General features: G+C 48.7%; 34 protein-coding genes, 1 non-coding gene and 2 pseudogenes across 43 annotated transcripts; 18 read left to right on the top strand and 19 right to left on the bottom strand.

Moving 5' to 3' along the window:
* Positions 1-1,785: 1,785 nt before the first annotated feature.
* LOC112889317 (RNA pseudouridine synthase 2, chloroplastic) lies at positions 1,786-4,505 on the bottom strand. The gene is made up of 6 exons (XM_025955885.1): positions 4,150-4,505; positions 3,392-3,799; positions 3,047-3,246; positions 2,517-2,595; positions 2,230-2,405; positions 1,786-2,160 (listed from the first exon to the last, which is right to left on the bottom strand). The coding sequence occupies exons 1-6, from the start codon at positions 4,477-4,479 to the stop codon at positions 2,055-2,057; spliced, it is 1,299 nt and encodes a 432-aa protein (XP_025811670.1). The 5' UTR covers positions 4,480-4,505; the 3' UTR covers positions 1,786-2,054.
* A 1,743-nt stretch (positions 4,506-6,248) lies between these two features.
* On the top strand, positions 6,249-9,649 carry LOC112889318 (NEP1-interacting protein-like 1). The gene is made up of 5 exons (XM_025955886.1): positions 6,249-7,121; positions 7,796-7,974; positions 8,640-8,723; positions 8,826-8,996; positions 9,142-9,649. The coding sequence occupies exons 1-5, from the start codon at positions 6,917-6,919 to the stop codon at positions 9,262-9,264; spliced, it is 762 nt and encodes a 253-aa protein (XP_025811671.1). The 5' UTR covers positions 6,249-6,916; the 3' UTR covers positions 9,265-9,649.
* A 1,077-nt stretch (positions 9,650-10,726) lies between these two features.
* LOC112889225 (probable protein phosphatase 2C 60) lies at positions 10,727-15,430 on the bottom strand. The gene is made up of 5 exons (XM_025955742.1): positions 14,975-15,430; positions 13,762-14,188; positions 13,262-13,629; positions 12,197-12,433; positions 10,727-11,432 (listed from the first exon to the last, which is right to left on the bottom strand). Exons 2-5 carry the CDS (start codon positions 14,078-14,080, stop codon positions 11,172-11,174), a joined length of 1,185 nt encoding a protein of 394 aa, XP_025811527.1. The 5' UTR covers positions 14,081-14,188; positions 14,975-15,430; the 3' UTR covers positions 10,727-11,171.
* A 5,301-nt stretch (positions 15,431-20,731) lies between these two features.
* On the top strand, positions 20,732-23,407 carry LOC112891012 (aspartyl protease family protein 1-like). The gene is made up of 7 exons (XM_025957906.1): positions 20,732-21,310; positions 21,419-22,027; positions 22,114-22,249; positions 22,354-22,439; positions 22,524-22,693; positions 22,780-22,851; positions 22,968-23,407. Exons 1-7 carry the CDS (start codon positions 20,991-20,993, stop codon positions 23,180-23,182), a joined length of 1,608 nt encoding a protein of 535 aa, XP_025813691.1. The 5' UTR covers positions 20,732-20,990; the 3' UTR covers positions 23,183-23,407.
* A 206-nt stretch (positions 23,408-23,613) lies between these two features.
* LOC112891013 lies at positions 23,614-26,190 on the bottom strand (annotated as a pseudogene).
* Positions 26,191-28,681: 2,491 nt separating this feature from the next.
* On the top strand, positions 28,682-29,702 carry LOC112889052 (expansin-A29-like). Its single transcript, XM_025955531.1, has 2 exons — positions 28,682-28,844; positions 28,950-29,702. The coding sequence occupies exons 1-2, from the start codon at positions 28,682-28,684 to the stop codon at positions 29,582-29,584; spliced, it is 798 nt and encodes a 265-aa protein (XP_025811316.1). The 3' UTR covers positions 29,585-29,702.
* Positions 29,703-30,768: 1,066 nt separating this feature from the next.
* Positions 30,769-30,841, top strand: TRNAA-AGC. Its single transcript has one exon. It is a non-coding gene; the product is annotated as a tRNA-Ala (tRNA).
* A 370-nt stretch (positions 30,842-31,211) lies between these two features.
* Positions 31,212-33,225, bottom strand: LOC112890026 (putative UPF0496 protein 2). Its single transcript, XM_025956852.1, has 2 exons — positions 33,066-33,225; positions 31,212-32,538 (listed from the first exon to the last, which is right to left on the bottom strand). The coding sequence occupies exons 1-2, from the start codon at positions 33,121-33,123 to the stop codon at positions 31,352-31,354; spliced, it is 1,245 nt and encodes a 414-aa protein (XP_025812637.1). The 5' UTR covers positions 33,124-33,225; the 3' UTR covers positions 31,212-31,351.
* A 3,363-nt stretch (positions 33,226-36,588) lies between these two features.
* Positions 36,589-37,375, top strand: LOC112891047 (basic blue protein-like). The gene is made up of 2 exons (XM_025957944.1): positions 36,589-36,878; positions 36,986-37,375. The coding sequence occupies exons 1-2, from the start codon at positions 36,683-36,685 to the stop codon at positions 37,330-37,332; spliced, it is 543 nt and encodes a 180-aa protein (XP_025813729.1). The 5' UTR covers positions 36,589-36,682; the 3' UTR covers positions 37,333-37,375.
* Positions 37,376-45,545: 8,170 nt separating this feature from the next.
* On the bottom strand, positions 45,546-47,863 carry LOC112889996 (bZIP transcription factor 46-like). Its single transcript, XM_025956818.1, has 3 exons — positions 47,324-47,863; positions 45,891-45,968; positions 45,546-45,807 (listed from the first exon to the last, which is right to left on the bottom strand). The coding sequence occupies exons 1-3, from the start codon at positions 47,651-47,653 to the stop codon at positions 45,733-45,735; spliced, it is 483 nt and encodes a 160-aa protein (XP_025812603.1). The 5' UTR covers positions 47,654-47,863; the 3' UTR covers positions 45,546-45,732.
* Positions 47,864-50,812: 2,949 nt separating this feature from the next.
* Positions 50,813-61,993, top strand: LOC112889649 (annotated as a pseudogene).
* Positions 61,994-63,848: 1,855 nt separating this feature from the next.
* On the top strand, positions 63,849-64,868 carry LOC112889047. Its single transcript, XM_025955524.1, has one exon. The coding sequence runs from the start codon at positions 63,849-63,851 to the stop codon at positions 64,866-64,868; it is 1,020 nt and encodes a 339-aa protein (XP_025811309.1).
* Positions 64,869-69,281: 4,413 nt separating this feature from the next.
* LOC112889987 lies at positions 69,282-72,929 on the bottom strand. Of its 2 annotated transcripts, XM_025956805.1 has the most exons (7): positions 72,611-72,929; positions 72,350-72,526; positions 71,778-71,849; positions 71,509-71,696; positions 70,341-70,756; positions 70,087-70,271; positions 69,282-69,925 (listed from the first exon to the last, which is right to left on the bottom strand). In XM_025956805.1, exons 1-7 carry the CDS (start codon positions 72,756-72,758, stop codon positions 69,558-69,560), a joined length of 1,554 nt encoding a protein of 517 aa, XP_025812590.1. In that variant the 5' UTR covers positions 72,759-72,929; the 3' UTR covers positions 69,282-69,557. The 2 variants fall into 2 exon arrangements, with proteins under 2 accessions (XP_025812590.1, XP_025812589.1); XM_025956804.1 differs by having other exon boundaries at positions 72,350-72,929.
* A 168-nt stretch (positions 72,930-73,097) lies between these two features.
* LOC112889991 lies at positions 73,098-75,245 on the bottom strand. Of its 2 annotated transcripts, none has more exons than XM_025956808.1 (4): positions 75,003-75,245; positions 74,825-74,919; positions 74,276-74,530; positions 73,098-73,435 (listed from the first exon to the last, which is right to left on the bottom strand). In XM_025956808.1, exons 1-4 carry the CDS (start codon positions 75,121-75,123, stop codon positions 73,280-73,282), a joined length of 627 nt encoding a protein of 208 aa, XP_025812593.1. In that variant the 5' UTR covers positions 75,124-75,245; the 3' UTR covers positions 73,098-73,279. The 2 variants fall into 2 exon arrangements, with proteins under 2 accessions (XP_025812593.1, XP_025812594.1); XM_025956809.1 differs by lacking the exon at positions 73,098-73,435 and adding an exon at positions 73,781-73,831.
* A 217-nt stretch (positions 75,246-75,462) lies between these two features.
* On the bottom strand, positions 75,463-78,579 carry LOC112889988 (DDB1- and CUL4-associated factor 8). Its single transcript, XM_025956806.1, has 5 exons — positions 78,398-78,579; positions 77,928-78,179; positions 77,669-77,812; positions 76,884-77,594; positions 75,463-76,057 (listed from the first exon to the last, which is right to left on the bottom strand). The coding sequence occupies exons 1-5, from the start codon at positions 78,491-78,493 to the stop codon at positions 75,791-75,793; spliced, it is 1,470 nt and encodes a 489-aa protein (XP_025812591.1). The 5' UTR covers positions 78,494-78,579; the 3' UTR covers positions 75,463-75,790.
* A 181-nt stretch (positions 78,580-78,760) lies between these two features.
* Positions 78,761-84,692, top strand: LOC112889989 (serine/arginine-rich splicing factor SR45a-like). Its single transcript, XM_025956807.1, has 7 exons — positions 78,761-78,901; positions 79,033-79,052; positions 82,097-82,237; positions 83,007-83,109; positions 83,184-83,333; positions 83,849-83,894; positions 84,089-84,692. The coding sequence occupies exons 1-7, from the start codon at positions 78,899-78,901 to the stop codon at positions 84,457-84,459; spliced, it is 834 nt and encodes a 277-aa protein (XP_025812592.1). The 5' UTR covers positions 78,761-78,898; the 3' UTR covers positions 84,460-84,692.
* Positions 84,693-101,347: 16,655 nt separating this feature from the next.
* LOC112889546 (transcription factor bHLH93-like) lies at positions 101,348-103,088 on the top strand. Its single transcript, XM_025956250.1, has 3 exons — positions 101,348-102,000; positions 102,112-102,459; positions 102,608-103,088. Exons 1-3 carry the CDS (start codon positions 101,446-101,448, stop codon positions 102,686-102,688), a joined length of 984 nt encoding a protein of 327 aa, XP_025812035.1. The 5' UTR covers positions 101,348-101,445; the 3' UTR covers positions 102,689-103,088.
* Positions 103,089-106,969: 3,881 nt separating this feature from the next.
* Positions 106,970-124,121, bottom strand: LOC112890669 (serine/threonine-protein kinase ATR). Of its 2 annotated transcripts, XM_025957517.1 has the most exons (16): positions 123,887-124,121; positions 123,630-123,783; positions 122,680-122,792; positions 122,262-122,596; positions 122,066-122,190; positions 120,245-120,389; positions 119,638-120,174; positions 119,470-119,545; positions 116,752-117,100; positions 115,275-116,534; positions 111,858-115,185; positions 111,221-111,784; positions 110,339-110,962; positions 110,050-110,244; positions 109,782-109,958; positions 106,970-107,257 (listed from the first exon to the last, which is right to left on the bottom strand). In XM_025957517.1, the coding sequence occupies exons 1-15, from the start codon at positions 124,044-124,046 to the stop codon at positions 109,791-109,793; spliced, it is 8,133 nt and encodes a 2,710-aa protein (XP_025813302.1). In that variant the 5' UTR covers positions 124,047-124,121; the 3' UTR covers positions 106,970-107,257; positions 109,782-109,790. The 2 variants fall into 2 exon arrangements, with proteins under 2 accessions (XP_025813302.1, XP_025813303.1); XM_025957518.1 differs by lacking the exons at positions 106,970-107,257; positions 122,680-122,792; positions 123,630-123,783; positions 123,887-124,121 and having other exon boundaries at positions 109,558-109,958; positions 122,066-122,156; positions 122,262-122,337.
* LOC112890671 (aspartic proteinase nepenthesin-2-like) lies at positions 107,361-109,502 on the bottom strand. The gene has a single exon (XM_025957519.1). It carries the CDS (start codon positions 109,071-109,073, stop codon positions 107,592-107,594), a length of 1,482 nt encoding a protein of 493 aa, XP_025813304.1. The 5' UTR covers positions 109,074-109,502; the 3' UTR covers positions 107,361-107,591.
* An 872-nt stretch (positions 124,122-124,993) lies between the features above and the next one.
* LOC112890803 (serine/threonine-protein kinase STY46-like) lies at positions 124,994-131,318 on the top strand. 2 transcript variants are annotated; one of them, XR_003228345.1, is made up of 17 exons: positions 124,994-125,420; positions 125,520-125,634; positions 125,740-125,834; positions 125,961-126,062; positions 126,792-126,846; positions 126,957-127,067; positions 127,314-127,370; positions 127,949-128,121; positions 128,216-128,323; positions 128,696-128,769; positions 128,864-129,039; positions 129,555-129,650; positions 129,799-129,879; positions 129,981-130,034; positions 130,504-130,638; positions 130,728-130,856; positions 130,974-131,318. XR_003228345.1 is itself a non-coding variant. In XM_025957665.1 (16 exons), the coding sequence occupies exons 1-16, from the start codon at positions 125,032-125,034 to the stop codon at positions 130,803-130,805; spliced, it is 1,899 nt and encodes a 632-aa protein (XP_025813450.1). In that variant the 5' UTR covers positions 124,995-125,031; the 3' UTR covers positions 130,806-131,264. The 2 variants fall into 2 exon arrangements, 1 of the variants encoding a protein (XP_025813450.1); XM_025957665.1 differs by having other exon boundaries at positions 124,995-125,420; positions 130,728-131,264.
* A 129-nt stretch (positions 131,319-131,447) lies between these two features.
* On the bottom strand, positions 131,448-133,431 carry LOC112890804 (thiosulfate sulfurtransferase 16, chloroplastic-like). Its single transcript, XM_025957666.1, has 7 exons — positions 133,263-133,431; positions 133,101-133,178; positions 132,818-132,946; positions 132,599-132,672; positions 131,902-131,972; positions 131,741-131,794; positions 131,448-131,635 (listed from the first exon to the last, which is right to left on the bottom strand). The coding sequence occupies exons 1-7, from the start codon at positions 133,316-133,318 to the stop codon at positions 131,561-131,563; spliced, it is 537 nt and encodes a 178-aa protein (XP_025813451.1). The 5' UTR covers positions 133,319-133,431; the 3' UTR covers positions 131,448-131,560.
* Positions 133,432-136,004: 2,573 nt separating this feature from the next.
* LOC112888850 (thiosulfate sulfurtransferase 16, chloroplastic-like) lies at positions 136,005-139,322 on the bottom strand. Of its 2 annotated transcripts, none has more exons than XM_025955211.1 (7): positions 138,906-139,322; positions 138,723-138,824; positions 138,489-138,629; positions 137,178-137,251; positions 136,650-136,720; positions 136,491-136,544; positions 136,005-136,389 (listed from the first exon to the last, which is right to left on the bottom strand). In XM_025955211.1, the coding sequence occupies exons 1-7, from the start codon at positions 138,959-138,961 to the stop codon at positions 136,315-136,317; spliced, it is 573 nt and encodes a 190-aa protein (XP_025810996.1). In that variant the 5' UTR covers positions 138,962-139,322; the 3' UTR covers positions 136,005-136,314. The 2 variants fall into 2 exon arrangements, with proteins under 2 accessions (XP_025810996.1, XP_025810997.1); XM_025955212.1 differs by having other exon boundaries at positions 138,489-138,605; positions 138,906-139,320.
* A 458-nt stretch (positions 139,323-139,780) lies between these two features.
* Positions 139,781-151,754, bottom strand: LOC112888847 (GDSL esterase/lipase At5g55050-like). 3 transcript variants are annotated; one of them, XM_025955206.1, is made up of 4 exons: positions 151,122-151,754; positions 150,918-151,051; positions 140,518-140,751; positions 139,781-140,419 (listed from the first exon to the last, which is right to left on the bottom strand). In XM_025955206.1, exons 1-4 carry the CDS (start codon positions 151,408-151,410, stop codon positions 139,940-139,942), a joined length of 1,137 nt encoding a protein of 378 aa, XP_025810991.1. In that variant the 5' UTR covers positions 151,411-151,754; the 3' UTR covers positions 139,781-139,939. The 3 variants fall into 3 exon arrangements, with proteins under 3 accessions (XP_025810991.1, XP_025810992.1, XP_025810993.1); XM_025955207.1 differs by having other exon boundaries at positions 140,518-140,721; XM_025955208.1 differs by having other exon boundaries at positions 140,518-140,718.
* A 450-nt stretch (positions 151,755-152,204) lies between these two features.
* LOC112888849 (GDSL esterase/lipase At1g71691-like) lies at positions 152,205-154,765 on the bottom strand. Its single transcript, XM_025955210.1, has 4 exons — positions 154,391-154,765; positions 154,127-154,257; positions 153,211-153,462; positions 152,205-152,903 (listed from the first exon to the last, which is right to left on the bottom strand). Exons 1-4 carry the CDS (start codon positions 154,650-154,652, stop codon positions 152,427-152,429), a joined length of 1,122 nt encoding a protein of 373 aa, XP_025810995.1. The 5' UTR covers positions 154,653-154,765; the 3' UTR covers positions 152,205-152,426.
* A 3,233-nt stretch (positions 154,766-157,998) lies between these two features.
* Positions 157,999-159,976, bottom strand: LOC112888848 (GDSL esterase/lipase At5g55050-like). Its single transcript, XM_025955209.1, has 4 exons — positions 159,562-159,976; positions 159,263-159,393; positions 158,929-159,180; positions 157,999-158,644 (listed from the first exon to the last, which is right to left on the bottom strand). Exons 1-4 carry the CDS (start codon positions 159,833-159,835, stop codon positions 158,171-158,173), a joined length of 1,131 nt encoding a protein of 376 aa, XP_025810994.1. The 5' UTR covers positions 159,836-159,976; the 3' UTR covers positions 157,999-158,170.
* A 1,416-nt stretch (positions 159,977-161,392) lies between these two features.
* Positions 161,393-162,989, bottom strand: LOC112890825 (GDSL esterase/lipase At5g55050-like). Its single transcript, XM_025957686.1, has 4 exons — positions 162,671-162,989; positions 162,461-162,594; positions 162,124-162,381; positions 161,393-162,038 (listed from the first exon to the last, which is right to left on the bottom strand). The coding sequence occupies exons 1-4, from the start codon at positions 162,921-162,923 to the stop codon at positions 161,565-161,567; spliced, it is 1,119 nt and encodes a 372-aa protein (XP_025813471.1). The 5' UTR covers positions 162,924-162,989; the 3' UTR covers positions 161,393-161,564.
* A 10,081-nt stretch (positions 162,990-173,070) lies between these two features.
* On the bottom strand, positions 173,071-174,536 carry LOC112889046 (uncharacterized abhydrolase domain-containing protein DDB_G0269086-like). The gene is made up of 3 exons (XM_025955523.1): positions 174,195-174,536; positions 173,643-174,074; positions 173,071-173,076 (listed from the first exon to the last, which is right to left on the bottom strand). Exons 1-3 carry the CDS (start codon positions 174,534-174,536, stop codon positions 173,071-173,073), a joined length of 780 nt encoding a protein of 259 aa, XP_025811308.1.
* Positions 174,537-178,483: 3,947 nt separating this feature from the next.
* Positions 178,484-185,692, bottom strand: LOC112889042 (GDSL esterase/lipase At5g55050-like). Its single transcript, XM_025955519.1, has 6 exons — positions 185,682-185,692; positions 180,751-180,917; positions 180,612-180,666; positions 179,474-179,552; positions 179,092-179,349; positions 178,484-178,966 (listed from the first exon to the last, which is right to left on the bottom strand). Exons 2-6 carry the CDS (start codon positions 180,905-180,907, stop codon positions 178,484-178,486), a joined length of 1,032 nt encoding a protein of 343 aa, XP_025811304.1. The 5' UTR covers positions 180,908-180,917; positions 185,682-185,692.
* On the top strand, positions 184,505-186,249 carry LOC112889852 (expansin-like A4). The gene is made up of 3 exons (XM_025956631.1): positions 184,505-184,926; positions 185,043-185,218; positions 185,335-186,249. The coding sequence occupies exons 1-3, from the start codon at positions 184,636-184,638 to the stop codon at positions 185,735-185,737; spliced, it is 870 nt and encodes a 289-aa protein (XP_025812416.1). The 5' UTR covers positions 184,505-184,635; the 3' UTR covers positions 185,738-186,249.
* Positions 186,250-186,767: 518 nt separating this feature from the next.
* Positions 186,768-190,025, top strand: LOC112891087 (NADH dehydrogenase [ubiquinone] 1 beta subcomplex subunit 2). Of its 2 annotated transcripts, none has more exons than XM_025957995.1 (4): positions 186,768-186,976; positions 188,208-188,253; positions 188,342-188,404; positions 189,617-189,635. In XM_025957995.1, the coding sequence occupies exons 1-4, from the start codon at positions 186,870-186,872 to the stop codon at positions 189,620-189,622; spliced, it is 222 nt and encodes a 73-aa protein (XP_025813780.1). In that variant the 5' UTR covers positions 186,768-186,869; the 3' UTR covers positions 189,623-189,635. The 2 variants fall into 2 exon arrangements, with proteins under 2 accessions (XP_025813780.1, XP_025813779.1); XM_025957994.1 differs by lacking the exon at positions 189,617-189,635 and adding an exon at positions 189,712-190,025 and having other exon boundaries at positions 186,770-186,976.
* Positions 190,026-205,680: 15,655 nt separating this feature from the next.
* On the top strand, positions 205,681-206,786 carry LOC112890243. Its single transcript, XM_025957145.1, has one exon. The coding sequence runs from the start codon at positions 205,699-205,701 to the stop codon at positions 206,560-206,562; it is 864 nt and encodes a 287-aa protein (XP_025812930.1). The 5' UTR covers positions 205,681-205,698; the 3' UTR covers positions 206,563-206,786.
* Positions 206,787-214,447: 7,661 nt separating this feature from the next.
* On the top strand, positions 214,448-215,480 carry LOC112890832. Its single transcript, XM_025957697.1, has one exon. It carries the CDS (start codon positions 214,523-214,525, stop codon positions 215,366-215,368), a length of 846 nt encoding a protein of 281 aa, XP_025813482.1. The 5' UTR covers positions 214,448-214,522; the 3' UTR covers positions 215,369-215,480.
* A 3,727-nt stretch (positions 215,481-219,207) lies between these two features.
* LOC112891031 lies at positions 219,208-220,183 on the top strand. Its single transcript, XM_025957922.1, has one exon. The coding sequence runs from the start codon at positions 219,278-219,280 to the stop codon at positions 220,085-220,087; it is 810 nt and encodes a 269-aa protein (XP_025813707.1). The 5' UTR covers positions 219,208-219,277; the 3' UTR covers positions 220,088-220,183.
* Positions 220,184-222,766: 2,583 nt separating this feature from the next.
* LOC112889041 lies at positions 222,767-223,845 on the top strand. The gene has a single exon (XM_025955518.1). It carries the CDS (start codon positions 222,767-222,769, stop codon positions 223,628-223,630), a length of 864 nt encoding a protein of 287 aa, XP_025811303.1. The 3' UTR covers positions 223,631-223,845.
* A 2,217-nt stretch (positions 223,846-226,062) lies between these two features.
* LOC112888791 lies at positions 226,063-227,812 on the top strand. Its single transcript, XM_025955119.1, has one exon. The coding sequence runs from the start codon at positions 226,092-226,094 to the stop codon at positions 227,631-227,633; it is 1,542 nt and encodes a 513-aa protein (XP_025810904.1). The 5' UTR covers positions 226,063-226,091; the 3' UTR covers positions 227,634-227,812.
* Positions 227,813-230,240: 2,428 nt separating this feature from the next.
* LOC112888790 (ATP-dependent zinc metalloprotease FTSH 1, chloroplastic) lies at positions 230,241-234,054 on the bottom strand. The gene is made up of 5 exons (XM_025955118.1): positions 232,777-234,054; positions 231,662-231,908; positions 231,374-231,557; positions 231,111-231,282; positions 230,241-230,644 (listed from the first exon to the last, which is right to left on the bottom strand). Exons 1-5 carry the CDS (start codon positions 234,007-234,009, stop codon positions 230,423-230,425), a joined length of 2,058 nt encoding a protein of 685 aa, XP_025810903.1. The 5' UTR covers positions 234,010-234,054; the 3' UTR covers positions 230,241-230,422.
* A 3,321-nt stretch (positions 234,055-237,375) lies between these two features.
* Positions 237,376-238,554, top strand: LOC112889417 (chitinase 1-like). Its single transcript, XM_025956034.1, has one exon. The coding sequence runs from the start codon at positions 237,400-237,402 to the stop codon at positions 238,369-238,371; it is 972 nt and encodes a 323-aa protein (XP_025811819.1). The 5' UTR covers positions 237,376-237,399; the 3' UTR covers positions 238,372-238,554.
* Positions 238,555-241,638: the final 3,084 nt, after the last annotated feature.

Below are 241,638 nucleotides of genomic sequence, written 5' to 3'. Positions count from 1 at the left end.
TCGAGCTGCTGCCTCTTCTTGGAGCTACTGAACTGCTAAAATTTCTAAGAAAGTGCTGGAGATCCCCCACCGGCCTCCGACTCCCTGACAATCCCGACGACCTTCTCGCCGGACGGGTAGCGTCTTCGAGCACCGTCGACGGCCGCGGCACCTATATCAGATGCAATTGCGGTGGCCACCTCCATGCAGCTGCTTCCCATTCAATTGCCTTGGCACCAGCTTCGAGCTTGAAGAGAGCGGGTTGACGACGGACCCGTACATCGGAGCCGGTGAATCTCCTTTGCACCGGACCAGACAAACCAAAAGCTGGTGCTGGGGTTTGAGGAGGGAAGCTGGATGGTTGGATGGGCCTTGCGCTTGCGCCGGACGGAAGGTGCGGCGGCCGTCGACGCCGATGGCTTGTCCGGAGGAGGGGAGGAGCAGCGGTCTCATGGAGCTAGGCTCATTTGCAAAATTACTAAGGACGTATTTGCAAGGGGTATTTTGAAATTTATTTTTCATAAAATCCCCTGAATCGGATCGCGACCATTGATCGCGATCCAAATCAGGGGGTATTTTGAAAAACTAGTTTTAACGTAACCCCCTGGTTTGGGCTCTCTGCAAAATAGACACGGCGACTAACGAGAACGCGGGGGCGCCGCCACCGGCAACCGTCGCCAACCCCGTCGCCGCACATCTCGCATCACCGCCCATCAATAGCGCGTTCAGTTGGCCGCGACGGCATCCCCACGAGCGCCTCTGCCTCAGGCCAAGTCAGCGCACGGAGCCGTCGTCGCCATGGCCACCACGGACAAGATTGGAGGGGAAGACGACGACATGAATGATGAATCGGTTCGTGAGTCGTGAGTCGTGACCGAGCAGAAGTCTCCAGCCATTGCCCTTGCGTTCTTCATCAATCGTTGGCAACAATGCTCAAACGCTGCTCTTCGCCATTGCCTGTCCAGTTTTCGTCTGCAGGCCGACGGCGATGGAGGAGATGCAGGATCATGCAAATGCCGTCCCTGACGAGTCTGTTGACGGCAAAACTCTTGCCATCAACCCAACGAATAAATCTAAGCAGGAGAAGTGATCATCCTGAATTGAACAGCTTGCAGTAGTCTCTCTGCAGCTGGACTGCTGAAGATAGGACACGTCGTGGTGCCTGCTGTTGCACTGCTGAAGACAGAAAGATCAGACTATTGTTGGGCACTCTGTCCTGCTGGGTTACAGCTTTGCCAACGATGTTGCTCGTGTTCATTATTTTCGTATATCTAAGAGGCTAAGACACTGTAAATTATCGTTCCATTTCTTCACTTGCTGGATGCGTGGCAACTTATGCACAACAAATTGTGAACGAATTGGAGATGTTTTCGTTATCCATGCGGATACATGCCCATACTTTGTGGCTGCTGCAAACCATCCCTGTTATATTCTGGAAGATTCACCATCGTAGTCTTCCTGCACATTTCAGAACTGCAGTATGATTGCATCATAGAGCGTTTTGAAAACACACCACTGAAACACCTATTTTGGACAAACAGAGCTGTAGCCACATCAGTGAGGCAAGTATGCTAACAAGCATAGGGTTGGAAGGAGAAAAAAATTTCAATCCACTCAGCAAATCTGGAACTATTTTCTTTGTACAGTTTACATAATGGAAATCAATCATGGTGAGCAACGGATAGCTACAGATTACACAGGATCACACAGCTAAATGCTTTTAAGTTATATGCTAATCCTTGGCTACCACCATCAGCCACAGCAAAAAAAAACAAGGAAACTTAAATAAACATTACATATAGAGAGCTAAAACCCTATTTCTAGGTCTTCAAAAAAAAGAAACGTTCAAGATTTCCATGCTTTTGTTCAACATCCCCAGTGTTTCTTTCATCGCCCCACTGGAGGAGTTCAAAAGCTTGTGGGCTTCTGCAGTTTAACCACTGAATCTATCAGCGACAGCCTGTCAGCCTCGCCGCGGACACAGATCTGATAAAGCAGACCTTAAACAAGACATATTACAGGCTAAACATTGCTCCCCAGCTCGCTTTGGCACAGAATCGCACAACACCACCATTTTAGTCACCAGATGTTACACGTCGCAATTCACCAAGTACCTCAGTAAAATCATCTGGTGGGGGGCATGAGAATTCAAGGATCTTTCCTGAATGTGGATGCTTGAATCTGGGGAAACAACAACAATCATATTCCAAACTTTGGAAAAACACAAGATACATATTGTAGAACACCTACCCAAGCAATGCAGCATGAAGGCATGGCCTGTCTACTTTAGATATCAGATCCGAAAGTGCACTATGATATTTTGAAGGGGTTCTTGGTCTCAAAAGTGACAGTGCCATGCTTTTGGTACCGCCATACGTTTCATCACCAAGAAGTGGGATCCCTAGATACTTCGCATGCGCACGGATCTGATAATCGATGGGTGCAAGATCAGCAATGAAAATAAGTGAAACAAACATGTTTAAGAGAGTATTCTCAAGTTGTTCCATGCAATCCAAATGATATACACATATAATTACCTGGTGAGTGCGTCCTGTCTCCAGTCTCCACTCTACTAGTGCGGATCCACCACCAGCAAAGACCTCTCTTACTTTGTACCTGTAGGATTTTTTTGACATTCCCAAGTGAATCAAATTGCATATGAAGCCATGAAGCTTAAATCAGGTTTTAAATTGTGGAAAATACTTTGCATTTGTGGTTTTTTTGCTGAACTTATTAATTTTTTAGATGAAAGCTTTAAATTTTTATTAACTTTCACACAGCCATGAAAACCTACCAGTGCAAACATAAATTCATTTGTTCTGATTGGATTCAACTAGCCAGACTAATTTGGCCTGGGCACTTCCAGGTCATAATTAAGAAGTTGAAACAGACTGGATGCAGTGAATTTTGTGCATAACCTAACAGGGAAAAAGGCAAATGACTTTATGCTACAAAAGTATCATTATACCAGAGGGAGGTTTATTTCTATTCAAGTGAAATAACATTGGGGAGGCAACATCATATATGGAACCAAAAGAAAAGGGCATAAGTAACACGCATGAATCACCTACTAGCAGCATTACGTGCATATCTGTGGCCTGAGCCAGCAATAGCAACCATACGAATCCTATTGTTAGGATCACGTGCAATAGATGCTTCAATCCTGCCAGAATTTGGATGAGGTACGCCACAAGTAAGACTGATGTACACTCTACGAATCGTGTGCAGCTTGAACTGTTCGGCTAATTGAGCATGAGAATGCTCATCCTGTCCAAAAAAGGGGAGAGTTCAGTATAAGTCTCAAAGTAATAATTTAACATAGTAAAATTACGGGCATGTGCAAGTTCCATCAAATCTTTTCAAGTACCAGTTTTTTTTTCCCATTTTGGTCTCAGGATTGATGATTCAATACCTTAGCAACAACAAGAAGTCCACTTGTCCCCTTATCAAGCCTGTGCACAATACCTGGGCGCACAAGAGCATCCCGCACTTCGGAACTAACATCTTCCGTAGCAAATTGATCAACATCAAATACATCAATGTCGTCATCTGAAGAATCTGGGCATTCATCACCAGATGAATTGCGTGCCAAACATGTAAACGTGGAAATCCTGCAGTGGTGAAGTATAGCATTGACCAAGGTGCCATTTGCATTTCCTGGCGCAGGGTGAACAACCATATGAGCTGGTTTGTTCACAACAAGAACATGGTCATCTTCGTAAGCAATGTCTAGCGGGATGTCCTCTGCCTCTGCCCTCAGTGGCTGTAACTCTGACACTGTGCAACTGACCAGATCCCCACCCTTCACCATATGTGAAACCTACTATGCGCAAAGAGAAGCATAGCAAACTAAGACAGAGCTAAAACACTACAGCTAGACAAATAAAGACCCATGACAAAGTAACATGTAATTGCAATCATTAACTGCTGCGTTGCTTATGTGCTCGTACAACTACTGGACTTGTGAGTTATTCAGTATGCAATCTCTCCAGTAAGAATTATTAAGAAGTTCTGCTTTTCCTCGGAAACGAAATAGAGAGAAGTTAAGCTACAAAGCTACTATTTTTAAGCAGCACTAATTCACTGTCGTACTAACACAACGATCAAACTTTGCAGGAATTATTAAGCACGGTAAGAGAGAGAGAGAGAGAGAGAGGAGAACCATGTCACCTTGGAGACCGGGCGGCCATTGACGGCGACGAGTCCCGCGCGGATGCTGGCCTGCACGCGCGCGCGGCTCACACCCCCGCCGCCCAACCGCGCCGATATCCAGGCGTCGATCCGCGAGCGCCCCTCCCCGGCGGGCACGGCCTCCTCCAGGCGGGTCCCGCCGCGGCCTCCACTCCGGCACTCCGGCTCCGCCGCCTCGGCTCTCGCGTTGGACGCGACGCATCTCGCGTAGAAGGGTCGGATTCTGCAGGTACGGACGGCGTGGCGGCGTAGGAGGGCCGAGAAGGTGGCGGCGATCGCCGGCGGGGGCGGCGCCGTCGCAGCGGCCATTGGGCTGGCGAGGAGGAGGTAAACTGGTGAGAAGAGGGGAGGGGATAACGTTTGGGCAGCTGGGCCTATAACTGGGCTGACACTGTTCGCAAATGGGCCAAAGTTGCAAGGAATGCCCGTACCTTCAGGCCCCTGCTTTGAAACACGTTTTGTTTTTACACTAAAACTGGTTGTTGTAAAACCCTTGTGAATTTGATGAGCTCTTAGTTCATTGTTCTTTACCAACTACGGTATGGCGTGACGATTTGCCAGTTCCTACGGCGGTTGAACTGGCAGCTCTGGAACTTGCTGAATTTCGTGTTGGATTTGAGTTATCTCGGACGAATTTTATCATCTCAAATCTCAATCATGGCGACACGCATTCAATTCGGTTGCGATGCCCCTCCCCGCAGGGGCAGCAGCCAACCTTGAAAGGGCCGAATCAATGCGGTGGGCCCCGGAGTCGCGACCACGGCCCATCACCATTAACTTTGCTGCCGCGGTTGTACTTGGGAAATTTTGGATTTGGCGCAGTGGGCTGGCCTTTTCTCTTCCTCTGCTCGGCTTCTCACCTTCTCCCCGTCGAGAAAGCAGTAGGTCAAATGAATAACCAACTATTTTCTTTTTCTAGAAAAAAAGTCTTTTGCAGCAGCGTGCAGGCAGCATGTGATTTCCTTTCCTACGTCGGCGGCGACTGCTTTGTTCCGGCCCACGGGTGGATGGGCTGTTCCAGTCATGCTTCTCATTGATCCAACAAAAGAGAAGCATTGATTCGTGAAGTCAAGCATCAAAGGACGGACAGGCTTTCTTTTTCAATATAATGCCGCCAAAAATCATCATCAGATACGGATCGAGACTAACACACCATACCAAATATTAATATATATTTTTTTTTGTAGTATAATAATATTACTATTATTTATTCGCCGCTGATGAACACAGTACCTGGATGGATTTAGAATCGCGTCACGTCATTTTCGAAGCTGGCTGGCTGGCGATATTGAGCACTGGCGAAGAGGAAGGCAGGAAGCAAGTTTTGTAGTTTTGATGACAGCAATCGTGCTAACGGCGATGACGACGCTCTGTTCTGTTCAACGCTGGGAATTGAATTTTGTGCTACCTTTCAGTTACGGGTTGCGATCCATCTCTGACCTGGACTCCTCGCCCTCTTCCCCTTTTTCAGGCATCTCGCTGCGTTCGTGGCTCATCAGCTAGCTCATCTGTTTTGACTTAGGGACTATTATTACTGTTTTCTGCATTTTTTTTTTCTGTCTCCCCCCCACGCCCGACCACCTGTTTCTCTGTATCCATGGAAGGCGGAAGAACTGAGCTCAAATTTGGGCCTGTTCGTTTCCTCCTATCTAAATTTTAGACCCATCACATCAAAGAGAATCTTGCTATTTAGAAGTACTAAATAAAATCTGTTTATAAAACTTTTTGCACAGCTAGATGCTAATTCGCGAGACAAATTTAATGAGCCTAATTAATCCATAATTTGCCACAGTGATGCTACAGTAATTGTTCGCTAATCATAGACTAATATACCTCATTAGATTCGTCTCGCGAATTAGCACTAGGGTTCTGCAATTAGTTTTGTAATTAGACTTTATTTAATACTTCTAAATGATAAGATTCTCTTTGATGTGACCCCTCTAAAATTTAGGTACCCGGAAACGAACACCCCCAAGTTGAGATGGAGGTCAGAGAACTCGAGCTGGTTGGCGCCAGCATAAGTACCGTAGCCTGGTAGGAGGAGGATACGGTACGGACCCGGTATCCTCCGACTCTTGAGCGATGCTGAAGCTTACCTGAGCAGCCTCTGCCATGCCTGCCTGGGCAAGAGGTAAACTCCGGTGAAGGACGGGGTGGGCCCCCGCGCTTGCACTGCACGCACGCCCCAAAAATATCTACTCCTGCTACGGCCGGCGAAGAAAGGCGGCAGGTGAGCTGAGGTGAGGTGCGGCCTAGCTCCTAGCAGTAGCAGGTGTATTCACCGACATGAAGACCACCGTACCATCATGACCTTCTTGCAGCAGTGGCGATCGATCGGAGATGATGAGTCGGTCGATCGGGATGAGATCAGATCAGATCGGAGGAGAGGAGCGCAACGCCACCAAGCAGGCAGGCAGACCGCTCTCGCGTCTCGTCGCGCCATAAATGCAGCGGCGACGGGGTAGTTGGCGCCATAAAGGCCACCACCCCCTCTACTCTACCTGCTCCGGCTCTCCATCCCATCCCCTTTGCATCGCTCCCACCACCCTCACCTCGCCTCCTGCTACTGCTGCGTCGCCGCCAATTAATTCCCCTCTCGGCTCGGCTCGGCTCGTCGTCACCGGCCTCGCCTCGCCTCGCCTACCCAACCGCACCCGCCGGCGCGTCGCCTGCTGCTGCAATCGGAAGGATTCACTGACTGGCTGGAGGAGCAAGAGGCTTGAGCTGGTCGGTCTCCGGGCAAGCCATGGATCCGTCGGGCGCGTTCCTGCAGCCGCAGCCGCAGCAAGGGAGCTCCTTCTCCTTCCCGCGGAGCTCCAGCAACGTCTCCCTGTCGTCGCTGGCCAGGAGCGGCAGCGGCGGGAGCGCCGGGCGCGGGAGGGGCGCCACCAGGGGCAGGAGGATGATGCGCAGGGTCTGCCGCGGCGTCATCACCTTCATCTTCGCCATCGGTACGGTGCTACGACGCCCTCGCGCACGCGCCTCTCCTGCTTGCTCACCCTCTTCTTCTCATCACTTCTTCATTCCAGCAACTTTGCAAGATTTCACGCCGCCCTTCTTCTCTGATCTCGTCAAGTTGGGTGTCCGATTTGGGCGTGTGTCATCTTGTCTACAGTTCTGGATTTTATTTAATTTCTGGGGTTTCTGTCCCATCCTCTAGCCTAATTCGGTGCAAAAAAAAATCGGCTTTTTATTCATCAGTCTCTGAAGTTTCAGTTGATTGTGCCTATCTTTTCCCCAAATTCCCTTCTTCATGATTTAACACGGTTTCAACTTTCAACTGCTAGTACTAGATCATTGGATTGTTTACAATCTCCCAACTCCACAACCACATCCTTTTCGCTCACACCACCACAAACAGCCTCTGATCCCTGAGACAAGAACTATTACACAATAAGCATTGTCTGAAACATATTGAGAGCCATGTTCTTCCCCAGCACTGAAACTAGCAGATTTTTGGCCGGAAACATACGAATTCATGGCTCTGATGTAAGCTTAATTTGGCGCAGTAATTCCATAGACAAAACATCTTCCTTTATACTTAGCAACTTGATTTCCGCATGTTGATGCTGCAAATTAATTCGGAAGCACTGAAGAAGTAAGCTCATTCGATGCATGCATGCAGCTGGTCTGTTCCTGGGAGCGGTGACCGGCGGCCTGATCGGGCTGGCCACGGAGAGCGGCCTGTTCCGCGGCACCGGCATCGGCGCCATCACCGGCGCACTCGTCTCCATCGAGGTCGTCGACTCCTCCATCCGGCTGTGGCAGGCCCGCCGCTCTGGGATCTGGAGCATCCTCTATGTGGTAAGCACCCGAGCTCCAAGCACTAAACACTGAGTAGTATGGATTGGTGATTAGCTAGCTGACGACAGTCTGATTTGAAGACACTTTTTTTTTGAGAAAAAAAAAGATTTGAAGATACTAGCAGGCATAAGCACAAGAAGCATGTAGTGCTAGCCATGCACAAGAAGCATGCAGTAGCTGGGAGTAGGACAGCAACTCGTAACTGCATACCTGATTGCTTGCGTGCGCTTGCTTGTTTCTGTGTGCATGTCGGCATGTGTTGCTGATTAGTTGTTAGTTTATATGCATGGATTGTGTTGACGGTGTTGCCCTCTTCCAGTGGCCAATGACGTCTTCAAGCCTGCTACTCAAGATCTATTTTTTGGGGGTTTCTGAACAATTCCTGCCTGCACAAATTCTTGTTGAATTACTCTAGTGTTGCCGCTCAAGAGACAGACTTAGCTTTTCCTACCTTACCAGCTAGTAGGAATGCAAAGCAGTCTCTGCATTCTTTGTAGCCTACATGGCTACACATGATCTGCTCATCTTGATCATGGCAAGAGCCTTATGTGATCTGTAGCTCATGAAAAATGAACGTGATCCTGAGGCAGCATCTCTGAACTGACCATCTCCTGTGCTGTTGAATTGGTGTCATTTCTGAACTCTGACGAACCTTTGCGATGCAGCTGAACGTGATCTACAGCCTCCTGACCGGCAGGCTCGTCCGCGAGAAGGTCGACCCGGCGGTGCAGCGGGTGGTCCGGAGCCAGGTCTGTTCATACATTTCATGCATGCATCATGTGCTTTGCTGAATCAATGCAGTTATGCATTGCTTCAGTTCCAGGCATGCCTGACAGTGCTTGCCATTGCAGATGAACGCGGTGGACTCGTCACCGTTCAGGGAGTCGCCGGACCTGTTTGAGGTGGAGGCCACCAACGGCATGCCGCGGGCGTCCATCGACAAGCTCCCCGAGTCCTGGATCACCGAGGAGTACAAGCGCGACGCCGTCGGCGACCTCTCCGGCTGCTCGGTCTGCCTCCAGGTCTGTAGAACTCTGTGAAGATCTCTGCTCTAGGACATTACCTTATTATCACATTCAGACATCAAAAATAAACTGCTGCATGGAGCGATGCAAATGTGCTGAAAAATTCTTCCGTCCATCTTGGATGTTGTTGTTGTTCGTGCAGGATTTCCAGGTTGGGGAGAAGGTGCGGAGCCTGCCGGACTGCTGGCACGTGTTCCACGTGCCGTGCATCGACGGCTGGCTGATCAAGCACGGGTCCTGCCCTCTCTGCAGGAGGAAGCTCTAGACGCCCCGCCGCCACGACATGGATGCATGCATGCTTGCTTGCTGCGAGTCGATGTGCCCTGTGTCACACTGCTGTGCTGCCTAGGATGAGGAGAGGATCTGGAGGAGGAGAAAGAGACTGACATCTGTAGAACCCTTAATTTATAGAGAGCTTTTGCTTTTTTTGCTTCTGCTGCTGCTGCTGCTTGTACGTGTTCTACCTTTTTTTTTTGCATCTTTTTTGATCTATAATGCCTTCCTCTCTCGTGCGTTCTCTCCTGATCATGTAATATACCGCGTCTGCTGCTGCTGCTGCTGCTGAAAACGGAAAACCCTTGGACCGGCCGGCTTGTGCTTCGATCTGCTGTAATATATTACTTCAGTTTGTATATCATCGCTGTTGGACATACAGACATCTTTGCCGTGCTTGGGTTCTTGTGATCTTGTCTCGTCGCTTCAGTTTCGTCAGGGTTTGGCAAATTCAACGACGAACAGCTTGGATGGATTTCACTCAGAATTGTGCAGCTCCAACCGAAATCCTTTTGAGTTCATTCAAAAGCTCGTGACTGGAAGCAGGATTTGATCCCCGTTTCGCTTGGGCTGGTTGGCGCGCCGACACAGGGCCGGCAGCAGGGGGCTGGATTGGTTAGGTTAGGTTAGGTTAGGTTCGGTCAGGTCAGATAATTCATTCATGGCGTTCTTCTCCTCCATGAGGAGGATATCATACAGTATAGATTATCATTATGTCCGAATCTGGCTGGGCACAACGCTACGCTACGCATGCGCGCTTGCATATGCGTTGCAGCTGCGCCAAGCCAATAAATTCGGATCTGAATGATCCGACGAGCCCGAAACAAGATGAGCTGCTGCCCCGGTGTGGCCGGACACCTGCTGCCTCATCAGCGCCGCGCCATGCGGACATGGAGGCATGGAGGTGAGACGAGCATGCATGGGGCGCCCGCGGTGGGTGAGAATTAGGTGAGTGGGGGATTGCGCCCATTTCCTGTTTCGCCCTGCTCCTCATCAGTCATCAGTCATCACACATCTGCCGGGCGAAAACGAGGGAGAAACCAGCGGCACATGCTGCTGTTAGAGCTTCTCCATCCTATCTTCGAATTACTACAGTATCGTTTTTGGTATATATACTAGTTTTGACCATCACTCCATCAGTATCTCTTTAAATATCTGAAATTTTACTTTTGAAAATGGTACAGGCCCGCCTTCAAAAGTAGTTTTCAAATACTCTACATGTTTGCTAAATTTTAATGGTTTAATGCTATATGGTCAAAATAGTGTCTCGGCCATGTCGCCGTCTGAAACAACAGTTGAAGAGTATAAGATCAATGCAATCTCAACACAATCAATGAGATCCAGTTTCTGTTTTAGAAGCATAAGCACTTCATTGCAAGGAGCAGCAAAGCTTCAAACGTACCAGTCTAAACAGCATTGCTAGGAATATCCACACATCAAGATGACAAACAGCATTTCGCTTCACCAGTGGTCAACAGACAACAGTTTAGATTCAGCGAGTCAATACAGTATCCATACAAAGCATACATACACTTGACACCACCAGTTAAACAAGTTACACCTCTCCTTTTGGCTGCTTATTATTATTTCATATATATAGTATATGCACTAGGTTAATTCCACGACTGGAATGAACACACACTTGCCTTTCCAGGTGGAAGATTTCGCGCTTTCTACGGAGCATCATCAGAACAACTGGGAACCTATTGAACTGAGTCAACCTTGACACATACACTACTGTGATGGGATTAAGGGACACCGGGATAGGAGCTTATGTACGTCTCCTATTTCTTTACACCATTGAGGGGATGGGTGGTCTTGGCCGATACATGCATAACATATTCAACACATGGAAAAATAACCTTCATCAGAAAGGTGTGTCATCACCGCCCCTTCTAGTCACGTTGGTGTGAGCGTGTTACTGCGCATGCTGGCGTTACTGCGCATGCTGGCGCCGCCACCTCGCAGGGAAAGAGCGGGACCTCGGTTCGTGCTCGCCCTGCTTACGAGGCTGGAGTCAAGGAACACTACTATGACTGTTATGTCGTCGTGGAAGTGGCGGCGAACACCCCGATCAATCTTCTTGAGGTCCGAGTACCTCATCTCTCTTTTCTTGGCTGCTGCTTGCAGTGCCGCTCTTATCAACTTCCTAGCGCAGCCCTGAAAGATCAAATATAGACATGAATCATCAGAGGATGCAATTATCACTCCACTTAGCGGTCAGCTACCATCATATATTTAAGCCATCTTCTGTTTGGCTAAGAGCACTATGTACATGTACTGAGCTTTTCTTACAATAATATTCATAAAGAAAAATCAGAATTTGTTGCACTATCATTTGCAGAGCCTTTCTAAGAAGATTTAAGCACATATACATTTTCCATCAGCTAAACAAGGTGAAAATTTAAAAAATGATTCTATGCTTCCAGGATAGGAATGAGAACTTCAACCGCTATTTTGATTTTCTACCGTGCATGCAACAGTAGCGGATCATTATTTTGTGAATACTATGATCCCTATGTTTTGTTTATATGCAATTCCAAACAAATGAAAAGGTACACATGCAAAGTGCCCAGGAACCATATTTTTTATTATTGTAAATCAATGATATTTGCAGGTTACTCCCTCATTCCTTTTCAAGGATGCAATACTGCAATAGTGTAAGCCAATTCTGCACTTGGCAAATTCACCATGTGATGAGCACGCAGTCCGTGTCACAACAGTGGAAGGTAGTAACAGGTTAATATCTTGAGTTCGTTGAAACATAAATACGGTAATTTAAGACATGTTTATATTTTTTTATTCATGATCAGAAGAACTAGATCTGAAATAGCAGACCCATAAGGTTGCACATGCTAGCAGTAGAATGTCAAGTACTGTGTGTTTGTGATGTTAGCTCATACACACGGAAAAGAGTAACTTACATTGCGTGGGCTACTGCAAACAATATCAACAGCCTCTTGGTTGGTTAAGTGCTCCCAAAGACCATCAGATGCAAATATGAGAAACTGATCATGTGGTTGTAGTGGTTGCACACAGATTGATGGTTCTGAACTTAGTATAGGCTTGTGAAAAGGTTCGCGGAGGCGAAATTTTGCGTATAGAGGCTCCCTGTTGAACTCTTGCTTTTTCAGATAAGCATCACCGATTGATCTGCAGACCTGCAACATACAATAGAGAGCCAACAATTGACGAATATGACAATGTAGGAAGTATTTTCAAATCTGTTAGTTATTACTCATACAAAAGCTTATCATATATCTAAGCATCTTAGCATAGTAAGACCGCATGGGTATTTGAGGATTAGACTCAAGCCCTTCAGAGAGCAGATTGGCAGGCCATTAAACTCCAACACAAACAAGTAAGGAGAGCGGAGGTTAAGGGGGACTAACATCAAAATATTTTTTTCAGTTATAAAAATTTAAGCTAATCGATGAATAAACCAGAATGAAAATGTTATTTGCTACAATACTTTGGTAGTAGTACTAACTAATGAGGAAAGACTTAATGATCTTTGTGATAATACATGCTTCAGGCATTAACAATGCATAAAAAAAACCCCAGCACAAATCCAATTCTTAAGCTCCCCGCTAATGAGGAATGGTAATGGTGCTGCAATCTTTCATAACAAAAGCAGTATCTTGCATAAATGGGTATAAAATTATTTCTGCTGCGTTGTTAGTGCCACCTATAACTACTTGCTTTTGTCATTCAAAGACGTACAGGAATGGTCTCATTTAGTAAACAGCATCAACTGATAAGGAGAATGGCTATATGGCACTGAAGCCATATGATCAATTAATAGGTAAAAACCTCCGTTGAGCTGAGCTCGAACGCAGGTTGGCGTGGGCATAGCTAGCGCACTTACCAAACAAGCTATTGCTCGTCCACAAGACCACAAAAACTACCAGTGCATCTATTGCCAGTATGAAATGAGCAACCGTAATGAAACCTGAAAGCCACAAATGTTTCAGTTACAGAGAACATACCTGAATTAGTCCTTTTACACGCCAAACATTGTGCTTGAGAACAACAATATGCCTATCATCCGGGTGCATTGACTGCAGTTCCTTTCTCACTGACTCAATACTTACGTTATGCTCCGCTGACAGTTGGACAGCCAAAACTTCTCCAGTGGCCTTAACATGTCTTCCTAAAACAACACGGGAATCCCCAACGTTGGCAACATAAAGCATGCCACCACAAATTACACCGACAAGGCAGCATGAGCCCACAGCCGCTATCTGAGGCTTTACAGGCCACTGTTTGGTAACAACAGAGAAGAATCCATCTTCTGTAGCTTCATATGCTTTCTTCAGGACATCAGCAGACATTGAATTCTGCTCAGATGCAAACCCTGCAACACAATCCATGAAAGAATGGATTAATCACTGGATTGCTCCCTTTAAGCGGAAACTGAAAACATTGTGCGGATATAACATTAAGAAAGGAAAATAATGAGCATGGTATTACAAGGTTAGCAAGTTACTTTTCAGATTCTGGAAGAGATGATCGTTGATGTAGCAAGCCGTCTCTGGACCACCATGTCCATCGTAAACGCCAACAAAAGTGCCATACGGTCCAGAATCTAGAAAGCTCAATGGACCCGACTCAATCTGACATTGGTCCTCAAGTAAGTTATTGGCTTGGACAACAGCCATGGAGAATTCCCCATTGACATGCTGCCCGGTATCCTTGTACCATAGAAGTCCATCCTGCCTACCGGCAGCATCTGAGCCTGTTCGGGCATGCCGGTTTGATGACGGTCGCCAGCACGCCCGCAACAAGTTCATCAATGTCACTAGCATCCCTCATCAGTCATCCCTTCCACATACGCCTTCGAGTTCGCTTCATCTGTGGTCCAAGAAAAGTGCTGTTGGATTTCTCAGCACGCCAGTGTTGTTCTTCCCTTTGTCCTGGAACAAAAACAGCTAGAAATGAGCCAAACATAGCTATGGCTAAGACAATTCTCAGAAGCTCATTGACTTGAAACCTCTGCATAGGTTCAAGGATAACAGCACCTTTTGATCACTATTTCTTTTCTTTCATATCAGTTAGCAATACCATTACAGATATCATATCAGTGTGGGCATAGCTGCTCACCAAAAACTCTCGGGGTTCAGAAATCTCCTTCTTAGTATTACTACACTAGAAGTGGAAATAAACATCACGTGCCCTCTGAACGACTGTTCAAAGCTAGTACTAGGCTTTATAAACACTGACATCTAGCGACAAATGCAGAATTTTTTTAGTACTACTGCTAACGGATGAACCAGGCATGTAGTAAATGACAATCAAAACCAATACCCAGAAAGTTCATTATACAAAGCCTCATCTCCTTGGATAATTGCAAAGCTTTCTCGGGCCTCATTTATACCAATACGCAGATCAACGGTATCATCAACAGGGAGCTACGGAGAAACCATAATTCACACATTAATTTCCCCGAAAATCCTCTATCCCTCCATCTAATTGCGCAGGCGCTTCCCACTCAGGACAGGCAACCCATCCATCAATTCTCGAAAGCACGCAATTTCCTAGCCCGAACAAACAAACACAAACAATGGAACCACAACACAACACTCAAACGCCGAGAAACAACTGGCTAAACTCGCTGATTCGGACGAAGCGAGGCCCCAATCCAGGACTCTAAGAGGTGGGGGCTCGCGGGGAAGAAAAGAGTGGCCGGAAAAAAATCGCACCTCTGCGTGGGCGGGGCGCCCAATTGGCGGGCTCGGTCTGGGATTCAGCGAGTAGGGGCGAGGGGTCTCGATCGAATCGCTCGATTCGGGCGTCGCGACGCTGCTCCTCCTCCCCCTCTCTCTCTCCCTCCTGTCTCACCCTCTCTCGGTCTGGACCAGGGGGAGAGGAAATAGCAGTCGCGAGAGACAAAAGGGGAAAAGAAGCTGGAGCAGCCGCCCAAACGGGTCGGGTGGCTCCCTCCCGCCCGACCCGACCCACGAGAAGACGAGGGGGGGAGAGACCGCGCTGCGCGACCGACCGGAGCCGGGGACGACGGGCGGCGAAGGCTGACGGACGGAGCAACCGCGGCGGCCGCGGAACACCGGCGTCGGGTGGGGCTTCGTGGCGGCGGGCGACGGATGCAGCGAGTGGCGGCGGAGCGGTGGGAGTGGCGCGAAGGCGAGGTGTGTGGTGTGGCCCGTTGCAACAGACAGGGTAGATGACGTGTGATGAGTAGACAGAAAAGAAAAGGTAGAGGGATTTGAGGCTGGCGCCCCTGTTGAGATTCTAATTGCGGATCAGTCCCTAGAGAAAACCTACCTGCTGAAAACATCTGACCAAATTCAGCGACTGTTCATTCATCTCAAGACAAAACAAAATTCGTTAGACTCAATGTCGAATTCGTCACTTCGCGAAACAGCCAGAAGATTCCTCTCTCGGTGTTATCTCTTCGATCCCAAGAGGAATAAGAAGTTTGTTATCTGACCACCTGATTTGTAAATGTGTTCACATGTGGATGCAGTTGGTCTGGCCACACTTGGCTGATGACTCTGCCCGGCAGCTTCACCTACCTGTCCAGAGGTCATCCTCGGCTTCTACGGCTCAGTCGAAAAGCCACAAGCTTTTCAGGATCCAGCTCCTGGATTCTGACCAACTACGTACAGTAATTCACTGTCAAACTGAATACCCATTGTTCAGTTTCTCGACTGGCCCGAATTCTGAATCTTTGCGTCTGAACCCTGAAAATTCAGCAGCTGGAAAGACAGGACGCCGACCGGTATCAGCACAGTATTGTGGAATTCGTCTCTTTTTTAAGCCGCTGTTAAGCACAGATAACAACATGATCAGATTGTGGTGCAGGAGCTGATGAGAGCCTGCACCAGCAAACACCCAGTAACGACGCATGACACCAACCCGGTGCCTTTGTATCCACTGTAGCAATGCTGCACATAGTCCTTCACGGCATGGCTTTGATTCGGGCGTTCACACTGACCATGACCGGATCATGTCAAATGCAGATGAACATTGACCGATTAATTAGTGGGAAGAGGTGTTAGTTAGTTCGATTAATAGTAGCCTAATACATGTCCGATGGATAGAGCGAGGTGGTGATGAATCGGCCCATTCTGTCCCATGACAAAAAAATAAAAATTAAAAAAATAAAGCCGAGTTCAGACTTCGGAGGTAGTCCAACCATTCCGCAAACCAAACACGCCATAGGAAGAAGAGGCCTTGTGCTATGCTTCACTACAACTTAGAATTCCATGCCAGACCTTCATGGCGTGTTGCCAATTGCCACCCAACGATATACGACTTGTTGTTGTCTCACCTGCCTTCACCTCCCTAGAGGTCAATAGTGTTAGGTAGCTGATCTGCCTGGATGTCTATCGTTTTCAGACTCAGCTTCAGCTCCTTGGTGGTTTCATCAGGGCCTCTTGTTTATTTGTCTATAAAAGGTCGTGCTTTGCTGCCTTGTTCATGTGTTTTTCAACCCCTTAAAAAGTATGCAAGATTTTTATGGCCAATCTATGTAAGCGCTGTACCTAAACAAGTGTCAGATAAAATTTAAGGGGAGTAGCTATGTGACAATCTCTTCCTGTTGGGAGACAATGCAAAGGTATGCTTATTTTTTACGACTCAGTCCAAGTTCTCATTCTGGTGAGATTTCAAGGAGAATGGTCATCAGGATGACCGGCATCGAAGGGCAAGTAGAAGAAAATCAGCACACATCGCTGTACCAACTGTTTTCTGCTTGCGAATGGAACTTGAAATGTGTACTACTTGTGGTAGTAAAATGTCTATGCCTCTCAAATGTCAATGTTAAAATGGAAGTTTGGGAGCTACTCTCTCTCCACCTTTAAATATAATATGACGTTTAGCACAAGCTAATTAGGTTAGACTGTTGTCAAGCATCATACTAGTATTAACGATATACAATTTGAAAAGGAGGGAGTAAAAAGGAAGTATCAATCTTCATGATCCTCTAGGACTTGATCTGCGCGATATGTATAACAAATTCAGATATACGCTCCGCAGCACTACATGGAAAAACAGATCCGCCGTGGCCATTGGTCGATGTTGGATGGAAAGTCTTGTGCATAATTGATAGTTAGATTAGATGCAAGAAAAAAAAGGATTAAGGGGAGTGACCATGTGCAGGCCTTTCTCTTTAGGATACCGTACCAAAGATTCAGTTTTTGGGCGGTTTCAGTGAAGTCTTGGTTCCGACGAGAAGTTTCCAGGAGAATATTTGTCGTCCGGCCAGAGCAAGTACAGGAATTCTCTTCTTTGTGCATGATTCTCAGTGAAAATGATTCAGAGTAGTAACCTTCTTTGCCAAAGTCCTGGGCCTTGTTTAGATCGCTTCCAAATTCCAAATTTTTACACTCTCTCTCCATCACATCAATTTTGGGACACATGCATGGAGCAGTAAATGTATGTAAAAAAAATAACTAATTGCACAGTTTAATTGTACATCACGAGACGAATCTTTTAAGCCTAGTTAGTCCATAATTAGATAAAATTTGTCAAATACAAACGAAAGTGCTACAGTATCAAAAAGTTCCAAAAGTTATAAAAACTTGCGATCTAAACGGAGCCCTGATATCAAGCGTACGGAGGTTTGAAACGGAGAAGATTGAGTGATAATAGAAGTCTCGTCAAGCCAGCACCGTTGCTGTCAGTCTGAATCTCCATCACAATCTCAGTGGGCAGTGCATTACTGGAGAAGTGACAGCCAATAATTCATATTAGAAGAGATGAGTTATCCGGAACGGCTTAGAACATAATATAGTCTGGACTAATAATACGCACTCCGATATTCAAAATTTAGTCAATTTTTGGTATTTGGTGAGCAATTTGTTATACCAATGTTTGATTTTGCTCTTAACTATGGTTTCATAATCATTGGGTTCTTAAGATTCTCCTGCGTATAGTATTTGGTTTAGGAAGGGAAATGAAGTGATGGGTGTAGAAGAGAGAAGAAGAGTGGATAATGACTAAAGGCAGTCAGCAAGAGACATCTGTGGTAGACAGGGTGCCCTATAGGCAGCTTCCGTGCATACGGAGGAGGTAGCATAAAGACTGGGTTAGAATGGATGGATAGATTGGCGATGGGATCACGCGTGTCCCCTTCAAAATCTTTGAGCGGCCCACTTAGCTTGAAGAACTGAAGGAACTAGGTGCATGCATCTGCTGCTAACGCAACCTACCATAGCACACCCTTGTTTGTTGTTTCTTACACCTCTCTACTTACTGATTTACTTATCCTTTTTTTTCTTTTCAGGCTGAACTGAACTTAAGCTAACACATAGCACAGTACTAGAAATGATGTGTTTAAGGCAGAGCAGATTTGATCTACTCTCTCCGTTCCAAAATATATGTTGTTTTAGCAAACCTAGATAAATATTGTATCTATATACATAGCAAAAATTATATATTCAGATTTATTACGGTATGGAACGGAGGCTCAGGTCAGGCAGTGGCCAGCACGAGTCGATCAGCCGACAAGGAGCAGCAAGTCGTAGCCGGAAGAAGCATTGTTACTCTTGATGTGCCGCCACCTCCGTCTGAATGGTCCGTCGGTGATACGGGAGAAATAAACCACACACGCGGCCGTGTAGCGCCTGCGAGCCTGCAAGACTGACGGTGCCAATGGGCCTCGCCGCCTTGGGCCGTATTCATTCTCCCGTCCCACCAAATGATGGGCCACCGCCGTATTTGGTGGTAACACGTATCGATCGGGCCTTCTGAGCATCTAACAGGAAAGCAAAAAGGACTAGGCCTGCCCGCGTAGTAAGGTGCTGTTCGGATCCAAGGGCAAATGGTAAAATTTTTACTCCTGTCACATCAGATGTTTGGACGCTAATTAGAAGTATTAAATATAATTTAATTAAAAAACTAATTATATAGATGAGGACTAAATGACGAGACGAATCTATTAAGCCTAATTAATCCATAATTAGCAAAATTACGGTAGCATTTGCCCTTTTGCACTTTGGGGTGTTTGGATCCAAAAGTGCAAAAAAAGTGCAAAAGAGCAAAAGTTTTGCACTTTCTCTTTCTCTTTCCATTGGATCCGAACAGGCCCTAAACTCAGCTTTTGATTTGGTACGCCCAAAAGTAAGTAGAGGATTAGTATTATTCATTCATTTTACGAGTATCGTATACTAATATAAAAAAACCAAACAAGCAAACAAAAGAGTCCAGCAGACAGCAGCAGTGCAGTACTACCATATTTTTCTTTCCCTTGAGGGGATCTCATATAAGAAAGAAAGGAACCAAAAGATCCTTTCTCAAAAATAAAGCAAATCTCCATGATTCAAAATCCCAGTGTGCTCGATTCACTTTTATTTACAGATAACTGGTAGTACTTTGATTATTATTATTTTTTTGCCTAGTCCAGCCAAACACAGAGATCTTCTGCTTAGGGGCAAAGATTCTCACCTTTGTCTGCACCCAAGAAGTATTTTTACTGTTAAGTCCAAATATGTGCCATTACATGTCAACATCATGGCTCCTATGGCCATGGTCGTGAGGTGGCAAACTTTCTTCTTCTTCTTCTTCTTCTTTAAAGAAAAAAAAAAGAGATTACGTGTATCCACAGTGCAGAGACCGCCTCCATCTAAAAAGATAGATACTGCCTTAGATTGTAATAAGGCCCATCAGGCCGGCCGGCACGACGAACAGAACAATTTTTTTATTAAGCTATTTAGTCATGTATGGAGAGAGCAAGCAATGTAACGGTGTGTTCGTTTCCTGGAGTCTAAATTTTAGAGAGATCACATCAAAGAGAATCTTATCATTTAGAAATATTAAATAAAGTCTAATTACAAAACTAATTGCAGAACCCTAGGGCTAATTCGCGAGATGAATCTAATGAGGTATATTAGTCCATGATTAGCGGATGATTACTGTAGCATCACTGTGGCAAATTATGGATTAATTAGGCTCATTAAATTTATCTCGCGAATTAGCACCCATCTGTGCAAAAAAAATTTATAATTAGACTTTATTTAATACTTCTAAACGATAAATTTTTTTTATATGATGGGTCTAAAATTTACAGACTAAAAAACGAACCCACCAAACGACAAATGCTTCTTCGTTGAACAACCTATAGAATGCGTTGGATTCCAGCAGGATTAGAGCTGCTCTGGATCGGACGTCGTCAGATCACATGTGCTAGCTGATGCTGTCCGTACGGACGCACTTCCAACGACCACGGATAATCAACGCTCCCAACTGACAGACAGATGACTATTCTAGATGAGTGAAAAAGTCCAACTCCCAACTTAGCATAAAAATCCTTCCCATTCTAAAATATCATGCCAATTCATTTTCTTTGCCGTGTGCTGACCGGTTGAAGGGATTTTCATAAATTGTAGAAAGAATAAGGACCTAAAGGTAAAATGTTTACCTGTGACAGTGACTCGCGCGACGGAGTCGTACGCGGACACGACCAGACCTTCCCGTCACCCCACTTCGTCGTCGTCGTCGTCGTCCACAAGCCGGCGGCCAACTCGCCAAGCTCACCGTTTCTTTCCATCCCCATCTCCGCTAGCTCCTCACCGTTGACCAAAGCAGCACACGGGAGGGGAGACTTTGACTTCTCCTCTCCCTCCGGTCCTCCTCCGCCTCCTCCCGGCCTCTACGGCTAATTCATCTAAAGACAGATGCCGGGTAAGCTTCAACCCACCAAACCTCAGCTCGCTACCTCATCTTGCCGCCTCTGCACGTCTCCGCGTCCTCCACCTCATGGCTCGCTCCAACCGCTACCGCCAGGACCTGTTCGTCATCGCCGTCGCCGTCGCGGCGGCGTGTCTTGCCGTCGTCGGGGAGGCGTCCTGCGTCGGCTTCGACCTCCACCACCGCACCTCCCCGGTGGTCCGGCGGTGGGCGGAGGCGCGGGGCCACCACGCCCTCGCCGCGGAGTGGCCGGCCAAAGGCTCGCCGGAGTACTACTCCGAGCTCTCCCGCCATGACCGCGCCCTCCTCGCCCGCCGCGGCCTCGCCGGCGCCGCCGACGAACTCCTGACCTTCGCGGCTGGCAACGCGACCTTCCAAGACCTCGGATTGTGAGTCCCGTCTGAATAAAAATGCTACGTGTCATCATGACAAATTGGAAATCAATCCACCAAGAACACGAAGTACTGAACCGATGATCGAATTCCATTTATTTGCAGCTTGTACTACGCGGAGGTTGCGCTGGGCACGCCGAACGCGACGTTCCTGGTGGCGCTGGACACCGGCAGCGACCTCTTCTGGGTGCCCTGCGACTGCAAGCAGTGCGCGCCGCTCTCCAACAACGCCACGGCGGACGGCGGGCCGCAGCTCCGCGAGTACAGCCCGCGGCTGTCGTCGACGAGCACGCCGGTGACGTGCGACAGCCCGCTCTGCGACCGGCCCAACGCCTGCAGCGCCGCCACCAACGGCAGCTGCCCGTACGGCGTCCGCTACGTGTCCGCCAACACCTCCTCCTCCGGGGTGCTCGTCCAGGACGTGCTCCACCTCACCAGGGAGGGCCCGGGCCCCGCGGCGCCCCTGCAGGCCCTCGTCGTGTTCGGGTGCGGGCAGGTGCAGACGGGCGCGTTCCTGGACGGCGCCGGCTTCGACGGCCTGCTGGGCCTGGGCATGGACAGGGTGTCCGTGCCCAGCGTGCTCGCCAGCAGCGGCCTCGTCGCGTCCAACAGCTTCTCCATGTGCTTCGGCGACGACGGCGTCGGCCGGATCAACTTCGGCGACGCCGGCAGCCGCGGCCAGGCCGAGACGCCCTTCATCCCCAGGAGCACACAGTCAGTTGCTTGCTGCTGCTCTGTCACGTTAGTTCAGCTTACTACTAACTACTTCATAACCACTTGCTGATTGATCCTGTCGGCAGCCCGACGTACAACGTGAGCTTCACGACGATCAACGTCGGCAGCGAGTCGGCGCCGGTGGAGTTCGCCGCCATCATGGACTCCGGCACGTCCTTCACGTACCTCAACGACCCGGAGTACACGGCGCTCGCCACCAATGTAAAAAAGTTCTCCAGGAGGATTTTGTGTTCATCCAATGTTGTTCAATTCGTTCGCGTCGATTGGCATCTGAAAGCATGGAATCTATCTCTGTTGGATTGCAGTTCAACTCTCAGATTCGCGAGAGGAGGACCAACTTCAGCAGCGCATCTGCAGGCCGTTTCCCTTTCGAGTACTGCTACAGACTCAGGTAAGCATGACCACCATCGCCTTCACACTCTGACGGCCTCTGCTCTGCGACCGTACGTCTCTCTCATCTGCGATCGCTGCGCAGCCCTGAGCAGACGGAGGTGGAGCTCCCGGTGGTGAGCCTGACGGCGGCGGGGGGAGCCCAGTTCCCGGTCACCGACCCGATCATCGTGTTCTCCGACAGGGCCAGCAGCCGCGCCGTCGGCTACTGCCTGGCCATCCTCAAGAACAACTTCGCCATCAACATCGTCGGCCGTAAGCTCCCTTCCTCGCTGTTCCTCCATTTCCGGTAGAGAAGAACAGTGAACTGACGGTGACCGACCTGATCGACGTGGATGCAGAGAACTTCATGACCGGGCTCAAAGTGGTGTTCGACCGCGAGAGATCCGTCCTGGGCTGGCAGAAATTCGACTGTAAGATCGGTCACGCTCCTCTCGTCGTCGCATTACCAGACTGGATGAAATCCACCGCCCTGTCTGAAATCCTGAATGTCTGAATCCGATCGCCCTGACACGGCAACCGCCTGCAGGTTACAAGAACGCCAGAGTGGCAGACGGGCCGGGGGGGAGCCCCAGCCCCGCGCCGGCGCCGACGACGACGCTCACGCCGCGGCAGAACGACGCCGGCAACAGGTACCCCGGCGCGGCGCCCGTGCCGCGGCCGCCGTCGGCCGGCTCGCGCCACGCCGCCGGCGCGCTCTCCCTGCTGCCCCCCCTGCTGCTGGGCGCTGCCGCCCTTGTCTGACGCCTGCCAGCGGCTTCTTCTTCTTCTGGACTGTGGTTGTGTACATATACACATAGATACTGCTCGACTCCGATTCAGAGTTCAGATTCAGGAATTAGGATAAGTTTTGCGTGTATATGGGAGACGAAATTTCTTGGTGGCGGCTGATGAGGGGCATTTCGTGATCATATATCGTATACGAATAAACGTATAATTGATTCCTTCTTAAGATGTTCCGTTGCAACAGTATGCAGAGTTCATGACTTCTTGTCCATTGCAGGCATTATTCTCTAAATCCATGAATAATAATGTGATCTAAATTCGCTCTAACATGTCAGAATGGACATTTGGTTTCCTGCGACTCTGCTTTATTGTCATGCAACAGTGTACTATGATTTTTTTTTCTGAAGAAATTGTCATGCGAACAACACTGTCCGTCATGCCTTGTTTCTTCAGCACTTGGGCATGTCCGGAGGAGGCCGCATCATCTTGGCTTCAGGGGCCTTGCCGTCTTTCACGATGAACACGGTGTCCATTCCCCACACGACGTGGCGATCGAGGTGGCAGTGCATGAACCACACCCCTGAATGAGCAAGCAGAAGCAGCACAAAAATCACCAACTCCGTTTCACAATGCAAGCCCATGGCACAAAATTCAGAGAAATGGTTGGTTACTCACCAGGTTTTTTGCGCGGAAGCGGATCGCCGCCCAACCGCCCTTGGGCACGGCCACCGTGTTCTGCCGCGGCGGGTCGACCAGGTTGTAGCCGGCGGGGTCCCTGCCCTCGTCGAAGTTGCCGAGCCCTCGCCCCACCACGTAGAAGCTGAACCCGTGCAGGTGCATGGGGTGGCTCTCCGTGCCCAGCACCGTCGTGTCCTGGAACACCACCTCCACGGCGGCGCCGTGCTCCATTACCTTCACCCTGGTGCCCCGTTCCATGAACGGGCCGACGAGCCCCGCCGCCGGGATCCCCGGGTCGGTGAAGTTGAAGAGGGACGGGGAGCCGTCGGGGAAGTCCGCGTCGTACACGCCGCGGGCGGAGCCGCCGCGGTAGTAGGCGCCGAGGATGTCGACGGCGGCGGGGTTCTGGAAGCTCACGTTGTTGAGGCTCGCCCTCGCGGTCGCCGCGGGGGCCGCTGCACGCCGCGTTCGGCGCGACACAGGGGATCAGGTTCACGGCCATCGTCACGAGCATGCGCTCGTCAGCGCGCGCCGGCACGTCCACCGGGTGGGCCTCGCTGGCTAGGGACCGCAGCCGCGCCGTGTACACCTCGGCCGCGGCCGCGTCGTCGACGGCCGGCAGCGTAGCGGGGAACGCCGGCGGACCGCGCCGCGCGGCGGGCGGAGCGTCCGCGTACTCCACGACGGCCGTGGCGGTGCTGTTGTTGAAGTCGACGTTGGTGTTGGAGGCGAACGTCCGCGCGGCCATGTAGTACCGCCCGCCGTCACCGGGGGCGCGGTCGGCGCGGAGGAGCGCGTCGACGGTCTGGCCCGACGCGACCATGAGGTGGTCGGCGGCGAACGGCTTGGCGTAGCGGGCGTCGGTGGCGACCACGGTGAGGCGGTGACCGGCGACGGCGAAGAACATGTCGTTGGTGAGCCCGGCGTTGATCACCCGGAGCAGGTACGTCTTGCCGCGCTCCACGCGCACCCTGACGGTGCCGGGCTTGGAGCACGGGAACAGGTCGCCGGGCTCGCCGTTGATGTTGGTGGCGTCCGAAGGCTTGACGTCGCGGCCGGTCCGCACCGCGTCCTCCAGGAGCTGGTTCGCGTCGTCGTTCCGCCACCACTCGCCTGCAGTGCATGCAGATTGGAGATTGTTGAGATCAATCAGAACAACGCGTTGCATTGCGTTGCGGATTGCACGATAGATCAATCGTATCCTAGCTAGGACCGCACCGAGGATGATCGGTGTCATCTCCTCCATTGCAGATTGCACGAAGGGGAAGGCGGTGCCGTGCTTGGGGAGGATGACGATGGCGCCGTGGACGGTGGCGCGGTCGAAGCCGGTGTGGGCGTGCCACCAGAGCGTGCCCTCTTCCTGGGAGAGGATGACGCGGTAGGCGAAGGCGGCGCCGGGCTGGATGGGGCACTGCGTGACGTACTCCGGCCCGTCGGACCACGGGTTCCGCGGCTGGTCCACGCCGTGCCTGCACGATGAGCATCATCAGGTTCGTGCACGAGCGTAGACGCCATGAAGGATTATCGACTGCTAGCTTGCTCATGTCTGGAAGTACCAGTGGATGGTGATGTTCTTGTCGCCATGGTTGCGGACGTTGACGACGACGACGTCGCGCCTGAGCGCGCGGATGGTCGGCCCGGGGAACTGCCCGTTCACGGTCAGGATGCTCCTCTGCCGGCACAGCCTGGTGACGTTCACCTTCCTTATCTGCCAAGCAAAATACAGTAACAACCACGCGTCTTTCTTAACAGAAAATCCAGCAGATTAAATACCATACATTCTGAATATACAGCAGTACGCGTCGTTCTTAGCGGAAAAATCTAGCAGATCAAATACCATTTATTGCCAAATTAATGATTTGCATTTCCGTGTAGCACAGGGCGTTCATGATGAAATGCACAGCAATATGAATACGAATCTAGTATGAATGCAAATATTTGGACAAAGATCTAGTTAAAATTCATAATGGTTTGGCTAATCTAAACAGCAACAGCTGAAAGCCTGAAACCATCGATGAGCTAGCCGAGGAGGACCGATCGAACAGAACCTGACGGCCGAAAACGCCAGCAGAAATGCAGGATACTTACGAGGAACTGGTAGTGATGAACCCTGGAGCCCTGCGCGGCCGGGCCGAGTGCAGCAACTCCAAGGGCCAAGAACACGCCCAGCTGAAGGAACCGGAGCAGCACGGCAGGTGTTCCGGCTGCAGAACCCATCGCCAGGGGTCGCCGGATTTGGTGTTCGATCGACGGGAACGAAATGGGGTAATCGATCTCTGATTTTTTTTTGTTCATATATGTACTACTATGAAACTATAAATGCTGCCAAGAAAATTTGGGAAGTATTTAATGGGAGATCTTTTTACTATACTCGGGAGGATCTTAGTCAAAATACTGAGTTCTTTTTTTTTTTCAAAATGTAGTTGTAGACACGTGCTCCTCACCCTTGTGAACGCATCAAAGCACACTACACGCGTAGGAGTATCTACGTGAGGCTGGGTTGTCGGATCTTGAGATTGATACACTCACCACATATGTCCATTGTCAGCAGATACGATTGCTTGGTTCTTAATTTAACTATTCCAAAATTATTCACTCCCATGTCATAAATAGAGCAACTAATCACTCCCTCCAGTCATGAATAAGTAACATTTTAGAGTTATTTTAAGTCAACTTCCAAATGGTTGCATGTTACTTTTCTATAAATTTAGTCAAATTTAGAACAATTTAATCTAGGACGAACCAGAATGCCTTGTATTCCAGTACGGAGGGAGAAGAAAGATAATATGTGCGGTGGACTTGAACCAACTATGTAGTAACCAAAGTCAGCGCAGGGCTTGAAGTACAATAGGTACGGTACGGTTGAAGAAAACAACGGCTGACTGGACTACAAATCACTGAAGGAACAGCATGAGCTCGTTAGCTTAGGTGACGGTCTATCTGCTGGCCCAAGTCACCTCCTTCTGATTGGCCTGCTAAGCCTAGGCGCCGCAATTTCTCCGCCACAAGCCTAGTCACTCCATCACTGTCCACACTTCGGTTGATTCCCTCGCAGGATTGTTCTAGCTTGTGCAGAGCCAGGAATACATTTCCATTTTCTAAAAATAAAAATCTAACGGCTACTGTTTCATGTAATTTTTTTAATTATTTTATTCTTCTGAGATTCAGTGAAGTTCCACTGAAGGATTTGGTCCTGATCGATGTGGAACAATTTGTCAGTCTGATATTTGGTTAAGAGTACCTGTATAGTACATCCAAATCATTCACTGAAAAGCTAGGATCCAGGAGCCCCAAATGTGAAAATGGGATAACTTGGCGGCTGCATTTCCACGCATGTGCCTCAGCGCCCTCATTTCTCATCGGTACAGAAATATATATAAAAAAACAGACCTTGAGTTTGTTTGGACCCGAGGCATATGCAAAACTTGATAAGGTAATCTTATCTCAACATGCCAAAAGCTGCATCTCACTCAACCTGTTTCGTTTGGGTACCAGATTAATCCAGCACGTAGCGGGGCCGTGCAATCATTGTGCGCGGATCGTCGTCGTCCAAGCTACATTGCTTAGGCAACGGGCGTGCATATGCAGTGGAGATCAGTTGCTGTCTCGACACTGAATTTGTTGTGTGATCTCAGGTCAAATGTTACTAGTGCAGTGAAGTCAATCGCAAAAGCCTGAACCTCACTCGACCCAAAGTCTTACTTCGTCAAGCAAAGCAAGGAAGAAGATGGGCCTTTTTTTTGATATTTCAGACATTTTCAGCAATCACAAAATCAGGACAATCTCCTGTCAGTAAAGAGATGTAACTGAAGTGACTGAACAGTGAACAAGCAGCCTTCACTGCAACTGAAAGTCTGAATCAACCACACCACACCAATTCAATCTCTTCTTCTGCATGCGGATCAGAACTCGGAAGGGAAGGCATTTCATGTCACCAGAAAAAGAAACGAGAAATTGTTAGAGTAATGAATGCAATCCGCCAACCGACCGATCTTGTTTGGAGCTTGTCGAATTGCGGTGGCTGCAGGGGCGCAGAGCTCCGGATGGGGATCCATGTGCGCCGCTCCCGCTCCATGGTCAGGTTCAGCTTCACGTCTATCCCTTGCTCGTCTCGTCTCGGATTGGCCATGTGCCTCGCCTCCCTTCCCTTCTGTGTCCTGCTGCACAGGCCACTCCATGCCGCTACCGCCGCAGGACCGCACAGCACGTATCCGCGCCCGAGTCTCTGGTGGCTTCGTGGCAGATGCAGAGCGGTGGCTGTGAACCCTGAACTGAACACGATCACGCCAGAGCAGAGCAGAGAGCAGCGAAGGGCAGGGTCGGCGCAGGCATGGCTTTTCCGGAGGGGCTACCTGCGAAAACACCTCACGGATCCCCTGTTCTCCGGCGAGCAGAACATGGGATGGGCGGGCCAACCCTTGACGCACATGTCCCAGCTCCGTCCATTGCCTTACCGCTCTACTCTACTCTTGAGTCTTGGCATGGCATGGCATCAGAGACGAAGGCGAGACGACGCAGGGGCACGCACATGCCGTAGCTTCCTCCGTACACGCTGTCGTTAGCTTTGCCGCCGCGCAAGTCACGGTGCGGCACCTCGCACAGTTGCAGGCCTGCAGCCACATCACATGCACGTGCCGCCCATCCCGCGTGCGCGCCTCGTGCCCCAGCAATATAAGCACGGCCGCCCGCGGCACAGCCCGCATGCTCGTGCTCAGCAGCTGCAGTTGCACGGATCACCGCTAGAGCTTAGCTTAGCTTCATTGCCGGCCGACGCCGCCGTGCACCGCCGGCGTGCAGACAGAGCAGAGCAGAGCACGGTCGCGACAGGATTCGAGAACGATGGCCCGCGTCTACAACAAGCGCCTCGCGGCCTCGGCCGTTGCGCTGGTGGTGGTCGCCTGCGCGCTGGCCGCCGCCTCGACGGCCGGAGCGCTCGCGCCGTCCGGCTGGAGCAAGGGCACCGCCACGTTCTACGGTGGCAGCGACGCCTCCGGCACCATGGGTACGTACGACGTTCGGTTCGGTCGCCTTCAATTTACAAAAGCTCGTGTCCATCCAAAGGTTCCATCTTTTTCTTCTCCATCGTGACATGGACGCGGCGCTGCAGGCGGCGCGTGCGGGTACGGGAACCTGTACACGCAGGGCTACGGGACGCGGAACGCGGCGCTGAGCACGGCGCTGTTCAACGACGGCGCGTCGTGCGGGCGTTGCTTCAAGCTCACCTGCGACGCGCGCGCGGACCCGCAGTGGTGCCGCCGGGGCACCTCCGTCACCATCACGGCGACCAACTTCTGCCCGCCCAACTACGCGCTGCCCTCTGACGACGGCGGGTGGTGCAACCCGCCGCGGCAGCACTTCGACATGGCGCAGCCGGCGTGGGAGAGGATCGGCATCTACCGCGGCGGGATCGTGCCCGTGCTCTTCCAGCGCGTGCCCTGCAGGCGCCACGGCGGGGTGCGGTTCACGGTGGCCGGCCGGGACTACTTCGAGCTGGTGCTGCCAACCAACGTGGCGGCCGCCGGCGCGGTGCGGGCCATGGAGGTGCGGGGCACGCGCACGGCCGGGTGGCTGACCATGTCGCGGAACTGGGGCGCCAACTGGCAATCGCTGGCTTACCTCAACGGGCAGGGGCTCTCGTTCCGGGTCACCACCGACGACGGGCAGACCATCGAGTTCGCCGACGTCGTGCCGCCGTCGTGGACGTTCGGGCTGACGTACGCGAGCAGGCTGCAGTTCAAGTAGATTACAAGCTGATGAATGTGATGGGCCGGCCGAGCTATTATAGGTCGGCAGTGGCGTGCTTTCTGGTGGTCTGTTAGCTGCCCGCCCACGCACGCGTAATGTCTCGGCCCAGCCAGAATCTCTCTGCTTGTAATATCAGCGTCGCCGGCCTTTTTGGTTCTTCAACAAGCCGCTTTCGCCTTCTTGGCTTCTTGTGTGTAATCTTGCGTATCCATGGTAACGAACTTGGGAGTATTTATATGTACGTGTGCCCTTTGAGGTGATAGAATTCGGGGATGCCTAAAGCTGCGATTGGAACTCATTCAATCGCAGCTGTGCCCCCGCTTCGCCCTCCGGCCACAATCCTGACGGCGTCGTTGTCTCCGATCCACATCCGCCACCTACTTCCACCCGGCGACGTCGAGCTCCCTCACTCTAGACCCGGCCCACCGATTATCCCCCGACCGTCGGCGACCCCGCCGCTGCGCCACGCCGCCCTCGCAACCTGTCTCCGCCACCGGATTTCTCTACCCCACTCCCTCTTCTAAAGTCGCCGGTGGCCACTGAACCCCGGCAACTCGACACCCCGAAGTTCCGAACTCCGGCCACTGCTGCCCTCAACGAGAAAGATGAACGGAAGCGGCGGCGGCCTTCTGCGACGCGACGCCATCCACCCGTGCGCGATGAATAGATTTGTCATAGAATTCCCGATCAAATACTTGGACATTCGAGTGTTAATATACAGGCTACCGAAAACAGACATAGAACCACCGGTTGACTCTAAAAGGTCGTAAGATAGTCTCGAATACAATCTACTAGGCTATTACACTCTAAATGTGGTAACATTTCGGAATGCTCGACTGGCGAGGAATAGTATAGGGTTCACAGGTAAGATAGCCATGTGATCAAGTGTGACAAAAGATGCCATTAAGGAATGACAGTGTTGGATCATGGCAGGAATATTGATTTGTAAGCATTTTGTTTTATCAAATGGCTGGTTTTATTTTATCCTCGGTAGCAGGTCATTCTTTCTATTTCCTTCCAGTGTACCTTTCTCGTGTGATTAGTGTGAGGTCACCTGTGTTGTAAAAACTCTTGATCCTTCTTAATGAAAGGCCTACCTAGGTAAGTTCTTAAAAGGTGTTTAGGTGGCTTAATGAATATACAGAAAATAGATCAATGATAATAATCCCCACATCACGAAAGGGGATGTAGCTCAGATGGTAGAGCGCTCGCTTAGCATGCGAGAGGTACGGGGATCGATACCCCGCATCTCCATTTGTCTTTTTTTTCGCTTCTTCCTGAATCCCTGTGTTTTTCCAACTGTCGCTGCAGAAGGTCGCAGCAATTCAGTTGCTCATTGGCGTTCCTTTTTGTTTTGTGCAAACTGCAGTGTAACACCTAACTTCAGTTAGATATGCGACAGGTTGCAAATGTTTGGAGATCAGGAGCTAGCAGCTTCGCACTTGAAATTTCAAAAACCATGCAGGATGCAACTGCAATTCAGATTTCTAACCTTATACTTTGCTATGCCGTCAGAACAAGTTCAGAAAGCAAACGCAAGGAAAACTATTTGTATATGATCGAGGTAGTTGTTTCTACTCTATATACACAACTTCCACGAAAAAAACTCGTGCACTACTGCACATACAAAAGAATCAATCACTCTGAATTGTTATTCACATCTCTACTCTACAATCATATGAACAGTGATCACATAGTTAACAGATCAATCGACAGACTAATGGTCTGTTTCTTTTTCTCTTTCTCTCAACAGTCAACGTCAGGTTAGTTTTGGGACGGCGTCGCCTCCAGCGACGGCAAGCCTCCCGTCATCTCGTGCGCCACCATCCTCCTGCTGCGGTTGATGGTGATGAGGCAGAGGCAGACGTGCTCCTCCAGCTCCTCCAGCTGCGCCCTCAGGTCCTCCTCGCACTCCGCCTCCTCCCTCGCCACCTCCTGCAGCAGCGGCCGCTCGCCGCGCCCGCGCACCGCGATGCGCGCCACGTCCCGCCCGTGCTCCAGCTCGTCGTGCGCGCGCCGCACCATGCGGCTCACCGTGTCCAGGTCCCGCCCCACGATGTACGCGCCGCGCGCCGCCGCGTCCACCGCCGCCCCCGCGCGCTCGTAGTGCCGCTCGCTCACCCGCTCCGCCGCCCACCGCACGGCCGTGGCCGGGCTCGCGCCCACGGCCGCCGCCGCCGCGCCGACGCCCACAACGGCGTGCGCCGCAAACACCGCGGCGGCCACCACGGCGCCCGCGCACGCCGCCACGAGCGCCGCCGCCGCCGTGCCCCGCGCCACGCGCACCGCCCGGGCGAGCCTCCGGAGCCGGCGCTGCGCCGCGGCCAGGCGCTTGGCGAGCGGGCCGCACCGCTCGTGCACCTCGTGGAACCCGGTCAGGCACCCCGGTGAGAGAGGGTTGTCGAGGCGGACGTGCTCCGCGATCGCGTCCCTCGCGGCAGAGATGTCGCCGCCGCCGTCCAGCCGCGCGAGCAGCTGGCGTAGCGTGAGGTGGTGGCGCCGCGCCGCGCCGATGGCGGTGAGCAGCGCGGAGAATGCCTCGCAGGCCTCCTGCGTCACGTCGAAGTACTCGATCAGCAGGGTCTCCACGCGGCGGCGCCGTCGCCGCAGCTGGCGACCGCCCCGTCCCCGCCCCCGAACGAGCACCTCGGGGCTCGGCTCCAACACGAAGTCATCAAGAACTGTGTACGAGCAGGACTGCTCCAAGGCGGCCGCCGTGTCGGTGTCGTCGTCGTCATGGCGCGAGTAGTCCTTGGCGCTGGACTTGGACGATGATTGCTTGAAGGAGAAGGTCTGACTGAGGTGGCGGTGCGCGTGCGACCAGAGGTCGAGGAAAGACTTGGACTTGAAGGCGCTGTCGTACTCCTCGTCGACGTCGAGGGGGCTGCGCGGCGGCAGCCTCGCCGGAGTGCTGGAAGGGGTGGAGCTGCTCCTCTCCATGGCGTCATCAGCTGCGTTGCATCGATCGAGTCCGAGTAGGAGGTGAGATGATATAAGAGCAACAAGCACGTCACAAGCAACGCAATGAGGCAAAGCAAGGCAACGTGTGGTATATATGGACAGCAAGAGAAGGCGTCAAGAAATGGTTTTGAGACCTCGCTTTTTCTTAGCAAAGGATGCCGTTGCTTCACATACAAGCGGGAGTAGCAAGCTACTGTAGATAGCTAGCTATTATGACATTGACATCAAGTTTGCAGATGGGGCTCAACAAGGAAAACATGCTTATTCAACTCTTTGGCAAATTACAGAATATTAGCTATCACAAGACTAAATATTATTAGCTATCACAAAACATGCTAGAAATTAAACCATTCTACAGTTCATAGCCAATGTGTGCATTTTGCTATATAGTTTGGTAAAGGAAAAACAACATTGCTAAGAGAACAATCAACTTCGTAAAAAAGAACAAATAAAGTTTGCAAGATATTAACACACAAGAAATTAATTGCAAGACATATATGGTCATATAGAAACTTACTAGTTTCGATCCTAAAAATGGATCTAGGTGACGATGAAGGTGACGGCGATGACCTCATTTTGAGGCACTCACTCAAAAGAACAAAACTTCTGTCAGTCTAACCTCTCAATAGTTCAACATAGCTCACAAGTATGATTGGGAGAGCACCAAGAGTAATCTTGGTGACTTTGAAAACGGAACTTGAAATTTTCATATGGCTTTGTGATCTCCCTCTTATATAGATAGGGATGAGTCCATGAATGTAGTGAGAGAGAGAAAGAGGAGCTCTTGCAAGGCAAGAAACAAAACTCACAAGCGACCAATAGAGAGGTGGCTTCTTTCTGGAACAGACTCAAGGAAAACGATAGAGCAACACGGCACAAGAGACACGGAAGCACATAACATTCCCACCAGGCCACCCACATATGTGGCTAATACTCCACCGCGCCTTGGTACATATCTTTTGAGCAATTGACAAATGTAAAAAATAGTAAATTAATGTGTGAATACATAAAAAAGACACAAAATATGTGGATGGATAAATGAAGATTGTTGGCTAGTATTTTCCTTTTTGCCCCCTTACTTCTCGTTCACGATAAGAAACAAATGTATATGCGGGCATACAAACTAGCGGCATCGGTTGAGTAGACGCAAGACGACGGTCTAAAATGTTCTAACTCGTGGTCTCAAAGGGAAACTAAGTTACGTGGCACCGGTCATGTTTATCTGTTCTGCGATCATAACTTATCGGTAAGCATTATGCATGTACACGCAACGGCTAGCAAATGAACAGCTTGCGGCTGTATACGAGGCTATGAAGCCATATATACAAACATTCCAAGTTTGGAACGAAAACATGTGAAGTAGGCGAGTACAAGCCCTGGCATTACTGATAACAATGGATCTGGAGCTATACTTCACTACTAGATATTTTGTTAGCTCAATGGCTAGGATGAAATGTTGTTAAACCTTGTTGATATATTAGAGAGGTTTGAACAGGGACAGTCTCGGCCGAAATCCATATTAATCGCTATATATACAAACTAATGTTTTTATCATATGGTTTATATTGTTTGTGAAAGTAAGAGTATACAATAACATCTAGAGCAGTCATTATTGTAGCTGGCTGCGCATTAAGGTCCTTGTAGAGTGGTCGGGGAAGTTGCGTTGGGTGGACCTAAGAGTAAGGCATGGGGTGGGACGCGCGAGATCTGATGGGCCAGCGCGCGCTGTCAGGTGGAGCCAGGATGGGATCTCCATCTCCTCTCACGGAGGAAGGCCCTGCCCTGGCCTCCTCCTGGTTTCCTTCCGGCATTGGCGGGCGTCGAGAGGATGTTGGCCGGACGAGGCGTGGCTCCGTCCACGCGTAGTGGCGGAGGATCATATGATATGATATCGCCGGATCCCGTGTCTGGCTCCTTGCTGCCGCGCAAACTGGTGGCTCAGGTGCCTGCATCGTCGTCGTCCAGCCCAGTCCAGCACCATTGTTGGAAAGCAAGCTTGGCAAGCACCGCACGCCCACGCAACCGTGGCTGCCTGCCGGCCTGCCTACTGGAGTGCTTAATTACCCTAATTAATGTAACTGCATGCCTAGCTTCTTGCATGGCATCGCATAGACTGCCAACTAACAACTTGTTTAGCTCGTTAACCCCTGACTGATACTGCTGTTAGTTGCTCACCGCACCGGCCGGCGTGCGCGTCTACGTCTTAAACCAGTTACTAATTACCACCCGATTTAATTTTTCTCGCTCCAAGTCACATGCCTATGCCCTCAAGGCAAGAAAAATACTACCAGGATATATTGGCCATCTATATATGCGCTGGTTAATGGCAGGTTACATCATGTACCTGCAAGCGAGATCGGGGAGTTGATGGTGCTAGCAGTTCTCTTTTTCAGAAACAGGCATAAAACAAGATTTTTTTTTTTCAGTCTGCCTCCGCGTATAGATAGATGTGTGGCTATAATATATATCGAGGATTTTTTTTAACTTTTAGAAACATGGAGTTAAACTTTTGTCATTTTTCGAAGATGCAGTTAAAATTTTCTAACTTTAATTTGCCATTGACTTAAGTCTGAATTCTCTATTATTTCTAAAACAAGCAATTAATGATTTCTTGGTCCATCAATCGGAATTCTAATCGAAACCGGATAAATCAGTCGGAATACTAATCGGAACCCAGACAGATCGATTGGAATCCCAATTGAAATCCGGACAATCAATATCTCACGTGGTCATGGCACGGTCTGTATACGGAGTGAAAGAGAACAAAGTTGGTAGTCTCACATAAGTTCGGGTAAAATTTATATTACCCGTAGCAACACACGAGCACTGTGCTAGTAATCATATATATATATATATATAGCATATATATATATATATATATATAGCATGACTGTAATATCATTGATTTTGTAACTGCTTTTCTTTAACCGTGTTCGCATCACATTCGTTTAAACGTCATGGTCAAAGTGTACTGTGGAGATTGACAATACAGATACAACACCAACAGGATAAGTCTATATGTATATACAAATATATACATCTAGTTCATTATTGCTGACTATATAGTCCTTCCTCCCTTTTAAGATATATCATTTTGACTTTTTTAGATATATTACTATCTTCGTCTCAAATTACAATTCGTTTGGGCTTTTATATATATATATATATATATATATATATATATATATTGCTACAAGTCTAGATGTATACTGTGTCCAGATACAAAGCAAAACCTATGTATCTAAAAATACAAAAAGAAATTATAATTTAGAACGGAGGGAGTAGATATCTAGACAAACTTTTCCGTTAATTAGTTCGTATATATTGCTTGCACTCCACTTGGTGCTTTGTTCATAGTTATACTCGATCGATGATCATACCGTATAGGGTGTAGCTGCAATGCAAGGTAGACGGCCGCGAGAGTATACTAGCTAGCTCCATCATCGAACCCCCACCAAGTAGCTTAGCTAAAAACGGAGCTGTAGCTAGCTAGCCGCCATGCATGCAACTGAATCGATCAGTACGTGCACGAGAGATGGTGTATAATAATATCGATCGACGAATATACTTATATATGATGCATGTGGATATTCAATTCATAAAATTAAAAACCCTGCAATGCATGCTCCGCACTGTAGGCATGTGAATATCCACGTCACTGCTGATGAAAGATGTACAAGTTCCTACTCCTTGCGTACAGGCGCAAGAAAGATGAAAGAAAAAAACAAATCAGAGACCACCAGAGAGAACGGCAGGCGATTGGGCTTCAGCCGGCCGGCCCACAATGCAAGGCCCAGGCCCAGGCCGGCCGGCATGCAGTTGATCCACCAAGTGTCTTGCAGCCAGCGAGCACGCTGACCTCGCTCGGACTCTCTCCTCCGTCGCCGTCTCAGCTGTCGCGCGCGGTTCGGCCGGCCAACCAATGCAAGCTCGTCGTGCGCCACCATCGCCCCTCGCTGAACCAGTCAGCTTCTCCAGCGCATCGAAGCGTCCGCCGCCAGCGTCAGTGTCGTCGGGCAGCAACCCAACAAAAAGGCAGGCATTGCGACGATGAGCATCCGATCGATCCCCAACCATCACGAGGCCGGCCAGCTAGCTAACCCCTCGCAATAATCGCCCTGCGTGCACGCAAGCATGCCCGGATCGATGGGCCGCGGCACGGTGGCGCTGGTGGCGCGCGCCCTCGCCGCCGCGCTGCTCCTGTGGCCGTGGCCGCAGCGCGCCGGCGCGGCCGAGTACGTGGTCGGCGACGTCGCCTTCGGCTGGGACTCCGGCGTCAACTACGCCGCCTGGGCGCGGGAGCACGCCTTCGCCGTCGGCGATGTCCTAGGTCAGCAACCACCTGCTGACGAACACTTGCTTGTCGCACGATGGATTGCAACCTTGACTCTCTCTTTCTTTTCTTTTTCTTTTTTTGCAATTTCGATTTTGCTGTAGTTTTCCAGTACGTGAGCTCCCAGCACAACGTGTACGAGGTGAGCGAGGGCACGTACTGGTCCTGCGACACCGGCGGCAACGGCGTGCGCGTCAAGTACACCAGCGGCTACGACAGGGTGGTGCTCGCCGAGGCCAGGACCTACTGGTTCATCTGCGATTTCCCCGACCACTGCCTCGGAGGCATGAAGGTCGCCGTCAACGTCTCGGCCGCCGCCAGCCCGTCGCCAGACGTGCCCCGGCCGTCGGCGGATGGTAGTAACAGTAATGCAGCGTCGCTGGCCGGAGAAGGGCGCCGGGGTTGGGTGGCCTGGGGTCTGGCTCTCGGTGCTGCCGTGTTGATGAATTGACCTGACTCTCTTTGATTTTGCTGCATGGCAATGGCCACTGCAACGGCCACTGCGTTGTCTGATACACGTGGCACGGAGGGCTGTTGCGCTACAATCAGTTGATACAATACAGCACTTGAATCGATTTGAGTACGTACGTACTAGAGAACCGATGGAGACTAGCTCCCGATCGAGAGGCTCCCGGCCCGCTGCCGCCTCACTCCGATTCATCTCCGAGTCCAGCTCCAATCTCTCAAGGCGCTAGGCACCTTGTTCTTTCCTCTACCTCCCTATTTTAATTTTATCTGGATCTGATTTCCCAGTAAGCAATCGAACGATCAATTGGTGTTGATTGTTCGGTGTGCAGCTCCAATCCCCCCCCCCCTGCTAGTCTCTCTCCCTCATCTATCACAAGAAGAATCTATCCTTGCTCACGAGGAGCGAGCGATGTCATCATCTGGCTACGATGACTATGACGGGAGCATGGTGGCGGACGCGTCCCTGCATCCGCCCATCCACGGCTGTATGCCGCCGTCGCTGAAGCTGCTCAGGCACCCGGCCCCCTCCCGCATCCTCCACCACTGCAATGTCGGCCTCCTGCGCTGCCGCGGCCCCAAAGGCGATGGCTTCTACGTCATCGCCTCGCTCCTCTACGCGTCCTTTGTGCCCGGGCGCTACGACCTCTACACATACGACTCTAGGACGGAGGAGTGGGCCACCAAGATGGCCTTGCTGCGCCAGGAGCAGGAGCTTGGCCTGTTGGCCACCCCACCACTCCTCCCATACACCCAACAAGGTGATCACAGTCGGGGGAAAGGCCGGCACCATGGGCTGGGTTGATCTCGGGCGGGGCATCCTCTTCTGCGACGTCCTCAGCCAGGACCACACCGTGCTGCTCTGCTACGTCTCGTTGCTGGCGCCGCTCAACCCCGACAGGAAGCCTCAAGGCGGCCTCAGGAACTCCCGGGACATTGCTGTCATCAATGGTTGCATCAAGTACGTTGAGTTCGACCGGGCTTTGTAGCCAACGGCGACTTCATCGCCGATGATTGAACGGCTGCCACATGGAGCAGGAAGGCCAAGTCTCTGGAGAAGGGTTCATGGCAACCTGACTGCACGGTCCGCGCTTCCCAGATCTCTGCCAGAAAGAAACCGGTGCAATTCGAGTTGCTGCCGAAGCTGGTCGACGATCAAGGCACTCCTCAGCCGACCTTGGAGAGGCTCCACACTCCGCATCCCACGCTCAGCTTGCATCAAGATAATGTTGTCTACTTCATGACTAAGATCCACTACAGAAAGGAATCAAAGCATGGGTGCTTGCTATCGACGCGAAGAAGAAGACACTGCAAGGAGTTGCCGAGTTTGATGCACGAAGAATTCTCGGCATGAGTTTCACATATATCTGCAGCAGCATATCTCAACATCTGCACATGGCTCAGCCAGGTGATTATCCTTTAATTTACCAGCAAATCTCTGATTGTGTGTGTGATTACTTGAAAAGAATTGTCCATGTAGATGTTGCCTGTCACCCGTGTGTATCTAGTTGCTGTCTTATTTAATCGCGCAGATGTTTGCAATCGTGCCTTTGCTTTTTTTTAATAATGTTAGTTCCAACTGAGTGATGGGGCTTGCATTGTCAACTGCTTAAGGACAATATAAAAGATTTGGGTAATGCTTGGGTTGGATGCAATTCACTGACAAAAGTTTTGAGATTTAGTTCTAATTCAGATAATCCTAAAACTTTCCAATGATAATACCTCTCTACCAAAAAGGCCTCTAAAGCTGTTCTCAAGATAAGGGGCATGCAGGGATCCCTGACTAATTGGAGATTCCGGTTGGAAGATGTGATTATACTAGTAATTTGAGATTTAATCCAACTTAGCTGATTAACATATTGTATAGGCAGGACTAAACCCTGTACAGTGCTGGTATAATATAAAATTTAATAAAATACCCAGGAAGGTAACCATGGATATGAATGGTGGAAATGAAAATAACAATGATGTGCTTTGACAGATGAAACGAACCGGATTCCCAAATCGAGAATCCGACTCCCTGTATTATTATGATAGTCCCTGGATCAAGCGCTATCATGTACAAAACTCATTCCAATCGTAATATTATAGTCATACTTCCCATAAGGTCAAACACGGGTTTAATTATTACATAAATCCATAGAATTTGCGGTACAGAATTCATTACAAGCCTCTCGGCTAGAGCAAACAAGCAGAAAATGGAAAGCGGTAGCTAGGATTCTGGCCATCCTTCATCTTGTGAAACCTCCTCCACAAGCAACTCAAGCGTAGCATAGGCTTTAATCGTACCAACCATCATCGTTGGGGTCGAACTCCGGATCGGATCCTATGCATCGTACCAGGCTATCCCCAAGGTATGGGATAGGTTTACGTCACCATCCGAATGCAAGCTTTAAAAGTGGACCACACTATGTGTATAACAAAAGTTCAAGGGATTAAGCTGGGGTTTCCTATGCATGCGCAACACACACACACACATATATATATATATATATATGTATATATATATATAACTTCTTCCAACTTTGAACTCGGGCTCTTCTGGCATTCCGGACTCCCGGTCCAACACACACCTTTCAAAACCATCAAGTTGATGCGAGGACTCCTTCTCCTCACATCTCAACTGCCCCTGGTAGGAAATCATCTCTAGAGGGAGGTAGAAATCATGAGTATCACTGACTAATAAGAGCAACAGAAGAGTAGGGTTGTCCATGACCGAGGATGCGGCTATACATATAGTTTTCATCTTGCAGGGGTTGTACACCTGGACCCACTCGAATTGACACCAGCCGGGGATCAGCCGACTGAGCGACGAGACACCGGTCTACTGAAACAGGACCAGGAGCCACGACACCATCCGGCTTTCCTAGGTCTTAGGCGCATCCTCCTGCAAGAGGTCACCCCGGGACTATGAAGTCTCCCTTGCATCTCGGGGAACGTGAGGTCAGCACCTCATCCCCATGCACCGATACTCGATCCTCCTACCGGCTTGGTATCGCACTTGCTAGCCCCGGACCAGGCTCACCCTCATAATGGGTAACTGGCGTGCACGCTTATTATAGTCCCACTAATTATAGTTACTCTCACCCGATTCTCAATTGCTGAAGCAGGCATCTTCATCATATGCTTCTCCACTGCAATGGTCCGCAACTGCACCCTTTACGGGTGCCCCCAACACCTCAACCAAGTAACAATAAGTTGTACCCGCCACAGATACTCCGTAGGGTGTGCCAAGATACACATCCCAAGTCCTCGATCCATGATCGAGTTAAGTTCGCCCGCTCCCGGCTAAAAGCCCTATTCACTAACTTCTGGAAAGTGTATCTCCACTCACACCAAGACTATCCATCCATTCCCACACATATACAAGGCATTTCATATAATATTACAGTATAATAGGATTGCAAGGAGTACATGTAAATAAATAGGCTATGCATGTTTATCTCTTAGTAACACATCATGAAGCGGTAGCACGTCTAGCAAATAATGCCTAATAGTTAATCAGATCGTAGATGAGCGTGAACTTGGTGGTTCTTGGAAGTCCTCCTGGGCTTCCGGGTGGTCCGGGCCGTCGATCAGCTCCTCGTAGCTAGGTCCTATTTGTAAAAGTGCATAAAAGATGCTAAATAAGACCCAAATCAACACAAAACCTACTCTAATGGGTAGTTCATGATTTTAGAAGAATTGTGGAACTGGTTTCATAATTTTCGGAGGTCCGGTTGATTTATTATGAATTTTCTAAGAAAAAATCTATTTCTGAAATTAATAAAAGAATTTTGAAAAATAAAAACAGTCAACAATGACACATGGCAGCACCGGAGCGTGCCACGTGGCATGCTGACGTCAGCCTGACATCAGCACGGGGGTCAGTACCAGCTGACGTCGGCAATGGGCCCTGCTGACATCAGCGTTGACCGGTCAACATTGACCGTTCAACAGTCAACAGGGTCAGCAGGTCACGGGATCTACTGATTAGTCTCACCTCGAGGCCGACAGGCGAGGTCCAAGTTAGGCTGGGAAAAAGGAAAATAGAACAGGGGCTCGGCTACATTTTTGGGCTGAAAGTGATGGGCCGGCTCAATCTGGCCCATCAACTCGGGTCGGCTCGTGGGCCAGCTCGAGGTTTAGCAGGCTGGCTTGGGCTTCGGCTTCATCACGGGCTGACGTGTATTCGGGCCCGGTAGCACCATGGGCCGTGTTGGGCTGGGCGGCTTCCCCTCCTCCTTCTCCTCCTCTCGCTGACTGGGCGGCCCCACGCGTCGGCCTCAGTAGGATCCGGTGCGGCAAGAATGTGTGCGTGTGTTCGTGTGTGTATAGCGAGTATGTGTGTGCAGACGCATGCGAGGCGCTCGGCAATATGCCGTAGAGGCGCTCGCGGGCGCCAGGCCGCGATGTCGTGGTGGCGTGCGCGGTCACCGTGGCCACGGCGACGGCGGCGGAGGCAGCAGCATGGCAAGGGAAACAGCCGGTGGCAAGGCTCGGCGTGGCAAAAGGGAAACTACCGGTGGCAAGGCTCGGCATGGGTCGGTGTTGGACGCGGTGTCCTGGTCTCCCAGGGTTGCAGCTCGTCGCCGGCGAGGCAGCACGGCGGTGGGTCAAGGCCAGGCTCGAGCTTGGCTGATGGTTTGGGTGTGAACACATGCGCGTGAGTCCTGGCATCCCGGGACCGCGGTGTGGCCGTGCCGTGCACGGGGCACCGGCGTCTCGGGACTGTGGCACGGTGCGGCGGCGAGGAGGCGACGAAGGTGGCAGGAGGCACGGGCGGCATGACGGGCTCCTGCAAAAATGGGGGCACAAGGCCGGGACAGGGGCCAGGGTTCTAGAGGTGAGCTAGGGAAGGCTCATTGATGGTGCCGGCAGCACAAGGGAGATAGGGAGCAGTGGCGAAGCTCACCGATCGAGGCTGGGGCAGACGGTTCTCGAGGTAGTGGAGAGGCGAGGCCGTGGCGAGGCAGAGCAGAGCCGGGCAGCGCGGGGTCGTCGATGTAGTCGATCGGGGCACTGGCTCGGTGAAGACGCTCTTGCGACGGCGGCGGCGTCCTTCTCCCCCGTGCTCTCCTTCTCCTTCCTTTTCCCTCCTTCCTTCTCCTCTCTCTTGATTGCGGCGGCAGTGGAAGAGGAAGACACCGAGGCGGCTAGGGTTTTTGGCGGCGGTCTCGGTGGTTTCTTAAGGAGGCTGCGCTAGGGTTCGCGGCACGGGCCCGGATGTTGAGGGCGGCGATGGGACGGCTGCAGCGCAGAGACGCGTGGCACCATCGCACGGCGTGGTGCGAGCTAGGGTTTGCGGTGTGGGCTCGGTGGCCGACAAGGAAGGCGCGGCGGTTTCGCTCCCATGTCGTGGAGCGAGGACAGGCGAGGCGCGGGTGCGGGGTGACGCAGGCGAAGGGGGCGCGACAGTGATGCAGGCGAAGGGCGCGGCGGTTTCCCTGCCTTGTCGTGGGGCGAAAGCGGAAGCGTCGCGGGGGCGCGGCTGGAGGTGGAAGGGAAAGCTGACAAGGGGGCCCCGCTTGTCAGCTGCCCGGGTGAGGGGTAAAGGGACAAGGCGGAGGCGGCTGGCGGGCTAGGCCATGCTCGCGGGGAAAGGGGGTAAGGTGTTGGGCCGGGCTGTGCTCGTGTGGGCCGGTTTCGGGCTATTGGCCCAAGTTGGTTTAGGGTAGTTAGTATTTGAATTTGAATTTGAATGATCTATTCAAATTTAAATTCCACTCAATTGAATCAAACAAATTAGAAACAACTCAAATAAGATCCAACAGAAATTTTAAATAAGGTAGATTGCAAATAAATCCAAATGACTCTAAAATTACACACTAACAATATCATCCTTAGTTTAATTTCGGTTAAATTTTCTAGGAATTCGGGGTAGGAGAGAATATCCTTGCATTTGATCCTAACTAAGAGCACATACACGAAAAGTTTTTAAAATTCACGATTTTTGCAACCTTAACATTCTACGTAAAATCTGGGATGTTACAACAGAAATAGATCATCCCTGGGTGTTATCGCCTTCTAGAACCGGAGTTGGTCGATAGTTTCTCTTCATAGCATTAGCGGTGATTTTGGTTGGTAGGGCATGGGATGCGCATATGCTATTTGATTGTTTCTGAATCTAATTCTTCCTTCTTACTAAATGCCAGCTGTTTCGTTATGTGCAGCTACACATGGTCACCTGAAACGACCAGGTATGCTGATGTGGCAACCCTCTCTCAGGAAGCGGGCTGGAACCATGGATACCATGGATATCCTAGCCTGGGATAGTGAACAGAAGCACCAGGAATCTGAGGCGGAAGGAACTAGTTTGACAGCTCTAGATCAGGACAATATGGACTTAGATAAGTAGGAGATGGACAGATTTGTATATGGTTTGTAAGAGTCTTGTTTATTAAGTTTATGGATCGGTTGCCAAGGCGGTTGTTAAGTGAGAATATTTAAACTAAGTTATAGTAAATTAGTAATGCTGTTTGACCTCTTTTAGTGTAGTTTAATGCATTGTTTCATCGGTTGTATGCCGATTATTCAAGATATTCCACATGTGTTGTTTATCAGAAAATGTTATTTTTTTCTTCTTTCACGGTGGACATGTACCATCTTTAGTTTCTATCAAACTTGACCTATTTGATTTGCTACTCTCTCCCCCGCGTCGCTCCTCCTAGGGGGCGGCTCGGCGAAACCTGCTGCTCCCCAAGCACCACCGCCCCCCATCTCTGCTCCCCCATCTTGCTGCTGCCCGAACTGCCGCCGGAAGCCCGAGCGGCCGCAAGAAAGGCGCCGGCGGGGCTCCACCTCCCCCTTCTTTCTCTCCTTTCCTCCCCCTCGCCCTCTCTTGGTGGCTGGTCCGTCTATGGCGGCAGTGGCTTTTCCCGACGACCCGCGACCAGATCTGCCTTGCGCTTGGCCGGATTCACGCTGGCCACTGCCGGATCTGCTCTCCCAGAGCCTCTCCGCGGCAGGGCACAGCTTGGGCGTGGCGGCGGCGCCGTCTGCAGCCTGGGAGCGGCGACAGCGGGCCGGCTCGCGGCGGGGTGCTGCTGCCGTGGCCCCCGCGGCCTATACAGCGGCGTCCGCGACCTGGGCGGCTGGAGGGGCGCGTCGGCGGTGGTGCCCACCCGACATGGCGGGGCGTGGCTTGGCGGCACTGCGGTGTGCGGGGCCCGGCTGCGGTGGTCCCGTGGTCTGCGCGCAGCCCTTGGTGGTGGCGTGCTCGGCGCGGATGCCCATGTTGTGCACGGCAGCGCTAGGTGACGACGGGGACGCCCATTTTGATCACCCGCACCACTCTTGCCATGGTCAGGTCTGCTGCCGTATCCTGAGGATTGGCCGAGGTGGTGGCGAAAGCTTGGACGGCGACGTTCGCGAACGCCACTACCTCCTTGGAGGCGTCCTTTTGCACCTCTCCGCTTCTCCATGCCGGATGTTGCGAGTGAAAACCTAACCTATCTTGAGTTGGTGTCGGCGGTGCTTTCAGCAACGTAACCTTCTTAAAGGCGATGTCAGGCTAATCCGGATGGCAGTGATGGCCATCGACAGGGTGTGCTACCTCTTCTCTTTCTTTCTTCCCCCTTTGAAAAAAAACAAGAAAATGTTGCTTGTGTTGGTGCGGCTCGCGTCAAAGACCCAATCCGACCGGACAGGGTGTGCAGAGGCTCTGATCGACGACCCAATCTGACCGGGTAGAGTGAGCTGAGGCCTGGGTCGATGTCTCGGTCCGACCTAGGCAGCGGGGTTGAGTCTTGGTGGTGGCGCGGCGGGTGGTTTGGAGTGGAATCGAGTTGAGTTACCCAACTGTGTTGATGTCCCAATCCAACTGGTTGTTTTGAGTCGAGTTGAGAGGAGTTGTGTGGTCGTACCTGCGGTGGTGGTGTCGTTATTGGTTGTTGTGGTGCGCAGTCTGGATGTTGTTTCCTCTTTTTAATATAATCGGCAGCTCTCCTGTCTGGTTTGTTTAAAAGAAAACTTATACATGTTTACTTCGGACTTTAAATGATATTTTGAGAGGTCTGTGAGAGTTAGCACTGAAATGCTCACAAGATAGCTAAATGGCCGGACGGTCAGTACAAATCACTCTGATTCACAGCTTGAGTTTCACCTATCTGTGCGGCAGGACATCTGCGTATGGCTGGCTCTAGGTACGAAGGACAACCTGAAACGATCAGGGATGCCGGGAAATACGATTTGTTCAGTCGAACACAGCTCCTTTGCAGCTCAAGAAATTAAAAGACGTTCATCTTTGCAGAGATCTAGTGTCAAGGGTACATATCATTGCATATCCGTCTATCTCCCCTTCCCTACGGGACACAAACACACACTAACACATGTACACACAAGTCCAATCATCCCTTCTCTTAATTTTGTACTGGCAAATAAAATGTGTTCATGCTTCTTTGTGCCTTCAGAATTGCGTCGATGAGGTTCTTCGCAGCGAGCTCTTGGTAGGGAGGACTAGTGCAGCCACTTCCAGTTTAAGCTGCAAAAGAAGGCGAATAAGAGTGTTCATAACACACTGATGCTCAGAAGTAAACAAGGCATCGGGCATGCATGATTCAGTACCTCTTTGCACTGCTTCTTGAGCTTCAAGTTCTCATCCACCAACCGGCGAACCTCTTTCTCCAGGTTCTCAACGTATGCCTGCACACGAACATCAACTTGTGGAATCAGAATGTGCAGGGCTTTCATTTCCAGGTGTACTGACTGTGCGCTGTTTTCCTCTGAAAAAGCGTGATTTTTCAGTTAAAAGGTGTACTCCGGTCATGGTCAAATGTATAGGTGGATTGAGATGCTGTTTTTCATTGACCTCCGTTCTGACCAAATTATATGCATTTTTAATAATTATTTTATTTAGCCGACATAAGCATTACCATGAGAGACTGGATTCAAGCTATAGAGTCTTGTACATCTCGTAAGCCTACGTGGAAGACATAAACTATTCTAAAAGTGGTTATTTCTTTTGAAGCAAATTGTAGTAGTGGTTAGTTTGATGTAATCTCGAAGCTTTTAGCTATATTCAAGATTCATTGTAAAATAACTATCACTAGTAAGACACATAATTTCTTCTTGCAACTTGGACAATTTTATTATTTTTGGGGTCTCTAGTACAACCAATCAGACACTTCTAAGTTCTACCTAAAACACATCCAGAAACATTATGCAAAAGGTCAAAAAACTAGTAATCACAAGCTTCCAATTTGATGGACATGGGATGCAGATGCCGTGATTATCATCAGGAATCTTCTAGAGTATTCTGCAGAACTGTAGACGTGCCGTTCTGCGAATCCTTGGTGGCTGGTACAACTCTTCTTTTTTTCTAGAGTATTCATCAGGAATCTTCTATATATTTTTCAACTCTTCTTTTTTTTTGGAGTATTTCGTCCTTAGACTTGGAGCAGGTACAACTAAAGTCAGTGTTAGCTTCTTTTGGAGGGAATTTTGTACTGAGATTATAGAGTGCTAACCTTCCAACTTGGCGGCACTCAAAGAAGAGATATACATGTTTAGGTCATACTACAGAACTAAGAAACCATTGGCAGGAACTCAATGCTTGATGCAAGAGCCACCACATTCAATTACTTAATCTTGTACACACTTTTCACTAGTGACCGCCACTCTAAAGTTTCACTGTCGCATGCTACTTGTATATGTATTCAGATCGTATAAACTTGTATATCTTCTTCTGATGAGGACGAAGCAAGCAGCTGTAATGCGGTATCTCATTACTTTATTTATTTCCTGATAGGGACCAAATAGTTTTAAGCTTGAAAAAGTGTTTCACCAAAACACAGAGGATTGCAATAGCAATGACAGATTTTCAAGCATGAATTATATGGCTTAACTTCGTTTAGTAATCAATATGGATTGAGTTTCATTTCATCGGTATGCGCTTTATTCAGAAAACTGAGTAGATTTGAACTTTCAGATAGTACATGATATAGTGTGTTATAGTTAAGTGAATTCATACGAATATAGATGCATGGTTGTATACTGACCCTCTTCCTGGCCCTGGACCGGAGCGCGGACTCCCGGTTCCTCATCATCCTGATGGACCTCCGGTCGTCGCCGCTGCCGCCGCTGATCTGCTGCACCTCCATGTCGACCTCGTCGCCGGCGAACCCGGCGAGGGAGACGGGCGTGGAGGGCAGCGCGTGGCCGGCGATGACGACGGCGCCGTCGTCGTCGTCCTGCAGCGTCGAGATGGAGAAGAGGGAGCTGCAGCCGCTCATGAAGCTCAGCTGCGGGCTGTCCGGCTCCCTCCACGCCGCCGCCGCCGCCGCGGCGGCGTGCACGGCCATCTGGTAGTGGTGGTAGTTGGCCGCCATGATCGGTCGACGGGATCGAACGATTGAACTGGAACTGGATAAGGAGAAAAGACAACACCAGCAAGCACCAACACCACCGAGCTGCGTATGCTCTCAGCTTTTGGCTGCTGCTCTTGCTTGGATATATACTCGAGTGCAGCTCAGCTAGCTTTAGCAGCACTACTACATACTGATCGAGCTAATAAGTTTGCAGCCGGTGAGATATTTCATTCATGGCCCTGTAGGACTTAGGTATATATAGACACACGCGCGCGCGCGGATGCAGGCTAGCTAGCTGCAGCAAGTGGTGATGGATAGATGGTGATGCAGGCTGTGTCGTATGCCACCATGCTTAGCTAATCATCTTTTGGAGGCAGTTGACTAAACCCACAACTTCGATCGGCAGAAGGCAGATACATATTTACAGTGCCTGCCTGGTTTTTAATTGCATTATTTGAGCCCCTATGACTAAGATGGTTCTGAATGCTGGGATATATCAGACTACTACCACAGCTAGAGCTAGCAGGATTGGCTGATTGGCAAATGAATTCGATGGCTTGGCAGATTGGCCGGCCATAGAATTCAACGAGAAACCAACAGCCCTGCAGATCCTGAAACATACAGTAGAGGGCACCCAATTGCTGTGGATTCTCCAATCTTACACATATGTTCTCTCATCATCAAGGCCATTAGCTTGGATATATTGTGCATGCTTCCAAGCTCACCATGACACCATGTAAATCTTCTCCTGTTGTTTACTTCACGAACCTATGCCTGCTCCTATCCTTGCATATTGGAGAAAGCGAGCAGGGATTGTCCGCGTCAGGTCGATCGATTTTACGAGTGATCGAACTGTAATCTAGGTAGAGCGTCATTTTCCAGTAGCCTTATCTGGTGGCATCAGCAACACACAAGACTGGCAACACATTGACCCAACCAAACAGATCACATTGGCCATCTTAATCTATGCAATCCATGGAGAGATATTTCGCAGAAAGTAAATTTCTTTATCACACCCAGCGTCGCTCGATTCAGTATTCAGAGCATGGCGTAACCGCAATGCAATGCAAATAATTGGAATATATATATATATATATATATATATTATAGGAAAAATCTATTCTACAGGCACTATACATACATACATACATACATACATACATACATACATACATACATACATACATACATACATACACACACACACACAGAGGAGATGATGAGTCAAAAGCGTAGCTGGCACTTGAGGATTTGCATAGGACCGGGGACGGTGTAGTGGTTGCCTTGATAGAACCCGCGTATTCTTATATCTCATTTCTTTAGCCCTGTGTGATGTCTGAAACTTTGGCCTGATCCTTGTGCTCTGCTTGTACTAGATATTTTCACCTATCCCAGAACCTAAATTCATCTTTGTCCTGACCCGTCCATCTTCCATCTAGTATCTGTTTCAGAAACCAACACTAATGCTTGTTCTAATCCCCAATCATCTGCCAATCCAAGTCAGGCCAAACCGAGGGGAGCATTCTAGATGCGAATTTCTTAACGTCGTTTTCAGGAAAGTTAGATGCATCTCGGGCTTTTGACCCTGCCATGCATTTCTTTTGAATTATAGGCTAAAGAAGGCCTGCGTGCATTCTAAATTTCTATTGAATAGTGGGCAGGATATGTTTGTATTTGCCGACCTTTGGATGCCTGCTTGTAAAGAAGAAGCATTAGCCATACATCACTACTCTCAGCCCCTATGGAAAGTGACAAACATGTACATCATCAACTGTACAGCTGCGCAACATATTCATGAGAAAAATATTGCAACTGTAGAAAGTGATCCAGCGCTAGCTGCTTGTGTTTTTATTCTGAAAACATCAAGAGGGATGGAGGAGGATCGAATGAACTGAACCTGCAGTTGGCTCCTGGGGCAGATCTTTCAGTGAAGCAACTTGATAATCTTCAGAGTTCAGGCTTCACAAGATTCATACCAACAATTCCAAAGATATTCTTTTTCCAAGAACACGATATGCGCATGTTTACTAAATTTGAATCACCAAGCCTTCAATATAATAACGCGTAGGCTAACTAATCCTTCTCTAAATAAGTTGAGTAGCTCGCAAGCGTTTGCTACCCCCAGATGTTTGTTATATTGCCCGTGATTCGTCATTTCTTTCTCTTTCTGATTGGACAGTGTTCATCTTGTCATGCGCTGACATAGGATCAAGGGAGCCAATGCCAATTACCCGATTTTTCTAACCATGACAGCTACCGACTAGTTTAATGTGTTGTCACTTGCTCAATCAAGAAACCAACTCCCTGCCCCCCACTGTGCAAGTTGCCTCTTTCGGCAAGCACGGTGACAAGTCGGTTCCATGCACTTGGACAGGGTTGGGCTGAGCTTGCTCGATGTCATTCCTCACCAGCAGCCTAGCCTTGTCCGGAGCTCAGAGCTTGTTTTGACTTGCGCTTGGCTAGAAATCTCTATCAAAGCTGTGTTGCGTTAACTGTCATTTGAATAGGAGTTAATAATCTTAGTGCAAGTCAATGCCAAAAATGAAATAATGGCATCTTCTCTCTTTACCCAGACCAACAGTTTCATTTCTAGATTTCCTTGTCGATTCTAGATGTGTAAGCCCACTGGCCAGCCTGTTGGCAAATTGTGGTTGCAGTTTGCGCGTTGTGGTTGCAGAGCAGGTGACAGAAAAAGCATGGCAATTTGTTGTGGTTGCTGGATCATCCTGGGTGAGCGAATGGAAACTGCAGCTTGCCGTGCTGATGTTCTTTTAGGAAGAAGATGGTGATGGGTTGGGCGATTGGTAATTTCAGTAGTGGAGTGCATGTCTACCTGAGTTGGTGATTTTACTCTAATGCAATCCTTGATCCAATCAATTCATCATCCTGGAACTGTAAGTTTCAGTTCAGTTGGTTAAGCTTTCTAATGCTAATCAGTAATGAGAAACAGGACTAATCAATCCTTGACCCAATCAATTCCAACCCATCATTCTCACTCATATGAAACACAATCATTCTCGCATGCACACTGGCTGTGGCTGGGGGCTTAAATATTCAATTCACACCCTGCAGGCAGGTTTCTCACAAGGCGGAGGCCCTTATTAGAAATTAATTCCACATCTAGGGTCCATTTCGCAAAAACGCGCCACCTCCTACCGGTCGCCCCCCCCGTCGCCTCCTCCTCCCCTTCCCTCCCAGTCCCCCCAGCTCGCCGACCTCGCCCCCGACGCCTCGCCCGCTCCCCGATCCGAACCCTAGCCCTAGCATCCTCTCGCCGGCGATGCATCCCTCCGGCGCGGGGGATTACGCCCCCTACTACCCCCCTTACCCCTCCCCCGCGGCGCCGCCTCCCGCCACCTACCCGTCGGTGCCCGCCCCGGCTTCCGCGCCCCCGTACTCGCCGTACCCCACCGACTTCGCCCCCGCGCCGTCGTACCCCGCGTACCCGCCGGCCCAGCCCGTCGACATCCCCCACTACGCGCCTCCGGCCGACGCGCCGCCGCCCCCGCCCCCGTACTACACCTACGAGCCGCCGCCGCTCCCTCCGTCCCCGCACAACCCGGTGCCGTCGCCGTACCCGTCGCTGGATCGGGCGGGGAGCTACGGCTACGGATCCGGCTCCGGGTACGGCCAGGAGCTGTACCCGCCCAGGCCGGCGGGCGGGGGCGGGTGGTCCGACGACGGGGTCTACGCGTACGACGGCGGCGACGCACCGGAGCCGTACGGCGCCAGGGGTACCGCGCCGAGGTCGGGGTCGGGATCCGCGCTGTTTGATGACTACGGGAGGTCGATTGGCTCAGCGACGGATAGGGGTGGGCGCGGGGGTAGTGCGGCGAACCCCAAGGTGGTAAGGGCCGTGCCCAAGGCTGAGACGACGGAGGACGTCAGGGGTGGGGTGCAGAAGTTCCGGGTGAAGCTGCTGCCCGAGGGGGCTGGGAGCCCAATGGACGTGCTCTGCCAGGTAGTCTGCTTGTTCTGATGCTGTAATGGGATGAATTTTGTGAACATTGTCATGGATGAGCTTCCGAGTTTTTGAACAAATCTGAATGCAGAACCTTAGCTCATTTTAGAGGCTGCTAACCCTACAATTGATCCTTTTAGGGTGCGAATAGATTGCATTTGATAGTAGTGCGTGAATAAGCATAAGATGTTCAGAGCTGGCTTCAATTTACTTGGAAATTTACATTACACAGAAGGGGTGACTAGTAGATGAGCTTGGTCATGTAACCAGTAGTGGTGCATTTAGGGGGAAAATTGAATATTCACCAAATTGGCACCAGGGACATGTTTCTGGACCTGATATTTGCAACATTTTGCTGAGGCTCAGTATGAAATGAATGGCCTATTGCGGGATTCTGGCCCAAGTCAACCTGTTTGGTTTACTTATAATCAACTGCAAGATATACTGGGAAAGTTCCTGGCATCGTCTTCTTGCAAAGTTTATATGTAGCTACTGCAGTATAAAAAGCACCTGCTGTTTTTTCCTGGAATTTCAACAACAATGACATTGTGGCAGGATACTAATGTTGATGTTTTAATCTGCAGTATATAATTATATATTGCAAATGAACTGGTAGATTCCTCCATATTCGAGAAAAAGAAATATCAATCGGTTTCCGAGTGCATTTCTAGTGTAGTTAGTATTGCCGAGTCAAATGAAAATTATAAATTATATTGAGCTCGTAGGTTTGCAGGCTATCAACTATCAAGACGAAAAATGAAGAAAACCGAAAAGCTCTGTTATTGACATCTATGGAAGCTGACCTAAAATGCACATGTTAACAGTTGGTTGTGAATTTGCATGGAACTGAAAATGAACAGGCCAGTACAAGAATGTTCTTGCCAAAATAGTCACATTTAAATTTACTAAACAATACTGGTTTAATAAACCTGTAAACTTCTGCATTTAGCTCTTGTAGGAATGGATGTTTATAATTGACATGTTGTAACTTGGTATGATCCAGCAGGCATTAACCAATACTTCTCTGCTTGTGCCTTATGCAGGTTGGTTTGGATGGAATCCGGATGCTTGATCCCAACACTAGTAGGACTTTAAGAATATATCCCCTTGAAACTGTAACTAGATGGGATGTAAGTAAATTGTGTTCTTGTGGCACCTTTGTAAGAAAGTAGTTATCATTATTTTAGTATTTATTTTGTTGGTCTTATGATTTCTGTGTCAGGTATTAGATTCTTCTATCTTTGCCTTTTGGTCCAAGAGTTCAGTGGATGTTGAAGCAAAAAGAATAAGGCTGAAATCAAACAGCTATACATCCAACACCATCTTAGACACTGTAACAGCTGCGACTGTGCAGGTGTGGCATTTACCTTATCAACATAATTTTGTTCATCTGACAGCTCTTTATAATTTGTTTTGTTGCACTATACATGGCTTGCCCAAAATGATTGATGGTCGTTGCTTTCTTTGGACTGCAGTTCAAGGAGATGGGTGGAAGCAGCATTTCAAGAAGTAGAGCAATTGCTGATGCAGCCAAGCCTGCTGAGCAGCAAAATGAGAGGAGGAGAATTTTCCCTGATTTGAGGAATTTAGTGAAGCCTATGAATGAGGAGAAAGATCACTGGGTAATTAATCTATCTCTATCTGTGTTTTGCTGTCATTTCAAACTTGTAATTCGTGCATAATCTAAGATCACTGGGTAATTGATCTCTCTTTATCTGTGTTTTGCAATCATTTCAAACTTGTAATTCCTGCATAATCTGCAAAGCTAGATTCAAAGTTAGCTCTGTTGCCAAATTGCTATTAGTTTGATTTATGGCTTATCCTATAGCTCTGCATTTTGTATTGTTGGTTTTATGTTATTTCTGTTTGATAATATCATAGTAGAGCCTGTCTCGCATACTATTATCTGCATTCTACTTATGGGTTCGTACCTGTTATGTCACATGTAAATGTGTTTGCTCATTTCTTTCTATAGTTCCTTTTTCTTAATTCTTGTTTTATTCATTGACTCACCTTTGCTAATCAAATTAAATGTTCCCTCCAAACTTTCTTTTAGGTCCCAGATGAAGCTGTCACCAAGTGCACGGCATGTGCAGCAGATTTCAGTGCTTTCAACCGCAGGGTAAAGAACGGTTAAATATTGATCTGGTTATTCTCTTAATACAAAGATACGCAGCTCTCCTGCGTGTTCGAGAAAAAAATGAAAAAAAATATTGATTCGCTGATGATGTCACTTGAATATCTTTTAACGTGGCAAGCCTATTATATTTTCAGCATCACTGTCGAAACTGTGGTGATATTTTCTGTGACAAGTGCACCCAGGGAAGGACTCCTCTAACTACAGATGCTGATGCTCAACCAGTCCGAGTTTGTGACAGATGCATGGTAGCTGTTTTTTCAATCCTTTTCCGGATTTCCATTGCATTACCTGCTCTTATTTATGTTATGCTAGTTATTTAACTCCTTGGTTTCGTGTTTTCTTCTGCTTAAGGACTCGGGGCATAAACATTAGAAAAGAAATCTTGCCACTTTAACAACATAACCTGTTCCATTTAATAATTTATAAGCTAGGCCCAAGATATTGTAGAACTACTAGATATTTGATTTGAGGCTTTATTATTCATTTAAGGCACTGAGGCTTTATCGTTCCTACCTTTCTTTTCTCAACAAGAAGCTACTGTGTTCTTTGTACTGTTCTGTGGGGGAAAATGAGGGGGTTAGTTTACACAGATAGTGTCTTTTCTTGTCTAAGAAAATGGATGATTCATACCAATTTGTGGATTCCTTTTCAGCCAATAAAAACTGTAGTTTTGTCAACAGTGTCTGTAATGTTTAACAGGCCTGTTTGGAGTGGCCCGTGAATGTACATTTCCATAATGAGTGAGCTATATTAATTTCATATCATGCCTTCCTGTCATAGGCTGAAGTAACACAAAGACTTGCCAATGCAAGGGAAGCGGCAAATCGACCAATTGTTCACAGCCATGAGGATCTTGCCAAAAAACTTCAGGTGTGTTTGTTAGCTCCTCTGTTTCTTTTGAGGTCCATTATCTTGTACGGTTATACTCAACCAACAGAGCTTTCTAGTTCACTTTCAAGAGATAATAGTCTACTTTGTTGCGACTGCGCACCATTTTATTTTTATTAAGCGCATGAGATCAGATTTACCCCGGAGTGCTAATAGCCTAATATATAAAAATTAAAATGTCAAAATGCTCCACACCAGCTTTACTGAAAATACTTTTAGCCTATTGTACCAATGTAAGTGACAAATGGAGGCAGACATCACCCACTTGTTTGTCAATGGTGAATCCCAGTTGATACATATCTACTTTTCAAATTTGAACATGCTGACTGAGGATAATCTGTTGTTTTCAACAGGAAGCCATGGATATAAATAAAAGGTCATCTTCAGGTGAGTGGATTCATCTCTGTAGCCCATACCAGATAAAGATATGCCCTCAACTGTGCCGTTACAATGTATAAATGTTTTATCCCTTGACAGGGACAAGGTCTTCAGATGCTTCTGGCAAGCGAATGCGGGAAGTTGCATGCCCTATCTGCACGGTCCATCTTCAGGTTGATCGTTGCTACAATTCTTTTAAAATCCATCGTCTAGTGTCTGCCTGAGAATCGACATCTGAACATGGCACAACAAATTTACCTTGCTCCAGGTCCAAGTTCCAACTTCTGGTTCAGAGACGATCGAGTGCGGCGTATGCCAGCATCCTTTCCTCGTCAGCGCCCGTTGAGGTGAGCCGTCACGCGGGGGTGTCTTCTCGGATTCACAAACGGGAAGTCTCGTTCAATCCAGCTTGCTGCTTAACTCAGGCGATCCACCATATCTGCATGGAGTCCTTTGCAGCGTTCTGTATATGAATGAATCGAAATCATTTGCAAATTTGGTATAGTTATGTTGTGAAGTAAGCAAAGGATGAATAAGAGTGTGTACCGGCGGCGTCAACTTTGCTGCAGTTACTTGATAAATCTGTGTAGCGTTAACTGGTATGCCAGGCGATCGAATGTAATTTGGTACCAGGTTACGCGTAGTTTGCCTTCCACAATACATACACTTGTCTTCTCAGCGTTCTTGTGTGATACCCTAGGTGTCAAAATTGTAACACACTAGGAAAGAATGTGCAATGTATGTATTGAATTGTGTGAAATTGAATGAATGTGTGGAAATAAGGACCTAAGTGTGATCTTTTAAAAATATGTCCTTTTATGCAAAATATTTGAATTATAAATGTAACTTTCAATTTTGACTAGGGGTCAAAGTGTAAAAGTGTTCGTCATCATTACATTACATAAAACTTGCAATTCAGTCTAAAAATATATATCAAAAAATATATGAAATTCACCTTAATAAGGACAAAAACTTTATAAAATTTGAATTAAGCCCAAGGTTTTAGAATAAAATTCTATCCTTTGAGTTTTTGAATTTGAACCTTAAATAGAAGTGGTAGCGTTTGAAAAGTTCTATAACTTTTATTTTGATCATTTTCTCATTTGAGCTTTAGAATAGTGGAAAATTTTATATTACAGTGAGGTCCCTGGAGTTTTTGAAGTTCACAACTCAGCCCCTGGCGCCCTCTCCCCCCTTTCTTCTTCCTCTGCTCCCCCTCTGCCGCGCAGCAGCGCCGCCACTGGCCGCTGTACCGCGCCGTCCGAGGCCCCCGTCTGCCTCTCCTGGCCTCCACGCGTCGCCCTCGAGCTCGCCCACCGTCTCACTTCTTCCCGCTGGCCTCCCCCGAGCGCGCCACGCCACTGCCCGAACCGTTAGCAGCTGCTGGCCGTCGCAGGCCGCCGCCGCTCACCGTCGCTGCAGCTCTGCCGGCGCCATCTTCTACTCTAGTAGCTCCCACGCGTCGCCTCCAAGCCAGCCGCCGCCCTAGCTCTTCTCCTCTGGCCTTCTCCCGCGCGCTCCACGTCGCCCTGCCTCTGCCTGAGCTCTGCCCGGTCGCCACCTTGCCCCCGTCGTGGCTAACGCCCGTGCGTGCCTCCCCCACCCTTCTTTACTGGTCTAAGACATTCAGTAGCTTCCTCTCTCTCCATTTTGCTCTCTCGTGCACTCGCATTTCACACCGAGCTTCGAATCCACAGTCGCCGCTCGAGTTCTTCTCCGGCGAGCTCCCTATCCACCATGGGCAGACCATCACAGTCCCTCCTGATCCACGACAACCCCTCCCGTAGCTTCACCTCAACCCTGTGAAGCTAACCGCCCTTCATTCGACTACTTTTGAGCTTCAGTTTGGCCTCCCCGACGCTCGCCGGTGTACTTCTTCTCCGCCGTCGTCACAGTCACCATCGGTCACCTCCTTCCCCTAGCTGTTAGCCTCAATTGAATGCAGCAATGCATCACCCATGGCTCACCGATGCTCGTGTGCAGGACCTTCGCCGACGTTGATCACCGGAGCATCGCCGTCACCGTTGACCTCTCCACCGCCGCCTCGGTCTGTCGTGGGAATCTACCTTCCCGATTACCTCAATCCTCGCCAAGGTGCTCAATCGAACCGCCTTGCTCCTCTCGAGCTTCTCCCCAACCTCTGTACCGCCGTCGGTGAACCCCCTCGTCGGAACACCGTCGCCATAGTCGAGCTCCATCGCCGCCGCTTCGGGTCGCCGTCGTTCCACCCCCTCTGGTCAACCCCAACCATCACATCACCCCCAGCTAGACCCGCGCTCACCCCCTGATCCTCCCTGGCCGGTTCCCCCTCGCCGCCGGCGACCACCGTCGCCGAAATTTGGCCGGCAAGTCTCGGCTCTCTTCCCCGACGAGCCAGGGACTTGATTGCATCGGTTTAAATCTTTCTAAGGGTCTAACTGCAAGATTTCATTCCCTCCCTTCCAATTCAAATCAGTGATCTTTAGAAATTTGTAGAAATTCGTAGGAAATTCAGAAAAATGTTAAACCAATTTTGTTTGAATCCTTGAAGTAAACTCTACAACTTTTGTTACTAGAGTTTAGTTTGAAACTAAATGCTTTTACAGTTATTTTAAGGTTTAGCAAAAGAGTATCTTATATATAACTTTTGCATGCTAGATTTATTGCATATGATTTTTGGTATGCAACCTGTTTAGGGTGTAAGTAAACTTCTGTGCAAATTTCACTTTCAATACTACACTTTAACTTGAACTCATTTAAATTTTGTGCAAATTAAGTTTGAAAAGAAATCAATTTATTCAAGTATGATGCTTATGCTTTCTTACTTAGATTTTTTTACCATGTGTAGTTCTGATATTAAGTGACTTATAATAAATTTTCAAGCATTTAAGAGCACTGTTCTACCTAAGGTTTGAATTTAGACTTGAAATTTAAACATAATTCAAATACCTTAATTTCTGTCTTCAAGAATTTATGAAAAATTTACAGTAAGCTTATTTAATAGAGGTAAACACACTTATCAAAATTTAAGACCAGAACCTTTATAGATTTCAAATTAAAAATAAAACTTGTTATCATAAATTTAATTTACAAGAAGTAGATTAAAATTCTTAGAATTCAAATCCTTGTTTTGTGATGCTTTGACTTTGAATTATGGATTGCAACTTTATCGTGAAGTAGAGTTCTTAAATCAATAACCATTGCTTCAAATCACTGCATATCATGTAGATTCGACTACACTCGCCGACGGAACCTACGAATTGATTCCGAAACCCGAGCGGAGCATTTCTGAAGATCAAATGAACGTCGCCGAGGAATTAACTAAAGCCCTGAACCGAAGTTCGGAAGTTATTAACATCCCTGACCCCAGCCCCACCCAAGAAGGCAAGCCCCGGACATAAACCGCTATTTTTGCTACACTGCAATTTATATATCTACGAATATCTACTTGTGCATTTAAGTTTTCTGGACTTGTATTGAAACCTTAGTTGCATATTCCTAGGAACCTATGTATTGAATACTAGAACCTGAGTCCGACTAGCTGCTAAGCTAATAGGACCGCTAGAAGTCGAGTGATTTCCGGTCATTCGCGAGCTTTATAGGAGTTGCAATGTTTACATTCCTGCAACCATATAAGGATGACAGACAGGGTTGTGATTATGATTCATGACCTTGGCAAGAACCCCATCTGTGTTGATGAAAATTTGATAAGGTCGCAGTGTGTGGTAGCGGTGGTTAAGCGTTTGAAAGTACTAGCCACATGCCACGAAATATGGTAAGCGATAAGCCTAGTAACCGATCGGCCCGAGGAGTGGACATACCCCCCACCACTCGTAATTTTGTTTTGCGCACACGTACCGACGTGCGGGAGTACGTTCCGCAGCGGATGAGAGTACGTCCTACAGTCACGCGCACTGTAGGAGTACGTTTCACACAGTGGACAGGAGTACGGTCATGTAGTCGCGCTACAGACGTGCGTCCTGCACATTGGATGTGCGTATGGTACTACAGTCGCTTGTGGTGGCACTGATCCACGAGTCGGAATGAAAAGCAAACGGTTGCTTTGGAACGATTTTTGGATGTTCCAAGCGTGTGAGTTAGGTTTACCCTTGCAAGGTTTGAAATTCGATTCAGAATCGTCCGTTTCTCACGGAGATTGAGACTACTTGATCCCTTTGCCACATAGAGTAACAAGAGCAAGCTTATGATTATCAAAGATGATGTTTGTTTAAAAGATTTTATCATACTTGAATAGTTATAGTTGCTTATCTAGAATGGATAATCAACGAGAATCTGAAAGCTAAAATTTGAAATTAAGAATTTACTCTTTGTTGCTTTTCAGCTAAAACTATAACCAGAACCATTATAAGCCTTCATAGTTCAGCTACATGGCTAAGTATACCATGAAACGGGTAAATCTTGTTGAGTATTAGAATACTCAGCCTTACAATGTGACTTTTGATTCAGGTAATCCCCCTGAGGACTCTACTCTGTCTGTGCCATGGTCCTATGCTCTTCCCGATGGTTGGTCCGTGGAGTGGGTTCCGTTCCCGGCCAACACAGGTCCCTCCGAGTGATGTTGAGCATGGGCTTAGCTCAATATCCGTTCCGCGACGTCTGGTAGTGTCGTGTTTTATTTTCCGCTGTAACTACTCTAACTTTGAATAGTTTTGTATAAATTCATATTAGTTAGATCTTACTACCATATGTGTCTGAATAATAATGTAATATTATGTCTGTGATGTAAAACTGTCGGTGATTGTATTTCTAGATTTGCCTTTGTGCGAGGTATCTTATTTTGATTCTGACTTAGGTGGTTTTATCAGACTTTATCCGACAGATCACGGGGTTACACCGTTTGAAGTGCGGTTGAGTTCTCATTGCCTTCCAAGAAAGGATCAGCGTACTTGAGCCGGTGTAATTCAGTTTGGTTCCAGCGCATCCCGGTAGTACGTGAAATTCATCCCAAATCTTAAAGTAATTTGACTCCCAGTTTCTTCCCCTGCGGCTGCGCTCTCATTTGCAGAGGTCCAACGGTCCAGAGTCCTCCGACAGGAGTCGATTTCGAATTCCTTCCAGATTCCAGAGCCATCTCCATTCTCCCCGGCTTGGCTGCTGCCTTGCCTCCTCGAAGCATCCCTCTCTCTCTGCCGCAGAGAGAAGGAAAGCGTGGAATCATCGAGGGGTTAGAGAGGAAGGATGGAGGCGGCGTGGGCGTGCGGCGGTGGATCGAGCCGCCGACATGGCCGGCTCTGCCAGTCGCTTCTTCCTCTCCTTCCGCCGCCCTCAGCAGCAGCCGCCGCCTCCGAGCCCCAATCCCGTAAGCGAACTCACACCCTTCCCTTTACAGTTTAAATCGACGTCGTAGGGGTGTTCAATCAGAAGTTCCACAAGGACACACACACACGCACAATAGGAGTGTTTGCTGTTGTTTTCATAAAACAACTGTATTGCATCAGTAAGAAGAAGGCAAGAAGCCACACTTTTCTTCTGATGCGCTCTTAATACCTGTTCTAATTCTGACATTCGGTTGCCAGATTTTGGATCAGGGGTGAACTTGATGTTCAATTGTGGGCTCTGCTTTTGTTTTTGATTGACATGTCCTTTGGAACCTCCTATTCATATGCCTTCCCCATTCTTTCTCTACTTCAGGCGGTAGATATCTTGAAGCGTTTGCAGAGACGAGCATTCTATGATATCATGCAGCTGAGGGAGAGACAAGAGAAAGTTGAGAGAGTGCTTTCGTTGTTCAAAGCTTCCAAAGTTGGTCCATTTGCAGAAGAAAGCACTCAGGTCAAGGGCGTTATCAATGTCGCTGGATCACTGTCAAGAGATAGTTCAGAAGCAGAATCTGGTATTAGTTCACGGTTCGTGTTTCAGACCACTGTTCGGAAGAAGGATTCCCTCTTTGCAGAGCTCGTCACTGATCATAGATACATGTCTCAAGAAAATGATCAAATTGGGAGCCCTCTTGTCTTGTCAAAGGTGATGTACTTGTCAAACATCAATGGCTCTTTGTCTGTTGCTGCTGTACCAATAGGTGCGAAGTGTGATGATTTTTCAGACGATCCAAATCTCCGAGAGGTAATTTCTTCAGACAAGCAGTGATGCTTTCAGTGCTATCCTTTTGCCTGCTAATGTATAAGGTAACAGTTTGCTTGACAGGGACATTGGCTGGCCAGCTTGCATTCTTCGTTGAGGCCTCCTTTGCTGATTAGAAGTCACAAATATGCTGGTGGCCTAATACTGAGATCGAACAACTTTGCTGTTTCTCTTGCTGAGCTGATTTCAGTAGCTGGGAAGCCACTAAATGCTGGTGAAGCTAACAGTGTTTTCACAGAATTCGGGCAATTTTCATATCAGATGCCTGACGACATAAAATTGACCTTGTCTGCTGCCTGTCATGGACCGAGTGTAATTCCTCAGAAGAGGAAACCGACTGCTGGCGGATGCATTGATGTTGAGCTGAAAATCGATGAGGACTCCAGGATCGGGGCTTGGATTGAGATCAACAGGAAGTCAAACCCACGGTTACTGAGATGGGCTCTTACACTATCAGATACACCTGAGGATGACCTAGGATGGGGTTTGAGCTTGCGGTGAGGGACTGATGCCAAACCACAACGATTTCAGGTGGAGGGCTTTCTGAATCTGCATCTGGGCAAGAAGGATGCTGTGCAACCTGGTATCGTGTTCAATGTGGACGGGAGGAGATGCACTCCTGCTCTTGTATTCCACTCAAGTTGGTCCTTGTGATTCTGGTGTAGGAGCTTTTGGTAGATCAGAGAATACAGAAGGAATTGTTTGTATCATGTGGAAGATAAACAATTGTTACAGTATATGATCAGTTGATCATTAGGAGTAGTATAGGAGAAAATCACAGACGTTGATTACGGCGGTTGCCTAATCAATGGTCACGATCTTCTTTTAACAGACATCTCCTCCACCCCTCCACCCCTTCATACATGTATAAATAACAGTGATCAATGAATAAAGAGTGATTCTTGCCTCACAATTACTACTGTAATTTTAGTTCTAAATACGTTATCAGCACTTGTTCTCCACGGAGCCACAAGAAAAGAAGAGAGTTTCATATGTAAGTCATTATGTACAGAGAACTCTCCCTTGTTCTTCTCACATTCATCCTTCGCTTCATCATAAACGACGGCCATCATCACCGGCATGGTGTTGAAATCCCTGGCCGTCGCCTGCTGCGCGCTCGCACTGCCCGCCGCCGTCGTCTTGCCCACAGGCTTCGACGAAGTGATGCTCGGGTCACCCTTGACCCAGAGCAACTCCGGCGGACTGGCGGTGACCCGGGTGCGGGCCCTAGCGCCGCACCACCGGCGTCTCCTCCACTGGCCGTGGTGGATAACGGTCCTCCACCACCTGCGCCGGCGCCATCGCACCGGCCCCCACTGACCCGTGGGGAGGGGTGGGCTCGCCCGCCTTCACCGTCGCCTGAGCGGGTGGCCGAGCGGTTGCGGGCTTCAGAGACGCCGCAACCGCTCCGCCCCCTCCGCTTCTGCCCACTCCATGGGTGGGGGCCGTGCCCAGCCCGGATGGCGGCCACTCCTCCAGAACCGCCGCCACCTGCAACCGGATCGGGCGACCCCACTGCCAGCGATGACATCCCGCAGCCACCCCCGACGCGCCCTTCCGACGAAGCCGAGCCCTCGGGAACATCCTCCCCGCCGCCCTTGCTCAGCCCCAGCGGCAACCGCATGGTCCGCCGCTTGGCGCACCATCTCTCCCCCCGCCCTCGCCAGCCGGGCTCGTGGGCCACGACAACACATCCACCCGTGGTGGATGCCGGTCGCGAGCGCTCGCGCTCACCCCCTCGTCGCCGCCTCTGACACCCCCCGGGCGGCGCGGCCCCGCACGGCGCGACGGCGCTGCACGCGGCCCCCCCTGCGCGGCGTGGCCCTGCCCGGCGCGTCCCTGCGCGGCACGGCCCCGCGCGGCGCGGCCCCTGGCCGGCGCGGCGGCGAGTGCCCGGCGGCGCGGCAGCACTGCCGCATCTGGTGCGGCGGCTGGTGGTGGATGGAGTGGGCGGTTAGGGTTTCCCAACCCTAACTGCTCGGCTCTTATACAACGGTTTTTCGCGCACGGGCCGCCGCTGGCCGCGCGCGCCTGCGGGCCGCCGCTCGCGGTGCTGGGCCGCGCTGGCCGCGCGCGCCTGCGGGCCGACGCTCGCCGCGCTTGCAGCGCTGGCCGCGCGCGCCTGCGGGCCGCGCTGGCTGCTGGGCTGTTTTTCGCGTCTGGGCTGCCTACAAGGACTTAGCTTCAACTGTTGTTTAATTTTTCTAATTTCCAGATATTAGAATTGATGATGTTTAGGGATTTAAATGTTAATTTTAATCCTCAGCTTATGACTTTTCAAGTAGCATCTTGTGTTAGGAATTTTCCAAGGTTTTATAACTTGGAAAATATGTCAATGAATATCTTCTTCAATATTCCATATATTGACATATGTTTTATTTGCATTCCTTCCAATGCATATTCAAAAAATTTAATTCATCTTAATTAAATCCAAGTGATTTAATACGAGCAAGAATATATTTAGTCCTTACACAATTGATGCCACATTATTCATAAAATTAAGTTACCATGTGTTCTTAATTTTTCTGAATACTATATAAGCTGCATCATTAACCTTGCCATGACGATTTTTGACCTCTTGCATTATTTGCAATTGAGATCTTAAATTATCGTTATTTCATGCAAAATGGCATATTATTCACCTCAATTGGGTTATTTCTTACAACTCAATACGAGCAAGCATACAATATGTTGTGCTACTACACATACTACAACACACCCATGATGATTTCCTAAACAGAAAATCTCTGGTTGATTGTGTAGGATCAATGGCCAAAGAGTTTCAAGAACTCGCTCTCGATGGACATAACTATCCTACTTGGGCACTGGATATCAAGATCAGCCTTGCCTCAAAGAACATTCTGAGTGCATTGCTACCTCCTGCAGAGAGGACTGAGCCACTGCATGATGCCTACAAGTACAACGCATTGTACATTCTTAGGCATCACCTCCATCCTGATCTGAAAGCAGAATACGTGATGGAAGAAGAGCCAAATGTACTATGGTTATCCCTTAAAGACAGGTACGAGCAACAGAAGGCTGTAATCTTACCTAAGGCGAATCATGACTGGATTCATATTCGTCTCCAGGACTACAAGTGCATAGGTGATTACAACCATGCTATTCATAAAATCTGTGCTCGTTTGCGTTTTTGTGGCAAGGAACCTTCAGATGCGGATAAGATTGAAAAGACACTCCAAACTATGCTCCCATCTGATAGGGTCTTGCAACATCAATACCGTGCTCGCAATTATCAGACTTACTCTGAACTCATACATGATCTGCTTCAGGCAGAAAAGCACGATGAGCTTACGATGAAGAATCATAAGCAACGTCGTGTTGGGGCTGCCCCTATACCTGAAATACATCATGCTATGAAAGATGAGAAGAAAGGGAATGGCTTCAAAAACCATTCAAAGAAGCGCAGACGCAACAAGCGTAAGGGTAAGAAAAACACAAAGGCTCCGAGGAAAGACACTACTACTTCCAAGGATGTGAAGTGTAAGAAGTGTGGATGCTACAACCATCCCACCAACAAGTGTCGCACTCCTCGCCACTTAGTGGCTCTGTACCAGCAAGCTCTCCAAGGCAAGGCTGCAGAAGGACAGGAATACGAAGCTCACTTCGCCACTCCATCCAACTTGAAGGCTGATATTGGAAGTCCAAGCATGAGTCAAAAGGAACCATGCACTTCCAACCTTCCACTCCTGACCTACACTGAGCCTATGGACATAGACAACGTCATCGTCGACTATAGTTTGGATGACGTCTTTGGAGACCTTAACTAGGATCCATAAGAAATCAACTCTCTATTGTCCGTGTGTGTGTATGGGACATATGTATTGTAATAAGCCTCGAGACATCGACTATAAGTGTGTGTACACTTCATACTCTATCGTATTATTATGTATGTAATTCTATGTATAATTAATTGAGTTCTTATAATTCTTTAATTATCTAGATTTGCGGGAGTCAATCCGATGGAGGAAGAATTGTGCCTAGTAGATAGTTGTACCACTAACTCTATTCTTAGGGAAACAAAATATTTCCAAACTCTCACTAAGAGAACAGGAAATGTTTTGACAATCGCTGGACGCGATGCAACAATAGTTGGTTCTGGACGAGCCACTATTACGCTCCCTATGGGTACACAAGTTACAATTGAGGATGCTTTATTATATCCTGATTCAACTCGTACCTTATTGAGTTTCCGAGATATTCGGAAATGTGGTTTACATATTTCTACACATACAGAAAATAATGAGGAATTTCTCCTCATTACCAAACCTTCTGAATATGGCTCTAACATTCTGGAAAGAATACTTTCGCTTCCGTCTGGATTGTACTACACATACATAAAACCTGTACCTCATGTTACGTACAAGGTGAATTTCAGAATGTTGACGCATTCAAGATTTGGCATGCACGCCTTGGCCATCCTGGAATAGGAATGTTGCAGAAAATCACAAGTAATTGCATTGGTCATGACTTAAAGTCTACTAAATTTCCTAAACCTTCTAATTTTATATGTACATCTTGTGCAACGGGAAAGCTAATCTTAAAACCATCTCCGCTTAAGATTCATGCTGAGCCACTTAAGTTCCTTGAACGCATTCAAGGCGACATTTGTGGCCCCATACAACCATTGTCTGGACCGTTCAGATATTTCATGGTTTTGATTGACGCATCTACACGATGGTCACACGTGTGTCTTTTATCCACACGCAACCATGCCTTCGCTAAAATCATGACGCAAGTCATTCGATTGAAAGCATCTTATCCTGAACATCAAATCCAGAAGATCCGCCTGGATAATGCGGCTGAATTTGCTTCTCGAGCATTCAATGATTATTGTATGGCCCAAGGAATACACGTTGAACATTCAATACCTTATGTACATAATCAAAATGGTTTAGCTGAATCTCTTATTAAGAGAATTAAACTCATTGCAAGACCTTTACTTCATGAATGCAATTTACCTACTTCTTGTTGGGGTCACGCAGTTTTACATGCTGCTGATCTCATTCAACTTCGCCCAACTGCATATCATAGCACTTCACCGTTGCACCTAGTGCGAGGAAACCCCCCAAGTATTTCCCATCTTCGGAAATTTGGATGTGCGGTGTATACCCCTGTTTCACCGCCTCAACGAACAGCTATGGGACCTCATAGGAAATTGGGTATCTATGTGGGGTACCAATCCCCATCGATAATCAAATACCTAGAGCCCCTAACCGGTGATTTATTCACAGCCCGGTTCGCTGATTGCATCTTTAATGAAGATCATTTCCCGACATTAGGGGGAGAATTTAAGTATCCTAACGAATGCCAGGAAATCAATTGGGATGACAAATCCATCCTATACTCAGACCCTCGTACTCAGGAAACTGAACTTCAAGTTCAGAAAATTATAGAATTGCAACACTTTGCTAACAATCTGCCTGATGCGTTTACTGACTATAATGGTATCACAAAATCCTTGAATCCTGCTGTCAATGCGCCCAGCCGAGTGGAGGTACCTCGAAAAACCATTCAACCCCCTTCTCAACCGATTAGGGGGAGGGTTGCTAAGCGGGATAATGCTTCTAATAAGCGACAAAGGAAAGGTTGGAACACACGATCCTCTAAATCAGTAAACGAAAGTCAACTTCCGGTTGATGGACACCGAGTGGATACAGTACATCCACAAACCAGCACTATAGTGCACAATTCAGATGTTGCTGGCACATCAGAACACTCTGAACCCATTCTTCCTATGAATCAAGAAGAATTACACGGGGTACAAGAAATTTCCATTAATTATACTAGTTCTGGAGAACTATATGATCGTAAGAATACGGTCGTCAACGCATGTTTCTCATCGATCATAGCCAATAACCTCCTATCTGATCCAGATCCTAAATCCATGGTAGAGTGTCAACAACGCTCGGACTGGAACAAATGGAAGGAAGCAATTAACTCCGAATTATCCTCACTAGCAAAAAGACAGGTATTCACCTCAGTGATACCTATACCTCATAAAGTTCATCCTGTTGGATTCAAATGGGTTTTCACTCGGAAACGAAATGAAAATAACGAGGTTGTGAGGTATAAAGTGAGATTAGTTGCGCAAGGATTTACTCAAAGACCCGGCATTGATTACAATGAGACATACTCTCCCGTTATGAATGGAATAACTTTCCGATATTTAATATCATTGGCAGTACAAAAGCGTCTATTTTTACAATTGATGGACGTTGTGACCGCATATCTTTATGGGTCACTAGATTCGGACATCTACATGAAAGTTCCTGATGGAATATCTGTACCGAATAATGGCAAAAACCGTAACTTGTTTTGTGTTAAACTCAACAAATCTCTCTACGGCTTAAAACAGTCTGGGAGAATGTGGTACAACCGACTTAAGGAATTCCTTATGGATAAGGGTTATTCTAACAGTGATGATTGCCCGTGTGTATTCATTAGAAAATCTTCTACAGGCTTCTGTATTATATCAGTTTATGTAGATGATTTAAATATCATTGGTCATAAACGTGATATTGATGAAGCATGTAATCTTCTAAAAAGAGAATTTGAAATGAAGAATTTGGGTAAAACCAAATTTTGCTTGGGCTTACAACTTGAGTACCTTCCAACGGGAATTCTCGTTCACCAATCTGCATATGTCCAGAAAGTATTGAGTAAATTTAATATGGTCAATGCATATCCGTCCAAAACTCCAATGATCGTTCGGTCCCTTGAGAAGGATAAAGATCCTTTCCGGCCACGTGAAGATGGAGAAGAGGTTTTAGGTCCTGAATACCCATACCTCAGTGCAATTGGAGCACTTATGTATCTAGCAAACAATACCAGACCCGATATTGCATTTGCAGTAAATCTACTTGTTAGACACAGTGCCGCTCCCACTAAACGCCATTGGAATGGGATTAAGAATATTCTTCGATATCTCCAAGGCACGACAGATCTTGGTCTATTCTACAAAAGAAATCAGGATCCTAGTCTCGTGGGATATACAGATGCAGGATATCTTTCAGATCCTCATAATGCAAGATCACAAACAGGATATGTATTCCTACACGGTGGAACTGCTATGTCATGGAAGTCTTCTAAACAGACTCTGGTAGCAACATCCACAAATCACTCAGAGATCATTGCACTATATGAAGCCTCACGTGAATGTGTATGGCTAAGAAGGGTGATTAATCATATACAATCATCTTGTGGAATTCAACCCATTGAGTTACCCACCATTATCTACGAAGATAATGCAGCTTGTGTTGCACAGATGCAACAAGGTTATATCAAGAGCGATGCTACGAAGCATATCTCTCCTAAGCTATTTTACTCTCACCAACTCCAACAAAGTGGTGAGATAAAAGTTATGCAAGCTAAGTCTTGTGATAACCTCGCAGACTTATTCACTAAGTCGCTACCTTATTCTACATTTAACAAATGTGTTAAGGGCATTGGTATGCGCCGACTTAGAGATTTGCTTGCATCAGGGGGAGCATCTCTTTGATTTAACTATTCTTACACATCACATTGTACTCTTTTTCTATATGAGTTTTGCTACATAAGTTTTCTCATATTAGGTTTTTAATGAGGCAATATCAACGCAAGTAAATGTCTATCTCTTGTTTTCCCTCCGGGATTTTCGATAGAGATACCAAGGATGTATACTGTTCATTTTCTCCAAATTTTCCCACTGGGTTTTTTTTCTGGAGTATATATATATATATATATATATATATATATATATATATATATATATATATATATTGCAAGCCTTTATTTCACAGGATCTCTAAAGATTATACATGATGGACAACTGCTCAAGGGGGAGTGTTACAGTATATGATCAGTTGATCATTAGGAGTAGTATAGAAGAAAATCACAGACGTTGATTACGACGGTTGCCTAATCAATGGTCATGATCTTCTTTTAACAGACATCTCCTCCACCCCTCCACTCCTTCATACATGTATAAATAACAGTGATCAATGAATAAAGAGTGATTCTTGCCTCACAATTACTACTGTAATTTTAGTTCTAAATAATTATCTATGCTCTAAGTGTTGTTTTGATATCCCTCTACCTTTGCGTAGAGCGCCAGTCTTCCAGATATGATGGACATGATTCTTTTATTTGCGAGCAATAATTCTATCACACCTGTGTTAAATCACAGTACGAAATACAAATAGTGATGAGTGATCGTATGATTTCATCAGCAACAACCCAAATCCAATCTGTTACATTCCACGGTTCTCTTACAAGTGTGATCGTATGATTTTGCACAGAACTGAAAGCAACAAAACTCCGAGCATTAACCTACAGAACTCCCTATGTTCAGCCGCAACAGAATCTACAGAAAATTGCAGGATCTCATCTGAATATGATTAAACAAGAGAAAGAAAAAAAATCAGTATTCCACTTTGTACAACCACAAAAGAATCAAAGACCACACATATTTTTCCAGCCTAGCCTGCCGGTGAAGTCCTTTTTACAGCAGGGAGTTCTACAGAGCTGAGGTCTGCAGGATATGGAGTCCACAGCCCTAATCCTCCTCTACTCTCCTTCAATCCCTTCTTCACAATCTCATCAATTGTTTTGGCCCATTCGACTTTCGATGAGTGCTCTCTTGTGTGTCTGTGCAAGATGAACAGCGAATTGTACTCACAGTTGGGGAACATGAAGAACTTAAGAGCATCCCCAAGCCTATGCACCACGTAACCAAAGCTGATCTGATCACGTGGTGTGAAAAGATTGACCTCGTTGAACCAGAGGCAGCTGAACAGATCAGTCATTGTCGTGTGCTCCCGGATCAGCACCGCACCCTCTGGCACATCTGCAAGTCATAAATGGTCTTATCAGCACTGAAGTGGTAGAACAATGAACCAGTTATTTCAGAAACTACTCAAATTTAGCTTAAGCAGCGAGAATAGTTTCAATACTATCATCCAAGACAAATGTGAAGAACTCTGTAGGTATATGTGATTTTTCACTCACCACTAGGTATCTTTTTCTTTGGGCTCCACGGCTCCATCCCCTCATAATAGTACATCTTCATCTGAAGATCAACCAAAGGACGTGCATATCGCTTCCTTCGTTTTATTGCATCACCCTCTTCATAGATGCTCCTATGATGCTTATGGACAGCTACTGCGAATGTGTATTTTCCACGCCAGAGATATCTGCAAATTTTTTCTATTTCAGATCATCGACCAAGCAATATGATGTGGCTGAGGTTATAGAAAGCTTACCTCTCGAGAATAAGCAGCGGATCAACTATGAGCTCCATTTTCCCATCAATCCAAATGCTATACCAAGCTTGAGGAAATAGTCTGTGTGTTAAAATCTTTGGAATTTTTCCATTCCTTCTAGGTTCATCAAATGGGAGGCGGTGAACAATTATAAGTCGCCATATACCAACCCATTTTCCTCCAGCACTGTCAATCTTGACAGTTGTGTTCTTTTCAATAAAATCAAGAGATACTTCATCTACCACCATCAGGAAGCAGAACAACTTCTGAGACCGACGACTAATATTCGATGGCTGATGGGGAATGTCATAACCATCAAAAATACCAGAGGCAACCACAAATTTGCATTTCTGTATGTATTTGACATCAATACTAACCATATCTGCCCCACTATTTTTCATAAATCCACAGTGCACCTGAGCATACACCACAAACCAAACACATGTAGCAGAGGATTCAGAAGATGAGGGGAAAAAAGAAAAGGTTGTGATAAGCTATCGTTAAGAGGAAATGTGCACTATTCTTTTGAAAGAATGGTGAAAATGAAGGTCATATTTTATAATATATGCCCAAGCAGGCAAGCAGTTGAAAATTACACTACCTGGTTACCAACATTCCGACTTCATTTAGGTTCTATTAGTGAATGATTTTCATCATCTGTGGATCTAGGAAAATATTAAGTTGATGATATTGAAGTAGCAAGCAATTCTGTGAGTGAAATAGGGTAAGTAAGGTTCAGGTAATTTTGATCTTGAGGATATTTCCAAGACAGTTCACACATCGTGTGTAGTGTAGTTTTCGAGACACCATGAATGCAAAACAACAAATGCATGGTGAAAGCATCAAAACACAAGAATGCACATGTAGTTTTCTCCATGGTGCAAAGAAACTTTCTCAGTGAAGGTATAGTCCTAACAAAGGGGCGATTACTTTATTTGTCTTATGCGTCCTTTGATACCAGACCTATTCATCATTCAACAAAATATGCAAATGCTTAGTGCCGGATGCCCTCATATACGGAGTAGAAGGAGAGTGCAGCTGATATTTCTACTATTACGCATTTAGCCACTCGCTGCCACTTATATGAAACAGTATAGCTTAGAAATTAAGAACCAAGCTTACAAGGAAGCATATACGGTTTACACTTGTACAAAAGACAAGTGGCTACCTTCATGGTAGAATTAAGTTTAAAGCTTTCCTCCCTCTGTTTCCAGCTTTGACGTCCTCCAAACAGCGGTGAAGGATCTTTATCCTGTTTGTCAACAGTAATATATGATAACTTCTTTACGATTGTGTTAGGAGTCCTCTTTGGAATGGCAACAGCATTTGGATCATCTGCAACAGGTATTTGGCAGCCTGCAGATTGAAGTAAAAACTGAGGCATTGAAGCAGTCACAATTTAGTGCCAACAGAACTTTTGGATTGCACAAGTCTCACGGTGGAGTGGTTTCGATGAGAGCCCCATTGAATCCAACACATTGAGAACTTTACTGTCCTTTTTACAAAGAGCTGCAGTGCAAGACATAGGAATAAATGTCACAATAATGATAGGCACTCAATGGAAGAAAGACCATAATGCAGTGTGAAGAAAAAAAAGAGAGAAGAAGATGTAGCATTAAAACTGCATCATATTAGAGATTCAAGTAGTAGAAGAACATATAATCATAGTGTACATGAACAGGTAACAGTTTTGAACATTAGCTGCAACTTGGGAAGCAAGAAGCCTCAGGTCATTACTGTTAACGTGAATTTAAAAGGAACTAATTGTCAGATGCAGCATCACGAAAAAAACATTAAAACAAAAAGGTTGTCCTGGTACTATTCGAGTTAGTTCCGAACCAACGGAAGGAAACAGCAATGCTATACCGATGTATCATCAAGCTCAAGACGTAAGTGCATTGCACACACGAGGCGGAGCAGCTACGGTACACTGCTACCGAACAGCTATGGGCACTGCTCGACGCCCTAGGAGAAGCGAGGGAAGCCGCGGGGGCCTTGCTTGGGCTGACCTGAGAGGAATGCGACGGAGGAGTTGCAGGACCAGAGGTGGAAGGCGAGGGCGAGGAGCACGAGCATGGCCCAGGCGATGGCCGACACGAGCACCAGCCGCACGACGCCCCTGCGCCACACCAACCGCATCGTCGCCGCCTCCGCCTTCAGCGCCGCCTCCGCGCTGCCGCCGCCGCCTGTGACCGAACCCTCAGATCCGAACAGGGAGACGCTCGCTGCGCCAGATTGGCTGGGTCGGGTCGGGTCGGTTGAGTGCCTACCTCTGCTTCGCCTCGGCATTGCTCCGCAGCAGCGGATTGGGGCTAGGAGAGGAGACGAGACGCCCAAGCGAGGAAGCGCACTGGAACGGAGTGTCGTGCTGCAGTTTGCGTGAATGTGCGACGAGGAAGAGAGCAGGTTTCCTTTCATGTTTCATCTAGCTTGGAATCATTAGTTTTTCAAAATTTCGATCCAACTCATCAAAACCGACGAAATTCATCACATATTCAACCGAAAATCACTGTAAGCTTTTTTTCTTACTTGATTCTCTTGGTGAGTTTTAGCCAGTTTGAACTTTGAACACTTCAAGAATTTACCCTTCAGTGCACACATATGCTAGACTACTGTTCCAATTCAACACAAACACTTGGAAGGCACCATTCAGTTCCCAGAACCTGAAAACAACTGCCTCCAATAGTCCAATTACACCACAGACCACTGCCAAATAATTCAGGCACCATAGAACGCAAGGCCAAACGCATAAACTTCCATATCTATTCCATCATCTACTACCTGTATAAATTTTGCAGCACAAGGTGTGCACTAGCAAGTACAAACAATTATATACATCTGTATAATATTACAAGTTCAGGAAGGTTCATCTGCTTATTACATACAGCTACGCGGGCAAATTAGAACAGCATCATGCACTGGAACATAAAGGTGAGGGTTTAGAGTGGGAAGATAGTATCGCCATCCTCGTTATTGTCAAAGTAATTGAATGGAGCATCCCCTTGGTAGCGGAAGTCCGGGCCAACGTAGCACTTCATCTCATGAAACAGGTTCAGGTTGTCGACCAACTTATGGAATACATTGCAACCACAGCACTGCACCAATAGACCAAAAATTCAGCAAATATGGAGAAATATGAAAGCAGACAACTAGATAGATGATGAAGGACCAGGGAAGGAAAACGAGAACATCCAAATGTGAAAAGGAACAAATTGCATAAATCACACATTGTTGGAAGCTAATATGTGAGAAATCTAGATTCGGAGTTCATCAAGATAATAAAAACTCAAGGGCAGAGCTAACCACAAAACTAACTGAGGGCAGTAGCAAATCAGAATCTGGGGAGGTATTGAGCTTGTACAACAAAAGAAGCAACATAGTAAATACAGAGATTGCATAGCTAATAGACATCTTGGTTTATATTGGAATGGACTAAAATTATTTGAGCAATCGGCTCAACTCTTTCTCTCTGATGTATCAACTCTCTCTTTTTGCAAACATGCAAAAGCTTTGCGTGTCAATTTTCATAAGGACCAAATATGGGTCAGAACAGTACAAGTGGCATAAGCCTAGCGCGGTGGCCTCACTTGGATGGATTTACGCAAATGGGTCAGCACACTACATATCTAGTACAGTATCAAGTGATCCTCATCTGTCATATTTAGGATAACCAAGGTCTTCAAACTCCAACTGTACTGATGCCTGATTTTGAGGGAGATCGTATAGCCCATGGCGATACTAATTACTGACAGAATTAGTCATTCAATATGCACAAGCCTACCTAAACTGTATGCTATGAACTAATACCACAGGTTAGAATTGTACACAGAACCAACCATCACAAGTGCATCTCATTACACTTGGCCAAGGCAGAACAAGGATCAGCTCAACTTGGATTCTTATTAACACATCGGTACACTAATCAGAGTCCATACCTGAACAAACACAGTTCCATCGGTGTAGGCATGCGGATTGATGGCTCTGGTTGTACGCTGCCCGCACACGTTGCAGGTGAAGGCCACCCGCATCCGGCGCCGCGGCGATTTTGTGAAGAGCGACCAAGGGAGCGTCGACACCTCCGGCCTGTCCGCCCCACCGGCTCTGCTCGCAGTTGGCGGCCCCTCCATGCCCGATCCCGTCGTCCAGCCGCTCCCCGTGGCAGCGCTCAACACCAGCCCCATGGCCGCGTCCTGCAGATGCAACATAGGAACCAGGTTAGCCGACATCAGCCTCAATCAGCTTGATCCGAACATCTGCGGACGGCGTGGAACCGAATCGAAGCAAGAAATTGCACGAGATCGCGCGAATCTGCTGGCACAAAGCAAAGCCTAAACGCATCGAATTTGATCCGGATGCTACAAACGGACGAAACAAAAAATGCACCACGAAACGTCCAGAAACAGCATGAAACCGAACGAATCAGGCTAGGGCGATATCGGATTGCGCCAAGGATCGGGGGTTACGGGGTTAACCGCCGTCCGTACCTTGGAGAGCGGCGAGATGGAGAGCCCGTACGGCGCAAGGCCGGTGGGCTCGCGCCCGGGGCCGTCGGCGACCTCCTTGTCGTCGTCGCTGTGACCTGTAAGCGGTGCACGGATGAGGATTACGCCACCAGAGAGGTCGAACATGGAGGGGAAGGGGAGGGGAGAGAGGAGCACTTACGCTTGGAGGCGGCGACCGGGAGGAAGGCGGAACGACGCCGGCGGTGGAGCGGCGCAGAGGAGAAGGGGAGCGGGAGGGACCGGGAGGTGGTGGCGATCCCGGCGGCCGCGACGGACTCCATGGACGGCGACGGCGACGGCGGCGAGAGGGCGAGAGGTCAGAGGTGGGGTGCAGCAGGCGTGAGATTTTTTGTCCTTCTTCGGCTGGAGAATTTCATTTTGGTTTCTGGAAGGAGCGGGTGAGGATCGATGGCCCCCACTTGCACACTTGGTCGGTTTCAGGATTTTCCTCCAAAATTTATTGGTAGCGTCTGTTTAGCACGGAAGATGAAACAAAGTTTTTCCTGCATCAGAGGGATTGCATCCTTTTCTATAATGTTCTGTTCCTCCAGATTATTATAAAATTTGCACGTTGTGCTGATTTCAATGCGTGCATTATGAGGATCCATGGAGCATATATCAAGACCAAACACTTGTTCATCAACTCTCATATCATGAAGCCCAAAGCCGCTCTCATACTAGTCTCCCACTGGGTAATCGCTTTCACGAGACATTTACATCACGATGCTAGGCTATCTCAATTCTGAAGAAAATATATACAGGTGAAACACTGATGAGTGAAAAGGAAGCACCAAACAATAACCTAGCAGGCATCACGCCGAGACTCTTGAGAATCCTTACTATACCGGTGGAAGCCTGGCTCCTCCCGAGATCACCTTACACGAAACTAAAAGCAGCTGCTCTTGAACTAATAGCTGAACAAAATCTTCCTCGCCTGTTATATCGTTGTCAACCATCGCTTACATCTTCGGCACTGTTTTCACAATCAGCACCACCTTCTCCTGCGGCACTGTTGTCACCATCGTTGTCTTCTTTGGCACTGTTATCACCATCATCGTCTTCCTCTGATGATGTATCTTCATCTTCCTCAGATGAATGTTCATCACCATTTCCATATACATAAATATCATCCAAGTCCATTGCATACTCCAAATCGTCGTTGTAGAAAAAGCCATCAGAATCACTGCTGCTGGAGAGCCACATATCTTCCTCAACCTTCAAATGTAAACTCCACATAAATCAAGATTCTAAATCATTCACAAACCAGTAGCAACACACAAACCGGAAGTATAAAACTTTTGCAACTCTATTCAAACTTGAAAGTAGGGCAGCAGCAAACAATATCTCCCACAGTGTCAAATAATGGACCAAAAAAAAACATTGTTTGGAGGATCATGCGACTGCTACAATGTCAAAATAAAAATAAGTTAACTTTGCATGGGCAAAGAGAAATTAGATTGCACATCCTTTTTATTTTTCACTGAAACAATTCTCCTATTAAAAAGCTTAAACTACAACTTGATCAGTATCTTTTAGTTTTATGGATAATATGAACAATGGGGCAAAAATTACTGAAAATTTTATGGACATAATCAACAGTACTTGGACTTCTATAATTTTGGATTCTGGCAGTTCTATAGTGACTTCAACAACAAGAGACATCATTCTTACAACCAATCTACCTTCTAATGTGAAACTGGTCCTGTGTGGTCCTTTTCCTTTAACAGTGAAAGTACACAGATTACACTTGATACATCAGATGCAAATGAACTCGCCTATTTCATTTTTCCCAGGAGAAAACGGAAAGAAAAGAAGGGCACTCCTGGTTCATTTTGAATAGATCCCAAGCAAACTAATTCATCATGCGAATGCTGTTATTTGAATATTTAGCCATGCCTGCCCAATACAATATGACATTTATGACAGTTTTTTTTTCTTGAACAAAGAACATAGGCATTTATGATGAGTTGTGCATAAAAAGAACATAACAGATAACAAGGCAGGAGAAGTATAAGAGATTCAAGCACAACAATTTACATACCTTGTCAACAGGAGCGATGGAGGGGTTTTCACCTTCACCAGGTTCCCAAATCTTAATATCTTTATCAATGCCACTGCTTGCAACAACAATCCCTGAAGGGTGCTGTTCGACACAGTTTACAATGTGTTTATCTCCAGTCATCACTCTGATCAGCTCCCCATCCTTCTTTCTCCAAATAAATATACGGCCACAGTCTGACCCGGAGGTAACATAATCACAGTTGGGCCCAAGGAAGTTAACCCCCTTAATGGTGTGTTGGTTCTGGTGTCCATTGAATGTCTTAGGTATAGGCAACTCATCCCTACAACAAGATAAGGGGTTGGTCCCATCCATCAGGAGTCGCTCATCTACCTCAATGTTGTTGAAGTGTAAACCATGCTCTCTTGAGAAAAGGTAGATATTGTCATGACTATAGGATGCTAATAGCTCACTGGTCTGTGAGTAAGCCAAACCAGTTATTCCATCTTTGTTTTCACTAATCAAATGTGGAGGGCAGAAGTGCTCTGTCGGGTGACCGAAAATAGAATTGCCATCCAGACGAATCTTGCGGGTATCATATATCCTTACATACTCATCTGATCCAGCCACTGCAAAACAATAGGGCTTCATTGGGTCTATGGCAATAGCAAAGAGTTCGGTGGCATCAGCAGTGAAATGGTCTGCAGCCCTACATTTAAAGAGTTCCACAGCATTTTTCCCCCTGAGGTCAAACTGGAGAGAAAACAAAGTTAGCAACAGAAGGATCCAGCAGGGATAAAAAGAAGCCAAGGAACTCAACAACATACAAGCCACACGGAGCTATCTTCACAGCAGCAGTAGAATGTGTAAGGACTTCCTGGTTCAACAGCGAACCTATGTACCGCGAACTCCAACTCAACAAGTTTGTCTGTAGTTGCGTGACCCCCTTCCTGTATCTGCGAATGCCTCACCTGTTTTGGTTCATAAATGACGAACAGAGCACAGATGCTTGAGTGACCAAAGGGAGCATGATTAACATCGGATCATCGAATTTGTCATTGCCAGGATAACATCATGTATGCATACCTCGCCATCACCAGCACACGTGACAATGCTCCGGTCATCCGAGAAGGGCATGAACTGCGCGTGGAGCACGTTGTTACTGTGCCCAGTGTGGAACGATACGGTTGGCACAGCCTCCACCCAATTCCACAGCACGACGGTCCGATCGTCCGCCCCGGAGAGGAGCAATCTCCCGTCCCCGTTGAAGCTTATCGTGTTGACGCAGCCCCTGTGCTTCCGTAGTCTCTTGTGTATGCTGAGAGATTGCACGAAGTCCTGCGCACAGTCAAACTGGTCACAACCTGCTCTCATCCTCTCTGAAACTCAGAAAACGCATAGCTGCAGCAACAAGAGAGAAGCCCATCCAATGCAATAATTCCCCCACTCCTATACCCTAATATCTTTTGAATTCACGGATCGAAGGTTGGTACAGACAGAATTGTGGGCTAATCAGAGTTGTACGTGATAAGAGAGGAGGGAGAGGGGAAGAAAACCTTGGAGGCCATGAAGGCGTTGGCGAAGTTCCTGGGAGGGAGGCCGCCGACCTCGCGCTCCCACAGCCCGGCCATCCTCTTCCTCTCCGGCGGCATCGCCGCCGCCGCCGCCGCCACCGTTCACGAGGGTTTCCTCCCTCGGCGCGCCTCCAGCGTCCCGTCTCCTCGTCCATCTGCCGACTTGCTGGGAAGGGGAAGGAGGAGCAGGCCACTGGTGGGATGACAGATCCTGGCCGTCCATCGCATTGCGAACGGGTCGAACTGCCGCTCCCATTTCCTCGCTCGAGTCGGTGTTAACTGGGCCGGGCCTCGTTGACCTTGAAGCCCACCAGCTCTTGCGGTCTTTACCCGACAAATACCTCGCGGAGCCATTTCGAGCGGAGAGCGCCCCACGCCGGAAAGGGAGAGTAGGGGAGAAGCGAACGCGTCAGCCAAACCCTAGCCCAGCGCGCGACCTCCGGGAGCTCCACCGCGTCCGTCGCCGCCGCCCCGCTTCGCAACATGGTGATTCCCTCCTTATCCTCGCCTTGGTTATCTCATTCGTGTTTGCGATTTTTTTTTCCTCCTCCGTTGATTCCTTTGATCTCCGCACTGACGCTTCGCTTTTGGGTGTTGCTCCCTCTCTGTCTTGGCAGGCCGATTCCCCGCGCAGGAGGTAACTACGCCGGCTTCGCTTCTCATATATGCCTCCTTTGTAATCCTCGCTCCTTCGTCACCCCTGATCTGGCTCTAGTGTTATGGTTTTTTCCGATTACAATCTTAGTTTCGTCGCAACCCTTTGGCTTCATTGGGTTTACCACGGGCGACCTCAGGATCTGTAAAGTATGTAGAAGTACACGCGTGAGGGACAGCGTTATTGTGATTTATGTTATTTTGTTTGCCGCGTTTTTTTTATTTTAATAGTGGATGGTGAGGTTGATTGCATCTCGGTCCTTATGTTTTTGAGAGCTATGTTGGTTCAGATTGCATCTCGCTCCTTATGTTTTTGAGAGCTATGTTGGTTCAGATTGGTGTGCACATTTTATGAAGGAATTACTTCTAAGATCTCTAGTGTGAGTTTCTGGTTTATTAAATATAGATATAGATGCACCAGCTTGCCTGTATGAGGTTGTCTCCTCCTGAACATTTAACCAGAAATGATGGTGTTTGTCTATCTTGTGTATGTGTTTGATCCAGTGTTTTTAAGGCGTCGCCTAGGTGACAAGGCGGTGGTGGCTCGCCTCACCTAAGGTGTCGCCTTAGTCCGCCTTATCCCACCTTAGCCCGCCTAGACGTCGCCTAGGCGATAAGGTGGTGGTGGCTCGCCTCGTGTCGCCTTAACGCTTTAAAAACCATGGTTTGATCTGGTGTAACTTGCTTACTATTCAGAGTCTGCATGTTTATGATTTGCATCTTGGAATAAAGGTTATCTTCTGGATTTGAATCAGTTATGTGTGTGTTTAGTGTAGCCTCCTAAACCTTTAACCAGAAAAGATGGTGTTTGTTTGAATCTGGCCCAACTTGCTTTCTATCCAAAGTGTGCATGGTCTAATAACTTTGACCAAATTATTAATACACTTCATAGCTGAAGCTTTTAGGTTCACGTTCTATATTTTTTTGTCTACCTAGATATGCTGCATTGTATGATATTTTTTTTGTCTACCTAGATATGCTGCATTGTATGTATGAGCTCAGATTAATTTTGGCAACCTATTCAATGAACACACTTAAAGTGCTAAGCTTCCCTCTGTATTCCTTTTCTTATATTGTTGTTCTACCTGTTCCTCAAAAGTGCCCTTGACCAAGTGCTGTTCCTAGCAGGCTTGCACACAACATTAGTAGTTAGTAGCTGTAGCTCCCTAGAGAAGTTTTTGGTTTGTGCCATTGCACACAACATTTAGATGATTCGTGCTGGTGCAGTGGTGCTTCCATGTCTGTGCTATCTTCGAGGAAGAAGTTGACTAGGATTCATTTGTCCATCTCATTCCGATGTTTCATTGTGGTAATGAGGACTTAGTTTTTGAAACTCAGCCCATTACTCAATTGAGGACAAGCCTCATCAAAGATACTGCCATCTAAGTTATATGAATTGTAGCCAGTTAGTTGCTCATTGTCTAGAGGAATTGTAGCAACACCAAATGGTGGGTTAACAGTTATTGTGAACCGCTACCGAAACATACTTCTGCTGTGTTTTTGTGGTTAAATTGATCAATATCGTGTTGTGTCACTGCCATGATTAGAGAGTTATTGCCTGAGTTAAATTGAGTTAGCACATACAAATAATTTTCCTGGGCTCTGTAGATGATAAGGCAAGCAATTTTTGTCTTCTCTTACTTTATGAGCTTTTGATTTTTTTATTTTTTGTAAATATGTCATTAGGATAGCACTGTGTCAGTCTTACCGTAATCTGATTTGTGTTCTTAAATATATTTTAAGTTGACTACCAGGTTTTATTTATGACTATAATGTAGATGTGGCATCTAGCATATTTCAGTGTCTCTCTGCAAGAGTTTCCTATCCGTAAACATGGGATCTCCTTTGAGGGTCTGTGTGGAACGAAGGAATGGAAAACAGAGGAATGGAAAAACATAGGAATATGGTTTGTATGTTTTGACAAAACAGAGGAAAGGGAAACACAGAGAAAACTTAGGAACTGCTGTTTGGAACACGGGAATTAGAACACATGAAATTGGATTTAGGTGGGTCCCACAAGTGGAAGAAGAAAAGACAGACCTGCGCTGCCACTAGGTGCACCTCTAACCTACTTAGCTACTGACATGTGGACCCAAGAAGGTAGGGCCCGTCGTCAGTATAACCCAAAAGCTCGGAGTCTTCTGGTCCACTCGTTCTCATCCCCTTCCTCCGTTCGTTCTCATCTGTTGCTCTCTCTCCTTCTCAACTATTCTCTCTCGTTCTCAGCAATCCCAGTGGAGAAGCCAAGCAACTTGCCTTGAGCGGAGCAAGGGCAGCAAGAGCATCAGTGCACCACAGCGCTGAGGAGGTGCAGCGAGAGCAAGCGAGCGCAGGGTGGTGGTCCACACGCACGAGAGAAGCTTGGAAAATCAACAATGGCGGAACATGTTCTTCTTCAGCGGCTCAAAGTTGATGAATTTTCTTCTATTCTTTGTGCGCATGTTGCCTCGGGCATACACGAAGGAGAAGAAAACAAGGGATTCGAGTGGATGTTTTATTTCCTGTGAAATGGCTAGCCTGCCACAGGATTCCACAGGAAAGGAACGAATGATTCCTCCATTCCAAACGCTCGCAACTACTTCCTTTCCTCCGTTTTAGAATACTATGCTTTTCCTTTTGAAATTCCTTCAATCCAAACAGGGCCTGAACTGGGCACATTGGGCGTGTTTGGATGACAGCCCACACTTGCCAGGCCAAAATTTGGTCGTTGACCATGGGCAGGGGCTGCGTTTGGATCGAGGCCATGTTTTGGCTTGCCCAGGGTCACGTGCCCAGGTTCAGTTCGTTTTTTGGCCAATGAGCGGCTGATTCCGGGGTGGCCGATTTGGTCACCAAAATTTGGCCGGCTGCTAGTTTGGCAGGGCAGCTTGCGGGTAGCATCCAAACGCACCCATTGATACTGTGGTTTTTCATGCTAACTAGAATTTCAACTGCAGATTCTCTTGCCATTTTTTATCAGAACTCCTTATCACAACTACAAGGACTTTTTTTTTTTGATACATGCTAGTGGCAATTTCTTACTATCAGGTACTCGAGGTCCCCTTCCCCTTACAGCAGGGGGCACCCAAAAGCAAGGTCAAGGTCACGGTCCCCAGTTCGGTCTCAGTCTAGGTCACCTGTGCCTGATCCTAGATCTCAGGCAAGGTCAAGATCTAGAAGCCATGAGAGGTGCTCAGTGTTCTTCTTTTTGTTTGCTAATGTTTCATGTGCTTTAAATGTTTTCTATAAATATGCTTTATTTTTTTTTGCTTCCATCAATTTTGTACGATTTTTCCTTTGTTACTAAAGTATATGAGAACTCACATGTATAGTTTGTGCACTGACTGGTAATTCTATTGCTAGGAGCTCAGTGAGGTTCATGTTGTAGAAGCATGTGTCAATGTGGCGTAAGAATAAAAAAATAAATAAATTCTAAGTATTCTATCCTATTACTAGAGCTATTCGGTAGAGATTGTTTAAGTATAGAGTATTTAAGGTTTAATTGTACGAAACAGAATTGCCTGTGATTGTTGAAAGTCATATACAATATATGTGACATGCCTACTACATAATAAATATAAAGAAATGCATCACTTTTGTGAGTATGATTTTGTAACAACCACTGTGTCTCGGTGTAATCATTACTTTGAAATGGTTTTCTATTATACAAGCAATATCATATGGTTATAGTTGTTGAATTGGACAAGGAAATGTTTCGTTGATATTAGTGTACATAACTTATTTTGCGGACCAAGTTATGATTTAGTAGTTTGGATGGCATGTAAATTTTAGTGGTTTAGACTAATGAACTAGTAAAAGAGATACAGTGGGAAAAAGAGGGGATACCTGTGTTTTTATTCAATGAGTTACCTAAAGTTTTCATGCCATTTAGTTTTACGTTGGCTAATAATTCTTTTATTCGCAATCTCCACATTCTTAATTATTGCCTGTTTTGCAGGGAGGAGGAGGCTGTTAACCGTGGAAATACTTTATATGTGACTGGACTCTCTTCTAGGGTGACTGAAAGGGAAATTAAAGATTATTTCTCGAAGGAAGGAAGGGTTAGTTTACTTCATACAAAGTTCAGCCAAATTTCTCTCAGAAGTATCACAACATAACATCTCTTGTGGACTAGGTGGTTGGTTGCCATGTTGTTCTTGAACCCCATACACGTGTTTCGCGTGGATTTGCCTTTGTCACCATGGACACTGTTGAAGAAGCTGACCGTTGCATCAAGTATCTTAACAATTCTGAGATGGAAGGCCGAAACATTACAGTTGAAAAGGTAATTGTGTTTACTGTCGCTAGGGTTGTTGATACTAATAGTCCGACCACATATGTGCTGTGTGTTGACCTGGAAGTTTTTTTGGTTATTATTCAGAAGATACTGTGCAAGATATGTGCAGCAATCAAGATTCTGAGTTCATCAATTTCAGCTTTAGCAAATTACAGCTCGATCAGTGGACAGCCCAAAGAGTTACTATGCACCACAAGATTCACACCAACTAAATGTAGCAATTATTCAACTAAACCTGAGCTTTCACCTTCAACTAATCAACGGGCAATGCCAACTCATTAGTCAAGCATGTGCGGTGCCATGTGCATAGCAACGTTGGATGTCTGCTAGTTGGAGTTTGGGCTCTTCGTTACTTATTTCCTCCCTTGGTCCGTTATTGCAGGTCGTATATCCATTGATTGTAAGAGAAACTTGTAATTAATTACGTACATGATCCAAGAATGATACTTTTATCCTTATTATTGCTTGTAATTTGACTAGAATTGCTCTTTCTGTTGTTTCAGTCACGCCGTGGTCGCCCAAGGACACCAACTCCCGGAAGCTATCTTGGTACAGAAGCAGCATTTTCAATTATGTAGATACCAGTGCACTTCACAACATCCTTTTAAATCCTTTCAGTATATTTATTTGTCTGTTTCCCTTTCACTTTTTTGATGCCATGTCTTATCACTTAGTGGGCACTCAGTTGAAATGTTTTCTTCTGCTTTTATGTATTACCTACTTCTTATGCTACACCTTGACAGGTCACCGGTACGAGCGTAGAGACCGTGGGAGATACCGCCGCGGCTATGGCGGTGGTCGTGATGAGTATTACGGCAACGGCGGCGGCGGCGGCGGCTATGGCTACCGCAGGTCTCCACCTCCTGTGTATTCCTACAGGGAGAGTCGGGACTACCCGTCGTACAGGGATACTCGAGACTACCCTCCCTACAGGGACTACTCCCCCCACAGGGACCCCCGAGACTACTATGAGAGCAGGGGCGGTCGGGGGTACTCCCCGCCACCTTATGGCGGGGGCAGGTCAAGAAGGGATCGATCGATCTCGCCGTATCGGATGCCGGAGAGAGGCTATGGTGGTGGTGGCCGCCGTGGTGGCGGTGGCTATGACAGGTAAAAGGCTTTTGCCCCTCCCCATCCCGGGGGAGCACCGTATGTCAAGATGTATGGCCATGGCCTGGTGTTCTGCTTGCTGCCTGGTGGTGGTGGCCCTCCCGTGACTGCTGGTAGATTGTTGTAGCTGTACTTGCGTACTGTTTGCCGTGTCTCTGGATTTCAAGAATTTGTATGGACAGCTTGTTTGTAGGTTTGCAATGATAACTTCTAAAGAATGACTGGGGACTTGTTCCATTGGGCATATCTTTTTACTGTTGGGGATCGTGGCGGCACAGCAGCTACGTGGGCTATTATTTTAGGCGGCCATAATTCGAATCCTTGAAAGGCGAGAAGGCCTGGAATATCCACCGGAGGAATGGTGGCTGACTGGTGGTGTGGTGCGGTGAAACTGGAAAGGAATGGTGGCATGAGAAGACAAAAGGGCTCTGATGCGGCGGTGCCTGTGTGGTGTGGTATGATTGTGTCTGGTGGTGGTACTGCGAGTCTGGAGCTGATGAGGGGCTCTCGTGTCCTGATGAGCAAGCAGCAGCATGTAAAAGGCTGCAGCACGGAAGGGGAGGTGATCTTTGAGATCTTGTGATTGCATTCTCATCAGTCATCACCTGGCATAGCCTGTCTGCTGTGTGGGTTTGTGCCGTTGGACGGACAGTCATCACCTGGCAGCCGGCAGCAAAGGCTAGTAGTGTCCGTCCCCGCGGGGATTCTGGGCGATGGATGGTGGTGGCTGAGTTGAGCGAGGCCGTGTTGTTGGTTTGCTCCGTAGGTATCTCATCATTAAGCGACGCCGCTTTTCGGGTGATTGGATTTGATGCGAGGAAAGGTACCGTACCCTTGTTACTATCGCAGCAGCTGCTGCTGTCAAATTCTCTGCTTGCTTTTCGCGTAAAGGGTGTGCAGAGGGCAGCGCATATTTGAGATGGAGGAGAAAGCAAAAGAGAAAAGGCCGAAGATTCTTGCGTGAGGCTTTCCTTCTACCCGGCGTATCAAATGGCGCATCGCTGGTGTCATGGTTGGCTTGCTTCCTGCTGCACATGCCGCAGCAGAGCAGAGTCCCTCCCATTACATACAGATTCTGTGGCCATTCCGCTGGGTGGCTACCCCTCGATCTGACTGAGGTCGACCAGATCGTCACAGGGGGACGGGATCCCTTGCTGCGCTGTGCTGTGCTGCTGTCGGAGTATTGGTTACTATGGTGCGTGGAGCTTCAGTCGTCGCTGCGTGCACGAGCCATTTGACGAGTGAGCTCTGTCTGTAGTATAGTAGTATGGTATGGTCACTGCTGCATGCTCTGTGTGATGGGCTGGTTGCTGAGTGCTCAATAATGCACGTTGGTCACGAGAAGGGAATGCAGAAGAGGACGACGACATGCTCATTGCTCAAGCCTCAAGGTGGTGGAGGGATCGGAGAGGCCTGATGCGGTGGTGGAAAGGCTGGTGGGCGCGTGTCACCTGCCGCCGGGTCGGAGCAGCCGATCTCCCCTCCTCCATTATTGAGCGCTGCTGCTTGCTCTGAGGCGGCCGGGCGGGCCGGCGGATCGAGCAGGGAGCTGGCTGTCACGGGGCGTCGCTAGCTTAGCTGCGACCGGCCGAGAGCACTAGTCATCACTCTCAGTGTCAGGCAGTCAGAGCACGAGCTTATTAGCTCGCTGCTGGCCTCGATCGATCTGTGCTGTTGTGCGCGCCTGCTGCCGCGGTTCATTCGTACCGGACGGACAACATCTCATTCTCATGTCATCTCAGCCGGGGGATCGCCGGACGACCGACTGATAGATGCATACGGTTGTGTTCAGCTCGCTGGCCTGGGAGAGTGAGTACGTGATTGGCAAGCCTTTCAGGTGTGGTGGTTGATGATAGCGCCTGACCGAACACACACGTGCCCGCGCCTCCGGATCTTGCTTATTAGCATCAATGATTTGCGTTCGTGCAATTCCTGTTATCGTGCATGCATGATCACGGGATTAATCAGCAGCCACCTAGCTCTCTCTCTCTCCCCCCCCTCCTAATTTCCCATGGCCATGCATGCATCGTCGGGTCGTCCTCCATTTTCTGTTCGTGGCTTTCCTGGGTTGTATGTAGCTGTGGCTAGCGTCACGGGACGCGCAGCAGCAGCAGCAGGTAAATACAAAACATAATGTGGTCTATCTATCCCTCTGTTCTGTTGAGTGGGGTCCCGAAATGGACGGCGCGCAGCTGCATGCGGCATGCAAGCTCTTGTCTCCTCTGGCCGGCCGGCCCCTTTGATTATATTGGCTTTGCTTTGGTCCCTGGACCTGGACCTGGACCTGGACTGGACACCAAGTTAAGGCAGGGCGTGCTCCTGATGCTGTACATATAGCTCTCTTGTGCGTGCAGGATTGCAGATGCAGTCGTCGTACGTCAGGGCAAGATGAGCGGCGGATCGGAAGAGCACAAAGACCGACGACGACATTCCTAAGAACCCCAACTCTACGCCGGTACGGTGTCACCTGTATGTACTGCGCGTGCCAGCAATCATCGTCTCGTCTGTACATGACCACAGGTAGATGTTCATTAATAATCATTATTTGCTTGCATCAATTCCTTTCGTTGCTGCTGCCTAGTGCTCACTGTATCGCTCGCGATAACGTTAGATTAGCAGCCTACGTGCTCAGGCCACCCAGTCGTTTCTGGATATCTGATCGATCGAGTAGGACCATGCATTTCTCTACTCCTACCTGTATGTACTATGTGCTCTCTCTCTCTCTCTCTCTCTCTCTCTCTGTGCTCTTTGTGTGTGTGTGTAGTGGACGTGCACTACTACCAGCTAATACCTGAGCAAGCTTCGTCGATCAGTGAATTCGTCGCCTGCTGCTGTCGATGGTCTCTCTGATGAATGTGCCGGCCCGTGGTCGAGACTGTGCGGTGGGCCCCCACGTGCTGGGGAAGAAGGCATCATGGAGCTCTTCTGCTTCGATCTGGGCCTCCAGCAGTATCGTAGCAGCAGGAGGAGGCCGGGGGCAGTTCCCGAGGCACGCCGTGGCGCCATGCGCTTGTCCCTTCCCGGCCCGCCCGCTTCCCCTCTCTAGTCTCTCTCTCTCTCATAGTCTCGAGCAAGATGCATGCATGTCAGCCATTTGCTTGCTGGTGAAGTGGTGATGTTCTTTGTTTATGATCGGAAATGCATGGCGGTACGGTACGTTGTATACCGTACACCCATCTGTCCAGTCGAGCTCCTTGTATCTGATGTATCGGACGCACGTACGTGCATGTACCAATAATAACTTTACGTACATGTATGTATACAAATTATTAGTGGCAATACAAAAAAAAACAGCTAGGAGAAGGCTCTCATAGTTGTGGTTGTGGATGTTTTAACGACTTGTGTTGTGTTTCTATATCACGATTCTGCTACAGTGAACAACAGGTATTAGAAGCTGTGTATCTAGGGATTGAATATTTGAACTGCTATTAAAGAATACTAGCCTATCAACCCGTGCTCCCGCACCGACTAATTAGAATTAATATAAATAATAAGATTTATAGTTAATAATTATAATTATCGATTCCATGCTATATCATTCGTCTGTTAAATATTCTAACGTACAATACTCTAAACATACGTACTCATCATTATCTATTGTAATATGTTTAGCTAGTAATAATATTTTTCACTTTATATCACACCTCCATATGTATTTAATATATATTTAATGGAATCATCTGTTTAAGTTATATATACGAACAATATAAAATTTAGCATTCTTTTTTCTTCCCTACACATGACACGCACCATGGGTAGTATTTTATATAAGCAATAGCATAAACAATATATTAATAATAATAGATATAGTAATTTAGAATTTTATGTTAGTGCTATTTAAAATTTTATTATAATTATATATTTAGAAGTTACTTAACTTTTAATAATAATATAATTAGATATAAATTTAGAGAATTATTTGATATTAATTTTATAGTATCAGGGAGGGGAAAAGGCTGCGGCGGGGATCTCTGGGGGCTGGGGCTGATGCCCGCCCCGGCGCTGCTCCCGACGCGACACCACCAAAAAGTACTCACTCTCTCCTTGCTCTCTGGCTGCTGGCCGGTCACTGCTGTGGTGCGAGGGAAAGCGGGGAAGGAGAGGACTCAGAGGAGCTGAGTGAGAGTAGGCAAATATTGTGGGCGACGGGAGGGGATGGGATAGCATATGAGACAAGCCACAAACCAGCGGTCTTGCTCCTACGGCCAAAACCATGGCGGTTTTCCCTTCCCTGCCGCCCGGCCCGGTTTTGCATTTGCTTGGTCGCCTACCTTCTCGTCTCAGCCTCTCAGGGCCTCCTTGGACGCTAGCAACCAGCAACCTAGCGCCCGGATTCTTTGCATTGTTATTATATTTCTTTTGTAAGTAGCTGCCAAACCCCATCGCAAACAGAGCAGCACAAAACACACACACACACACACACAGATGCATGATATATATGAAGAGAGAGAGGAAGAAGAAGCAAAGTCTGGAATGAACAATCGCTCGTGAAGGCCGCCGGCCGGCATACGTGTACCAGTCAGTCAGTCGGTGCATGCAGCTACCACAACAGCGCCGCTATACATCGCACACAATCATCATCGTCGTCGTCTCCCTCCATGGATCATGTATTCATGTTCACAGGTTGTAAAGACGACGTACGTACGACGCGCATGGCCGGGCATGCACGGCGGGGACGACGCCCGGCCACCGGCCAGCCATGTGCAGATGCTAGCTACATCCCTGCCTTTTCATTCCCATGCATCGTCCTCGTCCATGGACACGATGGATCATGCATTGCGTTGCATGATTCCGTCCAAACTCAATTGTTACGATTTACGACCACCCTTTTGCACATAGTATAGGTTAACATAGTTTACAATAAGTACAGAAATGATTTTTGATCTTTAACATTAGTTTCGGCTGATGTCAGATCTAGAATTAACGGAGGCTTTAGTCCTGAATCCAACTGCTATGGAGTGGAAGGGGATCTAGAGGAACCTTTATTCCCGGTTGGAGCCAGCAACCGGACTAGAATGAGCTTATTAGTCTCGGATTGAAAGGAGCATCGAGACTAAAAGCTGGGATGCGTTTTTTTCTTTTCCGTGCACCCCTCCCAGTACTTCAGCTCTCTGTCGTCTTGATCTCTCCGGTCCTCTCCTTTCTCCCTTATTCTCTTCCCTCTCTTCTCCCTCTTCCTCTCTTTTCTTCCTCTTGCAACCTCTTCCTCTCTTTTCTTCCTCTTGCGGTTGGTGACATCTTTTCTCCTGCTTGTGCAGCAGGAGAGGCGGAGAATGGAGGGAACGGTGCCGGAGGGAGGGGCCTGGCCAAGGATAGCGCAGCCGGCCGATGTTGCGGCTAGTCGCGGCGGCGCAGGGCCGCGGTGAGCCGTGCCCGTTGCGCATGCCGGCGGTACGGGCCCACACCTGGTGGCAGCGGCGCCCCGGCGCGCAGCTGCCGGGCGGGCGCGATGGCAAGGCGTAGCGGCCCGGCGCGGCAACAAGGCGCGGCGGCTGGCGCGGGCGAGGCCCTTGTGCGCAAGGCCAGGACGGTGGCGGCCCTGGCGAGCCTGGAGAAGACGAAGTCGACGGAGTCGTTTGAGATTGATTCATTCACATTAGCTACTCCTTTTCGTTTTTTTCCTTACTTTCCATGTGAATGATTCTAAGATTGAAATATGGATATACGAGATTTGAGATAGATTATGTGGATGATTTGTTTGTGGATTGCATTGTGATTGGTTTCGTGAATAATTTTGTGATTGAGAAAGGAATTGAAAAGGTTGACCCTAAAGGAGCCGGCGGCCGTGGGCGAGCGGCGGGTGGGGTGGGCCTGCGGAATGATTTTTTTATTTTAAAAAAAATCATATTAGTCCACTAGCGTTCCGGAGTGATTAACCACTTTCTAGAAACCTACCTCCATTTCCTTACCCATTTAGTACCGGTTGGTGTTACTGTCCGGTACTAAATAGATGAGACCATTTAATACCGGTTGGTGTTTGACCGGTACTAAATTGCCTCCGAGGACCGAAAATTTCTACCTGGTACTAATTTTGCACGTTAGTACCGGACGAAAATGCATCCAGTACTAACGCCGTGGACGAATGCTCAGTTTTCCAGCAGTAACAGTTCGTTCCCAAGTGTCAATCCTGATCTGTTAATATAATGGACCTTACGCAAACTTAAAATGAAGACCTAAATGATCATTATGCATTGACGGACTTCACCACCATGCGTGATATGTGCATTTCATTTCACAGTGCTATATCCGTTTCAAATTATAAATTATTTTTATCTAGTTACATAATAAAAACTCTCTATATATAAATAAAATTAAAATAATTTATAATTTAGAACGGAGAGTGTACTCTCTCCCATCTAGAATCTCGTCAGATCATCAATTTCCACCATCCTTGTTGTCGGTTTTTTTTCTCTTTGAAGTAAACCTCGTCGTCGGGCTTAGACGACGACGGATCGGAGGGATCGGCCGTGGGGACCACACAGGATAAATTGAGCTGATGATCATGGCTGCCTGTTTAAGAAACTCGACGAACGGGATCCGGGCGATCCCGTTGTTCAACCTGTGCAGATCGAGATGTATGTATCGGTAATCCTTCTTCTTCTTCAGAGTTCAGAGTTGAGACGTACCGCACCTGTGCAGTGCAGATCTGTACATGCCTGATGCTTGCACGCCTCTAGCTACGATCGATCGGCAAGTGAATGCACATGCCGCTCTGATCTGTAGGTGCGAGCGCGAGAGCTAGCATAGCTCAGCTCAATCTTTCCCCATGCAAATACTGACAGGGTCGTCGTCGTGTTAGCATTACTGCTATTGTTGACGCATGCACGTACAGATAGCGCAGGCAACTTGATGCGCCCATATATAATTGGTTCATTATATATATATATATATATATATATATATATATATATATATATATATTCATCGAGTAACTGTCAGTTAAGTGATGATCACGCAAGCCTGCATGCTCGCACTGCTGGTATAGATGCAGGGTCGTCGTATCTGATCGATCCCAAACGACTGGCAGCATGCATCGTGTCAACATGCAGGCTCAGGATCGATCGGATCGGAGCCACCAACCAAATACTATACTCATCACATGTAAGTACTATGTACAGTGTGAGGTAGAAGAAGAAGAAGCACTACTGCCATGGTCCTGACGTGACAGCTGCTGCTAGCTGAAGAAGATCCTAGCTAGTGATGGCGACTGGAGAACCACATGCAGACCGTACATTCACTTGGTATTAAGCTACCATATGCGCCATCCCAGCCGGCCATCGATCTCTGATGATTCTCAACTTAGCTACCTTATTAATCCTGACACTTTTTTTTCAAAAAAAACAGAAACTAAAAAAACAAAAATCGGCGGCTCTGATTCGTTCTGAAAGTGCTACGATCCGGAGCAACCACGTGCATGAACCCACGCAAATGTATGAGCAAGCAAGCGGCCACCAGACTGATGGATGATTTCCTTTTGGCTGTGATGATAGATGCTGCAACGTTGCCAAACTGCCGCTGTCGACCCAGCCTGCAGGGCCTCCTCGATCACCAAGATGCATGGAATCGGACTAGCAAGCGGCCAGACCTTTTCACACCTGATGAATCGGCAGATTTGTGTTGGTGATATGCCCTAGAGCCCATCATCACAATACGGTTTAAAGGTCCAAAAGGATATTGATCCAAGAGGGATTAGGGTTACTAATGGGCCTATGAGATAGAAGCCCATTAGGACGCTCTATATATACGAGGGAGGGGCTAAGGAGGCGCGAGATAAGCCTGTGAGCCGCGCCACTTCCCTAGCCGTCGCCCCTTTCTCTCGGCCGCCGCCCTTGCCGTGTGTACGGTGCTAGCACACCGACGCCCGGCGTTTCATCCCCGTACGTGTGGACTCCGTGGAGGCGCTGCTGTGACTGCTGCGCTGATCGGCTACTGGGATCAAGGACGAGGAGCTCGGTTCGTGGGACGTGATCGACTACTTCCTCTACACCGACGCGCGACTTCTTCCGCTGCGCTGCGCGTCTAGTGGTAACGATCTATGATCTTCTACTCGCAAGTATTTTGGGTATATGCGGTAGTGATGCTAGCGTAGCCTACCCGATTCCCTACAGTGGTATCAGAGCCATCTTGCGTAGTTTTTGGTCTGGATCATTAACATATAAGTGATATGTTGTTGTAGTAGATTGGATCTATTACTTTTGCACGGTTTGATTAGATCAATTGGTCATAAGGGGTTAAAACTGGAGCGAGTTGATTGCGCGGCATGTGACAAAAGATTAGTTCGTGTTCTTTCTCTGTTATGCATACGACATGTCCCTACCGGCTGGAATCACCATCAGGGACTAACTGTATGCATAGTCAGCAGATTGATCCAACAGATCGAGGTCATGTGTAGATGTAGTCTTCTCAAGTGCAAAGTTTGCACGGTCAATGTGATTGACCTAGTGAAAATTGAGGCATTATGAATGGCTCGGATTTGAGGTGATGCGATCACTCCGATGAGATTTCATAGGGACCGCCGTTGCTTTCTCGCTATAGCGGCTTCCTAAGCGCTACTTTGGTAGAACACGTCGTACGCCTAACTTGTTTTTGCAGGGTGTGATGTGAATGGTATGGCCTCAATGTCATGTGATGATGTATGTGATGATTTGTGCGACCTGTGTGTCGCAAGTTAACACAACCGGGTTGAGGTTGCACCATTATTGTATAACGACCTGCGTGTCGACTTGTGATGTTTGAATCCTCATGTAATTATTTCACTAGCTATTAGATGTAGTAACTTAGTATCTTTTCATGGAGGCTTCAATCATGATGGCGATCATGATCATCACAAGACAGGACGGATGGCAATGGTGGCCACCTTGGAGCCATGGCGATGGAGCCTATTGTGATGCAAGAGGCCATACTATTCACAATATAATATGATTATATGCCTGTGATGTTTATTTCCTGTCATACTATTCTTCCATGCTTTTACATATAGTGGATGTTTTAATCATGATAGAATAGCTTCCTTCAGAAAAGGTTGAGTTTTTGATGCCTTTTACCAATAGTTGCACCTATAAATTTTTTGATCGTTGTGTGGTAGGTTTACCAAAGTAGAGTACCCTCAACTATCACTTTTGTATAGGGTGGATGTTGAACATTCACAAGCATAGTATTGGTTTACTCAACAAAGCTATCAAAATAGTTTTGGGCTTTAAGGCATAGGGTTGGGGCCGGGGCATTGGATGCCACCCAACAAACAAGAGTCGCATAGAGATGTGATTAGTAATTTGTTGCTTACCTGTATCACTACTTTTCTAGCAGTGATGCTAAAGCTCACTAGGATTTTAGTGATTATGGATCTTGAACCACTATATGTCATTAGAGGGAAGGTGACTTTGATATAGTAGGTTGTCTTTTATTAAATCAGTTAATAAAAATCTTTACATAAACTTAGTGCTGAAATCTTGCTTTACTTTAATGTTGTAGATCATGTCTGCCAGTAACAATTCCGCTTTCAATTTACGTTCTGTTCTTGAGAAAGAAAAGTTGAATGGAACAAACTTTATTGATTGGTACCGCAACCTGAGAATTGTTCTCAGGAAAGAGAAAAGGGAGTATGTTCTTGAGCAGCCATATCCTGATGATCTCCCTGACAATGCAACTGCTACTGATCGCAGAGCTTATGAGAAGCACTGCAATAACTCACTTGATGTCAGCTGTCTGATGCTCGCCACCATGTCCCCTGATCTGCAGAAGCAGTATGAGCATGCGGATGCTCACACCATGATCGAGGGGCTGCGTGGGATGTTTCAGAACCAAGCTAGGACTGAGAGGTTCAATATCTCAAAGTCCTTGTTTGCGTGCAAGCTGCCAGAAAGTAGCCCGGTCAGTCCTCATGTGATCAAAATGATTGGTTACATTGAGACTTTGGACAAACTTGGTTTTGAACTTCACCAAGACTTGGCTACTGATGTTATTCTCCAGTCGTTCCCGGCGAGCTATGAGCCTTTTATCATGAACTTTCAGATGAATGGCTTGGATAAAACATTGAGTGAGTTGCATGGGATGCTAAAAACAGCAGAGGAGAGCATTAAGAAGAATCCCAATCATGTGATGATGATTCAGAAGGGGAACAAAAAGAGGAAGCGTTGGACGCATCCTAATCCCAAAGGTAAAGGCAAGGAAAAGAGTTCCAGTGGTAAGTCCTCGGGCTCTAAGCTAAAGCCAGCACCTAAGGCCAAATCTGGCCCCACTTCTGAGGATGAATGCTTCCACTGTCATCAAAAGGGACATTGGTCTAGGAACTGCAAGAAGTACTTGGAAGAAAAGAAAAAGAAGAAAGGAAGTGAGACTTCCACTTCAGGTATAAATGTTATAGAAATTAATATTGCATTATCTTCCAGTGAATCATGGGTATTTGATACTGGATCGATGATTCACACTTGCAAATCGTTGCAGGGTATAAGTGAGACTAGAAGATTTGCAAGAGGCGAGTTGGACGTTCGTGTCGGCAATGGCGCAAAGGTTGCGGTGTTGGCGGTCGGCACCTACCACTTGTCTCTACCCTCCGGATTAGTTTTGGAATTAAATAATTGTTATTGCATTCCTGCTTTGAACAAGAACATTATTTCTTCTTCATGTTTGGAAGAAGTTGATAATTTTAAGATTGTAATAGAGAACAAACGTTGTTCTATTTTTTGCAATAGTATTTTTTATGCTCATTGTCCATTGGTGAATGGATTATATGTTCTTGATCTTGAGGATAAATCTATCTGTAACATTAATACTAAGAGGCTTAGACCAAATGATTTGAATCCCACTTTTATTTGGCATTGTCGCTTAGGTCATATAAATGAGAAGCGCATTGAAAAACTCCATAAAGATGGATTGTTAAGCTCATTTGATTTTGAATCATTTGACACATGTGAGTCTTGTTTGCTTGGAAAGATGACCAAAGCGCCTTTCACTGGTCATAGTGAGAGGGCGAGTGACTTGTTGGGACTTGTACATACCGATGTATGTGGACCAATGAGCTCAATAACCAGAGGTGGTTTTCAGTACTTCATTACTTTTACTGATGACTTTAGTAGATATGGTTATATCTACTTAATGAGACACAAGTCTGAATCATTTGAAAAGTTCAAAGAATTTCAGAATGAAGTACAAAATCAATTAGTCAAGACAATTAAATTTCTGCGATCTGATCGTGGAGGAGAATATTTGAGTCTTGAATTTGGTGATCATTTGAAACAATGTGGAATTATTCCGCAGCTAACTCCGCCCGGAACGCCTCAATTGAATGGAGTATCCGAACGGAGGAACCGAACCTTGTTGGACATGGTTAGGTCCATGATGAGCCAAACTGATCTTCCATTGTCATTTTGAAGTTATGCTCTTGAAACTGCTGCGTTCACACTGAATAGGGTTCCAAATAAGTCTGTTGAGAAGACACCATATGAGATATGGACTGGGAAGCGTCCTGGATTATCTTTTCTCAAAGTTTGGGGATGTGAGGCTTATGTCAAACGTTTGATGTCAGATAAGCTCACTCCAAAGTCAGAAAAATGCTTCTTTGTGGGGTATCCTAGGGAAACCAAAGGATATTATTTTTACAATAAGGCGGAAGGCAAAGTGTTTGTCGCTCGTAATGGTGTTTTCTTAGAAAAAGAGTTTCTCTCAAAAGGATTTAGTGGGATCAAGGTGCAACTTGAAGAAATTCAGGAAACACCCGAAACTATTTCATCACCCACTGAAGATCCACGGGATGTGCAAGATGTTGCACAACCCGTAGTTGAGGCACTAGCCCCACGAAGGTCTATAAGGGCACGTCGCGCTACTGACAAGCTCAACCTCCTTATTACGGAGGAGCACCACGTATTATTGATGGAAAATGATGAGCCCTTGACCTACAAAGAAGCAATGATGGGACCCGACTCCGACAAATGGCTTGAAGCCATGAAATCCGGGTTAAAATCCATGCATGATAATCAAGTTTGGAACTTGGTCGATCAAATTGACAGTGTAAGACCTGTCGACTGTAAGTGGATTTTTAAGAAAAAATTGGACATGGATGGAAATGTTCACATCTATAAGGCACGATTGGTGGCGAAAGGTTTCCGACAAATTCAAGGTGTTGACTATGAGGAAACCTTTTCGCCCGTCGCAATGCTAAAGTCTGTTCGGATTCTCCTAGCAATTGCCGCATATTATGACTATGAGATATGGCAAATGGATGTCAAAACCGCTTTTCTTAATGGACATCTAAGTGAGGATGTGTATATGACACAGCCTGAAAGTTTTATCGATCCAAAAAATGCTGGGAAAATATGTAAGCTTCAGAGGTCCATCTATGGATTGAAGCAAGCATCTCGGAGTTGGAATATTCGTTTTGATGAAGTAGTCAAAGGGTTTGGCTTCATCAAGAATGAAGATGAGTCTTGTGTTTACAAAAAGGCTAGTGGGAGCACACTTGTGTTTCTGGTCCTATATGTGGATGACATATTACTGATTGGAAATGATATTCCAATGCTTGAAGCCGTTAAAACCTCATTGAAAAAAAGTTTTTCGATGAAGGATTTAGGAGAGGCGGCTTACATTCTGGGTATTAGGATCTATAGAGATAGATCAAAAAGGCTAATTGGATTAAGCCAAGACACGTACATTGACAAGATATTGAATCGGTTCAATATGCAAGATTCCAAGAAAGGTTTCTTGCCAATGTCACATGGCATTACTATAAGCAAGAGTCAGTGTGCTACGACACCTGATGAGCAAAAGAGGATGAGTACGATTCCTTATGCTTCAGCCATAGGATCGATCATGTATGCTATGCTTTGCACGCGCCCAGATGTTTCCTTTGCTCTAAGTGTTACGAGCAGGTATCAATCAGAGTTCGGTGAAGCTCACTGGACAATTGTAAAGAGTATCCTTAAGTACTTGAGAAGAACTAAGGATATGTTCCTAATATTTGGAGGTGAAGATGAGCTCCTTGTAAAGGGTTACACCGATGCTAGTTTTCAAACAGACAAAGATGACTCCAAATCACAATCCGGTTTTGTTTTCTGCCTCAATGGGGGGGCAGTGAGCTGGAAGAGTTCCAAGCAAGATACGGTGGCTGATTCGACGACGGAGGCCGAGTATATTGCAGCTTCCAAAGCTGCAAAAGAAGCTGTTTGGATCAGAAAGTTTGTTTCTGACTTGGGTGTTGTTCCTAGTGCATCCAGTCCAGTGGACCTCTATTGTGATAATAGTGGTGCCGTTGCACTAGCAAATGAGCCTAGAACAACCAAGAAGTCCAGACATATACTGCGGAAGTATCACCTCATCCGTTACTTTGTTGAGAGAGGTCATGTGAAGGTTTGCAAGGTGCACACGGATTCAAACGTTGCTGATCCATTGACGAAACCTCTCCCACAACCAAAGCATGAGGCACACATGAGATCTATGGGTATTAGATACTTACATCAGTAGTTCTAGTGTGCATGGGAGATTTTTGTGTCATGAGTATATTTATGTAATGATGAATAAGTATTATTTGTTCCATGGATGATTATTTTTACATTGATTATCAAGTACGTGACTTGTTCGTGAAACTCTTTGTTGACCATGATATGATTCTAAATTATCCCTAGTTTATGTCGTTATGCGGGACAACAACGACGTTGAGACTAGCACATGCATTAATTGATGATCATGTTTCACGGATCATGGATATGGAGATATCGGATTAATGATGTGGACACATGTTGGTGAACATGGTGTTGGATTGACCCACTCCAAGACAATGTTGGGATTGTTATTTTGTATGTGCCATCAGTTGTTCTTGAGTGTTATACCTACTGGATCCTTAGACCTGAGATCGCCATTGTTTCTCACTGTGTGTAGTGGTGCATCTTGGGGCTGCTAAACGCTACTCCGTAACTGGGTAGTTACAAAAGTAGCTTACAGGTGTGTCATGAAACATGGAATGGGATGTGAGCGGATCAAGATAGAATTTGCCCCTCCTAGATAAGGGGAGAGATATCTCTGGGCCCCCTTGAGATAGTTGGATTTGAAAGTGCATGGCCATGCCAAAGTGATTAAAGAGTTAATCATTATGACTAAAGGTTAGTTATTAATAAAATCCACTATTAGATCTAGATCGAGAGAATGGTCGAGCTATCACAAAGGTGGCACGCATCTCGCCTTGAGCTTGACTGGTATCGTGTGGCAAAGGGATCGGTGTATGAGTATATCTAAGGTTCGGCTGATATGATCTTTATGTGTATTTGTGAGTCACTATGCCCTGCTAGGTGCCGCTATTAACTTGTGATTCGGAAATGATTTCCGATCACGACCACCTACACATGAACCTAACGGGTCACACACTTAAGGGGTTTGAAATGTTGGAAAGCTTGCCTGTATGATTGTCTCTAGTGCAAGTGGGAGATTGTTGGTGATATGCCCCAGAGCCCATCATCACAATACGGTTTAAAGGTCCAAAAGGATATTGATCCAAGAGGGATTAGGGTTACTAATGGGCCTATGAGATAGAAGCCCATTAGGACGCTCTATATATATGAGGGAGGGGCTAAGGAGGTGCGAGATAAGCCTGTGAGCCGCGCCACTTCCCTAGCCGTCGCCCCTTTCTCTCGGCCGCCGCCCTTGCCGTGTGTACGGTGCTAGCACACCGACGCCCGGCGTTTCATCCCCGTACGTGTGGACTCCGTGGAGGCGCTGCTGTGACTGCTGCGCTGATCGGCTACTGGGATCAAGGACGAGGAGCTCGGTTCGTGGGACGTGATCGACTACTTCCTCTACACCGACGCGCGACTTCTTCCGCTGCGCTGCGCGTCTAGTAGTAACGATCTATGATCTTCTACTCGCAAGTATCTTGGGTATATGCGGTAGTGATGCTAGCGTAGCCTACCCGATTCCCTACAGTTTGCTCGCTCTACCATGCACCAGCAGAGCAATAAGGATGGACACAGCCGCCTCATCTTACCAATGCCATGAAACTGCAGAAATAGGAGCTGCAACTAGCTAATTGATTCCTTCTCGAGACCCATTCATTCCTTCTCTTCACAGTTCTTCTTGATGAACTGGAGCTAATTGTACATACAGGCTCATGTAACAAGTAGCAGGATCATTACATCAATTTTTTTTTGCCCCAAGTGTTGCAAATCATGTGTTACTACTCTACACGCAGCAGGTTCTGTTGAATGGTTGACAGTTGCCTGAAGCTTATACCACAACAGGTCAGCAGCACCCTGTTGCTGGCAACAGGGACAGAATCACAGGTGTACCCCCAACTCCCTCAAAGAATGGCGCGTGGCCACACCATCCACATGAACTGAGAGAGAGAGGGGGAGGACACGTGGGGCTCCCCTCGGGGGCAGCGTGGGCCACCCCTGCAGGCTAATGCAGGAGATGAGCAGGCGGAAGCTGACACGGCCCGCTGCTGCCGGGGCCCCACAGAGGCCGTTTTCTTTCGACTCGGACGCATTTGTGGGTCAAACTTCGCCGCAGCCTTCGGGGCCCACCGACACCACGCAGCTGCTCGGATCTTCTGCTCCGGGTTCGATGTGATTTTCAGCAGGCAGGGCAACCTCCTCCTAGTCATTCATCTGAAGCTGAACGTTTTCTTTTTTCTTTCTGAAATAAAAAGCTGAACGTTTTCTGAACCTGCATTTTCAGAAGAGCCTCCAGGGAGATTTGATACGATCTGAACACACTGCCGTTTAACTAGAAGCATTCTGCTACACCGTGTAAACTTGAGGAATATTTTGGGTCCAGGCATACCACTATGCATTTTCTACCCAACCGTATGAGTATAATAATACAGAATACTGCATAGTAGTTCTAGTACTGCCAGGCCAGAAGGAAAATCAGCAATTAACAAATGGATCACGGACTTTCATCTCATTTTTTTGTGTGATAAACTTCATATCATTCAGCTGGCATCATGACAATGAGGAGGCCATCAAAGTTTTCCCTGTGCTAGCAAGAGTTTCTGTGTGGAGGCTGCCTGACAAGCCATGAGTGTTGAGCCTTTCAAAGTCTGTGCCCGTGGCGTCCAGAAAGACGGTTTTGGATCCTTGCTACTACTACCTGTCCTCCTTTTCTTCTCCCAGTTTTGCATTTGCAAACTTGGTACTGCTACTGTAGTGTTTTAAGCCTCGACTTGGACTTAATCGACTGCCATTTCCACGCTCATGATGCTAGTTAACACAAGTGTCCTTTTCTCTCTTGACGTATCAGCGGAGGTTGTTAAGAAGTTCACCTCCAATCGAGCCGTTCGTCATGGCTTTCAGAGCTAGTATGCATTTCCACCACATTGGCAATTGGCAATGGAGAGCTCCAACAACAACATGCTTCCATGTCCAATAGACGCATCAACCATACCTCCCGTATTAGTATTACCCACGGATGATAATAGGTCAGTAGCATTACATTACACACAAGGGATGGGGATGGGAATGGTGCCGGGATTATCAAACAGACAGAGCTGTACTCTAACAGGAGGAATCCTGGACCCTATGTATCACAGTGTCATCCTTGCCCTAGGGTTCACAAGTCACAATACAACAAAACCAGGTTGGGAGCCTCTCTACATTCTACCACTGCTACTACCAGTACAGTACAAAACCACAAATAATTAAGAGCAAAATCCAGGGATTAAAGAAATACTACTAAGCATGATGCCGTGCAGTGAGAAGGCAGCATGATTCCTTTCCAATCCCATCCCATCACATCCCTAGGTCCCTCACTTCCTCTCTAATGACATGAAGCCCTCAACCCTCAACCCTCAACCTACCTTAATACCACTGTTCACCATTTATCACAGGGAATAATTGTCCCCCCCCCCACCCCCCCTCCATCCTCCTCCCCCATATATTAATCCCCCTCACCCTCACCACGGCATTTCCATTGGCATCCTCTCCTCTCCATCCTCTCTAGTCGGTCTCTCCACCACCACCACACCTCACAAGCCATTGTCTTTCCGAAGAAGAACCAGAAGAAGGCCATGGAGCTGGACGAGCAGGCCTTCCTGGAGGAGATCCTCTCCCTGCGGAGGGACGCCTGGGACTGCAATGCCATGGGCGACTTCTTCTCCCCGGCGGCCGCCTGCACCGCCGCCATGGACTGCTCCTTCCAGGACCGCCACCAGCCGCCGCCCACCGTCAGCGTCCTCCCCACCTTCACGGCCTCCTACGGCCAGCCGCAGCCGCAGCCGCACCCGGCGGCGCCCGGGTTCGACTGCCTCAGCGAGGTCTACGGCGCCGCCGCCGCGTTCGGGGCCCCCAATGCCGGCGACTACGGCGCCGAGATGGGGTTTCTTGACGTCATCGAGCCCAAGGCGCCGCTGGCGGAGGGCGGCCTCGGGGTCTGCAAGGTGGAGCCCGGCCTCGCGGAGGGCGCCGGCGCGTTCGGCGCCGGCGCCGCGCCGCCGGCCCCGGCGTCCAAGAAGAAGCGGGTGGAGGGCATGCCGTCCAAGAACCTCATGGCCGAGCGCCGCCGCCGCAAGCGCCTCAACGACCGCCTCTCCATGCTGCGCTCCGTCGTGCCCAAGATCAGCAAGGTAAGGAATCCAAATCCAAGCCCAAAGGGAGAGAAAAAAAATCACTTCTTTCGTGCCCAAAATCAGTAGCAGCAGTTTGAAGGTGAAATGTGCCCCCTTTGTTTGGAATAGATGGACAGGACATCGATTCTGGGCGACACGATCGACTACATGAAGGAGCTGCTGGAGAGGATCAAGCTGCTGCAGGAGGAGATCGACGAGCAGCAGCAGCAGCAGGAGACGCCGGGCGTGCTGAGCGTGTTCCGGGAGCTCAACCCGAACGAGATGGTGGCCAGGAACACCCCCAAGTTCGACGTGGAGCGCAAGGAGAGCGGCGAGACCCGGGTCGAGATCTACTGCGCCACCAAGCCCGGGCTGCTGCTGTCCACGGTGAGCACCCTGGAGAACCTGGGCCTGGACATCCAGCAGTGCGTCGTCAGCTGCTTCAACGACTTCGGCATGCACGCCTCCTGCTCTGAGGTACTCCCCCGGAGCATCGATCTTCTTTCTTTCTGTGCTTGTTTCATGAGTTGTACTAAATTGTTTTGGGCAACAAGCTTGCTTCTTGGTTGATTCTTTGACGAGCCAAAAGCCTGACGATGATCTTTGGATGATGGAAAAAAAACAGATGCAGAGGGAGAGGATCAGCGCGGACGCGATAAAGCAGGAACTGTTCAAGAACGCCGGCTACGGCGGAGGCTGCTTGTAGAGGGGGACATGGCTGAGCCGGAGGAGGAAGACGAAGAAGAAACCCAAGCAGGCAGCAATAAATTTAAATTAAGCTTAAGCAGTAGTGGTGGTAGCAGCAGCAGTAGTTGCAGTGAGTAGCGTAAAAGACAGGCAGGCAGGCTGAGGCAAAGATTTGGGAGGCCTTTTTGCAATCCATCTCCCCATCATAACCAACCATGTTATGTAGCAAGGCATGTCCTACAACTAGCAGCAGCAGCAGCATATGCAGATGCAAAGTGCTGTGGTGAATCTTCTACTATTTAACAAGAGCAAAGCTCGCTGCCTTTCCTTTCTAATGATTGATCATCAGTTGGTTGGGCTTTTCTCAGTTCCTTTGGGGTTTTTTAATAATGCTTATCTCAGCTGCTCTGCTCTGTTCATATGAGGTTGTTGAATTGTAGTATCAAGGAAGCAAAGCAAATGTGTGTGTTACTGAAATGTTTGATTCAGTTTCTGATTAGCCCCTGTATCTGTAATTCTGTATATGTTGGCATTGCCTGTTGTTGGAGACTGCAAGCAAAGCAAGACCATGTTGAAAGAGAAGCAGCGATGAAGCACTAAAGGCTCACCACAAAATCCTAATCCTCTCTTTTAGCTGTCACATACATTCTGCTACTACCAATGGCTGAAGGTGGAGGAGGTGTCCAATTTGACCTGGGCTGAGCGTTGCTGATTCCGGCCGCCTTCTCCATTGTCCAATCCGAGCTGCTTCATCATCTGTACTGAGTAGAGTACTGATCACCATCACAGGGGCACCGAGGTGGGAGCTGACAGGGACTTGCGCAGGCAGGCCGCAGGCTCCAAGCCTTGTTTCTTGTCCAAAGCAAAGGGTCACTTTCGCATCGCCTCCTCTTGATGGTTGGTCGCCCCCCATGGCATGAAAATGAATCCCTTTTTCTAAGGCTGGTAAAAGATTTCACCACGGAAGCAGATCAGTGGCCCTTGTCGTATCCCTCGGCGCTCTGCACGGCGAGGGAGACCGGGCTGGCCGGCTGGGGACCAGATCACCCACTGGCCCTCGCTTGCAGGAGAGAGGAGACGACTAGGCACACCGAGCAGGGTGCGCATCATTGACGGATGTATTGACCCCTACTTTACTAGTAGGTTAGTTTATATACTGTCTAATCCAGCAGACAGATTGGGCGTTTTTTTTGTTGAGCTGAGCTAATACAGAGTACGCTGCACGCAGTAGCTAATCGTTGTCCTGCCTGAACTTGTAATGGCCCTATCCGCATCTTCAGCTAACCTGATTGCTACCAGTTTTCTTTTCTAATGGCGAGCAACCTTGTAAAGGTGGTCAATCTAGACTCCAAAGTTTGTACTCTTCTTGTCGACTACTCCCCCGGGCCGGAACAAAGCACTTTTCGTAATGCAAGGAAGATGGTGGCAACCTGAAAGAATGCCAGCCAGGGTTGCAACTAGCAGAGCAGAGAGACGCGCGGTTCAGGAATCGGGTGGGAATGCCTTGCCAGGGATGCGATGCGATGCGATGCAACAGAGAAGCTACTGCTCCGTTCCATCTTGGTTGAGGTGGACCCATGCATGAAGATGAAGGCCAGTGTCAGCCGCTGCTGGCCAGAACACGAACCTGCACGCTCCAACGCTGGGCACGGCGTGCGTGGCTGCCGGCCGGCGGGATGGCATGGTGGTCCTGGCCATGGCTCCTCCCCGGCGCCGCCGCACTGTACGGTGCCCGCGCGACGCGGGCGTTCCACACTTGCATTCCATTCCATAGGATGGCATGGTATGGGATCCGATGGGCGTGCCGAGGAGGAATGGTTCGTGCAATCATTGTGGAGACCAGCGGGGCTGCCCCGAGCCGACGCCGCCGCCCATCATCGCCGGGGCCATGGCATGGTTGCGTTGTTCATCAGCCAGCAGGCCATTGCAGCTGACCTGCGCAGCTGACCCGGGCAGGCTGCTTCCTGCTGGCACCCGGCACAGCCACGGCACGATCCGTCTCAGGATTGCCGGTACACGACGAGGTCAACGCTGACCCATCTTCTTCTGTCTGTCTTCTCACAGCTTTGGGGGCAGACTGATATCGATAAATTCAGTTCTGACCAGTCTACCCATGTTCATGCTGTCTTTCTTTAGAATTCCTAGAGGAGTCTATAAGAAACTGGACTATTATAGATCCAGATTTTTTTGGCAGTGTGATGAGCATAAGAAAAAAAATACAGACTGGCCAAATGGAGTATTCTGAGTACACCTAAGAGTGTAGGAGGGCTAGGAATTACAAACCTAGAGACCCAAAACACCTGCTTATTAAGCAAATGGCTGTTTAAACTGTTAGCAGAGAAGGGCACTTGGCAACAACTTCTTAAGAAGAAATACCTAAGTGGGAAAACTCTAGCACAAGTTACTAAGCAGCAAGGTGACTCTCAGTTTTGGTGTGGTCTAATGGAGATTAAAGAGCATTTCTTTCAGAGAGGAAAATTTTAGATTAACAATGGTGAACAAACATGATTTTGGGAGGATTGGTGGTTGGGTCACAAGCCTTTGATGCAACAATATCCTTCTCTTTACAATATTGTAAGAAGAAAAAAATCAAACAGTTGCTAATGCTCTTGGTACTATACCCCTAAATATTTCTTTTAGGAGGCTCTGGTAGGGGATAAGTTGGGGCTGTGTGGCATGAGCTAGTCTCAAAAGTACTGAATGTGGTACTGTCAGGTGCCAATGATTCTTTCAAATGGATTCTGACCAAAAACTCTGAATTCACTGTGAAATCGATGTATAAGGACTTAATGCAGACAGATAGTATACCCTATAGAAGCATTGTGTGGAAATTAAAGGTACCCCTGAAAATAAACATTTTCTTATGGTACCTTCAGAAAGGTGTCATTCTGACAAAGGATAACCTATTAAAAAGAAGGTGGAAGGGGGGGGGGGAAGTAAATGTTGCTTCCGCTCTGAGGATGAAACAATACAACATCTGTTTTTTGATTGTCATGTGGCAAAATTCGTGTGGAGTGCAATTTTCTTTGCTTTTGGAGCGAAAGCACCTACTAGTGTTGTTGACATATTGGGTTCCTGACAGAGAGGCTTCTCCTTGAAGCTCAGGAAACAGTTTTTGGTAGGAGTTGCAGCGTTGTGCTGGGCCATTTGGCTAACTAGAAATGATATAGTTTTCAACCGAAAGCCTCCTAACTCATATCTGTAGGTTATATTCATGGGGACGCACTGGGCAAGACTCTGGTCACAGCTTTCTAAAGAAGAAGAGAAGGATCACATGAAGAACAATTGCCGGGCGATTGAAGGACTGGTCATGGAACTTTTTGCCAAAAGGGGCTGGAATTTTAGACCTAGAGTAACCTACTAGCCGTTCAGATTAGTCTAAGCTGTTCGGATTAGTCTTGTTCCGTGTGAACATTTATTCTGGTGGGAGTAAGCGTTTGCTAAGCAGTCTGCGTATTGCATCTATATTTTTTACCTGTGGCCTCTCACCTGTGAGAGGTCAAGGCTGGATGTTCCTTAATCTAAAAAAACTGCACCGTAGCTGTGCCACCAGAGCGTTCGCGGCGCGCGGGGACGCTGGGCTCCACTCGGGCACATCCTGCTCCGCTGACCTCTGCGCGCGGCATCGACATGGCCGGCGGTGACGAGACATGTCCGGTCGAGGAGCGCCGGCCGATGGGTGTGCTTCTATCCTTCTTGGTGTCCACGGCGACGGGCCGGCGTCGTTGGGCAGCAAGCCGACGAGCGAGCGCCAGCATGTCCACAGCGGGACGTCCGCCGATGGCTTTGGGGCTCCAGGTGGACGCTAGAGGGCCAGAAGCTCGCGCGCTCGAGGGCTCGAGGCTGGACCAGTCGCCGTCGCCCTCGACGATTCCGGTGGTGAATGCAGGCAACAGCCATGAGAGCTCGAGGAGCTGAGGTCGCGCCGGGAATACGCAGCTCAGCCACTCTCGGTCTTTTCCTAGTCGGTGAATGGCGCATATATCAACCACCTTCGGGTTCCCCCGGTCTGACGGCCGCGGAGCTCGGATGAACGCCGCCGAGGAGGGGATGGGCGTGCTCAAGTTTTTGTAGGACAGTATCGACCTGCACGGCCGGTGAAGACCTTGAGAGTCACAAGGCGTCGGTCGGCCGGAACTTGGAAATCCCCAACGACGACGGTCGCCGGCGACGGGAGGGACAGCGACAGTGTATTTTGCAAGTTAGGGGGCTTTCTAAAAAAACGAATTTTATATTTTACTTAAAAGCCCCTAGATTGGATCGCGATCCAAACTAGGGGGTTTTCTAAAAATGGTGTCCTGATATTTTACATTTAACCCCCTAGTTCAATCGCGATCCAAATTAGAAGGATTTTACGTAAATTTAGCCATGTTATTTTTCAGAAAACACCCTTCCCTTCCGTTGGGGGCGGCGGCGCGGGCTTTCCGGCGAACTGCAGACACTGTCGTCGCACGCCGCGCCTAGCCGTCCTCCTCGTTCTCATCCTGCTGCACCCTCCTCGGCCCCCCGGCGAAGGCAAGAGGTTCCTCTCTAGCTGTTCGCGAAAGCTGCTAGGCGAGCTCGATCCGGAGCGCCCGCGGTGGCCATTCTGTCAAGTAGGAGTATTCTTAGTGTCAAAAAAAATGTAGGAGTCTTAAAAATGACGAGACTGTTCACTGTTATCAATCTTCACTCCAATCATTTAACCTCCCTTCACGATCATGTATGGAGTTTGTTCAGGGATACGACACAGCAATACAATACATGCAGCGACATACATACGGCCGTAGGAGTAGTGCATATGTATTTTGATTACAAAATACCAAACATATATACGTATGCATGACGCATGCATGACCGCCGACGACTGACTGGTTATTATGCGTGCATGCATGCATGCATTATTGGATCGGATGCATGCATGCCAGGCTAGATAGATGGAGCTACAGCAGCCCCACGGCAACTGCGACTGCCACTGCCACTGCCACTTCCATAGCCAGCGAAGCCGCTGGCGCCTCCGAGATCGAAGACGGCTGCGGCGGCGAGTAGGAACCCTCCTCCTCCTCCTTCTCCTCCATCATCACGAACGTCAGCTGCTCGCCTTTGAGGTCGTAGATCATCGTCGTCCCCGTCTGCAGCAGGCTCCCCAGGAGCGACGCGCCCGTCGAGGGCAGCACGGTCAGGCACACCAGCTCACTCCCGCCCTGGTCGTCGTCGTTGCCGACGCTGAGGAAGTAGTTGTCCGTCCGGAGCTCCAGCGCCGCGTCCTCGCCCTCGAACACCAGCGTCAGCTTCGGGAACTTGACGCCGGTCATGGACTGCTTCGAGTAGCACAGCGGGTCGAGGTTGCCTTGGCCGAGTGGTTGCGCGGAGATCCTGCTCGCAAAGGCCTCCCTCACGACCGCGTAGGCGTCCGAGAGGAGGTAGGTGAAGGGCATGGTTGTGCTGAGGAACGCCCCGCCGGAGCCGTCGCTCCGGAGGTCGAACGTTCTCGCCGGGATGCCGTCCAGCTCCTCACCGTCCACACGGATGCCTGTGAGGCGAATGTAGTATGGATCGGTATACAGACTGCTCCTGTAGAGCGGCGTGGTGCGGACGCGGCCCGTCTGTGGCACGGCGACGCCGCCCAGCTGGAGTTGGCTTTGGCTATCCGAGTCCGAGTCGCCGACGTCCGGCGCCAGGAAGTAGGAGAAGTTGGAGAGCTCGAGCTGAGAGACTAGGGAGAGCTGCCCCCTACCCAAGCCGATGACGCCAGACGCGCCGGAGTAGTTGCTGGCAGCCGAATCGATCTCGGTGCACACGAAGAGCATGGCTACAGCCGTCGTGTCGAAGGTGAAGTTGTCAAAGGCCGTGTACATTCTACTGTTGCTGTACTCGGCGGTGTAGCCGCAGCGATCGTTCATCTCGTCGGAGCAGTAGCTGCAGTACTTGTCGTCGGCGCAGGACAAGAAGTCGAAAGTCTCGGATTTCTGGGTCAGGAAGTAGGATGTCGACTGCGGGCAGTCGGTGCAGCTGGTGTCGCACCGCATCCCCACGAGCTGGCTGGAGATGTCAAGGACGCCGGAGATGTTCTGCACGTCCGGCGTGCCGACCTGGAGATCGGCGAGGTAAAGGCCGGCGGTCTGTCTGGAGACCGCCGGCGCGCTGTCTGTCGGGATCGGGTCATCACCACTTTGCGGAGGAGTCAGGAAGATCTGGGCGAAGTCGACGGCGTTCTGGGCGATGTCGACGGCGTCAGACCCGTGCTTCTTGAGGATGTCCTTGAGCTTCTTGTTCAACAGCTGGGACCGAACTTGGGAGTCGCCGAACTTGGGAGGCCGGACGAACTTGGTAGGCTGGAAGGAGGCCGCCGAGGCGAGCGGCGGAACCTGCAGCATGGCGCTAAGGAGCAGCGACGCCGCAACAGCTACCAGCAGCATGCCCATTGTGTTTTGTTAGACACGTGAGCTTGGCGAGAGGAGAACTAGTGCAGTGACTGCCTTGTACCAGCAGCTAACCTTCCCTCCTTATATTGTACTTGCCCTGCGGCCGCCGGAGACTTGACTTGACTTGACTTGAGGCCCAAGGCGGCAAGTCAACGTAGACGTCTATGCATGTGCAAGTGTATGCCTGATTGCTTTGTCGCTTTGTCTTGCCACCAGCCCACCATGCCATGTGCCTTCTTCCCCAGGGCAGCAACATTAACTTCACTTGCAACTAGCAAGCAAGGAGGCCCAACACTCCAACTAGCAAGGTGGCCCCGCTAACGCTAGCGGTGAGAATACCTCATACATAACATATTTAAGAATTTATATATTTTAACGGAAATATATTTATTTATTTTTGGATGAACGATGTAAAATTTTTTGGGAGTTTTAATCACGGTGATAAATTTTTTATGTTCAGATTTTAAAAGAATATGTAGGTGGGTGATCCCAGAGGACGCATCGATGCTCCCATATCGTCTTGTGGGGTTAACAAATTCACTCTGGCATTATCCTGCTAGCTGTTGAAGCGGCCAGGGTTATGTTCTAGACGAAGCATCGATAGGTACAACAGCGGTAGAGCTATAACAAAACGCCACTTTCTGCCCACCTCTTGCTAGCCATCATGCTTATATACATACTACCTAATTGGCGAGGGGAAGGACGGACCTGTTAGAATTAGAACCACGGCATCCACCAGATGTACATTTTGCCAAGGTTGCTGAGGGAGACTGCTTCAGCGATCAGGCGGCGTGCTTGGCCTTCCACGGACAGAGGCAGGGAAGGGCTGGCTTTGACACCCACCACAACTCCCTGGAGCCTTGCCTTGATGTTAGTAATGGCCCTCTGGATAAATCGGTAAACAAGAAACATATCAGAATCAGTGAGGTTTGTTTTTAGACATGTAAAAGACAAACCCGATGCCTTATACCCGTACCTGTGCGTGTGGGTTCTGGACCTCGCCTGCACTGGATTTATTAGTTTTGGTCCACTCCACTAGCGGATCATGGATGAAGGTCTCGAGAACAGTCATGAGGGTCTCCTTGTGAGTTCTGAGAACCGACAGAGTGATTTCACAGACCTTAAGAAATATGCCTTCATATCCTGTGATGCCCAAGCCATCAATCATGTTCTGCAGTCACAGGTTCACAAAAAAAAAGGTACAGGTCAAATACATGCAAAACTTGAAATACAAGAAACTAGGGAGACCAGCTTTCAGTACTTACTTGCGTAAGCCTAAATGGCACCACCTCAGGCTTGTCCAGTAGCAACCCCCTGTCAAACAAGCAGCTGAAATCCACATGAACGCAGTCCCCGGTTGTGGAGTCGAAAAGGATGTTTTCACCGTGTCTGTCACCAAGCCCAACAATGTGGCCAACCATTGACCACACTGCGGTGGTATGCGCATATGCCACTCTAGCACGAAACCATGCAGCTGGCTCGGAGAATGTTGTCAAGAACCATTTGTGGAAAACTGGGGGAAACATTGGAAGGATTTTAGTCTTCAGCATCTCATCGTCAGGCATTTTTCCATGGTATGTGTCATATATCTTCTTGATTTGTGGATTTGTTTTCATCCTATCAAACTTTCCATGAGCTATGTAGATGTCCTGAAGAATATGACGAAGACCGCGAGTATTGGGAACCCATTCTACCATTCCACAATCTTCAGTAAGTGGTACCACTGCAAAGGTTCTGATATAAAGCTTTCTCCTGCGGCTCTCAGGGACCTTGGAGAGGAGACGGTTGATCATTGCATTGAACTCCATCATGCGTGAGTCTTTCCTAAGATCATCCTTAGGTTTGCATAGAAATGGGCGAGCAACTCCGTCGCTTCCGATGAAAACAACCTGAAGTTGAAATGATCTGCTTGTGAGTTGCCACCATCATAGTGAAATATAGCAGGTCAATAGCTAACTCTGACACTTTCTGAACAATGAAGAACGAATGCACATCACACTAATAAACTTGTAGTAAAAGTAACAAATAACATTGTAACCCCAGTATAATCTGTACAATACTCCCGAAATATTCAGCATCCAACAAAATTTAGAACGACCTTGATAAGAAATTTAGTTTGGCTATACAGTTGCTGCTCTTTTACGTACCTTCTTTGGTTTCTGAAGAGAGGAAAGAATTTCTGCTTCGTCGGCTATTCCAGCTATCGTAGGATGCTCAGAAACTGAAAAGGGGTGAAAACCAGATTGGTCCAACATATTTGAATCATATGATGGCAGAGTCACAGTTAAAGCCTGTTGGACAGGTAAGATAATTCCTAGTGGCATCATTCTTTTCAAGGAACTGAACTCAGTTGAGATGTTAATTGTTTTCGCCTTCGGCTGCCCTGGATGAAAGCAGAGCTTAATGAGATGGTCTATCAGACTAGGAAATTGAATGAACAATGCACTATTCCCACGCTGACATCCTTTCTTTGCTGATTGTAATATTTCTGCAGCAGCATCTCGTCTTGCAGGAACTGTTGACTTCGACACTGCAGCCATCATCCAAAGAGCTTGTTGAGGGTATTCCTTTAAAATAAAAATGATGATGTATTTGACAATTCTGACAACATGAGTATTTTGGTGACAGATGCGGGAGATCAACTGAGACAGCACAGTAAGCCATTGATATGTTGGTAGATCCTTCAAGCACCCACGGATGAGGCTTAACACCTGCAGTGAGTTGATTAAGTCTCTTAAACAGAATGGAAAAACAAATTTGAAAAGGATGTGCAATCAAATTTACCCTTCCGTGAATCTCTTTCATGTGGTGATCAGAGGAAGATTCCTCTTGGGCATATATGCTTCCAAATTCGAACCAAAGTGTAAGCATTCGAGGAAGTGCTTGAAACAGATTCTTATGCCCTTTGTGAAGTGCTTTTGCATAATATAGTAGCACACCCGGAAGTAATTCCCACCAAGGCTTCTCTTTCTCTTCATTTGCCCTGCTTACAGAGTTAGAAGAGCTAGAAGAGACTGGTCCAACTTTACAAGCAAACTTGTCATCTTCTTGCCGTTTCCTAGCATCAATAAGCAAATCATCAACAAACTTTGCCATGCAGAAAAAACCCTTTTCCCACTTGGGCTGCAATTCGGTTACTCTAGAATAGAGAGATTTGATATCCGCACTCTGTTTTTGCCCTGTATAGTGGATCCATCTAGTGTAGAGAAGCAGGGATTTAGACACATCTGGATTCTCTTTTGATGCCTGTGTCGCAGAGATGGGTGGATTTGGCAAAGCAAGAGAGAGGCTACAAAGAGATGAAAGTACAGCACTTCCCAAAATTTCTGCAGGCATGTTGAGAAGTGTTTGCTGAAGTTCAGCTATAGCGCTATCAAACTTCCGTATATTCCAGAGATACTTCGCCTTCTCCATGTGAGCATTGGGGGCACCTGAAGCATCTGCTTCCAGTATTGCAAGGTGAGCTGTTTCATAATGACCAGCCAAACGGCAGAGCTTAGCATAATGAAGCCAGCTATTCCCAACCTGAGCATGCATATGACTCTGACTAAAAACCATCCTTCGGAGAGCAAGTAAAGGCTCCCTTGTCCACAGAGACGGCTGTGTACATCTCAGACGGTTCTCCCAATCTTTTGTTAACTTCAGAAATTTCGGATCGTCTGCACTGAACGATTTATCAATAAATGACTTGTCTCCCAACAGGGAATTGAAGTCTTCCAACTCACGCAGCATATGGAGCTTTACAACATAGGGATACGCGCGCATATATGAGTCCATGCCTGCTGCAGCCAGAGGTACAAGCAACGCTTGCTTGGACTGGAAAATTTGTTCAGCAACCAGAAACTGATCTTTGTTCATCATGGCCTTGAATATCTTAGCAAGATCCATGTCAAAAGAAGCATTGTTCTCAGAACCACTGAACACCAGACCTTTGTCTGCCCCGGTCAGATATTCATCCATGAGATCCCATCTCCCCAATCGCCACGCTGCTCGCACTCCCTGCATGCACCAAGTTTTCTTATACTGGGGTATGCTGCGCACCAAACCATCCACATGGGCTATCATGGCTTGAAGGTGGCACATGTTTAGCAAACAATTAAGAACATCAGATTGTCTATGAACAGAGGTAGGTTCCATTTGCAAGGCCTGTTCACATAAGGTTAATACTTCGGCCCAGTTTCCAGCTTTCTCATTAATTATAAGCTGATCTTGTAGGCTTGATGATTTCCTCAGATTAGCTAAACCGAGGAGGCCGTCAGGCTCATCCAATCCTCCATATATTTCCATAAGAAAAGATATGTCATCATCTGAAAAGGTGCCACTACACTCTGCAGCTGGATTGGAGGAACCCGAATTTTCCTGGACATGAGATTCAAAGTACATTAGAGCACGAGCATGAGCTTGACATCTAAGAGAGGCCCTTGCTAGCGTAACTCTAGGTATAGCAGCCAGCAACTCAGCAACATTGCTACACTGCACCAGCATTTGATCCTGTTCATAATCAGAACATGTTCTGCCTTTCAATTTACCTCCATGCTTTCCAGCCATGGCATAACTAGACTGTGATAATGCAATTTCCTGTTTGAGGTCATCAACCCATTGCCCAAGGTTATCAAGTAAAGTGAAGATGGCTTGAATACAGACCTCACTCTGCCCCCCTGCAATTCCATGAACAGCAGCTCCACTACTTTCAGAAGCAGCAGCATTGAGAACACACAGGATTTCCTCAGTAATGCTTTGACGAGCCTCTGGGGTCCCATAGCAGACAACATTTAAGACCAAGTATGGTAGGAGATAGATTGCAGTTGGCATATCATGCCGAATAATTCCACGGCATGCACTAAAAATACCAGAACGAGATCCAGTTGCATGTGATGTCAACCTTCTAATCCAGTAGTATATCCACCTTCTAAAAGACATTTCTGGGCGGTATATTGGGCCAAGTGGAGCAGAATCAGTTGGGTTACGAAGATGAAATCTTGATGTTAAGCACGGGGCAATTATTTCCTTGACATAGTTTGAGAAACGGCCCCACAACTTCTGGCCCCTGTAACTCATCTCACAACAATTTGATTCTCTCAAACTGTCGTCACTAGGTGAAGATTGGCAACCACCCAATTTTAGTAGCTCCTGGATAGCCAAGGCAGCAGAATCGTGCACTGTTGTGTCAGCAGCAGCTCTGAATGCCCTTGCAAGATGCTTGTGGATCAACTCAAATATAAGGTCATCGTCTGAACATTTTATCTTAAAGCGCTCGCAAGAAATTACCTTTACCTTAGCAGGATCAACAGCACCAAGTGCACCAAGACAGTCTGCACAAACTATTTTCAGTCTCTGGCCAACATTAGTCCTTGATTGCTCTGCACATCCTTTGAGTAAAGCCATAATTAAAGAGCTTATTACATCCAAATGAGCAATATCTTCACCAATGATGAGAGCAGTCAAATCGTCCCTTCTGGCATTAAACAATTTACTCAGCTCACAAGCTACCATGTATCTCACATTTAAGCTTTCATGGTTAAGACCATTGACAGCATCCTTCAGATGATCTTGCAGTGTCATTAGCCCTCTAGCTTCCTGTATTACCTTGTTTACTTCTGATAACGATGGTAGACTAGGCAACAGTGGTAGTTCGCGTATATGTTGCTTTAGCAAGCTGTTATTTTTCACAACAAGTTCTTCTAGGATTTCAACAATTTTACTCAGGTGCGCAGAAGGGCATACTTTGCACTTTTCTAGAGATGGAATGAAAGCAGCTACAACTTGGGACATAACATACTTGATACTATTTGGTGATACTCCAGCCAACTGCTTTATGAAAAAATGTAAGACATCAAGACCATCCATCTGAAGACCTTCCTTATCAATAGCAAAAATCAACAGAACCATAATCTTTGGCGTATGTGTACTCAAATAAGGGCCCATCATCTCAACCAATTTCCTTATTCGCTGGAGAGCTTGTTTTTGAAGCTTCATGTCATCGGAATGGAGCATCTTCTTGTCAATGCTATTAAGAAGGCGGACAAAATCATTCCTCAAAAACTGAGGAAGAGTTTCATTGCCTGTCAGAATTCTAGCAATATTCTGAATTGTTGGTGAAATTTTTGCTGTCCTGAAAATTAATGTATCATTAGAAAGTTGTTCCTAATTACCCAAAGTAAGTTTATATTGAACTGCATGTCAAGTGGAAAGAAGATTCACCTTATATCAGTCTCAATCTGATCAGATTCCCCAGGAAAACATACAATTTCGTCAAGCAGTGTTGGCAAAGCAGCTGCAAATAACTCTTTGCTATAAGTTTCTGTCTCATTCTTATAAAATTGTAGAACAGATGGTAAATGCTGCCCATCATCATAAAAAAGAGCAAAGCAGAGAACTGTAGGCAGCCAATTTATGATCAGCTGTACTAGTTCAGTGTTTAGATGGCTTGCCAGTTCACGCAGAGTATTAATGGCGTGGTTATTGTTTGGGAGCGACACAATGAGCTTTGGTATAACTGATGGAACCATTCTCTCAATTAGTTCTTTGGTCTTAATACCTACAACATCCTCAGCAAATTCCTTAATCATTATGGGATGAGTCACAAGTCTAGATGACAGATAATTATATAAATTATCTCTAGCATTCGAGTACTTTGAGAGGAAGTGATCCAATCCTCCTTTGAAACAGTAAGTGCAGCATCTATGAATTAATCTCAAAGCAGTCATCCTTATGATGGAATTATGATTATCAAGCTGATCAATCAGTAACACAAATGAGCAGAAGAAAACTTCTCCATGAATATCACTAACTTTCATGATTGTACCAATTGATTCCAGAAGTGTAAGAAGAATCTGAGAATCTTCAGCTTCAGTGAAAGCACATTTTATTTTGTCCATGAATTGAAGTTCTTTGGTCCCTCCATCCTTTCCCAGTCCATCAGAACACAAAACATCCAGGACATTTTTTTCCAAGAAGCAGCAGACTACACCAGAAAATGCTTCCCTGACAGCTTTCATTTCATGAAGTAGTAGAAATTCAAAACACTGAACCCACTGAGTTCTCATCTCAAGCAGAACATGTCTGCTAGAATGCCTCAATATCCGCGGCAAAACTTCAACCCAATAAACTAGAGATTCCTCAGAAGTCTCTGCATACAGAAACTTGAAAAAGAGAGTGTGGGCCTTGTAGATGTTAATATTGAAGTTCACATTCTCAACATGTACCAGCGCAGTGTCCATGATAGAAATTTTCTCTTCATTCTGGACAATTCTATTCCTGATATCACATTGAGGGCACCGGAAACCTCTCGAGAGAAGATCTAATGTTGACATAGGTTGTTCAGAGTGCTTGTCCAAGAATAGATTGCAATGGTTCCCCACATTGTCAGTGCAATCAGTGGTTACATTTAAGCAAGATAAAAAACCAAGAGAAAAGGCCATACTTTTCCCCACTGTCACGAGTCCTAAAGCACCCACTGACCTGTAGCAAGCAAACAGGACAAGGCATAGTAAAATATCACCGTAAAATCGTGGAACTGCATTAATTTGAAAACAAAATTTGAAGGCTAGATTACATATACTGCATAACAAATAAAGTATGTCACAACATGGCATTTTCCTGTTGTGTTTATTACATTACTTAAACTGGAAAAGTACACCTAATCTAAAATCATGAAAGGGGAAGCATGTCCACTCACTCAAGTTTCCTAAACATTGCTCCAAGCATCTTAGGACCAGAGTACAACACAATTATGGGTAGTGACATAATTGACTCATTTTGAATCTCAACAGTTCCATTACGGATAGCCAAATCAAGGACTTCAAGATCGCATCCAGCATTCAGTTTATTGCCAACCTTTGCAATGGTCTGCATCAAAAGGCATTTAGTCTTGTAGTCTGAACTGGTTTGAGTGACAACATGAGCATCATCCAACAGCAGTTTCAACATGCTGATGAGGTCAGCATATATTGGATGAAGAAAATGTGTACCATCACCACTAAACTGAGATTCATCTTCGAACAGTTTAGCATGTCCAGGAAGATTGACTGCAGCAGCATTCAGCAAAAAAAGGTGAGCTAATGAAGTTGAAGTAAAGAGAGGCACAACTCTGATCACCATACACTCAAGAAAGTAAAGCCTAGCATAAGCGCAAGCACACATAACTTGTAGGGTTAATTGGATCCATGCCATTACAAATTTGCAACTTCTGAGTTATACCATTACAATTCGCGTTTTCGGAACGATGCCATTACAATTCGTTCGAATCCTGAAACATGCCATTTTCTACGTCTCCGACGACCTCAGGCCCACGTGCAGACGTCTATATTACTGTATAAACCAAAATGCCCCTGCTATGATCCTCCCTCTCCACTCACTGACATACGGCCCCACATGTCATCCCCTTCCTACCTCGCCGAAGCCAGCCTCCCTGTAGGGCCCGGCGCTGAAGCTGGCCTTCCCATCATCGCCGCAGTGCTCATAGTGGTGGTCCCCCACCGTCGCGGCGAACAGCAGCAGCCGCAGGTGCCGTAGAGCAGCCCGCAGGTGCAGGACGCCGCCTCGTGCAACATCTTGACTGACTAGTTGCTCGCTGGAACCAGATCGATTGATCAACAGCCTACCCGGCCTAACGATTGAGCTACAGCTGGTGGTGGTGGCCTAGTCAAAGATGATCAGATGAGATCATCATGTCAATCTCGGTGTTGGAGGCCGGGCCGCATGTCTCATCCACGTCCAGCAGCGACGAACGCCGGGATCCCGCGTGCCGCGCGACACTCCCCGTCACCGCACCCGCCGGCCTCATAATGCGACCTCAGTACGCCTCCCCCACGGACAAGTGCAGCTCGGGCCCGCGTGAGCGACGAGCTAGCGGCATGGATGTCCGCACCGGGTTGGAGGATGGTGCCATGAGAGGACGGCGACGCTGGGATTGGGGATGGGGAAGTGGAGGGATAAAGCCTCAGCGAAGGTTCAACTCCTCCCCCGGGCGCGTAGGCCGCAGGTCCGCCCAGCCCCGCTGCTGGCAGGAGCCGCGCGCCACGAGCTCCGGGCCGGAGAGGGGGAGGAACGCGGCGATGCTTGCTGGAGCTGCACATGAGCACGGTGGCGGCGGGGTAGAAGGTGAGCTGGGGGCCGTCCACCAGAGGCAGCAGGGCAGGGCTCCGTCGAGCAGTCAAGGCATGGCTGGAGGTTGAAGGAGAAGCTGACTTGTGGGGCCCACATGTCAGCGAATGGAGAGAGAGAAGCAGTAGGGGTGTTTTGGTCCATACGGAAGATGCGTATGTGTACAGTGGCCTGACAGTGGGCCTAGGCACCCAAAAGACGTAGAAAATGGCAAGGATCAGGTAGACAAAGAATTATAATGGCATGTTTCAGAATAGGTGAATTGTAATGGTAGATCTCAGAACTTCGAAAATTGTAATGGTATGCATCAAATCAACCCTAACTTGTAAGCTTGTGCCTGGGGGAAACAGATCCCTTATATATACTCCCTCCGTTCCAAAATGTAGGTCGTTTTAGTTTTGTGACTTTGTCCTACGTCAAACTTCTCTAACTTTGACCAAACTTATAGAAAAATATATTGACATCTACAATGCCAAATAAATGCAGTAACAAGACAATTTCGTGGTGGATTTAATGAAATAAAACTGATTCGATGTTCTAGATGTTGGTATATTTTTCTATAAATTTAGACAGAGTTAGAGAAGTTTGACTTAGGACAAAACTAAGGTGACCTACATTTTGGAATGGAGGCAATACCATTTTTAACAAGCCTAAATGTTCTAATATGTTGCAGTCTTGTCGATGCTTTGTTCAGGAGAGGGTGTGCAACCGTGCAAGCTTGCAAGGGTGTATAATCTGGAGCAGCACAAACAGCTCACTGTGCATGTTAACTAAGCTAGCTTATCTGGCCATACAGCTTCAGGTTGATTTGCGGTTGCTTTGCAGATCCAGTGCTTATGTTTAAATGGTGCTGTGGAAAAAATAGCACAGGAAAACCTTGAGTTCATTTTGGCTAAACATGTTATGTTTGACAAATTATGTTTTCTAGAGTCTCACAATCCACTTATTTGTTCCTTTTTTTACAACAGTACCTCTGTCTACAAGACAACAACTTGATTTTGAAAAAAAAAATAGCGAAAGGGGTCCTGCCAAACAGAACTGTAGTAATCTACCACAATGGCAAATGGAGCCTTGTAGGATTAGACTAAGCTATGTAGCAAGGTCTTAAAAACTAGGAAGTATTGCCAAACTTTTAAAGGGAAACTAAGCAAGTAGTGCATATTCAAAGATCTACGTAAACAAATAAACCTGGTATTTCAAAGACAGATCGTAGCACATAAGGCCCACACCAAGACATGCACAAAATGAAAAATGCTGCAAAATTAAGAACATGCAGAAATAGAAGGCTTACATTGGAGAAGCATTACAGTATGAAGAGCTTCAAAATACAGTGGCGCGTCAAAAGAAAACATGTTTCTCTGGGTTATCTGCATGATTTAACAATTTTTACAATGCACAGATGGAAAGAAAAATTACAGGCTAGATCAATTAACATGCTAGTCTCTGATGATTTGCCTACCTGTTTGTGAATCCAAGAAATCCAGGAAAGGACTTGCTTAGAAACTCTGGTAAACAGACTTGTCTTTGAATAAACACATAACGAAAGACACAGCAGACTAATCACCTCTATAGCAGTCTCAGGGTCTAATGGATAAGTCTCATAATTGTCTGGCGATAGGGACTTAATCAGTGAAAATAAAGACTGTCGAAAAGCATAGCCATAATCTTCTCTTAGTTTGAATCCAACGCCAGCAGAAAACCCTGATTCAGTCATCTTTTGACGTTTGGAAAAACTGCTTTCCTCATTCTGTGATATTCTTTTCTGGCCAACTTTTGGCAAGTCAAAATTTTCAGATCTTGCCTGAGGGCTGCTTTGACTGTTACTATCATCAAGAGTAAAGAAGTCTTGACCAAATTTGCTGATAACCACTCGAATGCATTCAATCAGTTTGCTGCAAGGTTTTGGCAAGCAGAGCAATTTCAGAAGGATTTCTGGTTTCCATACTTGAGCAGGGCAGAGTTCAATTATTCTCTTGTATGTGGTGTACATTGCAACCTGAAAAGGAGTAGCAGTTAGTAGAATGAAGTATGCATAGAACTTGGGTAAGTCAAGTTGGTCCTCGAACCTGAAGTTCTGCACTTTTGCTGGCTTTTACTGCTCTTTGGAGGACATTAACAATATCTGCAGCTGTAGATTCAACAACATAACCAGGACATGAAGAATGCAGTGCATGAAGACACGCTCCCATTGAAAAGTCATAATCTGCATCTCTGCAGAAACCAAGATATAGCATATTGGTACATGACGATGTCTGGATTCCAATAAGCAAGGGGAAACCAAAACCTACATTACAAGTTACTACCTCCATTTCATATAAAAGTCATTTTAGACTTGTAAGGAAGTCAGGAATTACTAGCAGTGTAGCGGACAAAATTGACATTCAAGACCTTGTTCATTACAGATATTTTTTTCCTCTAAAGGTAACTAATTCTGAATTCTCTCACCAACAGGAGACATGGGGGAATGATGACGCATTCATTGATAAGAATAGAATCATTTAGCATGGGCGTAATAGGAACAAAATATAATGACCAAAGTGGCACATATTCTACGAAGAGCTGTAAGGGCAGTCCCAATGGGATGACTAGGATGGTTTCTGTAGCATTAATTACGATGTCATGTAAGAAAAATGATGATGTGGCAGTAGAGTTAAGGAAGAGAGAAGGAAACCGTTTCTCATGCAAGAAACCATCTCGCTGTGAAAACCAAGGAAGGGGGAGTAAAAGAGAGAGAAGAGAGGGGATTGGATGATAATTGGCAGCAGAGTTAAGGAAGAGAGAGAAGGAAACCATTTCTCATGCAAGAAACCAGCTCGGTGCGAAAACCGAGGAAGGGGGAGGGAGGATAGGGAGAGGAAAGGAGAGAGAGGAGAGGATTGGATTGGATGATAATTTATTTTGATGTTTTATGAGACCATCCACTATTGTCAATATGACATGGCAACTATGGAAACAACATGATACTATTTGGGTTGGGAGTGCTGCAAAAGGTTAAAACAGGCTACATTCGGAACCGGATGGAGTATGGATTTTTCACGAGGTAGGGCGACGTGGTATGCTTGATTGCAGTTTCCATTGACCTCAAACCTCACTACAGTTATAGGAATCATATCTGGATTTAGTTTAAATTTGAATATCGTATTTAATGATCACAGAACCACTTATTTGCTATGCAGTTTTTTTAAATTAGTTACGTTGGTGCAGTATAACTCTTAGCTGGTTTGCATTCAGCATGCGTGTAGGTCAGCAGCACATTCTTCACTTAAGTTGGTGCAAGGTTGGAGAAAATAATAGGATATTTGATTATATGATCAACTTGGAAGGACGATGATGCACATGGGCTCATGAGAAAGGAAAATTAATTGAACATGCAGGGCCATGGAGTCACAGTTGATATGCTTGCATGCCTTTGTTGAAAAAACAATTGTTGATCTCTTCTTCTAGTTTATCTAGCTTTACCATGCTTGATTTTTTTTCCCAGTTGGGCAATACAGCAAAAGGATACTGATGTTTCAGCTGTGGGCCAGTTCTCATACAGAAAATGGTTACAGCTAGATGCAAATTTGAATATGAAAAAAATGCATAGTATACACAGGGAGAAGTTACCAAGCAACTTACCAATGACAGCTAACTTCTTAATTTACAATTTTTACAGGGAGAAGTTCTCAGCTATAGTATACACAGGGCCAGGAGCATCATAAAAGGACAGTAATAGGCTAGTAAAGTAACATTCCTGCAAAGCAGCTAAAGAAAACATATGCAAAGTATAATCTAGCATAACAATATTTGGACTCAATATTTTACTCAAGATCCAGTTCCAACCTAACTCTCCTCAAATGGGTGCAGTAATTTCAATAACAGGAAGCAATCAGTACTAACATGATTACCTGATATCAGAAAGTTCAGCAACATCTTGGCCCAAAATGCATGTGATTGAACGAATAATATTTTCTAGAGGAAGAATCTCAGCAGTCATCACTGTGGCAACAATGCGTGCAAAATCAAAACAAACCTGTGACAACAGATCGAACACAAGCAAGTTAAAGATACACAGGGATAACCAAAAGTTAAAATTATTCATACCTTGTGCAGAGAACCATCACCATAGCAGAGGATAGAACAAGCAGCAGAAACAAATGACATGTTAACAAGCCCATCAACATACAAGGTCCCATCTGCAATACACTTGTTAACTAGTTTAATCAGCGAAGTGGCAAATGGACGCCATCTTGCATTGCCTGTCAGATCAACCAGCACGCCAGGTCCATTCTTAGGTTGGCAACTGGCTGGGAGCTCACTATAAGGTCCAGGTGAGTCTAATATATTTGAGAAGGATCCACAGAGGCATTTAACTAAACACCTTCCAGGAGGCACACCACTAGGACTCTCATCATGCATTGATGCCACATATAGTAGATCTGTAGGATTGGACAAGGTTAAGTTTCAGCCTTTTCTGCATGACCCATAATTAAAGATTAAGAGAACAAAGCAAAACACATACCTTCTACTGCGACCATAGCATCCAGGAAGAACTGTCTGTAGGCTTCTCGGTCACCAGTCCGAAGAATGGAGAGCAGATTCCAAACTGCATTGAATATAAGCTCATGGCTCGACCTGCAACAACGAAGAAACAGCATAATGTAAATGACAGGTGGGATGTCTAACAAGTGAAATCCGCTGGTGTGACACTTAGATAACACAACTGTAACAAATTACTTATAAAGACCGCAAATATAACAGTTACACAAACTTTTCCCTGAGTAATATAATTAACTATCTGCTATCCTTATCCTACAAGGTCATTCTTTTCACTCCCGGTAAGACCATGAAAGGTAAATTTATGTCCAGTTGCAGGTAGCTTCTACTCTGGTAAATTAACGCACATTTTAGAGTTTTAGGGACATAGCCCCCGTCTTAAGCAAGCAAAAGACCATCATTCAGCTTACAGCGCAGCTGATGGCACACAGACCCATCAGGACAGTGAGAGCACTCCCCCTCTTATCGCCTTACAAGTTCTGGAACACACAGCCACTACTACAAACAAGGATAGGAAGCAGAACGCCTACGATGTAACCGACAGCTTCTCCGACAGCTCAGATCATCCTGAACGAGTTCTAAATTAATACACATGTAGGTAGCCACACTAATGATTAGTTAGTGTCCGCACCTTTGGCCTTGGAAGCACACACGTTATCAGCTAAATCCATCACACATCTGGATGGGAAACAAACGAGTATCGAATCAAATGGACAATATATGGAAGTTGCAGCACCACTGCACACCCAAACCGGATAAATCTATCTACATTTTAGCAAAAGTGTACAGCCCACGCGGTCCCCAATCAAATTGCACATTCATACCGCAATCCATTCCCGGACGAAAGGAAACTCAAATATGAGGAGCCATTGGACTAGGGTTTTGTGGAGGGAAAATGGGGGAGGAGGCAGGTACCTGAAATCGGGCTCGGCGAGGAAGGGGAGGATGCGGCCGATGACGCTGATGACGTCGGCGGCGCGGCCGTTGTAGAAAACCCCGGGGAACTTGAGCGCCGTGTAGGCCACCAGCTTTAGCAACGCAATGACCTCCCGGCGCTCTCTCTCGGATGCTGCGCCTCGCGGAAGCGCGACCAGGCAACGGGTCAGCTCAATAGGCACCCGCGCGAGACGAATGTGGAGTGAGGGAGGGGGAGAGGGGGGTGGCGCACGAACCTTTGGGGGAAGGGATGACGTAGTCGCGGAGGAGGTTGGGGAGGACCTCGCGGAGCTTGACCTCGAGGTGCGAGGAGCCCGGGGCGGAGCCGGCGGAGGCGGTGGAGGAGGAGGCGATGAGCTCGCGGAGCTCGTGGATGTAGGTGAAGTGGCTGGCCATCGCCGCCGGCCGGGCGGGAGCGGAAGGGTTCGGTCGGCGGCTGCCGCCGCCACTTTTTTCCCTCCTTAATTTCGAACGGAATGGGAGGGGACGGACTCACCAGTCACCAGTGCGGTTCGTTGCCACGGCTCAACTATAGGCCCTGCTGCCTCCCCCCACACAGGACAGGAGCGAGTGGGCTTATTTGGGCTTACTCAAAAAAAAACTCAGGGGGAGCAAACTGGGCTTTATTAGGGCGTTCATGGGCCTTGGGCTAAAACTCAATTTGGACTCAGCAGGCTGCTACCTTTCTTCTTGCTCTATTCTCTTCTTCGTGGTCGTGGTCGTCTGAAAGTTGAACAGTTGATGAGGAGGACAGGAGGTTCAGGTGCAGCAGCGAGTGATCCATCTCATCGCTAGCTGATGCCTGATTGATTAATCACCGTCATTTTGGGAAGAGAGGGAGCCTGAACTTCTCTGAACTGTCGGCTTGACTCTTGAGCCGTTTCCCGCGTGCCTGAAAAAATCCTGGATTTCAGATAGAGACGCAGCGATCCCACATCGCCAGGACACGGATTCATGAACCTGGGGACAGTGGCTCGCATCAGCAGCCAAGCCAAGGGAAATGCTTTCTTGACCTTCTGAGCAAACAAGTTGTTGTTGATGTGCTGTCCTTCTTATCCGATAACAAATCAGATTTAGAGGCAAAACTGGATATGCGCTCGATCTCTTGTTCTCTACGGCCACCATCTGGCTCTAGAAAAAACGTGAGCCTTCTCCTTCAGGCTTCAGATGAGAGAAGAGCTTGACACTTTGAGGTTTGCACGCTGGCAGGAAGGGCCAAGTTCGCTGGACATTATTTTGACCTCTCGTCTCATCATGATACATTGATACAGTAATCACGAGCTGACGTGATGTTGATCTCTAGCACCATGCGAAACAAAAGTCAACCACGACAAATCGGTCGACCAGAAGGGAATGCCAATTGCCAAGTCCGAGTACAAGTATGCATGCCGTCGTCGTTGTCACTCAGCCGTTTTGGCCACCCAATCAGATGCTAGTCAGCGGTCGTGGCGCCGGATATCCGGTCGGTGATGCCGCGCGCGCGGAACGCCGGCGCACGGCGGTGTCGATATATGATGACAACCAGTGTGAGGGCGAGAGCGAGTCTGAGATCCCTGCAGCCGTTGCGCACATTTCGCCGAGCACCTCGCGCGTGCCGATGGAGGGAGACCGGGTCCGCCCGCAGCCGCAGCAGCGCCCAGGGAGCGAGCGGACCAGGCTGGGCGTCTACCACGACGTGCTGCGCCGGCTCAGGGGCGCCGCCACGCCCGAGGCGCTCGCGCCGGACTTCGCCGACAGGCTCTGGACACACTTCCACCGCTTCAGCGTCAGGTGCGACTACTCCCGCGCTACCTCCTCTTCGACGTCAGGCTCATGGAATTTTTGCTGGTCCCGAATACCCTTCTCATCCTTCTTCCGGGGGTGCGGCAGGTACGCGTTGGATGTGAACGCCGAGAGGGCGGAGGATGTTCTGGTGCACATGCAGCTGCTCGACAGGGCTAAGCACTCGGAGAACCAGCCAGCCTTCTCAGTCAGAGTTGTTCAGGTGCGAAGCGACTGAACAAAATCAACTCTTTTTTTTATGTATCAAATTCGCAATATCTGTAGCAGCGATTGTGATCTGTTTGAGCTATTTGGGTATTCTCTGCAGGTGCCCGTGCCTCCAGAGCTTGATGCCACTGAACACGATTCTTCTGAACCCAATTCGATGGAGGAGGGCGCCTCTGCAACCTCAAGGAAACTGAAGTATGCTGCTTCTCGTTTTGTTACCTTTCAGTTGATCACCATGGCCTATTGATCATTCTCGTTCATGTTTCAAATTTCATCGTTGTTTACCCCCCTCACTCACCTTTACGTTGTTTGGTTCCTCAGTGTGCACCCAGAGCCAATTTTTGGCTCCTCGCAGAATCTTAAGGCCCTTGTACGTGAAGCCAGCAGCAGGAACCTTCTGGATGATGGCGATGCTGTTCTCAGGTTACCTCTTTCTCAGTGGCATACCAGCACCTGCATTCATCTTGCTGGCTTCTTTCAGTTACAATACATAATCCCAAAATTCCATGGTGATGGCTCATCTGTACAAAATTTGGTGGTGAACAGATTCTATACATAAACTTCCATTCAAATGTTGTTTAGCAGTCCAAGTTTCTCTTACTTGACGGTGCATTTATTTTTCTTATGTACTGTAAAGAAAACTGATTCTTATGCCATGCCTTTCTTTGTACTCCTTAGCTGTGTCTAAATAAATGCATATGTCATTCTGCATGTCTTGTTTGTCATGAGCTATGTGCACCATTAGGCATTAGTTGGTTGCACACAAAACTGGAATTCATTTGAATTCAGATTCTATAGATGCCCAGATCTCTTAGATCCATATCTGCTGCCTTTGGCTACAAGACTGCCAATGGACTAGCATCATGTTGAAAGGAGGCCCCTATACCCAGCATTATTCGAATAAATTCTCTTTCATTTTTTCATCCAGTTCCCAGACATTCCAAATATTCTCTGAGCAGTTATTTAGTGATAATCACGAGTTTTCAGCTGTGTTTGCTTGTTAACTGTTCCTTGCTTAAATCATTGTCTCAAAAGTTCAAGCCAACTGCACCTAATGAGGAACTGTTATATGCTTGTGCAGTAAAGCGCTGACAATAAATATAGCAAAATGCTAATTTTGTCCCCATCTGGCTGCTATTTTTTTTCTTGCAGACCCATGCATGAAATCACTTTTGCATCCAAGGACAGGCCAAAGGGCCTTACTCAAGTAAGTTTCGGAACTAGTTTCCGCAAAACCATGCCGATTATTATAATTTCATTTTTTGAATTGTATTGCATGATGTTTGGAAGCTTTCTGATGCTAACATCGTGTTCCAGTTGTCCGCACTTCTAGGCCAGCTCAATCTTGACATCAAGGAAGTGCATGCACTTTCAACAAATGATGGCTACTTCTTAGATATTTTCATTGTAGTCGGATGGGATCACAAGGTATTCTTACATCTCTCTACTTAGCAAACATTTGCTTTCAAACTATTTATAGCTGTGCTGCTCATGTTCCCTCTACATGCAGTAACCTCCCAAGTTTTCACGATGAAAGCATGAGAATCTTCATCTCTGCTTTAAACATTATTTATTGAATTGCTACATATAATTACACTTCCATGACATTTGTTTGATTCTAGTACACTTGTCAGATAGTCTGATAGGAGGGAAATCTTACCTTTGATTATACAGGAAACTCTACAGCTTGAAGAAGCATTGGAAAAGGAAGTTCACAACTATAAGGCACAGGTAAAGTTTTAGAACTCATCCCATTTCTTCGTCTATTGCCCTTTGTTCGACCAATTAGGATGATCCATTAGAATTCTTAGGTTCAAGGAGACACATGAAAGAATGTGCCAAACTAGAAAAGAAAGCATATGAGTAATCCCAACTAGGAAATTTGATGCAAAGAATAAGATTACTTGCCTGGCCAAACTAGTCCTTGTGCATTCATGTTATCTAATATTCTTGCCCAAAATTACAAATCCGTATCCTCATTTTAAGATTAATATAACAATTGCATGTCAATAGATTACATCACAAACTCTTGGATCCATATAAGAAATTTGAGACTCAGAGGTACAGAACATTTTGTTTCTGTCTAGAACAAGATGCTGACAAAAGGTTGTGACACAAGAGTATTTTGTGATCCACAGTTTGTCCTAGTGTTAAAGTCTGCAAAGTGCAAAAACTAGTCTACAGGTCCAGTGTTATAATTAAGCTGTTTCTACGAAATGTTTTGTTCATTTGATAAGCTTTGGTACCTGTAAGCTTTTATTCTCTATTTCCTGGTGCTTAAGTTATGCACTGTCAAAACTCTTCTTCAGATGCATTCAACATCTTCTTGCTGGCCTCCTGAATTGGCAGGCAAGCAGTGTCCGAAGAACTCACAAGAAGGCAGCCATGTTGAGATACCTAAAGATAACACTGACGAATGGGAGATTAATTTCAAAGCATTGGCATTTCAAGACAAAGTGGCATCTGGAACGTATGGAGATCTGTGAGTATTATGTTGCTGCCTTGCTTGGTATTTCGGTCTGTTAGTTTCCTACAGAAAAAAAAAAACGCTCGTTCTTCCTCCCTTGATGTTGCAGTTATCGTGGTACATACTTCGGTGAGGATGTTGCTATCAAGGTACTCAAATCAGATCGCCTTAATGAGAACATGGAAAAGGAGTTTGCTCACGAAGTATATATCATGAGGTCGGTAACAAAATCTGTAATAAAGTTTCAGAAAAGGAAGAGGATGCATGCCAGTGGCCCTGTGGTGGGGAGGCTGTTTACCTGCCTAGTACTTACTGATCCAGTTTCATATCCTAGGCTCATAAGACCAGCTCGGGCACCCATCTCCTTTAGTGGCTGTAGAGCTCTTGGCCTTAATGTTTTATTTTTAAAGAAAAGGAAAATAAAAGGTGTGACCTGTGATAGTCAACTTAAAACGCTCATAGTTTTGTTGCTACGACAATATGCAGAACCTAAAAAGGCTCATCTGTTTCTATACTGGAGTCTTTTTCCTTGGTAAGTAGCACGTGCTTTTGTCTGATCATGTTGTTGACGAGATTTTTCATTTTATAGGAAGATCCGTCACAAGAATATTGTTCGATTTCTTGGGGCATGCACCAAGCCAAAAACTCTATGTATTGTCACAGGTAAAATATAAATACTAGTACTACTTTCCATGCAAATTTAATCAGGTGTGGTTAACAATTTTTCTCGTTTATTTAAACTTATGTATTTCACCAGAATTCATGAAAAATGGAAGCGTGTATGATTTCCTTCACAAGCGTAAAGGTTCCTTCAAACTTTCTAGTCTACTTAAAGCCGCAGTTGACATATCAAAAGGGATGGACTATTTACACCAAAACAGAATTATTCATCGAGATTTGAAAAGTGCCAATCTTCTAATGGATGAGCATGAGGCAAGTTTTCTGTCATTATATGGTCAAACTGCATATACTTAATCATTTAAATTCCTTTGTAATGTGGTTTCCTTGTTAAACACTATCAGTATCGTGGGTCCCTGCCAAGCCCCCTCTCCCAACAAAGTTCTATTTTGGTTGCGTGTAAATTGTATGTGTGCTCTAAAATATAGTTAACAAAGTTCCATTTTGTATAGAACATGAAAAACTATGGAGACTGGAGAGGACCTAGCCATTTGCCTATATATTTGGAACTGTTTTTTTCTCCAAATCTCAAACAGATAAATTTTTTTTTGCCATTTTTATCTATTTTGTTGTTAGGTGTCCGTGATTCGTATTAAATGGCATGTGTTTCTTATATCCTTTTGGTATCATATCCTTTGTCCCTTTTCTATTTTAGCATCATGTTAAGTCTGTCAGCTTCATTAGATCCTATGGCTCGTTATATTCTTTCTTTCTTGTCTCTTGTATTGGAAATTTTTAACTTCAAATTGATTACCAATGACACCTTTCAGCTCATCAAGGTTGCTGACTTTGGTGTTGCACGTGTCAAAGCTGAGTCAGGTGTAATGACAGCGGAAACTGGCACATATCGTTGGATGGCTCCTGAGGTAAATCTTTCGTAATTAATAGTTAGCAAAATATATTTGTTTATTACAGAGGAACTGCAGAACTAGCTTTTTTTTCTTTAATGATAGTAGTACGGTACTGGGTACCAAAATTTGATAATCTTTTATATGAGCTCCATTTTCTGTGTAGGTTATAGAGCACAAACCATACGACTCCAAGGCTGATGTATTTAGCTTCGGCATTGTTCTTTGGGAGCTGCTAACTGGAAAGGTAACTGGTCGATTAGTTAGAGTTATTCCTTTAGCAAATTTATGGTTGGCCTTGGTACTAAATGCCAGAGTTCTCAGTTTTGGACTTCTTTTTTTTAATAGATTCCTTATGAATTTCTAACACCACTCCAAGCAGCCATTGGTGTTGTCCAGGAGGTAATGAACAAACTGAAGTTTTTTTAGTTGGTTTTGATATTGACTGACGCATGAAATGGAACCCCAAGATCATCAGTTACATCTTTGCATAGTTTGGTCTTTGTTGTTTGTCAAGGTCTAAGTCTAACATTGGTGTTGTCCATGAGGCAACCTCATTATACTACTACCCTGATTTTTTTTCCTTCGAAAAGTTCTTTTTTTAGCACGGGAATCAAAAGATTGCAAAACCAACATAATTGCTATTGTTTGGTGGAAATGACCTAGTTATCCGCAGTGTCCATGTCTAAGAGAGAATAGATAGTGTGCAGTGTCATTACTAGTAAATATTGATAATGTATTGAAGCTAAGTGAACATTTCCAGGTAAAGCTACAAGGCAGACAAATTTGTTTTTGCTTCATAATTTAACCATCTACTCGTTATTAAAAAATATTACCATCTACTTAAATAAATGAATGTTTCGCCTTATAGGGCTTAAGACCAGTGATCCCAAGGGGCACAAACCCCAAGCTTGCGCAGTTACTTGAGAAGTGCTGGCAGCAAAATCCTATCAACAGGCCAGACTTCACAGAAATTTTGCAAACACTGAATGAAATCGCGGAGGAGGTGAACATCTCTGACCTCATAATCCATTTCTTCAAATTCCCGTATCTTCCGATTGAATAGTGTAAACAATGTATGAGACATCCTTGTAGGTCCCCATGGATCCTAACAAGCCCCACAAGGAGAAGGAAAAAGGAGGCAGCTTCTTTTCATTTGGGAAGGGCCATTGATAGGCTATTCTGCTGCATTTGTGTCACAGCTGGAGTTGTACATTTGCCACTGTACAGATAGATTTACATTTCTTCCATAACAATTTTCCTTTGTGAAGATGTCGGTTTTCCATGGTCTATGCAATTGTATAGTGTGGTTGCCTGACTAACATATCATTTGAAATCTAGAGTTCATCAGGATGCACAAGCTGCAATGCCCTTCCACGGACTGGCACAAGATACGAGGCCCCAGAACGTTCAGTTTAACTGCGGGCGGAACTTTGCCCTTGATGAATGCTTCCACAGCCACGAGCGGTGTCTGGGATTCCCTGACCATGTCCTCCTCCATTGTAAGGCATTTGCCAAGTTTGTTGATAGAGCACCTAGGAAGACCCAAAGTGTTGTCCGATGTAAGGCGATCAAGCATTGCGGGCATTCTCAAGAACGTAACATGCTATCTCAACCAAGCTCTTTGTAGTATGTTGAACATGTGCTGGTATAATCGTTCTGTAGTACGGCTTCATTTTGCCGTTACATTGATGCGCTACGTATGCGTTCAGTCTGCTCGTTGGCTACGAAAGGGTGATGATGAGATAGACACTGAAGGGAGCAAGTGAAATGGGACCTGGAGTCCTAATCCGCTGTGCTACTGTTCTGTTTTACAGGCTCCATTTTATTCTGCACTATTAATTCAAAAGACGAGAAGACTGATGAGCAATCGTCGAGCAGAGCAGCCTTGATAGATCGTTAGGCTAGGCAATGCTTGCGAGCAGACATCACTGGTTGATAGGCAGTCCTTTCTCCCTCCATGAAGAGAACCCACCGGCGATGTCTGTTACATCAGTGAAACCCTGAAAATGGTTGCATTGCATTGAGAGAAATCGCCATGAACCATACATAGGTTCCAAGAACCGATTGGCAGCATGATAGAGGACGCATGGGATGATCATGCTTACAGCAGAGTGGAGCTCAGTTGCTGCCATGAGAGATCTCCTGCCACTCTGACAGCCCTGAAAATAGATAACATGTGTTTTTTTTCTCTATCAGAAAACGAAAGTATGATCGACAAGAACAGCAACTGTTTTGAACTCATGATGTATATATTCAGCAGACGTACAACGAGGATCTCATCATCCTTCCCGAAGATCCTTGACACTTGCTCAAGGAAGTTTGTGTTCTTCGTCGTTCCTATGATCGAGATAGCAAGCACATAAATGTTCAGATGCTCATCATCAGTTCGTGTTAGAAAACAAATGTGAACACTAGGTGTCATACAGCCGACAGGACACGTTGGTGTACAGCAAGGAGTCACAAACATCCATAAGATGGATTCAGTCTGGTTGGCAACCTTACAAAACTATATATGTTCCCACATTCATCTTTTTGTGGTTTGTGCCTGGGACCAGCATGTGAAGACCACGTGATCACAGACGCAACTAGGCCATGATGATCATATAAAGCTTCAATTATTATGTCCCTTTGCAGCGCCAAAACGCCGCTTGAGTTTGCTGCTTTGCTTTAAGGTTGCAACTTGACATCGTAATGCGTTCATGTATGCAAAAGGGTTACTTTACGTTCAGTTTGTGTACCAGTGTCAGAAAGAAATATTGGCGCGCGTGCGTAACAATGGACAAGAGATCAGGCCTATCCTGGTTCTCGAGTGGAATTCTACTTCCGAATGCACAATGTGTCTGTCAACGCACTCCATCCAGATAAGATAGCTACGAGGAGTCCAATCGAAGACCATGAACTTGACTGAACATATTAGCCAGCGACTAGAACAACATGCATGCTTGGATGTTTGCAGGCGTTACCTGAGTCGGTCCTGAACACGTAGGGGATATTTACAGCTCTTTCTGGATGCCCGGCACGGAACTCAGACTCGGTTCTGCGCAGGCAGCAAACGAAAAAGAAGGAAAAATGACAGTGAACCATGACAGATTCCCAAGACGCTTCTATTTTAAGATCGCCGAAGCAACGTAAGAAAAATTGTCACTCTTTCTGCTGACCGGGCAAAGCGTGCCGTGGCTTACCTGACGTCGAGGTAGCGGTGGCCGGCCTTCTGAAGCTCGTATGCGATGTGCGCCGGCACTGACCGCGGCACCACCGCCTCCTCATCCCCTTGCAACGCCCCGTCAGCGCCGGTGCCCGTGCCGGTGCCCCTGGAGGGAGAGAGAGAGAGAGGGAGGGAGGGAAAAATTCAGATAGATGTGACATGGATGAGGAATACGCAGGCATCGTACAGCGTTCCCCTAAATCAAAAATCAAGAAGCTGCCATGCAGCGTTCCTCAAGAAAGAGAATGGCGCAGGCACACCTGACGCCAATTAGGGAGCCCCTGGCGATCGCCGTGGCGTCGAACTGAAGAGGAGCCCCTGCAGCGCCGTGCCGCGGCCTGCATGCGGATTGGCCGTTCACGTACAAGAAAGAACGCATGGGAATTGCTTGGGAATCGGATGGAGCAGGCAGGGGTACCCACCTGGCAAGGGCTCGGAGGGCGGCAGGGAGGGAGACGCGGGCCAAGGTCGCTGCCATTGCTGCCTCGCCGGCGCCGGCCGGAGCGCCGTGCCTTTTGGTTTCTCTGGTTCTTCTCTTCGGCGGGCTGCGGAGCCAAGAGGCGTGCGTCTCTTCGGTTTTCAAGTGGTCCGTCCTCGTCCTTGCATCTGCTAGCTGCTATGCCCTTTTTATTTTGCACGAGGCAATCTCAACAGAAGCCTACCATTTTTGTTGGCCGCTAAATTACTTAACCATTTATGGTTGGGTCGAATATCCTGCCTAAACATTCATGATCTTCATTTGTACCTTCCTGTTTAGGTGCTATATCTAAGCAATACGGAGTACATTTGGAAGGAGCCAATATGTTGTTTATTAAAAAAAAAACCTATGGAACCTTCCTCGTTTTTCTGGAACTTCACTTTATTTAGCGATGATGGTTGGGTCGCATTCTAGAACGTGCATTAACAAATAACAATTCCTTCCTTTGGATGCTCGGCATGGGTTGAAGAGACTGACATGCCAGTATGAGCTTCACGAACTTCTGCTTGTCATTACGAATCTTGCCTAGTTTTGATGTGCTTTTTGTTGCAAAGTATGTTTGAACTTGTCTTTATATTACAATTCCGTAACAGGATACTGCTCAGGTTTGCCTTTTTACATTTATGCGCTGCATCCAAGTGAGTACATACATAATCCCTAATCTGTTCTGGTTAGTAGGCTCCAATACATTTATCCACTAGTATTACTTTACTGTCCTTGAACTAAGCAGCCCTGACAGGATGTTGGACTTCAGGAATATAATTGCAGGCAAGCTCAGATCACTGGTTGATGATAGGCAATCCATTATCCCTCCAAGAAGAAAATCCACCAGCAATGTCGGTCGCGGGAGTGAAACCCTGAAAATGGTTGCACGGGGGAAAATCAGAACAAATTACAGACATCCAAGAGCCGGTTGTTCATTGTTGGGGGTAGAATACAGATAGATGATGGGGTGTTCATGCTTACAGCGGAGCAGAGCTCAGTTACTGCCATGAGAGGCCTCTTGCCACATTGGCATCCCTGTAAATAAGTAGTTTCAGAAATATGTCGATAAAACAACTGAAAAGGACATGGAATTAATGATCTGACATCATGAGCCGGTCTTGTTCATGTAGTAGGGGATATTTACAGATCCTTCGGGATGCCCGGTGTTGAATTCGCCCTCGGTTCTTCACAAAGCGGCAAACAAAGAAAGTACACCTGCTGCTGTTCGTACATAAAAAAAAAAAAATCAATCGACTACAGTAGTGTTTCTCTGAACCCTGCGCTTTAGAATTAGTCGAGCTCTAGAATGATGGACCGAGAGAACCCCACGAAAAGAGTAACTGAAGCGTGAGCTCTTCAACGTTGCATCGTAAATTTCGCAAGCCCCTGGTGAAATGGGCAACGCAGACTCCAGTTCCAGTAGCTGTTGTACTGAAACTGAACACATGGAAGCGAATCACAATCAGCAGCACTAATGGAAGGAGAGGGAGGTCCGGAGGTGGCGGGCTGACCGGGTCGTCGCTGTCGCCCTCACATGCGGCGACTGAGGGCCGCGAATCGCACCAGTCCTGCGGTGAAGACGAGACACCAGCGCCGAGAGGACGCCGGCGATCCTGCGGGGCGTCTGCCCTGCGCAGCCTCTCGGCCGAAGGTGACCTTGCCCCTCCCGCTGACGTCCATCGAAGAACCCAGTGAGAACTGGAAGGAATGCCCGCCGGCGGCCGGAGGCAGAGCGGAGGAAGTCGCGACAGCCGGGGTCCGTTCGGGCTACAGCTAGATCTCGGCCGCAAAGCATACATCCGGCGGCTAAGAATAGCCCGCTCAAGCGTGGACGCGCGGTCAACAAATACACCCCTGATTTGGATCTCGATCCGGATATTTATAAATAACATCCTAATTTGGATCTCGATTAATAATCACGATCCCGATATTTACAAATACCCCCGTAATCGCGATTCCAATATTTGCAGAAAACCCCCTACTTCGGCTCCTGCTGTTCGTTCTCCCCGTCCTCTCTCTCTCTCTCTCTCTCTCTCTGCCGCGCCATGGCAACGGCCGGCCCTCTCCCAGTCCGGCCGCGTCATGGACTTGCTGGAAGCGGCGGCGGGAGCAGACCTCGCAGCCATACCTGCCACGCTTCCCCTCCTCCGCCTGTACAAACCCCCATCTGTAGCAAAACGGGACTTTTCCGGATTGATCCCCTCTCGAGATTCGAAGAAGAAAACAGCCGTTGAATCGATTCAACGGCTGCTGCCGTGGAGTGAATTCCTCTGGCAATGTGAGCTCTTCGTTGCTAGGGAGAAATTTGAAATGCCTGGTGTGCGGTTCGTGGTCGCCGTGGACGCAGAGATGTATTTGCAGAAATGGTGCAGACTGATAGAGAAGGTGTGGCTGTATCGGTGGCCGGCCGGCCTGGTGCAGTCAAACGCGACGCGCACCGGCACGGAGCGCGGCACCGTCGCCTCCTCCTCCTCGGAGCGAGCTTCTCTTGGCGCCTGCGGGTGGCCACGGACGGAATCGAGGAACGGACGCGCCGTGATGTATGGAGTCGAGCGGAGGCGCACCGGGACCATTGCTCGACCAATCTCAGCTAGTAGGTTCCTTCCTAATGGAGGGAGACAGGGAGTGCTTTCTTCCTCCGCTGCAATGCTAGGTGAACAGGGCATGTCTTCCGGATGGCTTAGTTTTATTGCAAAAGAGATGAATTATGCTGAACTTGTTTTAGTGCTATGATTCTGTAACACAATACTGCTCAGGTAGGCCATTTACATTTATGAGCTACACGAAGCAATAGAGTCCGCTAAAAGATAGCTGAAAAGGTAAGATGCAACACCCCAAGGAGTGCATAAACCCCAATCTGTTCTGCAACTATTCTGCTCAGCAGGCTCCATTTATTCAGTGCTGTAATTTTAAAAAACCGGGAAGAACATTATGTACACTTGTACAATCCTTGAGCTAGGCAGCGTTGACAGATGTTGGGCTTCAAGAATATAATTGCTGCCAAGCTCAGGTCACTGGGTGATAGGCAATCCATTATCCCTCCAAGATGAAAATCCACCAGCAATGTCGGTCACAGCAGTGAAACCCTGAAAATGGTTGCATGGGGAAAATCAGCACAAATCACAGAAATCCAAGAGCCGGTTGGTGTGGGTACAATATAGATAGATGATGAGGTGATCATGCTTACAGCAGAGCAGAGTTCAGCTGCTGCCATGAGAGACCTCTTGCCACTTTGGCATCCCTGAAATAAATAAGATGTAAAAGTTTCAGAAATATATCGATAAAACAACTGAAAAAGAACATGAAATTATTTATTTGACACCATGATGCATTTCAGTAGACGTACAACGATGATCTCATCATCCTTGCTGAAGATCCTCGACACTTGCTCAAGAAAGTGGGTGTTTTTCGTCATTCCTTCAAGTGGAAGAGCAGAAATTATCAGATGTCAATTGATAACTTAACCACAATGCAGACAGTTAGCACTGGTCAGCTGAAACCGTCGGTGCGCTCATTGGTTCATCTTAGGAAAGAAATGACGATAGGAATAGCCACACAACCCTGGTCCGCTAGCTCTTCCCCAAGGACACATCATTTTGAATAGTCACACAGCAGAAAGGGCAAGACGATCAGAGTGTTACATGCTCAAAGTTATCAGTAGCAGTAAGAGCTACACCATGCCCAGCTAGCTTTGACAATCAATGATGACAGGTCATAGAGACGATCTCTGTCAGAACTCAGAAGCTCTACAAATTTCTTTCAAGAAAAAAAGAAGAAGAAGCTCAACTAAAACAGGTCGCACAAGGCAAGGCAAGACAAAACAACGGGAGACTAGGACAATATGTTGAGTTGGTGGGAGCTTGGCGTTAATTACCTGAGCCAGTCTTGTTCATGTAGGGGATATTTACAGCTCCTTCGGGATGCCCAGCGCTGAACTCACCCTCGGTTCTGCAGAAAAGCAGCAAACCAAGAGAATTCACTTGATGTCGTTCGTATAAGAAAAAAAGTTCAGTTGAGTTCAATGTTTATCTGAATCCTGAATGTTTGAAGGGAATTATAAGACAAAGTGAACAACACAGAATTCGTCGAGCTCTGAAATACAGAAGCGAGAGAATCCAACGAAATAGAGTTACTACTGAGCCATGAGCTGTCCAACATTGCATCGCCAATTTCGCAAGCCCGTGGTGAAATGGCAACGTAGCAGGACCAAATCCCATCACCCGTTCATGCTCTGACGCTACTGAAACTGAGCACTCGGAAGCAAATCGGCAACACCAACGAAAGGAGGGGGAGGCGGCGGCCAGGCGGGCTGACCACATCGTCGCCGTCGCCGTCGCCCTCACTGCAGTGATCTAGGTCCGCGAGTCCCATCCCCAATGCCTCCTGTCCTGTGAAAGTGTAAAGAAGAAGAGACACCGACGCCGACAGATCGACTCAGGGGCGACCGTTCTGCGAGGCCTCCTCCCGCCCAAAGGTGACCTCGCGCCTCCCGTTGGCGTTCTCCGAACTAACTGGTGAGCACTGGTACCATATGGACGCTGGGAGGGTTCTCCGCGCGGGACGTGGGCAGCGAAAGCCTTCGCCGGCGACCGGAGGCGGAGCGGGAGAAATCGCGGCCGCCGGTGTCTGTTTGGACACAGATGGATCTCGGCCGCAAAATATACATCCAACGGTTAAGGAAAGCCCGCTCAAGCGCGAACTGCGCGGTCAACAGAGTTTTCAAATACACCCCTCATTTGGATCGCTACTAATAATCGCGATCCAAGTATTTACATTTACCCCCTATATATTTTCATAAACCACCCTAAATCGGATCGCGACTAATAATCACGATCCGAATATTTTCAGAAAACCCCCTGTTTTTGTTTCGGCTCTTGCTGTTCGTCCTCAACCTCCGTGTCTCTCTGCCGCGCCATGGCAACGGCTGGCCCCCTCGCGACTTGCCGGAGAGCCAGCGGCGGAAGCGGACTCGCGGCCGTACCTTCCAGCCACGCGTCCCCTCCTCCGCTTGTACGAATCCCCATGCTCCGACGATTTCTCCAGCAACACGGGAATACGGGATCGACAGCGACATGTCCGGATTAATAGTGCAGACGAATCGAGGAGGTGTGGCCGTGGAAATCAAACAGACCGGTGGCCGGAAACAGAAGCAGAGAGTGTGTGGTTATATATAGTTGAAGCGCACCTGACGTCGAGGTACCGGTGGCCGGCCTGGTGGAGCTCGTAGGCGACGCGCACCGGCACGGAGCGCGGCACCGCCGCCGCCTCCACCTCTGGGCGCAGCGCCTCGTCGACGCCGAACCTGGGTCCGTCGGAGGAGAAGAAGCTGAGAACGTGTGTTGGCGAGGAAAGGCATGCTGCATCAGCTGGGCAGGAACCAGGAAGGGGAAGAACAGGAACAGCAGCGGTGAGTAGCAACCTGACGCGGACGGCGCGGAGCGAGCTCCTCTTGGCGCCCGCGGGCCTCGCCGTCGCTACGGGCCGAGGAGGAGCTGCTCGTGCAGCGCCACCATGCCGGAGCCTGCGAGAGTGCGAACGGAATCGATGGAGCATTCAGAGATGCAGCGAGCGCTGGTGAGTGAAACTTGGAGCGGAGGCGCACCTGGTATGGGCCGGGGCACGGGCGAGGAGGGGCGCAGCCGGGAGGGAGGTGGCCATTGCTCTGTCCGTCGATGGAGTGCTTCCTTCTCCGTCCTCCTGTTCCTCTGCAATGCCGTGCCTTTTATAACTCTGGAGCTAGGAGCTAGGAGCTAGCACTGTGGTGTGCTGTTGGATGCCGGACGTACGGCAGCAGAGTACACGTACACCCACAGTACTAGCTAAGCTGGTGGCTGTTGGCGGTGCGGTCGGCATGGGAATCCATGTGATCGATCGGATCATATTCATGTAGGAGAGGGATGTGTCGCTTGCTTCTGGGGGAAAGGGAAGAAGGGAATCATATGTTTGTTTTTCTACTTCAACATAGAAAATCATATGTTAAACCCAACCCAATCATATGTTAAACCCTTTTTTCTTCTTCTTTCAAAGCTTCTAGCAGTAACACCACTGGCACTAGTTGCCATTGCAAGTTCATCAAGTGAAGCGTTGAATCAAATGAATTTCCATGTCTTTTCCAGATTTAGATCTGATGGCGAAGGATGAGGTTGCAGAGATTGCGGATGAGGACGGACGTGGGAAGTGGATAATAACAAGGGCCGGGACTGGACGGCAGCCCGTGAAGCGACAGCAGAGCGGAGACGGCCGGATAAGGTATGGGATCACGCCACGTATGCATGCAGGGTCCAGGCGGGACGGTCAACTTGGAAGGCCGACGCGATGAGCTGGGCGGGATGGCCCGAGGAGTCCCAGAACAGGAAGCGTCGAGTTGCCCTGGTCGGCTGGCAATATAATCGATCTGTGCTCTGATAAGCTCTGTAGCAGTAGACTGCTAGCGCTAGTGGTAGTACGTACTACCTCACATACACAATGGGCGTGATGTGCTGAGTATATAGAATAAGAATTAAGAACACAAAAGTCGATCGTGACCTACAACTTTTCAAAGGATACAATCACAATGCAAGGTATAGATACACAACACACACATACAGGACCTGCATACGGTGGTCCCCCTACACACGCGTACTATCATCCACTCTCTCAGCTGAGCATCAGCTGCTTCAAGTTGACTGGCAGGGTGAACCGGACCGGGCCGTCGTAGAAGGCCGTGGCGACGAGCTCGGCGCCGCGCTGGGTGGGGTGGCCGTAGTCCCAGAAGAGGTAGCTCCGGCGGTCCGCGCACAGCGTCGAGTTGGGCTGGCAGCCGCTCTGCGCGCCCAGCCGCCCGCCGCCGCAGCACGCGGCGTCCACGTTCGACAGCCCAGCTGCTCGTGGGTCGGCTATGGTCGCCTGCATCAGGCCGTACAGGTCGCCCAGCGAGTAGGCGAGGCCTTGCAGGCGCTGCTGGTCGGAGCCGAGGCGCCCTAGAAGAGACCTGAGCGCGTCGTTGAAGCCGGCGGCGAGCGCGTTCATGCCGTCGGCGCACGCGCCGGTGGGGCTCTGCGCCCGCTGGAGCGGCGCGCACCCGATCTGCCCGACGTTGATGACGCCAAACTTCCTCGCACCCATCCCGTACAACTCCTACGTAGGAGTAATAAATTCATAAATTGTTATTCCTGATAGTCAAATCAGCAACGGAAATGGGGTGTGAAAGTAAGCTTGAATTTTGGTGGTGTTACCGTGATGGCGGCCGAGTAGTTGGAGATGAGGCTGCCGTAGAAGGCGGCGACGTCGCTCTGCTGCTGCTGCGTGATGGCGAACGCGGCCATGTCGTTGGTGCCGATCGCGATGAGGAACAGGGATTGGGACAGCACGTCGTTCGCCGCGGTGGAGCCCAGGCTCGCTACCATCTGAGCCCTGGTCGTGCCGAAGTTGCGCACCTGCTTCGATAACGGGATGTTCCTCCCGGCGAACTGCATTATTAATTACACTACCGGACGCGGCTGATTTGCCGAGTGCCCCGAGCACTCGGCAAAGACGTAAAGGCACTCGGCAAACATTTTGCCGAGAGCCCCACTCGGCAAAGGGCTCTCGGGGAAGCCGGGGTCGGCAAAGGATACTTTGCCGAGAGCTTCTCCTCGGGTTCTCGGCAAAATGTTTACCGAGAGCCAAAAGCGGCCCTCGGCAAAGAAAAGTAGCCGTCATGGCGCGCCACCGTGGACGGATCCTTTGCCGAGTGTCGCTGTCAGACTCTCGGCAAAGGACCGCGTCAACGCCCACCCTGGACGCTTTATTTGCCGAGAGCCCGGTCAATAGCACTCGGCAAAGTATTTTTTTTTATGACCTCACTATTTTCTTTGCCGAGAGCCACTGGAGTCAGCACTCGGCAAATATTTTTTTTTATGACCTCACTATTTTCTCTTTGCTTGATTAGAAGGAGAAGTAATGAAAGAACGGATGGAGACAAACACAGAATTATGCAGTAACAATCAGGCATGAGAGTGCCTGGCGGACAGTCCGCCTGGCGGACAGTCCGCCTGTCCGCAGGCGGACTGTTCCGCCAGGCACTCTCATGCCTGATTGTTACCGCGAAAACTAGTGACGTCAAGAATTAATCCACTGGGGCTCAAACTTTGTAGGCACATTCACTGTAGCCAAGTATATCACAAAGTACACAATGAACAATCAAAGTACATTCAGTCTAGCTAAGTCTCAAATGCAAATAACTCCATCATCTATGCCGAAGGTGGCTATTTGAACCAGGACTGGCGGACTGTCCGCCAGGACTGGCGGACTGTCCGCCAGGACCACTCGGGTTTGCATTTTTGTGTTCAATGCATGGGTTCCGGATTTGATTTATTTGTGTTCTACCACACACTTTCCACATCCCCCTTGATAGTACGGTATACCTAGACTAAAGAAAATATAAAACAAAGAATTATCTTCGCTTGAACCACATTTCTTGAACTGGTACCGTTCTCCAATTTTAACGAATCGTCGGGTTTGCATTTTTCTGTTCAAGGCATGGGTTGGCTTCATTTCATAATGAGCAAACCAAATAAAGTCAAAGCATCATGATGAGATAAAACCAAGATAATGCAATATCACATGATTTCACAAACATAGAAAAGCAATAAAATCACAACCATGCAAATATCATCCATAAAAAGAAATTAGAAATTACAAGCCAACTTAGTTCAAATACGATACAAGCCAAGTCTCACATAGATCCAAAGTCTCACAACGACTCTAAAGGATGGAAAGATAAGAATGCTAGGAATGCTAGGATACAATCTTCTCCCCCTTTGGCATCAAACACCAAAAAGAGAAAAGACAAATGGAAGCTCGGAGCAGTAATCACTCATCATCCTCATCATCATCATCATCATCATCATCACCTACATCATAATGCTCCCACGCAGCTGGAAAGTCCCTAGGAGGAGAAGGCAGAAATGAGGGCCAATCCGTCTCCTCAATGCCAAGGTGGCGCTCAATCCTGTTGATACTCTGCTGATTTGCCCGAGCGTGAGCACGAACTACATCGTTGGTGTTGCGGCATACTTTGAAGAGAGCTTTCAAGCCAGAAATAAAGGCACTGCCTTTCCTGCGAGGACGAGTCCTAGAAGAGGAAGGCATCGCCGAGGTGGAGGGCATATCCATAGTGGGCTGGGGTGGAGAGTGAGCTGATGGGGGAGACTCGCCCTCTGGTGGAAACTCTTGCTCCTTGGGAGGCTGTGGGCAATATGGGGCATGGACCGCATCATATCCAAACTCCATTCCAGTCACGGCATTAATCATCCTTTGAATGTATGGAGCATAGATAACTGGATTACTGCCATGATGGAGCATGTACCTCAACTCCGTCCAGAAAAAGTGAAAGACACTGAAGGGCGGGTGATCAAAGTCCATAGCTAGAAGAAGGTTCTTGACCGTACCATGAATCTTGGTGCGATCACCCCTCTTGGGAGTCAAGGTCTCCCGGAATATCCTGTTCATGATCTCCATATATGGACGTAGTCCATGAGTCGTCGCTATATCCGGATTCTCATCCCGATAGAGAGTCATAAGAGCTTCATCCGTTGGATTGATGTCATCGTGAATTTCCATCTCATCTAGAGTGTCATCAAGCTTAAGAATAGTAGCAAATTGCTTGTATGAAACCCAGAAGGCGCGCCCTTGAAGATTGAAGTGAATAAAGGAATTCTTGCCCTCACCTTCAAACCAAGCAGTGGAGCAAAATTGAGCAACCAACTCATTGTTCCAATTTTCATTGAGGGCCAAGAATTCATAGAGGTGTTTCCTCTCACATTCACGTATGACCAAGTCAAAGGTTGGATTATTTTTCTCACTCATTTCATCCCAATTGATGTACTTGGAGACGGTGATAGCATTCTTCTTCTCAATAAAGACGGATATGTACCAATCAGCTTGAAATTTGCTCCAAAACCTCCTATCCGTGATGTACTTCTCATAATCATAAGGATTTTCCTTTCTTTCCTTAAATGCAGCACCTCTTTGCTTTGTGGTGTAATCCACTCGCTTCACTCCAGGGTCACCGAAGTTGATCCTTGTGTACTCCGGTCTGTGCATGATATACTTCCGGTAGGGTTGGAGTGGAGGGTACTCATCAAAGATAGGAACCTCCTCTTGAGGCACATCACCTTGTGGTTGAGCAGCTCTTTGGTAGCTACGCCTGGGTGCCGCATGGCTAGGACCGCCCATTTGCCCAGCTCGACTCATTGAAATTTTGGGCGTTGGCTTCCTTTTGCGCTTAGGTGGAGGAACGACTTCAATTTCATCGGAATCGGAGTTGGAGACGGGATCATGCAAGAACTTGGTCCTCCTCTCATGCACCATCTGTACATGTATAGGAAGTATACTGCTTGATTAGAAGTAATGAAAGAACGTGTGTGTCGGAGGAATTCTCCAGCCGGGTGGCGGAAAGCACCCGCCTAATCCTAGTTAAGGATGGGTTTGGAGGAGACTTAGGAGCGCTCGATCGGCGAACAGATGAACGCAGGAAGGCCACAGAGATTTAGAGTGGTTCGGGCCGCCTAAGCGTAACACCCTACATCCACTTTGGTGTTGTTTTGCTTGAAGAAGCCTGGATGAAGCCTAGCATACAGCTTGTGCTTATGCAACCTGGAACTTAGAACGTCTGGCGTGAGTGTTTTTGATCCTGTGTTCTAACGAGTGCATTCTCCCTTTTATAGTCCAAGGGGGATGCTTACACTGAGCGGGACCCCGACATGTGGGTCCGGCCAACAGGAGCTTGTTCTACGAGAGATATGGAGGTCATCTCCTCGAGCTCCTCTCCGTAGTCCTCTCGATCGGGGAGTTGATGTGCGTATCCACAGTCGGGATACGGCCGTGTACAGCCTTGTCTTGTACAGTGTTCGGTGTCAGCGTTGCCCAACAGTGAAGCCGTGCTGTCACTGTTGGGATCGAACCTCCAGTCAGGGGGCGAGCCAGCGCTGACTCGTGCCATGCGCACTGTTACAGCGCAAGCCTTAGCACGCCTATTACAGACCATCATCACACGCGCAGCGCCGTGACGGGACTGCACACAGTCCGCGCACTGTGCGCGGTGATACGACGCGCCGCCTTCAGATCAGGCGGGCTTACCGTGGTGTCAGCTTACCTGCCCCGTGTGTCAGTGGCAGGCCGCACCTTTTGACCTTGGCGCGCCCAACTCACCTACCGCATTGAATGCTGGTAGGTGGAGAGGCGACCCGTAAGGGGCCTCCGGCCGCAGGCACGCGGCGGGGTCAGCCCCGCTCCTCCCGCCGGGCAGCACATGGCGGCACCGGACCCCTTCCCGGGGGAAAGAGGGGTCCGGGGCCCCCGTGGCCGGCCGGAGCGGGCTGACCTGTGATGGTCTGGCCATCACACGTGGCGGCCCCGGACCTCCCAGGGGAGGCCGGGTCCGCAGGGGTTACCCGAGAGCTCTCCCGCCCACGTGGGTGTGCAAAGGCCCCGGACCTCACGGAGCTCGGGGAGGGTCCGGAGACCGTGGTCCCAGCAGTCAGGCCCGGAGGCCGTATGCCACGTGGCCCAGAGGCGAGGGGGAGCGTGGATTATGAGAAGTACCAGGGCCTGGACACCCTAGCAGGAGGTACCCCTATCTGTATGTACCGACAGAGGCCCCCGGGCCCACCTCGGGAGAGGGATGAACCCGCAGGTGGGGCCAAATCCCAGCATCGCGCCGGGTGTACAGCTCGTTCCCGCCAGGCGAGGGCACGGATGTCCTTTCGCCCGGCGCGGGAACCCCGAGGGACCCGTTCTCCGCGCGCACCGTGCGCGTCAGACGGTTCAGATTCTTGTCTCATTCGAGCCCGCCGCGCGGCTCGGGCGGTTCGGATTCCGCCCTTCCCACGATCCTCCAGCGCCCACGCCAATGACTGGTGGACCCGAGCCCACCGGTCATTGAGTGTGAGGGTAGGGGAAGGCGGCGCTGGCGACCGCTCGGCTTCCCCTCGGTCGCCGCGGGACACAAAGGGAGGAGCAGTCTTTTGCATAAAAGGTATGCGCCGAAGGGAACGGCTACCTTTTCGCTCTCGCCAACAACAGACGCCGTAGCGCCCCTTCGTCTCCGCATCCTTTCTCGCGATCAGCTTCCTTGCGCCCGGCACCTCTCTCTACCTTGCTCCTTCGCGATCCACCCCAACAATTTCCATGGCTTCACTTCCTTTCCCGCGCCGCTTCCAGACCCAGGATCAGCTGGACGCGGTGCGGCGCCTTCTAGGGTGGACCGCGCCGGCGAATGTCGGGAAGGTCAAGGCCGGCGAGGTCCCCCTCCGCGAGCTTGCCGCGGGGGAGTTCGTCCTCTTCAACTCGTACATTATGTGCGGGTTGGTTCCTCCGATCTCCTCCTTCTTCCTCCTGCTCCTGGAGGAGTTCGGCCTCCAACTTCATCATCTCACCCCCCACTCCGTTCTCCTCGCGGCGGTCTTCGCCCATTTCATGGAGATGTTCGTGGGGGTGCGCCCCTGCACCACCATCTTCAAGCACTTCTACTCCCTGGGAGGTAGTCGCGATAGGATGGGACTAGCTGCCATAGAACCGAGGTCCTGCACATAACTTACGATCGACGTTTAGTAGACATCCCCACAGGTTCTTGGTCTGGCCAGCAGAGGCCTCCTAAGTTGCGAAGCGAGTCAGAGCTCTAGGACCCATGTTTAAGGGCTAGAAGGGGTCCCGGTCCCCTGGTACATGGTTCAAGGTGCAACGGCGCTCACCCTAGGAGGGCAGGGCGTGTAGGCTTAGGGTGCGGAACCAGGCTAAGCGGCTACACAGCCCTGGACCCTAGCAAAGGGCGAGCGCGGTTCCCTGGAGCCAGTTAACAGGGGTCCGGTTTCTTTTTTCCTTTGAAACAGAGGTCCGGGGCAGGGACGTAGCTACACAACTTAAGAAAGGCCTTGGCTATGACACAGACGCGGAGAACATGTGGGGGGTTAGTGTAATCAAGAAGCGAAAAAATGTAGACTCCAAGGACGCATTCGAGAACAAACTTTCCCTTAATGAATTGGTACAGGAGCGTTGTGCGATGTACGCCAGGGGCCGGGTTTACGAGGGCGGACCTCCACCGCCCCGGTCCGCACGTTGATGCTACCAATTACAAAGGGAAAATTCCCACTCAATCGGGTCCTAGGGATAGAACTTACGGAGGTGCTCAATGTTCCACGGGTTGGGCAGTTGCATTCCATCCTCCGCAGCCAAACGAACAGATCCGGGTCGGCACACCTTTGTCACCTTAAAGGGCCCCTCCCAGCTGGGGGAAAGCTTGTGCATGCCCTCTCGGTTCAGGATCCGCCTTAGGACTAGGTCCCCGACCCGGAGCCACGGTTCTTCTTGTTCTTCTTTTTGCCGCTGCCCGGCGCAGCGACACTGGGCCCACTCGTTTGAGCAGGTCCCGCCTGGGTTGCAGAGTGCCATGCACGGCCTTCTGCAGCCCGGGCGCACTTGTCCGCCAGAGCGAACAGGGTGGTGACGGCTTCCACCTGGTGGGTCGCCAGCTTCTCTAGCATCTTCTCGTCTCGGACCCCCTGTCGGAAGGCCGTGATAATAGATGCATCGGAGATACGTGGGATGGTTCCACGTACCTTAGTGAAGCGGGAGATGAAGGCCCGGAGGGTTTCCCCGGGTTGTTGCCTCACGGCGTGGAGGTGGGCCTCCACGCCATGCTGCTGGTACGCACTGGCGAAGTTCGCCGTGAACTGTGCGCAGAGTTCACCCCAGGACTGGATGGATCCCGGGGTAAGGTTCATGAGCCAGGTCCGGGCCGGCCCGGTCAAGGCTACATGAAAGTAACTTGCCATGACGGCTTCGTTACCTCCAGCCGCCGTGATGGCGGTGATGTAGACCTGCAGGAACTCTGACGGGTTGGAGGACCCGTCATATTTTTCCGGCAGGTGAGGCCGAAACTTGGACGGCCAAGCGACCACACGAAGGTGGTCTGCGAGCGCTGCACAGCCCACGCCCGATACCGGTGCCTGGGTGAGTCCTTGCGGCCTCACCGTAGCCGCATCGAGCTCAGGGGCAAGGTTCCGACCCTCAATGTTGAGCCGTCGGTTACGTGCTCGCTCGATGGAGATCCTGGCATCCTCTCCCGCATGCCTGCGGTTGAGCTCCGCCCGGAGATCCTCGGTCCGTGCACTCCTCACTGATGGTGAGTGCACAGAACCGGATGCGCCGCCTTGACGACGGCGCTGCCTGGACACAGATCTCCCCGCTGAGCCTGGGGAAGCCTGTGCCAGGTTGAGGAGGCGGTCGACGTCGTCACGCCATTGTCTGTGCGCGTCTGGCGACGCCGCCTCGCCAGGGGGGTTGCGGAGCAACTCCCTGGCTGCCATGAGGGGCCCGCTCGGTGGGAGCACCGATTGGGCCACGGAGTCCCGCTCCGCTGCGCGTGGTGGAGCAGCACGCGGAGCCACCCTGGAGGCGTGACGGCGCGAGGCGTGTGGCGCTGTCGACGCCACTTCTTCCCCGATCAGGAGGTCATGGTGACCATTTTCCTGCGCCATCGAGGTCGTGAAGGTCGACCGAGCGCAAACCAAACCTAAGCCCCCTACCTGGCGCGCCAAATGTCGGAGGAATTCTCCAGCCGGGTGGCGAAAAGCACCCGCCTAATCCTAGTTAAGGATGGGTTTGGAGGAGACTTAGGAGCGCTCGATCGGCGAACAGATGAACGCAGGAAGGCCACAGAGATTTAGAGTGGTTCGGGCCGCCTAAGCGTAACACCCTACATCCACTTTGGTGTTGTTTTGCTTGAAGAAGCCTGGATGAAGCCTAGCATACAGCTTGTGCTTATGCAACCTGGAACTTAGAACGTCTGGCGTGAGTGTTTTTGATCCTGTGTTCTAACGAGTGCATTCTCCCTTTTATAGTCCAAGGGGGATGCTTACACTGAGCGGGACCCCGACATGTGGGTCCGGCCAACAGGAGCTTGTTCTACGAGAGATATGGAGGTCATCTCCTCGAGCTCCTCTCCGTAGTCCTCTCGATCGGGGAGTTGATGTGCGTATCCACAGTCAGGATACGGCCGTGTACAGCCTTGTCTTGTACAGTGTTCGGTGTCAGCGTTGCCCAACAGTGAAGCCGTGCTGTCACTGTTGGGATCGAACCTCCAGTCAGGGGGCGAGCCAGCGCTGACTCGTGCCATGCGCACTGTTACAGCGCAAGCCTTAGCACGCCTATTACAGACCATCATCACACGCGCAGCGCCGTGACGGGACTGCACACAGTCCGCGCACTGTGCGCGGTGATACGACGCGCCGCCTTCAGATCAGGCGGGCTTACCGTGGTGTCAGCTTACCTGCCCCGTGTGTCAGTGGCAGGCCGCACCTTTTGACCTTGGCGCGCCCAACTCACCTACCGCATTGAATGCTGGTAGGTGGAGAGGCGACCCGTAAGGGGCCTCCGGCCGCAGGCACGCGGCGGGGTTAGCCCCGCTCCTCCCGCCGGGCAGCACATGGCGGCACCGGACCCCTTCCCGGGGGAAAGAGGGGTCCGGGGCCCCCGTGGCCGGCCGGAGCGGGCTGACCTGTGATGGTCTGGCCATCACACGTGGCGGCCCCGGACCTCCCAGGGGAGGCCGGGTCCGCAGGGGTTACCCGAGAGCTCTCCCGCCCACGTGGGTGTGCAAAGGCCCCGGACCTCACGGAGCTCGGGGAGGGTCCGGAGACCGTGGTCCCAGCAGTCAGGCCCGGAGGCCGTATGCCACGTGGCCCAGAGGCGAGGGGGAGCGTGGATTATGAGAAGTACCAGGGCCTGGACACCCTAGCAGGAGGTACCCCTATCTGTATGTACCGACAGTGTGGATACAAACAAAGGATTATGCAGTAACAATCAAGACTGAGAGGTCCTGGCGGACAGTCCGCCAGTACTGGCGGACTGTCCGCCAGGACCTCTCGGTTTTGAATGTTCCCGCGAAAACATGTGACGTCAAGAATTAATCCAATGGGGCTCAAACTTTGTAGGCACATTCTAGATGATAATGGAAGCCTAGACTTAAATTTTGAACAACAATGAGTGGATAGATTGGGAGATCGACTTGAATAAAGGTTTAGGTTATGAAATGAACATGAACATGTGAACTAAAGATTTAGCCATCCATTCTTCAAGATTTTCAAGGAATAGCACGCTCTACCTAGCAAGAAACAATAGCTAAAAGCATTCCTCAAGATATGCATCGAGTAGAGAGATCGATGGAGGATTGCATATACCTTGTTCTTGCCCTAGGATGAATGGAAGTGCTTCCAAAGGATTGGAAACGAGGGGAGAAGGTTCTTGCAGCCTGTGGAGGGGCTCCTTCGCCGTGGACCTTGCGGAGGAACCGAATCCTTGGCTCCACGGACAATGGGGGGCAATGGGGGGTGTTGTCCGTGGGGAAGGAAGAGAGAGTGAGAGGAGCTAGTTGTGTTATGTGGATGAAGAGAGATAGAGGAGCTTCATCCAAGAGGTATAGAGGGTTTTGGACAGCCTCCCACGGACATAACACGATAGGCCCACGAAGAGATAGTTGGATGGAAGAAAAATGATAAGTTCTGCTGGCTGACCCCGAGAGGTCCTGGCGGACTGTCCGCCAGGACCTCTCAGCCAGCCAAAAAAATATTTTATTTGCCGAGTGTCGGTCAGCTGACACTCGGCAAATACACCCTTTGCCGAGTGCCAAAAATCAAGCACTCGGCAAAGATAACGGCGTTTAGGGTTTAGGGTATCTGTTTGCCGAGTGTTAGGCTCTCGGCAAAATATTTTATGCCGAGTGTTTTTTTTTTTGCCGAGAGCGACACTCGGCAAAGAATATGTTTGCCGAGTGCCCGAAATATAGCGCTCGGCAAACCTTTTCACCCTCGGCAAATCTGGTCTCTCTGGTAGTGTTATAGATGAACATGCAATTAGCTATCTAAAGAATTAATTAGCTTTCTACTCCATTCTCGTTTGAAAGTCCCGTTTTTAAAATTGAATTATTCTTTTTTGATAATCCTATTGGATTGATATCTTGGGAATAGGATGGACGGCTCTTCGATTCGATCCCTGTACAGAGCAACTTCTCTAGGAAAAAGATTGGTATATATATAGATAGTATCGAGGAGTTATAATTAATGAGATGATAAGCAAGATACTTCTTCTTAGTCATTGTGCTAAGATGAAATAGGACTGTCAAAAGAGAACGGGGTGCTCATAAAGATAGGGTTGTATGCGTGCATTCATAGGGATGGATATGCGTATTTGTGAGCGTCTGCTTCTATATTGTGTTTAAGAAACAGGAAGAATGGAGCGAGTATATTATTGTACGCATGCTATATATTTTGCTCTTCAGGCGTCGCTTCAAATAAATCTCCTATATTTCAAGCACTTGATATATCCTCTTGTTTTCACGTTCGACATATATTGGGTCAAAGTCACCGGGGATGCATGTGACACCGCTGCATTGGTTTGACCTTCTCGACACGCGCAAGAAAATTGGAAGAACATGCGTGCACGAAATGATCACTTGCTCATGTCGATCTTTTTATTTTCCAACTAAATTAAGCGTGTGATGTGATCTGAACTTAGCTGCTATCTAGCTAAATAACTAATCCCCCTTGCGGCATAAGGTCGGCTTACAAAGAAATTGAGATGGATCATCATCACTTACAGTGGAGTCCAGAATCCCAGCTCCTCCGGAGGCATAGCTGACTCCTCCGAGCCCCCTGACGACGAGACGGCTGGAGCGCGGCGTGAGCGACAGGTACGCCGGCGGGCTCCTCTCGAATCCCATAGCGGCCTGCGCTGCAGTACTACATTCATCCATCAGCCTGGCGCCGATCGAGCGTGAACACAGGTATATATGCGTATGTACCTATCAAGTCGGCGACGCTGTAGCCGTTGCTCCAGCGCCCGGTGGGTCTCGCGCCGCCGGGGAAGTCGACGCCGTAGTAGGGCGTGTTGGCCCTTGGGACGCCCGCCCCCGGCAGGTGGTTGTTGTTCCCGACGTCCAGGATCGAGTCCCCGAACACGTACAGCGCAGGCGCCGTGGTCGGACGGCGGACGGCGGGCGCCAGTTGGACGACGGATGCCATCGTCACCACAAGCAGTGTAACGACGACAGTACCAACACCGCCGTCAATGGCTTGGTGGTGGCACCGCATGGTGTGGCCCTGCTATCGATCGAGATCTGCACGATAATGCCTGCCTGTGTACTGCTTTTGAGACGATGACCCACCGGCCTGCGATGGCTGTCGTAGTATTTGAAGAAGCTAGCGTATTATAGTACTTTTGTCTTATCATAACCGTACTACGCGCCGTTGACCCTGCACACAAGTCGCTTGTGCTGCTGTATTTAACTGAAAATGATGATATCGTAATAATACCATATGTTTGGATCCACTAGTGTAATGGTACTTAAAATTATTAGTAGGCTGGAAGCCCACCCTGCGTACAACTACAATAGTCCATTAGCTGGTTGGAAGCTGTACCATCTATCTATCTATTATATATAAATACTCCTATTAATTTTGTCCTCCTATTAATTAGCACATGGACCCAATAAATCAGCCTACTTTTACAACTAGCATGCATATGTGCCCTACTTTCCTAATCACTGCTACTCATCACATCAAGATTTCGAGAGTGAGCTTGGCATTGGCATGATATCGATATACTCGGAAACCTGCATTTCCCTGTTGCATTTGCTGGGCTCAGCTGCCTGCGTCAAGCCGTTCAAGTCACCCGGCCGCCGGCAGGCTGCAGATCGATTAATTATATATTATGTGCCGCTGATCGATGTATATGGTTCTCTACTTCTCTGAACTTTCATTGCAAGGTTCCAGATTTCGAGTTCAAATTAATTAAAGCTGCTGACTCGAGATTAAATACACGCATGATGTTTGATACTTTAATGGATCAATAATAATGCTCAAAATTCTAAACGCACAGGTATGCATTGCTAGTTTCAACACCCACCATGAACAACTCGATTCATTAATTGTATCATACCACGAATAAAACAATAGATGAAGCGCGGACGAAAAAAGAATCACCCACTGCCTGAACGAACTGAGTACATGATGATCACTGATTACAGGAGTCGTTTTATTTGGATTTTGAAAACAGGTAGGTCGTCGTCTCTGATCGATGGAATATAATAATCAATCAATGGAACTACTCATGGTGTGGCGGCGGCCAACTGCTTGAAGGTGATCGGCGTGGTGTAGCGCGGCGGGCCGTCGTAGTAGGCCTTGGCGCCCAGCATGGCGGAGCGCTGCGACGGGTGCACCGAGTCCCAGAAGATGTAGCGGTCGCGGTCCGGGCAGAGCGTGGTGGTGGGCGTGCACTCGCCCTGCGCCCCCAGACGCCCGCTCCCGCAGCAGGCGCTGTCCGAGCTCACGAACCCTAGTGCCAGCGGGTTGGCGAAGGTGTCCTGGGTGAGGCCCAAGGAGTCGGCGAGGGAGTAGGCGAAGCCCGGCAGCTTCCGGGCGAGCCCGGCCAGGAGGGACTTGAGCGCGGCATCGAAGCCGGCGGCGAGCTGGTTCATGCCGTCGGCGCACGCGCCGGTGACGTTGAGCACGCGCACCCGGGGCACGCAGCCCACCGGCCCCACGTTGATGATGCCAAACTTCCTCGCGCCCAGCTTGTACAGCTCCTACATACATACATACATTTGTCAGAACTAATAACCATATATGTGTGCAGGTCAGCTCGGATTTCTTTATCTCCCAGATGACTAATCTTTGTGCATTAGATTAACGCTCCAGGATAATTAACCTCAAGCTTGATGGATGGCCACCTTGGGTAGGCTATATACATATATATGCATCACTTCTTGGATAGAATTAATGAAGCTACACATCACTGGGGTGTCATGTCATGCATACGTGTGGCTGCAGCTTTCTGATTGAGACCCTTTCTACAGACAGGATTGGTTATCATGCGTACAAATATATACATACCGTGATGGCGGCGGAGTAGTTGGAGAGCAGGCTGCCGTAGAAGGCGGCGACGTCGCTCTGCGTGGCCGTCTTGTTGTGCTCCGCCTGCGCCGTCGCGAAGGCGAAGAAGTCGTTGCTCCCGGCGCCGACGAGGAAGAAGGACCTACGGAGGAGCTCGCTCACCGCGCGCGGGCCCACCTTGGCCTCCATCTCGGCCTTGGTCGACTCGAACAACCGCACCTGCTGCGACAGCGGGATGTTCTTTCCCGCGTTCTGCAAGTCAAATTTTAACCGTACGTAAACATAGTGGATATGATGGTTGCATTCACCTAACCTTGTCATCAGGCTGTCAGCTAGTCTACCAAGATGGAACCATGTATTGTGATACAGCTCGCGGATTAGCAAAGATCACATCGAAGTGTTTTCAAATACAATTCAACGATATCGAATCTGTATGTATATATACAAATGCTTAGATCTTGGGTTGCGTGCGCATCTTAAATAGAATTAAGATGTACAACCTATACACTGCTTATAAATAAAACGATTTGCAGTAACATCCTTTTTTTTCTAAGGCGGGTCGAAAGGTAACCTGTTTCTACAAATGAAACGGGGTGCTGTAGCATCCGATCCGCATCTAAAAATATATTAGTTTTCTTGGTATGTGATGTCTATTTTAATTAGGACCCCATGCACGAGGTCAATTATTAGCTGGAAGAAGCTAGAATTCGCCAACAGACAGCATATAGGCACAAAATAAATAATACAATGCATGTCCCTAATGGAGTAAGAATAGTTTATTATATATAAACAAAAAAAATTCATACAATATACTACAGCTATTAGATCACCTTTGTTACATAACTTTTTTTGGATCAGGAGGTAAGTCCACGTGGATTGGAGAGAGAATAATTGATCAGTTGGTGAGACTACTTACAGTGGAGTCCAGAATCCCAGCTCCTGCCGATGCATAGCTTACTCCTCTTGTGATTGAGCTCGGAATCAGCTTATTGTGTGCTTTGAGCACAAAGTAAGCCAGAGGGCTCTTGTCGAATCCCAGTCTCTTTGCTGCACAATTAGCACCACTAATTAAGTTGAATGCACAAGAACACAATAATAATCTTGAGAAAGTAAATAAATATTATACTCAATCGAATAATTAATTAGCATCTTGTATAATTAATGGACAAAACATACATACCGACGAAGTCGGCGGTGTTGTAGCCGTTGCTGAACCTTCCGGTGGGCTTGCCGGAGCCCGGCAGGTCGACGCCGTAATAGGGCTTGTCGGCCCTGGGGACGCCTTCCCCCGGCAGGTAGTTGTTGTTGCCGACATCCAGCGTCGAGTCCCCGAACACGTAGATCGCCGGCACCTGCCGCATGAGCTTGCTCGGCCGGATGCCGGCGACGGCGCCCACCACAAGGCTGAGGACAAGTGCCTTCATGGTCACCTCGTACCCCATATATGATTATATTAATACAGGCACCTAGTAGCTAGCTACCTGCTATTTGCTGTACACACAGATAGCTAGCAGTGTGTGTATCTCAGCTCGCCGCCGGCTGATCGATGCTTGTGTGATCGATGAGCCGTTGATGTTGGCAAGCTCAGCTCTTTATATATATATAGGCGCTCATCTCTCAGCAAAGGCTGTTTCCAACGCATCGACCAAGTCCTGGTGGTCTTAATCATTGTATTATTTACCGTATGCATGCGCATTGCATAACAGCTAGCTTTATGTAGAATCCACTTTAACGAGGTAGCTTAGCTTGAAGATGATTCCTGAGATAAAAAAAAAATCCATACTATGTGAAGCCCTAGGAAAGTTATAGTTAATTAATTAATTAATATGATACATATGGAACATATATAATAAAGTGAATGGGCCGGGAGTGATGTGCCCATTCAGACGTGTGTTTACCCATTCAGCAAAGAAATGGCTGCTAGTGGGCATGTGTTCTGATGACCGGAGAATGACGACTGACAGCTAGAGAAGAAGCCAACTAATAGCAGGATGCACTTTCTTTGGTCAGCATCGATCGGGTCCATCGTTAGCGTGTCTGCTACTATCTCTTCGTCAACTATAATGTTATCTGTCCTCCTTTTCAGCCGTATGTTTTCCTTATTAGTATATATGTTTATATATATATATATAGGTCATCACATTCTTGCTTAATTGTAACCTTACTTTCTACACCACTTGATAACATATACGAAAGCAATGCAAAGACCCAATGCTAGTCAACCGGTGTTTTAAACGGTTTTGCAAAGATGAAGGATTAAAAAACCGATTTTATAGTTGAGGGAGTGAATGTAGTCGACCATCGAAACGTTGGGGTCAAATAGACTTTTTCCAAGAAATTGTGGACATGACATAATCTCCATAAATTTATGGGGATGCTATATCTCAGATACATGCGGTTTTAAAAGAAAGTTCACTCAGATATCATCCAGAACCACACGGTTGCAATCTAATGGCCGTTGCGTCTTCTTCAACCTCTCGCTTTTCAATCTGGTTATTGTTGCTGAATGGAGTTCCTTTTAACATTACAAGTATATTTTGGGGAGCAGGTGGCTAAAATCACGTCAATTGTTGGGGCTGATGATATTGATCGAGCAAAGGTTGTATTAGGGAGCAGCAGGTTCATTTGGGGGAGGCCCGGCTGGGGAGTCTTGCTAGGCTTGAAATTCAACCACCTTAAAGCTAACATCTGCCTTTTATAAACTAGCAAGATAGCCCGCGCAAATTACACGGTTGGCTAGTTTTTTATTTCGACATTTGCAATTCTTTACTTCAAAGTAAATGGATGCATAAATTTTGGTTTAGTCATCCCATTATAATTTTTTTATCTCATGATGCGGTGTCGATTAAGAGCTATTATTTATATTTTTTTCGTTATCATATTCTATAGCGTATCTTTCTGGAACATGAATTTAGGAGAAAAAAACTTACAAAAATACATTTAAAAGTTTATATATTTTTATTAGGAACATATTTATTTATTTTGGATCATCAATGTACATTTTTGTTCGAGAGTGATAAATTATCCTTAGATTTCTAAAAAATCTACGATAGTGATTCGATGTGTACCACTAAAAATAATAAATTAATTAATTTGAGCTCACATTGAAATTTTAATGAGCATTGGAGGCATCCTCTTTAGTTCTTATTGTATTAAAATCTCTTTCTTTTCATACAACCCCATACATGCATGTTCCCATATTATACGAGTTGCATCTTCTTTCCAGAATAAACCATGTATCCAAGTTAATAAATTTATTCTTGTAGCCGGCAAGGTGTAGACCTATCCTCCCCTCCTTAATATCTCCCCCTCTCTTCTCTCTCTCTCTCTCCCCCTCCTCCCCCCCCCCTTTTGACGTGATCTCTCTCTCTCTCTCTCTCTCCCTCCCTCCTTCCCAAGGAACTTTGCCTGCTACCTAAAGCCATCAAAGATACATCCTTAATTGTCTGTGCCATTCTGTCTCATCAAACACTATCCTGTGACTTGCATGGATGCGTGCATGACAACTTTAATGTCTGAGTTGTTTTATTCTAGATCACATTGACAGCTAGTGTGATAATATCATCATTTTTCTCTCCTATTTTCTAGCTCCCGGCCCTCCATTCCATTTTCATTGTTCTGTTTCCAAATTCAATTATTTATTAATTATATTTAGCACATACTTTTATTAGATTTTTTATTCAAAATTCATATACAAATTAATAACTAGTTTATTAATTTTAATTTAATATTTAGTTATTTATCAATTATATTTGGCGTGAAATATATGTATTCCTTTTAACTTAAAATTGGTTATTTATTATTTGTATTTGACACTATTTATTTAATTATTTTTCTTCTTAATTTGCTTTTTAATCATTGTACAATCAACTACTAACTTTTTCTATTTCTTAATTCTTGAATTTATCAATTTAGTAGTCATGTTTGATATAAAATCTTTGGCCAACTGCTAATTTTCTTATATTTCTAATTATTAATCGTATTTGATGGACTCTTAAATTAGCTTAGACCGTGAGATCTTCACAAAATCTGATAGTGTAAATTCTTCTCTTTTTTAGATTAATATGAAAATTTATTGACCAACGCGATGGCTTGTTTTAACACCCCTTAATAGATTATTAGTCGTATTTGAATTTTTGAGTTTGTTTAGACTTTTTGATCTTTATAAAATCCAACAGTGTAAATCCTTCTCTTTTTCAAATTAATGTAGTAATTTCTAGACCTTAACGAACGTGGTGGCTTTTTAACACTCTTATTAATATAATAGATAGAATATTAGTCGTATTTTACATAGACCTTTTGAGTTAGTCTAGATCTATTTTTTTGAATTTTGAATTTAGCTAGGCACTCAGCTAGGCTTCTATCACAAATCACATGAATAAATGGCTCTCGAATTTTGCATTTCTAGGCCCAATGGAGGAGCAGCATGGGAAGCGTGAAGATAAGCTTGCGGCGAGAATGCAGTGGTGATGCGCTTTTGGCTTTCTCCTTTTTTTTGGAAGGTTATCTGCTTCAATTGTTTGTTCACTGTGGTGTGCATGCCCTAAACCTCTTGACGTGGACACACAAACATATTCCTATTTTTTAAAAATATATTTCTAATATTTTTATTCTAAAATTAGGCTTTTATTAGTCATTCTTTAGATTAGTTTGGACCGTCGGATCTTCATAAAATCTAACAATGTATATTTTCTCTTTTCTAAATTAACGTAGGCTCTCTTGGCGAATGTGATGGTTTATTTTAACACTTTCTTATTAATATAATAGATTTACTAAAAACACCAAAGATGGAAAACTCCTCACGAACTTGCATATTATTTTTCCTCATCCTCAACCAAATTGACTAGATATCGCTATCGAGGAAAATAAAACACGTACATACAAATTATAATGTAGTAGTGCAACGAAGAAACATACTCGATGGGTCGTATCTGAAAAATGAACAAGCAAGCAACGAAAATCAACTACTCTTCTGTGCCAGCTGCTTGAAGCTGATGGGCTTGGTGAACTGGGCCTGGCCGTCGTAGTAGGCCTCCGCGCTGAGCATGGCGGCCCGCTGGGAAGGGTGCACCCGGTCCCAGAAGAGGAAGCGGTCGCGGTCGGCGCAGAGCGTGGCGCCGGGCAGGCAGTCCGCCTCCGCGCCGAGCCGCCCGCCGCCGCAGCAGGCGCTGTCGTCGCTGACGAACCCCGCCGCGTGCGGGTCGGTGCGGGCGGTGAAGCCGAAGGAGTCGGCCAGGGAGTAGGCCAAGCCCGGCAGCTTATTGGCGGCGAGCCCGGCCAGGAGGGACTCGAGCGCGGCGTCGAAGCCGGCGACGAGCTGGTTCATGCCGTCGGCGCAGCCGCCCGTCGCGTTGAGCACGCGCACGCGCGGCACGCAGCCGACAGGGCCCACGTTGATGATGCCGAACTTCCTGGCGCCCAGCTTGTACAGCTCCTGCATGATCAGTATTATATATTATCCATTAATTAATTACTTATCTCTGTGATCGATCAGTCTATACGGAGTAGTAGTTGACCTTGCAACGCCTTGGGTATAGTAGGCTGCTTATATGTTATATATATACAGCACGTGCAGCATGTGTTTATATGGTACTACTCTCCAGCATGACAGCTTGTATGTTAGCGTAATAACTCCGTCCCAGCAAACAAAGCTCAGTCTCTCCACATGGACTGACAAACTAATGAAGATGACAACATAGACTACTGACATTCGCATACCGTGATGGCGGCCGAGTAGTTGGAGATGAGGCTGCCGTAGAAGGCGGCGACGTCGCCCTGCGTCGCCGATCTGTTCCGCTTGGCCAGCTCCGTCGCGAAGGCGAAGAAGTCGTTGCTGCCGACGCCGAAGAGGAACAAGGACTTGGAGAGCAGCCTGCTCACTGCTTGTGGGCCCACCGTGGCATCCATCTCGACCATGGTCGACCGGAACAGCCGCACCTGCTGCGACAGCGGGATGTTGCCTCCAGCGTTCTGCAGTAGGGTTAGTGGTGAAGTGCATGGTTAATAATCACACGTGTATATGCATGCACGTCATCAATACTAGAACACGTACAGTGGAGTCCAGGATCCCAGCTCCTGCCGATGCATAGCTCACTCCACTGGTGATTGCGCTCGGGATCAGATGGCTGCGCGCTTTGAGCTCCAGATAAGCCCGAGGGCTCTTCTCGAATCCCAGGTTCCTTGCTGCATGGACAGGAAAACCGTACCGTACGTATAAATTCAGTTACACAACACAGCCTTGTAGAAAATGCATATATATATATATATAATCAATGATGGATTCTACTTGACAGACAAACTTCTCCTCATCATCCGTCGTCAGAATCGAACTCAGAAGAAGAAGCGTGGTACCAACGAAGTCGGCGACGTTGTAGCCGTTGCTGAACCTTCCGGTGGGCTTGCCGGAGTCCGGCAAATCGATGCCGTAGTAGGGCTTGTCGGCCCTGGGGACCTCCTCCCCTGGCAGGTAGTTGTTGTTGCCGACGTCCATCGTCGAGTCCCCGAACACGTACATCGCCGGCACCTGCCGGCGCCACATCATCTTCTTACTCGGCTCTACGCCGGCAACGGCGACGCCGAGCACGATGCTAGCAACGAGAGCTTTCACGGCAAGCTCGTACCCCATGGTCGATCGATCCCTACAGCTCTAGAGCTAGCAGAGACGGCGCTGCAATCCACAACTAGCTAGTACAGTCGTCGTTTCTTGCACACGGCTAGCAGCTGCCTTGATTGTTGATGAGAGTAACTGGGTTGTGAGTTGATGTGAGCAGGGGGGCAGCTATTTATAATTAAGCAGCACTCAATAAAAAGGCTTCAAGCTAAGATGGTGCTAGGAACGTTCTGAAGATCCAAAAAGTGAATGGGAACGAATGAGCACGTAGTCGAATGCTTTTTAATTACCCTAGCTAGTAGTCAACAAATAGGCGAAATGAAATGGTAGGTGGGCACGCATGTGTTCTGGCTGACACCTTGTAACTAACCGTGAGATCGAGACCATGCAATTTGCATTGTTTGGTCAGCATCATCATGTTGATGAATGGATCCGTTAACGTGTCTGCTGTCTCCTTGTGTCAACTATACTTCACAGTGGGAGCTTTTCCTTATTTTACATTATATATGCGCATCACATTGTTGTAACCTCACTTTAATTGAGATCAGCTAGCTAATGATAATGTGTGTAATTACACACGGACAAGGTAGTAGGTGCACGATGCACGGTTTCTAAATATTTTTTATAGTAGGTGCATGATGCATGGTTTCTAAATATTTTTTTGCGCCTTTTCAGTTTTGTCCTGTAATATAAAGCGTGATATATAGCAATACAGATGATGAACCGGATCAGTTTTTGAATAGTTTTTAGAGAATGGGTGTCCATCTGATGTGCTAATCATACCCATTTTATAATGCCATTCACATTCTGTGGGTTTTGTTTAATCCGGTTTCCACTAAAAAAAACTGGGCCGGCACTTTGTCACTTTATTTTTCTTAAATTTCCGGTGAATAAGTTTTTGCCGTCTCTTTTGAAAAATATACATATATCTGCTTTTGTTTTAGCGTCGAGATCAGCCTCTCTTCGATCTTGCGAACCAATTAATCGAGCGATCGATTTTGGAAGTAATAGATTAGAGGTTTGTTTGTTCGTTATTATGAGAAATATGTGCGTTACTGTTCTAAGGCAAGTTCTAAGGAAAATGCGGGAATGATCCGACCAGCTTAGGGCGAGTACATAACTATATTTCAGCAGTCTCATAGGTTGTCTTATGCAGTTTCATATAGAATTTTTTATGATGTGGAGGAGATAGGAGAGAGGGAGAAAAGAGAGAACGAGACGGTTGCTTCGCGAAACAACCGCCTTATAAGCTAAAATTAAGGAGTATGAGACCGCTTACTCACCATTGCACGGACCGGTTATTGATGTCATACTACCATAATATTTTTTTATTCCATAAATTAAAGGATACGATGCTACTATGAGATAATAAAACTAACAATATATTGTACATGTTGCCTGTTAAGTCGTCTCGATATGATGTGGCATTGCATGAGACCGTCTATTAAACGGTTTTAATATAGTTGCCCTCCTGCTGCACTCCTGAATAAATGTCGAACAACGAGTGGGACCGGAAAGCAAGCAGTAATAGGATTATTTATTCATTTATTTGTGCTTCTAGCTAGTCTCGAGATTGACTTGCTACTGCCTCCAATCAGCTAGCTAGCTTTACAGTGACGTTTCAGACAGCAAGCTTGATCTGCTTGCAGTTTTTTTTCCTGTCTGAAATAGGATTGTTCATTTTATACTTGATTACATGATGTGTCTGTTTTTCTTATATTAGACAAAGATTACATGTCATGTATTAACTGGACTGGGCCAGCTGCATGAAGTTGATTGGCGTGGTGTACTGGGCCGGCCCGTCGTAGAATGCCTGGGCCGTGAGAAGAGAGGCCCGCTGGGAAGGGTGGAAGCGATCCCAGAAGACGTGCTGGTCGCGGTTGGAGCAGACCGTGGAGTTGGGCAGGCAGTTCCCCTCGGCGAGCAGCCGCCCGCTGCCGCAGCACGCGCCGGCGATGTCGGTGTACCCCGACGCCTGCGGGTCCGCGAAGGTGTCCTGCGTGAGGCCGAAGGAGTCGGCGAGGGAGTAGACGAGGCCCGGCAGCCGGGGGGCGAGGCCGGCGAGCAGCGACCGGAGCGCGCCGTCGAAGCCGGCGGCGAGCAGGTTCAGGCCGTCGACGCACGCGCCCGCCGGGTCGAGCGCCCGCAGCGCCGGCACGCACCCGAGGAGCCCCAGGTTGGTGATGGCGAACTTCCTCGCGCCCATCGCGTGCAGCTCCTGCACGCACGCATGCGCACGTAAGCGAATATAATGATCAATCAGAAAAGCAAGCTAGCAGCAATGATTGGGTGCGGTGGCGTGCCGTGATGGTGGCCGAGTAGTTGGAGAGGAGGTCGGCGAAGAGCGCGGCAGCGTCGCTCTGCTGCTCCGCGGCCGTCCTGTTCCGCGACTGCTGCGCGGCCGCGAACACGAACAGGTCGTTGCTGCCGACGCCGAGGAGGAAGATGGACTTGAACAGCAGGGCGTTCACCGCGCCGTAGCCCACCGCGGCGACCATCGTAGCCCTGGTGGCGTTGAAGTACTCCACCTGCCTTGACAACGGGATGCACTTGCCGGCGTTCTGCGTGTAGCTAGTCAGTCCCCGACTATAAGCCACAGGTGCATGCGTTGATTAGTGTTTAATTTGATCAAACACTTACGGTGGAGTCGAGGATGCCAGCGTCAGCGGAAGCGTAGCTGACGCCGGCGGTGAGGGCGGTGAGGCCCACAAGGCTGGAGCTCGGTGCCAGCGACAGATAAGGCGGAGGGCTACTCACGAACCCCATGCTCTTTGCTGCAGGATGCACAGACCTTTGGTTTCCATGATCGTCGAAATATACAGCCAGCCAAATAGAAATACGTGTACGCACCAACGTAGTCAGCGGTGTTGCAGCCATTGCTGAACCTCCCGGTGGGAATCATGCCGGGGAAGTCGACGCCGTAGTAGGGCCTGTTGGCCCTGGGGACGTCCTCCCCCGGCAGGTAGTTGTTGTTCCCGACGTCCAGGATCGAGTCCCCGAACACGTACAGCGCCGGCGGCCGGCGGCCGGCGACGACTAGCACTTGCACGGATGTCGCAACTAGGAACAGCACAAGACCCTCCATGGCCGACTTGCTGCCCATGATATGATCGAGCACGTATGTATAGCCTGAAGCAGCTTTCTGAACGAGCAGGTGGCTACAGTAGGAGACGGCTGTGACTTTGTGATGGAGTAGATGGCAGTACAGGAGCCGACTGCTGGCTATATATATATATATATATATATATATATATATAGAGAGAGAGAGAGAGAGAGAGAGAGAGAGAGAGAGAGAGAGAGAGAGAGAGAGAGAGAGGGTTTCGATCAACTGGACCAATGCAAGTTCTGGCATTGTTGGCGTACTAATTGCGCCATATACCTAACAGTTTGAATATATGATGCACCGTGCATGTTTATGCTGCTATAACGTACAGGAATTTGGAAAAATTGGACGTTGACATGACATCGATATCGATGGGCAAGTGCAGAGATAGCTAGAGAATGCATTGCTTTGCTTTGCTTGGACGCGTGCACAACGATCTACTGCCACTGCTGGAAAACACCCCATCGGCGCATCCCATGCATGCATGTTATCATGAGTAGCAATCATGCATGAATACTACTTGTTTCCATGCTCCCATGCAGCAACTCACCCAAAAGCATACATATGATTTTTTGAAGTCGTATCCACATATATATTATTTCATTGGTCAACTATAGAATAGTTTAATCAGATGGGGGCAGAAAACCCACTTTTTGGTGGAAGACAATTGGTTGGCTCTCGATCTAGTATTGGGACATTTATTTATACCATTCTGAATGAGCAGACTGTGCCATATGATTGCCTAGTTCTGGGATGGCATCAATCTCAAGTGCACGTTTAGGAGATGTGTTAATTAGTCAGAGGGGGAAGAGGATGTGGTAGGAAGATACAGTGCAAAACAAAAAAAAAAACAAAGCTTCAACTGTAGTGTTCACTGCTGGGGAGGATCGAGTATAGATAGCCTCATCTAGCCAGCAATGCGTAGTCTTCTTCCAGAGTTTACTCCTCCCTCGTCGCAACATATATATCATAAGCAGATCAGGAATATATACATATATATATATATATATATATATATTGGTACATACAGACAGGGGTACCTCCTACTAGGGTGTCCAGACCCTTAGCGTATCACCGTGCGTGACCTCCCCCACGCCCTCTGGGTGACGTGGCGTACGGCTCAGCCCTGACAGCTGGGACCATGGTCTTCGAACCCTCCCCGAGCTCTCTAAGGTCCAGGACCTCCGCTTGCCACGGGAGGGAAGGGAGCTCTCGGGCAGCCCCCGCGGACCCGGACTCCCCAGAGAGGTCCGGGGCCACCACGTGTGATGGCCGGACCATCGCGGGCCTGACCGCTCGTGCCGGCTTCGGGGGCCTGGACCCCCCCCCTCCGGGGAGGGATCCGGTGCCGCCACGTGCCGCCCCTGCGGAGGGAACGGGGCTGGCCCTGCCACGTGCGTGTGGTAGGAGGCCCTTCGCGGGTCTCCAGCCCACCTACCAGCATTCAATGCGGTAGTTGGGCCGGGCGCGCCCAAGTCAAAAAGCGTGGCCTGCCACTGACACACGGGGCAGGTAGGCTGACACCACGGTAAGCCCACCTGTTTCTAAGGCGGCGCGTCGTGTCACCGTTTACTGTGCGCGAGCGGCGTACAGTCCCGTCACGGCGCCACGCGCGGCGTGATGATGGCCTGTAACAGGAGAGTCGAGGCGTGCGCTGCCACAATACACGCGGAGGCAACGGCGCGCGGGTCAGCGCTGCCCCCTCGCCTGACAGATTCTGACCCAACAGTCGCAACACGGCTCCACTGTTGGGTAACACTGACAGCAGTCACTGTGCCTGCAAGGCAGCGCACGACCGTATCCAGGCTGTGGATACGCACATTATCTTCCCAACTGTGAAGACTACAGCGAGGGGCTGGAGAGGGAGATCTCCATATCGCATAGAGTAGGATCCTGTTAGCCGGACCCACCTGTCGGGGTCCCGCATAGTATAGGCACCTCCCTTGAACTATAAAAGGGAGAGTGTACTCGTTAGAGGACGGGCTTTTCAGACACGCAAGGTTCCAGGTCACACACACACACAAGCTTATGCTGCTTTCCATTCAGGTTCACGCAGCTAATACAACACCAAAGTGGACGTAGGGTATTACGCTCCGGCGGCCCGAACCACTCTAAATCTTCGTGTCCTTCCTGCGTTCATCTGTCCACCGATCGAGCGCTCCTAAGTCTCCTGCAAACCCATCCTTAACTAGGATTAGGCGGGTGCTTTCCGCTACCCGGCTGGAGAATTCCTCCGACAATATATATATATATATATATATATATATATAATATATATATATATATATATATATATATATATATATATATATATATATATATATGTCGGTACATACTGACAGGGGTACCTCCTGCTAGGGTGTCCAGGCCCTTGGCGTCTCATAATCCATAATCTCCCCCTCGCCTTCTGGGTGACGAGGCACATTACCCGGGCCTGACAGCTGGGACCACGGTCTCCGGACCCTCCCGGAGCTCTAAGAGGTCCGGGGCCTCTGCGCACCCAGGAGGGCAGGAGGGCTCTCGGGTTGCCCCCGCGGAGCCGGACTCCCCAGGGGGTCCGGGGCCGCTACGTGTGATGGCCGGACCATCACGGGCCAGACTGCTACAACCGGCCTCGGAGGGCCCGGACCCCCTTCCCCCCGGGGAAGGGGACCGGTGCCGCCACGTGCCGTCCTATAGAGGGAGCGGGGCTGGCCCTGCCACGTGCCTGCGGCTGAAGGCCCTTCGCGGGTCTCCAACCCACCTACCAGCATTTAATGCGGTAGATGGGCCGGGCGCGCCCAAGTCAAAAAGAGCGGCCTGCCACCACGGTAAGTCTGCCTGATCTGAAGGCGGCGCGTCGTATCACCGTGCACAGTGCGTAGACTGTGTACAGTCCCGTCACAACGCTGCGCGCGTGATGATGGTCTGTAATAGGCAAAGCCAAGGCGTGCGCTGTAACAGTGCACACGCAACGGGTCAGCGCTGCTTCACCGCCTGACGGGAGGTCCCATCCTAACAGTGACAGCACGGCTTCACTGTTATGCAACGCTGACGCCGGACACTGTACAAGACAAGGCTGTACACGGCCATATCCTGGCTAAAGATACGCACATCAACTTCTCGATCGAAAAGACTACGGAGAGGAGCTTGAGGAGATATCCTCCATACCTCTCATAGAACAACTCCTGTTGGCCGGGCCCACCTGTCGGGGCCCCGCTCAGTGTAAGCACTCCCCTTGGACTATAAAAGGGAGAGTGCACTCGTTAGAACACGAGGGTCAGATACACAAGCACAAGTCCAGACTAAATTCTACCCAAGGCTCTCACAGTCAATACAATACCATAGTGGACGTAGGGTATTACGCTCCGGCGGCCCGAACCACTCTAAAATCTTCGTGTCCCTCCTGTGTTCATCTATCCACCGATCGAGCGCTCGTAAGTCTCCTCCAAACCCATCCTTAACTAGGATTAGGCGGGTGCTTTCCGCCACCCGGCTGGAGAATTCCTCCGACATTTGGCGCGCCAGATAGGGGAATTTAGGTTTGGATAGCACTCGGTCGACCTCCTTGACTCCTGCGATGGCACAGGAGAACGGTCATCACGACCTCATGGTTGGAGAAGAAGTGGCGTCCACGACGCCACACGCTTCGTGCCGTCCCCCCTCTCGGGCGGCCCCGCGCGCTGCTCCATAGCGTGCCGCAGAGCGGGCCTCTGTGGCCCAATCGGTGCCTTCACCGAGTGGGCCCCTCATGGCAGCCAGGGAGTTGCTCCGCAACCCCCCTGGTGAGGCGGCGTCGCCAGACGCGCACAGACAATGGCGTGACGACGTGGATCGCCTCCTCAACCTGGCGCAGGCTTCCCCAGGCCCAGCGGGGGGGTCTGTATCCAGGCAGCGCCGTCGCCAGGGCGGCGCATCCGGTTTTGTGCACTCACCATCCGTGAGGAGTGCACGGACCGAGGACCTCCGGGCGGAGCTCATCCGCAGGCATGCGGGAGAGGATGCCAGGATCTCCATCGAGCGAGCACGAAACCGACGGCTCAACATTGAGGGTCGGACCTTGCGCCCGAGCTCGATGCGGCTGCGGCCAGGCCGCAGGGACTCCCCCAGGCACCGGTGACGGGCGTGGGTTGCGCGGCGCTCGCAGACCGCCTCCGCGCGGTCGCCTGGCCGTCCAAGTTTCGGCCTCACCTGCCAGAAAAATATGACGGGTCCACCAACCCGTCAGAGTTCCTGCAGGTCTATATCACCGCCATCACGGCGGCTGGAGGTAACGAAGCCGTCATGGCAAGTTACTTTCATGTAGCCTTGACCGGGCCAGCCCGGACCTGGCTCATGAATCTTACCCCGGGATCCATCCAGTCCTGGGGTGAGCTCTGCGCACAGTTCACGGTGAACTTCGCCAGTGTGTACCAGCAGCATGGCGTGGAGGCCCACCTCCACGCCGTGAGGCAACAACCCGGGGAAACCCTCCGGGCCTTCATCTCCCGCTTCACCAAGGTACGTGGAACTATCCCACGTATCTCCGATGCATCTATCATCACAGCCTTCCGACAGGGGGTCCGAGACGAGAAGATGCTAGAGAAGCTGGCGACCCACCAAGTAGAAGCTGTCACCGCCCTGTTCACTCTGGCGGACAAGTGCGCTCGGGCTGCAGAAGGCCGTGCATGGCACTGTACAACCCATGCAGGACCTGCTCAAACGAGTGGGCCCAGTATTGCTGCCCCTGGCAGTGGCAAGAAGAAGAACAAGAAGAACCGTGGCTTTGACAAGTCACGGATTGGGGGTCCGGCCGTTGCAGCTGCGACAACCGGGGGCCAGAACTCCCGTGGCAAGCGCCCGCGACAGCAGCGCACCGACCCCGGGTCGTGCCCTGTTCATCCAGGGGCTCGCCACAGTGCCGCCGAGTGCTGCGAGATCCAGAAGCTCGCGGAGCGCCTCAGTAAGAGGCGTGACCAAGCCTCTAAGGAAGGCACCTCCCCTCCGCGGCGGTCCGGTAAGGAAAAAGCCTCCGATGCCGACGCAGCTGCGACTGAGAGGGAGTTGGGGTATCAAGCCCCCAACAAAGACCTCAAGGGACTTTTTCAGTAGTCCGATTCCGAGTCCGGCGGGGACGAGCACCGCAAGAAGTTGTACGTTATGTACGGTGGCAGTTCAGGGCTCGTCTCTCGGCGGGACGTCAAGGCCCTTCGCCGGGAGGTTCTCTCGGTAAAGCCAGGGGTGCCGAGGGCGGCGCCCCACCAGCGGTGGAAGGGCACCACCATCTCCTTCGGGCCATCTGACTGCCCAGAGAATATGGCGGGCGCTGGAGTGCTGCCGCTCATCACTGCACCCACTATCGCCAATGTCCGCCTTCACCATGTGCTGATTGACGGAGGCGCCGGCCTCAGCATCATCAGCTATGCAGCGTTCAAGCACCTGCAGATCCCGGAGTCCAAGCTGGCTCCATCACGCCCATTCTCAGGAGTGGGCCCGGATCCCGTGTACCCGGTGGGGACCATCACCCTACCGGTTACATTCGGGACGGAGGATAATTTCCGTACCGAGAACGTGCAGTTCGAGGTTGTGGAAGTTAACCTCCTCTTCAACGCCATCATCGGCAGACCGGCCCTGTACCGGTTCATGGCCGTCGCCCACTACGGGTACCTGGTCCTGAAGATGCCTTCTCCGGCAGGCGTCCTCACTGTCCAGAGTGACCGTGCCGCTGCTGTTGTGGCGGTTGAAAAGCTCCATGCGCTGGCAACAGGACTTGCCCCTGCAGCTGGCGCCCAGGGGTCCGACCCCTCGACCTCACGTGCCAAGGCCCTGGCCAAGGCACCGAGGGTCTGTCCATCCGACACAGACAATGTTCCCGTGAAGACCGTCCAGGTCGGAGCGGAGACCTCCCAGACCACCCGCATCGATGGCAACCTGGGAGAGAAATAGGAAAGCGCGCTCATCGCCTTCCTCCGGGCAAATGTTGATGTGTTCGCCTGGGAACCGTCACAAATGCCCGGGATCCCCAGGGAGGTGATTGAGCATCATCTGAAGATCCGCCCCGACGCCAGGCCGGTCCGGCAGAAGCCACGCAAGCAGTCCATTGAGCGGCAAAACTTCATCCGTGAAGAGGTCCGCAAGCTGCTGCAGGCTGGCTTCATCGAGGAGGTCTACCATCCTGTATGGTTGGCCAACCCAGTTGTGGTCCCAAAGGCCAACGGGAAGCTTCGGATGTGCATCGACTACACCAATCTTAATAAGGCATGTCCAAAAGACTCTTATCCACTCCCGCGTATAGATCAGATTGTAGACTCCACCTCCGGGTGTGATTTGCTATCCTTCATAGATGCCTATTCTGGTTTTCATCAAATCAAAATGGCTAGAGATGATAGGAAGCATACAGCTTTAGTAACAGTGGATGATCTTTATTGTTATATAGTGATGCCTTATGGATTGCTCAATGCACTACCCACCTTTGCTCGTGCAATGAATATCACTCTAGGTGATTTGGTTAGAGATATAGTAGAGGTGTATGTCGATGACGTCGTTGTCAAGACTAGAGAGTCGTATTCCCTATTGGAAAATTTAGCTCGAGTTTTTGACAAGTTACGAGCGACCTCCACCAAGCTTAACCCCGAGAAGTGCGTCTTCGGCGTATCGGTGGGGAAGCTCCTTGGTTTCCTGGTCTCCCACCGGGGAATCGAAGCCAACCCGGATAAGGTCCGAGCAATCGAGGCAATGAGACCCCCTGCACGCCTCAAGAATGTACAGAGGCTGACGGGGTCCCTGGCAGCTCTCAGCCGCTTCATTTCTTGGCTGGCGGAGAGGGCACTTCCCTTCTTCAAGTTGATGAGGGGGTCCGGCCCATTCGCATGGACCGAAGAGGCAGAACGTGCTTTCCAAGAGATGAAGCAGTACCTTACCTCCTTGCCGGTCCTGGTCGCACCGGACCCAGGTGAGACACTGTTTCTTTATCTTGCAGCAACGACCGAAGTGATCAGCATGGTGCTGGTCACCGAGAGGTCCGAGCCTCTCTCGCAGGGGGCCCCCGCGGACCCCCCTGCAGGAGAGGGAGGTCCGGCCTCCACCACTCCAGTAACCGGCCCTACTTCGGAGGATCCGGCCGGGTCCCGACCCGGAGAAGCGCTAAGCAGCCTAGGGGCCGACGGGTATCCAGCTGGAGCCGAAGGATCTAGTCCACCTGGCAGAGCCAGGACCGTCCAGAAGCCGGTCTACTACGTCAGTGAGATACTTCATGAGGCAAAGGCCAGGTATCGTGAGACGCATAAGCTCCTTTATGCTATACTTGTTGCGTCCAGGAAGCTCCGCCACTACTTTCAGGCCCACAAGATTGTGGTGGTGACCGCCTACCCATTGAGGGCCATCCTCCACAACTCTAACGCCACAGGCAACATCGCCAAGTGGGCAGCAGAGCTCGCTGGGTTCCAGCTCGACTTCCAACCGCGTCACGCCATCAAGAGCCAGATCCTTGCTGACTTCATCGCGGAATGGACGCCTGCACCAAGCGCCTCCGGGGGTCCGGACCAAGGGACGGACCCCCCACGTCCGGAGGTCAAGGCTCCGGTCTTTACCGAACCTCACTGGACCCTCTTCTTTGACGGGTCCGCCCGCGGCAAGAGGGTCGGGGCTGGCGTGGTCCTCATCGACCCACGTGGCGAGCAGTTAAAGTACATGGTGCACCTCGATTTTGAGGCCACCAACAACATGGCGGAGTATGAGGCCTTAATCCTTGGGCTCACGGCGGCTCTGTCCCTGGGGGTCCGGGAGCTCCTAGTCAAGGGGGACTCCCAGCTCATCATCAGGCAAGTCCGGGGGGAGTGTTGCTGCAACAACCCCCAGCTCGCAGCCTACCTCATTCATGTGAAGAGGCTGGCGAAGGACTTCGATGTGCTGGAACTGCAACATGTTCCACGCGAAGGCAACACAGCAGCTGATGCACTCTCTGCGAGCGCATCGACCCAGGCACCCGTGCCTAAGGGCGTCTTCCAGAGACGTCTGCCGAAGCCTTCCGCCCAGCCTGCCGACCTGGGCGATGGGGGTCGGACTAGCACCTCGAAGCTAGCGGTCCCGGCGGCGCTCCATCCGTGGTGCCCGCCAAGGGTCGTGTGCTCCCTTGAGGGACCCGAAGACCTCAGGGAGCCACGCCCAGTTTCTCAGGAAGGTCCCGATGCATGGATCTCTAAGGTCCGGGACTACCTGAAAGATAATTAACTTCCTGAAGATCAAGCATCTGCTGAGGGCATTGTCCGGATGGCTAAGCGATACACAGTGGTAGAAGGGGATCTCTACCGCCGTGGCGCCAACGGTGTCCTCATGCGGTGCATCACCCAGGAAGAGGGCCGCGACTTGCTTGCGGAGATCCATGTAGGCGAGTGCGGAAGTCATTCTTCATCCAGCACGCTGGTTGGTATAGCTTTCCGGCATGGCTTTTACTGGCCGACAGCACTCCAGGATGCAGCTGAGTTGGTAAGGACCTGTAAAGCGTGCCAGTTCCACGCAAAGCAGATACACACTTCAGCTCAGGCGCTGCAGATGATTCCTCCCTCTTGGCCCTTTGCGGTATGGGGGTTGGATATCTTGGGACCTTTCCCTAGGGCCGTCAGCGGGTACCAGTACCTCTATGTCGCCATTGACAAGTTCACCAAATGGCCGGAGGCAACCCCTGTGGTCAACATCACCAAGGCGTCGGCAACTGCTTTCCTCAGGTCAATTGTGTGCCGGTTCGGGGTCCCGAACCGGGTTATTACTGACAATGAGACTCAGTTCACGAGCCAATACTTCCAGGAGTACTGTGAGGATATGGGTATTCAGCTCTGTTTCGCCTCAGTGGCGCACCCTAGGAGCAATGGCCAAGTTGAGCGGGCCAACGCTGAGATCCTCAGAGGACTCAAGATCCGGACCTACTGTGATCTTGAGAAGCATGGCGTAAGGTGGATTGAAGAGCTTCCGAGTGTGTTATGGGGGAACCGGACCACACCCAGCCGCGCAACAGGGGAAACCCCTTTCTTCCTGGTTTACGGGGCCGAAGCGTGCCTTCCCCCGGAGATCACCATGGGCTCTCTCCGAGTCCAGACTTTTAATGAGGATTTGCAGGAACAGCAGCGTCGCCAAGACGTGGACCTCGTCGACGAGCGCAGATGGCGAGCAGCAGTCCGAAATGCACGGTACAACCAAGCGCTCCGGCGCTACCACCAACGGTTCGTGCGAAGTAGGGAGCTCCGGGTCAGGGACCTAGTCCTAAGGCGAATCCTAAACCGGGAAGGCATGCACAAGCTCTCCCCCAGTTGGGAGGGGCCCTTCAAGGTGACAAAGGTGTGCCGACCCGGATCTGTTCGCCTGGCTGCGGAGGATGGAATGCAACTACCCAATCCATGGAACATTGAGCACCTCCGTAAGTTCTGTCCCTAGGACCTGGTTGAGAGGAAATCTTTCCTTTGTAATTGGTAGCATTGCCGTGCGGACCAGGGCGGTAGAGGTCCGCCCTCGTAAACCCGGCCCCTGGCATACATCGCACAACTCTTCTGTACCAATTCATTAAGGGAAAATTTGTTCTCAAATGCATCCTTGAAGTCTATGCGATTCTATATTTTTTCGCTTCTTGTTACGCTAACCCCCCACGTGTTCTTCACGTCTGTGTTGTGCCTAAAGCCTCCCTTGAGTTGCTACGCTACGTCTCTGCCTCGGACCTCTGTTTCGCAGGAGAGAAAGGACCGGACCCCTGGGAACTGGCTTCAGGGGGACGTGCTCGCCCTTTACTGGGGTCCAGGGTTGTCTAGCCGCTTAGCCTGGTTCCGTATCCTAAGCCTACACACTCTGCCCCCCTAGGGTGGGTACCGTCGTACCTTGAACCGTGGACCCGGGGGCCGGGACCCCTTTTAATCCTCGAACGCAGGTCCTAGTGCTCTGGCTTGCTACGCAACTTAGGAGGCCTTCGCTGGCCAGACTGAGAACCCGTGGGGACGTTTACTAAACGTCGATCCTAAGCCATGTGCAGGACCTCGGTTTTATGGCAGCTAGTCCCGACCTATCGCGACTACCTCCCAGGGGGCCACGGGACCTCGGTGTGCCCAACAACACTTTGCAGATCGACAATCAGGAAAAAAGCTAAGTTTTTCGCGAGAAGTAGACACATCAAATACTTAAACGCATTACTAATAATGTGCACAACATTTTAAAGCTATCTTACAATAACAAAAGTTATGTTACAAAAGAAATAACAAAAAGATACTAGCACTACTGCTCTGGTGGTCCGGAGGCACTCCCACTCTCTGCAGGTTCGGGACGTCGCCGGAGGCGGGCTGTGACCATGTCCACCGCCTCCTGGACCCCCTCTCGCGCGGCGGCCGTTGTCGTCCGGAGGGGTCCGACCAAGACAGGAGTCAGCTGGATGGAGGGGTCATGGCTCCGAAAGCTGGTGAGGATGTACTCAGCTATCCCCCGAGCAACTATTCGCCCCTCTGTCTCCAGGAGGTCCTGCATCCCGGCCTCCGCGTCCTGTAGCCGCCTGGCGGTGGAGTCCAGCAGTTGGAGTGCGGCGCCAAATGGCGAAGGAGCCTCCGGTACCCAGATAGGGTTGGCTCCGAGTGCCTCTAGCAGAGGGTTCACCGTACTGACCTATCTTGTTAACCGGCCGGAGCCGGCGCGCTGCTCTGCCAGGAGCCCCTCCACCTTGGCCTCCCTCTCCTGGAGCGCTGCTTCGCATTCCTGGAGCCTCCGGTTCCCGGCTGCCAGCTCCTCCTCCACGGCCTCTTCCCGCTTCTGTTGCTCCTGAAGCCGGGCCACCTCCTCTGCTTTGCGGGCGGCCAGCCATTCTTCTTTCTTTGCTGCCGCCGCCGCCAAATCTGCGAGGGCGGACTTTTCCGCCTCGACCGCTGCCGACGCCTTCCTGGCCTGAGCCGCCAGCTCCCGGGCAACCCGATCCCTGTCTGCCACCGCCTGCTTCATCTCCTCCACTGCGATCAGCCCCTCGAGGGCCTCTGCTTCCCGCCGCGTGGCCGCCTTCTCCCGTTGGAGCGCCGCCGCCTCCCGGACGCGAGCTTGCTCCAGCTCCTCCTGCAGAAGCTCGCGCCCCTGCACGAGCTTGGCGCGCTCCTCGGCGTAGTGGGCAGAGACGGAGTTGATGCGGTCGCCCAAGCGAACCTCCCAATCGGATAGCCGCTGGCGCTCCGCCTCCAGCTTCTCCCACTCCCGGCGCATGCCAGCCTCTAGCTCCTGTTGAGCTTGCTGGCTTTTGGCTATGAGCCGGGGGAGGGGGATCTCCGCCGTACTTGGGAGGAGGCGCCTTCCCAGCACCACCTCTGGTTCCTCCTCCTCTACCGGTGGGGCGGCGTAGCTGGCAACTTCAGCGACCTCCGGTGCCGCTGTCTCTGCTGCCTCCGGTGCCGCCGCCTCTGTCGCCCCCGGTGCAGCCACCTCCGCTGCCTCCGGCGCCGCGACCTCCACCACCTCCGCTACCCCTGGCGCTGCAGCCTCCGCCGTGGCAGCGGTCCCCTCTGCTGCTAGCTCAGCTGGAGAGGGCCCGACCTCGACACCCGGCTCTATCGCCGATGCCTCGGTCGTCGCAGCGGGCCTGGTGCCCTCCTCCTGGGGGGCAGCTTTGGGTCGCGGCGGTGTGGTGGCCTCCGGCTCCGGGCCCATGGGTCCGGGGACATCTGGAGCTGTCTCTGGCAGGAGACCTGCTGGGGACGGCGCCGAGGGTCCCGGCGCTGGCTGGGGGCCGGATCCCCCAGTTGGTGCGTCTGAAGATTGCGGCCTGCCATATCACCTGTATGGTTAAGGACCAGAAGCCAAGAAAGGAAATGAAAAACCTTGACAAAACTACTTAAGGGAAGTCGCACCACTCCCATCTGCCCCGGGCGGCTGGGGGGACCTTCCTCCCTGCCGAGGACCCCCCGGACCTTTGGGGGGCGTCCCCGGCCATTGAGCCTCCTGGCGGCGGCGATGGGGACTGTGGCCTGACCTCGGACGGTGGTGGTGGTGTCGCTGGCCGCCGTTCTGGTGGTGGTGGCGGAGGAGTCTGTTGTCTCGGAGGAGGCCGTCGCGCTTCCTTCGGTTCCCTCTCCGCCTGCCTGCGTTGGGGCGGAGGTGGTGGAGCCCCGCTCTTCTCCTCCACCCCCGCCGTTTTTTGGCGTTTGGGCGCCGGCTCCCCGACCAAGGAGCCATCGCCTCGCTGGAGCCTCCGGGATTTGCTCCTTCGGCTTGGCTGCTTCGTGCGGGTACTGCCCCCTGGGCCTTGTCGCTTCCTCGGGCCGGGGCAGCACCCGCATTATCCTTCTGCCGGTGCTCTGGCACCGGCACCTTCTCCTTCCCTTTCCCGCTGGGGGCCGGACCTCTGGGCTCCGGCTCCCCGGGACCCTCGTTGGTGCGTTGCTGGCGGTTCGGCGTGGTGCCAGGAATCTGGAGCCCGCGGTTGGGGTCGCCCCCCAGTTGCCGGACCGCCAGGCCGCCCTCGTCCAGGGTCGGCATCGACGCCAGGACCGATGAACGCAGTGCCTGGTCCTCACACAGGGCCTTCACCCCGCTCGGGAGGACCAGGGACTCGGGAACGAACACCTCGCCGGTCATCGCCCGGACCGCCGCCTCCAGCTCCGCCCTGGTGAAGTCGCCGCCTGGCCCGCGCGCGATCCTGCAGCAGTCATTTAGCCCCGTGTACACGTAGGCCATCCGAGACCGCTACTGCAGGGGGGCGATCCGCCGCTTCAGGAAGTCGCCCAGCACCATCATGGAAGTCAGGGCGCTCCTTGCCAGCTTCTTGATCCGGTACAGCACCGGGTCGAGCTCCGCTGGTATCGTTGGCCTGGCCTTCCATGTGCTCCGGTCGCTCTGGGGGCCCTCTGTTGGCAGCTCCAGGCGGTCATGGGGCTCGACTGCCGCAATGACCCAGCCTTCACGCCAGTCCTCCCACTTGGAGCTGGAGAAGGCGACGATGTAGGAGCCCGCCATTCCGTGCCAGAGCTGGAAGTAATAAGCGCCAATCTCGCCGCGCTTCTTCCCGGTCCCAACCAGGGAGTAGAAGTGTTTGAAGATGGTGGTGCAGGGGCGCACCCCCACGAACATCTCCATAAGGTGGGCGAAGACCGCCACGAGGAGGACGGAGTGGGGGGTGAGATGATGAAGTTGGAGGCCGAACTCCTCCAGGAGCAGGAGGAAGAAGGAGGAGATCGGAGGAACCAACCCGCACATAATGTACGAATTGAAAAGGACAAACTCCCCCGCGGCAAGGTCGCGGAGGGGAATCTTGCCGGCCCTGACCTTCCCGGCGTACGCCGGCGCGGTCCACCCCAGAAGGCGCCGCACCGCGTCCAACTGATTCTGGCTCTGGAAGCGGCGCGGGAAAGGAAGCGAAGCCATGGTGATTGTTGGGAGTGGATTGCAAAGGAATAGAGAAGAGAAGGAAGCCGAGCGCAAAGGGGCTGGTCGCAGAAAAGATGCGGAGATGAAGGGGCACTGCGGCGTCTGTTGTTGGCAAGAGCGAAAAGGTAGCCGCTCCCTTCGGCGCATACCTTTTATGCAAAAGGCCGCTGCCTTCTCGCGCCCGCGGCGACCGAGGAGAAGCCGAACGGTTGTCTGCACCAGGTCCCCTCCTCTCACACCCAATGACTGGTGGGACCGGGCCCGCCAGTCAAAGGCGTGACTGCTGGAGGAAAGGGGGAACGGCGGAATCCGAACCGCCCAGGCCGCGGGACGGGCTCGAATAAGACAAGAATCTGAACCGCCTGACGCGCACGGCGCGGGCGGGGGACGGGCCCCTCGGGGTTCCCGCTTTGGGCAAAAAGACATCCGTGCCCTTTTCCGGCGGGAACAAGCTGTCCACCCGGCGCGGTGCTGGGGACTGGCCCCACCTGCGGGTTCATCCCTCACCCAAGGTGGGCCCGGGGGCCTCTGTCGGTACATACTGACAGGGGTACCTCCTGCTAGGGTGTCCAGGCCCTTGGCGTCTCATAATCCATAATCTCCCCCTCGCCTTCTGGGTGACGAGGCACATTACCCGGGCCTGACAGCTGGGACCACGGTCTCCGGACCCTCCCGGAGCTCTAAGAGGTTCGGGGCCTCTGCGCACCCAGGAGGGCAGGAGGGCTCTCGGGTTGCCCCCGCGAACCCGGACTCCCCAGGGGGTCCGGGGCCGCTACATGTGATGGCCGGACCATCACGGGCCAGACTGCTACAACCAGCCTCGGAGGGCCCGGACCCCCTTCCCCCCGGGGAAGGGGACCGGTGCCGCCACGTGCCGTCCTATAGAGGGAGCGGGGCTGGCCCTGCCACGTGCCTGCGGCTGAAGGCCCTTCGCGGGTCTCCAACCCACCTACCAGCATTTAATGCGGTAGCTGGACCGGGCGCGCCCAAGTCAAAAAGAGCAGCCTGCCACCACGGTAAGCCTGCCTGATCTGAAGGCGGCGCGTCGTATCACCGTGCACAGTGCGCGGACTGTGTACAGTCCCGTCACGGCGCTGCCCGCGTGATGATGGTCTATAATAGGCAAAGCCAAGGCGTGCGCTGTAACAGTGCACACGCAACGGGTCAGCGCTGCTTCACCGCCTGACGGGAGGTCCCATCCTAACAGTGACAGCACGGCTTCACTGTTATGCAACGCTGATGCCGGACACCGTACAAGACAAGGCTGTACACGGCCATATCCTGGCTAAAGATACGCACATCAACTTCTCGATCGAGAAGACTACGGAGAGGAGCTCGAGGAGATGACCTCCGTACCTCTCATAGAACAGCTCCTGTTGGCCGGGCCCACCTGTCGGGGCCCCGCTCAGTGTAAGCACTCCCCTTGGACTATAAAAGGGAGAGTGCACTCGTTAGAACACGAGGGTCAGATACACAAGCACAAGTCCAGACTAAGTTCTACCCAAGGCTCTCACAGTCAATACAATACCATAGTGGACGTAGGGTATTACGCTCCGGCGGCCCGAACCACTCTAAAATCTTCGTGTCCCTCCTGTGTTCATCTGTCCACCGATCGAGCGCTCGTAAGTCTCCTCCAAACCCATCCTTAACTAGGATTAGGCGGGTGCTTTCCGCCACCCGGCTGGAGAATTCCTCCGACAATATATATATATATATATAATAAGTTTTATCTACACTCGCTTGTAGCTACTCTCACTTTCAGTATACCACCGTGCGTATGTCCACATACTTATTTATCACTTTGAGTATGTTCATATACTAATTCTAAGATACTTCAAACGGATATGTACGAAAAATTTTAAAAGTATCCTTATTTTTTAAATATATCATGATTATACATTAATACTAGTATATAAAAATAAGTATGTCCATATACTCCATGTATGGTCACTTACTTAAAGTATATACAATCTGTCTAGTATGATCATATACACCTCGTGCATACCTTTCTCGTTGGGTCAGATACGCCCTACATCATGAGATACACATGTAGGAGTAGCTACAGTCACGTGTAGAATGAATTTTTCCCATATATAAATAAATAAATATATATATATATGGAAACTCAACATCCCTCTCAGGGTGGTGCATTATTATTTCTTTCATTATTCTTTGGCTCCTCATGCCTAAAAATAAGTTGTTATTAGCTCGAAAAAACTAGCTCGATCAGCTCATGCGGCCGTGACGTGGACCAGCTGCTTGAAGTTGATGGGGGTGGTGTACTTCGCCTCGCCGTCATAGAAGAAGGCCTGAGCTCTGAGTATGGCGGCCCGCTGGGTAGGGTGCACCCTGTCCCAGAAGTAGTACTGGTCGCGGTTGGCGCAGAGCGCGGCGTCGGGCGAGCATTCCGCCTCCGCGCCTAGCCGCCCGCTGCCGCAGCACGCGTCGGAGATGTCCGTGAACCCTGACGCCTGCGGGTCGGCGAAGGTGGCCACCATGAGGCCGAGGGAGTCGGCCAGAGAGTAGACGAGGCCCGGCAGCGTGGCGGCGAGGTCGGCGAGCAGGGACCGGAGGGCGTCGTTGAAGCCGGCGGCGAGCCCGTTCCGGTCTTCGGAGCACGCGCCCGCCGCGTCGAGCACCCGGGCGACCGGCAGGCACCCGGCTAGACCGACGTTGATGACCGCGAACTTGCGCGCGCCCAGCGCGTACAGATTCTGCATGCAGTATGATTGATCATCCGTAATCGATCAAAGGCAGTAATTTTGTAAGATTATATTATGAAGGGAACAATTTTAATTTGCAAGATTAAACTCGGTGCTGTCCTCTACATAGTACATACCGTGATGGTGGCCGAGTAGTTGGAGATGAGGCTGCCGTAGAAGGCGGCGGTGTCGCTCTGCTGCTGGGCGGCTGACCTGTTCCGCGCCTGCTCCGCGTTGGCGAACACGGACAGGTCGTTGCCGCCGATGCCGACGAGGAAGAAGGACTTGGAGAGCTCGGCGCTCACCGCGCCGGAGCCCGCCACGGCGGCCATCTTCGACCTGGTGGCGTTGAAGTAGTGCACCTGCTTCGACAGCGGGATGTTGTTGCCCGCGTTCTGCATTATGCGTACGTGTATGCTTTGCTTGCTTAATTATACTGCTGATGAAGATTGTTGATGATGATCTACCTGTATCTGTAGTTCTAGGATAGGAGATGCATGCATGGAAGAATGCACTTACAGTGGAGTCGAGGATGCCAGCTCCTCCGGAAGCGTAGCTCACACCAGTGGTGCGAGCGGCGGAGACTAGCAATGTCAATGGGTATCGTTACCCGTTACCCGACGGGTAAAAATACCATTAGGGCATGGGTATGGAAAAATTTTAAACCTATAGGTATAAAAATGGGTATGAAGTTGTACCCAATGAGTACGATGGGTATGGGTACGGGAACCAGGTACCCATACCCGTTTACCCATCCACCCATTTATTTTTAGCCCACATGTTAATTTAGCCCAACAAGCCCAACAAATAAAAAAAACTGGCCCAACAAGCCCGAATATAAAAAGAAAAATTAAACCCTAACCCTCACTCCCCTGATCCCTGACCCACCCAACCCTGCGGGCCTGGCCCCTGGCGGCTGGCGTTGTGCCCTCGCCGGTCGCCGCCCTCGCCTTGCCGCCCAGCGAAACAAGTATCAAGGTATAATTTATTCTTCAATTTTGTAAAGACTCTTCTATTCAACTTTCAATTTTATTGTCTTATTACCTTTTGTAGATATTGAGAATGGTGAAAGACCTGAATCATTTTGGACTTGCCTTCAAGAGATCCAGGACAAAGTTGAGGTGATGTTCTACAAGATCAAACATCAATTAAGGATTAATAGTTTATCACCAACTTGCTTATGTTTATTTTGCTCCTTTTGTAGGGACTTACACTTTGCTGAGGGAGAGGGACAATCAACATTCAGCAATTTTCCTTTTTGCTCAATTAATATTGTTGTTGTTGGTGTGGACACTAGACATGTGGCTGTTTTATTGTAACTTATTATATGGTTATTGGTTGGACATGTGGACATGTTTGTATTGATGAATTCTTTATCTTTTAGTATGATTTAAGACTTGCTAGTTGCTACAATATGTATACTATTGCTCGCTGTTGTTGAATTATTTGCTGTCGTTGAAAGTTAAATTTGGCGGGTATAGAATACCCATGGGTACCCGTTACCCAAATGGGTAAGGGAATGGGTAGGTTTTCTACCCGCAGCAGGGTATGGGTACGGATATGGGTATGAGTTTTCCAGATGGGTATGGGTTTGGTTTAGTGGTACCTATGGGTTTTATACCCGTTGACATCCCTAGCGGAGACCAGAACGCCGGAGCTTGGTGCCAGCACCAGATAAGCCGGAGGGCTGCTGACGAATCCTATCATCTTTGCTGCAGATAATACGTTCTCGAAAAAGTTTTGAATATGAATTTTTCTTAAAAAAAATTGAGCATACAGTATGGTAAGAAACCAACCGATGAAGTCAGCTGTGTTGAGGCCGTTGCTGAACCTTCCGGTGGAAAGGCCCGGGAAGTCGACGCCGTAGTAGGGCGTGTTGGCCCTGGGGACGTTCATCCCCGGCAGGTAGTTGTTATTGCCGACGTCCAGCGTCGAGTCCCCGAACACGTACATCGCCGGCGGCGGTGGCGCCGAGGATTTCCATGGATACCACGAGAAGGCACAGCACAAAGCCCTCCATGCATGATGAAGTAGAATAGAGCCTACTTATTTAGGCCCAAAACAAGAAATTTTGAGATTGCTTCAGATGTACACCTATATTTTTATAAGGGTTGTCTGACTGATTGCCACTTACGGAAATTACATTGATAATGAGATGTGGAAAATATGGGTGGTGGGCTGGGTCTATATATCTCAATTTCAACTCATGTACGACACGTAACGAAATTGGTTGGCGTGCATGCTTGAGCGTCTGCCTTCTATCTATCTCAAAGAATCTCGACAATTCCAATTCAACTACCGCACCCAGTACACGTTTACTCAGTTTTTAATTAATTTACATTCTTTGGTCCCGAAGAATGTCATCAATTGATGATGTGAACTACTTTACCCAATATGTAAATATAAATTGAGATTATTCCGTGTAGTAGCTAGCGTGTCTTTGCTTACTTTAGAGCCATTATTTCTTGATGTCTTATCCACGTACTGTGCGACGGTGTGCGACGGGACTAAGTACCACGGCTACTCTAAAGCATACCCCTTAGGGGCCTAAGAAAAAATTAGCCAGCCGTTGTGGCCCACCAGGCAAAAGCGCGGCTAGCGCCGGCCCGTTGACGGAGGAAGCCGCCGCGGCCAGCAGCAATGGGACCCGGGACACATGGCGCTCTCCCGACCCGCGGCACAACCACGAGGGATGGAAAGGCCGAGACGACCCTAGGAAGGACCCCGACCTCGAGATTTCCTAAGGAAGGCCTGAGGCAGCGTTAACTGCATAAGATCGGATAAGACGTGCATGCGGGCCCCTCGCCCGACAGCCGGAGGCGCCGCCTACGGATCAGAGGACCGGCAGGAGCACCCTGGTCAGCCGGGCTATCATGACACCGCGACCGACGCTCATGCCAGCCGCACCACCCACGATCAGCTTGACGGGATAGATCGTACCACGTTGCCCTTCGTCGTCAGGCATAGGGCGAGGTGGGCACGCCAAGCTAGCAGGCCCCGCCTCAGACCAACGACAACAGTACCAGGGTGCCCGACCTCCGATCATCGCGAGGGAGGTTGGCCCTGCCGACTAGACGAGAGGCCTGCCCCTGGCGCAACAGGAGGGGTGTGCCGCAAGTACGGCGGCACCATCCCCCTGCCATAGGGAAAGCGAATGGAACCAAGGAGGTGACAGGCGCCGCCACGGACCAGGCGGACGAGACTTAACTTCGATAAGCGGCGGGGCACTTTCGACCGAGGGCCCCAGACGAGACACGTGTAGAATAGCCGACCTCCTTCCTAGGATGTCGATCTCGGGGGTTGTTCCTCATGCGAGGCACCCCTCTCTCACGCAATGTAGTCCAGTCCACCACGTATATAAGGAGGAGTTGGATCTTCTTTCTTGAGGCTTCGATGTTATCGCGCGCGTATACACCACTTGCAAGCATCTAGTATTCGAAACGTGAGGAACACGAAGAACACCACCCCATATAAACGTAGGGCATTCGTCCGAACCAATCTAAATCCTTACCTTCGATTATTAGCCATCGGACCACAGAAAAGCGCAGCCCTACTTACCAGATCGAAACACCGGCACTGTGTATGCGCGTCATGCATTATATATATTGCCCCCGTCCACTTTGCTTAAGCTAAGTAATAGTTGAGCAAGTACTACTTTTCGCTGTGCACATTTTAGTTCGGCATGCAGGCATAAGTTGCCGCTGCCTCATTACACAGCTACCACTTCCTTACTGCGGTATTTCTTCTGTAAATAATTTGACAAATTAATGACAGATCACATCTTGTGGGCCAGCTGTTTGAAGCTGATGGGCGATGTGAACTGGGCCGGGCCGTCGCAGAAGGCCTTGGCGCTGAGCATTGCGCCCCGCTGGGACGGGTCACGGGTGGACCCGCCCGCGCCCCGCGGTCCCAGAGGTAAGTAGTGGTCGCGGTCGGGGCAGAGCGTGGAGCCGGGCAGGCGCACTGCTAGAAAACACAGCTCTCATCCATTTACCAGTTAAATTTTGATCCGATTCTAAAATTATCCTGAAACTATTTCAGTACCGGATTCAAATTTAAAAGCTTTCAAAATTATTTTAATATCGGAATAAGACACCGGCCGATACTAAATATCATATTTTAGTACTAGTTACCGGTCAATGACACCACCCGGTACTAAATGATGACATTCAGTATCGGCCGGTGTCTTAGCTCGGTACTAAATGGTACTCTACGAGTTATTTTAAAAGAAAAGCATCTCCCACTCAATCATATGTGATACATAGGTGGGATGGTAAGAAAGCTACGCGCGAGGCCGGAGGTCGTGGTTCGAATTCTCGCAACCGCGCAGGTGTATTTACGCGTGAAAAATTTGCGTGACTTGTGGCATGCAACATGCGACGTTGCATGTGTGCACACCTACCGGGAGTTTATAATATTTTTTGGGCATGAAATCATTCAGTACTGTTTAGCGAGAGCAATATATGTATGACGATATATATATACTCTTTTACTTTTTGGCCTATGTATGTAAGTCGGCGGCAAGGAAAACTTTAGTCGGCCTGGGGTCATCGTCCCATCAAATAAAACTCTTATACATAAATGTCAGAATCCATTCCATTCCGATTCCAGGGAGCTAAGAACAAGCACATGGTAGCTCACCACTTCCACCACATAAAGCCAATTAATCTTGGATACCATACCTGAGCCGCCGTTGCATTGGTACTAGCTAGCATGCTTTATTTTCACTGGAAGTGCTCATCTCATCATGTCCAATGCAATTAGTTAGTGATGATTTTTCTACTGCTATCTCTTCATATCATTAAATTATATTGATTGATGATGGCTACGAGGAATTCTTGAGAGTGCGCCAAGACTAGGCAGGCCGTGGAGCGTGTCGCTGGTGTGCTGTATGGGCCTGTCCACCCCCCCACTTTCGAGGCCTATGCGACGGGGCCGATTTGGGCCCTCGTGGTCTATCTCTGTTCATCATCAGCTGCTGTTTGTTTCATTGATTACTATAGCTGATAATAATTACTAGCACATGAGGAAGCCAGATGCATCTTCATGGCAGGCAGGCACGTCGTGCAGATTAGTATTGGTGATTGTGTGCATATAGTAAAGCAATCCTTTTCATTAGCATTGATACTTCTTAGCCGACTGGCGCATCAACCGTACCGCAATATAATCATCTCATCGTCAACGATATCAAGGCACGCAAATATGCCAACAATTCACACATCGTGCAACAACTTGGGCAGATAAACAAATGGCAAGCAGGATCAAGAATCAGCAAAGCGTGGCGAGAATGAACATCACAAAGGTGTGGAGGAGAAGAAACTGTGGAGCATGCGTCGGCTTGGCCATACACTACACCGCATGCAGGAGCCGGAAACTTGGAACGACAGGCACTTTGCTCGCTTCAACCCCACCATATCCCGTGACGCTGTCCCTGTCTGCCTGTCTGTCTGTCTGTCCCCATGGCGCACTCGCCTCCGCTCCATCCACTCGCGTCGCGTGCCGCTTATTCTTCCATTCTCTCTCGTATTTTGACGCAGGCGGGCATGTCCATCGACCTCAGTTGATGCCCCCACGTTCCTGCCTATCAGCCTATGCCTAACATAAATCAGCAGCTCGCCTTGCTTCCCCTTCGCTAGCCGTCTTATCCATCCATCGAGCCGCAGTCGAGCTGCAGCTGAACCATGGCCGCCGCCATGGTGCTGCCGCCGCTGCTTCTTCTCCTCACCATCAGCCAGTTCCTGCCTCCCGCGTCCTGCTCTCCTCCTTCCAACTACTACTGCGACTGGTGCCCTCGCCAATCCACCGCCTCTCTCCCCCCTCCGGCCGCCGCCGACCTCGGCGGTACACTCGGCGGCGAGGGTGCCTGTGGGTACGGTACCGCCATAGCTGCGGAGCTCTTTGGAGGATACGCCGTCGCCGCCGCGGGCGCCGAGTTCTTCCGCGACGGTGCCGGCTGCGGCGCCTGCTACCAGGTGAGGGTCACTGATGACTGGCCAGCTAACTAGCATAATACTATTAGTAACAATCAAGCCCATCATAGGCTGCAAGAATGCAAATGCTAACAACAAGGAGGTCCGCCTGCTTGCAGTTGCGGTGCAGGGACCGGCGGGTGTGCGGCGACGGCGGCGTCAAGGTCGTCGTCACGGACGTCGCCAACCGCACCGGGTTCCTGCTCGCCGGGGAGGCCTTCGCCGCGATGGCCAAGGACGGCATGGCCGACCAAATCGCCGGCTCGGATAACGTCGTCCCGGTGGACTTCAGGAGGTAGTCGATCGCATTTTCACAAGTGTGCAGATGTATTCAGAGATCGATCGTCAGTACGAGAAATACGGCATCTGGATTAACTGACGCAGCAGCTCAAAATTCAACTTTTGATGCAGGATACCTTGCGAGTACAAGAGGAACCTGGTGGTACGGGTTGAGGAGGGGAGCCGGAACCCGGGCCAGCTCGCCGTCCGGTTCCTGTACCAGGGCGGCCAGACCGACATCGCCGCCGTCGAGATCGCGCAGGCGAACCGCACCCAGTTGGCGTCGTCGTGGCAGCCCATGGCGCGGCTGCGTCGCGTGTGGCGCGCCACGCGCGCCCCGGCCGGCCCGCTGCGGCTCCGCCTCGTCGTCACGGCCGGCTTCGGCGGCAAGTGGCTGCAGGCCCAGGAGGCGGTGCTGCCGGCGGACTGGCGGCCCGGGCAGGCGTACGACACGGGGCTCCGGGTCACCGACGTCGCCCTGCGCACCTGCAGCAGCTCCTGCCGCACGCACGCCGGCGATGAGGAGCTCAGATAGTCAGATGACATGTTGGCACGCACGCTTGTTGCACATATTTTTTTTTTGGGCGTGCGGTTGCATGTAATTTGCTCGAATTGTGATGAAGAGTTGGTTCCTGAAGAGAATCGAAGAGAGAAACAGAACAGAAAACCTGTGGCTGATGATCCAAGCAAGGCTGCACTGCACGAACCAATGCAAGCAGGCATGCTAGGTGCGCTGCACTAGTGCAGTGATAGGTGATGCTCCATGAATTTCCTTGCTGCCGGCCGATCTCACAAATATGATGATATATGTTTGTGGCTTTGGATGGATGCACAAGATTCATGCATGCACTGTCACAGCATGCTTCTCTTCTCTGACGGTCATGGTGAGGTTGTCATGTAGCGTCACGTGCTGTATGCCGTACGTGGCAGCCACCGATAGAATTCTTCCTCCTCTTGTAGGGGGTTTGGAGATCACATGAGCATGTTACTGCAGTGTTTACGGCCAAGTATGTAGGGTACTGTACGCCGCGGTGTCGCTTTCCAACAAATCCCATCCACGACCATGCGTTCTCCGTTCCTCTTCCTCCTCCCCGTGATCGATCGAGCTTGTCGGGTGTCCATGTCTGCTCGCGTGCAGTGATCATCCTGGTCCGGCCTTCTGCGATCATTGCTCTTGCTGCCAATCTTGTACTAATTTATTACTAAGCGTGGCAGACTCGCAGGGCAACGCAGTGAAACTTTGAGCGACTTTTCCTACGCGTGTGCTTGCTGCCTGAAAAAGGTTCTCATGACTGACATTTTCCTTCCATGGTCATCACCTTCCTCTTCCTTTTTTCCCCTGCTTCTTTTGCTTGACCGCAAAAAGAGAGGAAAAAAAAGAAAGAAAAAAGGGGCATGAAGAATCAACTGCTCAAAGGCCTGCCGGAACGGGCTAGGCCTGTTTAGTCGATTCCAGTAACTTTAATAGCTCTCGAGACTACGGGCTTTTCATCTTCCTCCCACCAAAATTCAGGAGGCCCAAGAGCCCAGCAACCAGCGAAGCGAAGTGGGTGTCAGCAGATCCGACGGCCTGCCCAGTGCCCACCACACGCACACGACGCACACCACCAGCACGCCGACGACTGAACGAGGCGAGGCGAGCACCGGCCGGGGCGGAGGCGGAGGCGATGGGCGGCGGCGGCGCGCACGGCGGCACCACCTACAAGGGCTACACCATCCCGCACAACAAGCGCTGGCACACCGTCGCCGGCAAGGGCCTCTGCGCCGTCATGTGGTACGCACGCCCCGCCCGTCCCCTTTTCCCTCTGCACACCCGTCCGATCCCTCATTCTCCTTCGAATCCGGTGGCTTTCCCCCCCGATTCAAGGCCGCCTGGATGCAGCCGGCGGTGACTCCCTGCACTCATCTACTGGATGGAACGCCGCGGTGGGGTTCGTCTTCGCGGGTGGGCGTCGGGTAGATCAGGAAACGTTGGGGACAATTTTTTTATGACATTTGTTCGTGCGCGGATCGTGAGGACCTTGGGATTGGAAGGGGTTAGACGCGGTCTCGATCCATCTGTTGCCCGCACCGGCGCAACTACAGGCTTAATCCGCGTAGCAAAAATCCGACCTTGGGGATCTGGAAATGGAGCTGGGTGACTGCCTTTTGTCTCATCTCGTCTCGTTAGGACAGTCGACCCGTTTCATAGTGATCTTCGCTGGCAACTGTACTAACCAAAACCATCATTTTGCAATTAGGAAGGACGAACCCGGCTTTTCGTGCTTTAGGCTCTTGGGTAATTCGATGTGAACTTTCTAATAACATCTTTCAATGGCTTTATCTCCCTCTGCCCTCACAAGAGTTTGGGAGCAAACTTCAACTGTCGTTTCATCTTCACACCAAACAAGATCGATTCAAGTCATGTCATTGTTTTTACATCCCTAGTCAGTAGTCTGTTAAACAAAACGTGTTCCCAGGTTCAGGATCATGTCTACAGAGGATAAAAATTTAATTTTTGAGCATGTGGGAAGTCTATTTTGAAAAGGCTGTTGTAGTTGACATTTGCAACTTTACTGACCTGACTTAATCAGAAGCCAAATAGAAACATGTTCTGTAATTTTCAGGATCATGTCTAGTACTTGAACCATACCTGTTCCAGCACCACACACACACTTTGTGTCAAGTTACACAGAGAAGCCATGAGTTCATAGAACATGGTCCGCAGAAATGTCTGTGGCATGATATTGAAGCGTGCAGCTGCAGTTCTGCTGGACATGCCCTTCTTCAGCCAGCTTTGCCGTTTCTGTGAGCATAGATTCATTAGACGGCTTGAAAGGTGTCTTTCTTTTATGATTGGAGTTTGGTTCTTAATGTTGTAATTTTTTTAAGAGTACTCAAGTATCATGAATTATCTCAGATATCTTTAGACTTCAGAGTTTAAGCCCCAAATATTCTAACAGCATAGTTTGGGCATATTTTCACAAGTCATACCTCACAAGCGTAACCAATTTTCCTGTCTGTAGGTTTTGGGTTTTCTACAGGGCTAAGCAGGACGGTGCTGTGCTCTTGGTAATTTTCTATTTTATTTTCGTCAACTTCCGCTCTACACTGTATCTTGGTTTCTTGAGTACAAGTCAAATAAGTGCAATTCTTTCAGGGTTTGCGCCATCCTTGGGATGGGCATGATGATCACTCTCATGGCCATGGACATGAACATGAGGTATTTGCGTCTGATCCCTTGTCTTCACTTAGCAATATGCTTTTGCTCGTTTTGTTAATGAATCTGAATCTGAAAAAGGGTGCTGTTGATTTGAGTACTCTGAATTCACACTCATCTGCAATGTTGCATTTGATAGTTTTTTTATTTCTACTGCCATCATGTTTCTTTTCATATTTTTTTGATATATTATACTTCCAAGAATTTGATAACCAGATAGGAAGAAATTATGCTTGGCTACGAAAATATATGTTGGTGCATATCTAACTTTGTGAGTGGTAGTGATAGAAACACACCAATCATGTGCTGCGACTGCATAATTATTTTAAAGCCATCCTTATAGGACGTTTCAATTGGCAAGGCTATCACTTCATGAACTATGGTGTGCCTCATTTAGGGGTACCAACTAGTTACATTTCTGCTTGACAACTGATTCTTGATGAGCTTGTTGATTAGCTTAGTTCATTTTTCATTGTGTGAACATGCTTTCTTTTTTTCCTTTTGAGATGAACCTGCAATAGGACGTTTCAGTTGGCAAGGCTATCACTTCATGAACTATGGTGTGCCTCATTTAGGGGTACCAACTAGTTACATGTCTGCTTGACAACTGATTCTTGATGAGCTTGTTGATTAGCTTAGTTCATTTTTCATTGTGTGAACATGCTTTCTTTTTTTTCCTTTTGAGATGAACCTGCAATACGTGATGATCTTGCATTGGGGAGTTGGAATGATATTTCCAAATATAGTATCAGGTGTCTTTGTTGATGTGTTTGCTTATATTGTTCATGTCGTTATTTGCTGTGTTTGCTTAGTGTCTTCACTATAGCGTGCTTTAACCGGTAAAACTACCACTTCACGAACTATAGTGTACTTAGCTTAGAGGTAGCAACTAGTTAATATTTCCTCTTGTCAACAATTTTATTTTGAGCTAATTGATCAACTTAGTTCATTATCCATTGTGTAAACATTCTTGTTTTTCCTTTTGATGAAATGGACCTGCAATACATCATGATCTTGCATGGGGAGTGTGACTAATAATTCCCTGATATTATCAGCTGTCTCTACTTGCTGTTTTGCTTACATTGAGCATGTTTGAGAATTTATACTTTGTAGCAGTAAACTCATGTATACTTTTCTAGGCTTCTAGTTGTGGCAATTTAATCCAAAATTGGAAAAAACAAAGAGTCATTTGCTTACAGTGTGTCTACTCTACAGGTCTGAATGTCTGATTAAAGAAAAAGAAGAAGAAAGAATGAAGAGTCTTTTTGGCTATCTGGGAACTCATGGATTTTTCTTATTATTCTGCGCAGGCATCATCATCATCATCATCGTCTTCTCATTGAGTTCACCACAACTTGCAGCTGACGGTGATGCGATGCTTGGCATGTTCCGACTAAAGTTTCAGTTAATAAATTCTGCCCCGCTGCATGGGAGTCATGTTGTTTGCGAGTTGCTTAGCACAAACTGTTTTTCCTGACGATTGTGCTTATGTATTTGATTTCAAGCTTCAGGTGATATGTTGTGGGAAAGAATTCGGTGTATGTCGATTTTCGTTGTGACCACTACTTCCTGTGCCGGTTGCTCTGCTCTTGCCCATAAGAATCCCAAACATCTTTGGACACAATCTCTGTTTGTATTTTGTGTTTATTGGTCTTGGTAGCAACTCAATCGAGAAGAGGAATGGCGACTCATCTCTTCTATTAAAACTCCCTGCCGTTTCCTCGCACCAGGAGCGGCCACGCCGGCAGCGGCTGCGTCCCGTGCCGACGCGTGCCTGCGCGCTGGCTCCCGTGGATGGCCGCCCCGGAGCCGGCGATTTCGCAAAAAAGCCCTCGCGTTTAGTGGGAATTGTGCTTTCCTCCCGGAGTCGCAGACCCTATCCGCATCTCTCTCTCCCGTTGCCCCTCGATTCCACATGGGCGCCGGCGCCGCTGCCGCTCCGCGCGCCGCTCGCACGCCGGCGCCGTCGTCCCGTCCACGTCCCCGCCACGCCGCCGGTGTCCGCCTCCGCGCCCTCTCTCGCGCAGGTGTTTTTCTGCTCCACCCCGCCTGCCGCTCCCCATTGCCCCTCGATTCCGCACGGCCGCCGGCGGCGCTGCCGCTCCGCGCGCCGCTCGCACGCCGGCGCCGTCTTCCCGTCCGCGCCCCCGCCACGTCGCCGGTGCCTGCCTCCGCGCCCTCTCTCCCGCGGATGTTTCTGCTCCACCCCCGCTTGCGGCTCCCCTTCGGTCGTATCTCCCAGATCCTGGTCCCGGCACAGCGGCTGCCGCCGCCGCTGCACGCGCTGCTCCCGCGCCGCCGCAGCCGTCCCATCCGCGCGTTCCCGTCCCGCCGCCGATGCCCACCTCCGCTGCCCCTCACGCCGATGTTGGTGGCCTCCGAGCCGTGTCGATCTCCGGCGGCGGGTAACACTGTGCAGCTTGCACGCGGTCCCATCTGCAGCGGCCGTACGCAGGCGTGGATGGTCGGAGCGAGGGGTCGGCTTCACCGGTGATTAGGTCAGGAGGATGGGTAGCGTACCTAATCACTTCGGCTACTTCTTGTTGCGGGTTCCATCGGCGTAGTTGGTAGCCTGCCGCCCATTCCTCCCGTACGCGCGCCCTTGCTGTGCCCGCCGCCCATACCTCCCGTACGCGCGCCCTTGCTGTGCAGTGGCTTCGGTGACGCCTGCACAGTTTCCCTTTGGAGCTGTTCCCAACCCTCCTCCCTTTATCTACCTGTTCTGAGGGCTGCTTTCCTCCTCTCCCTCCCTCCATTGCTTGCCTCCTTAACCGTCCCGTGGCCTGTTTCTGTAGTTTCAAGGAAACTCCTTTTCGCCATTGCCATTTTCTTGCTGTATCCAGGTTCGATGCCTCGGAACGTTGCAACCCCTTCTGTTTTGCAGTGTTCGTTCTGGTTCTTCTCGTGATTTGCTGATATGTTGTTGCAATTTGTAGCTCTGGTGCCACTGAATCATGGCGTAGGTGACATAGCCTGCCTGGACACTCTGGAGTCTTTGTCTCCTTGCTTTTATACCAGGTAGGTTCCTGCTCGCCCTTATCATGCTAGATGGGCGATTGTGGTCTGGGTTGTCTCTTATTTTTAGATGTGGTCCTCTTTTTCGGTATTTTTCCATGTGCGTAGAGAGCAGCAGCAGCATTAGCTTCTCGAAAGGCAATAATATACTTGGACCATTATGGATGTTTATTATGCAGGCAATAATATACTTGGACTGTACTGATTGTTTGCATGTAAAACAGTCATTATTTGATACTATAAATATACAATAGGCAAATGATTATTGGTATGCTATCAGAAGTGTAGGATATATGATGTTACTTATTTGCGGTTGCAATGTTTATTCAGGAAACACACCGGTTATATTGGATCATAGGTAACCACATTTAATGGGGATGACGAGTCACATTGTTATTTCTGTGATGAGATAACAACAGCTTCCTAGGTTGAGGTCGCTTATATTTTGTAGCCAATGTATGCTTGTAATCTGCGTAACATTGGTGTTGGTCAGTGTGTGTTTGTAAGGGTTTCCTACTCTTTTATTCTTTAATATAATTATATGCAGCTCTTCCGCATGTTTGCAAAAAAAGATTACAGCATAAAGCATCTTTCTGGGAAATTTGGCAGTCCAGGCACTGTCTTTGGTTCCCGACGGACCATCCAACTGTTCTTGAGGTTTGAAGAACAATTGGATTCTGGGACTAAAAGATCTTAAGTTCAGATTGTATTTAAAATTCTAATGTCTTTCAGTGCTTCCTTTTTGGGGTGCATCTTGGGACTTGGTGGAACTGATGACATGCATTCAGCAGCACGTGTTTGCTTACATCTCTTACTGTAAGGGTCCTGAGGAAGATGTCAAAAAGCTCCATCTATTATAAGATAACCATTTGATGCAAATTAATTGCTTACATAAGATAACCTTTTGATGCAAATTAATTGCTTACATTTTGTTTTACTTGCATTATCATTCTCTTGGCACATGTTGTATGCTCTTTAGTTGCCATCTAAAACTGTGTAATGACATCTAGCAATTAACCTCATAGTTTACAGTATTCTTAATGGAACAAAGGTGACCTTTTTTTATATGTGCAGGTTAAATTTATGGTCGATGGTGATTTCATGCCCGTTCCTGAGAGTAGCCTAAGAAGTGCTATAAAGGAGAACTATTTCAAAGGAAAGTTTAGCCCGGAGCTTACGCTACACAAGTAAGTTTGAATAAGCAAAAAATTTGAATTTTCATGCTGTTGTTAATTGTTATGTTCACAAGGAGAAATGAATTGTGCCAAATATCATTTTAATGTTAACTAATGGAATGAGTTCTGAAGGACTCTGCTTCAGCTACCCCATTAGGGAGCACGGTTTATTCTGGTTCTAGCGCTTATCTTACATGTGTAGCCACACTACGGTTTTTTTATCCGTATATTCGATGTATTGGTTATCTTGAGTCTCTCAAGTGTTGCCTTCTTGATGGATTGTAACGCAGATGATATTCTATTTATGTTCAAACATGTTATGTTGTATCTGCTTGCTGATTTATGTATAATAAAGGGACTCTTGAATGATTAGTAAAATATATTTGTGATGACTGAATGCATTGGTTCTATTTACAGGTTGTCTTTTGATCTGTGACTGCTTACAATATACTAGGTGGGCTGTTATCCAAATGTGTGAGGTTAGTTATATTTCTTGATGAACTCACACGTGTAATTTGTTGTCTTCGAAAGATGCAATGAAATCTAATTTAAATACAGATCTTTTCTTCTGAGCTTGTGGCTTCTCTGTTGCGCATTGTTATTTTTTTGGTAGGCCTGGTACAATGGCAGTGGCATCGGTCACGTGAAGCTGTAGAGAACAACGTGATCTGCACATACAAACAGGTTAGATGAATCAGCTGTGTTGGTAAGATAACCAAATGCTTCCTCTTTGCAAATGCTTTCCCGTTTAGTCCTTTCTTTAGAATTGTATGCCTGGCATTTGGATATGCAGAGTATTTACCTTGTGACATGTAATGTATGACTCGTTGTTTTTTTATGTTCTTTCTAAAAGGACCGGTCATTGTGTGATACACCCTGAAAAATAAAGTCCTGAGTCTCTAGAATGTGGTCAAGAGAGGGAGGGTCTATCTGGATCTATTCGTATCCATGAATATAATGTTTGAAACACCCTGTACATAAGCATGTAAGAGGATGTTTTGCGGAATAATGAACAGAATTCTGACCCTGTACTCCTGTTGCTAGCAAGCATTGGATTAGGTCTTGCTTGGATTTTTTTTTGGTGTGCTATTTGTTTGCTTGCATTATAGTGGATTCGTGTGGTGACAAGCTTAATCCATTGCTGTGAGCACTTAATCTAGCTTGTCCTGTTAGTGCTTAGCAGGTTGATTGCATTCTTGTTTTCTGTTTACATTAGTCGTAGGGCAGCACTTGGGGTCAACTAATTTTCCTTGCTTTGGTCCGGTGCATATGTGTTGAGCTCAATGGTGGTCAGCTCCAGCCTTTTATTGTTAGTGCCATTTTTTTCTTTGCTTAGATGTTAACATCTGATTTGTGAAGAATTTGACAGATTTAAGCAACAAAAATCTGTTGACAATTCTTAATCTATATTTACAAGTGATCGAGTGAAAGAAAAGATTACCTTTGACCATTCAAACTTCGAAACTAGACTTGTTGTGGGGTCATAGAAAAGGTAGCACGACCCACATGCAAAAATAGTTTTTTTCTTGAGGCTTGAGCACAGACAAGCAAAGAAATACTGCCTTTTCAATCTAGAAGTGAATGAAGTCCTACTGCAGCTTTTTAAAGAGTAATGTTAGCCATGGTTAGTCCTTATGAAATTCACGAATCATTTGAGAACCTTATTCACTAAGAGGAAATAATAGAAGCACATCTACCATAGCATTGTGCGCACATGCACAGATCAGATTATAAACAATACAGGTGCTTCATTTGAGTCAGGAACCACAGTTGTTCAGTTGAGTAGGAAAAAATATGTGTGTTTATTTATTGTGGCTTGTGCTTCTCTTTGGAATAATAGCAAACATTTTAGCTAAGCATTGTTTAAATGCATGGGCTAGCTGAACATTTTGAAAATTGTCTACTGAATATTATTAAATTGCTAGCTCAGTACTACTTAAATAACATTTGAATATTGTTGAACTACTTTGTTACTGCACAAGAATGTGAGAATATGACCTCTAAAATATCCTTGAAAGGGCTGATATCAATGTGCAATATTAGCTGCAGTTTCTACTGGGCATCGTACGCTAGCTGTATGGTGGATATAGAAAAAGAAACTAAAGGTCCTGCTGCACCTCCACAGAGAGAAAAAAAGGAGGAATGCTGCTATTTGTTTATAAAAATAGATCAGATCGTTCTAAAAAAAACTGAACAATAGATCTGAAGAACTTTCTTGTAGATCTATACTATGAAGAATTTGCTTTACTGTAAAGACACCAAGACATTAATAGATTTAGTTTACTGAAAAGTTTACAAGTACAAGTTCAAAGCACTAACAATTGGTTCCGCAGTCCCTTGACGAATACAGTTTCGATGAGGTGTATCTGATGGCTGTGTTCCAATCATGTTGGAGTCACAAGGCCAGCATACAACTTTTGCACATGTTCACCTCTTGTAAGGCTTGATGTGATAAAGTTTGATCTGATCACCAAATTCTGCTGCTTCTTGGTCAACTCTGTGCTTCAGCCTTCTCCAGGTCCTTAGCGTATCTGCCTGTATCAGTCCACGATACAGCGTTTCAAAGGTCATCCTCTGGGGAAGGAAACCTTTCTCTATTATTTCCTTAAAAGAATGGCACGCCTCTCTCCATTTCTGGCTGTCGCAAAAACCATGGATCAGCGAGGTGTCCGAACCTTTTTTGATTTTTAGGCTGATAAGTAGTGCAGGGCCCAGCATGTGCCTAACGGCATTTCCTTTATACAATTAGAGACGATGAATCTGCCACTTGTGCTTCCTTATATACCGGTTTTTATATTTTCTTACATCCACTCGGTTGATCCCGTATGGATAAATGCTGTACCCAGTTAAAATTAGAATATAGATGCTTCAGAGATGCCGTTTTCTTCAAAGATGGCACATTATTATGCATAGACAAAACCAGTAAATTATGTGGATTCCTGAATGCCTGACGAATTGTATTTGCGATGTCTAAATACATGAGTTTTATTTACAGGGTTTGTGTCATCGTCTTCTGAACTGTCCTTGCTTACAAGCTACTAGGTGGTTAGTTATTAAAAAGGTGTGAGGTTAGTTACATTTCTTGATGAACTTATATATGTAGGTTGTTGTTTTTGAAATATGCATTGAAATCTAATTTAAATACAGCTCTTCTTTCAGCCCTTGCGGTTTCTGTTTCGTTTGACGCTGCTCATACAAGCAAGCTAGACAAGTTGCAACTGAAAAGGTATGTACTTAGTTTCGTAGCTTGCTTCTGCTATCAAACGCATTTGTCCCTTATCGTGTCAATGTTTATGTTGTTGCATAATGTGTTCTTTTCCCTTGCTATGTGCTTGTGATGATGCGATTGTCACCTTTGTTTTGCCTTCGTTTCTTTCTGGTATATGTGCTGCTTACTTGTGGTTGCGCTACGGTCTTCCTTAGCCTTATACGATTTGATTCTTGATGGCTGGAACTCCATCTGAGAGGGTTGCGCGTTGCCGTGAAAAGGCGAAGAAGAGGAAACTCTTGGGGCACGGCCGGTTTTATTCTTAGGAATTCCCTTTTTCGTGAAAAAAAAGACCTTTGAGGGGTAATCAAATGCTCTATTTTTCCTGCCATCAGCCTGTGGTAAGCCTTCTTATGAGGCTGGTCAGCCCAGCACCTCTGCTCAAGTAGCAGTGCCTGATCAGCAGACGACGCTCAGTTGGCCGTTTTTTAGTCCAAAGAAAGCAGGTTAGTTTGGGTTAGGCCCCATGTCTCCTTCATTTAACCTTTGGATATAAAAAGTACTGGAATACCGTACACCATAATTATACCTATTTGCTACTCCCTCGTGCTACACAGGACATAGGTCTCTGATGGACTTCCCTAGGGATGTTGCTAGCTCAAATAGATGTCATCGACTTCACATACGTAGGGTGCATCGTAGGATATGCATCAACCCTTCTTTGACCTCTCTCGGAGGTGGTTTCCTCTGTCCTGCTTTGGAATTTGAGCTTCTATCCTTTCCTACTTTGCCGGCATAACATTGTCTATTCTTAACTATTTGAATCCGTGGCAGCCTCCAGTGCTACCCCAGCTGCCCTGCTTCCTCTTAGTACAGAATATATTGAGACTCTTAAAGGTGCCTAAACACTTTCTCTATGTCATACGAGATTTAACATTTCTTTTGTGAGTTGCACACAAACATTTTCCAATTCTATGTTGTAGAGAACTACCCCGACCGGTCATATTATGGTGGCCCTACGCATGAGTGCGCGTACTGTGGAGCTGTTTTTTGGTTCCAAGAGCGTGTTAAGCGTACCTCCGCTGTGACATAACGGAAAATTATTTACAACCTTTGCTGTAAAGGAGGGAAGATCAGGTTGGAAACTGACAAAAAACCGCCAGAGCCTTTGTGTACCCTTTTGCAATTCGATGGTGATGCACGATCAAAGAGGTTCTTGCGCCAGATTCGATCATACAACTCCCTTTTTGCATTCACTTCACTAGGTGCGGCTGTCGATAGGACGATAAACAGTGGTAATGCACCTTATGTGTTCAAAATTAATGGAGTAGTTCATCATCGTATCGGTACACTGTTGCCCCACCAAGGAACACGACCTAGATTTGCACAGCTCTATATTATGATACTGAAAATGAGATACAAAACAGACTTAATTTATTTGAGAGTGATGACAACACTCGTGTTCAGCCAGATCGTGATACTGCCCTTTCTTTGATGAATATGCTAAATGAAAATAACCAACTTGTCAAGGCGTTTCGATATGCTAGAGAACGTATAGAAGAAGAACCTGGTAAAGAGGTTACACTTCGTTTGTTAGGGTGCAACACACGAGATGATGTTCGATACAATTTGCCGTCGAGTGGCGAGATTGCAGCTGTAATTATAGGCGATTATTCTGCTGCTGAATACACCTACGATGTTCTTGTGCATGATAAAAAATCTGGACTCAAACGTGTTTCATACCTACATCCATGTTATATGGCCTTGCGGTACCCATTATTATTTCCTTACGGTGAACATGGCTTTCATTTGGGCATTAAATATAATGAAGATGAGGGTGACGGGAAGAAACGTAGATATGTCACAATGCTTGAGTTTGTTAGATACCATGTGCATTATAGGTTGAACGTCCCCAATCCATACACTTGCTATGGACGACTAAGTGATCAGATAGATGTTGATGCGTACTCGACAATAGAAGGATCGAGATTGCAATTCATTGCAAACCACCAAAAGGAGCTACGATGTGAGTCAGTGCAAGGAATAGCCGATGCTATTGATAAGGGTATGACTAGCGCTGATTCTGTTGGTAGTAGGATGATTGTGCCCCCCTCTTTTACTGGCGGTAGGAGGTACTATGTCATGAGCTACCAGGATGCAATGGCCATCTGTAGAGTATATGGTCCTCCCGACCTCTTTGTTACTTTCACTTGCAACCCCAAGTGGAAAGAAATATCAGATGCATTGCATTTTGAACCTGGATAGCAACCATGTGACCGTTCTGAACTGGTTGTTCGGGTTTTCCATATGAAAGTTGAAGAATTCATAATAGACATTCGAGAGGGAAAGACATTTGGTCCGGTCCGTGCTGGTATGATATTCTAATGTCATGCCTCATCCCTTTAGTCTACCTCCTATTCTATTTTGACTGATCCTTACTTTTGCCTACTTTATGTAGTTCTATATACCGTTGAATTTCAAAAGCGTGGCCTCCCACATATACACTGCCTTGTGTGGCTAGCGACCAGCAATTCCGAGTTTAATGCCTCTGCTATTGACTATATAATTTGTGCTGAAATCCCCGATGTGAACGCAGATCCATTGGGATATGCTTTGGTCGATGAATTCATGATACATGGTCCCTGTGGTACTTACAATAAAAGATGCCCATGTATGAAAAATGACAAGTGCTCCAAAAATTTTCCTAAAACATTTCAAGACGAGACCATCATAGATAACTTTGGGTTTACGATATATAGAAGACGTGATGATGGCAGGTCTGTTTTAAAAAACAGCATTAGATTGGATAACAGGAGCGTCGTTCCACACAACATGTCGCTACTGAAGAAGTATAATGCGCATATTAATGTTGAATGGTGCAACAAAACGAACATGATTAAATACCTCTTCAAATATATTAACAAGGGGAGCGACCGAGCGAAGGTGTATTTTGAGATTACCGCGAAAACACCCAATGCATCTCCAGGGCCCCACCTGGCTCCTCCTAATGAAATTCAGGAATACATTGATGCGAGATACCTATCCACATGTGAGGCCGTATGGCGTATTCTTGAATTTGACATTCATTATAGGACCCCCTCCGTAGAGCGATTGACTGTGCATCTTCCTGGTATGAACTATGTACGATATGAGCCTAACGCTACTCTGACAGAAATACTCGAGAGCCCTGCAGCAAAAAGCACTATGTTAACAGCATGGTTTGATGTTAATTCAAAGCACAGCAGGGCAAGGCACCTGACCTATTGTGACTTTCCAAAAGAGTGGTCTTGGGACGCTTCACATAGGTGTTGGCGTCAGAAAACACCCGACACTAAAATTGGGCGGATATACTATGTGCATCCAACTGCTGAAGAGTTATATTACCTACGCATGTTGCTAATGATAGTGAAGGGAGCTACAAATTATGCTGATATAAGGACGTTTAACAACAAGGTGTACAATACGTTTCGACAAGCATGTGAGGCACGTGGACTCCTTGAAGACGATAATGAATGGAACCTTTTATTTGACGAGTCAATAGTATATGCATCGTCACATCAGTTGAGACAATTGTTTGTCATGGTTGTGCTGCACTGCTCGGTTGGTAATGTGCGTGCCTTGTTTGACAAATATTGGCTCTATTTTTGTGATGATATACACCGTTCGGTTTGCCATACCCTCGGAAACCCACATTACATTGTGCCTCATGAACAGCTTATGTCACTGCTCATAAACAAACTGACTGATATCTTTGCTTATAGTGGCGGCAACATAAATGACTATGACTTGCCAAGGATAGTAACTACATGTACTGATGTGTATGATAATAGATTGATCAATGATGAACTAGATACAGGGCCTCTAATGTTATCTATGCAAGCTGTGTCGTTAGTATCCCAACTAAATCCTGATCAAAAACATGTGTTTGATACAATCATTGCACGAGTTTCGTGCAACTCTCCTGGGTTTTTCTTTGTTTGTGGTCATGGCGGTACTGGAAAAATCTTTTTATGGAATGCTATAATCACACACCTTAGATCTGAAAAGAAAATTGTTCCTGCTGTCGCTTCATCAGGAGTTGCTTCTCTATTACTACCTAAAGGCCGCACCGCACATTCTAGATTCAAGATACCTTTTGACTTAAACGAGGCTGGAACATGTAGTATAAAACGAGGCACCATGTTAGCTGAGCTCATAAAAGTATCTGCACTAATAATATGGGATAAAGCACCCATGACACATCGACATTGCTTTGAGGCACTAGATAGAACCTTGCGAGATATACTTTCTGAAGAGAAACCCGCCAATGCTATTGTTCCATTTGGTGGCAAACCTATTGTTCTTGGTGGTGATTTTCGCCAAATTTTACCTGTTGTTCGCAAAGGATCACTTCTGCGATTGTTAATGCATCCATTACAAGCTCTAAGTTATGGCAGCACGTGTCTGTTCTAAAACTACATACAAACATGAGACTTCATAACCCCTCTCTAGATGCAACCCAACGTGCTGAAATTGAATCGTTTGGCAAGTGGATCTTATCTATTGGTGATGGGACTATTGCTGCCGAGCAAAGGGGAGAGGAACGTGAGGCTTCGTGGATTACAATTCCTGATGATCTGTTAGTGCACACCGACGGTGATAAGACTGCTGCCCTTGTGGCAGAGGTGTTTCCAGATTTTATTATGAATTACAAAAATCCTGAATATTTGGCCGCACGTGCTATTGTCTGTCCTAACAACCAAGATGCTGACAACATAAACGATTATATCGTCAAACTGGTCCCTGGAGACGATGTTCAGTATCTTAGCTGCGACACAATATCTAAATCAACTGAACATATACCTGATTTTGATGTCTTGTGGTGCTTTTATTTTTGGTTGATGTTGGGCAACGTCTGGTCATGAAGGTTGGTGTTTATATCTATTTCTTAAAGTGCGGGGACGTATAGGCATTCACCTCCATTGTATCAAAGGACGATGGCACGGAGGCGGCAGAGCCGGGGGCATCAGCTAGTCGGACGAGGTGCTCACAGCCGTGGAGCGCGTCGGCGCGAGCGGTACGGCCGGCCGGAGCACCTGCTCTTCGGTCGCCTTGTTATCTGAGAGTTTGGTTTGTGAAATGCAACGCTTGCTCGCGTGAGTTGCTGCTAATTTCTGCATAACCAAACAAAAACCAGCATAACCGTCACTATACTTGGGCTTGATAAGATTACGCATCTGAATGAAGATTCTGAGCTTGTGAAGGAAAATACATTGTACTACTGCACAGCGCATTCTGAACATCCAGAAATCTGGATGGCGCGTGCACAAACTGAAGAAACAGCTGCCTAGTGACATGCCAATGACCTTCAACTTGCATCCATGGGCCGGCTGATGAAGATTCCTTTCCAGCTGCATCTACCGCTATGCTCATTCATTTAACTGAAGGCTAGCTCCATGAGCTATTGTTTGAAACTGATAAGCAGTAGTGGTACTACTATCTGCAAAGGTCAGGACCCAATCCAAAATCATGCATCGAGAAGCTAGGACTCATCATAACCACTGGCAGCTAGCAGAGCGAGCGAGCGATTCGGCATGGCAAATCTGCACCACCCGCCGTGACAGTAGCAGCGCTTGTTTAATTCGGAATTCAGAGGAGCGTGTGCCAAACGGAAATGCAGGCAGCAGCCCAAGTTGAATTGAAGGCCACCTCAATGATGTATAGTTTCAACTGATGGTAAGCAGTAGTGGTATCTGTAGATATCAGGCTCCAATTGATGTTTCTGAACTCTGAAGCAATGCATGCATCGAGAAGCCAGGACACTGAACCATTGGCATCTAGCTGGCGCATCGATCGCCTGCGCGTAAACGACCCGCGCGGAGTGAGCGACAGATTCGGCATGGCCAATCTGCACGAACCAACCAGCAGTTTGTGCCAGTAGCTAGCAGAATGTGGTTGTTTAATCCCAAATCCAGGTGATGTGCGCGTGGCAAATGCAGATGCAGGCAGGCCAAGCTGATGGATCTCTCTCCGTCTCTCTTGTCAACGAACAGGATTGCAGAGGTGCACGCGTATCCATCCGCGCTGCATCCAGTTGGCACGCGCGGTGCTGCTGACTGGCTGATGATCAAGTAATCCGTGCGTGCATGGCAGCAATCGAGGTCGACGCGATCGATCTGCATCGATTGGAGTAAGAGTACTCCGGCCATGGCCCATGGCCAGCTGCATGTACACTGGCATCAGAACAAGTTGGCCTGGCGCTGGCAGTGCCAGAAGGCAGGCCGCGGAAGTGGAACTCGCTGACGGCGGCGGCGGCGGCTGGTGGCCTGCATGCGCAACTCAGCGAAACGATCGATCGTCTCGTCTGACGAGAGCTGGGACACGTACACGAGAACCAAGGGCCACGCACGCTGCCATGGCGATGCAAACTAGTAGCAGTAACCGTGTGTGCAATCAAAGCACGCGGTTGTTGCCGATCGATCTCTGAACCCCGGCCGCCTGATATGATCATATCGATCCATCATCTCGATGCATGGCGGGACGACCTCGGAGTAGGCAATGCAAGGTTGGTGGCGCGCGCTCTGCGGCCAGCGGCGAATCTGGAGCCGGCAGGCCGGCCGGCCAAGCTATAGCTAGCTAGCAGTGGTCCCTATTTTCTCGATCTGCTGCTGGTGCGACCTGCCGTTGCCGGCCGGCCTCCAGCTGAGCTGAGCTACCCCCAACGAGCTGCCAACGTACAACTACGTACGTACGACCCAAGCAAGGTACCAGGTCAGCAGCCCTCCTCCGTGCAAATATAAGGATCGAAATCTGCTGCGGATCGACCGATGGGAGGGAGGTGGACGACGACAACCCGCACGAGGGGCTAGCTGGGGGACCGGGAATCTCTGTTACTACTAGTTTATTTTTTATAAACAAACTAATAACGGGACGGAGCCTGCTTCATCATGTGTACGTGTCGCTGGGACTGACCACCCCGGCCCACCACCACATGGTATCTTCAACCCCCGGCCCTGTTGTGTCTCTCATCAGTCGATGCATACTGCGCCAGTTGATGCCTACGCATTTGCCCTAAAAAATGCACTGCCACCTACATCTACATACACGGTAGACCTAGCTCTGATCTGCTCATCTGTCAACTGTTGTCGTGTTGCAATCATGCATGCTACCTAGCTGCTGTTTTTCTTTTGTCGATGATCCAGCGGCTAAGCTCCAACGATAATGTGGCGTGGCCGTGTAGGCGTGTAGCCCATGCCTATTCCATTCATACGGTGGATATGCATGAAGCCTGTTCATCAACTCATACGAGGCATCACTTGCTTTCCGGCCATGAACTCATGAACCGGTTGTTAATAATTATATACGCTCATATTATCATACTAATTCATTTACGAAATTAAAAACTCTCCACCTTAATTTTATTTAATATATATCCAGCAGGGGACCCTCCCCTCCTATTTCATCAAAAAAATATAAATTACAAGTTTAATGAGAAACAACTGAATCATCCACCACTGCTATTACATGATATTGCTACCCGTAAATGCACTTGAGAATACAAAGTTGCAAGTCAATGATTCTTTTTAGGAAAAATCCAGTTTACACCCTTTAATTATTATAAAAGTTTTATTTTCATTCTTAAACTAAAAACCTGGATAGCGGTAGATGGGCAGATTTGGCTCTTTAGGTGATTTTTCATTTTATGAATTTTTTATAAAAATAAGGTTTAATATAAAATAATTATAAATAACCTATTTTACATTAAAAAAATACGAAACTAGTACCAACATTTTTCTAAAAGTGAAACCTATCTATTAGTACTCTACTCTACTTCTCAGTTATTTTGATCTAATTTATTCATATTTTTAGTATTTTCAATATTTACAATTATACCTATTATATTTTAATAAATAAGATCCAAACAAAGCACCGACGGATAGGTTACATCTTGTAAAAGAAAAATTGATACTGGTTTCATATTCTTCTAACTTACAATGAATTAGTTTTGAATTTTTAGATCAAATCATGTTCTTTAATTTATAGAAAATAAAAACCACCTTTGAAATCATGGGGGGGGGGGGCAACTTTGCCCGATTTCAACAGTTGGATGGCCTTCGTTATCCGATTTCTGTAGTTGAGAGTTGAAAATATGACTATCGAGCTAGTTCGAGGGTGAAAATTGAATTTTCCCATATCTTTTTAATGTACAATAATGCAACTTTAATTAAACATGTATGGTTCAATATGAGAGGGCTAAAAAGTATAAAAATTCAAACCTTTTAGATCCGTTCCTAACGAAATGTAAATGGAACACAATGGCATATGCTCCCTCCCTGTATGGTGTAAATGAGCTGCTGGTAAAACTATGCTTACAAAGTATTTTTCTGCCATGGAGGTTGGGTCGACGTGTGAGCCTTTGGTTGGAGCGGCAGGAGCACGCACACCAGCGCAAATGGTGTGCGGCGGCAGATACGAATATGCAAATAGTAGAGCAGGAGGATGCATGGGAGCACGAAGCACGAGCGAAGCATCTGCCCACCCGCCGAGAAGTTGCCAACCTCCCCTCGCTCCATCGCCTGCCGTCCTTGCCTCGCGGATCCTGTCCCTCCTAGCTCCGGCCTCCTCCTGATCCTCCAATAATGGTCCAGCCAGCCATCTAGTATTGCTTGTTAAACCCTACCACTAATCACCGATCAATGATCCCTCAAGTACTAATCAACGGGCGCATGCACTCGTGCGCACCCGTTGGATCGTGAGACAGGTGTGCGAGCTGTCCGTCTAGGCAAGCTTGGTAGCTACTACCTCTAACGTTCATGAAGCGCCAAGCGATCTGGCAGCTAGCTAGCTAGCCTTGAGATCTGGACGCGTACGTCGTAGTGACAAGCCTCGCCTCTGCCGGCCATCGCGGATCATGTCGCCATGGCAGCCCTGCAATGCAACACCCCCTCTCATGTCCTGCACTCCTGCTGCGTGCGTCCCCCTGCCATGCTGCTGCTTCGTCTGCCGATTTTGATTGGCGTCCCGGCCAGAAAATTAATTAAACTGACACACATGTGTGCGTGCTAACTCCTGTTCCTTCGCAAACGCTAAGGGTCAAATATTACAATATTACTAGCTAGCTCTACCTTGTTGCTCGCCAATGTGTACTATCTTGCATTGTTCTCCACCTATTTTTGGTTCTTTTTTTTTTGGCCTTGAGAGTAATTTTGGCATAACCTCGCTTGTTGATTTCAAAATCTTTAAGAATAGTCATACCAAAATTACAGTCGACAGAAGGAAAGTAGCACATGATTTTAGTTCCTTCCACGAAGCTTAGACGCTTAGTTGGGAGTACTAGTTTTCAGCAGGGACATTGTACTTAATCTTGCCTAGTTGCTTCGTCTGCGATCTTAACGTTTCTTTTGTAAGCAACAGATCGATTTCATTGACCAGAACTTGGAGAGAAATAATGCAAGTGCTCAAGATCTGCAGCCTGGTGTGGCCTAGTGTCACTCGTTAATCTCGCCCCATGTATGGATCTGCAGCCTGATTTCATTCAGACGATCTCTAATCAGACCAAATTAAAAAAATACGTAGAAAACAGGGAACAGAAGCCAAGAATGATCCCTCTCCACCGTGGCCAGCCACTTGTCTTCCCTGACAACGGCGTGCTCGGTCCCTGCTGCAAACCAGACGCCTCTCTGGCCACACGTCTACGCGTGATCGATCGCTCAGCTCGTTTTCAACTGCACACATGGCCTGGCCCCCCGCTAGACATGCCAACCACGCACAAGCCGACGGGAGCTGCTACCTCCATGCTGCTCAGTGCTCACCGTGCGCACAGCTACCAGTTCCTCCTCATCCGAGCCACCTCTTTATAAACCCTCTCATCATCGACACCACGCAGACACACAGACCACGACGAGCGAGCTCTCTCCGGCATGGCGCCCAGCTTCGCTCGCTCCATCTCCTTCCCTCTGAGCCCGTCCCGGTCGTCGTCCTCCAAGCAGCCCGCTCGCATGGCGTCCTCCTACCACGCCCGCTCCGTCAGCCTGCCGTGCCGCTCCCACCCCATCCTCGCGCACCTCCACACCCACATCCGCGCCGTGCGCGCCTGGGCGCAGGACCCCACCTCCGCCGCCCAGGGCCTCGCGCACGTCGACGCGCTCCACGCCGCGCTCGGCGACCTCCTCGACTTCCCCGAGGCGCAGGCCGCGCTCTCCGCCGGCGCCGCCAACGACCGCCTCCTCGACGCCTTCCTCCGCCTCGCCGACGCCCACGGCAGCTTCCAGGAGGCCGTCGTCGGCCTCAAGAGGGACGTCGCCGAGGCCCTCGCCGCCATCCGCCGCCGCGATGGCGCGCGCCTCGCCTCCGCGCTCAGGTCGCAGCGCAGGGCCGGCAAGGAGATGGCCCGCCTCGCGGTCGCCGCGAAAGACGGCGCCTGCGGCAGGCCCTCGCGCCTCGGCCTCGGCCTCGGCGGCGGGAGCGCCGCGGAGGTCGAGGTGGCCGGGCTGCTGGCCGAGGCCGCCGCGGCCACCGCGTCCGCGTCCGCCGCGCTGTTCAACACCGTGGCGGCCATGTCGGCGTCGGCCTCCGCCGCGGCGTGCACCTGCAAGAGGACGGCGGCGCTCATGTGCCTGATCAAGAAGGTGCCGGAGGAAGAGAAGGAGACGATGGCGCTGATGGAGAGGCTGGAGGAGCTGGAAGAGTGCATCGACGAGCTGGAGAGCGGCAGCGAAAAGGTGTTCAGGAGCCTCGTGCAGACAAGGGTCGCGCTGCTCAACGTACACACCAACATCTTCTAGCTCTAGCAACCAATTGATCTCGATAGCTATAGCAGTCATCAGAAATGAAGAAGGAGCTCAATGCAACTGTAACTCTGTAAATATCCGAGGTTTTTGTACAGTTACATATGTGCTTCTGACTGCTACTTACACATCTTCCGCTCCTGAACATGAATGTAAACATGCATCGATGTGCAAGTATGAAATGCTCAAGTTTTTCCCTCGGGTTTCATACCGAGGTTTTAGAGTGTGGCGTCATCAGTTCTTCAGTATTCATCGTTTTCTTTTTGAACGAACCTATCATTTTCTTGGAGTTGCTCGAAATCTTCTCTCGTGAATGTCGTGTTTCCAGTGACTATCAATCTACCACTGCCAGCTACTACTACAAAGGAGGAGGATATACTGTTTATGTATGATGATGGCCTGCAGTTCTTTTTGTTGTTTTCAGGTTGAGGACGATAACTGGGTTGTCATATTTACAGCCAGCCAGAGCCAAGGCCCATACATACTGTTGGCTATTTACTTACATGTGTATTGGTTCGTGAAACTAGCAAGAAACCCTGCCAGTTCGATATTTTTAGTTACAGGGAATCATCGCTAATTTAAAGACACGATGATCTTTGATTCACTTGGTAGTACACAACCAAAGTGCAAGGGGTGCGCTAGCGTATTGTAAAATCTCTTTTCCTATCTTAATACAAAGATACACAATTCTCTTGCATATTCCATTAAAAACTTGGTTGCACCTAAGGACCGAGTTTGCCCTGACTTTCACAACGGCTTCAGAAATTCGTCTCGAGCACGCGAACAGGGTACTGGGCCTGAACGTCTTCACCTACTCGCTGCCACAAATAAAAGACATATAAACACTCCACCACATATATATAAGCACACATGCGAGTACCTACCGTAGAAAGAATAAGTAACCAAAATTGTGGGTACCAGTACTGATGAAATTGCGGGCACCAGCACCAGGTCTCAGTTAGCCAAAATCTCAGCACAAAGAAACTAGCCAAATTGACGGATGCAAGACTGTGGTGTGCATGCATGTGTGTTTTTTAGAAGGCGTACCCAAGTATTTTGGATTCTCTTCACACTCGAATTTTGCAGCCGTCAGATCAAGATTCTGTGGTCGATCTTCATCATCAACCTCCAGCCAACACAACCATCTCCACCGAGCTCCTCATTTGCCGCCGCCCCGCAGTGCCACGGAGGGCTAGGTCTTGCCGAAGCTACGCGGCGGCGACACCCTAACTTGCTTGCGGCAGCTGCCTTCCTACCCCGGCGCCGCTCACCGTTGCCGTCATCGCCTCCGCCCCTACCTAATCCAATCACCCTCTCCCATCGCCCGGGCCGACGGCATCCATCGCCAACCTCACCGCCCCACGCCCGCCACCTCCGCTGGGCCGGCCTACCGCCCCTGGCCTTCCCTTTAAGGCCGGAAATAGAGAGAAGCACCACCCCAAACCTAACCCTAAAACCTAACCCTGCAAACCCGAGCTCTGATCTCGCCGGAGCTGAAGAAGATGGTCACCCGGTCTTGGATTAGACGGAGGAGGTAGAAGAAAAAAAAAGGATGTGGGTGGCACAAATAATACTCGGGCACAATATAGCAATCCCGTTTTAGAATCAAATATCTAAACCTTTTTAATGTTTTTATGTCCACAAACTCGAGTGTTGTTTGAAACAGGGCGGCCAACATATAAAGCAAGCTAATGATGATTTGAAGCAAATACTAGACGTTCCCATGCATTGCTAGGTGAGGAAAGGTGGTGATGGCGATATATAGGCAATGACCAAAAGGGTCAAGGGTGGAATCCCTAGCTAGGGTTGAAAGGGGGCAGAGTGTCATCAATAGAGATAGTGTGGCCAGATGGTAATAAACATAAACGGACAACAATCTAATGTACTGTAGATGGTAACTTTGCTGCAGGAACAAACTCGATCGATATGAAGTTTTATGTAAATTTGATGGTTGTTATTACTTTAACCAGCAGGGAATAACGATCGAATCTAGATGCAAATTAAACACTCTGTCGCTGTTGCTGTAAAAATCGGATGTTGAAGCTTGTGAAGCATGACATGCTAAAGCTTAGGAGCTCTGCTTATCTCCAATGCAGGTTCTGCTTTCGAGGTTCGAAGTGTGCCAGTCAATTTGATCTGTAATTGATAAGAGAAAAGAAATTTAATCAATAAACAACCAGAAACGCTAGAATTCTGAAGAGTTCCATAAAAAGGCATCGGCCATGGAGTTCGATACAAATAGAGCTATCAGCTATAAAGCCGATCCATGTGAGCAAATAAAGTTAAAAATAAATTCTATCTAAAAAGACATATTTGACTAATAAAACTTAATTTAATCATCACCATCAGTCGGATCGGACTCAACCGAGATAGTGCCGACAACAGGGCGATAAATTATACTAAATTAGAGGATGAATCTAATTCTAAGATAGAAAATATCTTTATCAGTATTTATTGAAAGTGTTTAGATCGAGACTGAATCGACTATTAGATGTGCAATAAATTTTTTGGTATATCGAGCCGATAATAACTTGATCAAGATAGAATACATTATAAAATCTAATAAAAACTAGTAAGAGATCGGACGATGATGTAGCCTTATAAAATTTTATTAGAAGTCGATAACTTGTGAGATCTAATAGAGTCAACAAGAGATCAAGATGATGCAGCAGATCTAAAATAACTGATAACTTGGTAGATAAACTAGACGAAACTACAGCGATGCGCCGATAATTAAATCCTAGAAGATTCGATAGAACTCAACTTACGAGTAAACCGGAGATCGAAGTAATGCGGTCCTCTTCACCGAAGAAGTCATCGAAAACTACTGCTACAAGTACTACTAGGGTTTGGGCAATATGCTGAGAAAATTTGTATTGATTGATGATTATTTGTACAGACCCTGACGGCTCCTATTTATACTCTGAAACTAAAGATTAAAAATAAAGACTTCTAGTCGATTACAACACACTAACTTTACCTGATAGATAAAAACTACTAAAATTTACAAGAATTTTTAAAAGAAAATCAGACTCTTGTGGAATCTTCTACTGATGTCATCTTCTAGTCCGATTCGAATTGCATCCAGCCGTTTCCTTGACCGAGTTTGCATCACCCTTGACCAGCGCCATATCATCTTTTACTGGAATCTCTGATAGCTTTGAGCCGAACGTCCAAACAGCTTTTTTTAAGAACTCTCCATCGGTTTCATTTTTTTTCTATAAATATTTCTACAAAATTTGAGTGTCAACGCATTCTTGGATTATACGGTCCTGTACCTGTACCACTGAAAGGCGGGAACGTACGATACAATTCCAGTGCCAGCAAAGTGAGGTTTACGAGTTTCGACGGATGTGTCTGACTTAGAGAGGGAAAATAAAATCGGACGAGACGACGATTGATAGCCCGAGCATCACGCATGGTTTATCGCCGAATATCCACGTGTGTACTTGCTAGCAGTCAGCCACTGCGAAATGGTGAGGACACGAATCAGACAAGCAACGAGCGCAAGCAAGAGGACAAGGCCCGTACCTCGACGTACAAGTAAGCTTCCGTACGGGGCAGAGGACATGTTGGCGGCCTTGGCGCCCCCGCGCACACGAGCTGTCTTGTCTGTTGATCTCCGATCCGGTGCTCTGGCGTCGCCGTGGTCCCCCGCTGGGCTCCCGGCCGGCCGTCCGTCGCGGATCGTGTCGGGCACCGCCCCGGCCATGGAAAGAGCTTGCATTATATCCCGACCGGCCAAGCATGCAAATGGAGGAGGCGCCGACGCGCTCGTGCCCCGCCCGCGGCCCGCCGGGGATCGGAGAGCGACGACACATGACACATGCACGCACGCGAATCGAATGGATGCGGCCAAAACCGATCCATCATCGTCCATCTGTCGTCACGAGCGAGCGAGCGGCCAAAGAAAGCGCTCGATGCATGCATCCATCGGCGATCGATCGATCGAGGTCGCTAACGGACAAGAATGCCGCCGTTGCCGATGCCTCGATCGGCGATGGCCGTGGCCGGCCGGCAGTGCCATGGCCGCAGCATGTCTTTGCCTGTAGGGTGGCGAGGGTGGAATGAGTTTATTTAATTTATGCGATTGTGTGTATGTGCTTTTTCTTGTCTCTTTGTCACATTGCAGGCCCTCTCGGCTCTCGCTCAGACGACCCCTTGTTCTTGTTCTTGTTGTAGACTTGCAGCTTGCATGCCGACATCAATCACAGAGCCAGCTAGCTACCTCGCTCCATGGATATGTGAATAATAATAAGAGTGCATCTAATTAGGGGTCCGAGTGCTAATAGATGAAAATGCTAAACTTTAGCACTAGTGTATCCAAATAGGAGTGCTAATAAGGTGGGCTAAAGTCTAGCCTAAGACTAAAAACTATAACAAAGGTATGAGTACTAATAGCTGCTATAGCACTCAACTTTAACTTTTCCAAATAGGTTCTAGACAAGCAAAGGTATACAGGTTGTTCACGAACGCATGGACGACGGAGCAACATACGGCTGGTGGCCAACTTCCACTAGCGTCCACGGTGATGGATGGAGCCGGGAGGTCGTTCATCGCCTATGCTACAAATTTTAGATCCACCACCTGAAGGTGATTTGAGACAATATTCGGCCCATCTTCGATTTTCGCAGCCCATGACAATAGCCTTCTTCCTCCTCCCGCCGGGAGCTTCGAGAGATTTGGGTTGCCGGTGCCACACCGGGGCTTCAGGAGTTTGAGTTGCCGGGTTGGGGGGTGGGTTGTCGTTTCCGGCCTATAGAGGAGCTCGGTGGCGGCCGGTAGCGGGTGGTGGTGGCGGCCGTGGATGTAGAGGATATCCTATGGTCTGTGGAGGAAGCTGATGAGTCACGTTGAGATCTCCGACGCTCAACGGAGGTAGGTTAGGGTGACGGAGGGTGGCGGGGCGAGCAGCGCCAATAGCAACGGTCGGTGGCGGCGAATCCAGCGGCTCCTGCCGCCAGAGCAGCAGGATGGAGGTGAGCGGGGCGACGATGAGGAGGCGGCATGAGGCCAGTCTTCAGGTGTGATGGATTGAACACCCCCCAGATGGAGCTCCTCCGATGATCTATGCATATATCGACATTTATCGAGAATGATACCGCCGGATATGTTTCTCCTCATCTCGTAATTACTGTATATCAAGCTTGATTATATTGAGTGAGTACTAATTATACGCGTCTATCTACCTACCCTCCCTCGAGATTTGAGCTGGATAATTAGTCGCTAATAAGGTGGTACGGTTAATTAACTAGCTCGTCACGACACCAACAGTATGCACCCTGTCAGATCCGACGCCAACGATTACGTGAACTACTCGTCTCGACTAGAAACTAGTCGGGAACGAGTCTTAAACTACTCGGCGACCAGCTCCACACGGTCAACAACTAGATGGAATTAGCTCCGACTAGTCGGTTTCGTCGACAAATCGCCCACAAATCAAAGCTACGCATCACCGCCTACTTTTTATGTAAACACCTTCTCTCCATCGGCAAATTTAAAACCCCCAAGCCATGTCCAGTTTGGTATGAGGCGGTTCAACCCAGCACCCTCTCCGCATTGGAAGAGGATTTGGATCATTTACTACCACTCGAAGAAGAAGAAGCCACCACGCGTCGGGGGGCTACTGTTTCCGACAACTATTCGGATTCGGCTGCTCATATGAAACCTATAATAAGTAACCTTCGGGGTCTGGTAAGGGGATCAGATTGGTCGGGCAGGTTTGAACATCGGAAGGGCATGAAACCCTCCAAATCTCTCAAATCAAGTCCACCACGATGCATTACCACACCCAACGAACTCTCTTTTTAATAAGGCAGACCCTCCCTCCTTCTGATGATGAAGACGAGGGCAAGATAAGGAGTGCCAAATGCTTCGCCCCTAATCGAGAAGTATTCATGATTCATGCTGCCGAGGACTGTGAAGGTCTAGAGCGGGTCCAGCTAGACGACTACAACGACTACCTCCTTGATCCACTCGACGAAGACGTGGACACCATAATGGGTATTGAATTTCCAGACAATATCAAGGTAGAAGATGCAGATGACATCCAGAAGGAATGCCGTAAGCTCATCAATGCGAAGCACGCCAAACGCAGGCACCGTGCGGTTGAGGCGAACCAGTGGGGGGGGGCAACCTCAACGACTCCTCCACGGGCGACCTCCGCACTATCATCAACACCGGTCAGGACGCCCGCAACGTCATCATCGTCAGGCAGCAGGAGCTCGAAGAAGTGGAAGCCTACAGCCCCACCCATTATCAAATCCCTCTCGACTACCTGGAGACAACTCGAAAGTGCAAATTAGAAGCTAGGGAACAATCCACCCGTAAAAAGAAGACTCTCAGTTCGAAGGAATGATTCGAGGATATAGCCATCCGTATATGGTCACAGTAATTAAACCCAAGTAAATGATGTGTAATCCTTCAAATGATACTCAGGGCAGTGTTAATGTAGTGAATAGGATAGTTTCCATATCATTTAATATGCTGCTATGTAGGATATTTTGCTAACTTGGCAGTGCAATTAAAGAGGAGAGAGAGAAAACAAGCTAAGAAACTGCATCTCATGCAAAAAATGGTTTCTTGCAAAAAATCAAAGTGTAAGAAACTAGATGAAATTTATTAGGATGGATATCACAAATACCAAGATAGAATTAAAAAGTGAGGATGAAGATGATTGGCAGGGAGAGGAAAAAGATTATTGGAGGAATTTATGTTTATAGCCATAATTATAAATTATGCATTAAAAAATATAATATTTTAGGTGATGTCTACATGACATTGTGTGTCACGGACATCACTACTTAGTTTTATAGTTGGAACTCATACAGCTTTATTGAGTAATCTATTTTCATGACCTCCAACCGATAGAGGTTTCATTTCTCTGTTATCTGCGAAAATTAACAAAACTTTTTTTTTGAGTTCTACATAAAAGGTTTATGGCAGTAAAATTTTCTGGTTCCTAACTAATTTGAATCATTTTATTTCCTAACTAATTTGAGCTTATTTGGCCAGAAAAACGCTCATGTCTAGATAAGCTCGTCGTCGGATCCGCTAGCACTGCCGGTGGTCGAATAATTTGAGTCCGCTAGCTGCTAGCATATGGCAGTAGTGAAATGGGGAACGTGCAAATTAAAGCATGATGTAGCTAGAGCGGATGCGCGCGATCTGAACGCCTGGATACGAAGAACGAAAACCCCATGGATTGGAAACGCAAGCACGAGACACACGATGCAGCTTCATCAACCGGGATCTTTAATTAAGCTATGGATGCGCGCTCCGGTCCTTAACCTACAGGACAAGCGGATCTCATGTCATCGCCATGCCGACGAAGCCGGTAGCCACCATGCGCGCACGCAAGACAGCTCGGCTCACACGGGCGCGCCCTCTGCCGGGCGTTGCCGCACACGCCGAACCCCCGAGTGCGTCGTCCATCCGCTAACGTCCGCCGGAGCGTCGCCGTCCAGCCTGATCCGATCTCCATTCATCGACAGGACGGGACCACCACCCACCACCCCAGCACCGACGCAGCAATAGGACGGCGACGCCAAAATGATTGGCCGCCCTGCAGGCTGCCCATCCAGCTCGCTCCTGCCTCGCCGACGCATCCATCGGGAAGCATGCCAATGGCGGCAGCCCGATCCAGCAGCAGGCAGCCTCAGCCTCCACGTGTAGCTCCCCATCGCTCGAGGCCGCTCCCTGCCCGCCACTTGCCTCCTCCCACGCGTCCCCGTCCCTCGCGGATCCGGCCTCCGATCCGGCGGCCATGGCCACCAACCGCCACCACCCCCACGCGCTGCGCTCTCCCATGTCCCCGCGCGCGCCCCCGCTCGGCTTTATATACCCCCTCTTCCTCCCCTCTCCCCACCACCGCAGTCCGCAGGCAACCAAGCAAAGGGTCTTCGAGAAAGAAGAAGAAGATCCGGGATCCGACCAGTAGCAGCTCATAGTCATAGCAATGGCTCCCAGCTTCGGCCGCTCCATCTCCTTCCCGCTCAGCCCGGCGCGCTCCTCCCGGCGCCACGTCCGCTCCGTCAGCCTCCCGTCCTCCCGCGCCCACCCGCTGCTCGCCCACCTCCAGAACACCACCCGCGCCGTCCGCGCCTGGGCCGCCGACCCCTCCGCCCCCGCCACGGGCCTCGCCCACCTCGACGCGCTCCACGCCGCGCTCGCCGAGCTCCTCCTCCTCCCCGAGGCGCGCGCCGCGCTTCAGAGCGGCTCCGCCACCGCGGACTGCCTCCTCGACGGGTTCCTCGTCCTCGCCGACGCGCACGGCGCCTTCCAGGAGGCGGTCCTCGAGCTCAGGCGCCACGCCGCCGAGGCCCAGGCCGCGCTCCGCAGGCGCGACCAGCCCCGGCTCGCCTCCGCGGTCCGGGCGCAGCGCCAGGCCGAGAAGGACCTCGCCCGCCTCGCCTCGTCCGTGCGCGGCGCCGCCAAGTTCCCGCAGCTGGCCGGAACCGCCGCCAGCGTCGCCGAGGTCGAGGTCTCCGGGGTGCTCACCGAGGCCGTGGCCGCCGTCGCGTCGGCCTCGGCTGCCGTCTTCTCGGCCGTCGAGTCCGTCTCGTCGGCCGCGACCGCCGCCGTCGCGTCTTCGTCCAGGAAGCCAGCGACTCTCATCTCTCTGGTCACGAGGACCAAGGCGGCGGCTGCCTCCTCCGACGAGGACAAGGAGATGGCGGCGCTCGACAAGCTGGAAGACCTCGACGAGTGCATCGCCAAGATGGAAGCCGGGAGCGACAAGGTGTTCAGGAGCATCCTGCAAACCAGGGTTGCACTCCTAAACATCCACACCCAAACATGCTGATGATTTTGGACAAGAAAAGCAGTCCAGACTATATATATTGATTGACCCAACAATGCAAGTGTACATACAAATTCATCAACGAATCAAAGCAAAGAAGCTCTTGTTCGATTGACTCTACATACATATCTCTGCTGTCTCCTTGCATGCATGAACGTCTCCATTCAATTTGTCTGCATCATCTATCGTTCTGCGGACACATTTCATCCTACAAAAAAATAAACGCATTCGCCTTTTATGTTCACAAGAAGCTTAAACCCATCTCTGACGACTGACGGTACAAGATACCAGATCGAACGGTTGTTTCATATGGATCGGATATGGTAGATTGCATCCCGTTAACGTGAGATGAGATCTCTGCCATATCCCTATATATTTATTCTTAAATAAACAGAACATGACTCCGATCTGGATCTAGATCAGAGTTCCTCAAGCAACGATGCAGCACGTCCGAATGAGAGACAAAACTGATCAATGCACCACTATTCTAATGAACATTGGCCAAGATCTCCGACACTGAACACTAAATAAAGGAAGGGGCCACAGAGTCGGTCTTTGGACGCGATGAACAACTATCTATCCCCATAGCTCTTACCTCTCTAAGCTTCGCTCTAAGTTGATGATGGCATTTCAAAAAAAATTTGCTAAAACGTATGGATAAAAATGAACTTTTCTTTTGAAAAGCAATCAGCAAGAGTTTTGCTAGGCATATATTAAGATGACCGCCAATATAAAAATGACTTGTTCCACCAAAAATTTCCTCTATCAGTGTTTTATATACATCTTAAAAATCATGCATGTATCTCTTTGTTAGAGGTAAGAAAATAAACTAAGATTATGGACTTTTTGCTCCCTTCTATTCCTTTGATAGGATGAACAGTATATTATGCCCCAATATTTCTGGATATTTTGTGGCTGTCACTATATATAGAAGATAACAACAGTATATTTTTATGAGTCATCGGCAGTTTTACCATTCCCTACTATATTTTCTCGAGTGTCTAAAAAATTTTCTAGAATAATTTATATGTACATTATTTTTGACAGTTTTACAAAATTACCAGCAAAACTAGCTGGAAAAATACTAAAACTAAAACTAGGAAACCCAACAGATAAGGATCTTACAGATTAATAAGATTCTGGTAAACAAACTACTAGTATCTCGTTTGATGGCAACTACCCGTTCGTGCAAAAATTTGTCCTAGCTAGAATCAAATCTCTCTCCGAAATACGGTGGTTAGCGCTCCATCTTGATTTTGGGTGACTATAAGCAAATAGCTAAGATTCTCTCTTATCCTTTCTAGTACTAAAACTAATGGACCTAGCTAGAAACATGATCATTAACACGCAAACTCCAACTAGTTCGATTGCTGTCATTTCCACCAATTGTTTGAACATACAGAGCTGTTCATATCCAACGATGCAATTTTATGCATGTCTAGCTATGCGGATCTGGCAGCTGTTAGCTGAAAAGATAAAAATTAAGGTGCAAATAATTGAGCATGCAAGCGTGCGCAAACTAACTAACCTCCCCTGCAACAGCTAGCTGCATGCAGCCGGTAGGAAAGGAGAGAATGAAGAAGCCCCAGGAGTTGGAGGACGACAACCCATTCGTGCAACATTATGACTGGCATTAGGATGCGTCTGGTGCTCACATATGATGGGATCGAGAGCAACTACGCAGATTGGAACAAGCAAGACTACATGATTCTCAAATCAAGTGTGGTCGTATAGCGGTACGGTATAGCTAGGTTTATTTCGGCGGAGCTGATGGTATATGCGTGGTACCAGACATTAGCATGTGCACGGCAGCTCGTTTGTTTCTCAGTCGGCAGGCACATGAACTTGTTTGCATTATTATTGGGATAGTCGTTTTAGATTGGCACGTAGGGGATTCTTTCTCGCTCTTTGTTTTTTTTTTAAAAAAAGAAGAAGATTGTTATCTATTTGCGCCGCAGCGGATGAATGAAGTTAATTGCAGTATAAAACATCAGGCATATGAAAGAAGAATGGAGCAAAATTTTGAAACGTAAATCTGGTATCTTACTTATTCTTGTGGTATATGAAATTAAAGCTCGGAAAGCCGTTGATCATGGCGGCCGGCTGCCCTTCTAGCCGGTGCTCCTTCCATCCTAAATTATTAGTCTTTTCTAGATGCATAGCCTTTATTATTATGCATTTAGATATATATATTATGTCTAGGTGCATATATATATATAGAAAAATTTAGAAAATTCAAAATAATTAATAATTTACGATGGAGGGAGTAGTATTATATATTTTTTAGCATAAGAAATTAAGCATGCATGGATCGGATTGTTGAAGAACCAGCAGGTAGGTAGGTAGGTAGGTAGCTCTAGATATAACAGATAGGCATAGCGGCAAGGCAGCATAGGACCCATGCATCATGCGTTGTCACCACCAGAGGTGCTGATTTGTATTTTGGGATGGAGGGAGTACGTTGCTGAGGCTGCCACGGTACCGTTGGGTATCGATCTGCAGGAGCTAGCACGCGTGTACATTTTCTTGTTTATCATCACGTTCGTCGCTTGGTAGCCTCAACAACCTAGCTAGCTAGCTAAAGGGTAGATGCATAACGACCATGGATGTGCAGTCGTGCGGCTTGCTCTTGCTAGGGTCAACAAACAAGCTGGTGAATGGTGACGAGGAGGAGACGCGTGAGTGAGATGTACACATGCATGAGCGATGGGACATTTGGAATCTGCTGTCCCCCGATCGCAATGCAAGGAGCGCAGCAGACACGCACCACCCATATGATCGACGATCCATGGATCCGGCTGCTGCGGTGATGTGCTCTAGGAGGGAGCTGGCTGAGGGGGATCGGGATCGCCTCACCTGCCGCGTGTCCGGTTGCTGGCGAGCCTTCTTCCCTCATGTGCGATCCCCGTTGTCCATCGCCGGCGACCGTGGACTCGTTCGCGCCCACGTCTAGTCGATCTGTCGTTGCTGTGGCTGCGCACCGAGCTAGCTACGCGACTAGGGCTAGCTGTGGCCGATCGATCTTAGAGAAGGCTCTTTAATTTCTTACTGCCACTAACTGGATCGAATCTTTTTCTGCTAAAGATATATATATGTATTATAGATGGTCCATATACAGCTCGTACGTATCTTTTGTTAGGTCGGGTTGGATAGATCCTACATCATAAAATACACATGTAGAGGTAGATACAAGCCCGGGTAAAATAATATATATATATATATATATATATATATATATATGTTTACTGCAGCTGCGAACGATAGCTACTAGTCATTAGAGTGTGCGGCTGCATGTCATGATCGATGAGCTAATAATCCAGCCGCCCTGTGTTATCTATCCCGGCCCTTTCTACTATATATCTATCTTGCCTTGCCTTTGCCTGGACCACAGTTAGTTAGTGGTTCAATCATACATCATCCGTCCGGCCATCTGATTGATAGCTCGCCGTTCCAGATGTGCATGCATGCGTGTGCTACATACAGATAGATCATGCAATGATGCATCACCTTTCTTTGCAGATAATGGAGCCAACATGACACCTAGCTAGGCACAACCATGCAGAGCACATGGTCGTTGTTGATCCGTCCGGCCAGCGACGACGACGATCGATCCAACGACCTGTTGCATTGCATGCGTTCGTTTGACTCCAACGGCAGCCGCTGCTCCTTTCCGCCCAACCCCTCCCCTCGCGGATCATGTTCCCCCGGCCCTCTCACTACTACCCAGCCCACACGTGCAACCACCGCGTGCAACTGCTGCCAACCTGCTACCTAGCTCCTTTGCCTCCTTGCCTTGCCAAGCCTTCTTCTTCTTCCTCCCCTCCATATATATATACCTCGCCTGCCTCCTAGCTCCTTCCCATCTCACACAAACGAACGAACGCAGATCTACAGGTCTACCAGCAGCTAGCAATGGCTCCCAGCTTCGGCCGCTCCATCTCCTTCCCGCTCAGCCCGGCGCGCTCCTCCAGGCCCCGCGCCGCCGCCTGCCACGTCCGCTCCATCAGCCTCCCCTGCCGCTCCCACCCGCTCCTCGCGCACCTCCACACCCAGACCGCCGCCGCCCGCTTCTGGGCCGCCAACCCCACCGCGCCCTCGTCCGGCCTCGCCCACGTCGACGCCCTCCACGCCGCGCTCGCCGAGATCCTCCTCCTCCCGGAGCCCCAGGACGCGGTGCGCAGCGCCACATCCGACCGCCTCCTCGACGCCTTCCTCCTCCTCGCAGACGCGCACCGGGGCTTCCAGGAGGCGCTCCTCGCGCTCAGGCGCGACGCGGCCGACGTCCGGGCCGCCCTCCGGAGGCGCGACGCCGCCAGGCTCGCGTCCGCCGCGCGCTCCCAGCGCAGGACCGACAAGGAGCTCGCGCGCCTCGCCGCGGCCGTGTCCTCCGTCGCCGCCTCCACCAAGTGCGCGCGCCTCGGCGCTGAGGAGACCGAGATGGTCGCCGCGCTCATGGAGGCGGCGGCCGCCAGCGCCGCGGCATCCGCGGCCGTGTTCTCGGCTGTGGCGTCCATGTCGGCGGCCGCGTCCTCTTCCAAGAAGACGGCGACCTTCGCCGCCTTCGCCAAGAAGGCCGCGCCGGAGGCGGCCGATGTTGCGCCGGAGAAGCTCGAGGAGCTTGAGCAGTGCATTGACGAGTGCGAGTGCGGCAGCGAGATGGTGTTCAGGAGCATTGTCCGGACAAGGGTTTCATTGCTCAACATTCGTACTCCGGCAATTTAATTATTACTAGATATCATTACCAAGAGAAGCTAATTAGCTGATGATGTACACTAGCTAGAGAGTATATGCTGTACATAGAAACAGAGAACGTATACAAAGAAGAAATTTTGCCATACATATCATCTCTGAGTTTTGTGGCTGGTCTGATTTTGCTTTCCGAGTTGCAATCTTTACCTTTTCATATATATCAGCTACATATACATCCATAGATGCAGTTCAAAATAACTTTAGCTAGAAAAAGGGCTTATTAAGCAGCTGGAAGAATCACCAACAAGGCATAACTGATTGTTCACCAGACCTAACAAGGCCATTATTGGTTGGAGGTAGCTTAACCTAACATTATCACACAGGGATCGAACAGTGTACTTTTATTCATATCTAGAGTATCTTCCTCACTAAAAACGCAGTCAATTATTATCACCTCAACCCATTCGATGTGCAGTCCAGTGACATGATATGGCCACCATTCTAACGACTACCCCACAGCCCACATACATATATTAAGTGGGATTAATCGAGGATTTTCCAGGATTTGGCCGAATAATGATCTTCTTGTTTAAGCTTTATTTTTTCGATAAAAAAACGCCTAGGGAAATTTTACCTAATCTATATTAAGAAAAACATGAACAAGGATAATTGAAAGCTCCAGTGATGCAGGGTTTAATTTTCCAGCAGAATTTCAGGAACTTTGGCGGTGAATGGAAAACATGTTTTGTGGTAAAATAATTCTATATTTTGTTTTGTGGTAAAAGCATGGAAGAAAAGAATTTCTTCCATTATTGTGTCAAAAAATTGTACCATTGGTAGAAAAGAATTAGACCCACTTATATTACCTTGGATCGACTATCGAGCGAATTCTTTTAGGGACAAATTAAAGGAAGGAAAAAAATTAAAAATCCTATTGTTTTCCAACTTACCCTGGTATAAGAACAGCTAGCCATTTCGCTCTGAAGTCTGAATGAACCAAGGAATTGATCGATACCCTCAACTAACTGCACTGCATGGTTTTTCGTTCTCGATGTCAAAAGACGACGTACATGTCTACCAGGTTAAACAATCTAAAACGAGCGAGAGAGAGCGGCTAGCTATCTATTTGATCTCTATTATTGACTTGTTGGCCGCTGGCGCGCTTAACCGCGTCGTCAGGGTTACAACTAGCTAATAAGTAACACTGTCGTCGCATCGCATCGCATCGATCGCATGCAGCTAGGGGACATTTGGAATCTGCACATCCCAAACCGATCGATCTACTCCAGTTGCAGTGATCAGGTACGTCTAGTTTGATCTGGAGTCTACTCTGATCTACTTGCTTTGATCTAGGCATGCATGCACACGGCTTAATTAGTACTTCCAAAAGGGCCGTAAAAACGAATAACAGATCCAGAAATCCATCATCGATGGATGTATCGATCAGTAGTTGAGTTGTCACAAGAGGCGCAGGATACGCATAGCACACCTGTCATGCCCCGTGGCCACAGACATTTTGCCTGCTGTATGCTGCAGAAGCAACCTGGAGTGATGCAACCATGATCGATCCCATGCATCTGATAAGAAACAGCCTGTTAAGTGTGGATCAGACACATAGAGAAACTAGGGTAGTAGCTTGTAAGCTTTCTCCTCTTCCTCCCAGAGCTAGCTAGGTCAGTCTCGCTATCGATCGATCGTCGTCATGGTCTCCGATCCGATCCGGTGGCGGGGTTTCTTTCTTTCAGCACGCAGGTCCTCCAAGCTAGTCTCCCAGGGAGAACGAAGAGATGCCCTCGTGCATTATATCATATTGTATTAATTGTGGCCACTGGATGGACCGGCCACCGGCAACGCCGCGACATCCACAGCTGGCATGGTGCCTGCCAGCCCGCACCCCAGAATCCCACAGCATCTCCATCCATCCATCTCCCAATATAATGCAAAAGTCTACTCTCTCTTCAGAAATTATATAAAACTGCTCCTGTTTGTTTGTTTGGCTTGGTTTGGTTGCCAACAAACCTGCTTCAATGCAAGGGACTATGTACTACTTGAATCTGAATCGCAACCTAGTGCAAATTTCACATCAGTTTATACAAACCTCATCGAATATATATATACTACTACTATATAGTATATATAGGAGTATTTCTTCAGTTTTCAGTAGGGAAAACATGCAAATTCCTACGATCCATCAGAGTCCACACAGACTTTCAAACCCAAGAACCGATACACGGTGCCCATCAGACTGATCGAGATGCATGCGTAATCGGACGGTGATGACTGGAATCGAGCTGAGAACCGTATACGTAGTACGTGGCAGACATGCGGCCATCCACGTACGCGCACGCGCACGTACAGCTTTGTTCCAAGGCGGCTGTACGTACGTACGATCAGCTAGCAAGCGTGTGTGTGTGCATGTGAGGCGTCCACTTCACAGAAGCTTCGTCGGTGAAGCAAGCTGGAGCTGCTTCTGCTGCCGTGTGCATGGCTTTTCAAACAGTGACCAACGCCGCGACAACTCAACAGCTCCAGATAGCTACCCTCGTCGTCTTCCAAAGTCTCTCCCTTCCTTCCTCGTCTCCTCCCTAGCTCGTTTATATATACACGCCGCACGCTTGCCTTATTGTCCCATCGAGCTCAACCCCATTGCGCCGCCGATCACACTGCCAAAGAACCCAAGGCTTAATTATTGACACAAAAAATATGGCACCGATGACCGTGCCGCTGAGCCCCGGCAGGCCGGCGGCGAGGTCGCTCATGGCGGCCGGCGGGCACGTGCGGTCGGCGAGCGTGCCGTGCTACACGCACCCGCTGCTGATGGACGTCGACCACCAGCTCCTGGCGCTGCGGTCGTGGACGTCCAACCCGGGACAGAACCCGCTGTCCCTGGCCCACGTCCGGGCGCTCCTCTGCGTGCTCGACGAGCTGCTGCACCTCCCGCTGGCGCAGGGCGCGCTAGTCCGCGGCGCCGCCGCCCGCGCCGACAGCCTGCTCGACGGCTTCCTCGTCCTGGCCGACGCCTTCGGGACCTTCCTCGCGGCGCTGCTCGCGCTCCGGCAGCACGCCGCCGAGCTCCGCGCCGCCGTGCGCAGGCGCGACGCCGCCAAGCTCGCGTCCGCGGCGCGCGCGCAGAGGCAGGTGGGCAAGGAGCTCGAGCAGCTCGCCACCGCCGCGGCGCGCGAGGCCGCCAGGTGCGCGCGGGCCAGCCTGGCGTCGTCGACGTACGGCGCGACCGCCGAGCTCGAGATCGCGAGGACCGTGGCCGAGGCCGTGAACGACACCGCGGCCGCGTCGGCGTCCGTGTTCTCGGAGGTGGGCGCGGCCGCCGACGCCGCGGCGGCCCTGGCGTCGCCGGCCTCGTCTTCGCCCAAGAAGAGGCTGCCGCTGGTGAACGCGTCGTCCAGGAGCAAGCAGCAGAGGTCTGCCAGCGAGGAGCGGAGGGAAGCGGCGGCGCTTGGGAAGCTGCAGGAGCTGGAGCAGTGCGTCGGGGAGCTGGAGAGCGAGAGCGAGAAGGTGTTTAGGAACCTAGTGCAGACCAGGGTCTCGTTGCTCAACATTCACACGCCAACGTTTTAATTAGTTAGAGCTTGGTAGTGAAGGCTATTACTAGCTCTAGTTGATGCATACATGCATATACCTGAACAAAATCAAACAACAATGAAGTTGCAGAATTAATTAAGAGATTATTTTTTAGGCTGCGATCAGTATTCATGAGCTACAGCATCATGTGCTTATATGTATGTGATTATATTACGGCAACAAGAAAATAAGATTGGGTTCTTTTTGGCAAAGATTGGTCCCTGCCTGTGTACAGATCGACCCTCTGTCTGTAGCTATGTTGATCAGCATGAATTTAATTGTGAAGTTTTGGTGAACGTAACTCGACTCGCCACGGTTGCATATTATATAGACAATTAAACAGCCGAGTATTTTACAACTAAGTTTGTTTTACCAACTAATTGTGAGCAGCTAAGTTTTACCATCATGTAAAAAGGAAAACTGCGCATACAATACGCGTAGCAGTTGTTAACTTGTACATGCGCCTCATGCCTCTGCTTGAAATTAGTTAGTTCGGTTAATCTCTTCTTGCATGTTGCATCGGGGCGGTCGAGTTTGATTTAATATCGATTCCATGGCATGCTCGCAAGCATTCGCACAGTGTAAAACGTGCGAGTTTTCATGCAACGGTTGCTCGACATATAGAAATGCATAATCAAATGTCAAAACCTCCATGCAGCAAGCAAGCACCATACCATACATACCGTTTTCGTTTTTTTTTCCTTTTTATCTCTGTAACAATAAAACGTCTTACCCTGTTCTACGCTGCTTCATTCGCTATACGAACCGCGCGTGCTGCAGGCCAAGAGGCATGTGATCTTGCCTGGGACATGGGAACAGTTGGAATCTGCAATACTCTTGCATCCAGATAAAACAATCAATGATCTCTTGCACCCCAGGTACCGGCTACTACTCCACCCCCTCCCCCTACACGAACACATCCGGGTGCTTCACCTTCGCCCCGTCCCCGCAGTCGTCCTCCCGTGGCCTTGATCTGATGAGCTGCCGGGACGGCGGCGAGCTCTCGGAGAAGAAGCTCGAGTATATCAAGTCCCTCTTACATGAACTTGCTGCATTTTGCAGGGAGCTGAGGAGAAGGCTGCGGGTAGCTGTCACTGAGAAAGACAAAATACCTGGAGTGCAATAATATCAGCTCTCCCCAGGATCGTCTGATGGACATGTTGCAAGAGCTATTTGAAGGATGAACAAGTAGCCAATGAAACAGACCAAGTTAGCTAGGATAAGGCGGTGCAAGTGCAACTGTTTATTGTCTCCATGTGCGTTCAGTGTTTGCATTTTGGTTTTGGAGTATTGTATCTTCAGATGACTTGACTATCTGATCAAGAGGTGTTTGTAGCAGACGGAAAGCTTACATGTTACAAGTTTCATCTGATTAGTATTTTACAACCTTGCTCGCTCGAATCTTGAATTCAACAACCAAACCCTTGGAACCTCCTAAGATAAATGTCAAACTTCAAGTAGTAATGGGCCGAAACCTCCTTGCTTTATATCTCGGCCCAACAACATTTACCCTTTTTTTCCTAAACTTTTCCTCCTCCTTTTCCTTTAATGTCCCACTCGGGCCAAAACTAACATGGCCCAACTCCCTTCTTGACCTAGCACGCCCCGAGCCCAAACTAACCCGGCACGTCTCTCTCTCGCTCGCTGGCTAAGGAAAGGGAAAAGTCTGTATAACCCTCAACTATTTATGTGGACTACTTCATCCCCCAACTATAAAATCGGATAAACTTTCCAAAACCGGTCAAATAATACCCCCAGGTGGTTTTGCTACAGTGGCGCAATTTTTATCTTTTTTGTTTTAAAATTTATTTCTGCTGAATCTTTGAGAAAACCATAGTAAATTACAGAAAAATCATAAAATGAAAAATCAGCTGAAGAGGAGGTGGATCCAGTATTAATTAGTTATTATCCATGACACTTGCTCTGGCTTCACATGGTGGCTTGATGGTTCTTTTGTTGATGGCTACATTCGCTGCTTCATGTGTAGCTTCCCACACAAAAATGGTTACGGTTAGCGGTCAGAGAGCAGTGCAGTTTTCTTAGTGATCTTATGACTGGTTGGAAGATTAATTTTTTATTAGAAAAGGAAAGTAACGCCATCAGTATCATCATTGCTTTCATATGACTGGTTGGAGGAGTGCACTACGTCTGTCACTCACAGGCTCTGATGAAGTGAGGCTACAGAGGAATACAGGTCATGTCGGGGGTCAAAAATCAACAACGCGTCCTGAATTTCTGTCATGAGATCACATCTAGACTATTGTTTGGAAAAGGAAGCTTCCATCTACTACACTGGCATACAAGTCAAGTCAAGGACACTTTTGTGGACTCCTTGCAGTTGATCCTTTGAAACATGAAACCAAATTTCATCAGCATTTCTATGCGAATGTCTGGCCAGGTGCGTGCGTCCGTCCTCAAATATATCTACTGACACATTGCAACTAGCTGTCTTACTCGCATGGCGATTGCCTCCGTGTGGCGGGGAGCATGGATTAGGTCGAGAGTCTTTTCTTCTGCACCGCCGAGAGCCGCCGCCGCCGGCGACGTCGACGGAGGAGGCGGTTTGCTGCAGCCTACCTATTGTGAGAGCAGCACTTCAGCTTCAGGTACCACCACCACTGTCACCAAATCATCCGATTCAGCCGAAGATCGGCCTCGTGCTTTCAATTCGTCCATGGTTCTACCCACGGCGCCGGTCGTGGAGGAGAACGTGGAGGAACTGGATGTGGGCAAAGTAATCGAGGAAGGCTGGGTGAGGAAGCTCGAGCATCTCAAGGGCCTAGTCATGGAATTCCGCGACGGTAATAATCTCGGTGCCTTGGAGAAGTGGCTCTCAGAGCTGGATGTCGGCTGGGTTCTCCACGAATCCAAAATCGATGAATCTGCAGGGAGCATCCGTATCTGGCAGCAGTTCCATTTTTTTGCAGAGAGTTGGATCCTGGCTCTACAGGATATCAATGAATCCATCTCTAGATGCTTTGATGTATGGTGCAGCCAGGACCGAGACGAAGGAACGAGCAAGAAGCCACTTGCTTCCGAGTTTGCACTTCTTGTTGAAGCAACAATGTTGAAGATGCTCCCTTTCGTTGATGCCATTATTGCTGCTGCCGCGAGAACCAGCGATAGGCCGGAGGCAGCAGCAGCAGCTGAGAAGCTCCAGGTACTTATAGACGTGAGCGATGCTCTTTCCATGGCCTCAGAACAAATACTGTCATCATTATTCTCTTCTTCACCCTGCGTACAATCTACTGGTGGTACAATGAGGGAGAACGTATCAACAGAGCTCGCCAAGCTGGATGAGGCCATGTGGAACACAATGGTTGACATGATGACTGGTACCGCAGCATGGACGGCAGAAGACAACGGCCACCCTTGCGGTTCAAGCGACATTCACAAGGTCACGCGTTCCATAATAAGCTACACCAAGGTGCTCTGGGCCAATTACTGGTCACTGGATCGCATTTTGGATGACGCATATCTCCGTGGTGAATTTAAGCATGACAATGAAAGTGTGAGCCATCTGACCAACCTGATCATGGAGATGGTCCATTCGACAGAAGATAAGCTTGCTAGCAAGTCGAAGTCTTGGTTCGCAGATCAGAGTCTCAGGTTCCTATTCTTGATCAACAATTCCTACTTCATGTTGCGCTTAGTGGATTTCCCCATGCCCGTCCTTACCCGCAGAATTGACGACTACATAAATGGCTATCTCCTAGTGTCTTGGGAACCGGTGATGAAATGCTTGTGTGATCCTGCTACACCTTGTTGCTTCACTAGACACTTACCTATGACAGAGTTCCAATCAAAATTTCATAAGACCTACGCCGCGCAAAAGCTCTGGAAGGTACCAGACCCTGCTATGAGGAAAATGCTGCGGAAAGCCATAGTCGAGAAAGTCATTCCAGTCTCTACACAATTCTTGGAGGATAGCAGCATCAGCACACCAGGAGTCACTCCCAAGAAGCTAGAAGAGATGTTGGGAGAGTTATTCGAAGGCTGAACTAGTGCACCATAGAGGAAAAGTTGCCATAAGTAGAGAAGGGAAGTTAGTAGTTCTGCTTTCGTATCCTTGTTTTTTTTGGAATGAATGTTTGTTCCTTTGAACGAGTTAAACTTCTTAAACTTCTGAAACTATGTGTGAAGCCAAAGAAAATCTACAACACTACTGGTTTTGTCTTTGATGTTGTACAATACTCGGCATTTTATAAGGTCCGGATGGGACCTGCTCTTGATCCTTTGCCTTGTACTGACATACATCATATGCTCTTCTATAATTGCAATGGATTTGTTTCATGTATGTGTGAAAATGACTAGCTGTTTGTCCTTTTGTTTTACAGCAGACATATGGTCAACATTTTTCAGAAAAAAATGTGTCACTATAGATGTGCATGATGCACACTTAAAGTATTTTTTTCCCCCACGGATCTATGTGCGTTTCCGCCCACCCCCAATAAATTCTAAAAGATGCACAAGTGCACAGTTCAGAAGGGGTTCAGCTACCCTGAGTTGCACTGGGAGACGAGGGAGCAGTTGGATCCGAACGATTCTTTGTGAAGTCAATCAATGGTCCCCTTGCATAATACTACTACGTGTCTAGACGGTATCACAATGCGTCGTCCTAGGAAAACTTCGGGAATCGGTTAGAAAAATGTCCGGCCAGTTGCTAGGTACAGTAGTGTACTAGGTTGCTAGCTAGCTTAGCTTAGCATGGAGGCCATGGGCAGGGGCGGTGGGCGCGGGCTTTGGAGCTACCGCGAGCAGACGGCATCCAGCAGTTCCTACAGCTCCCCTGCAGGTACCGTCTCGTCTGCCTACGCATCTACCGGCTCTCACCTCTCCTCCATCCCTAGGGAGGCGGCCATACACCTGGAACTGGAAGACAGCATGTACCAGGAAGAAGAGAGGGAGAGGAGGACGAAGCAGATTAAGAGCACCGTCCAGGAATTCTTCCGTTCCCCATCCGCGAATCGCAGCGTCAAAGGCCGGGGCATCAAGGTCCTGGAGAGATGGTTCACGGAGCTGGGCGTTGGGTAGGTTCTACACCTCCCCGTCGCTGATGGCACAACATATGCAGGGAAGCTCGAGCAAACTTGTGATGCTCGGACCTGGATCCGGGCTCTCGCCGAAATCATGGAATCCATCCATTTCACGACATCGCTATTCCCCGATCGCAGCTCCATGGGCCTGGAGCTGGACACCACGGAGGCTGAGGAAAAGGCTACTATCCGGGATCAGTACCGGCTTGCAAGGTTTATCCAGGAAGCCATGCTAACAATGCTGGCTTTTGTTGACGTCATAGCCGCTGCTCCGGCTGATGCTAGGACCTCTGGAGAAGAAGTTCTTGTCAGCAATGGGGTGCCGCTGCTGCCGTACGCGAAGCTCCGTGCCCTGCTGGGCGTGCGCGGTGCTCTGTCCAAGGCCTTAACAGAGATCAGGCTGTCATTCCACTCGCCTCTCTCTGCAGAAGTTGAAAGCATAGTGGACGCCATCGTCAGCCTCTTGTCAGTCAAGGAGAGCAAGCCAGGTGAGGCCATATGGAGCACAATGGTACAGCACACTAGGTCTAGGACACATACCCTCGAGATGGGTACTCTAAGGATCAGCGGACATTCACAAGGGCACCCGGTCCGTGATAAGCAACATCAAGTTCCTGCTGTTCAATTACTCGTCACTGGCCGCAGTTGTCTCTGAACCAGCTAACCTTGGCAAGTATGTGCCTCAGATTGGAAGTGTTCGACCTTTGGACAGTATGATCATAGAGATGGCTTCTTGTCTAGAAGAAAATCTTGCCAACAGATCAGAATCATTGCAGATCAAGGCCTCAGGTTCTTATTCTGGCTCAACAACTCATACTTCATACGGCAGCAGAACCTCCTGATTGATCTCGACATATTCGACATGGCACAACTCACTCGTAAAGTTGAAGACTATATGGAGAGCTATCTGCAAGTGTCTTGGGGACCCGTGTTGTCATGCTTGCTCACTCCTACTACGCCTCGTTGCTTCGGAAAAAAAAAACTACTCCCCACTGCATAAGTTCGAGTCTGAATTTCAGAAAACCTACTCTGCCCAAAAGCTGTGGAAGGTCCCAGATCCTGAGCTGAGAAAAACCCTGCGCAGAGCTATTACCAAGAAAATCAATTCAGGCTATACAAAATACATAGAGGATAACAATGTTACCACCCTAAAATTCACTCCCCAGAACCTGGAAGAGATGTTGCAAGAGCTGTTCGAAGGATGAACGAGAGCACCACACAAGACAAGTCTACGTAGGTACATGGAATGTTAGCATTGTAGCTTAAAATGACATGGCTTCTCAAGCTGTGAATGAAGCAGACGATAGGCTGAGGCAATGTAAACTTCGTATGGTCATTTGTATTTTGTTTACCGTTTCTGAAATAAATATGGAACAGCAGAGAGCTTTCTGTACATTCTGCCTTGCACGTTTGTACTAGAATATATATTCTCTTCTTTCTCCCCAAATCACAACCCTCCAGGATTGCCATTTTTCCAAATGAATTCATGTGCGGTAACTGAATCTTTGATGCCGTGCTGGATCAGTTGCCATGTGGCACCAGACATGAAGGCATCAGACACAATGTTCGAATGGTGCTATAACAGTAAGCATTTTACTTGCTCAAATGTCAGTAGATGCTTTTTACAATGAACAGACTATACAAGTATGCAAAAACATCTTTGGCTACATCAATGTGGTTCCTACAAGCTGGGCTCTCCGTTTCCATACAAAAGTGCACAGATCATTACAGCACGACAAGACCAGCATCCGGCTCAAGCGACAAACAGCTGGGCCTGGCCATCTATGAACAGGCTCATGAACTCCTCCCCATCCACCGTCTCCTTCTCGATCAGAAGCTGCGCAAGCTTGTGGAGGATGTCGATGTGCGTCGTGATGATCTGTGTTGCTCTCGAGTAGGCCCTCTCCACGAGCTCCCTCACCTCAGCATCCACAACATCCGCTGTAGCCATGGAGTAGTCCTTCTGGCTGGACATCTGCGACAACAATGTGAAAATTTGTCAAAATATGACTTAGTTCCTCTGAATCAGCAAAACGTATCTGACAAGCAATGACTAATCCAAGGGACAAAAATCCAGGTTAGGCAGGGAAACCAAGGTCTGGCAGCAGCCACACACAATGGGACACCGCGCCTATTCACACACAATGGCATTATAGGAGTGGTGTGTTATGAGACGGCATTAGAAGACTGGAAGCGACCCAAGATAGGGTGCAGTAATCATCAAGGACTCAATGTAACTGGGCTCGGCAATACTGAACATAGAGAAAAAGATTTTCCCTAGAAGCTGGTGGCGATTTCAGGACACAAAACAACAAAGACAGCAAATGTTGGGCAGATGTGTTGTAATTGTTGAGGTTTGCACGCAAGTGTTCACTTAGCTGCTACAGGTTCAGATTCTATGGTCTACTTCTCTTGCAAGTCTTTCAATTGTAGTGCCGTACCTGCTGTCCCAAGAAAGGGTTTCCACCAGGTCCCCCTATCGCAACTTGTCCAATCTTCTTACTGAATCCAAATCTTTCAACCATTTGCCTTGCGACACGTGACACCTGCATGAAGTCGTTGGAAGCTCCTGTTGTCACGTTTTCTTGGCCAAAGATCACCTCTTCAGCAACCCTGCAAACCATATTAGCTCATGCAGTTCAGCACTTTGCCACATCAGAAATGGTGGATGCAGAGGTGCAGAAACTTTTAAAGCAAACCACACCTGCCACCAAGGGCTACAGCCATTTGGTTCTCAAGATAGCTCCTGCTGTACAATCCCGACTCTAGCCTCTCTTCACTTGGAGCAAAGAATGTGAGTCCACCAGCTTGACCACGAGGAATGATGGAAATTTTAGCAACAGGATCATACTCCGGCATAAGGGCACCGACAAGGGCATGACCAGCCTCTGCAAATACAAAAGTTCAAACACAGCTTAGGAATATGTGCTCCCCATAGGATGAGTCTTAACTCTTAACTACAAGCTATAATTCATAGTGACAAAAAAAGTACCATGGTAAGCCACAAGTCTCTTTTTCTCTTCAGAAACAACTGCATTTTTCTTCTCAGGCCCAGCAATGATCCTCTCAAGAGCATCAGATATCTCATCCTTGCTGATTTCTTTAAGATCACGGCGGGCAGCAAGAATGGCAGCCTCATTCATCAAGTTTTGAAGATCAGCTCCAGTGAAACCAGGGGTTCTTCTAGCAATCTTCTCAAAGTCTACATCTTTCGCCAAAGCTTTTCCTCTGGAGTGGACCTATTAGATTAAAAAAAACATGTCTTGTAAGCTCAAGTATAATTTATATATGAACTCAACATTCTGGGAAGTTCAAGGCAAATTCTCCAGGGAAAAAAAAGCTTTGTGCATGCAAACATAGCTTGTACCTACATAGGTTAGCAGGAAATGGATATACATTAAAGGGTTAGGCTTAGGAATTCATAAAACAGGAAACCTCTGTTTGGTTAGTGGATATATTTAATCTTAGAGCTGTTAGATTTAACAAATAACTCTAATGAATAATCAAATTTAAGGTGTAGCCAAGTGCAGAACACCTAGCCAGTTTCAGATAACAGAATCAGTTATACCCCCATGCATTTTACTACACTATAACATGATATGTAACAAATACTAGTTAACTATGCCAAAGTTTCAGTTTTTTTTTTTTGCTATTTTTGTCCAATCCCAAGCAAGCAAATCCATGTCCTATACTAGCAACTAGGACAATGTCTGCTCGTGAATTGGAGTGATCCCTGTCCTATACTAGCAACTAGGACAATGTCTGCTCGTGAATTGGAGTGAAGGGAATGATCTAAGAGGGTTCTAACACATTAAGATTTCCATCAATAAAAGCAGCAGCTGACAAAACAATAGCCTGCCCAGGCATTTCTGAACACTACAAACATGAATTGAAACATCCAATGGACTAACTATTGCAAAGTTCCAATTTTTTAGCTAACATTTCAGTGTCCAAGCAAGCAAATCCCCTTTTTGCTAGACTAGCCATGTATCATCAATAGCAATCGCTTAAGCAAATCAGTTATTCAGAACTAACAATAGGTCAGAACAATATGTATCAGCAGCAAAGTATTAATTCACATTTAGGAGCAGCAGGCTCCTGACTCACCTCAAGAATCTTGACACGGCCAGCAACATCTGGCCTGTCAACGGTGACCTGACGATCAAACCTTCCTGGACGCAGAAGAGCAGAGTCCAGCACATCGGGTCTGTTGGTGGCGGCAAGCACAATGACACCACTGTTGCCGGCAAAGCCATCCATCTCCGTCAAGAGCTGGTTAATGGTCTGCTCCCTCTCGTCGTTACCACCACCAAGGCCGGCACCACGCTGCCTCCCGACAGCATCAATCTCATCGATGAAGACAATGCAGGGCGCCTTGGCCTTGGCCTTCTCGAAAAGGTCGCGCACCCTGGAGGCACCGACACCGACGAAGAGCTCGACGAACTCTGACGCCGCGCAGGAGAAGAAGGGTACCCCGGCCTCACCAGCGACGGCACGCGCGAGCAGGGTTTTACCTGTCCCGGGCGGGCCGACCAGGAGACATCCCTTGGGGATCTTGGCACCCAGAGCGGTGTACTTGTCCGGGTTCTTGAGGAAATCGACGACCTCCTGCAGCTCGAGCTTGGCCTGATCGGCACCAGCGACGTCGACGAAGGTTACTCCGGTCTCAGGCACCTCCTGGAACTTGCTCTTGGAGCGTCCAAAGTCCATGGGCCCACCGAGCCCGCCGGGGCCCGCGCCCGGCCCGCCCTGCGCGCGGCGGAAGAGGAAGAAGAGCCCCGCGAAGGCGATGAAGGGGAAGAGGAGGTTGCCGACGAAGGCGAGGAACCCCCCGGGCCCGGCGGCCTCGCCCTCGGAGACGGAGATGTCGACGCCGTTGGTGGCGAGGATGTCGATGAGGTCGGGGTCGTTGGGGACGACGACGGTGGCGCGGCGGCCGTCGACGGCGGTGAGCTGGAGCAACCCGCCGTCCTTGGAGAAGCGGACGCGCTCGACCTTGCCGCGCTTGACGGCGGAGAGGAACTCGCTGTAGCGCCACTGTGCACCCTCGGGGAGGTCCGCGGCGGCGGAGGGCTTGGGGGCCGTGAGGAGGGAGTTGGCGAAGGGGTTGGCGGTCGGGGTGGGGGCCTCGGCCTGGAGCTCGGGCGCGGGCGCGGGGACCGGGGCCGGGGGAGGCGCCGGCGCATCAGCGGCAAGAGCGGGCGTCGCGGCGAGAGCGAGGAGCGTCGCCGGGAGGGGCTTGGCGAGAGGGAGACGCGGCGGGCGGAGGGAGGAAGGCTTGGGCTTGGGGAGGGAGGCGGTGATGAGGAGGTGGGAGGTGGACACCGAGGGCGGCGCCATGGCTGATGCCTTGGTTGGGGTGGGTGAGTCGAGGCGGAGGAGTTGGAGTGTGGGGATGAGATATAGGGGAAGGGGAAGGGAGTGATGGCTTGCCGCTTGACGTGGAGACGATGGCAGCCAGAGATTGCTCCTGGGGTCCTGCTCCATCTATCACCACCGCCTCTGCTCGCCGTAGTATCTTCGTGCACGTCACAAGTTCAGAGTTCAGACATTGTGAGTGGTATCTGCTGACTCGTCTTCTTTTTATGCCCATGGAGAAAACAAACAAAATAAATTGTGCATTTTTCATGGATGAGCCATGGCACTATGAGTAGAGTGTCTACTCAAATCGAACACGCCTAGTAAAAAATGAGAGGTTTCAGGTTCCAAAGGAAACGAGAGATTTCAGCCTTTGGTGAATGGGGTGGCAAAATTGGCAATTAACGTAGGCAGCTCTTTTATGTTCCGTTGAAGTAAAGAAATATTTTTATTCTTTTTCATATTTGAAAAAACAAATGTATTACTTTTAGTGTGAAAATGTAACTATGAGCGTAGGTCGTTGTTGGCATATGCTCACAACTCCATGCTGTAATAATTTTCTTTTATTTGATCCAGTATGTAGAACAATATATATTTCATGTATCTTATAGAGAATTTTATGTGTCAAATGTGGAGTCACAACCACAACGTGTCGTAAAAGGAACGAGAAAGCATGCGTGTCCTCCTTTAAACAACAGATATTTTTCTCCCGTTCTCTTGTCTGGAGTTGAAGAGAAGAAGATGCGGGCACCGTCCAGTTTGGTTTGGTTTTTCTATTTGTTTGTGAGAGGTGTGGCTTTTGGGCCAAGAGAGAGATAAACACCTGGGCCAGAGACGGCCGGGGGCTCATATATATCTTTAAGATATATCTTACAGTTAAGCAACTCATAGCCTATTCAATATTTTATTGGAAAAATGTTAAACCAACATTATAAAAATGCATATGTTGAACCTCAATATTTTTTCCCCACCTTCTTCCCGACGCCGGAGGCCGGCGGTGGCGCGGGAGCTAGCACGGATGGTGGCGCGCAGGGCCGGTACGGGCGGCGGCGGCGCGCCCCCGCGGGAGAGGCGGCGCGGGGGAGGGCCGGCAGCGGCGCAGGTACGGGAGGAAGGTGCAGGTGAGAGAGGGTGAGGATGATGGTTAGGGTTTAAGTGTGTTGATGCAATTATTTTATACGTTTGTATGAACCTCAAACATTGGAAGTTGGGAAAGAAAAAATCATCCGAAAGATGTATAAGATTCCCAGAGACGGCCACCGCAACAAAACCTCTGGCCCGTCTTGTTTTCTCAACGCAGATTGGGCTGGCTGGGTCAGCAGCCAACTCTGTCTGGGCCACAATCCATCCAGCATGGGCATGCCATTATAGGCCCATATATATGAAGACACGCCTACTACTCCGTCCGTCGAGGTCCATCATCCAATCGGATTGGCCCAACTAAGCAAATGCATCATTCCGGCCGAGCTGCTCCGTATCACGTCCATTTGGAAGCCCATGTTGCGCCAACATTGCTTCCTATTTTGTTAAAAAATAATGAACGCCAACTTTGCATGCATATATTCATTTATTTTGGGGGAAAATATATTCATTAATTAAAGCAAGAAAAGAAGAGGAGGAGGCGAAATAATGGATTCAGAAAATATATAGAATGCGCAGCCGCCAAGTTTGATCCATACTCCCAAAGCAACTAGTTGGACTAGGGTACGTACGTACATCTAGAGTACGTTTGTATGGACTAAAGATACTTTCGTCTACTCCTTCCATTCCAATTGCATGTGGTTTCAGCAAATCCAGATACATAAATTTTTTATATATCTAGACAAGAAAAATTATCTAGGTGCATAGTAAAAATTATTTAGATTTATCAAAACGATCTATATTTTGGAACGGATGGAGTATTAGCGTTTATATTTTGCTGAAGTTTTTAGTCTTAGCTAAAGTTTAATTCGTCCTATTATTTCACTCATGCTTAGATAAACTAGTGCTAAACTTAGCGTTTTTAAGCATTAGCACTTGGATCCAAACACCTTCGTGTATGACTTGCTGCAGTATGAAAGTGTATGTGTGTATGTATGCTTCGCCGTATATACTGTACATGGATGCCAGCGAAGACAGGCTGGACACGACGATAATGGACGCGCGTCAGCCGAAGCGGCAAGTCAGATTTGAGAAACCACAACGGCTCTTATCGACTTGCTACTTGCTAGCTTGCTAGCTAGGCTGCAGTCAAATTTGAGGTAGCTATATACTAGCGTGCAAGTGTAGCCGACGACACGTACGATCGATCCTACACGCTATTGCTCCTGCTGCCGCCGCCGCCGCCTAGCTATATGGAGTAGTACGCGTGGCTAACCTCCTTCCACGACGGATCATCACTTATTAGCTTAATTAGGTCTCCGAGTTTTGCAGCGTTCGAGGTGTATGTATCATCGATCGGTACAATAGAAATTACTACTACGTGTTATTTTCTTTCAAAACAAGTACATACACATACAATAATATGCGAATTAAGTGTAGCTCAGCTGCATACACGTGCCCGTCGACACGAGAACTTGCTGTCTCAGTCTCTCTCGGAAGTGCTCATAGTGATAGGTTGTGTGCATATATTCATAAGAATAAGTGTTCGTACGTATATGAGAACGTCTACATCTGTACTTTGTTTAAAAGAATATACAATAATATACATTGGTAATTGTATACTCATCTTTACGATACAAGTATGCATACCTTACAAATCCATAGGAATCTTTGACGAGACTCAGCAATAATATACCTTAAGATTAATGAAATCACCTTATGCGTTTTACTATATCCAATAAACATGTAACACCTACCACTAAAACAACAATCATGTGCTGAACTCGATCCTAGTGGACAAGTTCCACTTATGCTAAGTCGAAAGACTAAAAATCAGGTGAAGCTCTACTGCAAATAAGTCGATGACTCCAACTCAGTGGACATGCATGTTGCACCAGAAAAATCTAAACAGCTAAATGTACATACTAAGTGCTATCTTAATTATTGTGAGTACACAATCAAGTACATGCTCCATGTGTATGCATGGCTAGGCTACCGTTGATTTAGCAGCCCACCAGCTGCATCATCTCTCGAAACTCGAAAAGATGATGAGATCAATCAAGTACGACTACTACTATTCCTAGCTAGAGTGGACGACGACTATGCAACTGATTTAGATAGATGCGGTCAGATCTCTCTCTCTCTCTCTCTCTCTCTCTCTCTCTCTACACCAAAGTGCGCGTGTCAAGTTGGACATGGACACAGCCCCGATATGCACCTATATAAGGCCATGCGCGGCCACCTCTTCTGGCACACAAAGCAGCTACCAGAGCAGCACTGATCGTGCTAGCCATGATGAGGGCAGTGGTGGTAGTGGCCATGGTGGCCACGGCAGCATTCGCCGTGTCCGTGCGCGCCGAGCAGTGCGGGTCGCAGGCCGGCGGGGCGCAGTGCCCCAACTGCCTCTGCTGCAGCAAATGGGGCTGGTGCGGCTCCACCTCCGACTACTGCGGCGACGGCTGCCAGAGCCAGTGCAGCGGCTGCAGCAGCAGCAGCGGCAGCCCGCCGGTCGCCGGAAGCGGCGGCGGCGTCGCGTCCATCATCTCTCAGTCGCTATTCGACCAGATGCTTCTCCACCGCAACGACGGCGCGTGCCCCGCCCGGGGCTTCTACACGTACGCCGCCTTCGTCGCGGCGGCCAACGCCTTTCCCGGGTTTGGCACGACGGGCAGCGCGGAGGCCCGGAAGCGCGAGGTGGCGGCGTTCCTGGCGCAGACGTCGCACGAGACGACGGGCGGGTGGGCGACGGCGCCCGACGGCCCCTACTCGTGGGGCTACTGCTTCAAGCAGGAGAACGGCGGCGCCGCCTCGTCCTACTGCCAGCCCAGCTCGCAGTGGCCCTGCGCCGCCGGCAAGCAGTACTACGGGCGCGGGCCCATGCAGCTGTCGTGGAACTACAACTACGGGCTGGCGGGGCAGGCCATCGGCTCCGACCTGCTGGGCAACCCGGACCAGGTGGCCGCCGACGCCGCGGTGTCCTTCAAGACGGCCATCTGGTTCTGGATGACGCCGCAGTCGCCCAAGCCGTCGTGCCACGACGTGGTGACGGGGCAGTGGAGCCCCTCCGCCGCCGACCAGGCCGCGGGGCGCCTGCCGGGGTACGGCGTCACCACCAACATCATCAACGGCGGGCTCGAGTGCGGCCGCGGCGCCGACAGCCGCGTGGCCGACCGGATCGGGTTCTACAAGCGTTATTGCGACATGCTCGGGGTCAGCTACGGGGACAGCTTGGACTGCTACAACCAGAGCCCATTCAACATCTAGCAGGATCGATCTCTAGCTACTGCTACAACCAGAGGTCACACAAGTTTAATTATTATACATACGAATAATGCAAGCAATATGTTGCTCCTGAATCAATAATGCAATAAAAGACATGCATGCTTATTCATGTGATGAATTTTATGTTCGTGCATGGTGGGAGAATGGTCCAACCCATGCAGTAAATGAGCCTCGTCTAAAAGTCCGATGGTCTATTTATAAATACTACACTCACTAGGAGGCTGCGGGCAAATTGCCACCTCCCTCTCCTCCTTTATATAAATGACCCAAGGGGTGAAGAGGTGAGGGACTGACTTAAGCACCCTTCACTTGCTCTCTTGGCTTTGGACCTTCATCTCTCATATGTACCTTCAGAGTTCTCTTCCTCTCTCTCGACTGCTTGTCGGAGTCACATCCCCAACAGGTTGGCGTCCACCGTGTGTTTGGCTCGGAAAAAAAAACAAAGAGAAAAAAGAGAGACCTTTGTCGGTTTTCCTTCCGTTCATAGGTTTTCACCCTTCGGTCCCAGTGGGATTTCTTGAGGCACGTTGGTTTCACCCTTCATCGTTAACTCGGAGTTGGTTTTGACCCCTTCAGAATCAATTTTTCACGCTTCATCATTGACTCGGGGTTGATTTTGACCCCTTCGGACTCAATTTTTCACCCTTCATCGTTGACTTAGGGTTGGTTTTTCACCCCTTCAGAATCAATTTTTCCCCCTTCGTTGGTGACTCGAGGTTGGTTTTGACCCCTTCGGACTCAAATTTTCACCCTTCATCATTGACTCAGGGTTGGTTTTCACCCTTTCAGAATCAATTTTTCACCCCTTGTCGGTGACTCGGGGATTGTTTTTTACCCCTTCGGACTCAAATTTTTACCCTTCGACGTTGACTCAGGGTTGGTTTTCACCCCTTCAGAATCAATTTTTCACCCTTTGTCGGTGACTCGGGGAAGGTTTTTTTATCCCTTCGGACTCAATTTTTCACCTTTCATCGTTGACTCAGGGTTGGTTTTCACCCCTTCAGAATCAATTTTTCACCCTTCATCGATGACTCGGGGATGGTTTTTTACCTATTCGAACTCAATTTTTCACCCTTTGTCGGTGAGCCAGTTGATTTTCACCCTTCGTCGGTGAGTCAGTTGATTTTCATCCTTCGTCGGTGACGCGGTTGAACCCTTCGTCGGTGATTCAGTTGATTTTCACCCTTCGTCGGTGAGTCAGTTGATTTTCACCCTTCGTCGGTGACGCGGTTGAACCCTTCGTCAGTGATTCATTTGATTTTCACCCTTCGTCGGTGAGTCAGTTGATTTTCACCCTTCGTCGTGAGTCAGTTGATTTTCACCCTTCGTTGGTGATTCAATTGATTTTTACCCTTCGTCGATGACATAGTTGATTTTCACCCTTCGTCGGTGAGTCAGTTGATTTTCACCCTTCGTTGGTGATTCAATTGATTTTTACCCTTCATCAATGACGCAGTTGATTTTCACCATTCGTCGGTGATTCGGTTGATTTTCACCCTTCATCGGTGATGCAGTTGATTTTTACCCTTCCTCAGTAATGCAGTTGATTTTCACCCATCGTCGGTGACGCAGTTGATTTTAACCCTTCATCGGTGAGTCAGTTGATTTTCACCTTCGTTGGTGATTCAGTTGATTTTCACGCTTTGTTGGTGATTCAGTTGATTTTCACGCTTTGTTGGTGATTCAGTTGATTTTCACCCTTCGGCGGTGGCAAAGTTGATTTTCACCCTTCGGCGATGACTTCAGTTGATTTTTACCCTTCAAGTTTCACCATTTGGTGGTGACTTGGAGTTGGTTTTACTCTTCGAAATCAATCTTCCACCTTTTCGGTGGTGGTGCGGAGTTAGTTCCAACCCTTCGGAGTCAATGTTTTGCCATTCGGTGGTGACTTTGGTTTACTTTTGGAATCAGATTATGACCATTCGTCGATTACTGCGGGCTGATTTTTACCCTTCGGAATCAAATTTGTCACCCTTCGTAGGTGATTCCTTTCGGAACGAGTTTTTTCAACCTTCAACGGCGATTCCCTTCAAAATCAATTTTTCACCCTTCGTTAGTGATTCCCTTCGGAATCCATTTTTTCACCATTCGTCGGTTTTTCACCCTTCCTCGATGATTCCCTTCGGAATCAATTCTTCACCCTTCATCGGTGACCGAGGGTTGGTTTTTTACCCTTTCGGAATCAATTTTTCACCCTTTGTCAATGACTTAGGGTTGTTTTTCATGCTTTGTTGTTCACTCTCCGTCGGTGACTCCTTTCGAAATCAATTTTTCACCCTTCGTCGATGACTCGGGGTTATCTTTTACCCTTCAAAGTTAGTTTTTCACCCTTCGTTGGTGACTCCCTTCGAAACCAATTTTTCAGCCTTCATAGGTGACTTGAGGTTGTTTTTTATTCTTAGTTTTTCACTCTTCGTCGATGACTCAAGGTTGGTTTTTACCCTTCGGAATTGGTTTTCACCCTTCTGGACATCACCTGCTTCGACTACGTGCAAAGCACCTTTGCTGCCTCCGCTGCGAAGCCCGGACAAGAGGGGCTATGGCGGGGTCACGGTTGACTAGCACCTCATGGTGGCCAAGTCTTGCCTGGCGCTCGCGAGCGGAGACCCGAAGGCGGTCTTGGCTTCGGCACGACAATGCAACGTCGTTTCTGCTTCCTCTACATCGACTACGTCTGTCAGACCCAGGGCTACGGGGCTGCGTACATAGCGTAGTTTAAGAGATTAAGTCCGTCTTATCTCTTATTTACCTCATTTATCTCTTATTTATCCCGTTTAAATAGGAGATAGAGCTAACCGATATAGAGGAAATCTACTCGAGATATGTTCGGGTATGATTCCTTAGCTGGTGTTGGTTAGTATCTTTGTAACCCTGGCATCTCGGATATATAAGGGAGGACAGGGACCCCTCTCAAAACACGATCTCTAGATCATTCTACACCTAAGGCAATACAAACCACTACAGGACGTAGGGTATTACGTACCTAGCGGCCCGAACCTGTCTAAGCTTTGTGTTCCTTGTACCTTCGAGTTCCTAATCTCGGCGTCCCCTCACCCAAAACCTACCACCTTGGGTATACCCCTCAGTGGGCAGCCGGTTAAACACCGACAGCTGGCGCGCCAGGTAGGGGGACGCATCGAAGATCCATCGGCGAGCTCGATGGCGACTTTCAAGTTCACCAGGTCAGTTCCATCTCAGGGCACGACATTCGTTTTTGGCTCGTGGGTCTGCATCGCAGATGGTGTGGGC

The sequence above is a fragment of the Panicum hallii genome, chromosome 4, assembly GCF_002211085.1.
Source record: "Panicum hallii strain FIL2 chromosome 4, PHallii_v3.1, whole genome shotgun sequence".
NCBI lineage: Eukaryota > Viridiplantae > Streptophyta > Magnoliopsida > Poales > Poaceae > Panicum > Panicum hallii.
The sequence above is the reverse complement of the archived record's forward strand: the minus strand, read 5'-3'. Positions and strand labels throughout refer to the sequence as shown.

Bases quoted from the DNA above. Each gene is read 5' to 3' on its own strand.
- LOC112889317 (XM_025955885.1), bottom strand. From the start codon at position 4,479: ATGGCCGCTGCGACGGCGCCGCCCCCGCCGGCGATCGCCGCCACCTTC. The intron at 3,247-3,391 runs GTATTGAATCAT...TTTTTTGGACAG, and splicing joins GACTTCTTGTTGTTGCTAAG to GATGAGCATTCTCATGCTCA. The intron at 2,161-2,229 runs GTAGGTGTTCTA...TTGTTTCCCCAG, and splicing joins CTTCATGCTGCATTGCTTGG to ATTCAAGCATCCACATTCAG.
- LOC112889318 (XM_025955886.1), top strand. From the start codon at position 6,917: ATGGATCCGTCGGGCGCGTTCCTGCAGCCGCAGCCGCAGCAAGGGAGC. The intron at 8,724-8,825 runs GTCTGTTCATAC...TTGCCATTGCAG, and splicing joins AGCGGGTGGTCCGGAGCCAG to ATGAACGCGGTGGACTCGTC. The intron at 8,997-9,141 runs GTCTGTAGAACT...TTGTTCGTGCAG, and splicing joins GCTGCTCGGTCTGCCTCCAG to GATTTCCAGGTTGGGGAGAA.
- LOC112889225 (XM_025955742.1), bottom strand. From the start codon at position 14,080: ATGCTAGTGACATTGATGAACTTGTTGCGGGCGTGCTGGCGACCGTCA. The intron at 13,630-13,761 runs GTAACTTGCTAA...ATTGTGTTGCAG, and splicing joins TCTCTTCCAGAATCTGAAAA to GGTTTGCATCTGAGCAGAAT. The intron at 11,433-12,196 runs GTAAGTTACTCT...TTGATCTTTCAG, and splicing joins TTTGCAGTAGCCCACGCAAT to GGCTGCGCTAGGAAGTTGAT.
- LOC112891012 (XM_025957906.1), top strand. From the start codon at position 20,991: ATGGCTCGCTCCAACCGCTACCGCCAGGACCTGTTCGTCATCGCCGTC. The intron at 22,250-22,353 runs GTAAAAAAGTTC...GTTGGATTGCAG, and splicing joins ACACGGCGCTCGCCACCAAT to TTCAACTCTCAGATTCGCGA. The intron at 22,852-22,967 runs GTAAGATCGGTC...AACCGCCTGCAG, and splicing joins GGGCTGGCAGAAATTCGACT to GTTACAAGAACGCCAGAGTG.
- LOC112889052 (XM_025955531.1), top strand. From the start codon at position 28,682: ATGGCCCGCGTCTACAACAAGCGCCTCGCGGCCTCGGCCGTTGCGCTG. The intron at 28,845-28,949 runs GTACGTACGACG...GCGGCGCTGCAG, and splicing joins CGACGCCTCCGGCACCATGG to GCGGCGCGTGCGGGTACGGG.
- LOC112890026 (XM_025956852.1), bottom strand. From the start codon at position 33,123: ATGAGGTCATCGCCGTCACCTTCATCGTCACCTAGATCCATTTTTAGG. The intron at 32,539-33,065 runs GTAAGTTTCTAT...GATGCAACGCAG, and splicing joins CATTTTTAGGATCGAAACTA to CTGATGACGCCATGGAGAGG.
- LOC112891047 (XM_025957944.1), top strand. From the start codon at position 36,683: ATGCCCGGATCGATGGGCCGCGGCACGGTGGCGCTGGTGGCGCGCGCC. The intron at 36,879-36,985 runs GTCAGCAACCAC...ATTTTGCTGTAG, and splicing joins CGCCGTCGGCGATGTCCTAG to TTTTCCAGTACGTGAGCTCC.
- LOC112889996 (XM_025956818.1), bottom strand. From the start codon at position 47,653: ATGGCGGCCAACTACCACCACTACCAGATGGCCGTGCACGCCGCCGCG. The intron at 45,969-47,323 runs GTCAGTATACAA...GTTCGTGTGCAG, and splicing joins GGTCCAGGGCCAGGAAGAGG to GCATACGTTGAGAACCTGGA. The intron at 45,808-45,890 runs GTACTGAATCAT...CTTCTTTTGCAG, and splicing joins TCAAGAAGCAGTGCAAAGAG to CTTAAACTGGAAGTGGCTGC.
- LOC112889047 (XM_025955524.1), top strand. From the start codon at position 63,849: ATGGCCAAAGAGTTTCAAGAACTCGCTCTCGATGGACATAACTATCCT.
- LOC112889987 (XM_025956804.1), bottom strand. From the start codon at position 72,758: ATGAAAGGAAACCTGCTCTCTTCCTCGTCGCACATTCACGCAAACTGC. The intron at 71,850-72,349 runs GTCAGCCCAAGC...CTTGCACTGCAG, and splicing joins CTCCGTCGCATTCCTCTCAG to CTCTTTGTAAAAAGGACAGT. The intron at 71,697-71,777 runs GTGAGACTTGTG...TTCAATCTGCAG, and splicing joins CTCATCGAAACCACTCCACC to GCTGCCAAATACCTGTTGCA.
- LOC112889991 (XM_025956808.1), bottom strand. From the start codon at position 75,123: ATGGAGTCCGTCGCGGCCGCCGGGATCGCCACCACCTCCCGGTCCCTC. The intron at 74,920-75,002 runs GTAAGTGCTCCT...CACCGCTTACAG, and splicing joins CCCGGTCGCCGCCTCCAAGC to GTCACAGCGACGACGACAAG. The intron at 73,436-74,275 runs GTATGGACTCTG...CTATTGGTGCAG, and splicing joins ATGGAACTGTGTTTGTTCAG to TGCTGTGGTTGCAATGTATT.
- LOC112889988 (XM_025956806.1), bottom strand. From the start codon at position 78,493: ATGCCGCCGGAGAGGAAGAGGATGGCCGGGCTGTGGGAGCGCGAGGTC. The intron at 77,813-77,927 runs GTATGCATACAT...GAACCAAAACAG, and splicing joins CGTGTGCTGGTGATGGCGAG to GTGAGGCATTCGCAGATACA. The intron at 76,058-76,883 runs GTATGTAAATTG...TTACATTTGAAG, and splicing joins CCATCGCTCCTGTTGACAAG to GTTGAGGAAGATATGTGGCT.
- LOC112889989 (XM_025956807.1), top strand. The intron at 82,238-83,006 runs GTGCTCAGTGTT...CCTGTTTTGCAG, and splicing joins AGATCTAGAAGCCATGAGAG to GGAGGAGGAGGCTGTTAACC. The intron at 83,895-84,088 runs GTACAGAAGCAG...ACACCTTGACAG, and splicing joins AACTCCCGGAAGCTATCTTG to GTCACCGGTACGAGCGTAGA.
- LOC112889546 (XM_025956250.1), top strand. From the start codon at position 101,446: ATGGAGCTGGACGAGCAGGCCTTCCTGGAGGAGATCCTCTCCCTGCGG. The intron at 102,001-102,111 runs GTAAGGAATCCA...TGTTTGGAATAG, and splicing joins TCGTGCCCAAGATCAGCAAG to ATGGACAGGACATCGATTCT. The intron at 102,460-102,607 runs GTACTCCCCCGG...GAAAAAAAACAG, and splicing joins TGCACGCCTCCTGCTCTGAG to ATGCAGAGGGAGAGGATCAG.
- LOC112890671 (XM_025957519.1), bottom strand. From the start codon at position 109,073: ATGGGCATGCTGCTGGTAGCTGTTGCGGCGTCGCTGCTCCTTAGCGCC.
- LOC112890669 (XM_025957517.1), bottom strand. From the start codon at position 124,046: ATGGCCAGCCACTTCACCTACATCCACGAGCTCCGCGAGCTCATCGCC. The intron at 111,785-111,857 runs GTAAATTTGATT...AACTCACTGCAG, and splicing joins TGAAAGAGATTCACGGAAGG to GTGTTAAGCCTCATCCGTGG. The intron at 109,959-110,049 runs GTACGGGTATAA...CGATTTATCCAG, and splicing joins TCCAGAACCCACACGCACAG to AGGGCCATTACTAACATCAA.
- LOC112890803 (XM_025957665.1), top strand. From the start codon at position 125,032: ATGCATGCCGTCGTCGTTGTCACTCAGCCGTTTTGGCCACCCAATCAG. The intron at 127,371-127,948 runs GTAAAGTTTTAG...ACTCTTCTTCAG, and splicing joins TTCACAACTATAAGGCACAG to ATGCATTCAACATCTTCTTG. The intron at 130,639-130,727 runs GTGAACATCTCT...ACATCCTTGTAG, and splicing joins TGAATGAAATCGCGGAGGAG to GTCCCCATGGATCCTAACAA.
- LOC112890804 (XM_025957666.1), bottom strand. From the start codon at position 133,318: ATGGCAGCGACCTTGGCCCGCGTCTCCCTCCCTGCCGCCCTCCGAGCC. The intron at 133,179-133,262 runs GTGGGTACCCCT...ATCCGCATGCAG, and splicing joins GCCCTCCGAGCCCTTGCCAG to GCCGCGGCACGGCGCTGCAG. The intron at 132,673-132,817 runs GTAAGCCACGGC...CTGCCTGCGCAG, and splicing joins CACCGCTACCTCGACGTCAG to AACCGAGTCTGAGTTCCGTG.
- LOC112888850 (XM_025955211.1), bottom strand. From the start codon at position 138,961: ATGGCCACCTCCCTCCCGGCTGCGCCCCTCCTCGCCCGTGCCCCGGCC. The intron at 138,825-138,905 runs GTGCGCCTCCGC...GCACTCTCGCAG, and splicing joins CGTGCCCCGGCCCATACCAG to GCTCCGGCATGGTGGCGCTG. The intron at 137,252-138,488 runs GTGCGCTTCAAC...GCTTTTCTGCAG, and splicing joins CACCGGTACCTCGACGTCAG to AACCGAGGGTGAGTTCAGCG.
- LOC112888847 (XM_025955206.1), bottom strand. From the start codon at position 151,410: ATGCGGTGCCACCACCAAGCCATTGACGGCGGTGTTGGTACTGTCGTC. The intron at 151,052-151,121 runs GTACATACGCAT...GTAGTACTGCAG, and splicing joins CAGCGTCGCCGACTTGATAG to CGCAGGCCGCTATGGGATTC. The intron at 140,420-140,517 runs GTAACACCACCA...ACTCCTACGTAG, and splicing joins ACTACTCGGCCGCCATCACG to GAGTTGTACGGGATGGGTGC.
- LOC112888849 (XM_025955210.1), bottom strand. From the start codon at position 154,652: ATGGGGTACGAGGTGACCATGAAGGCACTTGTCCTCAGCCTTGTGGTG. The intron at 154,258-154,390 runs GTATGTATGTTT...CTAATTGTGCAG, and splicing joins CAACACCGCCGACTTCGTCG to CAAAGAGACTGGGATTCGAC. The intron at 152,904-153,210 runs GTATGTATATAT...GTATGTATGTAG, and splicing joins ACTACTCCGCCGCCATCACG to GAGCTGTACAAGCTGGGCGC.
- LOC112888848 (XM_025955209.1), bottom strand. From the start codon at position 159,835: ATGGGGTACGAGCTTGCCGTGAAAGCTCTCGTTGCTAGCATCGTGCTC. The intron at 159,181-159,262 runs GTACGTGTTCTA...ACCCTACTGCAG, and splicing joins CTGGGATCCTGGACTCCACT to AACGCTGGAGGCAACATCCC. The intron at 158,645-158,928 runs GTATGCGAATGT...CTGATCATGCAG, and splicing joins ACTACTCGGCCGCCATCACG to GAGCTGTACAAGCTGGGCGC.
- LOC112890825 (XM_025957686.1), bottom strand. From the start codon at position 162,923: ATGGGCAGCAAGTCGGCCATGGAGGGTCTTGTGCTGTTCCTAGTTGCG. The intron at 162,595-162,670 runs GTGCGTACACGT...TGCATCCTGCAG, and splicing joins CAACACCGCTGACTACGTTG to CAAAGAGCATGGGGTTCGTG. The intron at 162,382-162,460 runs GTAAGTGTTTGA...AGCTACACGCAG, and splicing joins CTGGCATCCTCGACTCCACC to AACGCCGGCAAGTGCATCCC.
- LOC112889046 (XM_025955523.1), bottom strand. From the start codon at position 174,536: ATGGGCCCGGAGCCGGAGGCCACCACACCGCCGCGACCCAAAGCTGCC. The intron at 174,075-174,194 runs GTGGTGCTGGGA...GAGTGGGAGAAG, and splicing joins TAGAGGAGGAGGAACCAGAG to CTGGAGGCGGAGCGCCAGCG.
- LOC112889042 (XM_025955519.1), bottom strand. From the start codon at position 180,907: ATGTACGTGTTCGGGGACTCGACGCTGGACGTCGGCAATAACAACTAC. The intron at 179,350-179,473 runs GTAAGTGCATTC...CGCATAATGCAG, and splicing joins CTGGCATCCTCGACTCCACT to AACGCGGGCAACAACATCCC. The intron at 178,967-179,091 runs GTATGTACTATG...TACTGCATGCAG, and splicing joins ACTACTCGGCCACCATCACG to AATCTGTACGCGCTGGGCGC.
- LOC112889852 (XM_025956631.1), top strand. From the start codon at position 184,636: ATGGCCGCCGCCATGGTGCTGCCGCCGCTGCTTCTTCTCCTCACCATC. The intron at 184,927-185,042 runs GTGAGGGTCACT...GCCTGCTTGCAG, and splicing joins GCTGCGGCGCCTGCTACCAG to TTGCGGTGCAGGGACCGGCG. The intron at 185,219-185,334 runs GTAGTCGATCGC...CTTTTGATGCAG, and splicing joins GTCCCGGTGGACTTCAGGAG to GATACCTTGCGAGTACAAGA.
- LOC112891087 (XM_025957994.1), top strand. From the start codon at position 186,870: ATGGGCGGCGGCGGCGCGCACGGCGGCACCACCTACAAGGGCTACACC. The intron at 186,977-188,207 runs GTACGCACGCCC...TCCTGTCTGTAG, and splicing joins GGCCTCTGCGCCGTCATGTG to GTTTTGGGTTTTCTACAGGG. The intron at 188,254-188,341 runs GTAATTTTCTAT...CAATTCTTTCAG, and splicing joins AGGACGGTGCTGTGCTCTTG to GGTTTGCGCCATCCTTGGGA.
- LOC112890243 (XM_025957145.1), top strand. From the start codon at position 205,699: ATGGCGCCCAGCTTCGCTCGCTCCATCTCCTTCCCTCTGAGCCCGTCC.
- LOC112890832 (XM_025957697.1), top strand. From the start codon at position 214,523: ATGGCTCCCAGCTTCGGCCGCTCCATCTCCTTCCCGCTCAGCCCGGCG.
- LOC112891031 (XM_025957922.1), top strand. From the start codon at position 219,278: ATGGCTCCCAGCTTCGGCCGCTCCATCTCCTTCCCGCTCAGCCCGGCG.
- LOC112889041 (XM_025955518.1), top strand. From the start codon at position 222,767: ATGACCGTGCCGCTGAGCCCCGGCAGGCCGGCGGCGAGGTCGCTCATG.
- LOC112888791 (XM_025955119.1), top strand. From the start codon at position 226,092: ATGGCGATTGCCTCCGTGTGGCGGGGAGCATGGATTAGGTCGAGAGTC.
- LOC112888790 (XM_025955118.1), bottom strand. From the start codon at position 234,009: ATGGCGCCGCCCTCGGTGTCCACCTCCCACCTCCTCATCACCGCCTCC. The intron at 231,283-231,373 runs GTGTGGTTTGCT...TATGGTTTGCAG, and splicing joins GCTGTAGCCCTTGGTGGCAG to GGTTGCTGAAGAGGTGATCT. The intron at 230,645-231,110 runs GTACGGCACTAC...TTGTTGTCGCAG, and splicing joins ACCCTTTCTTGGGACAGCAG to ATGTCCAGCCAGAAGGACTA.
- LOC112889417 (XM_025956034.1), top strand. From the start codon at position 237,400: ATGATGAGGGCAGTGGTGGTAGTGGCCATGGTGGCCACGGCAGCATTC.